The 221,025-nt window shown below is 45.1% G+C and overlaps 4 protein-coding genes across 6 annotated transcripts in view; 2 read left to right on the top strand and 2 right to left on the bottom strand.

Moving 5' to 3' along the window:
- The first annotated feature begins 3,586 nt into the window (after window positions 1-3,586).
- On the top strand, window positions 3,587-59,542 carry UBE2R2 (ubiquitin conjugating enzyme E2 R2). 2 transcript variants are annotated; one of them, XR_015742426.1, is made up of 6 exons: window positions 3,587-4,465; window positions 49,302-49,388; window positions 53,137-53,234; window positions 54,885-55,019; window positions 57,164-58,602; window positions 59,209-59,542. XR_015742426.1 is itself a non-coding variant. In XM_026713885.2 (5 exons), exons 1-5 carry the CDS (start codon window positions 4,289-4,291, stop codon window positions 57,390-57,392), a joined length of 726 nt encoding a protein of 241 aa, XP_026569670.1. In that variant the 5' UTR covers window positions 3,587-4,288; the 3' UTR covers window positions 57,393-59,542. The 2 variants fall into 2 exon arrangements, 1 of the variants encoding a protein (XP_026569670.1); XM_026713885.2 differs by having other exon boundaries at window positions 57,164-59,542.
- A 1,683-nt stretch (window positions 59,543-61,225) lies between these two features.
- Window positions 61,226-194,138, bottom strand: UBAP2 (ubiquitin associated protein 2). Of its 2 annotated transcripts, none has more exons than XM_087927587.1 (28): window positions 193,994-194,138; window positions 162,513-162,652; window positions 156,876-156,953; window positions 152,526-152,636; window positions 148,932-149,085; window positions 146,836-146,913; window positions 136,682-136,736; window positions 132,538-132,641; window positions 127,384-127,436; window positions 121,975-122,042; window positions 116,391-116,580; window positions 115,110-115,323; window positions 112,626-112,903; window positions 110,838-111,007; window positions 108,356-108,581; window positions 106,227-106,266; window positions 104,426-104,603; window positions 102,295-102,343; window positions 99,050-99,230; window positions 88,108-88,199; window positions 86,420-86,467; window positions 74,308-74,386; window positions 72,449-72,663; window positions 71,963-72,062; window positions 69,724-69,831; window positions 67,855-67,922; window positions 65,779-65,970; window positions 61,226-62,355 (listed from the first exon to the last, which is right to left on the bottom strand). In XM_087927587.1, exons 2-28 carry the CDS (start codon window positions 162,609-162,611, stop codon window positions 62,260-62,262), a joined length of 3,324 nt encoding a protein of 1,107 aa, XP_087783713.1. In that variant the 5' UTR covers window positions 162,612-162,652; window positions 193,994-194,138; the 3' UTR covers window positions 61,226-62,259. The 2 variants fall into 2 exon arrangements, with proteins under 2 accessions (XP_087783713.1, XP_087783712.1); XM_087927586.1 differs by having other exon boundaries at window positions 86,420-86,470.
- LOC148127459 (uncharacterized) lies at window positions 171,415-173,097 on the top strand. Its single transcript, XM_087927581.1, is given in 3 exon segments — window positions 171,415-171,840; window positions 171,842-172,384; window positions 172,386-173,097. Coding segments are annotated over 3 exon segments (1,266 nt in total). The 5' UTR covers window positions 171,415-171,543; the 3' UTR covers window positions 172,812-173,097.
- A 7,107-nt stretch (window positions 194,139-201,245) lies between the features above and the next one.
- Window positions 201,246-221,025, bottom strand: part of DCAF12 (DDB1 and CUL4 associated factor 12) — a 23,812-nt gene continuing 4,032 nt past the window's right edge. The window contains exons 2-9 of the mRNA XM_026713898.2: window positions 220,064-220,318; window positions 213,297-213,503; window positions 211,335-211,395; window positions 209,513-209,709; window positions 206,738-206,803; window positions 204,802-204,964; window positions 203,597-203,775; window positions 201,246-202,233 (exon numbers count right to left, since the gene is read on the bottom strand). Of these exons, the coding sequence (XP_026569683.2) occupies window positions 202,075-202,233; window positions 203,597-203,775; window positions 204,802-204,964; window positions 206,738-206,803; window positions 209,513-209,709; window positions 211,335-211,395; window positions 213,297-213,503; window positions 220,064-220,318 (1,287 nt within the window). The 3' untranslated portion in view covers window positions 201,246-202,074. The remainder of the gene's footprint in view (window positions 202,234-203,596; window positions 203,776-204,801; window positions 204,965-206,737; window positions 206,804-209,512; window positions 209,710-211,334; window positions 211,396-213,296; window positions 213,504-220,063; window positions 220,319-221,025) is intronic.

The following is a 221,025-nucleotide window of genomic DNA, read 5'->3' on the forward strand; positions in this document are numbered from 1 at the left end:
GATTCACTTCATCAGGAGTTCTACTCCCCCTCCCCACTTTAAAAGAAATCTCTTCCAAATACAAAACACAAACAGAGGAGTTTCAGTTTCAGTCTCAGAGCACCAAGCAGCTTTAGTACAGAACAGTTGAGCTAAGGCATACCCAGGCTCCTTGCTGTCTCCCTCATGCTCACACAGCAAATACTGTTTCACTTTCCAAACAGCCCTCAACTCTCTCACACACTGACAGGACGCTTGCCAGAGGAATACCGATGGATGCTGGTTAGGCAGAGGCAGAATTTTTCCTCCCTTATTTTCCTCCTGGGTATCCAGCTAGTACAAAATATAAACAAATAAATATTGTAGAGCTTGATTTTCATTCCAGAAAACCAGCATCACCCCTTTATTGGTCTTACTAGTAAATACCAGTTTCTCTGGTGTCCAGCAGATAGCGCCCTTGGCCTGCTCAGCTCAGTCTGGGTTTTGCTTTAAGCAGAATTGTTTTCAGGACTGTGCCCAGTATGTCAACGGAGGATCTCTTACTCAATCTGTCCAGTGGTGGGATTCAAATTTTTTTACTATCAGTTCTGTAGGTGTGGCTGGTGGGTGTGGCTTGGTGGGTGGGCATGGCTTGGTGGGTGGGCATGGCTGCAAAATCCTCATTCTCTGCCCACCCCACTAACCTGCTTTCCAGCTCTGTTCTCTGTGCAGGGCAACCAAAGGAGACCCAGCCGATCAGCTGGGACTCAATAGGAGGCAGAAAATAGACAGGGTTGGTGGGGCCAGTCAGGGTAGCTTTTGACTTACAACAGTTCATTTAGTGACAAAGTTACAATGGCACTGAAAAAAGTGACTTACAACCGTCTTTCACACTTATGACCATTGCAGCATCCCCGTGGTCACGTGATCAACATTCAGATGCTTAGCAACTGACTTACACTTATGACGGTTAAAGTGTCCCAGGATGATGGGATCTCCTTTTGCGACCTTCTGACAAGCTGTGATGACCAAGAGTGTAACACAGACATAACAAAATCCAAAATGTAAATAAATGTCCTTTAATGCCTCCAACTTGGCCCCACTGCTCAATAATTCTCAGTTGGAGATAAAACTTATTCAAAAATAGTATTCAAAAGAAAGCAATACAGTCCAAACTTAACAAGCAGATAGATAGACGTGAAATGAAAAACCAAACAAACTATAATGATGAAATTTCCACAACTGACCAGGATAAGTAATTACCAAACTCAAGGAGATAACAAGGTACAGTCTGTTGGAAGGACGCCAACCAAGATAACTTCAGCCCAAAATAAAACAAGCTTTGCTTCTGGCAATGCTGTGTTGGAATCGTCTCTCTTATATGCTAGTCTCCCCAGCTGCAACCAATGAGCGGGATCATGGCCACTTCTTCTCTCATAAGCCAAGTTGTTTCCTTCTCCTTTCCTCCGTTTGTCCTAGGATGCAGAGAAGATGGGCCTGCCTCATCCTCTGACTGCTCAGCCAGCCTCTGCCCTTCCCCAGCCTCCTCCACAACCTCCACAGCCACACCTCCACTCCCTGTCGGCTGTTCCTCCTCTCCCTCAGAGTCCAACTGTATCAAGGGCATGACACAAGCAAAGTCAACGGGGAAGCCAGATTCACTAAACAACCATGTTGCTAACAACTGCATTGATTCACTTAACAACTGTGGCAAGAAAGGGCAAAACTCACTTAATGAATGTCACACTTAACAACATGAATGATGGGCTCACTTGTGGTCATAACTCAAGGACTGCCTGTAGCTACCTGAAGTGATTTAACATCAGCGTCCCAAAGGAAATTTACACAGGAAAGGATTGTTTGCATCCTTAAATTATTCTCAGGAAATCCAACCTCATCCTCACATTTTATTGTATTATACTCATAAAGATTTATTATCATTTTATTGTCACTTTATTATGAAACATTACATAGAAAGAATAAATAACAGCAAGAAAAAGTGATAAAAATGGAAGAAACAGGGAATTTAAGCTTGACCTAAAAATTAAAGTTTTTCTAATTTCTAAATTGTTTATGCTACTGTCGAGACTTGCTGTGGGACTGTCGCTGCGTTTTTTCAATCTTGCCAACTTTATGTGGGCTTTTAAACTCCCAGAATTCTCTTAGCCAGCACAGAATTCTGGGAGTTGCAGTCCTTAAAGTTACCAAGGTTCTGTTGGAAGTTAAAACCCACCCCTCTCTCCTAGGAAAATGAAATATTTTAGGATATATTAAAAAGGCAGAATATTTCCCCCCCAAAGAGTAGAAACTCAAAAGCAGAAACTCACCTCAGAAGCAGAAACTCAACCCCGCCCCTTTGCTAATGGGCCATTACTCTGGCCTAGGCCAGCCTATTTTACATCACAAAGATCTACACCAAGTAGAGCTATAGGAATTGCTCAAAGCCCTTTCATTACATCATCAGCCAGCAAGGCTCATCAAAGCCTGGGACTCAGGACAGCCTACAGAGTTGCCCCTGCATGGCCCCTTGGGAGTCTGACAACCAATCAGAATACAAGCTCAAATTCAAATCCCAACAGAGGGCATAAAACCAAAGGATTCTCAGCAGCTCTGCCCTTCTTTCTTCACCCGAGGCATGTGATCCTGTCCACCATTAAACCATCTTTCCAAGCAGTCACCATTTTTCCAGTGTCTTTCTTCCCCACTTGGAACTGAACCCTGAAGGCTATTTCTCCCAACAGTTGAAAAACACTACTAGGTCATACTGTACTGGTCCGAAAAGCCCACTGAGCCATAACCAGGTTGCTTAACTTGGTTTACCATGGCTTGTATCTGTGGTTGCATCAAAGCTTAGCCTAATGGTGGTTTACACATGATTTGGCCCAGTGCATTAAGGCGATCCAAGTTATTTTTGAACCAGACCATAAACCCTGTTCGGTGGCAGAGGGAGTTGTTGGCTTTTATTTCTCTCTCTCTGTGTGTATACATTTATGTATGTGCACACACACATTATATACGTATGGGTGTATTTTTATCTATACATTATATATGCAAATGTATTATAAATATAAGCGTGTTGTGTTATATAAATATATAACGTAATACACTCATATATATAGAATGATCCATTGCCTACATTGGCATGTACAATTACATATTGTGACAATTATATAATTGATCCATCGCCTACATTTTATTTAATTTCCCACTTTCATTATTTGGAAATAACATCCAATAAATCAGCACTGAGGAAATGACTTCTTTTTCCCCGAAAAGGGCATTTCAATCAATCCACTCCCCCATTCCAAAGGCTTAATGGTTCCGTCCATGTAAGAGGAGCTAAAGGCCTCCCTGCCGCCAAAGACCTTGGACAACAACGGAACCAGCAACCAGCCAATCCCTGAAGAAGGCTGAGTACTTTTTAACAACCAGCGGCCAATGGCCGAACGCTCCCTTCCCTTTAGGGCAGGACCCATGAGAAGTAAGCTTAAGAGGCAACCAATGATGTAACGGTAGAGGGTGGGGCTAGGCTAAACATTGGACGAGAGAAAGAGAGAGGGATTCCCCTTAGGGAGTGACCCGTGAGATTTAAGCTTAGGAGTCAACCAATGACATCACGGTGGAGGGCGGAGCTAGGAGCGGGGAGAAAGAACGAGCGCGTGTTCCGCCCTGTCAATCAGAGCGCTGGTAAAAGCTTCCCAATAAAGCCGCCTCTGACGTCACCGGGGAGAGGCGTTGCCAAGTCCGCCTCTGACGTCACCGGAGGAGGGGGGAAAGGCGCCGCGAGAGAGCCGCCTCTGCCCTCTGCGCGTGCGCGGGGCGGGCGGCCGGCCTGCGCCTCCTGCCCGAGGCAGGAAGGCGGAAGCGGGGGAAACGGAAGCAGCAAGGCGGGGCCTGCCGGGCGGAGCGTGCGCGTTCCCGTCAAGCGGGCGCGAGCGACGGAACCGAGCGAGCGAGCGAGCGGCGGCGGCGGCGGCGCCGTCACAAAAGGAAGCGGCGGCGTCGAGGGGCCGAAAGCGGTGCGGCGGGGAGGAGGGTTGCGCGGCGGCCTCGCTCGGTGGCGGAGGAGGCCCGCGCTCGTCCCGCCTTTGCCCCTCCCCGCGGCGGCGCCGGCGGGCTCGCCCCCTCCTCCCCCCCCCCGTCCCGTCCCCCGCACGGAGCAGGAGGATCGCGGCGGCGGCGGCGGCTGCTGCGGCGGGCGGGCCGGGCGGCCTGGCCCGGCCTGGCCCGCCGCGGCCAGGCCCTGCCCGGCCTGAGCCGGCGGCTCCCGTCTAGCCTCCTTCCTCTTCCTCGGTCTCCGGCCTTTCGCCCTCCTCGCCGCCCCCCCGCCATGGCGCAGCAGCAGGTGAGCAGCTCCCAGAAGGCGCTGATGCTGGAGCTGAAGGGGCTGCAGGAGGAGCCGGTGGAGGGCTTCCGCATCACCTTGGTCGACGAGTCCGACCTGTACAACTGGGAGGTAGCCATCTTCGGGCCGCCCAACACGCTCTACGAGGGCGGCTACTTCAAGGTGAGGCTCCGCCCCCCGCCCCCGGGGGGGGGAGGGACACGCAGGCCTTGTAGGGAAAGTGGTGCTAAAGGTGAAGCCCCTCCCCACACTCCTCCTCCTCCCCACACTCCTCCTCCACATACCCCTCCCCCACATACGGGCGGGGGGACGAGACGACATGCGGGCCTTTGGAGGGAAAGAGTGGGGGGGCCTTAAAGTGAGGGGGCTCCTCTGTACTTCAGGGTGAGGCCCCTCCCCCTCACTCCTCCCCCACATATACCCCTCCCCCACACCCTTCCTCCATATATTGGGGAGGGCCTTGCAGAGAAAGAGTGGGGGCCCTAAAGGTGAGGGGCTTCTCTGAGGTGAGGCCCTCCCCATATACCCCCCATACCCTTCCTCCATATATTGGGGGCCTTGCAGAGAAAGAGTGGGGCCCTAAAGGTGAGGGGGCTTCTCTGTACTTCAGGTGAGGCCCTCCCCACATATACCCCTCCCCCACACCCTTCCTCCATATATTGGGGGGGGCCTTGCAGAGAAAGAGTGGGGGGCCCTAAAGGTGAGGGGGCTTCTCTGTACTTCAAGGCGAGGCCCCTCCCCACATATACCCCTCCCCCCACACCCTTCCTTCATATATTGGGGGGCCTTGCAGAGAAAGAGTGGGGGCCCTAAAGGTGAAGGGGGGCTTCTCTGCACTTCAAGGCGAGGCCCCTCCCCCACATATACCCCTCCCCCCATACCCTTCCTCCATACATGGGGGGGGAAGGCCTTGCAGGGAAAGAGGGGGGGCCCTAAAGGTGAGGGGGGGCTTCTCTGCACTTCAAGGCGAGGCCCCTCCTCCGCATAACCCTCCCCCTCAACACAACTCTCCTCCACATACCCCTTCCTCACACACTCCTGGGACACACACACACACAGGCCTTGCCTCTCTCCCTCCCTTTGCACACACCCTTTTTTTTCCTGGGGGTCTCCCCGCTTTTGAAGGAGGGTCTCTCTGGTTTTGTACCCCGCTTTTCATGGGGGTCTCCCTGATGTGGCACCCCACCTTTTGAGGAGGGGCTCCCTGATGTGGCCCCCTGCTTTCTCAGGATGCTCTCCCTGGGTTTGCACCCCACTTTTCATGGGGGGTCCCCCTGCCGTAACACCCTGTTTTTGAAAGGGGGCCTCCCTCCTTTTCGTGGGGCTCTCCGAGGGTTTGGCACGCCACTCCTTCATGAGGGTCTTTCCACCTCATCTGAGTCTCCCCATTTTTCCAGGTTTGTGCACACACACCCTTTGGGGGGGGCCTCCCCGGGTTTGCACCCCCTTTTTAACGAATGTCTCCCCACTTTCCATGGCAGTCTCTTGCTTTGCCCCCCGCTTTGTGTGAAGGTCTCCCCTTTTTCATAGGGGAGCCTTCCCAGGTTTGCACCCCACTTTCTAAAGAAGGTCTGCCCACTTTTTGTGAGGGAAGGTGCCTCTGGTTTGGCACCCCCACTGTTCATGGTGATTTGACACTTTGTTTTTTTTTCTGGGCGTTTTCATGAGGGGCCTCCCCCAGTTTGCACCCCATTTTTAATGAGGGTTTTTCACGAGGGCTTCTATACCCCACTTTTTCTGAGGGTCTCCCCACTTCTCTTGAAGGCCTCCCTGCTTTTGCACCCCACATTTTATGACTCTTTTCCCACTCCCCCCCCATTTTAATGAGGGTCTCCCCACATGTTCCTCTGAGACTCCCTTCTCTCTCCCCCCTTCCCCCCACATATCAATGAGAGGGAAGGGGCTGTGTCCCCCCCTTCTCCTGAGGTCACCTGGGGAAACCCCCAAAACTGGGGAGAGTGGGGGCCCAACCCTTCAGAGCCCACCCCCCCTTTTTCAGGGCCATCGCTTTGCTTGTCTCCCCTTCCATTTCTAGCTGGAAAAGGGGAAAAATAAGAAACACACATTCTTCTTAATTTTAATCTTCCGTATTATCTTATTTTTGTATCACGATGTCATCCTTCCAGAGCTGCTCTGACAGAGTCAGGTGGGCTGCGCGTATAAATTTAATAAATAATAAAACCAGCTGCACTCCTCCTCCCCCTGGGGAGACAAAAGGCTTGGGATCGACCCTCCGTGCCTTTGGGTGGAAGGTTAAAAGTTAGCCAGATCGGATCCAGAACCGAATGACTTCTAAGGCTGCCCAGAGTCACTTTATACATGAGAGAAAGAAGTTTATCTCGCCTATTATCTCGTGCATTTTTATGCGAGATGAGCCACATATAAATGTAATCATAAAAATAGATAGAAAGCAGGAATGCTGTTGGGAAGACTGGCATTGGAGAGGCAGAATGCACCTTTCCCTCATATAAAGAAGTTGATTCCTTTAGAAACCTAAGCAGACAGGTATTTCTCTTTGCGTTCACCTGGAAAGCGGGCAGGTAATTTTCTCTCTGTGTTTACCTGGAGCATTTTAGATCTTGAATAGGATCCTTCAAGGGGTGTGCTGGATCCTACAGACCGCTCGCCTAATTTGTGCGTCCTGTAAAAAATAATGGACATTTTTAACCTGAGTTTGCATTGGAGTATGGAGTGAATGCCTTGTGTTTTAAGAGCATAGGTGAATGGTTTATTTAATTCAAGGGTGGGTGAACTATGGCCCTTTGATGACTTGTGGACTTCAATTCCCAGAATTCCTGAGCCGGCATTCTGGGAGCTGAAGTCCACTAATATACCGGCGGATTGCCCACACAGGCTCAGGGATTCTGGGAGTTGGAGTCCACAAGTCATCAAGGGTCACAGTTCCCCACTTCTGCTTAATTGTTTCTTTTCAGGGGAAAGATTTTCCAAATTAGGAGCAACTGGTAGGAAGAGGCTGGGAAAAAAAAGTTTAAAAGGTAGCAGTGACCACTCGACTTTTTATGAGGGTCACCCCATCTTGTCTTTTTTTTTTTTAATTTTGATTTCCAGATCTGTATATTTCCTTGCTCCTAACATTTGTTGATCCAGGCAACCTACCTTCTGGTGCACTGCCTCTATTTAAGGCAACTTCTGATGTAAAATGTTAGGGATATATTTTTTAATCCTAGGGTTTTAAAAGTGTGGACACCAAGTAATTCCGCCATGCATTGAATTTGAACTTGAGAGGGAAGGTGTGGAATGCAGTGTTTGCTGGGAATTTATAAACAAATGAACTTTTAGAACGTGTTTTTCAAATTATTTTTAAGTATTTTATGCATGTGTTGTTATATACAAGTTAATAATCCTTTGTGGGGTAGTTCTGCCTACTTTGGGAATGTACTTTAAGGCAGGGGTATCCAACCTGGGGAGTTGTGGACTTCAACTCCCAGAATTCCCCAGCCAGCATGGGGAATCTTGGGAGTTGAAGTCCACAGGACTTAAAGTTCCCAAGGTTGGACACTCCATTTCAACCCCTTTCTTGGGCAGCCAGTGGCTATTCCGAATGCACAGGGACCCAAAACAGTTATTCAAATATATCTTCCAGTATAAATATATCAGTATCCAAATATATACCTGTACCTGCTATCCAGGTAGATATGTTTGAGGCTGAAGTTATAAGTGTGACGTGTTCTTGTTACTCTATACTTTCCTCATTTTAAGTGTAGCTAAGCACTTGGCAGATAGCTGTACTCTTAAAAACTCAGTTGGGTTTAATTTTAGAGCTGTAGCGTGAATTGCAAGAATTGATTGTAACTGATCATAGGATTTGCTGACTAATGTGGGTTATCAACTGACATCTGTTTCTCCTTATTCAAAGCACTTAAAATAGGTCAGAAGAAAACAAACCTAGTATTGCCCTAACCTCACTAGGTTAGGGGTTAGGTGAAGTGGCAAGACAGGGGAATTGAGAGCCAGGATTTGAAAAGGGCTGCAGTATATTTGCAGCCTGTGACCTTTGGCTCAGTGTCCCAGCAGCTCAACATCCCAAGAAATCTCTTCCGTGGAGATGCCAGCGGGAAGTTTTGAGCCGCAGTTATGCTAAAGCGGATTGTAAACATAAGACTTGATAAGGGATGCCAAGAGAACCCATAAAAATGAAAAAAATAAAAATAAAAGCCCAGCTTTTTAAAAAGCTGGCATGGGGAGCCTTGTGTCCTGAATATGAAATCCCATGTATTGGTAGACAGCAAAGAGAACTGAAGTGCCCCAGTCCAGATAATCACGGCCGTATTACGGAAGGCAGATTAGGACCCTAATGGTTCAGCTGGATCGAACCCAGGTTCAGCCAGGCAGCTATCTTTCATCAACCGGCAGCTGAATGCATGCAGGGCAGGAGATGACCTTGGTTGTTTTTTCCAGAGCGCCTGGTATCCAGAGAGGTGCGGCTTCTATCTGTGCAACAAAATTCCATTTAACTCTGTGCTTAGAGAACCACAGAGGGTGATTTTCTGTAGCCCTTCTAAAAAAAAAAAAAAAGAACATATATTCTGGAGACCCCCATTGCAATTATTGGACCTGATGCAAATAAAATACAGAGTGCAACTAAGGAATCAAACCTTGAGCCAGTCAAAATCGAACCGCTGGCTGTGGGCAAAAATTAGCCTGCAATACTGCATCCTGACCACTACACCACCATGGCCAAGATAGCAATAGCACTTATATACTGCTTCAAAGGGCTTTACAGCCCCCTCTAAACGGTCCTCATTTTACCCACCTTGGAAGGGCGGAAGGCTGAATCAACCTTGAGCCTGAGTGAGATTTGAATTGCCAAATAACAGGCAGCCGGCAGGCAGCAGAAGTAGCCCGCAGTACTAACCGCAGTGCCACTGTGGCTCTTATGAAGGATTACTTAGTTGGGTCATGAAACCGTTTGCTAGAAAATCACCAGAGCTCCAAGACCATCAAGGACCTCTCATTTCAACCCTGAGCTATACACATATTCTCCTTTATTGTTGGGTAAAGGCCAACGAAATGGAGCAGTGCAATTATGAATAGCATAAGGAATATATACCGTAAATATATTACTTTGAGAAAGAGCAAGCAATTAAAATCAAATGGAGCACAGGGTCTTTCCTAGAAAAATGTCGGTAGGAAATCTAGTCTTTATCTTTTGGGCTGTGATCTTTGAGGACCCCCTCCTGCATCCTTTGAAGATTTCCTTACCTGTTTCTGAACGTTCCTCCATTCTTCTTCCGTATGAATTAAGTTTTTAACAAGAAGAAAAACTTTATCTTCACGGGTTGGTCTTCTGTAGCCACTGTCTAGTTTTTCGACAAAGCGGGGCGAAAATGGCCATTCTGGAATCAATAGCTCAGAGGCATCAATTAGGTTCGGTAGCTTTTTGAACATGAGACACTAATGTTATGATTTTAAAGGTGTGTTGTTGTTTTTTTACGGTGTTCGAGGAAATTTTATCCATCAGACTGGTTTGTGTCCCAGATCTGTAGGGAAAAAAAATGTCCTACTGTGTATTATTGATCCTGGACAATAGGATACGAGCGTTCGATAAAACCAGATTTTTTTTTTTCCCTGCAGTTCCAGATTCAGAATGCAGGTAGATTTACAACCACAGGAGACCGTGAAATTTTTGTTTGCTTGGTCAGATAGTCGTTAAGTGAGTTTTGTCCCTTTCTTGGCACGGTTGTTAAGTGAATCACTGCAGTTAAGTTATTAACACGGTTGTTAAGTGAATCTGGCTCCCCCACTGACTTTGCTTGTCAGAAGGATGCAAAAAGGGGAATCACATGACCCCAGAGACACGGCAACCGTCACAAATATGAGCCAGTTGCCAAGCATCTGGATTTTGATCGCAATGGATCGTGGCGATGCAATGGTCGTAAGTGTGAAAAATGGTCATAAGAGACTTTTTCCAGTATTGCCATAAGTTCGAATGATCATTAAACAAATGGTTGTAAGCTGTTGTGGTTCGCCGGCAGCAGGTGCAGACGGCTGAGGTCTCGGAGAGCGAGGACTCAGATGAGGGGCCTGCGTGTGAGGCAGGGATGGGGCCAGGACCATCAGGGAGCAGAGTGCTGCCTTCGGAGATGGTGGAGGCTGGCAGCAGCAATGAGGAGGTTCCTGAGGAGCCTGGGCCCAGTGCACGTGCGCGGAGGGCTGCTCGCAGGAAAGAGCAGCTGTAGCAGCCTGGGCAACTCAGGAGTAAGGCTGCAAGGTAATGGCCCCTCCCTCAAGGGATAAAAGCCAGCTGAGAAAGCAAGTTACGCTTGGTCACAGATGGATCAGAATAAGAGCAGAGGGCATACAAAACGCAGAGACTTACGGCTATCCAATTTATGGTTGGAAGTAACATCCCAAAGGCAATTGCAGGTATAGTCCTTGACTTACGTTCTGACCCAAACCTGGTTCCAAGAGAGCAAACACAACCTTTTAATGTTTCACTTACGAATCCCGTTTCTTCACGAATAAAAGGCTGCTTCCAACCGATTAGCTCCGATAAGGAAAAGCCTTGCCAAGTTTTGGCAAGGCTGCCAAGAACAACAGATAAAAGTTACTAAACAATAAATCAAAAGAGTCCCCAAACACCAACTCAGATATTCGTATCGCTCACCAGGCTCGAGTATCAACCCTCTTTGCCTTCTGCAAGTTTCTCCTTAATTCCAGGTTGCTTCTTTCCTTGATTAGTTTCCAACAGTTGCTTCTCGTCCTGCCCTCAGGTGCTTTGGAGAATAGCATGATCCCCTCTTCTTTGGGGCAGCTCCTGAGATATCAGAATGCTGCTATCCTATATGCATAATTTTGTATTTATTTCTTTATTTTGTCATGTTTATGTAGTGCATATTGGAAGCGGAGACCCTTTGAGAGCTGTATGCAACAAAAATTCCTGTTAATATATGTTGATTAGCCACAGTAAATTTACTCTAAGTTAGGGGACTTCAAACTCGACAACTTTAAGACTTGTGGACTTCAACTCCCAGAATTCCTCCCACAGTCATGTTAGCTCAGGAATTCTGGGAGTTGGAAGTCCACAAGTCTTAAACTTGCCAAGTTTGAAGACCCTTGATCTAAGTCTTCTGAATCATGTCCACCCCACCCCACCCCAGACCTCCTTTTTATTAAACTAGACATATCCAATTCCAGCAACCCATTCTTTAAAATCTAGTTTAATGAAAAGAAGGATTAGGGGGGACATGATAGCAGTGCTCCAATATCTCAGGATCTGCCCCAAAGAAGCAGGGGCCAAGCTATTCTCCAAAGCATCTGAGGGCAGGACAGGAAGCCATGGATGGAAACTCATCAAGGAGAGACCCAAAATAGAATTAAGGAGAAATTTCCTGACAGAACAATTAACCAGTGGAACAACTTGCCTCCAGAAGTTGTGAATGCTCCAACACTGGAGGTTTTTAAAGAAGAGGTTAGATGATAGATAGATAGATAGATAGATAGATAGATAGATAGATAGATAGATAGATAGATAGATAGATAGATAGATGATAAATCAGGGGTCTTCAAACTTGACAGCTTTAAGACTTGTGGACTTCAACTCCCAGAATTCCTCCTTCAGTTATGTTAGCTCAGGAATTCTGGGAGTTGGAAGTCCACAAGTCTTAAAGCTGTCAAGTTTGAAGACCCTTGGTTGTAGGGTTTCCTGCCTAAGCAGAGGGGTTGGAGTAGAAGACCTCCAAGGTCCCTTCCAACTCTCGTGATTCTCTTATTCTGTTATTTCAAGTTCACTAACTTTTAGGAATGGGCTACCGGAAAGAAGCCGATGAGAGAATTTGGAGTTCCCCCTAGAGTTAATTGTGGCTGCTCTTTAAGAACACCAACCCTGTTCATCTTTGGCAGCCTTGAAGGAAAAAAAGAAGCTAAAGAGGCTAAGAAGGGGATTATGGGTCTTTCCTCAAGTAGATCTCTGGATGGCCAATACCAGCTGTATCATTTCCAAAGATTAACACGGCGCCACCCAGCTCTTCTTTGGCACCGGTGCTTGTACGCTGTCAAAGTAACTTCTTGTGGCTTTTAAAAGGGTTTTTGTTCTCTGTTAACCTGCTGGGAAAACAGATCTTTCGGCCCGGTTATAGTGGCACGACATAACGAACAATTGCGATGCGTTCCTGCGAGTAGAAACCCAGGATCGTTGCAGCCTTCTAACGTTGATCCAAGCAGTCCTGGCCTTACGACCACAAATAAGCCTCAAAATTCTGCTGCTAAGCGAGACAGCTGTTGTTTTGCCCCATTGAATGGCCTTTCTTGTGCCCCCTCCTCCCCCCAATTGCAAAGTGAATCACTGCAGTTGTTAAGCCAGGAAGACCGTTAAGTGAATCCGGCTTCCCCATTGACTCTGCTCTGTCAGGAGGTCAACCAGGGTCGGGATTCAGCCGGTTCGGTCCGGTTCAAGAGAACCGGATGTTAAATTTATATCTGGTCCGCTGGATCGGTAGTTGAACTAACCGGCTGGCCTCACCTGACCCTCGCCCCTCCCAGAAGTCTCCACACGGCCCGTTTTGGGGTTTTTTTTCCCCAAAAAAAGTTTTTTATTTGTATCTTTTACAAGCATCTCTTTTGATGAACAGTGTGGTTTTTCCAGGTTTTTACATTTCCATACAGACATGACCATATTTACAAATCTTATCTTTCATATTCAGTTTCTTATTGTATCATCATGTTTTCCATTTTCTATATATTTCCACAAACATTCTTATGTTTTTCACGCTTACTTTTTCCATTTTTAATTCATATCTTTATTCTGTTTTTCTTTATACTCTTATCTTCTTTATATAACACCTTAAAATTCTTATTTCTTAATCTATAGTCATTATATTTGTGTGCTTTTACCTGTCGTATTTGCAATTTCGTCACATACTCTTAGTTCATTATTCAATAAATTTCATCTTCGTTTTAATGATTCCAAACACGTCCCCCTTAATTGCCGGTTGAGTGCACCACCCTTTTGTCTTATACATCATTCAGTTTACTCCCCTTTCACTCGTATTACAATTACCATAATATCACTTTTAATTATCACCTAAGTCACATGGACTGTTTTGGATTCAGGAAAGCGCAGGGTCTGCGCAGAGGCTCCAGGAGGGCAAAAAACGGGCCAAACCGGAAGTCCCAGAAGTCCAGAAACGGGCCTGTTTCCGGCTTCCAGAGCCCAGGGGGAGGCCATTTTCGCCCTTCCAGAGGCCTGAGGGAAGCCTCCGGACTCTGAGGAAGGCGAAAAACGGCCAGTCCGGAAACAGGCCTGTTTCAGAGTTTTCTGGAGACCTCCCGGAAATTCCGGTAGGCAACGCCCACCCCACAGCCAGGTAGAGAACCGCTTGCTTGGATTTTTGAATCCCACCTCTGACTGCAACCATCATAAATATGAACATGAACCAGTTGCCAAGCGTCCGAATTTTGATCACGTGGCTGTGAGGATGCTGCAACAGTTAGTTGTAAGTGTGAAAAAACGGACGCAGTTCACTTTTCGTTGGCGTCACCACTTCAAACCGTCACTAAACCGACTTGTTTCAGAGTCAAGAACTCCGCCTGTGGTTAAAATTGAGCAGGTCTGTTTTAAATGGGATTGGCACCTGGATACCCAGGTATTTTCTTTACTCTGCAGTAACCCATGAACCATAGAGTGGGATTTGCAGTACCAGCAGAGAAGGGACTTTTGTTCCCGAGACCAGTTGCCAAGAAGCTGTCATGGAAGCTCATTTGCTCCGGCCTCTCAGCACGCGAGACGAAAGTCACTACGTGTGGCTGCGCTCCCAGGCCTTGCCCGGGTGCCAGAGGAAATCCTTGCCAGCTGGTTGGAAAAATCTTGTATCTCTGTACTGCTTTGCCAACCAGTATCTTTTCTATCAACCAGAACAGAGCTGGAAGGGACCTTGTAGGTCATCTAGTCCAACCCCCCTGCTCAAGCAAGAGATCCTATATAATTCCGGACAAGTGGCTGTCCAATCTCTTCTTAAAAACCTCCACAACTTCTGGTGGCAAGTTGTTCCACTGATTAATTGTTGTCCTTGTTAGGAAGTTTCTCCTAAATTCCAGGTTGCTTCTCTCCTTGATTAATTTCCATCCATTGTTTCTTCTCCTGCCTTCAAGTACTTTGGATAATAGCTTGACCCCATCCTCTTCTTTGGGGCAGCCCCTCAAATCCCGGAATACTTCTATCAACTTCCCCCTAGACGTTCTTTTCTCTAGACTACCCAAACCCAAACCCTGCAACCCTTCTTCGTATGTTTTGGTCTCCAGGCCTTCAATTATCCTATTTGTCCCTTTTTCCCAAAATCTCAGCATTCTTTTTGCTAATGTGGTGACCGAAACTGGATGCAGCATCCCAGGTGTGGCCTTACTAAGGCTTTCGTAAAGCGGCACTAATACGTCACCTGATTTGGATTCTATTCCTTTTTCCATTTAAGTTGGTGTCTGTTTCCTGCTTCTCTCTCCGTTTGTACAGCCTCTAAGATTCCACTAAGTTACCAAATCCTCCTTCCTTACCATGCCTCCCTGGATGTAGAACAAAAGGATCCAGGTGGGATTCCTAAAACTAAGATGCCTTTCTTGACGAACGTGGTCGAAGCAGTATCACGAGGCTGGAAGGGGCCTTGGAGGTCTTCTAGTCCAACCCTTTGCCCAAGGCAGGAGTCACACAAAATCGTTGTCCAATCTTTTCTTATAAACTTCCAGTGATGGAGTCGTCACGGTTCTGGGAGGCAAGCTTAATCGAAATTTCTTTTTAGTTCCAAGTTGCTTCTCTCCTTGATTAGTTTCCATCCGTTGTTTCTTGTCCTGCCCTCTGGTTTTTTGGAAAATAAGTTGGCCTCTCCCTTTCTTTGTGGTAACCCCTGGAAGATGTTATCGGGTCTCCTTTAAGCCTTCTCTTCCTTAGGTTAAACATACTTCCTGTAGTTCCATCAACTGCTCATCATACAGACACCTTTCTAAGGTCCCAGTATTTTATTTTATTTTGTATCATGGATGCAGTATTTTAAGAAGGACTTAAGGGGGGGGACACGATAGCAGCATTCCAGTATTTGAGGGGCTGCTACAAAGAGGAGGGGGTCGAATGGTTTTCCAAAAGCACCAGAGGGCAAGACGAGAAGCAATGGATGGAAGAGGATGTAGGAGTGACCGTGAGGAGGATGAACCAGTGGAACAGCTTGCCAGCACAAGCTGTGGGTGCTCCATCCCTGGAGGTTTTGAAGAAGAGGTTGGATCTGTCTGAAATTGCCTGGGGCAATTGTGATGGAGAACCTATCCGTGCCAGAGGTGGCACACAGGGCCTTCTCTGTGGACAGGCTGTGTAGTCTTCTGGCTTCTGGCATTCAGAACCCTCTCTGTGGGCAGGCGCGCTGGCCAGCTGCTCTTCATGGGTACTGGAGTGCCTGAAAACGGCCCCAAAAACCAGGACCAAAAAACATGCTGTATTTCAGGGCGTTTTTATGGCCCGAAAAATGGCTTGAAAGCGGCCTGAAAATGGCTTACAAACAGCCCAAGAAATGGCCCGAAAAGCAGCCCCAAAACAGGTCGTTTTTGGCCCCCAAAATGGCCCGAAAATGGCCCAAACGGCCCAAAAAGTGGCCTGAAAATGGCCAAAAAAAATTGCCCAGAAAACAGGCATGCATACACTGGCAAGCTGGTCTTTGGGTTTCCGGCGCTTCGGCACGCACACATGCAGGCGTGTTCCGGTTTGGGCACTCAGTGCCACAAAGGTTAGCCGCCACCGGTATAGGGGTCTGCTACTTCAGCAGGCGGGTTGGACTAGAAGACCTCCAAGGTCCCTTCCGGCTCTATTCTGACGGAAGCGCAGCCTCACCGGTGCTGTATAGAGCTGTCAAGCTTGCTTCCCTTGATCCTCCTTGTTTTGCCTGCAGTTAGCTTACCCTGGCACTTGATCTTGCGTAAGACAGCAGGTTTTTTTTTAATCTTCCCAGCCCTTTAACTCAATAGATTCTCTCTTCTTCTCCCTGGAGAGGTGTCCATTATCTAATTAGCTCCTTGGGAGTCTCTCTTAGCAGCCCAGCCTGTCTCCTCTCTGAGTGTTTTCACCGTCCTGGCAGAGCAGCTCCTGCCTCGCTCTCTTTCCAGGTGGTTACCAATTCAGATCGGCATTGATTGGATGATCGATCTTCCGTTATCCTTATATACACCTTGTCAGGCCATGAGTTCCGGTTGCTCCAAATGACAACCAGCAGCATTCAAACGCCCTGGGTAGAGAACTCCTGAGTTCTCCCACACACACACACCAAACCCCAGCCCTATTTTAATTGCAAACGCTGCTCATGGAATCTGGAATCTTCTCTGTGCTCCCTAAGCAGGTGGTCTTCTTTGGCGAGCCGCCTGGGCTCTCTTTCCACAAACTCCAGACCCCAATGGGGGGGGGGGTGTCGAAGGGCTTGGCAACGGACTGGGTTGACCCAGGGTGGGATACCAAGCAAACCCCACAGTCACAGAAAACAGGCGAAGCCCCTTTTATTCCTTCAGTTTGCTTCCAAGCTCCGAATATCTTTGACGGAAGACAAAAAAAAACTCCTACACAATCACACGAAGAAGGGAAAAAGCAACACAAACCAGGCAAGATAAGGGCTGGAGGATGTCCACAGATAACACACCCTGGGAAGGACAGCAAAGTCAGAGAGGAACTATAAACTGGAGATATTCACACGATTTTGTTTCCAGCGTTTGCCAGTACACGCAGGTCCAAACTCTTATTCAGTTGTCACACTTGCAGCCCATAAAGAGGATCAAGGCCCTCTCCTCCCCCTGTAGACCAGTCTCTCCCTTATCCTCTCCTCTCTGCATGCCCTAAGATGGAGAGGGGATGGGCCTGGGTGGTCCTCTGACTGCTCAGCTGGCCTCTGCCCTTCCCCAGCCTCCTCCGGAGCCCCACTTCCACTCCTTGTCGGCTGTTCCGCCACTCCCTCAGAGTCAGTCTCCGCCGGGGCCCTGACACGGACGCCGACAGCAACACAGGAAGGTGGGCTTCATTGCTTGCTTCGAGTACGGGATGGATGGATGCACTGACTGGACCATTCCTGGTCAGTAAAGGAAAAGGATTTTGAAAGCATCCTCCAGACAGGGTAAGAGCCCTCCAATATTTGAAGTTTGAAGAAGGGTTATGAAACGTGAAGAACGGTTGCAGGAATTGGGTATGTCTAGTCTGTTGAAAAGAAGGACTGGGGTGACGTGATAGCAATCTTCCAATATTTGAGGAGCTGCCACAAAGAAAAGGGAAGATCGATTTATTTTCCAAAGCATTAGAAGGCAAGACAAGAAACAATGAATGGAAACTAACCAAGGAGAGAAGCAACCTGGAATTAAGGAGAAACTTCATAACAGGGTGGACAATTGACCAGTGGAACAGCTGGCCACCAGAAGTTCTGGGTGCTCCAACACTGGAGGTTTTTAAGAAGAGACCGGACAGTCCCTTGTCTGGGATCGTATAGGATCTGCTGCTTGAGCTGGACTAGAAGACATCCAAGGTCCCTTCCTGCTATTCCATCATGTTTTTAAAAAATAAAATAAAAAAATACAGTGCTATTACAGGGAACGCGTAGGATCTGAGCCCCGGCTATGAGTCTAAAGTTATTGTAGACAAAGCAGAATCTCCATAGGGGTTGAATTGAGAACTCTCAAAGAAATAAACCGTTGAAAAAAGACGGCTGTTACCGGACCTCGTTTTATCTGAAAGCGAGAGCGCCAGAAACCTAAGCGAATAAGCTTCCCACATCTTCTGCGTACCCCCCAAAAAACCCCATAGATTTCCACAGCCCCTTCCATAACTTACAGTCTCCGAAGTTTTTATCCAAATGTAGTTTAGCTACTTTTGAAAATCTGGCCGCCTCCAAAAAAATGTTGAACAGCTCATACTATAAAACTCTTGAAATATGATTTTTTCTTCCCCCTGCCAAACATTTCACACTCTCTTTGCCATATTAGGAAAATCAGGACTGCTGGGAACCTGGACTTGGGTCCAGCTTGCATTTGTGTGTGTGTGTGTGTGTGAGAGAGAGAGAGAGAGAGAGAGAGAGTTGTGGTTTCAGGTTTTTTCAGTGCTCGTGAAGGTCAGCCTTTTTATTTATTTATTTATTTATATGTAAAATACAAAAAAAGTAGAAATAGGAAATTTAAGGGAAGGAAAAGAAAAGGAAATGTGAAGTACAAGGAGAAAAACTTCAGACTTTTTTTTAGCACAGTACAAGATTTAAAACATTCCAGCCTCAACTTTTTGCTTTTACACAACAAAACCAAAAGTTAAAGTTTCAGTTTTTTCCCCCTCCAACATAAGCACAAAATCCGGAAACGATAGCGAAGTGAAACACATACTTAAATATATTCTCTTCCATCACTGGAGGTTTTAAGAAGAGACCGGACAGTGACTTATCTGAAATGGTATAAGTTCTCCTGCTTGAGCAAGGGGCTGGACTAGAAGATCTCAAGGTCCCTTCCAGCCGTATTTTATCTCCATTCCTACTTTATCTTCCTTGCGGTGGAAATAGTATGTATTTCTATTTGCACTTAATAACTTTCAGGAACTATCACCATTTTTATTAACAAGGTCCACTCTATTTCAGATTGTTACTGGGAAAAATGGTCTTTTTTGCACCTTTTTAAAAACACTAAATTTTTCTAAAATCTTTCTAATATGCCCCCGTTGCTAAGTGAATCGCTGCAGTTCTTAAATCAGTAGCACGGTCCTTAAGGGAATCCGACAGATGACTGCGGGGACACCACAACTGTCACAAGTGTGAGTCAGTTGTCAAGCATCCCGCAAAAAATCCCTGACCATGGGGACGCTGCGAAGGTCGTAAGTGTGAAAAACTGTTGCGAGTGATTTTTTTTTCCAGTGCCAGTGTAACTTTGAACGGTCACTAAATGAACTGTCAAAGTCAAAGACTCTCCTCCCCCGTTATGGAGCTTGTTTTGTGCCCTTCAAGAGCTCAAGAGAGCATCTGTAGCTGAAGAGGGGTTGGACTAGATGACCTACAACTGTGATGGCGAACCTATGGCACGCGTGCCACAGGTGGCACCCAGAGCCATTTGTGCCAACACGTGAGCTGCGGGCAAACTTACCTCACTGCACATGCGCGTACCTCACAGCTGATTTTCAGCCAGTTTGAGGCCTTTTTAGGCCAAAAACTAGGCCCATTTCTACACTTCCTGTTTTTCCAAAAATACCGGAAGTGACCAAATGGGCCTAGTTTTCAGCCTGCAAAGCCTGCAGAAGTCTTCCTCACGCCTCTGGGAGGCTGAAAAAGGCCTCAAACCAGCTGAAAATCAGCTGTGAGGCGCAGTGCAGGTAAGGGGGTGGCGGGGTTGCAGGGGTGGAGATTGCGCGCGCATACGTGGGAGGGCGTTCATTGCCCCGTGAGTGTGCAAGCGCGCACACAATTTTTAGCACAGGGGCCCCAAAAGGTAAGCCACCACCGACCTACAAGGTCCCTTCCAACTCTGCTTTAAAACAAAACTGAGAGTGAACAATTGGGGTGAGAGTCACCCAGGGGGCTTCTGTGGTTACCGAGGTGGGGGGAGGTCCTTCCAGCTGGCTAATATCTTAATCCAGGGGTCCCCAAACTTGGCAACTTTTAAGACTTGTGGACTTCAACTCCCAGAATTCTATGCTGGCTAGAGGATTCTGGGAGTTGAAGTCCACAAGTCTTAAAAGTTGCCGGGTTTGGAGATCTTTGCCTTAAGTGCTACATCACACTTCTGGTGTGTCGGAAGCCTATTTCTGTGCTTCAGATCGTTGTGGTATTATTAGCCTGAGCGGTGTCGTCCTCTTTTTGCAGAGCCACGGGCCTTTTTGGCACATCAGCGTCCCGTCTCATTGTTGTGAAATCTAAACACTTGTCGCTTAAACCCTGTCGTTGTCTGTGGAGCGGCTCGCTTCTCGAACGGAGCAAGCGAGTTGGCAGAACCTCATTCCTGCGAACCGAGTTCTTTAAGAGCGCTAGGACTTCAAAAACTTACATACCGCTTCACGGGGCTTTGCAGCCTCTCTCGAAGCCGTTTTACAGAGCCGGCTTCTTGCCCGCCAACCTTGTTCATGTTTGTGTCCCGTTTTGGTCTACTTTGCTTTGCAAGGGGTGAGCAGCTGGGCCTGTCCCTTTGAGGATGGTGCTTCCCTCCACGCGGGCCTTCTGGAGAACTTCACGCACGACAGGGTTGCGCTAGGTCCTTCGTATTCGGCTTTGTTCAGCGCGGCTCAGCTTTGTACAGTATTTTAAAAATAAATAATGACAATCTGCCGTGTGTTAATATTGTAACTAAAGCCATTTGTGTCAAAGGAATGGAGTTGTGGTGGATTACGTAATAGTTCAGGGCAGTAATGCTGTGTACCAGCCCAGTACCATTGGTAAATTGGTTGGTACCACAGCTCTCATAATCCCCAGCCAGTATTTTAACCAGCTAGTGGATTAACCTTCCTGATTCCCTTCTTCTTCTTCTCTTCACCTCCTCCTCCTCCTCCTTCTCTTCTTCTTCCTCCTCCTCCTTTCTTTTTCTTCTTCCTTTTCCTTTTCCTCTTCTCCTTTCTCATCGCTCTTCTTTTTCTTCTTCCTTTTCTCTCCTCTTCTCTCTTCTCCTTCTCCTCGTTTCTTTTTCTTCTTCCTTTTCCTCTTCCTCTTCCTTTTCTTCCTCCTCTTCCTCCTTCCTCTTCTTTCTTCCTTCTTCCTTCCTTCCTCTTCTTTTACTTCTCCTTTTCTTCTTCCCCTTCTTCTCTCTTCCTCTTCTTCCTCTTTATCTTCTTCCTCTTCTTATTTTCTTCTTATTCCGCTCCTCTCTTCTTCCTCCTCCTCCCTCTCCCTGCCTCCTCTTCTGCTTCCTCCCCCTTTTGCATCCCTCTCTTATTCCTCTCCCTCTCCCTCCTTTTCCTCTCCTCCTCCTCCCACGAATCCTTTTTTCATTCCTTCTCCTTCCAGCCTGCCTGGCCCTTCCCCCAGCAGCTAATTCTCATTTCCAAAGAGGGTGGTGTATTCTCTCTCCGGTAAACATAGTTCGCTTTGTTGTTGTTCACCCCACCCGTATCTAGCCTCCATCTCCAATTTTACAGCCGACGTTGCCTCCCTGCCTGCCTGCCTGCCTGGGAGAAACCTCCACTTAGAAAGTGTGCTGTAAGAAAACAGTTATTTATAAGTTCTCCCTTGGAGTCCTCCCCTCCAGCTGCAACCCAGCCTCCTCCTCCTCCTCCTCCCCTCCGCCAGTGTGCAGGCAAGAGCAAACCGGCAGCTGCTCCGTCCTCCCCTGCAGCCCTGGGCCCTGGTGCCAACTCCGCAAAGGGCTCTTTTTATAGCCCGGGCAGCGAAAGGGAGGCCCGACGCCATCAGCTGCCGCTATGGAGATGCCTGGGGAAGAAGGGAAGCCTCGTAGCGCGGAAGGCCTTGCTAGCAGAACCAACCCGGGATCCCCCCCGGGGCAAAAGCGGGAGGCCGTTTCTTTGCTAGAAGCTTCCGGGAATGCTTGGCAGGAGGGAGCGCCGAGCCTAGCAAGCTTCGGGTTTGGGGTCGCTGCAGAAGGGGGAGAACAACAAGGACCTTTGGAAGAGGTCCTAGCTGCTGTAGGTAACAGAAGGGACCCTGGAGGTCGTCTAGTCCAACCCCCGGCTCAAGCAGGAGACCTTGTACCATTTCAGATGTGGTTGTCCAATCTCTTCTTGAATGGAATAGGAATTAGGAACAGAACAGAACAATAGAATAGAATAGAATAGAATAGAATAGAATAGAATAGAATAGAATAGAATAGAATAGAATATATGGAATGCAAGGTTGGGATAGGATAGGGTAGGATTGGATAGGATAGGATAGGATAGGATAGGATAGGATAGGATAAAACAACAGAACAGAACAGAACAGAATAGAATAGAATAGAATAGAATAGAATAGAATAGAATAGAATAGAATAGAATAGAATAGAATAGAATATTGGCCAAGTGTGATTGGACACACAAGGAATTTGTCCTTGGTGCATAGGCTCTCAATGTACAGAAAGAAAAAATAAAATACGTTCATCAAGAATCAACAGATATAACACTTAGTGATAATCCTAGGTTACTAATAAGCAATCAAATCATACTCAGGAACAAATAAAACAATATAAATTGTAAAAGTACAAGCAACAAGGTTATCGTCATAAGTGGGAAGAGATAGGTAATGGGAAGGATGAGAAGAATAATGGCAGTGCAGGCTTTGTAAATAGTTGGACAGTGTTGAGGGAATTAGTTGTTTAGCAGAGTGATGGCATTTGGGGAAAAACTCTCCTTGTGTCTAGTTGTTCTGGTGTGCAGTGCTCTATAGCGTCGTATTGAGGGAAGGAGTTGAAACAGTTTATGTCCGGGATGTGAGGGGTCTGTAGATATTTTCCCAGTCCTCTTTCTGACTCATGCAAGGATTCAGGTCCTCAACTGAAGGCAGGTGGGTAGTAATTGATTTTTCTGCGGTCCTAATTATCCTCTGAAGACTGTGTCTGCCCTGTTGGGTTGCAGAGCCAAACCAGAGGTGCAGATGACAGACAGAACTGAATCAGAGTTCTACAATCTTATAAAGGCTCTTGACTTACGACCAGTCATTTAGTGACGGTTCTTAAAGTTCCAGCAATAGCAGTCGTGTGAGCATTTTTTGGGTACTGGACACCCAGCCAATATTTGCAATGTCCCATAGTGACATGACTGTAATTTACGGTGGTTTTTTTGCCCTAAACTGGCATTTACTGATAGTTTCCAGCAAAAAAAACAACAACCCACTAATTGCAAACATCGGGTCTGCTTAACAACTACCAGAAAATTGTCATAAAATCGGCTGAGTCGCATGGGTGCTTCGACTTAAGACCATCATGACATGTAATGGAAATACCAGGCTCCATTACCGTTGTAAGTGGAGGACCATCAATACAAGATAACTAACATTTTTCTAGTCTGTATTTTTCAGAATGGAATTAAAAATCGGCTTTTTCGGGCAGTGCCAAACATTATTTAGCAGGCACACAGGAATGTGCGATGCTCACACACTGGGGGGGGTGTGTGCAAATGGTCGTGTGTTGGAGGCACCTAAACATTTTTGTGAAACCCGAGAGGTTTCAAGACAGCAACAAGGGGAATTGTGTTGCCAGCATTGTTGTGCAATCTCTGTATTGTCTCCACAGAAATTATTCTATTATTTGTTCCCACGTGGAGGAAGCAGAACTTAATACGGCTTAATCTCACACCCATCTCCTGATCTCTGTGAAGCAATTGTATCCGAAAGAGATTACAGGTAGTTCTTGGATTGCGACCAAAAACAAGGCCCCAAATTTGCAGTTATGGAGTGAATGTTGCACCGTGTTTGCCACCGCTGTTAAGTGAACGATTGTGTTTAAGTGAATTGTTGCTACATGAATCACATTTGTTAAATGAATCCGGCTTCCTCCCCCCATTGACTTTGGGAGCCAGCTGGAAAGGGTGAAAATAGCAATCGTATGACCCTGGGACATTGCAAACGTTGTAAATCCATGCCAATCGCCAGGCACCCAAATTTTAATCCCGTGACTATAATGACGCTATGACAATCATAATCAGGATAGAGCTGGAAGGGATTCTTGGAGGACTTCTCGTCCGTCCACCCACCCGCCCCTGCTCAAACAGGATACCCTATACCATTTCAGACAGGTGACTGTCCAGCCTCTTCTTAAAAACCTCCAGTGTTGGAGCATTCACAACTTCCGGTGGCAGGCTGTTCCACTGGTCAACTGTTCTCACCGTGAGGAAGTTTCTCCTTCATTCCAGGTTGATTTTCTCCTTGATTCGTTTCCACCCGTTGCTTCTCGTCCTGCCTTCAGGGGCTTTGAAAAAATAAGTTTATATTTATTTTGTCAAGCATGTTTTAGATAACCGATACAATTAGGAACATCCTAAGTCCATGAAATGGGTACAGATAAAAGGGGACATTAGGGCAGGGATGTTAGGCACGTTGGTGCTTTTGTGCACGCCCCTCTCAGACCTCTTAGGAATGGGGTGAGGTCAGCAGTAGACTAAGGTTAAAGTTTTGGGGGTTTAGGGAAGAGACCCCAGAGTCAGGGAGTGCATTCCAGGCATTGACCGCTCCGTTGCTGAAGCCGTATTTTCTGCAGTCGAGTTTGGAGCGGTTTACCTTGAGTTTGTATCTACCGTGTGCTCGTGAATTGTTGTGGTTGAAGCTGAAGTAGTCGTTGGCAGGTACGACATTGTAGCAGATCATTTTATGTACTACGCTTAGATTGAAGGCAGCGTAATTCTAAGTGGTCTAAGCCCAAGTTGTCTTAAGTTGACCCCTCTTACTTCGTGGCAGCCACTCAAATATTGGAAGACCGCTATCACATGCCCTCTACTCATTCTTTTCCCTGGAGTCTGGCCATACTCAAAAGCTGCAGCCCTTCTTCGTATGTTTTAGTCTCGAGGCCTTTAATCGTCGCGGTTGGCTCTTCTCTGCGCTTCTTCCAAAGTCTCAACGTCTTTTTAATTAGCGCGGGGTGTGGTTGTAAGTCACTTTGTTCAAGGCCCTGTAAATTCAGTCGCTCAAAGATTGGATTGTAAGTTACTTACAGTCAGGGGCAGAGTTGCCCTCCTTTGAAAAGAGAAAGGCCTCCCAGTAGCCAGTGCAGAAGCAAGAAGCTTTACTCAAAGTGTCCGTGAAGCAAGCAAACTGTCCACACCAAATTCTGCAACCGCCTATTGTGAAATAGGTCAGAGAGAGTTGCTGACCGGTGGCATTTTATTCAACCTATTGCCCAATCGACTGTGAGTTGACCTTTGTATCATCTCCTCCCTAAAATCCCTAATAATAGGAATAGCTGACCTTTATCAGCACTTCCGTAATCTCTCTCTCTCTCTCTCTCTCTCTCTCCCCTCCGTATGTATGTATATATGTGCGTGTGTGTGTATATATATATATATATATATGTGTGTGTGTATATGTAATTTTTATTGTACTTTTCCCCATTTAAAAACGCACATTCAAGCTTTGCAACACTGTGTGACATCAACATTTCCATTTAGGTCAACTTACAAAAATACATTAATTTTTATTTCTCCTGTCTAACCCGTTGTACCGCTTATCCCAGACGGTATAATATTCCGTATCTTCTCTATCTTGCAGTTCCAATGTGAGTTTAACCATCTCTGCACAATGCAACGCTTTCTTTTATTATCATACCTTCAGAGGGAGTATTATCTAGTTTCCAACTCCATGCGTAAGCAATCCTTGCTGCGGTCAGTATATGCACCATGATGTATTTAGTTCCTTTATTAAATTCACCTCTACTTATTCCTAATAAAAAACATTTCAGGTTTAAACTCAATTTGGAGACCAATAATTGGGTGTCTTCTAGAGCAGGGGTGGCCAACCTTTTGGACCTCAGGGATCACCAAACTCATCGTTTTAAATCCCACAGGCCAAAGTCCCTGGGAAAATCCCCCCCAAAAGTCTGCAGGAAAATTCCCCACCTTTTTTTTCCCTACCGATCGATCATTCTTTATTTGGGATCACAGGATACCATCTCCAGCTCCGTTCTCAGGGGCAGAGAGAGAGAGAGAGAGACTTTTGGTTTCATGCAAGGAAAGCAGCAGAAGCAGCAGAAGTCTTTCTTTCCCCCCTCCAAACACCGACAGAAATGAGTCTTTGCAGCCTCTTGGAGCAGGAGGCCTTGCAGGGTCCCAAAGACTCATTTCTGGCAGAGTTTGGGGGAGAGAAAGAAAGACTTCTGCTGCTTTCCTTGCGTGCAGCCAGAAGCAGAAAGAAGCCAGGCCAGACACATGGGGTGAGAGGGGCAAGTTCCCCCCACCACCCTTTCCCCCCTCCTCTCGTTACGTTTTGTTTGCAATGCAAGCGACGCAAGCCTTGTGTTCCCGCGGGCCATTTGGGCGGCGCAGCCTGAATTAATTTCTTTGGGGGCTGCCCCGGGGTGACATTTCTCTGCAGCCCACCAAAATTTTCTTGCGGACCACCAATGGTCCCCAGCCCACTGGTTGGCAACCACTGTTCTAGAACAGGTGTCGCCAACCTTGGTGTCGCCAACTCTTCCCAGAGTTGAAGTCCACAAGTCTTAAAGTTGCCAAGGTTGGCGCACCCCTGCTCTAGAGAGCTTAGGCGCCCAGGGCGGGAGGGAACTGCAGGCATTCCTTGACTTATGACCACAATTGAGCCCCAAATTTCTACTGTTCAGTGAGACATTGTTTGAATGAGTTTTGTCCCATTTTACAACGTTTGTGTGAACATCTTCTGGTGTGCCAGAAACCTTGTTTCTGATGCGCTGAGTTAGTTTTATCCTGCTGGTACCTGAAGCAACCGTAATGCTACTTTGAAGATAAAATGAGTGATGGGGGGCGTGCGCATTGCCTTCTGGGTGCTGGCACACAAGCATGCAAGCGCGCGCCCAATTTTTTAGCACAGGAGCCCCGAAAGGTTAGCCACCACTGACCCATGGGGTAACCTGCCGTTACTTTGAACTGTCACTGAGTGACTGCTCATAACTCAAGGACGGACTGTAAAGCATTTTAGCCATAAGACATTTCAGCTTCTGCTCAAAAACCTGTGTCCAAGAACTCCATCCCTTACACAGCTCATTCCTTTGGGCCTGATTCTGCACGTGCACACACACACACACACACACACGCACGCACACACAGCGGTGTGGTTCCATTCTCTTTTTAGTGTTGGACTACCCCCAAGAAATTTTAAGGGCAACTCCTGTCCTGGCCCACCAAAGACGCCTTCTTTCTAAGCCATGCCTTGGCTTCACCATAAAGCCTCTGTTTAATAGAGCATTGCAGGAACAGTTAGTTAAATCTGAATATATGTCATTTGCCTCATTTCCTATCGTTAGCGGAATTGTGGAATTGAGATAAATACTGTAATTTACAATAAAACCTGATTGGCTAGCCGGACATGCTGCCCCCATGTAACGGATACAAGTCTTTTTTAAATGGGGGTGTCCTCTGAATTGACATTTATTGGTTGTTTCGAAAGACTACTGGATATAGATCTAGAATAACAGATTTGGAAGGGACCTCAGAGGTCATCCAGTCCAGGGGCCTCCAAACTTTTGGACCACAGGGGCCACCAAACTCATAATTTAAAATCCCACGGACCGCTAATATGAATCCAGCATGCCGCTCGCTGAAGCGCCTGGACTCCCTCCGACGGGATGGGGGTCCTTCAGGCACTTAGCTTGGCTGCCTGTTTCTGCAACCTTACATACTCAGAGTCATTTGGTCCCGTTTCCCACAGAAAACAAAAGACCAGGACCTCTCATCTCTCTCTCTCTCTCTCTCTCTCTCTCTCTCTCTCTTCCCCCCACTCTCTCTCCGTGGTGGTGGTGGGGAAAGGAACCTCCGAACTGGTGTTGCATTCTGCCTCCATGCCTCAAGGAGGCCGAGCGGCTGCCAGCGATGCCCTCAGGTGAAGAGGTTGCAATGGGGAGGCTCGGCCCCTCGCTGCAGGAGCCGCAAAGTGCCCATCGCTCCCTGGCACCCACCAAGCCTCCTCCTTCCTGCTGGGCACGTGAGCGCTTCTGGCGAGGAGGAAAAGGAAAAACACGATGGGAGGAGGAGGCTTGGCGGCTGCCGGAGAGGCGGCAGGCCACCCTGAGGATGCTGCAATGGTTGTAAGCGTGAAAAAAAACGGTCGTTAAGTCCTTTTGGGGGGGGTGCCATCGTATCTTTGAACGGTCACTAACTGAACTGTCGTAAGTTGGGAACTATCTGTCTTCCACGCATAGGAGAACTCCTGCCAACAATTTAATTTGGTTTGAGTCAAGTTGTTGCTGACTCCTGGTTTTGTAAATGCCTTCTGTTGTGGCCTGTTGGATGCCGGCCCTTCCAGGGCAGCTGAACCAGAGGAGGCGGCGGAGGCAGCATGGGAGTCAGAGAGCTCCAAGGGTGAAGAGAGAAGGAAGCTGGCAGAGAGAGAGAAACGGAGGCAGCGCTTGGGCTGTCCGTCACCCATCAGACGGAGAGTCAACAGCCCCCGGGTCTGGTAGTGGCTGATGGTGGAACAGCTGAGCCCGTGCCTGACGCACAGACATGCAGAAGGCAGAGGAGAGGAGAGCAGTGGAAATCTATGAGACGGTCCTTGGAACAGAAGAGCCACCACTGCTAGCGAAGCCCCACCCTAGCTCTGGGGAGAAAAGGCAGGGGACGGAGACGGTGTGGCAGACGACGATTCATCGTCCAGCCGGCCAGACTTGTTAGCCTGTGAGAGAAACTTGTTGTCGGCGGCTGCTGGGGCTCCTAAGAAAGGCATCTTGAGAGGGTTTGTCGTGTTTGGGGAGTTGGGTTGGAACAGCCTGGCTTTGAAGGAATCTCTCCATGGACCGAATCGAAAAACCTGTTTTCCCTTGAACCGACTCTGGGATCCGTTCACAACAATTAAGCCTTAGCCAAGCAAAAAAAAAAAAAAAACCAAATTAAAAAAATAACAGTGAAATCAGCAGTTAGTAAAGAACACATCAGCACAATCAAAGGAGAAGATTATTTTTGGATGGCAGCCGGGAAGAGCTGGGAAATTGTGCGTTGACATGGTTTTGGAAGGGCCCCAAATATTTGCACCAGCCGTGGAGGAAATCCCACCAAACTGCCTGTGTTGATGGAGGTAGTTCTGGTGCAGACTAAAGATAGTCCTCGTCCTAACAACTGCGAGTTTGGATCTCCAAATTTCCCTTTGCTAAGTGAGTTTTGCCCCATTGGACCAGCTTTTTTTTTTTTGCCCCAATTGTCAAGGAAATCCCTGCCATTGTTAAGTGAATTGTGTGGTCATTAAATGAACTTGTTTGCCCCGATCGACTTGGCTTGTCAGTAGGTCGCAAAAGGGGATCCCGTGACCCCTGGGAAACTGCAACTGTCATAAATGTGAGTCGGTTGACAAATATGAACTCTTTTAAGACCCCTGGATTTCAACCTGGAATTTATGTTGCTAAGGGAGGCATTTGTTAAGTGAGTTTTGCTCAATTTTATGAGGAATACCCAGGGCCAGCCCCTGTTCATCCTAGGGCATGCAGGGAGGAACGGATAAGGGAGCAACATGGGTTATGGGGGAGAAAAAGGTCCTGATTCCCTTGGGGAAACAGGATAAAGAGGGTGTTTGCGCACAGCACCTTGCTGGAAGCAAAGTGTGCATTATTTTTGTTTGTCAAGTCTTGTCTGGGTTCTGGCATCCTCCCAACTGTGTGTCTTTCATTATCTTTTTGAAGCCTGCAATTCCTTATCCTGTCCTGTCTCATTAATTGCCGCAGCGTGATGTGTGTTGGTTTTTATTTATAATTTATATGTACTTTGGGTTCGGACTGAATTTCTTCCTTTTAAAAACTGTTCTTGGGAGAGTTTTTCCTCCATCCTATGATAACTGGACATTGGGGGCCAAGTTGGAGGAATTAAAGGGACTTTATCTATTTTTGTGACTTTGTTGCTTTTGTGCCACGCCCCTTTGGGTCATCACAGAATGTAGATTTTCAAATGGGACACACCCATAGCCAAGAGTCATCAGTCATGCTCTCCAGTAATAATCTTGCGTGCCAACAGCTTCGGCCACCTAGCTATTATCTGAAGCATTTAAGGAGTGCACTACTTCCCTCCCTCCCTCCCTCCCTTTCTGCTGGCAACTCTAAAAGACCAGAGAAATATTTTATGAGTTGACAGCCACGTTTGTTAAGTGAATCACTGCAGATGTTAAGTAGGTCACACGGTCCTTAAGTGAAACTGATCGAGCATCCCCATAGCAACCTCTTCACCTGAGGGCATCGCGGGTAGCCGCTCGGCCTCCTCTAGGCACAGAGGCAGGATACAACACCAGTTCCGAGATTCCTTTCCTCCCACCCCCTCGCAGGCCAGGGAACCCCTGGGAAGGGCTCCAAGGCCTCGATCTCCCACGCACATCCGTCCATCCGCTGCCCAGTATCACCCCGGTTGCCCCACCTCCCCGCCAGCCCTCTTCAGCACCTGGCTCGTTGGCCTCCAGGCCTCAGATTCCCAGCCCCAGTTCAGAGGTTCCTTTCCCCACTCCCGGGGAAAGAGAGAGGGAGAGAGAGAGACAGACAGACAGACACAGAGAGAGAGAGAGAGGGGGGGGGGGCAGGCAGATGGGCAGATGATAGATGATTGGTGGATGGATGGGCATGAGCAATCATAGATAGGTAGGTAGATAGATAGATGATAGACAGACAGACAGACAGGTAGATAGATAGATTGATTGATTGATTTGAGAGAGAGAGAGAGAGAGAGGCAGGCAGGCAGATGGGCAGATGATAGATGATTGGTGGATGGATGGACAGATGAGCAAAGATAGATAGATAGATAGATAGATAAATAGATAGATAGATAGATAGATAGATAGATAGATAGATAGATAGATAGATAGATAGATAGATAGATAGGAGACAGATACAGATAGATGATAGACAGACAGACAGATTTGAGAGAGAGAGAGAGGCAGGCAGGCAGGCAGATGGGCAGACGATAGATGATTGGTGAATGGATAGATAGATTGATGATAGACGAATGATAGATTATTGGTGGTTGGATGGACGGACCGATGGACAATCATAGATAGATAGATAGATAGATTTGAGAGAGAGAGAGAGAGAGAGAAACAGACAGACAGACATATACTTAAGGCTGTTATTCCTCCCAAAGCTTTTAATCCCTCTATATATTGAGTAGCAGGGAATCCAACTTCTGCCCTTGTCACATTGCAGGAGTTCTTCCTTTGTTTTTGGTTTTGAGTCTGTAAATAATTGCATATAAGTAGAAAGTGTTTATTCCAATTTGCAGAAGGAAGTTGGGTTTTAAGTGGCGTTGGCATATGCAGCTCCACCTGACATTTCCCCACACTGTTGTGTAATTGCAGAATAAATGCCTTGCTTGGTTATTTTTACTTTTTAAATGAGCCAAATTGGAAACAGTGGAAATTTATTTTCTTTCTTTCTTTCTTTCTTTCTTTCTTTCTTTCTTTCTTTCTTTCTTTCTTTCTTTCTTTCTTTCTTTCTTCCTTCCTTCCTTCCTTCCTTCCTTCCTTCCTTCCTTCCTTCCTTCCTTCCTTCCTTCCTTCCTTTTCTCTCATTTTTTTTCTCTTTCTTCCTTTATCTTTCCCTTTTCCCCTTCTCTTTTTTTTCTAACTTCTTTTTCTCTTTCCTTCCTTCCTTTCCCTTTCCCTCTTTTTCTTAACATTTCTCCTTTTCTTCTTTTTCTGTTTCTTCTTCTCTATCGTTCCTTCCCCATTTCATTTTCTTTTTCTTTCACTCTCCCTTTATCTTTCCCCCTCTTTTTCTTTTTTTTATCTTTCTCTTATTCTCTTTTCTTTTTTTCTTTATCTTTCATTCTCTTTCACTCTTCTTCCTCTTCTTTTTTCTTTCTCTCACTCTTCCTTTCCCTTTTTATTTTTCTTTCTCTTTTATCTTTCTTTCCCTTATTCTCTTGTTTTTTTCATCCCCCCTCTTATCTTTCCTTCTCTATTTCATTTCACTCCTCCCTCTCTCCCCCCCTTTTTCTCTCTTTTTCTCTCTTTTTCTCTCTCTTTATTGCCTCCCGTCCCTTTTATTATCCGAGAGAAGCTGGATCTTGGCTCTTTTGACAGCTGTAAATTCTGCCTGTCGTGCTTGCAGGCCTTAAATAAGTCTGTTTCTTCCTCCCTCTCTGTCCTTCCTTCTCTCTTTTGTGCCCGCAAAGGAGAAATTCTGGACTAAGCAATTCTTGAAATGCAGAGCAGAGCTGCTTAAGATGCCAGCGCCGGGAACCACGCCTGGGGTGCCAAGATAACAGTTACCGCTGAAGGACACGCTGCTCTGTTGGCTGCCAGACTGCCATTTTATCCATAGAAGCTTTGGGGGGGGGATTGGGTCTCCCTTCTCTATTGGTGGTGATGGGAGACTTCAGTTTCCTTGCCTCGTTCCATGCAGCCTCACTTTCTGCCTCGAAAGCTATTTTGGATCTGATAGGAACAGCAGAAAAAGAACGTTCTCGGCCAGCAAGCGACACTTAACTTAGGTAAACACCCTTGCTGGTCACTGATAAGCCAGCTGAAGAAATTCTTCTGGGTTTTTATGCAAGCAGTGCCCAAATTCCTCCCCCTTGCTTGCAAAACGGGGGGCCCACAACCTGGAGAATTTGCTAGAAACAATTGTTTTGCATCCTTAGAGAAGTTGTGAAGAACCACACAATAGCCAGCATCCATGCTTTTAGCCTGCGTGGTTAGTTTATAATTCACTCTGCTGTGCAAACCCAGAAGATTGGTTTCTTGGCTCGACCTGTGGTCTAGTTAATCATCAAGCAAACAGACACAATAAATTATTGGTCCTTGCCACTGGCTTTCAATTTAAGCTGCTGTGCTAGAAGCCAGCAAGTTAATCCTGATTCAGAAATAATCATGACTAATTACACCAACAGAAGAAATTATTTGTGGCTTAGGTTTGAATTCTGGCATCCTTGGTGCTCTCTGAGCTTGGCTGTTTTCTTGCAGACATTTCATGACCCAACTAGCTAACATCATCAGTGCTGAGAGGGGAGTGTGGTTAGCAGAGGGAAGGAGGAGGAAGTCCTTGATGGTCTCTGAGCCTGGTTGTTTTCTTGCAGACGTTTCATGACCCAACTAGGTAACGTCAGTTTGGAAGGGAGTGGGAATTGTTCTCTTTTTATAAACCAGTTTCTTGCCCTCGCAGTGTTCTTGTGGTTCCTTGATCAGGCTGCTGTTTAATGTTAGCTTGTTTGTCTGGGTTGGTAGTTCCTCGATTTGGTTACCAAGAACCAAACTCCCACCAACACTGATAGCATATAAATCGGGGGGGTCTTCAAACTCGACAGCTTTAAGACTTGTGGACTTCCAACTCCCAGAATTCCTCCTCCAGTCATGTTACTCCTTTTAGAACTGATAATGTTACCAAGCTGGGTTGTGAAACGTCTGAATATAGATCAACTGCTGTTCTTCATTCTGAAACTTGTATGTGGAACCATGACTTAAATCTCTTCTAAGATTTAGAAGTTGTGGGAGTTTTAAGAGAAACTGGATAGCCATTTGTCTGGAATGGTATAAACAGGGATCCCCCCCAAACACAGTCACTTTAAGATTTGTGGATTTCAACTCCCAGAATTCCCATGGGTGGCTGAAGAAATCGGGGAGTTTAAGGCCATAAGTCTTAAAGTTGCCAAGTTTCAAGATCCCTCTTATAGGGTTTCCTGCTCGAACACGGGGTTGGACTAGAAGACCTCCAAGGTTCCTTCCAACTCTGTAATTATATAAAGATGAACTTGTACCATAGATGGAAGGCAGAAATGTATAGCTTTGATTCAGGCGAAGATTCATCTATAAAATCAAGCCGCAGTCAATATAGAGCTTTGCATAGATTTCTTTTCACTGTGCCATCAAAAAATAAACCTGGATTTCTTTAAAACATAGATTGGAACTGGTGAACATGGGAAGCAGAAATAATAGCTAGCATAAACAGTGGAAATTGACTTCTTTGTTCATGCACCAAACAGACTGTCAATCCAAAACAACATGATTATACATGTATATTCCCGTATATTGCCATATATCCTGCAGATCTGGTTGATTTCACTCAACGTATTTAATTGGCTCCGTTAATCATCTGGATGTATATTCAGACAGCCTGCAAAGCTGGCTTAGTTTTAACATGGGTTAATGTTTTCTTTGTGTTTTGGCTTACCTGCAAATTTAGCCCATTTAGTCTGTAGGCAGTGGATGAATGGAAACTAATCAAGGAGAGAAGCAACTTGGAAATAAGGAGAAATTTCTTGACACTTAGAACAATCCATCAGTGAGTGGAACAACTTGTTGTGGATGCCCCAACATTGGAGGTTTTTGAGAACAACAATTTGTCTAAAATGGGCATATAGGGATTCCTGCTTGAGCAGAGGGTCAGGCTAGAAGACCTCCAAGGTCTCTTCCAATTCTGTTACGTATCTGTGACTTGGAAATTGCGAGCCCAGGTTACAGAATAAGTACAGTTAGTCCTCAACTTACAACAGTTCATTTATTGACTGTTTGAAATTGCACCAGCTCTGAAAGAAGTGACTTATGACTGTTTTTCACACTTAACGACCGTAACGGCATCCCCCTTGGTTGCACAATCAAAATTCAGATGCTTGACTTATATTTACGACGCTTGCCATGGGCCGGGATCACGTGGTCCTCCTTTTTGCGACTTTCTGACAGGTAAAGTCAAGTGTCATGTCCTTGTCGGAATCTGATTCGGAGGGGGAGGCTGAGCAGCTGATAGGGAGCGGGAGTCCGTTGGCTGTGGAAGAAACTGGGGAAGGGCAAAGTCCAGCTGGGCAGAGCAGAGCAGAGGAGAGGTAGAACAAGGGAGAGGGAAAGACCCAGGCCCACCCCCTCTTCATCCTGGGGCATGCAAGGAGGAACAGAGAAGGGAGCAACATGAGTTGCATGGCTTATGGTGGAGGAAAGGGCCCTGATTCCCTTCATTAGCTGCAGGCAGGAACACAGTGTTTAAAAAGGGTAGCTGCGCACAGCAAATTGTTGGAAGCATATCGTGAATTGTCTGGTATTGTGGAGGATTGTCTGTGTTCCTGGCATCTTCCCAACTGTGTGTGTTTTGCCGTGCTTTCAAGGCTGCAATTCCTTCTCCTGCCCTGTCAAGTTAATTACTGCAGCGTGGTTTGTTTGGATTTTTAGTTCAGTTTCTATGTACTTAGGCTTTGGACTGAATTTCCTCCACTTAAAGACTGTTCTTAGTAGAAGTGTTCTTTCTCCAGCCAAAGGTAACCTGGACATTGGGGGCAAAGTTGGAGATAATTAAAGGGACTCTTCTTGCTTATTTGGCTGTGTTGCCTTTGTGCCACGCCCCTTCGGGTCCTCACAGTCAGTGGGGAAGCCAGATTTCACTTAACAAGCATGTGAGTGACTTAACAACAGCAGGGATTCGCTTATTAACAGCACTGGCAAGAAAAGTCATAAAAGGAGGCGAAACTCACTTAACTGATGCCTCCCTTAGCAGCAGAAATGTTGGGCTCAAATTGGAGTCGTAAGTTTGATATCACGGGAAAGGAAACCTCGCAGAGCTGGAGACTGTTAAGAGAGAAGTTTGCAAAATGATGTGGGAATCCAGGTTTTGGGATGCTTGTCGTGCAGGTAAAATTGTCCCCCCCAAAGCAATTAATCCAGGCTGCGTGGGAACACAAGGCTGCGCCGCCCACATGGCCCATGGGAACACAAAGCTTGCATCGCTTGCATTGCAAACAACACGAGGTAGTGAGAGGAAGGGGGAAAGGGCAAAGGGGGGGAACTTGTCTCACTCGCCCCATGTGCCTGGCCTGGCCACTGGGCTACTACTTTCTACTTCTTTCTTCTTCTGCTTTTGGCTGCATACAAGGAAAGCAGCCAAAGTCTTTCTTTCTCTCCCCCAAACTCCCCCAGAAATGAGTCTTTGGGACCCTGCAAGGCCTCCTGCTCCAAGAGGCTCCACCGGCGTGACAAGTCTCAGAAAGACTCATTTCTGGCGGAGTTTGGGAGAGAGAAAGAAAGACTTCTGCGGCTTCTGCTGTTTTCCTTGCATGAAGCCAAAAGTCTCGTCTCTTTCTCTCTCTCCCCCTGAGAACGGAGCTGGAGAAGGTATCCTGCGATCCCAAATAAAGAATGATCGATGGGTAGGAAAACGGGGTGGGGAATTTTCCTGCAGACTTTTTTTGGGTATTTTCCCAGGGTCTCTGGTCTGCGGGATTTAAAATTATGAGTTTGGTGGTCCCTGAGGCCCAAAAGGTTGGTGAACCCTGGACTAGATGACCTTCAAGGTCCCTTCCAACTCTGTTAGTCTGTTAATTAATCAGTGGAACGATTTGGCTCCAGAGGTTGTAGCTGTTTTCCTTCACTGGAGGTTTTTCAAGAAGAGATTGGACAACCATTTGTCTGAAATGGCATAGGGTGCCCTCCTCCTTGAGCAAAGGGGGTGGACTAGAAGACCTCCAAGGTCCTTTCCAATTCTGTTATTCTCTTACTAAAAAGAGAAGCCACCTTCTGGTTGGGGACTCAATTCTAAGGGATGTAAATTTAGGAAAGGATGCGGAGGTTTTGAAAAGAGGGCAGGTGTCCACCAGGTGCTACTGCCATCAGAGACAAGAAGCATATTCTTAAGATAGTCAAGAATGCCAGCAAGGACTGTGATGTTGATGCTATTATACATCTTGGTACAAATGATCTGTCCCAGAAGGATGTACTTTCTGTTCAGAAAGACTTCCAGAGCTTGGGGTATGAACTTAGTAATATGGGCTGTAGGCTTATCTTTTCAGAGGTTCTGCCAGTACACAAGGAACAAAAAAGGAAAGGACAGCGTGTAGCAGAGTTTAATTTGTGGCTAAAGGAGTGGTGTAAAAGGGAAGGCTTTGGTTTTTATTAGTCATGATGTCTGCAGCTGCTCCAATGAAAATCTGTACAAAAGAGATGGTTTGCATCCATGAAAGAAAGGGACTGAGTTACTTGGCATTAAATTCACAGATTTCCTGGATAAACGTTTAAACTGAACAGCGGGGACAGAGAATTAATGGATTCAGAACATCTCTGTCCCCAGCAACCTAAAACTAATAAGTGCATGCCAGTGCATGCAAAATAGATGTTTGTGCAGGTAAGATTACCAACCTTGATGCCAACCAAAACCAAGCATTTAATAGTGAGTGCCATACCATGTGCACTAATCAAACAGGTGGCAAGAAAGTAGGGGCAGGCAGGCACAACACAGGTGATGTAGACAGGAAACACAGTGTCAGACATAAAGATCTCAAGTGCCTATATACAAATGCACAAAGTCTGGGGAGCAAACAGGGTGAACTCGAACTACGAATACATGAAGGTAAACATTATATAGTTAGAATAACAGAAACTTGGTGGGATGAAACCCACGACTGGAACATACTGGTAGAAGGATACAAACTATTAAAAAAAACCCAGACCCCATAAAAGAGGAGGTGGAGTTTCACTGTATGTAAAGAACCACTATATTGCTACAGAAATGCATGAAACCAAAGATGAAAACCACCTAGAATGCATATGGGTCAATATAAAAGAAAAAATAAATGACATGGCCATAGGTGTATATTTATAACCAATCAAGCAGAAAATATAGATTGTCCTTTTTTGCCAGCCAACTAACAAACATATGCAGGAAACACACAACAATAATAATGGGAGACTTCAATTATCCTGATATCAATTGGAAAACTACTTCTGCACCAAGTGAGAAATCAAATAAGTTCCTAACCAACCTAGCTGACAACTTTGTTGTCCAAAAGGTAGAAGGTGATACTAGAAGGACAGCCATACTGGACTTAATTCTTACAAACAGAGAAGAAGTGATAGAGGGAGTTGAAACTGCAGGAACCTTGGGTGAGAGTGACCATGTCATACTAGAATTCAACATAACACAAACACAAGCAACAGAACATAATGACACCAGAGTCTTGGACTTTAAAAGAGCTGATTTCAATAAACTCAGAGAAAACTTGGGAAAGATTCCATGGATGAAAATCCTAAAGGGGAAAACAACTCAAGAATCTTGGGAAACTCTAAGATCATAGAAGCCCAGACCAGCACCATACCACTGAGAAAGAAAAACAAGAAATCCAAGAAGAAACCAGCATGGCTACACAAAGATCTCTCTGGCAAATTGAAAGAAAAAAAGGACAAGTACAAAAAATGGAAAGAAGGACATACATCTAAGGCAGAATATCAGCAGATAGCCAGAATCTGCAAAGGCGAAGTCAGGATAGCAAAGGCTCAGAACGAACAAAGACTTGCAACAAAAGTCAAAGATGAGAAAAAAAAGTTTCTTCCAATATATAAATAACAAGAAAAAAATCAAGGAAACAGTCGGTCCACTAAAGAGAGAAGATGGCAAGGAAGTAACAGGCAATAGTGAGAAAGCAGAACTGCTTAACTCATTCTTTGCATCTGTCTTCACGCAAAAAGAAACTATAGCTCAACCCACCAAAAACATAACTGTAAAGGACGGACCAGAAATAAAAGTTAAAATAAGCAAAAAACTAGTAAGAGAACACCTGTCTGATCTTGATGAAAACAAATCACTGGGGCCTGATGGATTACATCCCAGAGTTTTAAAGGAGCTGGCAGAAGTAATGTCGGAACCACTGAACCATTATCTTTCAAAAATACTGGAGCACCGGGGAACTACCAGAGACTGGAAAAGAGCTGATGTGGTTCCCATCTTCAAAAAAGGAAGAAAAAAACAGACCCAGGAAACTATAGACCAATCAGCCTAACATCGATACCCAGGAAGATACTGGAAAAGATAATAAAAAACAGATCTGCCAACATCTAGAAACAAGTAAAGTAATAACTAGCAGTCAGCACGGGTTTGGTAAGAACAGATTATGCCAAACCAATCTTATTTCATTCTTCAACACAGTGACTAAATTAGCAGACCAGCAAAATACTGTGGACATAATATATTTAGATTTCAGCAAGGCATTCGACAAAGTAGACCACAACCTACTTCTTAGTAAGCTAGAAAAAAGTGGAATAGATAGCACCACCACTAGATGGACTCACAGCTGGCTAGCAAACGGTACTCAACAAGTAGTCCTTAATGGGTCTAAGTCTACATGGAGGGAAGTAAGCAGTGGGATACCACAAGGTTCCGTCTTAGGCCCAGGACTCTTCAATATCTTCATTAACAACTTAGATGAGGGAATAGAAGGGGAACTTACCAAATTTGCAGATGATACTAAGCTGGTGGGAATAGCTAACACCCAAGAAGATGGGCTCAGGATCCAGATGGATCTTGACAGACTAGAACACTGGGCCGTATCTAACAATGAAATTTAATGTAGAGAAAAGTAAAGTCCTACACTTAGGCAAGAAAAACCAAAAGGACACATCTAGACTAGGTGAAACCAGGCTCAATAACAGGAACTGTGCGAGTCTTAGTGGACAACCAGCTAAATAGGAGCCAGCAGCGAGTGTGCAGCAGCAGCCAAAAAAGCTAATGCAATCCTAAATTACATTAACAGAGGGATACAATCAAGAGCAAGGGAAGTACTAATATCACTCTATAAAGCCTTAGTAAGACCACACCTAGAGTACTGCATCCAGTTTTGGTCACCAGGCTATTAAAAAGATGTTGAGGCTCTAGAAAAAGTGCAGAGAAGAGCAACCAGGATGATTAGGGGTCTGGAGGCTAAAACATATGAAGAATAGTTAAAGGAACTGGGCCTGGCTAGTCTAGTAAAGAGAAGGACCAGGGGAGACATGATAGCGGTCTTCCAATATTTGAGGGGCTGCCCCAGAGAGGACGAAGGGGTCAAGCTATTCTCCAAAGCACCCTTGAAGGCCAGACAAGGAATAATGGATGGAAACCGAACAAGGAGAGATTCAACCTGGAAATAAGGAGAAACTTTCTGACAGTGAGAACAATCAATGGAACAGAAATTGCCCTCAGAATTTGTGGGAGCTTCATCACTTGAGACTTACAAAAAGAGATTGGACTGCCATCTGTCAGAAATGGTGTAGGGTCTCCCGCTTGGGCGGGGGTTTGGACTAGATGACCTACAAGGTCCCTTTCAACTCTGATTATCTGTTATCTGTTAATCTGGTCATAAGCTGAGGACCATCAGCTCTGATCTCAGATCATCTGTTAGTTTTGATGGATAACCCTCTGTTCTACCTTCATAAGAACTGGTTATTATGTTTTTATAGTCATTTTATAGACAGTTTGGTGTGGTGGTTAAGGCATCAGGCTACAAACTAGGAGATGATGAGTTCTAGTCCCGCCTTAGCCATGCGGGCTGGATAAATGACTTTGGGCCAGGCCACCAGGAGGCTAAGAGTTCTAGTCTTGCCTTAGGCATGAATACCATCTGGGTGACTTTGGGCCAGTCCCTCTCTTTCAGCCCAACCCATCTCGCAGGACTGTTGTGGTGGTGGAGAAAACTGCAGGTGGAAAGTACGTTGCATTATGTTCGCTGACTTGAGTCATTTGTAAAAAAAAGAAAAAAGAAAAAAAAGATGGGATGCAAATAAATAAATTGCACACGCTGCTACCCCATCTCCCCTAATGCACTCCCAATATAGTCGAGGAAAAGGAGTATGGGTTTCTTGGGGAGGGGTTCCTTCTCCCCTTGGACTTTGCAGCTTCTCTTTTACGGCGTGTAACTCCGACCCTCCTTTGTGTGAAAGGCCTCTAATTTAGAGGGAGAAGTGGCCATTTCTCCGGAGCGGGTGCGTTTATTTCAGCTCCACTAAAGCCAAATCCTTCGTTTTCTTCTGGTTGTTAAGTGGGATGCTCTGGGTATTTTGGAAAGGAGCCTGGCCTTTTGCAGCCGGGCGGATGATGGTGGGTGGGAAGGCAGTTGTGTAACATTGCAGCAGCACCTCGGTTTACACTTCCCAGGCTATAAATAATTCCCTTTGCTGCTCCCAGTGAGGAGGAGGAGAGGACAGCTGCCTTCGATGGAGGAGAGAGGGAGGGGGAGCGAGAGAGAGCTGGGAGGCAGGGGGCATCTGAGCTGTTGCAGACGGAGGATGAACGGAGAAGGAAGAGGACAGAAAGGGAGGAGGAGGAGGAGGAGGAGGAGTGGGGAGGAGGAGAATAAAAGGTAGAGGAAGAGGGGAAGGGGGAATAGGAAGAAGCAGAAAAGGGGGAGGAAGACAAAGGGGGGAGGAGAAGAAAGAAAGAGGAGAAAGGGAGAGAGAAAAGGAAGAGAAAGACAAAGGGGGAGGGGGAGAGGGAAAAGGAAGAAGAAGAAGTGAGGGAAGAGAGGGATGGGGAGGAAGAGAAGGAGAAAGAGGGGAGAAGGAGGGAGAAGAAAGAAAGGAGGGAGTGGGAGGAGAAGGATGAGGGACAGGGGAGAAGAAGACAGAAGGAAGGGGAGGAGTAAAGGAAGAAGAAAGAAAAGAGGAGAAAGACAAAGGGGAGGAAGAAGTTTAGGGAGGGGGAAGAGAAGGAATGGGGAGGAAGAGAAGGAGGAAGAGGGGAGAAGGAGGAGAAGAAAGAAAAGATGGAGGAGTGGGAGGAGAAGGATGAGGGACAGTAGGGAGGAAGACAGGAGGAAGGGGAGGAGTAAAAGGAAGGCAAAAAAAGAGGAGAAAGATAAAAGGGGAGGAAGAAGTTTAGGGAGGGGAAAGAGAAGGAGGAAGAGGGGAGAAGGAGAAGAAAGACAAAGAAGAGGGAGAAGGAAGAGTGGAGGAGGAGTGGGAGGAGAAGGATGAGGGAGAGGAGGGAGGAAGATGAAGAGGAGGAAGAGGGTAAGGAGGAGGAAGAGTGGGGAGAGGAGGGAGAGGAGGAGGAGAAAGGGGAGGAGGAGGTAGTGGAGGAAGAGGAAGAGTGGGAAGGAGAAAGGGAGGGGGAGGAGGGGGCTGATCTAGGTGGGTCAGGCAGCCCCTGAATCAACAATCCGTCATTGGTTGATGTTCAGACCGTAGCCTCAAAAAAAATGCTCAGGCACAAGGCGGGAGGGACGGGTCTGCTAAGCTCCTTTTGCTTCCCCGAAGGCTTATTGTGAGTTTAAACCCTTAAATAATGCAAGTGGGCGGACAAAACTCTGCAGCCGTGAAGTTGCGGGGGGGGGGGGGGGGGCAGGACTCCCACTGTGGCCAGCCCCAACCCGTAAAGGCTTTGTGGCGCTCCGTGTGGTCTCCTCTACGGGCAGCTTCTGGGAATCCCACCCCAGCCTCTTTCCATCCCTTCGCAATCCGCGAGGGCCTTTGATTCCCGCAAGACCTGTTGTCACCGTTTTAATACACCCTTAATCACGCATTATCGACGCTGACAATCAACCTTTATTGGCTTCCTACATCAGGACTCAAATGGCCTTTCCGATTAAAATAACCTCCGTGACGTTAAAAAAAAAAAAAAAAGAATAGATTGAGATAAATTTCCTTCCATTCATAAAGTGCTAACGATGAATAGCACAAAACCCCCGTTCACCTGGGCGGGGTGGGGGGGCAGGTGGAGAAGGGCGGGGCCCGCCAGGGGCAGGATTTGCCGGCTCTCCGAACGGTGCAGAATCATAACAGCCGGTTCTATAGAACCGTTCCGAACCGGTAGGATCCTTTTCCGCTTCTGGCTGCACCCAAGGAAAGCAGCCAAAGTCTGTCTTTCTCTCCCCCAAACTCCGCCAGAAATGAGTCTTTGGGACCCCCGCAAGGCTGGCGCCTTTAAGACTTGTGGGCTTTGGTTCCCAGAATTCCCCAGCCAAGATGGAGGGGGACACCCCCCACACCCTTCTGCCTTGAGTTACTCCAAGCCCTGAAAACCTGAGAGGCCTCCAGAACCAGCCTGGATCAAAGCCCATCTCCAGCCGGGTTTCTCTTCCGTGTGAAGACCGTGGGGCCTTGGCTCAGGTCCAGGCGGGTGGGTCGTCCATCAAAGCAGCTGCACGCCACCCCCCTCCCTTTCAACTTCAGCAATTTCAGATAGGCTGTGGGGGGGGGTGTCTTAACTCTTGCAAAGTGCCCCCTTTCCGAGCGCTGCAAGACAATTGGCAAGTGGTTTTTAAGGAAGCTGCTGAGCCGAGCCTGCAGGGGGAATGCTTCGGAACAGGCAGGCTCTCCGTTGCCAAGGGAGGAATGGGCTCAGCTTCCTCACGTCTCGCTCGTGGATAAAAGGAATCCCCTGCTAGGGGACTCCAGCAGCAGGCTGCTTTGGGGGGTGGTCTCGGCTAGATCCCCTGGAGGGGGCCCTGAGGGTCGGGGGCATTGGACTCCTCGGGGACGAACTGAATGAACATACGAATCAACGTATTTCCTCTTTCCACTATGTATTTAAAATGGGCAGTGAGATATAGGTAGGTTGATAGGCAGGCAGAAAATAGGTAGGTAGGTAGATAATGGATAACAGATAGTCATAGTTGGAAGGGACTTTGTAGGTCATCTAGTCCAGCTCCCTGCCCAAGCAGGAGACCTTACACCAGTGGCCCCCAACCTTTTTTGTGCCGCGGCCCGGTACCGGCATCACAAAATTATCCTTGGCCCGGTACCAGCATCAGCACGCATGGCAAGGCGAGCTGAGCGACCGGCCAGCCAGCCATCCCCCTCGCCTCCCCGCCACCTTCAACTCCTCCTTTGTACCTGTGTCGATGGGCTTCGCGACGGCTTCGGGACGGTCGCTCGGCTCGCCTTGCCATGCGTGCTGAAAGAATCCTCGCGCCTTAGTTTTGTTCGAAGCCGCCTCCCCCTCGATGAAACTAAGGCGCGAGGGTTCTTTCAGCACCCAAACGCCGCTTTCTACCCGGAAAAGCTAACCGAAAGCACTTTTTCATCAAAACAAGATGGCGGCACCCAGCAAACCGGCAGCCCGGCAGAAATTGTTCCACGGACTGATACCGGTCCGGGGACCAGTGGTTGGGTACCCCTGCCTTACACCATTGCTGACAAATGGCAGTCCAATCTCTTCTTGAAAGTCTCAAGTGATGGCTAGATAGATAGAAAGATAGAAAGAGATAGATAATAGGAAGGAAGATGATTGATAGATAGATAGATACATAGATACATAGGAAGGAAGGATGATAGATATGGTTGGATGGATAGATGGATGGATGGATAGATGGATGAATGGAGAGTAAAATAGGTAGATAGACAAGAGATTTCAAGGAGAGATTGGAGATGAAGTAGGATCTCCTGCTTGTGGAGGGTTGGACTACAATACTTACAGGGTCCCTTCCAACTCTGTTAATATGTATTCTGAGGTAGCTAGAAAGACAGACCTATATGGATGGATGGATGGAGAGAGATAAGAGACAGAAATAGACAGATAATTGATGGATGAGGAGAGAGTTAGACAGACACACCGATATGGATGGAGAGAGAGAGAGACAGACAGAAAGATCGGAAAGGGAGATGGAGATGTATGTATGTATATAGCACTAACCTTACAGTCGATACAAAAGCTATAAGTGATGCAAAGAGCCATCTCGGCATCACAAGCCAAGATAGATAGACCGGCACGTGGGCTAGAGAACAAACGAAAGTATACGATGCCATCAGGTGAGTGGAAAAACTTACGACCACGACGGAGCCCAGAATTTCTGCTGCTCAGTGAGACATTTTTGGATGAAGCGAGCTTTGTCCCATTTTATGACCTTTCTTGCCGCAGCTGTTAAATGAACCACTCCCATTGTTAAGTTAGTCACACAGTCGTTAAGTGAATCCGGCTTTCCCCTTGGCTTCGCTTGTCAGAAGTTCGCAAAAGGGGGATCAACGTGACCCCAGGAGACCGCAACCGTCATAAACGCGAGTCAGTTGCCGGGTCTCTGAATCTTGATCACATGACCCCGGGGAGGCTGTGATGGTTGTAAGGGTGAAAAAAAAAAAAACTCGGTCCTGAGTCACTCTTTTCAGTGCCTTTTAACTTTAAACAAAATGTTGTAAGTCGAGGACTCTCAGCTGGCTGGGTGACCTTCGTGCCTTCTCCTGGGTCACCACAGGAGTCTGTATGTCTGATCCTGATTCCAGCTTCTGGTCAGAATATTTATTGATTTACGATTGGAAAAGCATTTGCGTTTGTTCCCCGGTGAGCCAATTTAGGCCTTCGGTTTGTTTCAAGAAACGGCGATCACAACTTAATAATAACGATAATGATGAAAGTAGCAGAAGGTTACTTCAGGTAACCAGGAGACCTGAGCCTTGTCTCATCCACTCCAGTTCCATCCAGGTCTAATGCTGGTCCGTCAGTTCCTTCCCGTTGTCATGACTGCAAGCCACAGGTGCTTTGTGAGTTTGTCTCTCTCTGTTGTTGAAGCGGCACCGAGTTGCAGTGCGGTGCTCCGTGGCTTTGACAATCTTCTGCTGTGGTCAGACGGCACACCAGAGCAAGGAAAGGTCGAGCAAAGGCGTCTGCCAAACATTCTAACCAGGTTACTTTTGCAGAAAGTAGGTTTTGCGTGGCTTAGCGTGTCGTTCAGAGCGTTGGCTTCGCTCAATCCGCTGTTTAAGCATCGTGCGTTTTAACAGTTACCCTATGGAGCAGGGATGGGATTCAATTTTTTTTTTTTTACTACCGGTTCGGTGGGTGTGGCTTGATGGGTGTGGCATAATGTAAAATCTCCATTGCCTCCCCACCCCACTAACCTGCTTTCCAGCTCCGTTCTTCTGTGAGAGTGTTCTGACCTGAGACCGTAATTAAGCACATGCTTAGTTAAAACAACTCTTGTTTTAGTTTCAACGCTGGGAATTATTTACATTCCCAGCCTGTAATGAGTCCCAAACAATCCCTTGAGATAAGCACCCACCTTTCTCTCCTTTGAATTGATGCCAACAACAAAAGTACCAAACGAACTATAAATCACCAACCGAAGTACAAAATCCATGCAGAGCTTCAAGGTTGAATCCGAACCGATCAAACGACTTTGCTTCCTGCAAAGGTTTCCTCATCTTGGCCTGACTTTTATCCCTTATGGGAGGGGCAATCACCTCCCAGCCATACTCCCAAGTCGCCCCTTTTGTTACAGCTGCTCTCGCCTTCTAGCAGCTCTGCGCACACTCACACTGGGAACAGGCTCCCCTTATTTCTCTGCCTTGCTGCTGCCAGACTCCGAAGGCAGCACTATAACTCCCCGATGGTCCTGGCCCCATCTCTGCATCGGATGCAGGACCCTTGTCCGAGTCCTCTCCAGACTCCCGGACTGGTCCCCGTTCTTCCCCACTCTCTGATTCTACTGCCGCCTGCACCAGCTGCTGGCAAACCACAACGGTTACTGCAAAATCCCCTTCCCTCCCCACCCCGCCAACCTGCTTTCCAGCTCCATTCTCCTGTGCAAAGCAACAAAAGAAGACCCAGCCGATCAACTGGGACTCACTGGGAGGCCGAGAATAGATGGGAGCAGGGCCAGTCAGAGGCAGGATTTGCCAGTTGTCCAAACTACCCAAAATTTCTGCTACCTGCTGAATACCACATCTGGCATGGAGGGATATTTTTCTCACTTTATACAGGTAGTCCTTGACTTACAACAGTTCGTTCAGCGACTGTTCTAAGTTACCAAGGCTCCGAAAAAAAGTGACACGACCCTTTTTCACACACTTATGACCATGGCAACTTCCCCGTGGTCACGTGGTTTACATTCTTTGACAACTGACTCACATTTGTGATGGTTCCAGTGTCCTGGGGGGGGGTGTCATGTGATCCCCTTTAGCTACCTTCTGACAAGCAAACTCCATGGAGAAAGGTCGTAAAATGGGACAAAACTTGCTTAACAACTATCTTGTCTTAGCAACAGGGGCCTCCATTTTGGTTGTAAGTCAAGAACTGCCTGTAGTTCTTTCTATAAGTAATCCTCGACTTACAACAGCTCACTTAGTGACTGTTTTTACACACTTAACAACCGTTGTAAAATCCCAGTGATCACGTGATCAAAATTCAGAGGCTTAGCAACTGACTCGTATCTATGATGGTCTCAGTGTCCCAGGGTCACATGATCCCCTTTTGCGACCACCTGACAACCAAAGTCAACAGGGAAGCAGGATTTACTTAACAACCATGTGACTGGCTTAACTTCATGGATTCACTTTAAAAAACGCTCCAAGAAAAGTTATAAAACGGGGCAAAACCCGCTTAACAGATTTCTTACTTTATGACATAAACCTTGGGCTCCATTGTTGTAAGTTGAGGACTGTGTATTTTGGGGCGGGGGGTACTTCCGTGATGATACTCTCAGTAAATTTGGCACCACGCTCCGAAGAAGGGTTGATTGCTTGGAAAAAGATCTGTTAGCTGGGATTTAGTGGGACGGCTGGATTATGAGCCGCGAATCAACCCAGCTGTCAGGATTCCAGCAATCATCCTAATTAAACCATGATTCTGGAGCCAAACTTCAATAAACTTCAAAGGGTTGATTAGAGGCGACATACTGGCACTGCCCTGTATAAAGTTGTCATGCCCCTGTTGGAATCTGATTTGGAGGAGGAGGCCGAACAACTGACAGGGAGTGAGAATGTGGCTCCGTTGGCCGTGGAGGAAACTGGGGAAGGGCAAAGTCTGGCTTGGGCAGAGCAGGGTAGAGGTAGAGCAAGGGAGAGGGAGTTCGGAGGAAGACGCAGGCCCACCCCCTCTTCATCCGAGGGCACACAGGGAGGAATGGAGAAGGGAGCAACGTGGGTTGCCTGGCTTACGGGGGAGGAAAGGGCCCTGATTCTCCCTTCATTAGCTGCAGCTGGGAACCCGGTGTTCAAAAAAGGGAAGTTGCGTGCAGCAAGCTGTTGGGAGCAAATCGTGAATTATCTAGTATCGCCGAGGCTTATCTGTGTTCCTGGCGTCTTCCCAACTATCTGAGTTTTGCCGTGGTTTCAAGTCTGAAATTCCTTCTCCTGCTCTGCCAAGTTAATTACTGCAGCGTGGTTTGTTTGGATTTTTAGTTTCAGTGTGTTTTTGAATAGTTAAAGACTTGTACTTGTTTGGACTGAATAGTTAAAGACTATTCCTGGGAGTTTTTCTCCAGCCGAAGGTAACCTGGACATTGGGGACAAAGTTGGAGATAATGAAGAGACTCTTCTTGCTTATTTGACTGTGTTGCCATTGTGCCACGCCCCTTTGGGTCATCACAGCAGCCAACTCTGGCATACGTAATTTACAGTCACCTGTGACCCTGTTTCCCCCCCTCCCTCCCGGGTGTGTCATAAATCAGATTCCCCAATTGAGATTCCCCTTCACAGACAGGGTGTCGTCATTCATGTTCATGTTCTCCAATTAAATATATTCATGGGCAGAAGCTCTGGTGTTTTAGTTACAATCTTTTAAAGATAAGAGTTGGAATGTACTTCTGCTTTCAAACTGCTACATCTGCTCTTCCAGATTTCCTCCCTCCTCCTCCCCCCCCCTTTTTTTTAAATGGCAACTACTAAAACAGGCATAGGAATGGTTCATGAGTTGACATTCGGCTCCTCTCACTTTTTGAAGGTGACCTGTATTGAGCAAAAACAAATTGAGTGCAGATATAGAATTTAGGGTTGCAAACACCCCCACTAGGCTTGGTTGGATTTTCTGCATGGAATCTTGCTATAAGGCGATTGGCCTGGATGTTCCTACTCTTTACCCAAGATGCCTCTGATGATCAGTAGCCCTTCCACTTGATTTTCTGTCAAGATTTTCAGCAATCGCTCTAATTAAATCACGATTCTCGAGCCAAACTTCAAGAAGCTTCAAAGGATTTATTAGAGGTGACATACTGGCACTGCCCTGTATGCAGCCAACTCTGGCCTACATCATTTGCAGTCCCCTGTGACCCTGTTCCCCCCCCTCCCCCCCGGGTGTGTCATAAATCAGCTTTCCCAATTGAGCACTTTCCCCGGGCTGGGTGTCATCAATCACATTCTCCAATTAAATATATTCACAGGCCAAATCTCTGGTATTTTACTTACAATCTTTTAAAAATCAGAGTTGGAATGTACTTCCGCTTTCAAACAGGTGCACGGCTGTTCCAGATTTCCTTCCTCTCTCCACTCCCTTTTTTTTTTAAATGGCAGCTACGAAAACAGGCACAGGGTGTTTTATGAGTTGACACCAAATAGGGCAGTCAGGTTTGTTCTGGGAAGGATGAACTGGGCAGAGAAAACTGTGTCTCGAAGCCCGTTTTGTGCATTGGGTTTGTGTTCCTTGCCAACGCAACTAACACTCCCGGCAAACTTGGCAGGGCTCTTGCTTTCGCAACACATTCCTACCGTAATGCTCCTATCGCCTCCGGACTCCGGTGAGCATGAGAAAGCCAACTCTTTCCACCCATCCCTGGATCTTCAGGAGAAGGGAACGCTCCCTGGGTGTTGGTTTTTTTTTTTCAAACTTTAGCGCAGGGGTATCCAACCTTGGTCCCTTTAAGAGGTGTGGACTTCAACTCCCAGAATTCCCCAGCCAGCTGTGCAGTCTTTCCTCCTCCTCCCGCCCCCCTTTGGGTCATGAAACACCTGCAAGAAAACGGCCAAGTTCAGAGAGAACCCAGGGCCCCACAATCAAACCCCCAGCTACAAATGTTCCCCTGTGTTTGTACTTCACTAAATGCTTAACACGGCTCCCTCTTTCTCTCTTTCAGGCTCATATTAAATTTCCTATAGATTACCCGTATTCACCACCTACCTTCAGATTTCTGACCAAAATGTGGCACCCGAACATTTACGAGGTAGGTTTGACTTGAGCGCATGGAGTATGTGCCATTGAAAAAAAAAACCCGCCGGCAGCACCGGCCTTCGTTGCAAAGCTGGAATCCCTGTGCATGGTTAATATTTTGCAATTCCCAGCTCTTGACTCCTCTCCTTCCACCGTCCTAAAGATGGGACGCTTTGGAGACCCGGTGAGAGGGGGGCTTCGCTGGCAGTGCTCTCTCTGGTGCTGTTCTGACCTAAAAAGACAAAGCCTCTTGATGCGGACTCAAAATATTCCTGTATTAGGAATGCCGGCAGCCCCAGCAACCATTTTTTTACCTTGCTGGCTAACAAGTCTGCCTGGCAGGGGAGATGAGTAGCGGTCTGCCTCCCCTATTCATCTCCATCCCCTGCCTTTTATCCCCAGAGCTAAGGTGGGGCTTTGCTAGCAGTGGTGGCTCTTCCGTCCCGAGGACCAGCCCATGGATTTCCACTGCTCTCCTCTCCTCAGGCACTGGGCCCAGCTGTTCCTCCTCTTCCTCCTCAGCCACCTCCAGACCTGGGGGCTGTTGATTCTCCATCTGAGGGCTGACGGGCGGCCCAGGCTCCACCTCTCTCTCTCTCTCTCTTTCTCTCTCTCTCTTTTCCTCTCTCTCTCTCTCTCTCTCTCTCTCTCTCTCTCTCTCTCTCTCTCTCTCTCTCTCTCTCTTTCTCTCTCTCTCTCTCTCTCTCTCTCTCTCTCTCTCTCTCTCTCTCTTTCTCTTTCTCTCTCTCTCTCTCTCTCTCTCTCTCTCTCTCTCTCTCTCTCTCTCTCTCTCTCTCTCTTTCTCTCTCTCTCTCTCCTCCATTCCCTCTTCCCCCTCGGAGCTCCCAGGTTGCCTTAATGCTGACCCTGACTCCCACACCACCTCCTCTGATTCGGTTACTGGAGGGGCAGCCACAGATGCTCCAGAAATGTGGAAAGGAGAAATCCAGAAAGGGAGCCAAAGAGCAGGTTCTGGAATCTCCTCCTTAAAGGAAAACTCTCTAGAGCCGGGGGAGGGACCTGTGTCCTGGGAAGAATAGGCAATCCTCGACTTACAACCACGATGGAGCCCAAACCTCTCTGTTGCTTAAGCGCGAGACACTTGTTTGGTGAATTTTGCCCCATTTTACAACCTTTTCTGCCACCGTTAGTTCAGTGAATCGCTGCGGTTGTGATCTTAGTGACACGGTCGTTAATCGAGCCTGGCTTCTGCATTGGCTTCTACTCATTGGAAGGTCTCAAAAGGGGATCGTGCGACCCCAGGAACACTGCAAGCGTCATAAATACGAGTCCAAAATTTGGATCCCTTGACCAGGAACTTGTGACTGTTATTCACACTTACGACCGTTGCAGTATCCCTGTGGTCATAAGTGTGAGGAACAGTCGCAAGTTGTAAATCGAGGACTTTCTGAATGCATGAATTCAACCACCGAAGGGTTCCTTGTCCGAACGTTTTTGCCCCTGCTAGGTTTTTATGTTTTTACGTCTGGCTTGACTTCACACCCGTTTTAATGACACGGGACATGACTCACGTCGGTATTTGAACGGTCAGTACACAAGTGTTGCAAGTCGGGGAATACCTGCGTGGCCTCAGTGGCCTTTTGAAGCTCTCTCCGCAGCTTTAGTGGAAGGGAGGAAAGAAGGAAGGAAGGAAGGAAGGAGAGAGAGAGAGAGAAAGAAAGTAAAGAGAAAGAAAGAAAGGAAAGAGAGAAAGAAAGGAAAGAAGGAGAGAGAAAAGAAAGAAAGAGGAAAAAGAGAAAGGAAAGAAAAGAGAAAGAAAGTAAAGGAGAGAGAAAAATGGAAAGAAAAGAGAAAGAAAGGAAAGGAGAGAGAAAAAAGGAAAGAGAGAAAGGAAAGAAAGAGAATGAAAGAAAAGAGAAAGAGGAAAGAAAGGAGAGAGAGAATGAAAGAAAGAGGATGGAGAAGGAAGGAAGGAAGGAGAGAGAGAGAGAGAAAGAAAGTAAAGAAAGAAAGAAAGGAAAGAAAAGAGAGAAAAGAAAGAGAGAAAGAGGAAAAAGAGAAAGGAAAGAAAGAGAAAAGAGAAAGAAAGTAAAGGAGAGAGAAAAAAGGAAAGAGAGAAAAGAGAGAAAGAAAGGAAAGGGGAGAGAAAAAAGGAAAGAGAGAAAGGAAAGAAAGAGAACGAAAGAAAAGAGAAAGAGAGGAAAGAAAGGAGAGAGAGAATGAAAGAGGAAGGAAAGGAAGGAAGGAAGGAAGAAAGAAAGAAAGAAAGAAAGAAAGAACCTCCCAGGAATCACGTTTGGGGGATTAAAAACGTGGAATTGGTTCTGCAGAATCAGAGGCAAAATAGCCTTTAAATTCAAACTTCAAAGCAAAACTTAGGAAACCCAGACTGCCACCCAGCGGCTTCTCCAGCCCCTCCCTCAATGTAGGGGGGGGGCTCTCTTTCTAATCTTCCGCTGGCCAGAGGAGGTGGAAGATGTTTACCGTGGATCATTCTAGGGGAATCGGTGGCGGCGATCCAGTCCTAAGGCAGCTGGGGTTCTGGCTCCCCCTGGTGGAATTATTTGGAATAAATAAAGTCAATGAAATGGGGAGTTTTCGGGGTGTGGGAAGCGCTGGGACTCAAGAAAGAGGATCGAGTTTCTGTTAAGTGTCGAGAAGCCCCCCTACTGCTACAAAGGACACAACCTGGAATCACGGAGAAAACTACCTAACAGGGAGAACAATTAAACAATTCCCTCAACACTGTCCAACTATTTGCAAAGTCTGCGTTACTATTGATCTTCTCATCACTCCTTATCACCCATCCCCTCCCACGCGTGACTGTAGGACTGTATCCATACAATGTATATGGACTGTTTCCTAGCATGATTTGATGGCTTGTTGTACCCTGTGACTATCGTTAAGTGTTGTACCTGATGATTCTTGACTCTTGATGAGTGTATCTTTTCTTTTTATGTGCACTCAGAGCATTTGCACCGAGGCAAATTTCTTGCGTGTCCAATCACATTTGGCCCATAAGGAACTCTATATTCTCTCTCTTCTTTTATGTACCCTGAGAGCATTTGCACCAAGACAAATTCCTTATGTGTCCAATCAACCTTGGCCAATAAAAGAATTGAATTCTATTCTATTCTATTCTATTCTATTCTATTCTATTCTATTCTATTCTATTCTATTCTATTCTGTTCTGTTCTGTTCTGTTCTATTTCTTTCTATCTATCTATCTATCTATCTATCTATCTGATTTGATTGCTTATTGTACCCTAGAAAGAGAATAGAATGAATAGAATTAATTAAGAACGTTCAGCATACAGATCAAAAGGAATTAACGCAATATATTGTATAAATAAGACAAGAACAGTGAGAAAAAGCTTGGCTGACAGGTAAATACTGGCAATGAGTGTATGCTTTGTGATTGGTAGAGATATAGTAAATTTGAAAGGTTTTAAGTATTTAAAACAAGGAAAACCTGAGAGAGTGGAATAAGTTATAAAACAGAAATAAGTAGAGAAATTAGTAAAAAGAAAGAAAAGAAAAAGAGACTAACCTAAACTAATTCTTCAAATAAAATATAAAGTGGATGGGCAGAAGTGAATAGAAGCTTAAGAAATATGACAAGCGCCATAACATCAACCTTGAAAACGACAAAGACGGCAACATCTAACCCAGCACTTCTATTAAATAATAATTCTCTTAAATTATCTTAACAAACAATTCGTTAATGTTTCAATAGGTGAGATAGTAATAACACTCTTTATCAATATAACAATCTAATTAATCAAAATTTCTTTCCATAGAATGGGGATGTATGTATTTCAATTCTTCACCCACCTGTAGATGATCCTCAAAGTGGAGAACTGCCGTCGGAAAGGTGGAACCCCACCCAGAATGTCAGGTGAGGCCTTCCCCGAGACCAAGAATCCACTTTCCGCCCAACTGTAGTACAGAAAATCCTCGACATACGACCACAATTTAGCCCCAATCTCCAATCTACTAAGCGAGGCCGTTGTGAAGTGAATTTTCCCCAATGTACAGCGTTTCTGGCCGCGCTTGTCAAGTAAATCACTGTATTTGTTAAGTTAGTTGACACAGACGTTAAGTGAATTTAACTTTTCCCCCCCATTGACCTTGCTTGTCCGATGGTCGCAAAAAGGGATCACATGACACCCCCCCAGGACAGCGCAACTGTCGTAAATGTGAATCAGTTGCCAAGCACCCAAAGTTTGATCCCATGGCCATGGAGAGGGTACAATGGTTGTAAGTGTGAACAATGTAAGTGCAGAAAAGGGTCCCAAGTCACTTTCTTCAGGGCTGTTGTAACTTTGAACGGTCACCAAACGAACTTCTGTAAGTGGAGGACTACCTGTAGAGCCCAGGGAGGCCCGCCCCTTCCTACCTGCAGCCCCTAACCTGCCAGTCTGAAAAATAAGGCCTTGGTAAGGCCACACCTGGAGTACTGCATCCAGTTTTGGTCGCCATGAGGTTAGTTGAGACTCTGGACCTCAACAAAGAGGTTAGTTGAGACTCTGGAAAGAGGGCAGAGAAGAGCAACCAAGAGGATGAGGGGACTGGAGGATAAAGCATACAAAGAACCAGTTGTAGGAATTGGGTATGTCGAGTTTCATGAAGCGGGAATGCAGCGGCTCGGTGGCTTTCGGACATCCCGCAAAGTGCCTAACCTCCTGGGACGTCACAGGAAGGCATCGTGGGTGTGAGAGAGAGCATCAGTCCACAGGGCAGTTGGGGAACACATGGACCCAACGAGATTTATATACTGTTTCTAGGCCTTTAATGGGGGAACGCGGTGGCTCCGGGGCTAAGAGGCGGAGCTTGTCGATCAGAAAGGTTGGCGGTTCGGCAGTTCGAATCTCGAGCGTAACGGAGTGAGCTCCTGGTCCTTGTCCCAACCTAGCAGTTCAAAAGCACATAAATAAATGCAAGTAGAAAAACAGGGACCCCTTTTGGTGGGAAGGGAACAGCGCTCCGTGCGCCTTCGAAGGCGTTGAGTCCTGCCAGCCACATGACCACGGAGACGTCTTTGGACAGCGCTGGCTCTTCTTTGGCTTTGTAACGGAGATGAGCAGCGCCCCCTAGAGCCAGGAACAACTAAGACGGATGTTCCAGGGGAATCTTTACCTTTAGTTTAATGAAACGAAGGAGTAGGGGAGACAGGATAGCAGTCTTACAATCTCTCAGGGGCTGCCCCAAAGAAGAGGAAGGGGGTCAATCTATTCTCCAAAACCCTTGAAGGCAGGACAAGAAGCAACGAATGGGTGGAAATTCATCAAGGAGAAAAGCAACCCGAACTAAGGAGAAATTTCCTGACAGTTGGAACAATTTAATCAGTGGAACAACTTGCCTCCAGAAGTTGTAAATGCTCCAACACTGGGAGTTTTTAAAGAATAGATTGGATAATCGTTGGTATAGAAGAAGCGGGTTGGGCTAGAGGACCTCCAAGGTCCTTTCCCACTCTGTTTATTCTGTTTATGGGTGCTTAGCTCTGAGTTCAGTTTCTCCTCCTCCTCCTCCTCCTCTCTTTTCCCAGGACTATCCTACTGAGCGTAATCTCCTTGCTTAATGAGCCCAACACATTCTCTCCGGCAAACGTGGACGCCTCCGTTATGTTCAGGAAATGGAGAGACAGCAAAGGGAAAGACAAAGAATATGCGGAAATCATCCGGTAAGTCCACGATGGGAGCAACTGGTGGAGAAGGGGAGCCGGTTTGACGCAGTGACACTTGGGGGTTCTCTGAGCTGGGCCGTTTCCTTGCAGACATTTCATGACTTTTAACTAAATAACAACTTCAGCGCTAGAAGGGAGTGGTGGTGTGAACGGCAGGGCAGGGGGAAGAGAACTATGGAGTCCTTGGTGCTCTCTGAGCTCGGTTGGTTTTCTGCAGACGTTTCATGACTTAACTAGGGAGCGTCATCAATGCTAGAAGGGAAAGGAGGAGGAGGAGGAGGGAGGATTGAGGGGTCCTTGGTGCTCTCTGAGCTTTGGTGGTTTCCTTGCAGACATTTCATGACCCCAACTAGCTAACATCATCAGTGCTAAAAAGGTGGGCAACTTCTACCACTGATGATGTTCCCTAGTTGGGTCACGAAATGTCTGCAGGAAAAAAAACGAAGCTCAGAGAACACCAAGGGCCCCCAAGGCCTTCGTCCTCCTCTTCCACAAACCCTATTGCTTCTAGCACTGGTGATGTTACCCACTTGGGTCATGAAACGTCTGCCGGAAAACTACCAAGAACCCCACACTTGTCGTCCTCTTCCTGCGCTTCTCACTCCCCTCCTCTTCCTCTTTTCCCTAATTTCCACTCTAAGCACTGATGACGTCACCTACTTGGGCCATGAAGCGTCTGCAAGAAAACCACCAAGCTCAGAGAGCATCGAGGATCCCACAGTCCAACCCTGAGCTACAAATGGTGTAGAGTGGAGGGGCGGGGCACATCTGGCCCACGAAGTGCTTAACTCTGGCCCGTGGGGCCGGCCCGGAAATACCAAAGGACTGGCCTGCGGCGCCTCTGCCAGGCAAAATGGGCCGCAGGGTTGGGGGCCGTGCGGTCATTGCACAGCCCATTTTCTGCCTCCAGCAGCACTCTGCCAGTCAAAACTGGGCCTCGCGATGCCCCGGAGCGGTCCGTTTTTGTCCAGCAGAGTGATTCAGGAGGCCATGGAGGCTGAAAATGGGCTGCACAGGACTTCGCGGGGCCTTGGTGTACCCCATTTTGGCCGGAATGGTGCTGCAGGTGTCTGTCCTGTCTTCCTCCCCTCGTTGCCTGTTCTTCCCCGCCGGGCCACGGAGCAGAACTATAATGCTGATCCGGCCCTCGGCGAAACGCAGTTTGATACCCTCATTCTAGAGGAACATGTATATCTCAGGGGCAGAGAAGAAATCCTAAGCTGCTTCTTCTCTGAGTCGATCAGGGAGTTTGCGGGGATCCCTGAGATCAGCATAGTGAGCTCTCTTTGTTCATTGCCCCTTTGAGGCGATTTCGGTCCAAATGGACCATCCCGGCAGGTTGGATTCGGTGCTATCCTCCTCCAGAGCTCCCAAGGGACGCGTCGTGGCCACGACGCTAGCCATGCCCTCTTAAGAGTTCAGCTCTCCTGATCCAGGGGCACTAAAGGCTGCCAGGCAGAGCCAGGGAGGACCAGCTCTCTCGAGCCTGTATTATTACAGGTAGCCCTCAATTTACGACCACAAGGGAGCCCCAGGTTTATGTTGCCAAGTGAGATCAGCCCCATTTTACAACCTCTCTTGCCTCCGCTGTTAAGTGAATCACTGCAGGTTAAGTGAATCACTGCCTTCAGGTTCAGACAGCAGTGAGGCGGGGAAGCTTCTGGAACCAGTTCCTAGCCTGTGCATGTGCAGAGCTAGAGGACGACAAGAACAATTGAGAAAGCAGGGTCGACTCAGGAGTAAGGCCACACCTGGGAGATGATTGGCCCCTCCCATGGAACATAAAAGAGGAGCAAATGGGATGTGAGCTTTTGCAGGAAGCAATTTGTTCGTCTGGTCAGTTCAAGCTTTGAAACGTTCTGTTTGACTCTGCGTCAAGTTTGGCCTTGCCCTGCGTTTGGCCGTTCGTTCTCTGGCCGCATTCCAAGTGCGATAAGGCGGGTGTTTATAAACATCCCCCTGAAAGACTGTTGGCGAAGACTTGCAGGCTGGGAATGAACGTAATTCACAGCCAGGGAAATAAAAGAGGTTTTGCCGGGATTTAACATTGTTGTTTTATGCTTTCTAAGGAAGCCTCAGGTCAGAGCAGAGGCTGACCTCAACCCCGCTAACTTCCCCTGCCCTCCACCCCCCCTTTGCAGGAAACAAGTGCAGGCCACCAAGGCAGAGGCGGAGAAGGACGGTGTGAAGGTGCCCACCACGCTGGCCGAGTACTGCATCAAAACTAAAGTGCCTTCCAACGACAACAGCTCCGACTTGCTTTACGACGACCTGTACGACGACGACATCGATGACGAAGACGAGGAGGAGGAGGAAGAGGAAGACGCCGATTGTTACGACGACGATGATTCTGGCAACGAGGAGTCGTGACCTGTCCCCTTCTGGCCCTCCTTCCCTCCCTTCCACACCCGCCCAGCCTCCCAATCATACCGCCCCGCCAGTTTTGCCAGAGGGGGACGCAGCGGTAACGCCAAGGACCGTTCAGCAAAAAAGAAAAAAGAAAAAAAGAGAGATATACCTACAAAAGGGGCAGGCGGGTGGGGCGAAAAAGACCCCCAACCAAAACGTTGCATTTCTGCTTTTCTCCTCGGACGGATTCTCGATTCCGTCAGTCCTCCCCCCCCCCACCTGCGCCCCCCCCCACTCCATCACACTTTTCTGGTCCTTTTTTGGCCTCGTAGCGAGAAAGACCTGCGCAGATGATCTTGGATCGCACTTCCTTTTCCCGTCCCATCACTGTGTTTTTGATTTCCCTCCTTCCTCTCCCCCTCCTTTTTTTTTTTTTAAAAAAAGACAATACCTCTCCCCCCCCCCCGCCTCTCCCCCACCCCACCGCCCCCTCCCTTCCTGCCCCTCTTCTGGAGAGTTCACAGTACAACAAAACAGGCTCGCTCTGTGTTTAGGTTCTCGAATTAAACCCAGTCTTTCATCAAGAGGTTTCGATGTATTTTAACGGCCGGCCGGAGACCATGGAAGGGGGAGAGGAAAACGACACTCTTCCCCCACTGGCCTGCGTGGAGACCCCCCCCTCCTTTCTTTCTGGGGCCTTCTTCGCTGCTCTCCTCGTGTGCGCACTTGTTTAGCCTTGTGGTGGTTGGTGCCGGTGGTGGTTTTTCTCCTTTTTTTTTTGTTGTTATTTTTTTTCTTTCCCCCAAGGCGGAGGGTGAAAAGCTTCTGTGGTGTTTTGGTTTGTTTTTTTTTGAACTGGGCCGCCGCCGGACCTGGTGCCGAGAAAAGGCCCCGCTGTTCCAGTTTCAAGTTTGCTAAGCTCACGGTCGGGATAAGGGAGGCGGGTGGGGTGGGATTAGCAGCTTGGCGAGGAGGGCCGAAAACCTCCGAGGCAGATCGAAGGGGGAGGGGGGGGGAAGAAATCGTCCGCGTGGGAGAAGCGGTTTTCTTGTGATATGAATCTTCCAATAAACACGTCGAAACGCGCTCCGTTTTCTGTCCCGAGTTGCAGTGGTTGCATCTGGAGAACGGCTGCCCTTTCTCCCCGTTTGCAGAGAGCAGCGTCTCAAAACGGATGGGATCTGGAATGTGGCTTCTCTCCGGGAGACCCAGCGGCTTTCTGCATCCGGAGGTTTGCAAATGACGCCTTGCCGCGGACGGGTCTTTTCTTCGGAAGAAGCGTGCAGTCCTGGGGCTGGAGAGAGAAAAGAGCGGTTGCCCCGAAATATTGCTTTAAACCGAGGCTCTCTCCAAGCTTGGTAACTTTGAAGGCTTGTGGACTTCCAACTCCCAGAATTAGCTGGCTGAGGGATTCTGGGAGTTGAAGTCCACAAGTCTTCAAGATGCCAAGCTTGGACAGAGCCCTGTCTCAGACCACACCAATGGTGGAGGGCGGAAAAAATAAATAAAAGACTTGTCGAAAAGGAAACAAGGATCGCAGGTTGAAAATTCCCGGAGAGCCATTAGAAAACGGGGAGCCGGCGGGGGGAGTCTTTGGGGTGCATTGCTTGTATTCCTTTTTGGGCAGAAACCCGATGCCGTCGGAGCGATAGCTTCTTGGCAATTCCATCAGCACCAACTGTCCAGGTGAAGGGTTCCCCAAAAGAGGATCGAAGTGCTTTGAGGAGGCTCCGTGACGGTCTCAAGGGAAATCAACCAAGATCCGATGAGTGTTTCTAGGGTTCCCCACCCCTTGTATTAAAACCCCTCTTCCTTTCCCCCATGCATCAAATTGCAGGAAAAGCGAGACCGCTGGGATGATCCCAGGTGCCCATCGAGAAATTTCGCTTCTTCAAAACGGTGGCTTTGCCTTCCACGCACCCCGTTTCTGAGCCTGGCCCTTGGGGGCCTCGGGATCCCAGCTGGGAAGGGCCCACTGGGACCCACATTGACCCAGAGCTGCCGTTGGGTCTTCTTGGGTTGGACGGCATTTCCGAACAAAGGTGGTTCCTTGAATGCTGAGCCCTTCGATTTTGTCTTCTGGTCCCCTGGTGGAAAGAAGGGGTAACTGTGGATGGGTTGTCTCCCTATTGGACAAGGAGGTCTGTTCAGAAGAACCCCAGTTTGGGGGGGGGAAAAACCAAACGGATAAGAAGAAACGACGAGGGTGGACGGAACGAACAAATTTGGACAATCTTATTATCTTTCCTTCCCTCCTGCGAGAGGAACTCGTTAAAAACTCTGAAAAATCTGCCGGAGTGGAGAACAGGAGCGGTTGCAACAGGCACCCCAAATGTCAGCCCTTGAATGGGGTTCTTGAGGTGGCGGGGTATCTGTCCGTACTGGGTCCAGCATCGGCGTCCTTAGCTTGGCTCGAACTGAGGATGCCGCGTCTTTTCAGCTGTCTTTCCTTGTATTGTATTCTCTCCAGTGACTTGTATGCTGAAGCTTGGCGGTGTGCGAGATGCGTTACTCTGTCCTTCCCTTGGGCTACATTTTTAGAGGGTCTGGGGAACTTCCCGTCCCGTCCTATCCCGCAGCCAGTCGGCCAGGGCTGCGTCTCCTCCCCTCCGGCCAACGGACGTTCCTCTCTGGCCTAGCCACTTGTTGGTTTCCCCTTTTCAGGATCCTACTGGTTTTGCTGAAAATGCGGATTGAAGAGATTGGCGGACAACTGTTACCTTGAGCCATCATCCCCAACTCTGGTTCTCTCTCTCTTCTACCTTTTGGTCTGCGTTTACATCTTTCTGATTTGAAAAAAAAATCTCTAATCTCTGATTGGAGAATATACATCCAGGGGGCGTGGGGGGGGGAAGACCAGGGTCAAGGGTGAAATGCTGTATTTTAGTGTTGGATGCACCCAGCTAACGTCAACGTGGCCACTCCCAATAAATCAATTTTTTTTTTACTCTTGAGAGATGCGGCTAGAAATTTTTGATTTGAATGGGGGTGGATTTGTTGGGGAGACCTGACCTGTAGCTTACTTCCCTCTGTCCGTTGTTGTAGCAGCATGAGCAAAATGTGACTTTTGGATAACCAAAAGCTTCCCGCCCCATGCCGAGCCCCAGAACCGATCCTGTGGTTCTTAAGTCGAAGGGTGCGAAGGCTCACCAGGGTACAACACTGAGTTGACGATCAGTTGCTTCACGTTCGAGACCCGGTTGCTGCCAGGGGTGAGCTCCCGTCACTCGCTCCAGCTCCTGCTTAACCCAGCAGTTCGACACTGGACAACTGCGAGTAGATAAGTGGGTACCACTTCAGTGGGCAGCTTAATGGGGACGTGAAAGAAGCCCACCACCACCAATTGGGCGTCCTCCAGGCCATGGTGATGTCACAGTTGAAATCCTTTCAACGTTGAAGTGCTTCAGCACTGCCCAACATCGACAATAGTAGTAGTAAGTAGCAGTAGTAGTAGCAGATTCTTCAATTGCCAGCGATGACCTACCATTTCTGGAGACACTGAAAGTTCCCTTTATCGATGGTAGACTGATAATCTCAGTCTTCCCAAGCAATCAATTCCTGTGCATTGACCCCCTTTCCTAAGTGACCAAGATGCCCACGTGAACTGTTGGAGACCCACCAAACAGGCCCACGTCTTCCAAGACTCACTAAAACCCAACTCTCGACGAAGTAGATGGCTTCTGTTCTCCGTATACTCATTCCTCTACCCTATGAAAAGAACGTTGGCTTCTACCTTTTGGCAGTGGCACATGGGTCTCCTTAGAGCTGCTGCTGCTGCGTTGCAGAGTCTTAGTTCAGTTACCCAACCACCCACCGAATCCGGTTGGGAAAACGAGAGACGGCAAACGTTGCTGTTGATATGCTTAGAACTTTTTATTAGGCGAGGGTCTGGGCTAAAAAATAAATGAAATTTTTGAAACCTTCATTAAGGTGAGGAGGGGGAGTTTTCTGGCACCCGCACCCTTCAGTCTTGGAGCCCCTCTTGAGAGGGGAGGAAGAACGTGACCGTGGAAGGCAGGAGGGCGCCCTGGCGGAGTCAAAACCCTGGCCAAGGAAAGGGAGCTCAACAGATTGGCAGACACCATTTGGGGAGAAGCTGGACAGTCCAAGAACCGGCTACCGAAAACAAAAACTGGAAGATGGGAGAGAAGGGAGACTGAATAACAGTTTGCTTATTTCTTTCATCGTCCCCAAGAAAAGTGCAAGGCTGCAATTTATAACTAAGCTGCCCACAACCGTTCAACCTTCCGGCTGGCAGGAATGAGGCCGAATGAGCGCCAAAATTATATTTTAAAAAAAGAAACTGGGAACAAGATTTAAAAACTACTCTTTTTCTCATGTCTCTGACTGCTTGCCTGAGCGAAGTAGTATTTTAAAAGTCAGAAAAGGCTTTCCGGGGTCCAATATATATATATATATACACATACATATATATATATATATATACATGTATTTTAAAAAGTGGCACACTCTTGCCCTTCAGAGAAGCGCTAAAATCCTCCAAACTATACAAAAAAAAGAGAGAGAGAGAGAGAAGCTGCCAGAAGGCCCGAAGGGGGAGCCAGTTTGCTTACGCCCTCCTGATCGGGAAGAGAAATCAAAAACGAGTCTTCAGAAACATGCGGGAACCACGGTTAGGCCCTACTACCTTTACAAATACATACATAAATATTTTACACAAAACAGCCAATCGGGAAGAGTCGGACGAGGGGTGAGTGGCTGCCAATTCTTCCCACAGGGTGTCTGAGCCGTGCTCTCCCAGGAAGAGCGGGAGGGGGGAGGGAGGGGAATCTCTTCCCTCCGCAGTCGACGGTCTCCGGTGGAGGGTGGGAGCCTGAGAAGGACCTGGGCTATCTCCGGGTTGTCTTCCTATCCTCCACGCCAGAGCTTAGTTCGTCCAGTATGGAGATGTCCCGTAGGTGGTTTTTGTAGCCTGAGGTTTCTGCTGCAGGACACTTGGTTGGTTGCGCTGGACAGATCCACCCTATAGCGGAACGGAGGAAAAAGGTTTTATTTAGAATAGATTTAAGGCAGCAGACATCTCCTCTGGCCGGTGGATAAATCAAATATTAAAGGTAAAAGGTTCCCCGCCTTGGCACATCCATGCTAGTCGTTCCCGGCTCTAGAGGGCGCTGCTCATCTCCGTTACAAAGCCAAAGAAGAGGCAGTGCTGTCCGGAGACATCTCTGTGGTCATGTGGCCGGCATGACTAAACACCGAAGGCGCACGGAACGCTGTTCCCTTCCCGCCAAAAGGGTTCCCTATTTTTCTACTTGAAGTTTTTACGTGCTTTCGAACCGCTAGGGTGGCAGAAGCTGCTGGGACAAGGAACGGGAGCTCACTCCATCATGCGGCGCTGGGGATTCGAACCGCCAAACTGCCAACCTTTCTGATCGACAAGCTTAGCGTCTTAGCCCCTGAGCCACCGTGTCCCCAATTAAAGGTCTAGAAACAGTATATAAAACTTGTTGGATCCATGTGTTCCCCAACTGCCCTATGGACTGATGCTCGCTCTCTCTCTCTCTCTCTCTCACACACACACACACACACACACACACACACACACACACTTCCTATTTCCTATGATGCCCCAGGTTGATTCCAGGAGTTTAGGAGGTTGCAGGATGTCCCAAAAGTGCTTTTTCCAAAAGGCAACTCCTCTTTCGTGGGTTTTGCTTCCCATCCAAGATGACAAAAACTTGTTTCTGCTGCTTTGTAAGGCCACACTGGGAATACTGCGTCCAATTTTGGTTACAATATAAAAATAGATGCTGAAAATCTAGAAAAAGCGCAGAGAAGAGCAACTGAGATGATGAGGGGACTGGAGGCTGAAACAAACAACGAACGGTTGCAGGAACTGGGCCTGGCTAGTCTAGGGAAGAGAAGGACCAGGGGAGACAGGAGAGCAGTCTTCCAGTATTTGAGGGGCTGCCACAGAGAGGAGGAGGAAGGGGTCAAGCTATTCTCCAAGGCACCTGAAGGCCAGACAAGGAACAATGGATGGAAACTGAACAAGGAGAGATTCAACCTGGAAATAAGGAGAAACTTTCTGACAGGGAGAACAATCAACCCATGGAACAGAAGTTGCCTTCGGAAGTTGTGGGAGCGCCATCACTTGAGACTTTCAAGAAGAGATTGGACTCCCATCTGTCAGAAATGGTGTAGGGTCTCCCACTTGGGCAGGGGGTTGGACTAGATGACCTACAAGGTCCCTTCCAACTCTGTTATTCTGAAGAAGCTTCATCAGTTCTGAAACATTTTCACATCAAAGCCCAAGAAAATCCAGTTGCCTTTTGGAGAAAGAACCTCTGGGACAACCAACCGTAGCCTGGATGATGGAGACCCTCTCCACAGACCACGGGCATTTTCAATTCAGGCGGAGGGGTCCTCCTACTACGCCCTTAAAAGGGGCACCCTGAAACTTATCCCAATTTTTCCTCTGAGTTTGAACCACGGTGGGGAAGGTGGCTTGTTCTCACTGAAGGCCTCCCCTCAGCACCAGAATTCCTGGAGCAACGGTTGAGTAGCCTAGATAACTGAAGATCTCAGCAGGGCCGACAGATTTGGGGCGAGGGGCTTCACGGGACTTCCTCTCTGTTTTGGAGATGGGGAGCTGATGGGTGCAGAGAGCTAAGAACCGACAGGATGATTTTAACAGACGGCCTTGCAAGTATTTCCTGTCTCCTGAGCAAAAAGAAATTATAATAATCATAATTTCCTCCTAAATACAAAGAATTTTTTCTAAAATGACGGTTCTTTACTCCCTCCGTCAGGTCTGCCGCAACTAGGCAAGGGTATGCAGTACAGGCGAGTCCTCGACTTGCAACACTTCACCGAGTGACCGCTGGAAGTTACAATAAAGTGACTTAATGAGCGTTTTTCACACTTACAACCGCTGCAGCATCGTCATGGTCATGTGATTGACAGGTGCTGGACAACTGCTTCACATTTCACATAGCTGAAATCACCCATTTGGGGTCATCACCCAGGGTGGCACAGTGGTCAGAGAGCAGGATTGCAGGCTACTTCTGCTGCCTGCCGGCTGCCTGCAATTTAGCAGTTCGAATCTCCCCAGGCTCCAGGTGGACTCAGTCTTCCGTCCTTCTGAGGTGAGTAAAATGAGGACCCAGATTGTTGGGGGCAAGAGGCTGACCAGGTAAACCTCTTAGAGAGGGGCTGTAAAAGCACCGTGAAGCGGTATATAAGTCTAAGGGCTCTTGCTGTTCCTTCCTTATCTTCTTTCCTTATCTTCCATCCATATTTTTCCTTCCTTCCTTCCTTCCTTCCTTTCCTTTCCTTTCCTTTCCTTTCCCTCCCTCCCTCCCAGTGGTTAGAATGCAATATTGCAGGCTAATTTTGCCCACTGCCAACAGTTCAATCCTGACCGACTGGCTCAAGGTTGACTCAGCCTTCCCTCCTTCCGAGGTGGATAAAACAAGGACTTATACCATCCTATTTCTTCCCTTCCCTTCCTTCCCTTCCCTTCCCTTCCCTTCCCTTCCCTTCCCTTCCCTTCCCTTTCCTTCTTCTGCTGGCTGCTGGCTGCTGCCTGCCTGCAACGTGATTGACAGTCAGGTGCTGGACAACTGCTTCACATTTCACACAGTTGAAATCACCCATTTGGGGTCATCACCCAGGGTGGCACAGTGGTCAGAGAGCAAGATTGCAGGCTACTTCTGCTGCCTGCCGGCTGCCTGCAATTTAGCAGTTCGAATCTCACCAGGCTTAAGGTGGACTAAGCTTTCCATCCTTCCAGAGTGGGTAAAATGAGGACCCAGATTGTTGGGGGCCAGAGGCTGACTCTGTAAACCGCTTAGAGAGGGGCTGGAAAAGCACTTTGAAGCGGGATAGAAGTCTAAGGGCTCTTGCTGTTCCTTCCTTATCTTCTTTCCTTATCTTCCATCCATATTTTTCCTTCCTTCCTTTCTTCCTTCCTTTCCTTTTTTTCCTTCCTTCCTTTCCTTTCCTTTCCCTCCCTCCCTCCCTCCCAGTGGTTAGAATGCAATATTGCAGGCTAATTTTGCCCACTGCCAACAGTTCAAACCTGATCGACTGGCTCAAGGTTGACTCAGCCTTCCCTCCTTCCGAGGTGGATAAAACAAGGACTTATACCATCCTATTTCTTCCCTTCCCTTTCCTTCTTCTGCTGCCTGCCGGCTGCCTGCAATTTAGCAGTTTGAATTTCACCAGGCTTAAGGTGGACTAAGCTTTCCATCCTTCCAGGGTGGGTCAAATGAGCACCCAGATTGTTGGGGCCAGAGGCTGACTCTGTAAACCACTTAGAGAGGGGCTGGAAAAGCACTTTGAAGCGGGATAGAAGTCTAAGGGCTCTGGCTATTGCTATTTTGACCAGAAAGAAAACCAGGGTTAGAAAAGTCCCCGACTAAAGAGAGATCCAGCCACTCACCTGCCCATCCTGCTGAAGATGATGGTGCAGCACCTGGGAATGTGGCTGTTGGTGCGCAGGCAAGATATGAAGGAAGGGCGCCGGAGCGTAGCCAGCAGCAGCCCCGGGGTTCAGAGGCCCCGTGGAGCTGAGGGCCGAGGGCAGGTTGAACGGGGGAGGGGTCCCGGCATGGAATCCCTGCTTGTCGAAAGTCTGGAAAAAGGAGAGACGGGAATGAAAACGGAGACAGGCGCCCTTTAAAAGGAGGGTAGAGAAGCATCATCTGTCGCAGAGCCGTTGGAAGGCCAGAAAGTGGCTGAAGAGCAGGATGTCAGGGCTCCGGCAGTTACCCCCAAATTAAATCAATCAAACTTCCAAAACTTCAAAAGGATTTATTGGGAGTTAACATGCCGGCACTGCCTGGGTGCAGCCGGCTCTGAGAAACATCATTCATTGTCACCCTTGACCCTGGTTTTCCCTCCACCCCCCTGGGTGTATCGTAGTTCATATTCTCCAATGGGACGCATCCATAGTCCAGAGTCCTCAATCATGTTCTCCAGTTAGAATTTTGCCGGGCAGAAACTTCAGTCACCTAGTTACTATCTTTGAAAAACTATTTATGGAATGCACTTTCAATTTCCAAGCTGTCACATTGCTCTTTCAAACCCCTTTCCCGCCCCCTCCCTTTCTATTGGCAACTCTAAGAAGACCATAGAAATATATTTATGAGTTGGCACGTTTTACATTGGCTTTCTTGACAGCTGGACAGGACCACTAAGCCTTCACTTATTTATAATTTTTCTCCCAAATCCATGCTGCTGTCAGGGTTCCGGCAGTTGCTCCCATTTAAATCAAGAGTCTCAAGCCAAACTTCAAAAGGATTTATTGGGAGTTAACATGCCGGCACTGCCTGGGTGTACCCGACTCTGAGACACATCATGCATTGTCACCCTCGACCCTGGTTTTTTCTCACCCCCTTGGGTGTATCGTAGTTCATATTCTCCAATGGGACACGTCCATAGCCCAGAGTCATCAATCATGCTCTCCGGTTAGATTATTTGCGTGGCAAAAACTTCAGTCACCTGGTTACTATCTTTGAAAACATTTGTGGAATGCAGCTGCCTTCCCTGCTCGATCCGAGGGCACGGAGAGCAGAGCAGAAGCAAGCTCGAAGGGAGGTCTGCAAGGCTGCTGGCGAGGAGGCCGCCTCTCCTCGCAAGGGCCACCCGGCTTATGGAGAAGCCAGGGAGGAGTTTGTCTTTGTCGGGAACCGTTGTTTGCTTTGGCTGACACTGCCCCCGGCTTTGACTCACGCTATTTGCCTGTGGCCTTTGTCCCTGGACTCTGGGCCTTTCCCCCTTGAGCTTGCATTTGCTTTGGACTCGGCCTTTGCAAAATTGGTCCGTTGCTTATTAGCTTTGGTTTGTGGGGCTGTGGGAAGCTGCCTTCAGGGAAGGGCGGGGCGTTGTGGGGATGTTTATTATGAAACAACCAAGTTTGACTGAAGGCAGGACAAGAAGCAACGGATGGAAATTAATCAAGGAGAGAAGCAACCTGGAATTGGGGAGAAATTTCCTAACAGGGAGGACAATTAACCAGTGGAACAGCTTGCCACCAGAAGTTGTGGATGGTCCATCACTGAAGGTTTTTAAGGAGAGACTGGACAGCCACTTGTGTCAAATTGTTTAGGGTCTCCTGCTTGAGCAGGGGGTTGGACTAGAAGTCCTCCAAAGTCCCCTTCCAGCTCTGTTCTTCTAAATTTAACAGAGCAATAAAGGATTCTACTGAGGCCGGCCTCTACGTAAGTTACCTGGGTCGTAACATTTGCAGGGCAGGGCAGGACGCATCACTACCTGGTTCTTGGCTTACGAACTCTTTAAGAGAGTGAGATGGGATGTTAAAATGCCAACCAGGACAACGTGGGGTCCAAAATATGAAGATGGTGATGACAACAATACCAATAAAATGCAGGTGGGGCTTCAGTGATGCTGCTCTGTAGCTGCCATCTTGATGTTTTGGACCACGCTCTCCTTGGGAGCATCCCTGGTGAGGAAGCTGAACACTAAATCAGTCTGGACACAAAGGTGCTGAACTCACCTGAGCTTTGTTGTAGACAGAGCCACTGATGTCAGGCATACCTGTGTTACTTGAGCTCACAGAAACACCTTGGTGAGAAAGAAAGAGAGAGAGAGAGAGTTGTGTTAGCCATGCAAACAGCCAGGGGGTGAGAGCATTTCCTATGACTGGACCTCCACAACTTCAAAGGGTGATGGGCAACCATGTCCTTTGGACCTTAAGTGCTCAGACACCTTCCAAGTGCAGCTTCCTTTCGAGTGAAAGAGCCACATGGGTCACAGAGTGAAGCAGAGTTGATGCTCCCTTCATGCCTTAAGAAAACAAATTCCATTTTTCTTTCGGAGGAGAACAAACTGGAATTTTAAATGTATTACTCCTGCAATTGTTACCCTGCTTTTTCCTATCCACAGAGCACTAAAATCTATAGATAGATAGATAGATAGATAGATAGATAGATAGATAGATAGATAGATAGATAGATAGATAGATAGACAGATAAATAGATAGATAAATTTATTGTCATTGTACTCAGAAACCTGAGAACAACGAAATAAGGTGCTCTTCCACAACATACAACTGAACAACACCAAAAGACATATGCAAATAACAATGTAAAACAAATTAAAACAATAACAGTTAAAAACTGTACAACCAGGATATATATATATATATGTTAAGACCACCAGATTCATAACTCTGCATTTAACCTGATCACAGCACTTGGGTAAAAGCTATGTTTAAATAAAATCTATAGAGAATGAATGAATGAATGAATGAATGAATGAATGAATGAATGAAATTAATGAACCAACGACAATATAAACATTCAAAGTGGGGCAGTATGTCAGTTCTTAAAACAGTGGCCGTTCCTTCCACACTGGTGGAAGTCCATATTTGCACCACCTGCCATTTGTTTTATTATATATTATATTTTATTTGACTTAGGTGCCGCCCCAAAACAGCATCAAAGCAAAATAACTCTCAAAATATGACCTAAAACAAGAAGCGGCCAATGAAGTGAGTTGAAAGCCAGGCAGGACCGTCTCCAGCGCCCTCCAGAATGTCATCAGGACAGGGGCTGCCAAATCTCAGACCCAACTAGGGACCATCCTCAGTGTTGGAAGGGGAGAGGGGCTTCGCTCTCTGTTGATCTGCAGGTGGCTTGTCTTGCCTGGGTTGGTGGGAGGGGTCTTGCTGGTTTCCTTGACTGGGCTGTTCTTTGCTGATTGATTTGACTATCTGAGTTTGAAATTCCTTGATGGGGTACCTGGAACACTTCCCCCCAACACTGGCAGGGCAAGCCGCTAACGCAAAAACAAGGAACCCCTCTCTCTTCTAGCACTGGGTGAAGTTACTTAGTTGGGTCATGAAACGTCTTGAAGAAAACAGCCAAGCTCAGAGAGCCCCAAGGATGCCACAGTCCTCCTCTTCCTCCCCTCCCCACTCTCCACAAACCCCACTCCTTTGTAGCACTGATGATGTTCTCGAGTTGGGTTATGAAACGTCTGCAAGAAAACCACCAGGCTCAGAGAGCACCAAGGACTCCACAGTCCTCCTCTTCTTCCTCCTCCTCTTCCTCCTTCATAATCCCCATTCCCTTCTAGCACTGATGATGTTCTCTAGTAGGGTCATGAAACGTCTGCAAGAAAACCACCAGGCTCAGAGAGCACCAAGGACTCCACAGTCCTCCTCTTCTCCCTCCTCCTCTTCTCCCTCCTCCTCTTCTTCCTTCATAATCCCCATTCCCTTCTAGCACAGATGATGTTCTCTAGCTGGGTCATGAAATGTCTGCAAGAAAACCACCAGGCTCAGAGAGCAGCAAGGACCCCACAGTTCACCCCTGAGCCCCAAATCTTCTCCTTTGTTAGAAAGAGAGCACCCTCATATTACCTTTCCCGGCTCCACCGCCAGCTGACTTGTTCTGTGCTTGAGTGGCAGCAACGTACGGCCCTTTGCTGTAGTCTCCAGCCACTGTCCCCTGGGTGAGGTCATCATAACCTGAAGGAGGGGGGGAGGAAAGAGAAAGGCCATTTTCATGGTTACTGTCATGACTGCAATTGTCCACCAAGCATCGCAGCCCCAAAGTGCAGGCGCTTCCAAAATTGACATTCCTTGGGTATAAACGATAACAACTATGATTATCCTTCATACCCATCTTGAAAACTAAACATGGAACAGAAGTAAGAGAGTATCAGTTCGATGAAATACACAAAAAAGGGCAGAAGGAAACCTAGGTGGCTCAACTCTAAAGGACAAATAGGCTGAAAAACGGCTTCTATCCCAGAGGAGTAAAAATATTGAGTTCTACTGTGTAGTGCAATATTAATGCGATCAGGGGTTTTAAATGCAATTGTATAGAATGTGAAGGGTGGGTGTTTGCGTTTTATTTTTATAGTTATAACGTACGCAGAAGGTGGCATTTAACTTTGTTGTACGAGGTGCAATGACAATCTGCTTACAGGCAGGAGGTTGTACAACTTGCCTCGTGGTGTAACCGGAACAATCTGGAACTGAACACACTCAAAACCGTAAAAATGGCGGTAGACTTTAGAGGAAACCCTTCCATACTACCACCTCTTACAATACTAGACAACACAGTATCAACAGTAGAGACCTTCCAATTTCTAAGTTCTATCATATCACATGACCTAAAATGGACACCTAACATCAAAAATGTCATCAAAAAACACAAATGTTCTGTATATAATGTTTATATAATGTTCTTTCTGCGCCAACTCAGGAAGCTCAAACTGCCCAAGGAGCTGCTGATCCAGTTCTACAGAGGAAGGATGGAGTCTGTCATCTGCACCTCTAACTGTCTGGTTTGGCTCTGCGACCCAACAGGACAGACAGAGACTCCAGAGGAGAATTAGGACTGCAGAAAAAACAATGGCTACTAACCTGCCTTCAATTGAGGACCTATATACTGCAGGAGTCAAAAAGAGGGTTGTGAAAATATTTACACACCCCTCACGTCCCGGACATAAACTGTTTCAATTCCTTCCCTCAAAATGACACTATAGAGCCCTGCACACCAGAATAACTAGACACAGGGACAATTTTTTTCCCCGAACGCCATCACTCTGCTAAACAAATAATTCCCTCAACAATGTTCAACTATTACAAAGTTTGCACTACTATTACTGTTAATCTTCTCATCACTCCTAATCGTTCATACCCTCCCATTTGTGACTGTAGGACTGTAACTTTGTCGCTTGTATATTTACGATTTATATGGACTGTTCCCTACTATGATTTGATGGCTTATTGTACCCTACGACTTTATTAAGTGTTGTACCTGATGATTCTTGATGAATGTATCTTTTCTTTTATGTACACTGAGAGCATTTGCACCGAGACAGATTCCTTGTTTGTCCAATCACGCTTGGCCAATAAAGAATTCTATTTTTTTTCTCTTTCTTTCTTTCTTTTTCTTTCTTTCTTTCTTTCTTTCTTTCTTTCTTTCTTTCTTTCTTTCTTTCTTTCTTTCTTTCTTTCTTTCTTTCTTTCTTTCTTTCTTTCTTTCTTTCTTTCTTTCTTTTCTTTCTTTCCTTTCTTTCTTTTTCTTTTTCTTTCTCCCTTTCTTTCTTTTCTTTCTTTCTTTTTATCTATCTATCTATCTATCATCTATCTATCTATCTATCTATTTGATTTGATTGCTTATTGTACCCTATGACTATCATTAAGTGTTGTACCTGATGATTCTGGACTCTTGACGAATGTCTCTTTCCTTTTATGTACCGTGAGAGCATTGGCACCAAGACAAATTCCTTGTGTGTCCAATCCCACTTGGCCAATAAACAAAGAACTAAACTAAAAAAAGCAGGATATCAAACCAGTACAGCCAGTCCTCGCCATACAACCGCAAGGGAGCCCAATATTTACGTTGTTAAGCGAGAGATTCGTTAAGTGAGTTTGGCTCCCTTTTTATGACTTTTCTTCTCCCGTTTGTTCACTGAACCATTGCAGTTCTTACATTAGCCACATGGATGTTAAGTGAACCTTCCCCTCCTCCTGTGCCCTCCCCCCTGAGCCAGGTTTGCAATGGTCCTTCTGCCCTGCCCAAAGATGGAGAGGGAGCCCCACTCCACCCCGCCCCGCCCAGCTCCTCCTGCGCCAGAGCTGTCACCTGCTCCATAACTGTGCTGGCTGTAGCTGCCGGCCTGCTGGAAGGGCGTGGAAGCAGCGTTCAAGGTCACGCTGTGCTGCTTGGCCGAGGCTGGAGGGACCTGGAGGAAGGTAAAGGGAGAAAGGTCAGAGCTTGGGGGGGCCTCTGGGGACCCCCATTGCAAAAGGCCTCTGGACATTCTTGGGTTTCTCTTCTCCCTTCTAATCCTGACAATGTTCCCTAGTTGGGTCATGTAATGTCTGCAAGAAAACAACCAAGCACTGAGAGCATCTAGGACTCCCCAGTTCTCTTCCTCCCCCTCCCTCTGCTCCTCTTCCTCCTTTCCTCCTCCTCCCTTCCTCTCCCTTGCTCCCCCTCCTTTCCCCCTCCTCCTCCTCTCCCTCTTCCTTCCCCTCCTCCTCAGCTGGGTAATAAAACTGCCTGCTAGACTACAACCAAGCTCAGAGAGCACCAAGGGCCACTCTGCCCTTCAGGACAGAGACTTACAAACATGGTGGGGCCGTACTGGAAAGCGCTGGGAACTCCCGGCACGCCGGCGTAGTATGGTAAGCCAGTGTAGCTGTAGCCGGGCGGCAACGTGGGGTTGAGGAAGGCTTGTTGAGCCGTGTGGTGGGCCTGGGTCTGGTTCTGCTGAGCCTGGGCAAGGGTGGTGGCGGGCACGGGCGAAGCGGAGTCTCCGCGGCCAAATTTTGCAATATCACCTGGACAGGAAAGGAGGAAGTGACAAAACAGAGGTTCAGGGATGGACACGATGGCGGTTCCTCTTTGCGATGGCTGAACAGGTTGTCCCAAAGGCACTTCTTTGGTCCTCAAGAGGCAACCAGACTTTCTGGTTTTTCTTTGAAGAAGACGTTTCACTTCTCACCCCAGAAACTTCTTCAGCTCTGACTGGATGGTGAGGAAGAGAAGGACTGAAGCTGGTCATTTGCATCCATTTTAGAGGGTTGTTGAGGCCACTTGGAGGTTTATCTGTGTCCTCAGGGTCACCTGAGTGGTGCAAATGGGTGTAGAGTCCACCACACAGCTCCTTTCAGCAGTTCCAAGGAGACTCCACACCCATTTGCACCACTCAGGTGACCCTGAAGACACAGATAAACCTCCAAGTGGCCTCAACGACCCCCTAAAAAGGATGCAAATGACCAGCTGTCTGCAAGGAGTATCCATCCCTCCATTCCTCACCATCCAGTCAGAAGGCTCCATACCCATTTGCACCACTCAGGTGACCCCGAGGACACAGATAAACCTCCAAGTGGCCTCAACGACCCTCTACAAGGATGCAAATGACCAGCTGGTCTGTGGTTCTGAACTTACGACTGCAATCAGGAACAGAATTTTCACTGCTAAGTGAGTTGTCCCAAAGGTGCTTTTTTCAGGAGGCAACTGGAATTTCTTGTTTTTTTCTTGGAAGATGTTTCGCTTCCCATACAAGAAGCTTCTTTAGTTCTGACTGGATGGTGAAGAATAGGAGGATTTATACTTCTGGACAAACAGCTGGTCATTTGCATCCTTTGAGTGGGTTGTTGAAACTCCTGAAAAAGCCCCTTTGGGACAACCATGACCTGGATGATGGAGAATCTCTACAGACTTTTTAGCTATGCAATTTGGGATGGACATCCTTGGAATGGGGTGGTCGTAGGAATGGATTTCCAGAGAAAAACTGCAGGCTTCAGGAACCATTTGCACCATTCAAAGTACCCTGAGGGCACAAATAAACCTCCAGGTGGTCTCAATGACCCTCTAAAAGGATGCAAATAACCAGCTGTCTGCAGGGAATATAAATCCTTCCATTCCCCACCCTCCAGTCAGAGCTGAAGAAGCTTCCTGAGTGAGAAGCCCAGCCAGCAATACTATTTCAAGTCTTCCACCGGTACACCAAATGACTTTTTCACCATTTTGTGCTTGGGGTTATTCATCACATCTAAACGAGTGTTTAGAACGGGGGTCTCCAAACTTTGCAACTTTTAAGACCTGTGGACCTCAATTCCCAGAATCCCCCAATCAACCAACTGGGAGTGTGAAGTCCACAAGCCTTAAAGTTATCAAGGTTGGACACCCCTGCTCTGCACTCTGGGCGGGTTCAACAGAAAGTGTGTGTATAGAAGGAGACCATGAGGGGCCTTAGATAGTCCAGATGATGGACAACCTTGTGTCCAACCAGGTGAGCAAGAGTCCTGGAGATGGTGTCGATATGATCCTGAATGTTTGGTCTTCTTGGAAGTTGACAGAAAAGGCATAGGAAGTCATGGACTCCCCCACTGTGGTAGCCATCGCAATGCCACGATCAAGCAACAGACAGCCTGGCGTGGACACTGGAGATCCACAGCCATACCTGAGCATTGCCTCACCTGAGTAAGGGTTGTTAGCAAGGGCTCCATCTCTGCTGGTCAGGTTCGCAGGAGCAGGGAATGTGATTCCATAGTAATCCTACCAAAGAGAAAGCAACACAACAATGTAGAGGTAGTCCTCAACTTATGACTACAATGGAGTCCACGGTTTCTGTTGCTAAGCAAGGCAACAGCACTTAGACTACACCGCTTCACAGTGCTTTACAGCCTCTCTCTGAGTGGTTTATAGAGTCAGCCTCCTGCCCCTGCAAAATCTGGCTCCTCATTTTACCCACCTAGGAAGGATGGAAGGTGAGTGAACAACCTTCAGCCGGTCAGAATCGAACTGCTAGCAGATGGCAGAGTTTTCCTCCAATACTTCATTCTAACCATAGCTCCACCAAAGTTCTATATCTATCACCTGTCTGTCTGTCTGTATCCATCCATCCAATCCATAGGAAAGCATAGCATGGCAATAGTGCTAAGACTTATGTACTTCTCCATAGTCCTTTGCAGCCCTTAACGGTTTACACAGTCAGCCTCTTGCTCCCAACAATCTGGGTCCTCGTTTTACCGACATCGGAAGGACGGAAGGCTGAGTCAACCTTCAGCCGGTCAGAATCGAACTGCTGGCAGAGTTAGCTTGGAATGCTGCATTCTAACCACTGTGCCACCATGGCTCTCTCTCTCTCTATATATATCTGTCCTTCTGCCTGCCTGCCTGCCTATCTGTCCATCCATCTATCCATAGCAATAGCGCTTAGACTTACATACCGCTTCACAGTGCTTTACAGCCAGAGCGGTTTACAGAGTCAGCCTCTTTACCTCAACAATCTGGGTCTTCATTTTACCAACCTCGGAAGGATGGAAGGTTGAGTCAACCTTGAGCCTGGTGAGAATCGAACTGCTAGCAATCACCAGAGCTCTTAAGTGAGTTTCTTGCCGCAGGTAAGCAAATCAGTTGTTAAGTGAACTATATGGTTGTTAAGCCAATCTGGCTTCCCCCCATTAATTTTGTGTCAGGCAGTTATCCCAAAATATGAGTTGACACTTTGCTTGTTGGAAGCCAGAGCGAAGGTTACAAATGCTGATCACATGAAACCCGTGTCAAGAATATATTCGTGAACTGGAACAGAGCTTGGTAACAAGGTCAGCCAATGAATAGGCATAGCAACTACGTCAGCCAATGAAGACAGTTTGGAAACTGAAACTAGAAGTAGCCTAGTCATGGCTCGATATTAAGCTCTGCAGCTATGCTGAGCTCTGAGTCTGTCTATTGAAGATGAAACTAACTTGCTTGCTTGCCTGCTGAAGTTACTTGCAAAATGTTTCTGTCTGAGTTTGCTCCATGTTGGAGAAATCTACAATTAGTTTGTAAAATCTATGTATTATGTTTATAAAGATGTTAAATGAAGCACCAGCCATCTGTGTTTATTTTTTATGTTTCTGTCTGAGTTTGCTCCATGTTGGAGAAATCTACAACTGGTTTGTAAAATCTACTTAATATGTTTATAAAGATGTTAAATGAAGCATCAGCCATCTGTGTTTATTTTTCTGGCGCTGAATTAACACTGCAAAAACTCTGGATAACTCGGGACTGTGCAACTGTCATAAGTACATGCCAGTTGCCAAGTCTCCAAATCCTGTTTCTGTGACCACGGGGATGCTGCAGTGGTTGTAAGTCATTTTTTCCGGGGCTGTTGTGACCTCAGATGGTCACTAAGGAGAATGGTTGTAAGTCAAGCATTACCTCTATTTCTAAAACCAGATTGCAGCCTAGACTACAGGTAGTCCTTGACTAATGTCCGGTCACTTAGCAACGGTTCAAAGTTCTGACAGACTTAAATGCAAGCACCAAGGCAAAGTTAAGAAAGACTTAGTTGCTTTGAATCAAGTTATAGTAAATGGCAACATTTAAAAATTGCCATTTATGCAAGGGTGGGTTTCTACCAGTTCACACCTATTCGCTAGAACTGGTTGTTAACATTCTAAGCAGTTCGGAGAACTGGTTGTTAGAAGAAATTCCTGGGCTAATCCTGTAAGGAAGGCAAGAAGGAAACATTCTGGTGTTGCTTACAGAAACTGCCTCTCCGTTAACCCTTATTACGTTCTTGGCAAGACTAGACTTCCTGTCTCAGGAACTTCTCTGGAGTTTTTTTCCCCTCCTTTGCAGGTACTTTGCTTGTGTGGAGTGACCATTCAAAGTTACAATGGCACTGAAAAAAGTGACTTACGACCGTTTTTCACACTTACGACTGTTGCAGCATCCCCACAGTCATGAAAGGCCAGGCGACGAGATGCTGCCTCGATGTACCACGCCCAGCCAATAACATGACCACCAAGCCACGCCCACCCAGTCACATGACCACCAAGCCACACCCACCAACTAAGCCATGCCCACAGAACCGGTTGTTAAAAAATTTGAATCCCACCCCCGGCATTTATGTAGTTAAAAATATATCTTGATTTTATTTATTTTTTTAAAAAAAGAAACAATTCACGTTTTGTGGGTTCACTCAGGTGACCCCCGGAATCTGAACAAACCAAGCCCATTACTTTAAACTGGAGCCTCCTGCAGCTCTTAGCAGCTCTTGCGGCAGAGAAATAGGAAGAATAAGAGAGTAACAGAATTGATGTAACTATGGTCATGTTTGTATTGAAATTTAAAAACCTGGAATCACGCTGCTTGCCAGGAGATGTCCCCCCCAAAATATATATATGTATATAAAACAAAAGAAGAAATGGAATAATGAAATTATCTTGTCTGTTTAAATAATATTGTGATTGGCATTAGAAGAATGCATTGGACTACTGAATAATTAAACGATGAAGGATCATAATACGATATAAATATGTGTATTAACATTAGAATCATATAAGTTTGATAAATGTAACAGGTATGATGAATGCTGTTACTGTTTGTTGGCACCAAAATGTATGATGCTTAGGTGCAACACTGTCTATGTATTGATGTCTATAAGCAGAATAAATTAAAAAAACTTCGGGGGGGGGGAGAGAATAACAGAGTTGGAAGGGACCTTTGAGGTCTTCTAGTCCAACCCCCTTGCTCAAGCAGAAAACCCTTCAGACAAATCCAAGTCTCTTCTTTAAAAACCTCCAGTAATGGAGCACCCACAGCTTCTGGTGGCAAGCTGTTCCACCGGTTAATTGTTCTCAGAGTCAGGAAATTCCTCCTTAATTCGAGGTCGCTTCTCTCCTTGATGAGTTTCCATTCGCTATTTCTTCTCCTGACTTACTCTGAAGGCCCTTTTTAAAAGTAGGGGTTCAGTTATCGTTTTGGGGTGTAGAAAGGAGGCAGGAGAGGCAACGCAGCTGGCCAAGGCTAAGCTGGACTTCAGTAATATTTAAAGAACTGCGGGGCCCTCACTTGTGTTCCAGGGTATTTCAAAATAATTCTTGGCACGCGCTGTCTTTTTTCCGCCTGCTTTGTTTTCACATTCTTCACAAGAGCACGCAAGCAAGAAGAGCGCTTCACAGCAGTGACTGCATGAAAACATCTGAAGGAGACAGAGACATTACTTCCGCGTCCATATTTGGAACGGTCTTGTCTTCTATTTTCCTCTCCCCGTCTCGCTTTCAGTTTCGGGTCTGTTTTATTTTCAGTATCTCAGCTCCGACTCTTAATTCTGACGTTGGAATTTCCCAAAAAGGGGGGGAAAAAAAGGAAAAAAAGAAAAAGAATCCAGGGCTGATGCCCAGGAATTAAATGCTGCCAAGTACTTAACAAAGAACGCCTCGACTTGGCAGCATTCACAATTTATTTTAAACATCGAATAAAGGCAGAATAAAAGGAAGAGCGCTGGAAAGGAACCAAGGAATTCCGGTGTGAATAGCACAACGAGGTTAGAAGGGAACTTGGAGGTCTTCTAGTCCAACCCCCTTCTTGGGCAGGAAACCCTTTACTCATATCATATATGTGAATACTATGCGATGTGAGTTATTGGAAGAGGCCAATGTTTACTGAAAGCAAATGATGGATCGACATACTGTAAAAGCGAGCTATAGATGCTGGAATTGGGCAGTTTTGCTCCTGGTTTGCCTTGGGGGCGGGAGAGTTATTTATGATTTGGACCTCTTTTAAAATAGCTTCTCGAAATATAAAATACAAATGAAAATAAAATAAAGGAAAACTAGAATTACTGAATGGGGAAACTAGCATTGGTTAATCTGAGGGAACATCTCTTGCCGGTCACATCTATCCGACCCATTAGAGCGAGGAGGCAGGAAATGCCACGGGTCCCATCCCTGGGGGAGATACACCTGGTAGGACCCAGAAGAAGGGCCTCCTCCGTGGTGGCTCCCTCTCTCTGGATCATCCCCCCGAGATTAGAACGGCCCCGACTCTAACTCTCTTCCGGAAGGCTCTGAAGGAGGCCTGGTCCTGCCAGCGGGCCTGGGGAACCCGGAGCGGGATGGAGCCCATCCAATGGCTCGTGTGATCTGCTGTCGTTCGGGGTTGGGTGGGTGGGAGTCGGGGAGTGACTTTTTTATTTTTATTTTATTTTTTCCAGATGTTGTTCTATTGTACCTTAACTAATTTATTTGATTATTTTTGTTAGTTTTTATTGTTTTTTTATTTTTATCATTTTTTTGTTTTAAATATGGTTTTTACATTGTGTAAGCTGCCTCTAATCGCCATGGGCGAATAGGTGGCAATATTAAATAAATAAAATAAAATAAAATAAAATAATAAAATAAAATAATAATAAAATAATAAAATAAAATAAAATAAAATAAATAAAATAAAATATAAATAAAATAAAATAAAATAAAAAAAGATAGATAGATACAGATATAGATAGATAGATAGATAGATAGATAGATAGATAGATAGATAGATAGATATAGATATAGATAGATAGATAGATAGATAGATAGATAGATAGATAGATAGATAGATAGAGATAGATAGATAGATAGATAGATAGATAGATAGATAGATAGATAGATAGATAGATAGATAGATGGATGATAGATAGACAGGCTGGCTGGCTGGCTTCCGGCTCGTTTTAGAACAGTGGAAAGTAACACACTTACAGCCTCCACTTTTTCTTTTAACTTTTTTACACATTCCCTTTTTCCTCCCTCTGATTTCCCGGTGTTTTTATTTTCCTTTACAATTTGAAAAGACAAAATAAAATGATGACAATAAAATGAGGGCAAGTGGATAACAAGAGCTGGCAAGTGGTTAAAACAGCAAAAAACAGGGCCAGCCCATCACTGTCTCTGTTGCCGCGTCCTTGTACCAGTTGTCGCTTCCGAATACTCTTCAAGGGAAGCCCCTCAGAGAGCGCATTGCAGTAACCCAGCTGGGAGAGGACTAATGCAGAAGTGATGTTCTCTCACTTAGAGAGCATTACCGACGGCGTTCAACCGCGAAAGATGATGATGACAGCAACCGTCATAAATGCGAATCGGTTGTCAAGCATCCAAAAGATGTGACCATGGGAATAATGTGATATGAAACGGAATAAGTAAAATGATTAGGCAACTATGGTCATGTTTGTATTGAGATGTGAAAACCTGGAACCGCACTGCTTGCCAAATGAGAATTTTTGATTTAAAAACAAACAAAAAAAACAAAAAATAGGAGAGGAAACGGAATAATGAAATCACGAGGCATGTTTATTTAAATGATATGGTGGTTGGCCCCAGGAGAGCGTACTGAAATGTTGAAAATAAGCAATGAAGGATTATGATTAAATGCGAACATGGGTATTAAAGAGAGAGGATTGGTATTATTAATTCTGCTTAGACTAAAATGTAGGATATGTAGGATGCCGCCACTGTTTATGTATTGTTGTGTACTTGTAGATTGAAATTAAAAAAAACTTGATTACAAAAAAAAAAGGATCTGACCACGGGGACACTGGAACGGTTGTTAAGTGTGAAAAACGGTCACTAAGTCACTTTTTTCCAGTGCCGTTGTTTAACTTCGAACAGCCATTAAGTGAACTGTTGTTAAGTCAAAGTCTACATATATACTGCAAGGCTCAAGGGTTGACTTGCAGGCAATGAAACCTCAAGCATATTATCCTAGCAGTGCTGGCCACTGGGGGTCTTTTGGGGTAGGAGGAGGAGGTAGGAAATATTTTTTTGGAGTGGGGGGGGAGCTGGAAGAGGTCCCATCTCAGCCACCAGCACCTAAGACTCACCAGCCCCACCAAAAGGGGGGGAAAAACCTCCATGGAAGATGAAATTGAAAACTGAAAATGAAACTGGGGAATTTGGGAGAGAAAATGATGAAAGAGACCATGGGCTACCGAGGGCATAAAAGAGGATGCCAGAGAGCCCTTCACTTCAATGCCGCTGAGCCACAGAAGGGGACCCATCGCAGAACCCAGGTCCTTCCATGGCGGCCACATCGACTCCGGTGCCCATGGGGCTGCTCTGCTTGGTGTTCCTGCTGGCCGTCCCAGCCTCGGGACTTCACTGCAACCTTCTGAAAAGGCAACAGCAGAGATGGAACCAGCAAAGCATGGAGCTGTTGAAAGGCATGAAGGCGAAGATCCCCCCGGAGTGTTGGCAGAAGATGCCGGAGGTCAGTTTCCCCATAAAAATCCTCGGGATACGACAACCACGGGCTGCCACCAAAGCCATCCTGGAGATGCTGCGTGGATTCCTGCATCTCTTCAAGGAGGAACATCTGTGGGTCGCCTGGGATGCCACTTTGCGAAAAAGGTCAGTCTGGGATTTTCTTTTCTTCCTTCCTTCTGCGCGCGTGTGTGTATCTCTATAGAGGTAGTCCTCGACTTACAACGGTTCAACTTAAGTGACCGTTCGAAGTTGCAACGGCACTGGGAAAAAAAGGGGCTTAGGACCGTTTTTCACACGGCCGTTGGGAGCATCCCTATGGTCAGGTGATCAAAATTTGGATGCTCGTCTTTAGGACGGTGACAGAGTCCCTGGGGTCACGTAATCGCCAAGTCAACGGGGAAGCCCGATTCGCTTAACAACCGGGTTGCTAGCTTAACAGCTGCAAGTGGTTTACTTAACCACGGGGGTGGGGGCTGGAGGGCAAGAAAGGTTGTACAAAAAATGGGGGAAAACTACCACTTAAGCAATGTTTGCGCTTAGCTACAGAAATTTTGGGCTCGGTTGTGGTCGTAAGTCAAGGACTTAACTATAGTAGGATGGGATCCACATAGTGAGACAAAGTGGTTGAGGAAAAGTAACCTTTTTTCCTCTCAATTCCCACTGTTTTGACCCAAAAGTGATGGTTAAAAAGGCACCTGGATGATTTTAATAAATAATAATTATTATTATTATTACTACTACCACTAGTATTACTAGTACTATTACTATTACTATTGTTGTTACTACTACTATCATTATTGCTATTACTATTATTATTATTTAATCTTTAGTGAGATTCACAGTCTTTGGGGCTGGTTGGCAGCTCAACAGCTCGAGTCCTAACCAAGGACCCAGGAACTGTTCAGGTAGCATCGGAGGATATAAGCTGTTCCAAACAGGGTGTTTTATTTGTAGAATCAGGGTATTCAAGTCTGATAAGTTCAGGATTTCCAGATAGTGAGGCAGCCCTTTAGGTATTGCTCCAAGGGCTCCAATTACAATTGGGATAACACACGATTTCTTTTTCCAAAGCCGCTCAACTTCAATTATTACTATTATTATTGTTGTTATTGTTGTTGTTATTATTATTAAATAAAATAAATAGCTGGGGAAATTTGCAGCCATCCGAAAGCCATGGAAAGGATTCTGATTTAATTCATTTTAAAACTCCACCTTGCTTTACTCCTCCAGGAGCTCAAAGCAGTAGGCAGAAGACTTAAGTTTTCCCATTTTTCTCCCAACAACATCCCTGTGAGGTAGCTCCCAAAGGTGGATTTTCAAAAGTCAACCGGACTTTCTTTGCTTTATTTTTCTTTGAAAACGTTTTTCAGCTTCTCGTCTGAAAAGCTTCTTCAGTACTTGAGAACCGAGGAAGTTTCTTGGACAAGAAGCGAAATGTTTTCAAATAAATCCCAACTGTGCTTTTTTTCAAAAAAAAAAGGACTTCGTTTTGCCTCGAAGAGGTTTTGCTTCTTGTCCGAGAAGCTTCTTCAGTACTGGCGCTTCTTCCAGCTGAGGTAGAACTGAAGAAGCTCCTCGGATAAGAAGCAAAACGTCTTCGAGGAAAAACAAAGTCCAGTGGCTTTTTGCAAAAGCACTTTTGGGACAACCCTGTTGTCATCTGCCAGCGGCCTGTGGAGCTGGCAGCAGAGTTGGACAGTGGGGTGGAACAGGGACCAGTCTGGGGAGGACTCAGACGAGGGATCTCCGTCCGACACAGAGATGGGGCCAGGACCATCTGAGCGTTATGTGGCGATTCCGGAGCCTCCAGAATCTGACAGCAGCGAGGCAGAGAAACAGTGGGAGCTTGTTCCCAGTGAGGGCTTGCACAGAGCTGCCAGAAGGCAAGAGTAGTTAAGACAAAAGGGGCGAATTGGGAGTAAGTCTTGGAGGCGATTGGCCCTCCCATAAGACATAAAGGAGGAGCAAAGGGACAGGAGCCTTTGCAGGAAGCAACTTTGTTCGTTCTGGTCGGTTTAAACTCTGGACATTGTGCTCCGTTTGGCCTTGTACAGCTAATGGGCAATTTAGTCGTTGGCAGCATTTCAAGGGAGATGAAGGTGGGTGCTTATCAGACTTATCCCAAAGGATTGTGGCAGAACTTCTGTTGGACTATTCACAAACTCTTTGGGACTCATTACGGGCTGGGAATGCCTATAATTCCCAGCCATTGCAATAAAAACAAAGGTTGTTGGGAACAGCGTGTGATTGTTACTGTCTCAGGAAGCCTTGGTCAGAACAAACCCTGACCTGGATGACTGAGAATCTCTACCAACGTTCTCCTACTGTTTTGCCTTTCTAGGTTTCTCAACAAGCTGCACGAACAAACTCAGAGACTCCAGAGGTGCCTCGAAGGAGAAAAACTGAGTCTGGGAAAAAGTAAAAAGGAATGGATGCACAAACTGGAACTGAAGAAGTATTTCCGCAGCATCGAGAATTTCCTCAAAGAGAAAGGACTGGACAGCTGCACGCAGGAGTTCATAAGACATGAAATCCAAGCAGATTTCACGTATATAGACTGGCTGACCGAGAGAATGTAGATCTATTTATTTTAATCTATTTATTTTATTTGTCTATTTATTGGAGCTCTGCCTTTATATATTTATTTATTTATTTTTACAAATGGACTTTTCAATAGTGTCTACGCGTTCTGTTATTAGATTTGTAATGCTGCGATTTGAAATAAAAGTGGGCTTTTCTTAAAAAAAAAAAAAGAGACTATACGTAGTCTTTGACTTAGGACGACTTACAACCATTCGTTTAGGGACCGTTCCAAGTTACAACGGCACTGAAAAAAGTGACTTACGACCGTTTTTCACACTTATAACCGCTGCAGCATCCACATGGTCCCATGATCAAAATTCAGAGGCTCAGCCACTGATTCATAAGTCCACTGGGAAACCAGATTTACTTAATAACCAGGTTACGAACTTATCAACTTCAGTGATTCACTTAACAACGGTGACAAGAAAGGTCATAAAATGGGGCAAAGTTCACTTTGGTCGTAAGTTGAGGACTACCTGCCTGTAGGACTCCAGGCAGGTTTTATCCCAACAGTTCCTCTCTGAGCCTCTTCATTTTGGCTTTGGGGCAGAGAACTGGGTTCCAATGCTTACATTTGAGGTGGAAGTTTTATATTCCTTTATTTACTTGATGGTTCGTATCCTGCCTTTGTTATTTTTACAAATAACTTGAGGTAGTGAACACATCCAGAACATTTTCTTCCGCCTATTTTCCCCACAACAACAACCCTGCGAGGTGAGCTGGACTGAAAGAGAATGACTGGGCCAAAGTCCCCCAGCTGGCTTTCACGCCTATGGTGGGACTAGAACTCCTTGTCTCCAGTTGGTTGACCCAAAGTCACCCAGGTAGCTTTCACGGCTAAGGCGGGACTTAAACTCACCGTCTCCTAGTGATTGGCTCAAAATCACCCAGTCAACTCTCATGCCTAAGGCGGGATTAGAAGTCACCACCTCCCGATGATCGGCTCAAAGTTATCCAGTCTACTTTCATGCCTAAGGCAGGATTGGAACTCACCGACTCCCATTTTCTAGCCTAGTGACTTAACCACCAGACCAAACTGGCTCTCTTTAGTCCGTTAATAGAATTTATGTGTCGTACAACAGCACAGGTAACTCTCTGGTTTATGACCGGTTGCTTAAGGATTGTTTGAAGTTAAGACCAACCTGTAAAAGAGAAGTCGCAAGCCAGTCCTGGGACTCGGCCCCCTCCAGAAAATGGAAGGCCACAAACACAGCACAGTTTGTGCCTTTTACAGTCAGTCCTTGACTTACGACCATTCAAAGAAGAGACCACAAAGAACAGGGGGTCCACCTATTCTCCAAAGCACCTGAGGGCAGGACAAGAAGCAACGGGTGGAAACTAATCAAGGTGAGAAGCAACTTAGAACTAAGGAGGAATTTCCTGACAGTTAGAACAATTTAACCAGTGGAACAACTTGCCTCCAGAAGTTGTAAACGCTCCAACACTGGAAGGTTTTCAAAAGATGTTGGATAACCATTTGTCAGAAGTGGTGTAGGCAGTGACGTAGCAGCGGGTTGGACTAGCAGACCTCAAAGGTCTCTTCCAACTATTCTATTCTATTCTATTCTATTCTATTCTATTCTATTCTATTCTATTCTATTCTATTCTGTCCTGGTTCTATTCTTTCCTTATTCTTTCCTTATTCTATTCTATTCTATTCTATTCTATTCTGTTCTGTTCTGTTCTGTTCTGTTCTGTTCTGTTCTATTCTATTGTTATGACAGTGCTAAAAAAAAGGTGATTTATTGCCAATACTCACACATAATGAATATTAATACCATCCTGTCCCTCCAGTGAGGTCTCCTCAGATCTACCCTCCCAATTATGTTACTTTTTGCCTTCAACAAAAGAGCAGGCTTCTCTTTACTTTATCATTTACCCGATGAATTATACGGTAAACCAACACAACAGTGCCCGCAACAGACAGGAAACACCCTTCAGAGACACAAAGGAAGACCAGGAGCTTCCTTGACAGGTAAATGGAATGCCATGCTGGAGACAACTTTGTTACACTACTATTAATCTTATTGGTACGACACAGAAAGAAAACAATAAGTGGAGGCTAAAAAAACAGGAAGAACGGTGGCAGGAATTGGGATGTATCTCATTTAATGAGAAGAAGGATTAGGGGAGACATGATAGCAGCCTTCCAATATCTCAAAGGTTGTCACACAAGAAGAGGCAGTCAATCATATTCTCCGAAGCCCCTGAAGGCAGGACAAGAAGCAATGGGTGGAAACTCATCCAGGACAGAAGCAACTTAGAACTAAGGAGGAATTTCCTGACAGCGAGAACAATTTAACCAGAAGTTGCCTCCAGAAGTTGTGGGCGCTCCAAGTTTTTAAGAAGAGATTAGACAGCCATTTGTCTGAAATGGGAGAGGGTTTCCTGCCCGAGAAGGGGGTTGGACTAGAAGACCTCCAAGGTCCCTTCCAACTCTTGTTATCCTTTTACAAACAAAGGCAGGAAAACTGCTCATGAAATGCTTCCTTGGGCGAAGGCTGGTAGCCCAGTAAATGCACCCGGCTGAAACAACTGTGAGCATGCAACGTGTGTGACAGGCCAATTTCCCTTTATCCAGTCTTTTTTCCTTTTTTTTTTTTTTTTTTTGGTGAGAAGGAAACACTCGTACATGAAGGTCAAGATAAAGCTGCCATTGCAACATGGAAAGCAATCTTGTCTGGTCGCCTCCCTTGACAATTTGGAAGCTATTATTGAAAACCATCAGAACTGCAAACCTACCTTGGTTTTTACAATTAAAGATACAGGAATGCTGAAGCTTAGATTCCACTTTCCATATACAATTATATATATTTTTGAAAATGTATATGGAAAGTGGCATTTGAGTTTCAGCGTTCCCGTGTCTTTAATTGCAAAAAGCAGGATAGGCTTTCAACCCTCCCCATTCCGATGGTTTTCAATAAAAGATTAGAAATATATACATATTTAAAGACTCCGTAGTGAGAAAAGCATCAATAAAAACGTCACTTACCACAGGCAGCCTGGATTGGAGCATCTGAAGATCGTCATAACCATAAATCTGCTTAAAGACAGAAAAAACACACACACGCAAATCACAAGGTTGGTGTTTCACTCCATGAACCCCACTTCCTTCTAGCACTGATGATGTTACCTAGCTGGGTAATTAAATGTCTGCAAGGAAACCGCTAAGCTCAGAGATCGTCAAGGGCCCCATTGCAAATCGAGTAAGTTCTGAGTCCGAGAAGATTCAGGTCAGGGATTACTTGTGAATGGAAGGCTTCCTCTTCTTTGCTGGTTCTCTGAATTCTATAGGGGGGCCATAGTGTGCAACCCATAGACAAGATCGTAACCGCCCTACACATCTCCAGATTCAATCCGTGGCATCTCTTCCTTAGGAGAACACGTAATATACACGTCCTGGGGAAATACCAACCCAGCAGACCCTATACTGATTGCAGGGTCCAATCTGAGGGGAATCACCAGAACTGAAGGTTTGTTCTTCCAAGCTTTGGGGCTGGTGCTGGAGCCCATCCCTCTGGCTGTTCTACATGCTGTATTTATATGCTACATTTTTATATATGTGGAATAACTCAAGGCACATATTCTGGGCAGAGAGAGAGGGAAGGAGGGAGGGAGAGTGACAAGAGACACAGAGAGAGAAAGAGTGACAAGAGACACAGAGAGAGAAGAAGGGAGAGTGACAAGAGACACAGAGGATGACAAGACACACACACACACACACAGAGTGACAAGAGACAGAGACAGTGACACAAGACACACAAGAGACACAGAGAGAAAGAGAGAGAGAATGACAAGAGACACAGAGAGAGAAAAAGGGAGTGACAAGAGACACAGTGGATGACAAGACAACACACACACACACACAGTGACAAGAGACAGAGACAGTGACACAAGACACACAAGAGACACAGAGAGAAAGAGAGAATGACAAGAGACACAGAGAGAGAAAAAGGAAGAGTGACAAGAGACACAGTGGGTGACAAGACACACACACACACACACAGAATGACAAGAGACAGAGACAAGAGACACACAGAGAAAGAATGACAAGAGACAGAGAGAGTGATGAGACACACACACAGAGGAGACAGAGACACAGTGACAAGAGAGAGTAACGAGACACAGAGTGACAACACACACACACACACACAGTGACAAGAGACACAGAGACAGAGTGATGAGAGAGAGAGACACACACAAAGACAGAATGACAGGACACACACAGAGAGAGAGAATGACAAGAGACACACAGAGGGAGTGACAAGAGACACAGAGAGTGACAAGAGATACAAAGATATAGAGAAATAAGACTCCAGCACCAGCTCAAAAGCTTGAAAGAATAAACCTTCGCTGCCCACAACCGACTCGGACTGAATCCTGCCACATTCTCCAGGGACACGTATATTCACCTTGTACACTGCTTGCATCAAAAGCCAGGCCAAAGTATGTTCTCCTTGATTTAACAGGGCAGACCTCGGGGGTCTTGTGCCTGAAGTTTGTAAATGGGTCTCACGGGGCCTTTGCACGCCAGCCTCCTCCTCCTCCTCCTCCTTCCCCAGGAAAAATTTGTGCCGGGCTCTTTGCAACTGAATGGCTGGCCCACCTCCACCCCAGAGCCCTCCCCAGAGCCAACGGTAGCAGGGCGAGGCAAGGGAGGGAAGGAAGGAAATGGCTTACTGGGTAGGCAGGCAGCAGCCCTCCAGGTCCAACAAAATACTGGTTATGCAACAAGGGGGGGACACCTTGGGGCAGGTTGGGGGGCGCTTTGCCTGCAAATCAAAAGAAACACCTTTAAAACAAAACACATCCTGCATGATAGCACGGGTAAAAAATGTTGGACGTAGTATAGACTTAGCAGATTGGGAAACGATGTGGAATTAAAAATTATACGTTAATAAGACCAGCGCCCTATAAAGAAAATATGTATAACATGTTCTATAGGTGCATTTGCCCCCAATGAGACGAGCCAAAATGTACCCTAACATAAATCCAACATGCTGGAAAGGCAGAGAGAACCAAGGTACCTTCTACCAAATGTGGTGCTCATGCCCGGGAGCCCAGAAATATTGCACTAAAATATGGAGTTGGCTAACAAGAGATAGTGGAAGAACGAACAGAATTTAAACGGGCATTGTTTCTATTGGGAATAGTCAAAGGGAATTACAGAAAGATTAAATATATTTTATTACACGTCCTGACAGCTTCAAGGATAATATACGCACGATGTTGGAAACAAAATAATCTGCCTGCTGAGGAATTAATAATTCAAAAAAATATTAGACGGTGCCTAAATGGACAAATCGACATTAAAACTTAAAGAGAAAGAAGAGTCGGAGTATTATGAAATTTGGTATAATCGGTATAATTGGCTGAATAATAGAAATAAAGGTAAAGGTAATAAAAAAATTATAGATAAAAATGATTGTATATAAAGATGTATCAATATAGATATCTGTACGAGATTGATGTGTGGAATAATTTGTAAAATAACGATGACACAATACTGTTAAAATCAAGATTAATGTCTGTTAAAGCGGAAAAAGAACAATAAAAATCACTAAAAAAACCATCCTTAGCAAATGGGGAAAGCAGCAAAGGAGAGGGCAGGCGGTGTCTCGAGAAAGCTTGGTGTGACTTCCAATCCCAACAAAGAGGCAATGAAGACATTGCAAATCAAAATATATAGAGTGATCAATGTATAGAAAAGCATGTTCTAACCATGGATATACAATAGATAAAAGTATGTTGTATCATATATCAAGATTTTTTTTCTTATTTTTTTTTCTATGCACTACAACAGGGGTCAGCAACCCACAGCTCTGAAGCCGCGTATGGCTCTTTCATCCGTCTGCCGCGGGCTCCCTGTCGGCTCAAAATATGTGTCACAACCGCCAATGTGTGTGACACCTGGCGACACATGATTTATCGAGCTTTTCGACTCCTGGTAGGCCAACCATGGGTACATCCAAGGAAAGTTTCAGAAGAAGACAGAATGTTTAATTCAAGTACTTAGGCTAGTTTTGTGGCCACTCAGGAAATAGTCAGGCAACGAGAAGGGTTTTGTGACTCCCGGCGTTTTCTTTTCTATGGGAAACGGGTTTCAATGGCTCTTTTGACTGTTTTAAGGTTGCTGACCCCAGGACTATACTGTATCAAAATGGTCATAACTAGGATGTGTAACAGAGGTCTCCAAACTTGGCATCTTTAAGACCTGTGGACTTCAACTCCCAGAATTCTGGCTGGAGAATTCTGGGCGTTGAAATCCACAAGTCTTAAAGTTGCCAAGTTTGGGGACTCCTGATGTATAACATCAGGTCTATTTTTAAAAAACGTGCTGATACAACCAGCATATCATTGTTGCAAAATTGAAATAAATAAATAAATAATGTATGCATGTATGTATGAAGCTACCATTACAAAGATCTCTGCCTTTATATATCCTATAAATACCAGGCCGACCACAAGGTCACGAGCAAGGCAACAAATTGCAATAGCTGGCAGGTTAACATCACCTCATATAGATAAGCATATTATATATATATATATATTATAATTATATTTATAATTATATTTATATTTTTATATATTTACGTCATTGTGGGAAAATACCCGAACAAAGCTGAATGACATACATACATACATACATACATACATACATACATACATATACACGTGTATGTTATTCAGCTTTGTTCGGGTATTTTCCCACGTCATTATAGTTGTGCTTTTAAAGTTGTAGCAACGTTTCGGCAGAATCTCATCTGCCATCATCAGGTTTCTGTATTGGGTTCGTCTGTGAGTCAGACTTTTACAGTGGTTTCAGTTTTAAATTTGGGACTAGCACAGCAGTATCTGGCACAGCAGTAGGCTAGCCCCAAATTTAAAACTGAAACCACTGTAAAAGTCTGACTCACAGACGAACACAATACAGAAACCTGATGATGGCAGATGAGATTCTGCCGAAACGTTGCTACAACTTTAAAAGCACAACTATAATGACGTGGGAAAATACCCAAACAAAGCTGAATGCCATAGATGTAAGTACCCGCGAAAACTTAAGAAAACATATATATAAATATACATACATACATATATAAAGATAGACAGATATATCAACTATATCTCTATCTATCTATCTATCTATCTATCTATCTATCTATCTATCTATCTATCTATCTATCTATCTATGAGGTTGTGGCAAGCAAAAAGAGATCCAGTAGATCACTTTGGTTCTCAGACCCCGCTCCAATCCGATCCCCGCCCCAATGTCTTCTGTTTTGCTGTCTGTTTTCACTGGAAGTCTTCTCGGATCACCACAGACCATTGGAGAGCAACTGAGAAGTTCTTTACTTAACATAATCTTGAGGAGTGGGAGGGAATCTCATTGGTTACGTGTTGGGAGATCTTTCTTTTTTTTTCCCTCAGATGAACCAGGCTACAGGGAAGTCCTCGAACTTGGCAACCACAACCGAGCCAAAAAAAAAATCTTCTGACGCTAAGCAGGTGGTGGTGGAGTTTGGCCGCATATTGCCAACCTGTCTTGCCAGAATCTGGCCCTTAATCACTGTGGTTAGGAACATGGTTGTTAAATGAATCCGGCTTCCCTGTGGACTTTTTGTTTGTCGGAAAGTCGCAAAAGGGAAATCCACGTTGACCCCGGGACACTGCAACCGTCATAAATGTGAGTCGGTTGCCAAGTGGCCGAATTTTGATTAAGGGACCACGGGGATGTTGCGACAGTCATTAAGTGTGAAAATCATTCTTCAGTCACTTTTTTCAGCACCGTTGTTACTGCGAGCGGTCCCCGAATGACTGTTTGCAAGTTGAGGACTTCCTATGCTTTCAAACTCACAATAACTTCCAATAAGTGCCTTCCGCACTATCAAAAATCATCCGTTGTGGAGGCTTCTGTGGTTAAATTTATAGCCAACAAGAACGGGATTAGCCATGATGAAATTTATTTACAATATTCCATTTGTGTACAGTCCGATTCTCAACAACTCTGGGTTGTTCACAAGAGAACCTGAGACTTCAAATGATATCTCATGGGCTGCCCCAAAGAAGAGGCAGTCAAGCTCTTCTCCAAAGCACCTGACAAGAAGCAACGGGTGGAAACTGATCAAGGAGAGATTCAACCTGGTACTAAGGAGGAATTTCCTGACTGTGAGAACAATTAACCAGTGGAACAGCTTGCCACCAGAAGTTGTGGGTTCTTCATCACTGGAGGTTTTTAAGAAGAGACTGGATAACCATTTGTCTGAAGTGGTGTAAGGTTTCCTGCCTAAGTAGAGGGTTGGACTAGAAGACCTCCACGGTGCCTTCCAACTCTGTTATTCTAAATTCTATTCCATTCTTTCTTTTTTCTACTCTAAACGGGGCTAAACTTGCTGAACCACTGTCTCGCTTAGCAACGAAACCTTTGGGCTCACTGGTGATTGTCAGTTCGAGGACTATCTATCACATGAAGCACAGTTTAACACACCCACCTTTAGAAGGTTGAATTAACTCACTGATACAAGCAAACCTCAAACAATTGTGTGCTTCTGGTCACACAACAACGAATGAGGTTTAATCACAAGAATGATTTGCTTTTGGTTCCGTAAGCATAATACTCAGCTAAAACTTCGGTGCTACGGTTCCCATAACTCGGTGATTCCATGTATTCTCTGTGATAAAAACAGAATGGCAGTTACTAGCAGCATAACTATGGCAAAACAGGGGCACCATGGACGCATACGTGGTTCTAAAACAGGGCTACCAACATCCTAGTTAAAGGCCAGAGATGCCATTCCAGAGGGGCAGGCAGAAATGGCCTGACAGTGAGAACAATTCACCAGTGGAACAGCTTGCCACCAAAAGTGGTCGGTGTACCATCAACGGGAGGTTTTCCAGAAGAGACTGGACACCCGTTTGTCTGAAGCGGGATAGGGCCGGGATGGCGAACCTATGGCACGCATGCCGCAGGTAGCACGCCGAGCCATTCGTGCGGGTATGCGAGCCCCAGCCAAAGTTAACCTGCATTGTGCATGCATGCGCCTCCCGGCTGATTGTTGGCCTTTTTCGCCCACCTGGGGGGGCTCGAGGGAAGCCTCTGCAGCCTTCGGAGGCCAAAAAAATGGGCCTTCTGGAAATACCAGAAGTCCCGAAACGGGCCACTTTTTCTGCCTCCAAAGGTTGCAGAGGCTTCCCTCGAGCCCTCAGGAGGGCGAAAAATGCGCAGTGCGGGTAAGGGGTTGTGCACGCATGGGCAAGAGGAGGGCAGGGCGCATTGCATTGTGGGTGCTGGCACGCGCACGCTTTCAGCACAACCACAACAAAAAGGTTCCCCGTCACTGGTATAGGGTTTCCTGCCTGAGCCGGGGGGTTGGACTAGAAGACCTCCAAGATCCCTTCCAACTCTGATGTTCAGTTATTCTAAAGCAGCTGGGCAGACAGGCTGCTCCTTGTTCCTTCAAGGACGTCTCCTTGTAAGGATTTCTAGACACAAGAAGAGAATTTGCAAAACCTCCGCATCCTCTTTCTTTCTTGCGTCATTGCGCTCTGGACTGTTCAAAAGCTTCCGGGTGGTTTTCAAGGGCAGCCCCACGTAGGCTGTGTTGTAGCAGTCAAACCTCCCAACTGAGAGAGGGGCACAACTGGCAGACCAGAGAGAGACCCGAGTGCGGGTCTTCCTGGCCCACAGCTACCACCGGCTGATGGAGCAGCTTTGAGTCCAGGAAGGAGATTGGATTATGTGCCATTCACCAATGAAGAGGTGCGATGGGTAGTCCTCGATTTACGACGAGCATTGAGCCCAAGCATTCTATTGCTAAGCGAGACTGCTGTTGTGCGAATTCTGCCTCGTTTTACCCCCTTTCTGGCGGCAGCTCTTAAGTGAATCACTGCAGTTGTTAGGTTAGTCACACGGTCCTTAAGTGAGTCTGGCTTCTCCCCCGGGCTTTGCTTGTCAGACAGTCACAAAAGGGGATTGCGTGACCTCAGGACACTGCAACCGTCGTAAATACAAGCCAGTTGCCAGGCATCTGGATTTTGATCACGTGACACAGGGAGGCTGCAAGGCTCTAAGTACGAAAAAAACGGCCGCAAGTTACTTTTTCAATGATGGTCACTAAAGGAGTAGTTGTAAGTCAAGGACGACCTGTACTCCATCCAAGGTCAAGAGAGAGAAGGTGCTCAGTCCTGGTGCACCCTAGAATCCAAAATCATTCGGTCGCTTTGAGTCGGAGATGGTTCCTCCCATTACAAAAACAGCAGAGTCTTCAAGCGCTGGGAGAGAAAGGCTCAGGCTCACCTGGCTGGCTCACCTGGCTGGCCCAGGGCTCAAAATATATAATTAGAGATCATCAGCATACCGAGGAGAGTGAACCCCAAATCGATGGTTGACTTCACCACCCCATGATTTCATCTCTATGGAGAGTCTCCGTCCTCCAGGTCATAGTTGTCCCAACGGTGCTTTTTCAAAAGCCCGCCGGACTTTTTGATGTTTTGGCTTGAAGATGTTTTGTTTCTCATCCAAGAAGCTTCTTCGCTGTGGAACTTTTTTTGGGTGAGAAGCAAAATGTTAGGAGGGAGGGAGGTTTTTCAAAAGGCAACTGGACTTCATTTTTTTTTCTTGAAGACGTTTTGCTTCTCATTTGAGAAGCTTTCTTCAGTTCTTGGATAAGAAAAGGAAGGAAGGAAGGAAGGAAGGAAGGAAGGAAGGAAGGAAGGAAGGAAGGAAGGAAAGAAAGAAAGAAAGAAAGAAAGAAAGAAAGAAAGAAAGAAAGAAAGAAAGAAAGAAAGAAAGAAAGAAAGAAAGAAAGAAAGAAAGAAAGAAAGAAAGAAAGAAAGGAGTAAGATCAAGAAAGCAAGATCAAGAAAGACCAAGAAAGCAAGTAAGATCAAGAAAGCAAGATCAAGAAAGACCAAGAAAGCAAGACCAAGACCAAGGAAGGAAGGAAGGAAGGAAGGAAGGAAGGAAAGAAAGAAAGAAAGAGTAAGATCAAGAAAGCAAGATCAAGAAAGACCAAGAAAGCAAGACCAAGGAAGGAAGGAAGGAAGGAAGGAAGGAAGAAAGAAAGAAAGAAAGAAAGAAAGAAAGAAAGAAAGAAAGAAAGAAAGAAAGAAAGAAAGAAAGAAAGAAAGAAAGAAAGAAAGAAAGAAAGAAAGAAAGAAAGAAAGATCAAGAAAGCAAGCACGAGGGAGAAAGAGAAAGAGAAAGAAAGAAAGAAGGAAAAAAAGAGCAAGAAAGCAAGCAAGAGAGAGAAAGAAAGAGAAAGAAAGAAAAGAAAAGGTTGCCTTTTGTGAAGAAAAAACCACCTTTGGGCCAATGATTCCATGCACATGTTGAATAAGGGGTGGGCGGGAAGAGCAGGTCCCCACAGCACCGCCACAGAGGAGGGGGCCTAGGGAACAATCTCTCCATCATCCCCCACTCTTCGCCAGCTCTCACTGAGTGCAGAGCCATCTCCAATCCCGGAGCTCAGGATACCGTGATGAATGGCATCCAATTCTACTGAGCAGTGAAGGAAAACCACGAGAGCCCCCCCATGCCTACCCCAGGCTCTGCCAAGGTCAAGCATGACCAAGGCTGCCCGAGAGCAGCTGTCGCCGACCAGCGGGCCATGAGAAAATTTTGGAGGTCAAAAAACGGGCCTTCTGGAAATACCGGAAGTGTCGAAACGGCCCACGGCCCACTGGTGGGCCATGAGAAAATGTTGGGGGGCCACAGAGAAATCTCACCCCCAGAGCACCCCACCCCAAAGTAATTAATCCAGACTGTGCAGAAACACAAGGCTGCACCGCCCACATGGCCTGCAGGAACCCTCCCCGCCAACTCACTCCTTACCCGGCAAACTTGCCTGCTAAATTTCTATTTTCCCTTTTTCCAACCATCATCTGTTCTGCTGTGCTGGGAGATTTAGATTAGCTAGGAAGCAGGAAATGGTTGGATTTCTTGCTTTCTAGCTCAGCACAGTCGAACCTTCCTTAGGACTGAAGGTTTGCTTGCAAGCAAATTCAGTGCAGACTCACGGCAAGCAAATTTGAGAGACTGAGCTAGCCAATGGCAGATAGATAGATCACTGAATGAATCTGTGATTCTGTGAGCAACTCAATCTTCCTGCTTTGCCTGATTTTGAGTAAAAGTTGCTCTTTTTTATTAAAAAAAATATCAATATTTACATACATGGTGCGTTGTGAGTTAATTTTGTGAGTTTGCTTGCAAGCAAATTTTATGTGACAGACTCAGGTAGCAGATTGCAAAAAGGTAGATCTCTGAGTGAACCTGTGATTCTGTGAGCAACTCAATCTGCCTGCCTGCTTTGCCTGATTTTGGGTAAAAGTTGCTCTTTTTAAAAATAAAAAATTCAATATTTACATGCATGGTGTGTTGTGAGTTAATTTTGTGAGTTTGCTTGCAAGCAAATTTTATGTGACAGACTGAGCTAGCCAATGGCAGATACATTTCTGAATGAATCTGTGATTCTGTGAACAACTCAATCTGCCTGCCTGCTTTGGGGTAAAAGTTGCTCTTTTTTATATAAAAAATTCAATATTTATATAAATATTTATAATATTTACATATAAGCCATGCCCAGCCAGTCAGATGATTACCAAGCCACACCCACAAATTAGGCCACACCCACAGAACCAGTTAGTGGTCCCTGGGGTCTAAAATTATGAGTTTGGTGGTCCCTGAGGTCCAAAAGGCTGGCGACCCCTGGACTAGAGAACCTGAAACAGGATTGAAACAGGATTAAAATGGGTCTTAAGACAAAACCAAAAGTAGACAAATCTGCTTGAAATGTAGACAATTGAGAATACAGGTAGTCCTCGACTTACGACCACAAGTGAGCCCAAGCTTTCTGTTGCTGAGTGAGACACTTGGCCTCATTTTACAACCTTTTTACGGGCACAGTTGTTGAGTGAACCACTGCCATGGTAAATGAGTGACATGGGTGTTAAGTGAATCTTGGCTTCTCTGTTGACTCTGGTTGTCAGAAGGTCACAAAATGGGATCGTGCGACTCTGGGACGCTGCAACCGTCGTAAATACGAGTCAGTTGCTAAGCGTCCAAATTTTGACCAAACGGGGATGCTAAAAATGGTTGCAAGCATGAAATACTTTCCTAAGTCGTTTTTTTTCCCCCCAATGCTGTTTTAATTTTGAACTGTCGCTCAACGAACGGTTGTAACTTGAGGACTACCTGTGTTGCATGAAGTGAAAATGATCAAAATCAAGGGAGGCAAGGAGTTTGCTGAAAAGAAAACTGGGGGGGTGGGAGACAAAGCAATTATTTCTGCAAAAGGCTGCCAGAAAATTCCTGTTGGAAGGTTAAAAAAAAAAAAAGAGATTTTGCAAAACAACCTTCTCTGATTTTTGACGACAAAAATTTACCCATCTTTGGAGGAAACATCTCCAATCGTCGAGTTTTGAATTCAGTGCTTCCCACGCTGAAGGGGAGCCAGAAGATACGAGTAAACCCAATTTAAACTGACATCTCCTGGAAGAATTGCAACACAGCTAGTCCTGGACTTACAACCACAATTAAGCCCAAGATTTCTGTTGCTAAGCAGGACATGGGTTGAGTGAGCTTTTTATCATCTTATGGACCTTTCTTGGCCCCAGTTGTTTCCTGAATCCCTGCAGCTGATAATAACCCAGTTGTTACATGTTGTCGCATGTAACAATGCAGTGCAACTGTCCTAAGTACGTGCCAGTTGCCAAGCATTTGAATGTTGATCACGTGATCAGCGTGGGGATGCTGCGAAGACTGTAACTGTGAAAAACGCTCGCCAGTCACATTTTTCAATGGTGGTGTAACTTGGAACTGTCACTCAATGAACTGTTGTAAGTCAAGGATTACCTGTACAGGAAGTTCTATCCCCCAATAACTGCTGCATGAACGTGACCCTAACTTCCACAATTATTTTTTTTGAATAAATGGAAATTGACTAGCAAGAGAAAGAGGATAATACGGATTCCATTCTAAGGTAAGGGTAAAGGTAAAGGTTCCTCTCCTCGCACACCTTGCTGGTTGTTTCTGGCTCTAGGGGGCGCTGCTCATCTCCCTTACAAAGCCAAAGAAGAGCCAGCGCTGTCCAGAGACGTCTCCGTGGTCATGTGGCCGGCATGACTCAATGCCTTCGAAGGCGCATGGAGCGCTGTTCCCTTCCCACCAAAGGGGGTCCCCTATTTTTCTACTTGCATTTTTTCATGCCTTCGAACTGCTAGGTTGGCAGACGCTGCCGGGACAAGTAACAGGAGCTCATTCCGTTACGTGGCGCTAGGGATTCGAACCGTCGAACTGCCGACCTTTCTCATCTACAAGCACACCACGTCCCCCATTACAAGGCCCAGAAAGAGTATATAAAAGGTCCATATTTTCCCCAACTGCCCATGGACTGATGCATGCTGTCTCACACACAATGCCTTCCTAATCCAGAACAACTAGACACAGGGACAGTTTTTTTCCCCAAAGCCATCACTCTGCTAAACAACTAATTCCCTCAACACTGTCCAACTATTTACAAAGTCTGCACTACTATTACTGTTAAACTTCTCATCCCTCCCACTTGTGATTGTAGGACTGTAACTTTGTCACTTGTATCCTTACAATCAATATTGACTGTTTCTACTATGATTTGATTGTTTATTGTACCCTATGACTATCACTAAGTGTTGTACCTGATGATTCTTGATGAATGTATCTTTTATGTACACTGAGAGCATTTGCACCAAGACAAATTCCTTGTGTGTCCAAACACACTTAGCCAATAAAGAATTCTATTCTAATTTCTATTCTATTCTGTTCTGTTCTGTTCTATTCCATTCTATTCTATTCTATTCTAATTCTATTGTACCCAACGACTATCGTTAAGTGTTGTACCTGATGATTCTTGACTTTTGACGAATGTATCTTTTCTTTTATGTACACTGAGAGTATTTGCACCAAGACAAATTCCTTGTGTGTCCAAACACACTTGGCCAATAAAGAATTCAATTCAATTCAATTCTAATTCTAATTCTATTTTTCATTCCTCTATTCTATTCTATTCCATTCTATTCTAATTCTATTGTACCCTATGACTATCATTAAGTGTTGTACCTGATGATTCTTGACTCTTGACGAATGTATCTTTTCTTTTATGTACACTGAGATCATTTGCACCAAGACAAATTCCTTGTGTGTCCAAACACACTTGGCTAATAAAGAATTCTATTCTTTCTTTCTTTCTTTCTTTCTTTCTTTCTTTCTTTCTTTCTTTCTTTCTTTCTTTCTTTCTTTCCTTCCTTCCTTCCTTCCTTCCTTTCTATCTCTCTCTCTCTCTCTCTATTTATCTATCTATCTCTATCTGATTTGATTGCTTATTGTACCCTATGACAATCATTAAGTGTGTTACCTGATGATTCTTAAGTAGTTAAGGCTACTTAACCCTTTACGTGGAGGAATTTCACATATTTCCATGCATTAAAAAGCCAGGCATTTTTTTTTTTATTTCGTAGGCCGTGTGCAAAGCGTGCTTTTTTTTAAAAAGCCAGTCTTTTTTTTTTTTTTAAAGAAAAGCATCCTGTTTTCAATGCTCAAGGGCTCAAATCCTCTCTCGCTACAGCCATGCGATCGGTTAAGATTGCGAACCTGAAGACGCTAAGGGAGCAGCCCGGCTGGTGGGAATTGGCAGAGAGACGCTGGCGGCATTCAGGCCGAGGCTGTGGGTGGTGCTGGCCAGGCTGGTGGCTGGAGAGGTGGTAGCCAGGGTGGCGGCAACCGAAAGAGTGTTGGCGGGCGGGAGCGCGATGGCATTCTCGACACTGTTGTGCTGGAAAGGAAAAAGCGGAGGCGTGGGGTTAAAAAAAACAGAACCAAGGAGACTGCAGCGAGGAAACCGTAAGCTTCGTCAACTACAAAAGGGATGTCCCTCGGCGCTCTCTGAGCTTGGTGGTTTTCTTGCAGATGTTTCATGACCCAACTAGGTAACGTTATCAGTGGTAGAAGGGAGAAGAGAAGGAGGAGGAGGATGGAAGGAGGAGGAGGAGGAGAGGAAGAGGAGGAGGAGGGGGAAGAGGAGGAGGACTGTGGGTGTTCTGACCAAGGCTTCCGAGACCGTAATTATCCATGTGCTCATTTTAAAAACAAGTCTTATTTTATTGCAATGCTGGGAATTGTTTTCATTCCTAGCCGGTAATGAATCTCAAACAGTCCCTCGAGATAAGCACCCCCCTTTTCTTTCCTGTGAGGTGCTACCAATAACAGAAGTGTCAAATGAACTAGAAAAAACAACAACAACCAAAGTACAAAGAGCTTCAAGAATGAATCTGAACTGAACGAACAACTTTGCTTCCTGCAAAGGTTTCATCATCTTGGCCTGACTTTTATCCCTTATGGGAGAGGCAATCTCCTCCCAGCCTTACTCCCGAGTCGCCCCTTTTTGTTTCAGCTGCTCTCGCCTTCTAGCAGCTCTGCGCACACGCGCACTGGGAACAGGCTTCCCTTGTTCCTCTGCCTCGCTGCTGCCAGACTCTGGAGGCTCCGGAGTCAGCAATTACTCCCAGATGGCCCCATCTCTGCATTGGACGCAGGCCTCTCAAGACTGGTAGAACACATCCACAAACGCCAACAGGACAAAAATTCTTTAATTTCACAACATATAGACAGATTTATCCTTTCAATTGGGAAAATGTGACCAGGCCGGGGTCCAAAAATGCCAGGGGGTTTCTAGAAGCCTGGCACTCTGACAAATCAGCCACCCATAGACACATGGACGTTAACAACATCTATAGACTATGCAGAAGAGACAATCAACCAGCCCCCACACCCAAAAAAACAAAAAAACTCCAGCACCTCCAGATTAACTTCAGACCAACAATCCAGTAAATTAATCCCCCCCCCCAAAAAAACTGTCAAAGAGCCATCAGCAAACAGCCCAACCAAAGAACTTCTCTCAGCCATTCCTTGAGTAGTGAAGATTTGTCTTTAAATGAATCCAAACTCCAGCTCCTCTTTAGGACAATGATGGTTTATTCAACATATCAGCAAACAACAAATACTCTAAATCAGGCAAGAAGGGCTAAAAGCCAGGCAAAGTTAGTGTTGGGTTGGAGTTTGCTCTCTTTCCTTTTATTATCATGAGACACACACACCCTACCTCACTCAGGTCTATACCCGGTTCTAGTTCTGGCCACGCCTAACCTATTATCTCTAAATGCTATTAACCCTGTAACGTGTCTACATTCCTAACCTATTCTGACCCTCACTAACTCATACCCACCTGGTGCCACCTTCACCATGTCTTAATTCAATGCTTAATTGCCACCTATGTGTGCCCCAACCCACTCTAACAATATTCACCACATCAACACATGAAAAAAAGCCATTTCTAACCCCATTGTTTCAGAATCCATCCTGCAGCTCACAGCTCTAGCACACAAGAATCAATGCAGATCCGGCATCAGCAGAACTAATATTCTCCACTGATACTCTCCACTGCCAGCTGACTTGCTGCGAGGTGTGTCCAGAGCTGACGGGCTCCGTAGCGAACTCGGAGCCTGACAACTTCTAAGACCCGCACAGACAGGCAAGACACCGGAATGTCAACTGACAGCCAACTGCATTCCCTTCTGACACTGACGATGTTACCTAGTTAGGGTAATGAAATGTCTGCAAGAAAGCACTCAAGGACCCCTCAAAGTTACTGTCTGGAGAGCGATAGAAAATCACTTCAAGGTGTCTAAAGGGGTAAGTGGGAAATTGATCTCAGGGAAAATACACACCAATAAAGATGTCGTGGCAACGAGCGTATTTCATGATTTGGGAGAGAAGTTGCTCTTACCGCCCATTAATTTGTTTTTATCTGTCGAGGCTGAGATATGAAGAAGTTAAGAATAAACCCGGGAGAGTGTAAACAATGATCATCTTCATTTAATCCCTTGTGGGGTGGAGTCCCGGGCAACTGAACGGAGCTAGCAGAGTGTTTTAAGGAACGGATGCCCTCCCTGTTGCCAATGGGGAGTTTTGTTCAGCAGATGTATTCTGCGTCCCCAGAGAGAGAGAAATATCTGCCTCTACCTAGGATTGAACTCACAGCCTGCAGATTGTGAGGCGAGAGCTCCCTCTCTAGGCCACCACACTACTCCAGTAGGAGAGTGTAAACCAGTCCAACCTCGGCCACTTTAAGACTTGTGGACTTCAACTCCCAGAAATCCTCAGCCAGCTTTGCTGGCTGAGGAATTCTGGGAGTTGAAGTCCACAAGTCTTAAAGTGGCCAAGGTTGGACACCCCTGGTGTAAACAATGCTGAAAATATATTAACTCTTCAAATACTGAGTCTTCCTTGCGTATACACGATTCAAACAGGTGAAGCAATTTATTTGCATTGATCGCTGGAACGCTAAGCTGCTGTGCTAGCCTAACAATATTTTTGGTATTTTTTTATTTATTTATCTCGTCGTGTTTATGTAGTGTATATAGGAGGTGGTGACCTTTTGAGAGTTGCATGCAACGAAATTTCACTTTAATGTATGCCGATTAAGTGGACATTCAAAGTGTCGATAAAGTTATTCTAAGTTTAAAATCTAAGTACTATTTTTGCCCGTTTTAAAACAACACAACAGAAGTGTGTTTTAGTAACCAGAGAGTTCACCCTAAATCGACGGGTGTCTAACCTTGGTGACTTGAAGACTTGTGGACTTCCAACTCCCAGAATTCCCCAGCCAGCATAGCTGGCTGGGGAATTCTGGGTGTTGAAGTCCAGAGGACTTCAAGTCACCAAGGTTGGATTCCCCTGTCCTAAAATGTTAGGTTAAATGGAAGACACCACGAAGACATACGTTTTCTGTGAAATTAAACAGGATACTTTGAAATATTTCACTTGGAGACAGGACTCACCGTATGTGACGAGGCAGAAGAGAGGCTGCTTGGATGATCTGAGAGAGAACTGAGCAGAAACCAAAAACAAGAGTCATGTTACATTCAGTCCATTCTTATCTAAGCATCTCAAAAAACATTCCAGTCTCTGGCCTTCCTCAAAGTCAACAATCGTATGGAGACCGTCAGTTCAAGAAGTTCAGAAGAACCCTTAGAAGAAAACCACCACACGAAAGTCTACCTGCCTGGGGAAAGATTAAGCTACTGAAGATTTTGGGGTCCAATGTCGCTAGAACTAGGCCTCCACAGAAGGAATGAAATGTATTTGTTTTATATCCTACATTATCATCATCATCATCATCATCATCATTAATACCAACTCAAGATGTTGATCATATTGTCCTTCCACCACCTATTTCCTTACAACAACAATCCTGTGAAGTGGATTGAGCAGAGAGTGAGTAATTGGGTCAAAGTCATCCAGTTGGCTTTCATGAATAAGATGGGACTAGAATTCTCCATTGGTGATTGGCCTAAAGTCACTCAACTGGCTTTCTTGCCTAGGGTGGGACTAGAGCTCACATCTCCTCGTGATTGGCCCAGTCACCCAACCAGCTTTCATGGCTAAGGTGGGACTAGAGCTCACATCTCCTCGTGATTGGCCCAAAGTCACCCAGCCGGCTTTCATGGCTAAGGTGGGACTAGAACTCAGAGTCTGCTAGTGATTGGCCCAAAGTCACCCAACTGGCTTTCATGACTAAGGTGGGACTAGAGCTCACATCTCCTCATGATTGGCCCAAAGTCACCCAACAAGCTTTCATGGCTAAGGTGGGACTAGAACTCAGAGTCTGCTAGTGATTGGCCCAAAGTCACCCAACTGGCTTTCATGGCTAAGGTGGGACTAGAACTCAGAGTCTGCTAGTGATTGGCCCAAAGTCACCCAACTGGCTTTCATGCCTAAGGTGAGGTAAGAACTCAACATCTCCTCGGGGACTGGCCCAGTCACCCAGCCGGCTTTCATGGCTAAGGTGAGACTAGAATTCAGTCTCCTGGTGACTGAAGTCATCCAGATGGCTTTTATCGCTAAGGTGGGACTGGAATTCATCATTTCCTCATGGTTGGCCCAGTCACCCAGCCGGCTTTCATGGCTAAGATGGGACTAGAACTCAGAGTCTCCTGGAGGTTGGCCCAAACACACCACCATCTCGCTCCCAATCTGGGCACTTTCTGGATGTAGGTGCTTCCATTGCTAGAATTTCCCTAGCCAAGTGGCCCTTCCCATTGCAGGGGATTTTGGGTGCCCCTAAGCTGAAGAGGCTGCTAAGATCTCCTGCCTGCTCTTCTCATTAGTGCCAGGCCAACCCAGAAAAGGAAGGCAGTTCAGAGTCATCCCGAGTCTTAGCAGGATGGAACACTTTTATCAATGAAATAAGCTAACTTATCAGGATCTCCAATGAAGTTCTCGGCTCACACAGCGATTGATGGAATGGAATGGGGTCTGGATTCCCAGGGAGGGAGGGGCCGCATTCCAGAGGAGCAAGAAACAAGGCCACTTAAGAAAGCTTGTGGGAGAGAAAGAAGGTGAAGACTGCTCCTCCCTAATACTTCCCAGGGCATATGTCTTATGGGGATGTTAAGATGCTTTAGTTTGGCAAGATTCTGTCTTATCAGTCAGGAACAGTAAAGAAATCTGCTAGGAATAATCACAATGTGTCTTTCGGAGCTGGCTTCCCTTTCTTCCTCCCTTCCCCTTTCCTCCTTCCTGTCTTTCCTCCCTCCCTCCCTCCCAACACATTCCCTCCTCACTCTCCCTCTCTCTTTCCTTCCTCTCTCCTTCTTCCTTTCCCTTCCTATCTCTCTCCCTCCATCCCTCCCTCCCTTCTCTGGATTTCCAGAAGAGAGGCTGCATTCCAGAGGAGCAAGAGACAATGCAGCCTAGATAACTTGTGTGAGAGAAAAAGGGTGAAGACAGCTCCTCCCTAATAGTTCCCAGGGTATAGTATGCCTTATGGGGGGTTGTTAGCCTGCTTAACTTTGGAAAGATTCTGTCCACAGGTGAGGAACAATAAAGGGATCTCCTCAGGGAGAATCACATTGGTTTTTGGAGCCCGGCGACTGCCCACAAAGCTTTCCCCTCCCTCTTCCGCCGTACCTGCTCAACTGAGAGAGGGAGTTGCTGGCCAAGTCACTTGATGGAGGTGCTGCCGTGTGAGAAGGTGCTGAAGGCAGAAGCAAAGAGGTGGAAGCCGTGGTGCTCGGCAACGAAGGACCTTGGGCAGGTAGCGATGGAGGAGAGGTTTCCAGCTTGGGCGTGGGAACGGACGAAGCAGCTGCAAAGTTGGGGAAATGGTATTCAGAGAAAGATTATGGAAGTGAATTTTGTTTGGGCGATAGAGAAAAACGGAAATATATCCAACCATTAGTGCCAACAAGGACTTGGGTTTTTGTTTTTTGGGGTTTTTTTTTGTTTCGGAAGGTGTGTTTCTGCTATGGTAGGATTCCTTCTCGCAAGAGCTCAGGGGCCCTTTCAGCTACCTACTCCATCCCCTTCCAGGGGGGAATGCAAAAAAGAACGACTGAGTCATACCGCAATGAGATTACTCTGCAATTAAAAGTTGCCCAGCTAAAATATTGTTGAAGGAAAACCAAAGATGCAAGACAGTCTATCCCACCATCGCTGCTGTCCCAAAGGTGCTCAGAGAGAGTGCTAAGGACCAGGTGACTGTAAGGAATATAAATCCTTCCATTCCCCACCATTCAGTCAGAACTGAAGAAGCTTCTGGGATGAGAAGAGAAACTTCTTCCAGGAAAAACAAAGTCCAGTTGTCTTTTTTAAAAACAAAACAAAACAAAACACCTTTGGGACAACCATGTCTTGGATGACTGAGAATCTCCATAAACGCCATCGCTATTATTGATTTATGACCTCACTACTATTATTGATTTATGAATGAAGATGCAACAGCCTTCAAAACATATTTTAAGGTGAAACAGATAGTCCTCAGCTTATAACCACAATTGGGACTAGAATTTTAGTTGCTAAGCAAGAGGGTCATTAAGGAAATTGCACCTGATTTTATGACTTTGTTTTTGCCACGGTTACTAAGCAATTCATTGCAGTTAAGTGAACCACGTGCCCAGCACCCAACTTTCGATCGCGTGGATACAGCGATGGCCGTAAATGTGAGGGCCAGTCATAAGTCACTTGTTTCAGTGTGGTTGCAATGGTCACTAAACAAATGATTTGTAAAACGAGGACTGCCTGTAATGGATAGAAAACTGACTTGCTGCTGCTCACTTCTGGAGTATTAAAACTGCTTTCTGCTGCATGAAATCCAGCCGGAGAAATTGGCGAGGGGCAAATAACCCAATATTTAGGGTAAGGAAGAGTAATATGGACCTTATAATTTAAACTGTAAGCTACAGCTGGGAGGGGAGAGGGGTGGAAAAGGAGACATAGGAGCCTACCCTGTTTTGTTTTTATTCTACTATGAAAGTATTTCACACCAATGTTTCTCAACCTTGGATATGTGGACTTGCAACTCCCAGAATTCTCCAGCCAGCCATGCCGGCTGGAGAATTCTGGGAGTTGCAAGTCCATACATCTCTTAAAGTGGCCAAAGTTGAAAAACACTATTTTATATCAAACGAGAAAGAGGTAAAAATGCTACGTATAAAATTCAACCACACTGAAAAAGTCAGCTTCTACCCTGCAGCGGGGCAGTCTTCACAATAAGCTTTTAATATTTTTAAAGTAATGCAACTAGGGGTGTTGATGAATAAGTAAATACATGGAGACACTGAACTGTAACTTATTGTGGGATGGGGAGAGATTTGGGAAGCAAATCAGCCCATCTGTTTGCCAAAACAGGAAGCAGGGTAGAGAAACATAGGCATGGATGACATACAGAAGCCGCCACAAACTTTTCAGAAACGAGATTTCATCTACTTACTGTCAAGAGATGGCTGCATTCGAACACCGCTGTGTCCATTCTGAAAGCCAAAGAAAGGAATTAATTGATTCATTCAATTAAAAAATACAAAGTATATCAAATGATCCTCATGTGTTCCATGTCATTCCTCTCCCAAACGTTTAATTATCACATTAGCTAATGTTCTCGATAAAAATAAAAAGACTTAATGATGTCTTGATAACCGTCACAATTTATGACCATAATGGAAGGCCCTATTATGGTCGTAACTCAAGGACTGAACTGTAAGGAAAGGATTCAAAATTAATTGCCTGGGAATAAAATAATAGAATTTTTCTCCCATGCTCAGAGTTTTAAAACTTGATTGACGCTCAAGATGGGGAAATCCGATTTGATCTGTTAAAAACACCACAGAACACAATTGTGGGTGTGAAGGTGTCTGCCAATTTAGATGCAGGACAGGAGTATTTATAGCTCTTTCTCCCCAAACCTGTGAACTAATTTGCACAATTAAGGATCTGCAGAACCTAAAAAAAATACCAATTGCTAGGAATTACAGTGGGAAAAGCCCTGAATTCTTGCCTTGCTTGTCAGGTTTTCTGGTGAATCTTCCTCGTTCGTAAAATAAATCAAAATATTTAGATTGCCATTAAGGCAGAGTTGACTCCAAACTGGATGGGCAGATTCCAACTGGACAATTATTATTTGGGGCGGGGGGGTTTACAAATCCATCAGCATTTCAATTGGGGTCTTTACTGCAGCCCTACAATTTGCCTCTCAGGCTGGAGGATTTTTGGACTGCTTGGCTGCTGATAATCAATCCTAAAATACTTACAATACTGGACAACACAGTAACAACTGTAGAGACCTTCAAGTTATCTAGGTTCTATCATATCTCAGGACTTAAAATGGACACCTAATATCAAAAAGCCATCAAAAAAGCACAACAAAAAATGTTTTTCCTGCACCAACCCAGAAAGCTCAAACTGCCCAAGGAGCTGCTGGTCCAGTTCTACAGAGGAATAATTGAGTCTGTCATCTGCACCTCTATAACTGTCTGGTTTGGCTCTGCAACCCGACAAGACAGACACAGACTTCAGAGGATAATTAGGACTGTAGAAAAAACAGTTACTACCAAAGTGCCTTCCATTGAGGACCTGTATAAGAGGGCTGTGAAAATATCTACAGACCCCTCACATTCTGGACATAAATTGTTTCAATCCCTACCCTCAAAATGATGCTGTAGGGCACTGCACCCCAGAACAACTTAGACATAAAGATAGTATTTTTCCCTGAGCATAGCAAGAGCACTTAGATTTATATACCGCTTTCCAGTGCTTTCCAGCCCTCTCTAAGTGGTTTACAGAGTCAGCCTATTGCCCCCAACAATCTGGGTCCTCGTTTTATCCACTTTAGAAGGATGGAAAGCGGAGTCTGAATGAGAGTGGAACTGCCAAATTGCAGGCAGTCAGCAGAAGTAGTTCTGTCCTAAGCTTCCTCCCAAAGCACTAAGCAGACTCTTCGTCCCAGCAAAACCCCTTTTATTCAACGAAGGTGAATTTCTTGCGTCCACCTTCAGCCAAAGGCCTGGCAAACAGTCTTTCATGGGTGTAATGAGGAGCCCAGCCCTGATCTAGCCTGGAGAGCTGCCAAGTAACTATTTCCAAACGCAGTGCTGATAAGGAAGGACTCGGCACGAGTCTCTGAGATGCACAGACAGAGCTTCACAGATGCTGCAATGAATGAATGGTTTCCTGCAATAGCCCCCTTCCCTTTTGCTCCTCTTTTAATCCCATGGGGAGGGGCCATTCACCGTTCACCTGTGGCTTTACTCCCACATTAATCCTGAGTTCATAATTGCTCTTTTCTTTTGGCAGCTCTGCGCATGCACAAGCTGGGAACTGGCTCCAGCTGCTCCTCCTCCTCACTGCTGTCTGAGCCCGAAGGCAGCTGATGACTGCCAGCCTGCCCTGGCCCCATTTCTGCCTCTGATGCAGAGCCTTCCTCAGCCTCCAGGACTGGCCCTGGTTCCTCCCCAACCTCCTCACTGTCCGACTCTGCTGCCAGCTCAACTAGCTGCCGGCAGGCCACAACAGAAGTAGCTGTAGTACTGCAACTCCAACCCCTGCGCCACCGTGGCTCATACTTACCATGACAGCCACCGAGGCGGGTTCTGACGGAGGCCCCGAACTTTGGTATGTCACCCTGTTATGCACAGAGGCCTGGTCATAAGAGGAGGAGGAGGAGGAGGAGGAAGAGGCCGTTACAAGGCTAGTGCTCTGGACAGAGCAAGTCAGGCTGGATGTGACGGCAGGGGTGACGTAGGCGGACTCCTGTACTGTATTGGACATTGGCAAAGAGGTATTCAGAGGTTCACTGGAAAAGGTAAAAACCACGTATTGTCTTGGTCAAGGTTTATTCAGGATTCACTCGGCAGCTCAACGCTGGGAATACAGGCAGTCCCCGAGTTACAACAGCTTGTTTTGTGACTGTTCCAAGTGGCAACGGCATTGAAAAAAGGGACTTAGGAACATTTTTCACTCTTAGAAACATCGCAACGACCCCACAATTAAAACTCAGATGCTCGACAACCGACTCCTATTTATGACGGTTGCCCCCGGGATGTGGGGTGAGGTTGGGGTCACGCAATTCCCTTTTGCAACCTTCTTGCATGCAAAATCCATGGGGAAAGCGGCAATGTTTATTCACTGAAGAACCATGACAAGGAAGGCGGCAAAGGGGGCAACGCTGACTTCGCAAACGTTTCGCTTAGCAACCAAAATGTGGGGCCCAACTGCGGTCGTAAGTCGAGGACTGCCTGTAACATGAACAGGGAGGAACAAGGAATATTGGACAAACATTTCCACAACTTAAAAAGACCAGGTGGCCTTACAAGACATTCGAGTCCTGGCAGAAGTGAGGCAAAGTCAGGGAAAACTTCAAGGAAATCCAGCAGTTTATTTATTCAAGGCCAGGTGTGGCCTTTCTAAGGCTTTATAAAGCGGTACTAATACTTCGCGGGATTTGGAGTCTATGCCACTGTTTATACAACCCAGGATTCTATGAGCTTCAGCCTCTGAAAAATGCACTCCGAACGGTGGTGACCCAGGAAGTGAAAAAACACCACCAAAGCACGACGCGTAATAAGGCAAATGACAGGATGAAGATTCGTTCTCCTCCACACACCCCAAGATTAACCACAATTCTGTTCATGCTTTGGAAAGCGTGAAAGACCTGGCTGCTTTCCCAGGCATGGGAAGCGCCAGTGAGGTTCGGCCAGTGCTGTTGGTTTGCGGTGTTTTGGGCAGCCCCGGGTTGTGTGTTTTAAGTTGGTGGGGAAAGGTATGAATGAGGTGGGACGGTTATGTAAATCGATTGAAATGAAGAAGGAAAAAAAGAGGTGTGTAGAAGGTTAGGTATGCTTTGGAGTCTCCTGAAAATGCTACATCGGAAAAGAGGCTAGAGGGGAAAAAAACATGAAAATATGGGAAAGGGGGCCGGAGCGTTCAAGCCACGAGATCTGCAGTTTAATATTCCGTCTCAAAAGGCAGATCGAAAGCCACCCAGCCAGAGGAATTATTACTGTGGGGCCTGGATAGTCCAGCATTTCAGGAAATGGGTTGGGACAGATTTTGCGTAGTTCTCAGATGGTGAATCGGAACAGTGCCAACAGGAGAGAATATTTGTAGCTCAGGGTTGAAAAGGTCGAAGGGTGAGGGTGCTTGGTGGTCTCTGAGCTTGGCGGGTTCCTTGCAGACGTTTCATTACCCAGTTAGGGAATATCATCCATGATAGAAGGGCAGGAGGGAGAGAGGGAAGGAGGGAGGAGGACTACTGTGGTGTGTTAGATGCTCTCTGAGCTTGGTTTTCTTGTAGATGTTCCATGACCCAACTAGGTAACATAGTTAGTGCTAGAAGGAAATGGGGTTTGTGAGGAGGAGGACTACTGTGGTGTCTTTGATGCTCTCTGAGCTTGGTTTTCTTGTAGATGTTCCATGACCCAACTAGGTAACATAGTTAGTGCTAGAAGGAAATGGGGTTTGTGAGGAGGAGGACTACTGTGGTGTCTTTGATGCTCTCTGAGCTTGGTTATCAGTGCTAGACGGGAATGTGGTTTGCAGGGAGAAGGAGAAGAGAAGGGAAGAGGGAGGAGGAGAACTACTTTCGGGTCCCTAGTGCTCTCTAAACTCGACGGTTTTCTTGCAGACCTCAGATTACCCGACTAAGTAACATCATCAGTGTTAAGAAACTCTTTTCCTCTCCTGCTTCCTTCTTCCCAACCTGTCAGCTTGTATAAGTCATGCTCGAATCCAGCCTCATCCACAAAGAAATGGAGCTGGATGCCCCCAACCCCTTCCGAAATTCTTAGCCTTCTCTGGTACCCTCATTTTCTAGGTAGGTCTTTACAGGAACTCAGAGAGAAGTTTCAGGCTTACGTCCCTGCCTCTCAAATCGTCTCATTTCAAAGCAGCTCTTGTGTCCAGAGCCCAGGAGGGTCATCCTAACACCACCGCTGCTCAAACGACCTCCTTTGTGCCCGTCGCATCCTGTGCCATCGTTGATGATGACGTGGACAGCCTCTCCTTGTCGTCCCCCGTCCCCCCCGCCTCCCTAGACCTAAAATCCACTTACTTTACAGGCTTGGTGTAGAGGATATTACTGGGCGCTGGGCTGCTTTCGTAGCTTGAAGCGGGTCCAAACTCGGAGACCGCAGGTTCCAGCCCGAATTCAAGGGCTCCAAATTGTACGTTTAGGCCCGAAACGTCCGTCGATCCAGGCATTTCCACCGCAGATGAAGGGATCTGAAAAGGGACACAGCAAGTTTGTAACCAGGAATGCCAGCTGGGGAAAAGGAACATTTCCTGTTTAATGCATTTATCAACTGTGATTGGAAAGGATCTGTCAGACCTGCCTCAACTTGGGTCTTCTAAGTCAGGGGGTCAGCAGTGGTCTGTGGCGTGGCAGAAACCGGGCCAGGCAAACAAGCAAACATGTCTCCCCTGGTCCCCAGAAAAGCCTCTCTCCACAGAACTGGTCCCTGGTGCCTTCACTCCATTTGTTGACAAATGTATAGTTTATTAGAAGTCAAGTGAATTATGGTACAGGTAGTACCATAAATATGACCACCATTTCTCACTTGCTCAGTGAGAAATTTGTTAAGTGAGTTTTGCCCCACTTTAAAACTTTTCTTGCCGCATTTGTTAAGCCAGGGGACCCCAAACCTGGCAACTTTAAGACTTGTGACACTGCGATGCTGGCTGGAGAATTCTGGGAGTTGAAGTCTTAAAGTGGCCAAGTTTGGGGACCTCTGCGTTAAGAGAACCATTGCAGTAGTTGTTAGGAATATAAGTCACCTAACAGGTATTTGGGTTAGAAATATATAAACCAGGATGAACGTTTTAAAACTGTAACTTTAAGAAAATGCAAAACTGTAATTAGGTGTGGTTTCTCAAACGGCCATAAGATGGAGGCAGAAACCTGGTTTGTCTTAGTCTGAGTCTCAGAAGAGAGTCTGAGTAAGTCTCTGTTTCCTTCTGTTGGAAAATATTGCCGTTGCTCCATTTCTTCTAATTGACTGATATTACCGGATTTAATGTAAGTCTGATACTGAACTGTTTTTGACACTGGACTTTGATAACTGGATTAACCCTGGGTTGAAAAACTGACTGATTTACCTGTGAATGACTTTTGGACTGCTTATCTTGAACTTTGCTTAAACCTTTCTGGAAGTAAAAACCTACATTTACAGTACAGTGTATCTGTGTGCTCTGTGTGTATATTATTTAAACACTCCTCTCAAATACGTCTCCCTGTATGTGCTCATTCTCCTGACGGGGAATTACCTCAGCAGTAGTTAAACTGATAACCTGCTTGTTCAGTGAATATGGATTTCCCCACCGATTTTGCCTGTTAGAAGGACACAAAAGGGGGAATCACGTGACTCCTCAGATGATCCGGTAAAATGGGACAGGCTGTCAGGCTCGTCTCGACTTGAGCCACGAGGAAAGAAAGACCCTCGACTCCCTTTTTGAAAGGAAAGGTTTACTTTTCCTAAAGCCAAGCGGTTAACGCGTAAGCAAAGCTGGACAGGAATATTCTTGTGCCAAGCCCGTGTTTTCCCACAATCAGGAGGCTATGAGTTCGATCCTAGGCAGAGACAGGTATTTCTCTCTCTGGGCATGATGAAAATATCCGCTAAATGTAACTCTGCATCGGGGACAGGAAGGGCATCCGGCCAGTAATCACTCAGCTCCGTTCAATTGCCCAGACTCCACCCCGTCATTAAAAGAAGAAGATAGTCACAGAAGTGGTGAATGCGGGAGACGGCAGACCTGACACAGGCGGTCTTCATTCGCGTTCAGTTCAGCCATTTACCATAAATTCCTCTACTATCTTTTGACCCCGTGCAAAATTACTCACTTTTGAAACGGGGGGCGTTCTCCGCTTCGACAGCTTGATCTGCTTCTGCTGCGTTTGGTGGGCTGGCACCCCTTGATTTTCTGGAGATAGGCTGGAGAGTGGACTGGTTTTGTTGCCGGCCGCACAGCTGTCCACCAGCAAGGGCTCCCGGGCTTTCTGTGAGGCGAAATATTCCAGTCCGGGCGGTGGGACGGCAGCTGCCTGTGAGGGTGGTGGTTGTTGCTGCCGTTGGGAAAGTTGACTCAGGACTGGCGACGGTTCAGGCTGGGATTTGAAGTCTGGACAGGATTAGCAAGGGAAAAAAACCATGGAAAAACCATCATCAACCCTCACTTAAGCAACACCTGAGAGCAGAGGTAGGGAACAATGGCCTTTTTCTGACTTGTGGACTGCAACTCCCAGGATTCCTAAGCCAGCTGAGAAATTCTGGGAATTGAAGTCCAGAAGTTTTTAAAAGTTGTTGTGATGACCCGGGACATGGCACAAAAATAACAAAGTCACAAAAGTAGATAAATTCCCTTTAATATCTCCAGCTTGGCCCCCAAAGTCCAGTTATCCTCAGCTGGAGATCAAACTCTTCCAAAAACAGTCCACAAAGGGAAGAAAAGCAGTACGAACCCAAAGGACAGATAAATTAAAAATAAAAAAACCCCAACACAAACCACCCTGATAAAGATAAGATAACAAAGCACCCACAGTTGGGAGAACACCGAAATTCAGATAATCCTCGACAAAGATAATGCCCGCTTTGCTTCCAGCAAGGTGTTGTGTGCAAACGCCCCACTTATATCCTATTCTCCCAGCTGCAACTAATGAAGGGGATCAGGGCCCTTTTCTCTCCCATAAGCCATGTTGCTCCCTTCTCCATTTCTCCCTGCGTGCCCTAGGATGAAGAGGGGGTCTTCCTTTGAATGCATAGCTAGACTGTGCCCTTCCTCCCTTTCTTCCACAGCCATCAGAGTCACACTCCCACTCCCTGTCAGCTCCTCAATCTCCCCCTCAGAATCAGACTCCACCAAGGGCATGACAGTTGTCAAAGTTTGGAGACTGGTCCATAAGCTTAGGCCTGCCAGCCTCAACTCTCGCTCAAACTTCCTAACAGTGAGGACAATTAACCAGCGGAACAGCTTGATTCCAGAAATTGTGGGTGTCCAGGTTTTCAAGAAAAGAACTAAGAGCCAGTTGTCCAGGATATAAGATCTCATGGCTTGGACAGGGGGTTGGACTAGAAGACCTCCAAGCTCCCTTCCAACTGTTACTCTTACTTTTACTGAGAACAATTAACCAGTAGAAGTCTTCAGATGTTGTGGGTGCTTCCTCATTGGAGGTTTTTAAGAAGAGACTGGACCGTCACTTGTCTGAAATGGTATAGGATCTCCTCCTTGAGCAGGGGGCTGGACTAGAAGACCTCCCAAGTCCCTCCTAGCTCTATTCTGATGCTGATTCAGGAATTCTGGGAGTTGAAGTCCACAAGTCATAAAAGGGCCATCGTTCCCCACCCTCACCTTAATCAATGATCGATCTTTTGATTTTTAAAAAATGTGATAAGTCCCTCAGTTATCTATATGTGAATTGGACAGCCATATAAACCCAACAATCTGGGTCCTCGTTTTACCCACCTCGGAAGGATGGAAGGCTGAGTCAACCTTGAGCCTGGTGAGATTCAAACTGCCAAATTGCTGGCAGCTGGTAGTTAGAAGAAGTGGCCTGCAGTACTGCACTCTAACCACTCCGCTATCATGGCTCTATATCTATCTATCTATCTATCTATCTATCTATCTATCTATCTATCTATCTATCTATCTATCTATCTATCATCTATCTCTATCTCAATAACAGACTTATATGCCAATTCATAGTGCTTTACAGCCCTCCCTAAGTGGTTTACAGGGTCAGTGTCTTAACCTCAACAATCTGGCTGCTCATTTTATCAACCTCGGAAGGATGGAAGGCTGAGTCAACCTTGAGCCGCTCAGGATTGAACTCCTGGCTGTGGGCAGAATTAGCCTGTAATACTGCATTCTAACCACTATGCCACTAGGGCTCTGTTTGTCTATCGCACTCGCACTTAAGACTTATATACTGCTTCACGGGTGCTTTTACAGTCCTCTCTAAACGGTTTACAGAGTCAGCCTCTGGCCCCCAACAATCTGGGTCCTCATTTTACCAACCTGAGAAGGATGGAAGGCTGAATCAAACCCTGAGCCAGTCAAAATCAAACTGCTGGCTGTGGGCAAAATTAGCCTGCAATACTGCATTCTAACCACTGTGCCACCATAGCCCTTTTTAACAACAATACACTGTAGGAGCTGAAACCCACAAAGGAATGCTTCATCACACAATGTTACATTCCATTTCAACAAAATATGTGAGTGAGTGAGTGTGTGTGTGTGTGTGTGTGTGTGTGTGTGTGTGAAGAAGACGGGGCGGAGTGAGGAGAGGGGATGTTCTACTGACTTGCTTCTTGCAAGTCTGGATACTCACCGAAATGGCTGAGGATCGAAGGCTGTGAAGTCGAAGATTTGACATCCCAGGATGAGGTTGGGGTTGTGGACACCGGAGAGGCTGTGCTGAGAGGACCCTGTGAGGCGAACTGGCTCAAACCAGGAGATTTCAATGGCTCCAAAATCTGAGGACCAGCAGAGTTGGCTAACTTGGAGGAGTTATGTTCTCTGAATCCGGAACTCAGCACCGAAGACTAGGAAAAAGGAAAGTAGCAAATGTGAGACACTGAATAACGCCCACACTGCTTGTATTAAGATAGTATAAACTAGGGAATATAGAATAAGAGCGTTGGAAGGGACCTCAGAGGTCTTCTAGTCCAACCCAATGCAAGCAGGAGAACCTTATATACCATATCAGACAAATGTTGTCCAAATCTCGTCTTAAAAACCTCCAATAGTAAAGCACCCACATCTTCTGGAGGCCAGTCATTCCACTGATTAATTGTTCTCACTGTCAGAAAATCCCCCCTTAGTTCTAGTATGATACCTTATAAGGAGCAGACTTGAATTATATGTCACTAACAATGTAAACAGGGGTGGCTTTCAAAACATTTAGCAACCAGTTCTCTGCCCAACTGCTGGGTAGACCTGGCCATGGTGGGCGTGGCCTAGCCGGCCTCCTGCACCGTGGCGGGGAGGGAGAGCATGGAAGGATTGATACTCCTTGCAGACAGCTGGTCATTCGCCTTCTTTTTAGAGAGTCATTGAGGCCACTTGGAGGTTTGTCTGGGTCCTCACAGTCACCTGAGTGGTGCAAATGGGTGTGGAGCCGCCTTGGAACTGCTGAAAGGCCATTTGCACTACTCAAGATGACCCTGAGGAGACAGATGAACCTCCAAGTAGCCTCAATGACTCCCTAAAAGAATGCAAATGACTAGCTGTCCCAAGGAATATAAATCCTTCCATTCCCCACCATTCAGTCAAAAACCGAAGAAGCTTCTTAGATGAAAAGCGAAACCACTTCAAAGAAAAAAAAAAAAACAGAAAGTCCAGTTGCGTTTTGCAAAAGCACCCTTAGGTTTTGTTGCAGACATTTTATTGCCAACTACACAGCACCGATGATGTTGCCTCGTTTGGTAATGAAACATCTGCAAGAGAACCAGCCAGCTCAGAGGGCACCAAGGACCCCACAATTATCCCTTTGCAAAAGGCAAACAAGAGTTTCCATCGCAATCCACAGCCACCCCATTTTGTTCTTCGAGATTGGCAGCAAGATCTTTGACCACGGGGGTCCTGAGTCCCCCGGAAGGAGGGACATTACCAAGTTTTGCGCAGAGTAAGTGTTCACAGTGCTTGGGTTGCTTGTTCCCGAAGCCGTCGGAGGACTGTGCTGGGAATTGGTGAAGACGAGCGCCTGGCCGAAGCCTTGCTGCTGAGAAGCATCGAAGGGTGGGGCCTCCAGGTCTTGGTTTGGAGCGCTCGGGTTCTGAAGCAGCGTCACCAGATCAATGCTAAGGATCAAAGGAAAAGAGAAAGAAAATTAAGAAGACGGAAGGAAGGAAGCTAGGAGACAGGCCGGGAGGAATGCAAAGGAGCCAAAGATTCCTGAGTAGACACAGCGGGGAGACGAAGGGATGAATGGTGAAAGACCAGGACTGAAGAATCTGGGTTCAAGCCCACCTCCAGCCACAAGAGTTCCCGAGGGGATGCTGGATGGGCCAACCTCTCTCAGCTCAATCTTAGTCCCAAAGGTGCTTTTTTGAGGAGGCAACTTCGTTTTTCTTCTTTGAAGACATTTCGCTTCTCATCCAAGAAGCTTCTTCAGCTCTGACTGGATGGTGGGGAAGGGGAGGATTTACGCTCCTTGCAGGCACAGCTGGTCATTTGCATCCTTTTAGAGGGTCATTGAAGCTACTTGGAGGTTTATCTGTGTCCTCAGGGTCACCTGAGTGGTGCTCTTGATTCCTGTAGTCTGCAATTTATCCTCTGGAAATCCATTCCTGCTCCCACACCATTACAAGGGTATCCATCCCAAAGTGCATGGCTAAAAGTCCGTTGAGATCCCCAGTCATCCAGGTCCTTTAATAAAGGTGCTTTGTTCAGGAGGCAACTGGACTTTCTTCTTGCTCTTCTTTTTGAAGACGTTTCGCTTTTCATCCAAGAAGCTTCTTCAGCTCTGACCGGATGGTGGAGAACGGGAGGCTTTATACTCCTTGCAGGCACCTGGTCGTTAGCATCCTTTGAGAGGGTCGCTGAGGCCGCTTGGAGGTTTATCTGTGTCCTCAGGGTCACCTGAGTGGTGCAAATGGTTCCTGTAGCCTGCCATTTTTGAAAATCGATTCATACTCCCACACCATTCAAAGGAGGAGAAGTGAAACATCTTCAAAGAAGAAGAAAAAAACCAGAAAGTCCAATTGCCTCCTGAAAAAAAATGCACTTTTGGGACAACCATGACCCGAATGACTGAGAATCTCCATAGCTGTCTACCCCTTAGGTTTGCTGTCTTACATCCAAGGGAGGATATAAATCTAACAAGTACATAATAAAGCTTTAGTCCCTAATACAAATAGTTCTCGACTTACAATGTTCACTTAGGGACCTTTCAAAGTTAAAACAGCACCGGGAAAAGTGACTTATGACCGTGTTTCACAACTATGACGTTGCAGCACCCCCCACGGCATCCGTTGCAGCATCCCCAGGGTTACGTGATTTACATTCAGATACTTGGCAACTGACTCATATTTATGACGGTTATCATGGGGTCCCGTGATCCCCTATTGCGACCTTCTGACCAGCCATGTCCACGGGGAAGCCAGCTTCGCTGAATAACTGGGTGGCTAATTTAAAAACTGGGTTGCTAATTTTTTAAAAAAAGAAGTGATTCACTTAACAACTGTCTCGCTTAGCAATGTATGTTTTGGGTTCAAGTGTGGTCATAGGTTGAGGATTCCCTGTATACCACAATAGTAGGGTTCTTTTTTATATCGCGGCAACCGAAAATGGATGCCGTATTCCAAGCGTGGCCTTACCAAGGCATTATAAAGTGGTACTAGCACTTCCCGTGGCCTTGATTCTGTCCCTCTGTTGATGGAGTTTAGGATTGCATTGGCTTTTTGTGGCGGCGGCTGCACAGGGCTGGCTCCTATTTAAGGGATTGCCTAAGATTCTTTCCACAGTTACTGCTACTGAGCCAAGGGTCACCTAACCTGTAGTACATTTGGTTTTTCTTGCCTAAATATATATTGTATATCGGACATTAATACAACCGAGCGAGTCCAGAAGTATTTCATGAGAAGAGTATATTACACTCCTCTGCTCGCAAGAGAATATCCTACGTCACCAGGGCTTGGACAACCTTGAACTACGCCGTCTAGGGTTGGACCTAAGCGTAGTATACAAAATTATCTGCTACAATGTCCTACCAGGGAAAGACTACTTCAGCTTCTACCGCAACAATACAAGAGTACACAACAGGTACAAACTCTAAGTAAACAGCTCCAAACTTGATTGCAGGAAGTACGACTTCAGCCACAGAGTGGTCAATGCCTGGAATGCACTACCTGACTCTGTTGCTACATCCTCTAACCCCCCATTCCTTTAACCTCAAACTATCCACTACTGACCTCACCCCATTCTCAAGACATATGTAAGGGGCGTGCATAAGCGCACCATCGTGCCTACCGTCCCTGTCCTATTGTCCCCGTTTATCTGTACCTTATTTCCTGTATTCCTACTCATGTTTATACTTTAAATCAATTTAGCAATTGACAAATCAAAATAAAATAAATAAATAAGTGTAAAACCTTGCTTTTTTTCTATTTTGAAGCAACATCTCTACATTAGAAGGAGCTTCACCGTGGCAGTGGGGGGGGGGGCATTAAAATTAAGCATTGGTGTTGCATTTTCTTCAGTGAGGAGCTCGAAGTGCAACTCTGATGCAAGCAGACTCCAAAAGAACCAGAGCAATTTATCCCCATCTTTAAATTAGGGAAGCATTAAAAAAAAAAAAAACCCCATACAGGCTTGTCAATTTGAGGTCTATATAGAGCAAGACCCTTGAACACATTATTCAAAAGCTGTTGCTTGTCAGCACCAGCAGAGGAATGTCACAATTAGTCACAACTGGCTGACTTTATCTCCGTTTTTTTTTTTTTTTGACAGAATTACTAGCTTAATAGATTGGGAGAATGCCATGAACATAGTGTACCTTGACCTCTGGCAGAGCACTTGACTAAGTGTCTCACGATAGTCTCTTTAATTAACTGGCAAATTAATGGCTAGAGGGATTTATAATTGGCTGAAGAGCTGCACCTAGACAGCCATCATAAATCACTCCATTATCAGCTTGGAGAGCAGCATCAATCAAATTGGAGGGCCCGGGTTCTCTCTCCTGGCGCCTGTGAAGTCCAACGTTTTTATCGGCGAGTTGGGAGATCTAGGACAACTTGACACAGGAGGCTCATCTTGGGACAATTTAAAGGTAAAGGTTCTCCTTGTCCGGCTCTAGGGGGCGGTGCTCATTTCCGTTACAAAGCCGAAGAAGAGCCAGCGCTGTCCGAAGACGTCTCCGTGGTCATGTGGTTGGCAGGACTAAACTCTGCCGAAAGCGCATGGAACACTGTTCCCTTCCCACCAAAGGGATCCCTGTTTTTCTACTTGCATTTTTTACATGCTTTCGAACTGCTAGGTTGGCAGAAGCTGCTGGGACAAGTCATGGGAGCTCACTCCATTATGCGGCGCTAGGGATTCGAACCGCCAAACTGCCGACCTTTCTGAACGACAAGCTAAGCATCTTTGACACTGACCACCGCATCCCTTATTGCAGGGGTCCCCAACCACCGGTCCCCGGACCGGTCCCGGTCCGTGGATCATTTTTTACCAGGCCACAAAGCTTGGGCGCCGCCATCTTGTTTCGACGGCGTTTCCGGGTTTTCGGTTGCTTCCGGATTTTCAGTTGGAAAGCGGCGTTTGGGTGCTCGCGCCTTAGTTTCGTCGAAGAAGGGGGGGGCAGCTTCGAATGAAGAGCCATCCCGATGGTGGTGGGGTCTCGATGGTGGTGGTTACTCTGGTACCGGTTCGTGGAAGAATAAATAATCATGAAACCGGTCCCTGGTTCAAAAAAGGTTGGGGGCCACTGCCTTATTGGGACAACTTACTACAGGGCAAAGGTTATATAGAAATGGTGGAATAGAACCATCAAAGGAAAGGAGGAACAACGAGAGACAAAACAAAATTTAAATGACAAAAATTGAAGTAATTTTTAAACTTATTTTAAGTAATTAAATAAAATTGTTGAATTGTCCCGGCAGTGAATTCTCCCGCAGCATGTTGGCTGTGGCAAAGTAGTCACAGTGAGTAGACCATTACAAGTTGGCCGTGGCGAGTCACCCTACTCCGTGAGTTGGATGAAGGGGTTGTGAGAAAAACTATCAAATCTGCAGGTGACCCAGAATTAAGGTGAACGGCCAACATTTCTGAACAGAGAGAGAACACCTGTGGTTATGTATGAATGGTTGGGCCAAAATAAACAATGTGAAATTTGACAGGAAACATGATAAATGAAAAGTCACAAAATACAGGTACTCCTCAACCACAATTGAGACCAAAATTTTTGCGGTTAAAGTGAGTTTCCCCTCCATTTTATGACCTTTCTGGCTACAGCTGTTAAGTGAATCCCTTAGGTTGTTAGATTAGTAACATGGTTTTTTTAAAAGTGAATCTGGCTTCCCCATTGACGTTGCTTGTCGGAAGGTTGCAAAATATGAGCACGCGACTCCGGGACACTGCAACAGTCATAAGTACAAGCCAGTTGCCGAGCTTTTGAATTCTGATCGTGTGACAATGGGGGAGCGGCCGTGGGTGAAAAAAAGTCGTGTCACTCTTTTCCAGTGCTGCTTTACTGCTTCAGACAGACATTAAGCAAATTGTTGTATGTCGAGGACAACCTGTACAGTACCGTATTTTTTGGAGTATAAAGTACGCTCCAAAGCATAAGATGCACCTAGCTTTTGGGGAGAAAAACAAGGGGAAAAAAAATTCCCACTGTGCCTCCCGGCCATTTGCCTCCTTGTAGCAAACAGCCTGTTTCAGCTTTAGCACAGCCTGATTAGCACAAGCAGCTGATCGTCAGTTGGATTGGCTTCCCGGTCGATGATCAGCTGATTCAGGCTGCTGTCAGATTCCAGCAGTTAGTCCAATTAAATAATTTGTATATACATTTTATCGTTGACAGCTGCAGGGATTACCACAGCCTATTGCCGTCTCCACGCGCCCCATTTACAGCCTCCGCACAGCCCGTTTTTGGCCTCCGCGTGCCCCATTTTCACCCCATTCCGGGCAGCAGGGATCAGAATGGGTGGAAAATGGGGCACGCGGAGGCTGTAAACAAAGGGTGCGGAGGCCAAAAATGGGGTATGCGGAGTCAGCAATAGGCCGTGACAATCCCTGCAGCCTGAAACAGCTGATCATCGGGAGGCCGATCCAACCACAATCAGCCGCTTGTGCTAATCAGGCTGTGCTGAAGCGGAAACAGGATGTTTCCTATTTGCTGCAAGGAGGCAAATGGCGAAGGGTGGGGGGAGGCGGGTGGGCGGGGCTTCAGCAACATTTGCTGTGTAAGACACCCAGACATTTCCAGCCACTTTTGGGGGGTGGAAAAAGTGTGTCTTATACTCCGAAAAATATGGTATGTTCCCCTCCACGGAGAATCATCAGAGAGAAGCTGGATGGACAGTCACCTGTCCTAAATGGACAATGTACTTGGCAGGAGGCTGCAGGTGACACCTCTCGGGTTCTAGGTTTCAGTGCTTCTTGTCTATGGGTACATTTTCGGACCAACAATTCCACCTGAGAAAAAGGGCATCCCGTAATAGCCATTAAAAGACGCAACATAGGAAAATATGTACCTTTGGCCAGAAGCGACATGGTTCTCAGCTGGAATTGATGAAGCTGTGAAGACCTTTGTTTCCGAAAGCTAAAATATCAGAGAAAAGAACAGAATGATATATTTCACATTAATTCCCACCACCACCACCACCTGTAGGAAATAGCAAGAAAAAACATTAGGTATCGAAAAGATTTTAAAGCACAGACAAAATGATATAACATTTGCAGGCAATAATTTACATGGATATGGGCAAAGTGTCAACTCATAAAACATTTCTACGCTCTTTTTAGAGTTGCCAACAGAAAGTGGGGGGAAAGGGTTTGTGCGGCAGCTTGGAAATCGAAAGTACATTCCATACATAGTTTTTCAGAGATTGTAACTAGGTGACTGAAGTTTCTGCCACGCTAAAATCTAACTGGAGAACATGATTGATGACTCTGGGCTATGGATGTGCCCCACTAGAGAATATGAATTATGATGCACCCAGGGGGTGGGGGAGAAACCAGGGTCAAGGGTGACAATGAATGATGTGTCTCAGAGTCGGCTACACCCAGGTAGTGCCGACATGTTAACTCCCAATAAATCCTGCTTAGTTTTGGAAGTTTGGCTCGAGACTCGTGATTTAATTGGGGTAACAGTCGGAATCCTGACACAAAGAGGAAATGACTAAAAAAAGCACCGCATACATGTTTAGGGGAAGGGAAGGGTCTGAAAATATATCAAATGGATTCATTAATGTTCCTGGGAAATTAAAGGTTTTCCCCGCACCGCATGTATGTTTAGACAGGCGTCTGGCACTTTAAGACTGGGACTTCCCAGAATTCTCAGCCAGCGTGATTCTGGGATTCCATCTTAAGGTGGCCTGGTTTAGACTGAAGGCAGCCTTCCCCAACATATCAACGCTTCAGCCCACCCCCTCCTCCATGAATGTATATTCCAAACCAGAATAAAGTTTTTCAGGTCAGATCTGACCCTTTTCTGTACAGGTAATCCTCAACTTATGACCACAATTGAGTTCAGTATTTCTGCTGCTAAACAAGACAGAATTTTGCCCATTTTGTGAGCTTTCTTGCCATAGGGCTTAAATGCATCACAACTGTTGTTAGTAATATGGTTGTTATAGAGATTCACGTGATCCTGGGACACTGCAACCATCATAAACGTGAGTCAGTTGCCAAGCATCTGAATTTTGATCATGTGACCATGGGGATGCTGCAACCGTCATAAGCCACCCCTTTTTTTTGCTGATAGAATGTTGAACAGTCACTAAACAAACGGTTGTAAGTAGACGAGAGATTGCCAGGTATAGATATGTCACTCTCATCCCACGCGAACTGTCTATAATGCCAATTTCATTCACGTGAAATCCTCATTCTGCGTAAACCCTAGCTGAATGCTGAAATATTTTCAGCGGGGAGAGGCTTCCAAGCACCGAGTCTGGAATCTTTTCCATGCAAAGAGAGAAGTTTGAGAGCCACTTGGATGTAAGGGTTAAGATGTAAAGATCTAGGACCCTAGAACTGGTGTTCTACAACAGGAGTTCTAGTCTCACTTTAGACATGAAAGCCAGCTGGGTGACTTTAGGCCAATCACCAGGAGATTGGGAGTTCTAGTCCCAGTTTATGTCAGAAAGTCTGCTGGGTGACTTTGGGCCAATCACAAGGAGACAGTGAGTTCTAGTCCAGCCTTAGGCATGAAAGTGGGTTTTGTAACTTTGGGGCAATCACCGGGGGATTGGGAGTTCTAGTCTCACTTTAGACATGAAAGCCAGCTGGGTGACTTTAGGCCAATCACCAAGAGATTGGGAGTTCTAGTCCCAGTTTATGTCAGAAAGTCTGCTGGGTGACTTTGGGCCAATCACATGGAGACAGTGAGTTCTAGTCCAGCCTTAGGCATGAAAGTGGGTTTTGTAACTTTGGGGCAATCACCGGGGGATTGGGAGTTCTAGTCCCACTTTAGGCATGAAAGCTAGCTGGGTGCCTTTTTGAAGAGGTGGGCGAAGCACCTTTGAGTCACCAACTTTCAGGAGAAGGAACGACATATCACAATTTTCTACCAGAGCCTCTTTCAAAGAGATGTTTTGTGCTTCCTTCCCAGGACTACTGGAGACCAGATTTAACAGTGACTGGGTAAATCCAGCAAGCACCTGTTAAGGAATGTTCCAAAGGTGCTTTTTCAGGAGGCAACTGGACTTTCTGATTTTACTTCTGAAGATGTTTCACTTCTCATCCAAGGAGCTTCTTCAGCTCTAACTTGGATGGTGGGGATTGGAAGGATTTATATTCCTTGCAGACAGCTGGTCATTTGCATCCTTTTAGCAAGTGATTACTGGGGGTTTATCTGTGGCATCAGGGTTACCTGAGGGGGCCAAATGGATGTGGAGCCTTCCTGGAACTATTGAAAGGACTGTGTTGTAGATTTGAGATAGATGATGCTGTATCCCCCCCTCTCTGTTGAGAGGGCGCTATTCACTTTGGACGCAGATGGCCTCTTTGACCCCTTTTCAAACCAGTGGTCATCTCTGTCCAAAATGTGGACTGTGCTGTCTTCAAAAGAGTAGCCTGTGTCTTTTAAATGCAGATGGACTGCTGAATCTAAATCCTGATGGGTTTGTTCTCCTATGTTGTGCCGTGTGTTTATGAAATGGCTGTTTTGTTTCCCCAGCGTACAGATCTGCACATGGTTCACTGCATTGTGCTGCATAGATCACGTTGCTCAGTTTGTGTCTGGGTGTTTTATTTGTGGGATGGACAAACTTCTGTCTTAAGTGTATTCTTGTGTGACCTGGATGACTGAGAATCTCCAGAGACTGTTAAGGAATGTTTATTTCGAGAGGCCACAAATGCCCCAATAAATTGGGTCGGTTAAACCCACGACACAACCCTTTCAAGCAGCTTCCAAATCAAGAGAGGACTTGAAAAGAGTCTCTATATCCTAAAATAAGCAAGCCTATAACTGTCCTCTGCTTGTGGGTGGAGCTGCTTGTCCTGGCCTGTCCAGAAAGGTAAACAGGACGCTGCCCATAACGTGGCAATTATGGGGTCACTTGAGCCACACAACAGCTGAAAGGTTTTAGGTTACACAGAAGCCTGCAAGATTTCTGAGAAGCAACTTAAATCTGCTTGTGAAATGCTGGCCAGAAACTAAGTGAGGCACAACGTCAACAACAACATCAAAAAACACCAGGAATTCCTTTCTGGAAACGGACAATTCCTGAAAACCAGCAGCTGGTTTAAGTTGGGAGTTTTGCTGGAATCAAATGACCAGTCAGATTCTCTACACCGAAATTTCCACTCTTGAAAAGCAAACTCAGTTCCGAGGACAAACCACGGATAATCATCTCTTGAATGTATGTATGTTTTGTTGGTTTTGGTTATCTGAAGAAGTGATTTGAAGCTTCTCAATCAGACCAATGCTGTCATGGCGAACCTATGGCACATGTGCCACAGGTGGCACACAGAGCCATTTGTGCGAGCATCAGCCAAACTTACCTGCACTGCACATGTGTGCGCCTCCCAGCTGATTTCCGGCCTGTTTGAGGCCTTTTTTGGCCTCCCTGAGGCTCAAGGGAAGCCTCTGCAGCCTCGGGAGGCCGAAAAACGGGCCTTCCGGAAATACCAGAAGTGCCTGTTTTCAGCCTCCGGAGGCCATTTTCACCCTCCTGGGGGCTTGAGAGAAAACCTCTGCAGCCTTTGGAGGCTGAAAAACGGGCCTGTTTTGGCACTTCCGGTATTTCAGCCTACAAAGGCTGCAGAGGCTTCCCTTGAGCCTCTGGGAGGATGAAAATGGCCTCAAACGGGCCAAAAATCAGCTGGGAGGCATGCGCATGCGCAGTGCAGGCAAAGAGACGCGGGGGGTGTTGAGCCGTGCATGCGCAGGGAGGACAAGGCTCATTGCCTTCTGGGTACTGGCACGCGAAAGCGTGTGCACCAGTGCGCGTGCAATTTTCGGTATGGGAGCCGAAAAAGGTTAGCCACCACTGGACCAATGCAACACCTGTGGGCACTTTCAGCCATCATCTGCACAAGGAACAACAATACAGTCAGGTAACCCTTGACTCACAAGCACAACTGAGTCCCAAATATACGTTGTTAAGTGAGTTGGGCCCCGTTTAATGACTTTTCTTGCCCCGTTTGTCAAACGAATTCCAGCAGTTGTTACATTAGTGACACGGTTCTTAAGTGAATCTGACTTTACTTGTCAGAAGGTTGCAAAAGGGGATCGCGTGACGTTGGGACACAGCGACGGTCATAAATATGAGTGGTTTTGCCAAGCTGCTGAATATAAATCACGTGATTATCGGGATTGCTGCAACGGCCATAAGTGTGAAAAATGGTCATGTCACTTTTTTTTCAGTGCCACTGTAACTACGAATGGTCACTAAATGAATTATTGTAAGTCAAGGACTACCTGTACAGATAATCCTTGACTCACAAGCACAAAGGAGCTTCAAATTTCTGCTAAGCTAGACTGTCGTTAAGTGGGTTTTGCCCCATTTTACGACCTTCCTTGCCATAGTTGTTAAGCGAATCACTGCAGTTGTTCGGTGCAGTTTTTAAGGGAATTTGGCCTCCCCCTTGATTTTTGTTTGTCAGTAGGTCGCAAAAGGGGATCACGAGACCCCAGGATATTGCAACCGTCATAACTATGCGTCAACTGCCTCCAAATTTTGACCCCGTGACTATGGGGATGCTGCAACGGTCGTGAAAAATGGACATAAATCGCATTTTAGTGCCATTGTAAACTTAGAGTGGTCACTAAACGAATGGTTGTAAGTTGAGGAATACCTGTAGCTGTATTTTCCATACAAGTACGTTTGTTTTTTTTAAGTGCAGATTTTCAGAAAGTTGTGATAGCACAGATTTTAGGAGATCTATCTAGTCTCCACTTAAATTCTCTGAAAAATTATATCTGTCAACTCATAAAATATTTCTCTGGTCTTTTAGAGTTGTCAGCAGAAAAGGAGTGGCGGGAGCAGTGCATTCCTTAAATGCTTCAGATAATTGCTAGGCAGCCGAAGCTGTTGGTGTGCAAGATTATTACTGGAGAGCATGATTGATGACTCTTGGCTATGGAGGTGTCCCATTGGAGAATCTACATCCAGGGGGTGGGGGCGGAAGACCAGGGTCAAGGGGGAAATGAATGATGTATCTCAGAGTCGACTGCACCCAGGTAGCACCTGCATGTTCACGCCTAATAAATCTTCTTTAAACTCTGAGAGATGCGGCTAGAGACTCGTGATTTAAATGGGGGTGGATGCTGGAGCCCTGACAATATCTGAACAATTACCCCAGGATTAAACTTAGCCAAATAACAGTCAAGAGAGGTTAAAAGTGTTTAAAAGTCAGGCAACGTATTCTGCAACAGTCTTTTCAAAGAGAACTGGCACGGCACAATAACAAAAAACAAAAACAAAATCTAGACTTACATCTTCGTTCCAGTCTTCGGCCGTCCATTCTTCTATTGAATTCTTCCATGCTCCTGTAGAACAAAGGGCTGGTCAGAAAAACTGCTCATTCCTTAAGGAAAAGTGGTACCTTGTTAAAATTACAATTCCCAAGCAGCCAAACCCAAAATGGACAACGGTTAGGGATGTTAGGGGTCATAGAAATGGCGGTAAACTTTAGAGGAAACCCTTCCATACTACCACCTCTTACAATGTTAGACAACACAGTATCAACAGTGGAGACCTTCAAATTTCTAGGTTCTATTATATCACATGACCTACAATGGACACCTAACATCAAAAATATCATCAAAAAGGCACAACAAAGAATGTTCTTTCTGCGCCAACTCAGGAAGCTCAAACTGCCCAAGGAGCTGCTGATCCGGTTCTACAGAGGAAGGATGGAGTCTGTCATCTGCACCTCTATCACTGTCTGGTTTGGTTCTGCAACCCAACAGGACAGACACAGACTTCAGAGGATAATTAGGACTGCAGAAAAAACAATTACTACCCACCTGCCTTCAATCAAGGACCTGTATACTGCACAGGTCAAAAAGAGGGCTGTGAAAATATATACAGACCCCTCCCATTCTGGACACAAACTGTTTCAACTCCTTCCCTCAAAACGATGCTATAGAGCCCTGCACATCAGAACAACTAGACACAAGGACACATTTTTCCAGAACGCCATCACTCTGCTAAAAAAATAATTCCCTCAACACTGTCCAACTATTTACAAATCTGCATTACTATCGCTATTAATCTCATCATACCTTATCACCCATCCCTTTCCACTTGTGACTATAGGACTGTGACTTTGTTGCTTGCATCCTTATGATTTATATTGACTGTTTCCTAGTATGATTTGATGGCTTATTGTACCTTATGACTATTACTAAGTATTGTACCTGATGATTCTTGACTCTTGACGAATTTATCTTTTCTTTTTATGTACATTGAGAGCATTTGCACCAAGACAAATTCCTTGTGTGTTCAATCCCACTTGGCCAATAAAGAATTCTATTCTATTCTATTCTATTCTATTCTATTCTATTCTATTCTATTCTATTCTATTCTATTCTATTCTATTCTTTATTTATTTATTTCCTTTCTTTCCTTTTCTTTCTTTCTTTCTATCTGATTTGATTGCTCATTGTACCCTATGTCTATCATTAAGTGTTGTACCTGATGATTCTTGACTCTTGACGATTGTATCTTTTCTTTTCTGTACACTGAGAGCATTTGCATCAAAACAAATTCCGTGTGTGTCCAATCACACTTGGTCAATAAAAGAATTATAATTCTAATTTTAGTCGAGGGCCATAAATTTTCCATGTCTTGGATTACAGATGTGATTACATCTGACAGGTTAAAACATGTAGGATTAAAACTATGGTCAGCCAAGCAATATTACAACATTACATTAGACAAAGAAGGTCATAATGATTCTGCCCTCACAGAAGCCAAAAATCCAAACTTTTTTTTGTTTTTTTGGACAAAATCTTATCCACAGAAAACAGCCTGAGCTGCATGTAAAACCTGTAAAACCAACTCTCAGCTGCTCCGTGTCCTACCCACCACAGAGATGTAAGTGGGAGAACCGAGGTTAGGAAGGAACATCTTCCTTCTCCGATTGTTTGAAAAAAATTTCTGCTGTGATCCAGGAGGTGCTTATTATAGCAAATTATCACGCTAATAAAAATGATAAAAATGTATGAAAGAAGAGGGAAAGGGTGCACTGAACCACACACAGTTCAAAAGAGCCAGTCTGGCCTAATGGTTAAAGCATCAGGCTAGAAACTGGGAGGACGTGAGTTCTAACCCAGTGGTCACCAACCAGTGGGCCGGGGACCACTGGTGATCCATGAGAAAAATTTGGTGGTCCGCAGAGAAATGTCACCCCCAAAGCAACAATCCAGGCTGCACGAGAACACAAGGCTGTGCCGCCCACATGGCCCACGGGAACACAAGGCTTGCGTTGCTTGCACTGCAAACAACACAAGGTAGTGAGGGGAAGGGGGAAACTCGCCCCACGCGCCTGGCCTGGCCACCGGGCTCCTTCTTTCCATTTCTTCTGCCTTTTGGCTGGACGCAAGGAAAGCAGCCAAAGTCTTTCTTTCTCTCCCCCAGACTCCCCCAGAAATGAGTCTTGGGGACCCTGCAAGGCCTCCTGTTCCAAGAGGCTGCACCAGCAAAGACTCGTTTCTGGCAGAGTTTGGGGGAGAGGAAGAAAGACTTCGGCTGCTTCTGCTGCTTTCCTTGCACGAAGCCAAAAGTCTCTCTTTCCTCTCCCCGCTCCCGCCGAGAACAGAGCTAAAGATGGTATCCTGCGATCCCAAATAAAGAATGATTTAAATAAATAAATTCAAATAAATAAATTCAAATCAAGAAGGTAGGAAAATGGGGTGGGGGCGGTTTCCTGCAGACTTTTTGGGGAATTTTCCCAGGGTCTCTGGTCCGCCGGATTTAAAATGATGAGCTTGGTGGTTCCTGAGGTCCAAAAGGTTGGTGACCCCGGAGTCTAGCCCACACGGCCAACTTCTTAAAACAGCCTTCCCAGCCTGCTACTGTGATAAATCATTTTTAAACTGCAAATTAACAGCTCATGGCAGAGACAGAAGAGCCAAGTAAAGTTCAGAGCGAGGACACCTTCGTTTTGTGTCACTGGACAAAGTCTCCAGCAGTCAAAAAGATTTTTTTCCGCCAAAATTAAACGTTTCATGTTTAGAAATCATTTCATAGGTGGCCGTTGATTGTGTGTGTGTGTGTGTGTGTGTGTGTGTGTTCAGGGTTTTTATAAAATTTATTTTCTTACTTGGAAGTCGTGATACATATCGGGTAGTGAGGCTTATCGTGACGCAAAGACATTGAAAGAGATTTCAAGGAAAGGTGTTTTAAAATTACTTAGGTAGATTTTATAGAGTATGGGAAACTGGGCCATTGAAGATATTAAAATGTTTTCCTAAAAGAGGAATATTCCCACCCAGGGAAAATATGAACTATGGGTTCCCAAAAACAAAAGGGTTTTTTTTTCCCTTCGGTGCTTCCAAACCACTGGCAACTTTTCCAGCACTCATGAGAATTCAAAAAGAATGACAACAAATTTACCTGGACTTTACATGTAGAGGACCCAGATCGTTGGGGGCAATATGCTGACTCTGCAAACCGCTTAGAAAGGGCTATAAAGCACTGTGAAGTGGTATATAAGTCTAAGTGCTCTTGCTATTGCTAGATGACATTTATGTACAAGTGAGTTTCTTGGGGGCTATTCCGACCCCAAGCCACCTTAAACTAAAAAGAGCAGAGCCTGGCATGCTTCCATTGGTTTGCAAACCAGGAAATCTTAACTATGGAGCTATTGTAAAAAACTTATCTTGACATCCGTCCTGCAAGTATGTTCAGACTGTGTTTATTTTGCATTTCGGAGCGTCTCTTCTGTTCTAAGTTTAGACTAAATAAGTTAACAGAGGAAAGAAATTTTTTAAAAAATGGGTGCTGCGGTAGCAGGTGGAAAGGTTCAAACGAGCCAGCCTTCCAAGGTTGCCACAAAGAAGAGGGGGTCCATTTATTTTCCAAAACACCAGAGCGCAGGACAAGAAGCAACGGATGGAAACTAAGGAAAGAAGAAATCTGGGATTAAGGAGAAACTTTCTAATTGTCCTCACTTCCTAAGAGTGAGAACAATTAACCAGTGGAACAGTTTGCCTCCAAAAGTTGTGGGTGTTCTTAACACTGGAGGTTCCTAAGAAGAGACTGGGCAACTATTTGTCTGAAATGGTATAGGGTTTCCTGCCTGAGTAGGGGGTTGGACTAGAAGACCTCCAAGGTCCCTTCTAACTGTGTTTTTCTGTCTCTTCTTTGTGACACAGATCAGAGTATGATATGATATGAGACAGCAGTGTGTGGTGGCAGCCAAAAAAGCTAACGTGATCCTAAGTTGCATTAACAAAGAGATATAATCAAGATCAAGTGAGGTACTAATACCACTCTATAAAGCCTTAGTAGCCACATCTATAGTAGTGCATCTACTTTGGTCACCACACTATTAAAAAGATGTTGAGACTCTGGAAAGGGTGCAGAGAAGAGCAACCAGGATGATGAGGGGACTGGAGGCTAAAACATACGATGAACGGTTGCAGGAACTGGGCCTGGCTAGTCTAGGGAAGAGAAGGACCAGGAGGGACAGGAGAGCAGTCTTCCAATATTTGAGGGGCTGCCACGGAGAGGAAGGCGGTCAACCTGTTTTCCAAAGCATCAAAAGGCCAGAGAAGGAATAATGGTTGAAAACTGAACAAGGAGAGATTCAGCCTGGAAATAAGGAGAAATTTTCGGACAGGGAGAACCATCAACTCATGGAACAGAAGTTGCCCTCGGAAGTTGTGGGAGCGCCATCACTTGAGACTTTCAAAGAAGAGACTGGACTGCCATTTGTCAGAAATGGTGTGGGGTCCCCTGCTTGGGGAGGGTTGGACTAGATGACCTGCAAGGTCCCTCCCAACTCTGTTAATCTATCTATCTGCCTAAGAGTAAGAAAGAAAAATTCACAAGCAGCTTCGATAGAAAAGATCACAGTAGTGCCGAGTTTGGCATAAAGTGGTTGCAACCGAGTTCCCCTTTTGTGGGGAGAAGTCAGGATAAGTGGTGGGTAGAAAACCATGTTCTTAGTTCCACATCATTCTCATTCTCTCTCTCCCTCTTCCTCTCTTTCACTTTTTCTCTCTCTCTCTCTCTCACCCACACATACCCACATACACACACACCAATGGAAAACTCTTATGAGGTTCTCTGAGCTTGCTTGTTTTTTTTGCGGACGTTTCGTGACCCAAGCTGACTAACATCTTCAGCACGGATGACGTTAGCCTAGTTTGGGTCACGAAACGTCTGCGAGAAAAACAAGCAAGCTCAGAGGGCACCAAGGAAAACCCTCCTGTCGACCCCGAGCTACAAATATTCCCCTTTACTGAAAACTGCTTTGCGGGTAAGATTACAGACGGCTCGTACGCCGCCTTTCCTTCAGCTAGTCTTAGCAAAAGATGCACGTTCTGCTCTTATCGGGGGAAACGCGCAGCCATTATCGCCTGCAATGACTGGCAATTTGGGGGAGGCTTGTGATCTGCAACCTTGCGGTTCCCTCACCTGTTCCTTCCGCTGCATCGTTTTCTCCCAGTTCCCAAGACTCCTGTTTTGCTCCAAAGCCGTCAGTGGCAGAGGAATCGGTGTAATCTGCAGGGTTAAATGTCCTACAGGTCAAGAGAGGTGGAGAAAGTCAGAACTCTTAGAAAAAGCGAGGCTTCGGTAATTGTCTGGTCAGTCTAGCCCACCATTTCCCCTTCCAACCTAGAGAGGCCTCAAAGGTTCTTGGTGCTCTCGTGAACTTGCTTGTTTTCTTGCAGATGTTTTATGACCCAACTAGATAACATCGTCAGTGTTAGAAGGTAAAGGAGGAGGACTGTGGGGTCCTTGATTCTCTGAGCTTGTTGGTTTCCTTGCAGACGTTGTATTACCTATCTAGGTAACATGATCAGTGCTAAAAGGGAATGGAGTTTGGGAGGAGGAGGGGGGGGGAAGAGGACTGTGGGGTCCTTGGTGCTCTCTAAAGTTGGTTGTTGGTTGCAGACATTTTATTACCCAACTAGGTAACATCATCAGTGCTAAAAAGGAGTGGGTTTTGCTCTCAATTTATATTGCCCTGTCAGTGCTGGTGAGGCAGGTCTTGGGAGAGTTTTGTTTGGGCTGTTTAAGAGGGACGCGGTGGATCAGTGCTAAGACGCTCAGCTTGTCGATCAGAAAGGTCGGCAGGTCGGCGGTTCGAATCCCTAGAGCCACATAACGGAGTGAGCTCCCGCTACTTGTCCCAGCAGCTTCTGCCAACCTAGCAGTTCGAAAACACTGAAAACTGCAAGTAGAAAAATAGGGACCCCTTTGGTGGGAAGGGAACAGAGTTCTGTGCACCTTTGGTGTTTGGTCATGCCAGCGACCTGACCACGGAAACGTCTTTGGACAGCGCCGGCTCTTCGGCTTTGTAAGAGAGATGAGCACCACCCCCTAGAGCTGGAAACAACTAGCACATATATGCGAGGGGAACCTTTATCTTTACTGTTAGCTTGCTTGGCAGTTCCTTGACTGGAACAGGGTTTATTTCTCGATTGTTGGACTAATGTTCATCTTGGAATGTTAATCTATGCTCAGCCGAGTATTGACCGCTAGTAGGAAGGTGTTTTGGTCTTTCAGATCCCTTTTTGATTTCTGGATTGTCTCTTTTCCACAGTATGTAGATGTTGGTTTATGTCCATGTGTCTATTGATGGACGATTTGTTGGACTGCCTGGCTTCCAAGAATTGTCTAGCATTTTGGGACTTGGCTTGGTCTAGGATGGTCCTAGTTTCCCAGTTGAAACTATGGTTGAGTCTACTGTGAAATTACGAGTTTTCATCCTGTCTTCTGACTGCTAGTTGTGCTAATGGATGCACTCTGCTAATCTTCTGTCTGTTTGTTCTACATTACCAGAGTAACAAGAGTTGGAAGATCTTCTAGTCCAACCTGCCCACTCAAGCAGGAGACCATTTCAGACCAGTGGCTTTCCACTAGGGTTGGTCCCAGTCTTTCCACCGTATGTTGTAGGTGGCTCCTGTTTTCAGTCTATCAGTTCAATCTTTCAAACCCTCCACTACCTCTGGGGATTGAAGCCAAGATCTCACGGGCTTTCTGGAGGAACCCAGACGGGTGGAAGGGCCACCAAAATTGGCCACATCCAGGAACCCTTCATGTTTAGCATCCACAGGATGAATAGGGAAAAAAGAAAAACTGTTTTGATTTAACCCAAAGGTGTGTTTTGTTTTGTTTTTCAAGAGGCAACCGGATTTTATGGTTTTTCTTGGAAGGAGTTTCGCTTCTCTTCCAAGAAGCTTCTTCTGCTCTGACTGGACGGTGGGAAAGGGAAGGATTTATACTTCTTGCAGACCGCTGGTCATTTGCACCCTTTTGGTGGGTTGTTGAGATCACCTGGAGGTTTGTCTGTGTCCTCAGGGTCCCCTGAGTGGTGCAAATGAATGTGGAGCCTTCTGGGAACTGCTGAAAGGACTGTATTGTAGATTGGAATAGATGACGTCCTATCCCTCCCACTCTCTCAAGAGAACACTGATCAGTTTTGACATAGATGGCCTCTTTGACCCCTCTTTCAAACCAGCAGTCATTTCTGTCCAAAATATCGACTTTGCTGTCTTCAAAAGAGTGGCCTTTGTCTTTTAAATGCAGATGGACTGCTGAATCTGGTCCTGATGGGTTTGTTTTCCTATGTTGTGCCAGGCGCTTATGAAGTGATTCTTTTAATTTAATTGCCGGTATGGATCTGAAAAGCATTTCCTTTTGAACTGGTCTGGTCCTTTCCAAAATGCTTGAAATGGGATATTTCACAACATGGAATGTTTTGTGGGTCTTCATACTCACAACTGTCTAAAACAACACACCCATAAAGTGGATCAAGACATAGATCAGTGGGGCAATATTGATACTTCATATGAAATTTCCAGGTTGAAAGGGGGGAATTGGAAAACTTTGCGTGGGTGTGGAGACAGAGGGAGAAAAACAACCTGTAGAGTAACTCAGCACAAAATAAGTCCCCTTAGATTTATTAGTCAGCACTGAAAAAAATCCCTTGAAATGTCAAGGTTGCTGTGATCTTTTTGTCCATTCAAACAGATCTGCGAACAAAACGTTGTCCTGTATGACGATTTATTCACAGCCACTTTACTTATTTTAGTAAGTTATATAGCTGCCCACTTCTCAATTGTGACTCTGGGCAGTAAACACAAGGTCAAAATCATGCAAGATCACTAAAGCAAAAATAAGAAAAGGACACGGAGCAAACCTCCATCCCTTCTAAAGCTGATCATGTTACCTTGTTGGGTAATGAGATGTCTGCAAGAAACCCACCAAGCTCGGAGAACACCAAGGACCCCAGAGTAAAACGACAGGCTAATCAATGAATTACCAGGAACAATCTTATTAATGCTGACAGGGCAAGCCATCTGTATATAAACAGAGACTAAGCCCCTTCCCTTCTAGCACTGATATTACCTAGTTGGGTAATGAAACGTCTGCAAGACAACTACAAACCTCAGACAGCACCAGGGACTCTACAAGAGAACCACCATTTCCAAACTGTATTAACCTAGATCTTAAAACCAAGCTATCAATGCAAGATATCACATAGCTTTTATGTACACTGACAGCTTATGCACCGGACAAGTTCCTTGCTTGTCCAATCACACTTGGCCAATAAAAAATTCTATTCTATTCTATTCTTTCCTTATTCTATTCTATTCTATTCTATTCTATTCTATTCTATTCTATTCTATTCTATTCTATTCTTACTCTATCCTATCCTATTCTTTCCTTATTCTATCCTATTCTTTTCTATTCTTTCCTTATTCTATCCTATTCTATTCTTATTCTATCCTATCCTTTCCTTATTCTATCCTATTCTTTCCCTATTCTATTCTATCCTATCCTATCCTATTCTATCCTTATTCTATCCCATTCTTTCCTATTCTTTCCTTATTCTATCCTAGTCTATCCTATTCTTATTCTATCCTATCCTATCCTTTCTTTATTCTATCCTATTCTTTCCCTATCCTATCCTATTCCATTCTTATTCTATCCTATCCTATTCTACTCTTATTCTATCCTACCCTATTCTTTCCCAATTCTATCCTATTCTTTCCCTATTCTATTCTATTCTTTCCTTATTCTATCCTATTCTATTTAACAGCTGTGGTAGTGCAATGGTTAGAATGAAATATTGGAAGTTAACACTGCCCACAGCCAGAAGTTCAATCATGACCAAACTAAGGTTGACTCAGCCCCCTACCATTCTGAGATCAGTAAAATGATGACCCAGATTATTGGGGGCGAGAGGCTGACTCTGTAAACCACTTAGAGAGGGCTGGAAAACACTGTGAATTGGTATATAAGTCTACGTGCTCTTGCTATGATACAATGAGATTTTATTGATTGGCCAGCCCCTCAAAGAGTCTGAGGGGGAATAAATAGCCTACGGTCATCCAGCTGGCTTCCATGCCTAAGAAAAATTTATAATCTGGATTTCTGATTTGACTGCTTTTTGTCCTTTTCCAAGCTTCTTTGCTAAGGGAAATATAGGCAGAAAGTCCTGCTCAACAAAATCTGAAGAATTTCCAGCCATGCATAGTTAAGCAGTCTTGTTTGGTCCACATGTAATCAAAGTACAAATCTTACGTCCAACTTGCTATTAAAAACCTACCCCATGCCTTGGGCTGAAAATCTCCCAGTTCCTCTTCCTCTGGCCCGTCCAAATCCTATAGAAAAAGGAAGAACTTAATTTCAAAGGGCAAGGTGGATAAACAGAATTTCAAGAGGAAAACGAGGAAAGAAAAAAAAATGTGCATTTTTTTTTCTCCTTCTAAGGGTAAAATACATCTTGAACAAGGAAGCAGAACCAGGTTTAAGATAAAGATAACTTGGTAGAATATTTATAAGGATGCTAGAGAAGAATGGTTATCCTGAGAAAATCTGGCTCTACTTCTTTGTCCAAAAAGGAGGAAAGCCAAGATCAAATTGATGAAGGCTCCGTTTAAAAAAAAGCCACAGGTCCAATAGAAGAAGAGGATATTTGGAGCGGAGGGTTGAACTGTGGATTCCTTGTTGCTGGGTTGTTTTCTCGCAAACGTTACATGACCCAACAAGATAACATCATCAGTGCTAAAAGGAAATGGGGTTCTCTCTTCGCTTTTCTTTCTATCTATCTATCTATCTATCTATCTATCTATCTATCTATCTATCTATCTATCTATCTACCGACCTACCTACCTACCTACCTACATCTACCTACATCTATCTACCTACCTACCTATGTACCTACTTTTATCAACCTAAATCTATCTACCTACCTACCTCTACCTATCTTTAATCTACCTTTATCTACCTACATCTGCCTACCTACCTCTACCTACCTACCTCTACCTATCACCTAAATCTATCTACCTACCTTTATTTACCTTCACCTACCTACCCACCTCTATCTATCTATCTACCTTTATCTATCAATCCATCCATCCATCCTTCCATCCATCCATCCATCCATCCATCCGTGTCTAGGGCAAGCAACCTGCACAGGTAGTTCTCAACTTATGACCAGAGTCGAGCCCAACTCTTCTGTTGCTAAGCAAGATAGTGAGGTGAGTTTTGCCCCACTTAACGACCTTTCTTGCCACAGCTGTTAAGTGAATCACTGCAGCTGATCAATGGCTTCCCCACTGACTTTGCTTGTCGGAAGGACGCAAGAGGGGATTGCATGATCCCAGGACACTACAACCGTCCTAAGTACATGCCAGTTGCCAAGCACCTGAATTTTGATCATGTGACCACAGGGAGGCTGTAAAGGACCTAACTGTGAAAAACGCTCATAAATCATATTTTTCAATGCTGCTGTTAACGGTCACTAAATGAACTGTTGCTAGTCGAGGACTACCTGTCTATAGGCAAGAGAGCAAACCCTTCTAGCACTGATGATGTTACCCATTTGGTTAAACCCGGGGACTTCAAACTTGACAGCTTTAAGACTTGTGGACTTCCAACTCCCAGAATTCCTACTCCAGTCATGTTAGCTCGGGAATTCTGGGAGTTGAAGTCCACCAGTCTTGAACTTGCCATGTTTGCCAAGACAACCAAATCTGCAAGGAAACAACCAAGCCCAGGGAGCACCAAGGATCCACAAGAATTTAGCCACCGCAGTCTAGGCCTGCCAAGGCATCCAGTCCCATAGAAACGACCTCATTATTCAGATTGACTTGACTTCCAGAACATCTTTACTGCTCAGATTCCTGGCTGGCCTGGGGCTAGAATCTGCCATCTTCTTTTTCAGCTGGGTCCTTTTCCATTCCCCTCTGTGTCTGGCTATAAATCGGTTTCTTAAGCGATCAGTCAGTGCTCAGGGGCTAGTAGGGTTTTAAAAACACGGCAGGGATTCTGGATTTACACGTCAACATCAACTGAGGAATTGGAAGCAGGCAGGCCCTTCGCCTCTAGAGCAGAAGACGACAAAGGGGCGGAACAAGAAATGCAATGTGTTATTCTTATTGTATGTAAGAATGTAAGCAAGCAGCCCCAGGTTTGCAGGACACGCACACAGAGACACACACAGGGAAAATAAAAAGTGAAATTTGCAACAGGTGAGCTGCCTACTTTGAGATATAGAATTTATCAGTCAACCCATCTGGAAAGGTGAAAGATGATTTTATTTGGTTTTTTTTTTTTTCCTCACGTCTTTATTTTCTTGTCCCAAGGCAGCAATGACCGAACGTGCTCTAAACCAGGGGTCGCCAACCTTTTGGACCTCAGGAACCACCAAACTCAGAATTTTAAATCCCGCGGACCAGAGACCCTGGGAAAATCCCCCCAAAAGGCTGCAGGAAAATTCCCTACCCCATTTTTCTACCAATCAATCGTTCTTTATTTGGGATCGCAGAATACCGTCTCCAGCTCCGTTCTCGGGGGGTGGGGGGGGAGAGAGAGAGAGAGAGAGAGAGAGAGAGAGAGAGACTTTTGGCTTCATGCAAGGAAAACAGCAGAAGCTGCAGAAGTCTTTCTTTCTCTCTCCCAAACCGCCAGAAACTAGTCTTTTCCAGTGCAGCCTCTTGGAGCAGGAGGCCTTGCAGGGTCCCAAAGACTCATTTCTGGCGGAGTCTGGGGAAGAGAAAGAAAGACTTTTGCTGCTTTCCTTGCGTGCAGCCAAAAGGCAGGAGAAATGGAAAGAAGGAGCCCGGGGCCCAGGCCAGGCACACGTGGGGCGAATTTCCCCCCTCTGGCCTTTCCCCCCTCCCCTTACTACCTCGTGTTGTTTGCAATGCAAGCAACGCAAGCCACGCAAGCCTTGTGTTCCCATGGGCCATGTAGGCAGAGCAGCCTTATGTTCCCGTGCAGCCTAGATTAATTGCTTTGGGGATGACATTTCTCTGCGGACCATCAAAATTTTCTCGTGGACCACCAGTGGTCCCCAGCCCGATGGTTGGCGACCACTGCCCTGAACAACACTTTCTAATCCTTAAGAATTTTTTAGACATGGAAAGCAAGGTGAGAAAATGTTGGTATCAAAGATGCAGCCTATATTCTCACTACCATGTCTACATAAATACAGGTAGTTCTTGACTTATGACCACAATCGAGCCCAAACTTTATGTTGCTAACTGAGACAGTCGTGAACTGAGTTTTGCCCCGTTTCACGACCTTTCTTGCCATGGTTGTTAAGTGAATCCCTACAATTGTTCAGTTCATAAACATGGTTGTTAAATGAATCTGCTTCCCCCATGGATGTTGCTTGTCAGAAAGTTGCAAAAGGTGATACGGCAATAGTCATAAATAGGAGTCAGTGACCAAGTGGTCTGAATTTTGATCACGTGACCCCTGGGATGCTGCAACGGTCATTAAGTGTGAAAAATGACCGTAAGTCACTTTTTTCAGTGCCGTTGCGGCTTTGAGCAGTCAGTGGATTACTTGTATTGTAGATTCATTGCATAATAATGTTTTGTCCCACTGCTGTAGTTGGTATAAAAGCAATTAATACACAGACTGGACAGACGAAGAGAAGAAAGCACTAGGGACTATGTTTCCTGTCCTGATAATCTGACACATCATGCACTCTGCTTGTTTAGGTTTTATTAGTTATTCGGATAAGCAGCAGCCCCCTAGAAAAAGAAAGGCATTTTGACACCAGATCCCTAACCCTCTTAGGAAAAGAGACGCTTGACTTTACCAAGTCTCATCCTGTTGTGGTTTGCCGGCAGCAGGTGCGGACGGCTGAGGTCTCGGAGAGCGAGGACTCAGATGAGGGGCCTGCGTGTGATGCAGGGATGGGACCAGGACCATCAGGGAGTGGAGTGCTGCCTTTGGAGATTGGGGAGGCTGGCAGCAGTGAGGAAGAGGCCCCTGAGGAGCCTGTGCTCAGCACACGTAGGAAAGAGCAGCTGCAGCAACACGGGGGACTCGGGAGTAAGGCTGCAAGGTGATGGCCCCTCCCATAAGGGATAAAAGCCAGCCCTCGGAGGTGGGATTCTTTGCAGGAAGCAAAGAAGTTCTTGCCCTTCAAGTCCTCATGGAAGTTCGGTCTATCCTGGCTTGTTTTTGGAGACTTTTGGCTTTGAATATTTCCTGGCACTTAATCTCGTGCTCTTGGCAGCCTTGCAAAACCTCGACAGGGCTTGCTCTTATCTGGGACAATTAGTTTTAACAGCGCTTTGCTGTGAATGAGCAGAATTCACAGAGATGCATTAAAAAGCTTTTGCTTTTATCTCTGTTTTGCATTTGTTTGATTTGAACGAGGCTTGGGTCAGAACACATCCGAAGATAAACCTTGATCCCTGATAATGATAGGTCCTTTTGCGAGAAAACATCCCCTTCCTCCAGGTTTTATTTGGGACTTGGCTATCAGATATGCCGACATCTTTCATGACAATGGCATCTTCAAATGAGTATTCAGCCCTAAAAATGTTCATAAACATGACGACAACGACAATGGTGATGATGATATCCATTCAGTCGTGTCTGACTCTTGGGAGATTCTCTGGGCCACGTCTCTCCACATCTTCAGAAATCAGAATTCAGAAACAGAATAGCAGAGTTGGAAGGAACCTTGGAGGTCATCTAGTCTAATCCAACCCCCTGTACAAGCAAGGGACCTTATGCCATTTCTGACAGTCTCTTCTTGAAAGCGATGAAGCTCCCACAACTTCCAAAGACAACTTCTGTTCCATTGGTTGATTGTTCTCACTGTCAGAAAATTTCTCCTTATTTCTAGGTGGAATCTCTCCTTAATCAGTTTCCATCCATTATTCCTTGTCTGGCCTTCAGGTGCCTTGGAAAATAGCTTAACCCCCTTTCTCCTCTTTGTGGCAGCCCCTCAAATACTGCTTCTGATCTTGCACAATTTCCTTGAGTTGTTTTATGCTCTGGCTGGTGTTAGCTTTGATCGTGTCCATCCATCAAGTTCTTTGATGGCCTGGTTTGCTTTTACCAGTAACTTTTCCGAACATAATTGCTTTCTCCAGTAAATTTCCCCGCATGACATGGGAAGTGAGGCGCAGTTTTGTGATTCATAAACACACTTTGCACAGTCCACTTTGCAGGTTATGCCAAATCCAAACCACAGGACCAAGAATAATGTTGACAAACGGATTTACGTTTAGAACATTCTTATATTCTAAAATCCTTCCATTCGCCACCATTCAGCCAGAGCTGAAGAAGCTTCTTGGATGAGAAGCGAAACATCTTCAAAGAAAAAAAACCAGAAAGTAGACCAAAACTTCCGGCTTGTGGTGCTTCGGTGCAGGCAGGAATCCGTGACTGTGCACGGTTTCTGCCTGTGTTCACTGCCTGAGTGCCTCGAGCCATTTGGCTTCGGGGCTAAGCCACCTTTGTAGAAGGTGGTGAAGACTGGGGGGTTCTGGCAGGGACGAGAGACATCGCATCTCTCTTCCCTAGCCGGCTAAATCTCCCTCTCCGATGGCAACTGAACGGCGGTCTCTAATGGCCGCCACTTAGAAGAGCTCAGCCGGGAAAAGGAAGTGCTGGAGGGGGTTGTGAAGAAATGAAACTGATTTTGCTGACCGGGACAAAGGAACAGTGAAAGTATCCTGGTATTTAACACCTACTAAAGACACATTGTTCCCAGACTGAGTAAGCAGCGAATGGATATCAAAGAGAAAACTTTTTTTCTTTTCACTCTCCTTCCAAACAGAACAGCTTTGAGAGAAATCAGAAACCCGCATTGAAGGTATGCTAAATGCTAAAGACTATGCTAATGCCAAAGGGATATGGATTTCTAAATATTTAAAGAAAATTTTTTCTTCTGCTGTGAGTGGGAAGGGAGAGGAAAAAAATTGAAGTAGAAGTTGAAAATAAGGAGCAGACTGCCTAGAATTTTAAAGAGCCATTTGAACATTAATAAGACTTCAAAAGACATATTATAATTGGAATTTTGTGATTTAATAGCAACCCCAGAAAAAGAAATGGAAGAAGGGAAAAAGTGCTAAATGAAATAGTCTATCTGGATTGTTTGGTGACTTTGCATCTTTTGGGAAACTTTTTTTTCTTTGTTTAAAAACACTCGGGTGGTTGTTTTTGGAAAATTTTTTCCTCTTTATAATGGCACCACTTTTGGATGAATTTAAAACTGAATATCTAAAATATAAAAAGGAAGAACAAGACTGGAAAGATATCTTGGACATTCTTTTTCAATCTCTAGAAATGGCGGTGCATTCCTATGGAGAATTGATTGCGCAGCAGGATAATTGGGACAAAGAAGGAACCATTTTTGATGAACATGTGACTCTATTGGGGGAGAAGAAGGAGGAAGAGGAAAAGGAAAAAGGGATTTTGAAACTTAAAAAAACAACCAAAAAAGATAAAAATGAGTTGAAGGGTGGATATAAGGTTAGAAAACAACAGGAAGGGGGAAAGCACAAGAAGAAAAGGGAGGTGGAAAGACAAAGGGGTAAACAGGGTAAGGAAAAGAATAAGCAAGGAAGAAAGGAAGGGGTGAGAAGTCTCAACGATGGGAAGCAAGATTTGAAGAAACAAAATTTATTTAGAGACAATGGGTAAATTTAATTGAAAAAGGGATTCTGTAAGGTACATAAGATTGTGTTATTATAGGCATTTATAGAATAAAATGTTTAAGATATAAATATATAAATAAGTATCAATAGGTACAATTAAAATGGTTTTGACAAGGGTACTACCTATATTATATATCTATAAATTTGTTTGTTATTGTCGTTCTTTCTTTTTTCTTTTTCTCTTTATATAATATATTGTGTGACTTTAGGATGTGCTAAACAGAATCCCAATACAAGTTATGTGTGATATTAAGTATTATTAGGTTAGGGGAAAGAGTTAAAGGCGTCATACTCTAATTAGTGTACAGGAGAGGTTTTGTTTAAAGAGAAAAAATGAATGGATAGTTGAGAACAGACAAAGAATGTTAAGTATTATGACTTGAACTGAGATGAGTAGAATAAAATTAAGAGAGTTAAAAAAAGGAAGAAGCTATATAGAAAATGGAAAACGGTAATAAGATATGGAATGATATATAAAAGGAACATGATTTTTGAAGAGGTGTCTGTACGATGAGTTTTAACCCGGGATCAAGCAACTTTCAGAAAAGATGTTTTCTGTTTTTATGTTTTATGTCTTGTTTGTTTTTTTATTGGAAGAGAATAATGAAAATGTATAAGACAGATGGATATAAAAAATGTATACAATCTAAAGTTAAAGAGATATAATTTGAATAAATAGAAGGAAAGGAAGTAATAAAGAGAAGTTTGGGATAAGATATGAAGATGAACAGATAAGGTAAATATATATATCAAATTGTGCTTGTTTGGAAATGTGATAACTTGGAATAATTCTGTCTTTAAATAAGATGTTGTATTGGCTTTTTAAGAAAAAAAACTCCTATGTCATTATATTTTATGTTTTGTTTGTCTGTGTATTGTTTTGGAAAATCAATAAAATTTGTTCAAAAAAAAAAAAAGAAAAAAACCAGAAAGTCCAGTTGCCTCTTGAAAAAAAAGCACCTTTGGGACAACCAGGACCTGGATGATTGAGAATCTTCATAGATGAGAAATGTTTTCAAAGAAAAAAAACAAAGTTCAAATTGCCTTTGGAAAAGCACTTTTGAGACAACCATGAGCTGGATGATTGAGAAGCTCCACAGACCATGTTGACAAACATGCTTATTAGGGCGGCCAAGTTCTCTGCCGGGTTGCCAAGTCCGGCAGCCCAGGCTTCTGCCAAAATTTGCATTCTCAGCTGTGCTTCTGGACTCCAGAGTTGACGGGCAGCTGGCAGGCCTGGAAGGGGACAACGGGCCCAGTTGCTCTGCTGAGAAACGTTCGTAGATTTTCACGGGTACAGGTATGCAAGTCTTGGCGTGTTCGGGTCTTTTCCCGTGTGAGATTGAGAGCATCTTGGCGACGTTTCGACGAGGTCCCACTCGCCATCTTCAGGCTGGTGCTTTCGGCTTTGTGCTTGTTCGTGCTTTTTGCTCACACAAGCCCGAAGCCGAAAGCACCAGCCTGAAGATGGCGAGTGGGACCTCGTCGAAACGTTGCCAAGATGCGGTGGACTTGTGCGGATGCCAAAAAATACTGGACTAAAATCCACATGTGGTTGGAGAAAATGACGAAAAAACATATAGACTTGAAACCAGAGATATTTTTATTGGTAATTTTACCTGTAATATATAGCAAAGACTTGAAATACCTGATTGTAAATGTATTAACAGCGGCTAGGATTGTATTTGCTAAAAACTGGAAAAATGAGACGATACCATCACAGGAGGAAATAATGAAGAAAATATTGGAATGTGCTGAAATGAGTAGATTGACATTTGAAATTAGAGAACAAGAGGATAAACAATTTTATAAAATTTGGGATCTTTTCTATCAATGGTTAGATAACAAAGTACAGTAATGAAATATGTAGATTTCTAGAAAATAATAAATATATAAAGATGTACCTTTTTTTAATTATAACTACAAAATGTTTTTAGGATAGATTTGGGATGATAATATGAACTGTTATACAATAAATTAAGTAAATTATGGTTATCTTGTAAAACATGAATGAATAAAAGTATAGTCAAATGATTGATTAATAATGATACTAAGGTATTTAGTTTTTGATTGACAATATGAGATTATATGTAATTGAACTGTAATTGAAGACTACGAAACGGAAGCACAAAACAATTTGTAAACCAACCGGCACACTGTGTGTACACCTATGGAAGACAGCTTGATGTTTTTATGTTTTGTTTGTTTATGTTTGTTTTAAAAAACCAATAAAATTTTTAAAAAAAAAAGAAAAGAAAAGGGTGAATCGGGCGGCTGAGAAGGCTCCACAATCTTCTGCACAGCCCAGCCGATTTGAGACTTAACTACAGGTGGTCCTTGATTTACAGCAATTTATTGAGTGATGGTTGGAAATCACAAGGGCGCTTAAAAAGTAACTTAGGACTGTTTTTCACACTTACGACCATTGCAGTGTCCCCATGTTCATGTGGTCAAAATTCGGATGTAACGGACACGTGTTTATGAGGGTCGCCGTGTCCCAGGGTTGTGTGGTCCCCTTTTGCAACCATCTGACAAGCGAAGTGTTCTGATCCAGCTCCCCAGACACGACAAACCCTCTGAAGTGAACTCAAAGATTCCTTTATTAGGAGCACCAGCAGCCCCGGGAAAAAGTTTCTCTCTCAACGCAGGCTAATAAATATGTCTGGCAGGGAGATGAATAGTTATCTGCCACATCTCTTCATCTCCGCCCACTCCCAGAGCTATGGGGGGGCATCGCTACGTCCCAAAGACCGGCCCATAGATTTCCACTGCTCTCCTCTCCTCTGGCTGTTCCTCCACTTCCTCATAAGCCACCTCCAGACCTGGAGGCTGTTGACTCTCCATCTGAGGGCTGACAGATGGCCCAGTCTCTCTCTCTCTCTCCCCTCCTTCCCTCTCTTCCTCCCTCTCTCCCTTCCTCTCTCTTTCTCCCTCCCCCCTCTCTCTTTCTCTCTCTCCTTCTCTTCCTTTCTCTCTCTCTCTCTCCTTCCCTCTCTCTTCCCTCTCTCTCCTCCCTCTCTCTCTTTCTCTCCTCTCCCTCTCTCTTTTCTCTCTCCTTCTCTTCCTTTCTCTCTCTCTCTCTCTCTTCCTCTCTCTCTCCTCTCTCTCTCTCTCTCCCCGCTCTTTCTTTCTCTTTCTCTCTCCCTCTCTTACACTCTTCCCTCTTTCCCCTCAGAGCTCCCAGGTTGCCTGGATGCTGACCCTGACTCCCACTCCTCCTCCTCCTCCTCCTCCTCTGATTTGGCTACTGGAGAGGCCACAACACAAAGTCAATGGGAAAGCCAGGTTCACTTAACAACCACGTGACAAATTTAACTGCAGTGATTCACTTAACCATGCTGGCAAGAAAGGTTGTAAAAGAGGGCAAAACTCACTTTAACAAACGTTTCACTTTAGCAACATAAAGTTTGGCCTCAACTGCGCTTGTACACGGAGGACTAACTGCACGGTTTTAGTCTGCGCTCCTTTGTGGTTATCTGATAAAAGGGCAAATTCTGTCAATTCCAGTCACTTTTAAAAGCATTTCAGGCGATGCTTTTATTATTTGTATAAGATGTTCTTTTTGGGGCCACGACGTACCTTAAACACATTCCCCAACCCAAAAGCAAACAACCCCCCCCTGCAGACCTCCCACCCAAGAAGTTGCCAAAAGTGCACCGCGAAAGCTTTTCATCCAAACTGTTCCTTTTGAGGTGGGTTTCTTTTAAAAAAAAAAAAAATTTACGAGAGGTGGCTTAACTACTTGGGCCCCGAATAGTTGAGGAATATAAAAATACTGGCACTTTACCTCTCCCCTTGCCACGTTTGCCACGATCGGAAGGCCTGTCCCCAGGTGGTGTTTCTACTCCGTTTTCTTCTACTCTAACTAGAGAGGAGAGAAAAACAGAGATATAATCTCAGAGCATACGCATCGTTTTTACGCATCGGAGAGTTCAGTCGGATATTTTCAACTGTGCACAAACGTTGAAGACAGCAAGAGGGGAAGGAGGGAAGGTGCAGCGATTGGTGGCAAATGTGACTGTTGCCGCCAACTGTCTTTGTCCTAAGGTCAATGTGGTTAAACCCCGTGTGGTAATCAACCCTTGTTTAACAACACCCCTTCATTTTTCCACCGACTTGCAACTTGTAGCCTCTTCCCATTCATCTGCTTACACATTTTCGTGCTGCCTTTCACTTACCTAAATGATTTAGGGCTGGGAGTTTTTTTTTGTTTCTGATGGAAGAGAATATTTGTAGCCCAGGATGGAACTTTGGGGTACTCGGTGCTTTCCCTTGGTGGTTTTCTTGTAGATGTTTCATGACCTAACTAGTTAACACCATCAGTGCTTGGAAGGAGTGGGGTTTGAGGAGGAGGAGGAGGAGGAGGAGGAGGAGGAGGAGGAGGAGGAGGAGGAGGAGGAGGACGACGACTGTGGTTTCCTTGGTGCTCTCTGATCTTGCTGGGTTTCATCCAAATGTTTCATAACCCAGCTAGATCACATCATCAGTTTGTATTGAGTGTAGGGGTCTGCTTGCCCTGCCAGTGCTGGTGGGAGTAGTTCCTCAGTTAGGGGCAGTGGCCTTCTCCAACCTTTCTGGCTCAGAGGACTGGCAAAGGCAGCAGTGGAACAGCAGGGGGAAGGAGGGATGGTTTTGCACGAGCATGCTGCTTTCACAAATGCGTTGCACACACACACACACAACACTTCCATGGCCCAGTTCTGAACTGGCTATGGCCCAGCACTGGTCTGCGAACCGTAGGGTTGAGGACCCCGAGTTAGGGCACGATTTTCTGCTTATTTGTCTGATATTAATCCCTGCTTATCTTGGTGTAGGTTGCTGGAGAGGATGAGTTCTGGGACCAAAACAAAGCCTGCCGCAAAGGCCACCCTCGCTAGCTCTGATGATGGTACCTAGTTGGGTAGTGAGACATCCACAAGAAAAAAACCAAGCTTAGAAGCACCATGGTTTTCTGTTGTCTTGTTTGTCTGTTTATATGGCCGAGTTGTTTTACTGAGTGTTACAGTGCCCTCGCAGTTTTGAAATCTCTGTGAGGCTCCCCAAGCCTTCTTCAAAGGACTGCAATGAAGGCTGTTCAGGCCCCGCAACTGAGAGTTGGTGAGCTGCGCTTCGCACATTCTCCATCACGGACCCAAATCACCCCAGTGTTCTCACCCTGGGAGGGAGAGGAATCAAGGACAAAGCAAAAGCCGATCGGGATTAAGCTATTTCCCAGGGCATCTGTCTGTGTGTGTGTGTGTGTGTGTGTGTGCGCGCGCACGTGCGCACACATGCACATTTCTCCATCAGCCTCTATTGCAAACATACAACGAAGCAGCTCAAGTCCACTGTGCTGTGCTCCTTGTCGAGCTGCAAGCAACTCCACGGACCCCTCACATCCTGGACATTAAACTGTTTCAACTTCTACCTTCAAAATGACATTCTAGAACATTGCACACCAGAACAACTAGGCACAAGGACGGTTTTCCTGCCCAAGCCATCCCTCTGCTAAGCAGCTAACTCCCACAACACTGTCAAACTATTCTTCCCATTCTTCCTATCACCTATCGCCTATTCTACTTATGACTATAACCTTGTTGCTTGTAATCTTTATCGTTATATTGTTTTATCCGGTTTCCTAGTATGACTTTGATAGCTTATTTAGCATCCTATGACTATCGTTAAGTGTAAAGTCATAAGATACATGATTCTTGATGAATATCCTTTATGCACGCTGAGAGCTTATGCACCGAAGACAAATTCCTTGTGTGTCCAAGCGCACTTGGCCAATAAAGAATTCTATTCTGTTCTGCTCTATCCACTATCCACTATACGCTATATGCTATATGCTATACTCTAACTACGCCCACCCTGCACCTTGCAGTCCGAAGTCTGGGGACTTACACTCTCGACCACGGCTGCCTCCTCTTCCTCGCCTGTTGGAAGTTCCCCGTCCACGGCTTCCTTCTCTGTCCCCTCGCTTTTCTCTGTTCTCTTTGTTTTCGGAGCTCTCTTTTCCAAGGCTTTTCTTCTTGACTCCTACCGTCTCCCACGAAGTCTAGTCGGGCGGAGGAGGAAAACAAGACAGAACAATTCAGAATGAAAGACAAGTCTTGCAGAGCCTTGCCCAAACACCGCCCCCCAAAACCTCTCAGAAAACATTTTTGGACCCTTCCAGATACACCCGACAACACGGGAGCAGGATTCTTCGAAAGGAATGTACAGGTAGTCCTCAACATATGACCACGTTTGAGCTCCTTCCGAATTTTCTGTGGCTGAGAGAGACAGCTGTGAAGTTGGGCTTGTCTGGAGGCCTTGTGAAACCTTCTGATAAGCAAAGTCAGTGGGAACAGCCAGATTCACTTAACAACCGTTTTACTAACTTAACAACTGCAATGATTCACTTAGCAATTGTAGCAAAAAAGTCATAAAAGGGGCCAAAAACTCATTTAACAAATGCCTCACTTAGCAACAGAAATGTTGGGCTGAATTGTGGTTACAAGTTGAGGGCTAGCTGTATTTTTTAGTCCCAGGAAGGGTTGAACAAAAATAGGACGCTGGGGGAAGGGTTTGTTTGTTTATTCATTCATTTCTTCATTTATTTGTTCGTTTGTTCGTTCATTCACTCATTCATTTAATTTCTAATTAATTTATTAATTTAATTTTTAATTTAATTTCTACAGTTGCCCATCTCTATCAATGACTCTGGGAGGCTTACAATTAAAAAAAAAAAGGTCTTTACAATTTAAAATGCTAGTATTCCCCCTTTCACACTTCAGTCCTAATGGACCTTTTTTTTCTCCAGCCTGTCATTCAGAAGGAGATTTCTTCCCTCTCTAGCCTTGTGTCATGACTCCAAGGGAGAGGAGGAACAGCCGACAGGGAGTGGGAGTGTGGCTCCGGAGGTTGTGGAGGAGGCTGGGGAAGGGCAGAGGCTGGCTGGACAGTCGGAGGAAGACCCAGGCCCATCCCCTCTCCATCCCAGGGCACGCAGGGAGGAGAGGATAAGGGAGAAACGTGAATGGCATGGTCTACGGGGGAGGAAAGGGCCTTGATCCCCTTCATGGGCTGCAGCTGTGAGAACTGGTTAAAAGGACGGACATGCGTATGGCCCAATGCTGGAAACAAAGCATGGAAATATCACTAGTCTGTCGTTCCTCTCTCAATTTGGTGTCCTTCCCAGTGGGTGTTCCGATATCTGTGGACGTCTTCAAGCCCTTATCTTGCCTGGTTCCCTTAATTGCTTCAGTGTGGTTTGTGTTGTACAATTTATAGACATTTTTAATTTAATTTTAATTTAAATTAAATTAAAAAAATTTGTAACTGCTTGTGGGGGAGTTTTTTGTTTCCAGTCAAGCATATTTGGAGCTTTGAAGAAAAGTGAAGGAATAAAAGGGGCTTCATCTGTTTTGGGGACTTGGGACAAATATTTTGTATCCCACCCTGGGTCATCACACCTTGCTAGGATCTCCAAGACGCCGTACTTAGTAAAAAATAAACAATAAAAAAAAATACTAAAGATATTTATGTGTTTTTTCACTACACATGCCCTCGTTTCTTTGAGACACTGCACTTATTCCTCCTTTTGCAAGACCAGAGATGAGGGGGTGGCTGTACAGGTTTTCACGTTTGGGTCTTCTGTGCAAAAAATGTGAGTTGCTGGCTCTGGTCACATCTTCAAGGGAAGAGAGATTCCAAACAGCTCATCGGTCAGTGTTTAAAGTGCCAACTGGCTAGATAAGGGCTAGATAAGAGGGGAACACAAAAAAAGGGGTTCCTTGTCTGTGGAATGCTAAATCGCCTTTTAGCCAACTGCTCGCTCACAATGCAGTGCACACACCATGTGGACCACCAGAATTTTCTCGCGGCCCGCTGGGGGTCACTGAACTAGTGGGACTAAGAAGAAGGGCCTTCTCATTGGTGGCTCCCTCCGGGTGGAACATCATCCCGGTGGATATAGGATTGGTCCTCCACCTCGACATTCTTTTAAATGGCCCTCAAGACACGTCATCCAAGCCATGGTTATCCCAAGGGTGCTTTTTTTTTTTCAAGGCAGATGGACTCTCTGTTTTTTTTCTTTGAAGACCTTTCGCTTCTCATCCAAGAAGCTTCTTCAGCTCTGCACTGCTTCTCATCTGAAGCAGCTTCTTGCCTAAGAAGCGAAACATCTTCAGAGAAAACCAAGATAGTCCAGTTGCCTCCGGAAAAAAAGGACTTTTGGGACAACCAGGACCTGGATGATGGAGAATCTCTACAGACTTTTAGCTATACGATTTCAGTTGAACACCCTTTGAATGGGAGTAGCAATGAAGTAGGAATGGTGTGGGAGTAGGAATGGATTTCCAGAGATAAAAATTGCAAACTACAGGAACCAGGAGCACCACTCAGGTGATCCTGAGGACACAAATAAACCTCCAGGTGGCCTCAATGACCCTCTAAAAGGATGCAAACGGCCAGCTGTCTGCAAGGAGTATAAATCCTTCCCTTCCCCACTATCCTGTCAGAGCTGAAGAAGCTTCTTGGATGAGAAGCGAAAAGTCTTCAAAGAAAAACCAGAAAGTCCAGTTGCCTCTTGAAAAAAGCACCTTTGGATCCCTCAAGACATAGTTTGCCTGTGAGACTGAGGAACCAGGTGTGACATGAAGCCCATCAAGTGGTGTGTTTGATTGCAGTCACCAGAGAGGTGGGAATTTATTGGATTTTTAAATTTGGGGTTATATTTCTGTAGGCAACCTAGACTCATCGTGGGTGAGTTGGGCAGCCACTGAAATTTTCTAAACAAACCAACAAGGGGGGAAAATCTGCCATCCTGTTGCCAATGTTGTCTTGGCTGCCTTATAAGCAAGAAAGCCAACTGAACATTAAGGAAACTGTCCTTAACTTCACAAAAGAGCAAAGGTTTCATTTTTCATTATCTGGGTGAAAAAGAAAACTGTCCTGGCTTATTTCATGCACACTAGACCATAAACACGAGGTTACATAGACGGCACAATTCTTTAGAAGGGAAGAAAAGGATAAATTGGATGGCAGAGAGCAGATAATTAAGTAACGTAAAAATATCTGCTTTTTTTAAAAAAGCATGCTCCTTTTCCTTAATGTGGGTCAGGTATGCTTGAATAATATTTTCTGAAATTTCAGATCCCAGAAAGATGAGAAAGGCAAGGTGGAGTTGGGCATTTCAATTTCCTGCATGGCTCATCGTGATGTTTTAAAATTCTGCTTTCTTGGAGAATAAGCAAAAGTTTAGAAAGCACACAGGAGCCTCGCCAGGAGAACATGGTTAATCTTCATATTGGCAGAAAAGTGATGGGAAGATATTAAATATTGGAGGCTGTTTATTCCACGTTTCTGAGCTCTTAGCTCTGCAAGATTTGTCCTAAAAGGATGAACATTTTTCAGCCTTCACATTTCCCACTAAAAGCAGGAGGTCTTCCTCACAAATTCTTTTAGAAAGGCAACTTTTTAAAGAACTCTAAAGGCTCTAAATTGAGCACTTACTGTATCTGAGCTTCCTTCCAGCAAGAGGTTGATTGCTCTGTTCACATCACCATTACAATCGTGCAGAGCTACGATGCAGTCGTCCTGATTCTTCCCTGTCACTTCCATCAGCTAAAAAATAAAATAAAAATAAAAACCCACATACAAACACATGTTTAAAAAAAGCAGCTCAGAATAACCAGGGTGACTTTATAGAAGGAACAGAAATAAAACATGGCAGTGAGTGTGTCTGTATGTGGGAGTCTAATTAATATAAAATTACAACTGCTCAGATGGTTACATGTCTACGGCAAGTTATAGATTAGCTCAGAATCACTGCTACTAACTTTAGAATTTATGAATTTAATTTGGACACAAATAATGTTTAAAAATGCAAATCGAAACAATCTGGGATAGAAAACAAAAATAATGAACACATCTGAGGGCCCCACCTACCTCACTCCAAGGTGTGGGAGAATAGTCTAGTCCCCAAATATGCTTTTATTTCTTCAAGAACAATATAGCCAAAAGCCTGGGATGAACTTGGAATGTAAAAGACTGTGGGATCCCTGGTGCTTCCTTACAGGCGTTTCATTACCAAAGTAGTTAGTGCTACCTGAGAGTGGTGTTTGCAGAGAGGAGTAGAGAGACTCTGGGGTCCTTGGTACTCTGTAGATTCGTGGTTTTCTTGCAGATGTTTCATTATCAAACTAGGTACCATCATCAGTGCTAGATGGGAGTGGGGTTTGCAGAGAGGAGGAGGAGGAGGAGGAGAACAACTGTGGGGTCCTTGGGACTCTGTAGATTCATGGTTTTCTTGCAGATGTTTCATTATCAAACTAGGTACCATCATCAGTGCTAGATGGGAGTGGGGTTTGCAGAGAGGAGGAGGAGGAGGAGGAGGAGGACTATGGGGTCCTTGGTACTCTCTGAGATTCATGGTTTTCTTGCAGATGTTTCATTATCAAAGTAGGTACCATCATCAGTGCTAGATGGGAGTGGGGTTTGCAGAGGAGGAGGAGAGGAGGAGGAGGAGGAGGAGGAGGAGGAGGAGGAGGAGGAGGAGGAGGAGGAGGAGGAGGAGGAGGAGGAGGAGGAGGAGAACTGTGGGGTCCTTGGTACTCTGTAGATTCATGGCTTTCTTGTAGATGTTTCATTATCAAAGTAGGTACCATCATCAGTGCTAGATGGGAGTGCGGTTTGCAGAGAGGAGGAGGAGGAGGAGGAGGAGGAGAACAACTGTGGGGTCCTTGGTACTCTGTAGATTCATGGTTTTCTTGCAGATGTTTCATTATCAAAGTAGGTAACATCATCAGTGCTACATGGGAGGGGTTTGCAGAGAGGAGGAGGAGGAGGAAGAGGAGGAGGAGGAGGAGGAGGAGAGGAGGAGGAGGAGGAGGAAGAGAACTGTGGGGTCCTTGGTACTCTGTAGATTCATGGCTTTCTTGCAGATGTTTCATTATCAAAGAGGTACCATCATCAGTGCTAGATGGGAGTGGGTTTGCAGAGAGAGGAGGAGGAGGAGGAGGAGGAGGAGGAGGAGGAGGAGAACTGTGGGGTCCTTGGTACTCTGTAGTTTTTGTGGTTTTCTTGCAGATGTTTCATTATCAAACTAGGTACCATCATCAGTGCTACATGGGAGGGGGGTTTGCAGAGAGGAGGAGGAGGAGGAGGAGGAGGAGGAGGAGAACTGTGGGGTCCTTGGTACTCTCTGAGATTCATGGTTTTCTTGCAGATGTTTCATTATCAAAGTAGGTAATATCATCATGATGTTACTTAGTCCGGCCATGAAACATCTACAAGAAAACAGCCAAGCTCAGAGAGCACCAAGGACCCCACAGTTTAACCCCAAGCTACATAAATGTTATTTATCTGGGGACTCAAACTGATTCAGTTTCTTCATTCCACCCCTCCCCCACACACAAAAACTTCCTACCAAGGAGGGATTGGTTTTACCTGCAGGCCATATTTCAGTTTCTCTGCTTACTTCACGGAGCCAAGACAGGTTTTTAGGGAAGGGATTAATATTTCCTGCATGCTCAGAGTGCAGACAGGAGCTACACGCATTTTCATGCTTTCACTGGCGGTGAAGAGGGGAAAAAGGGATAAAAACATCTGGGCAGGTCGAAGGAAGCCTCTGTGGCTCCCTGGGAGTCAGAGCCAGGACGAGGAATCTCAAGGATGGAAATCCACCTCCACAAAAAAGATCTCAACGTAATTTTAGTAGGATTCGTCGCTTAATGTGGGTAGTCCTTGACCATAGTCCTTACAAGCGTTTCTTTGGTAACCGTCTAAAGCAGGGGTGTCCAACCTTGGCAACTTTAAGACTTGTGGACTTCAACTCCCAGAATTCCTCAGCCAGCTCTGGGAGTTGAAGTCCACAAGTCTTAAAGTTGCCAAGGTTGGACACCCCTGGTCTAAAGTTACAATGGAACTGAAAAAAAAGTGGCTTACGACCATTTGTCACACTTACAACTGTTGCGGCATCTCCGTGGTCATTCAGAGGCTTGGCAACTGACTCGCATTTATGACGGTTGCAATGTCCCAGGGGTCACCTGATCCCCTTTTGCGACCTTCTGACAAGCAATGGGGAAGCCAGATTCGTTTAACAACCATGTTACTAATTTAACAACGGCAGGGATTCACTTTACAACTGTGGCAAGAAAGTCCGTAAAATGGGGCAAAACTCACTTAATAACCATCTTGCTCAGCCATGGAAACGCTGGACTTAATTCTGTTCATAAGCTGAGGACTCCCTGTATCTTGTTTTGGCTTTTCCACAAATCCCAACCACTGACTTTTTCTTGAAAAGTGTGATGACCCGGGGTGTGACACAAAAATAACAAAGTCACAAAAACAGAATTAATTCCCTTTTAATGCCTCCAACTTGGCCCCAATGTCCAATTATCCTTGGCTGGATATCAAACTCTTTTTTTAAAAAAACCCAGTCTTTGGAGGGAATAAATGCAGTCCGAACCCAAAGTAAAATTAATTAGAAATTTAAAAAAAACAACACAAACTACACTGAAGGAATTAATACGGCAGGCCAGGATGACAAATTGCAGACTTCTGCCAGATAATGCAGCAACCACAGCTGGGAGGAAGTCAAAACCCAGAAAAGCTTTGACAAGAATAATGCAAGCTTTGCTTCCAGCAACTTTGCCATGCGCAGTTTGTTCTTTTAAACAGTCCTCTCAGCTGCAGCCCATGAAGGGAATCAGGGCCATTTCCTCCCCCATAGACCACACCACTTACTTTTCTCCCTTATCCGCTCCTCCCTGCATGCCCTAGGATGAAGAGTTGATGGCCCTGGGTGTTTCTCTGAATGTCCATCCAGCCTGTGCCCTTCCCCAGTTTCCTCCACAACCACCGGAGCCACACTCCCACTCCCTGTCAGCTATTCCACCCCTCAGAGTCAGACTCCAACAGGAGCATGACAAAAAGATACAAGTAGTCCTTGGCTTAGGACCACAACTGGGACTAGAATTTCTGTTGCTAAGCAGGGCAGCTGTTAAGTGAGACACATCCAATTTTATGGCCGTTGTGGCCACAAAGAAATCATTGCAGTTGTTAAGTGACTCATGAGACCATTAAGCAAATCTACTTTCCCTCCATTGACTCTGATTGTTGAAAGCTGGCTGGGAAGGTTGCAAATGGCCATCACACAACTCCAAATGCTGCAACCGTTGTGAATACACAACAGCTGATGAGTAGCTTGATCAAGTGGCAATGCCGCAATGTTATTCAGTGCTATGTTGCCCTCAAATTGCCACTTAATGAATGGCCGTAAGTCAGGGACTGCCTATGCTAATCATCACAGCAACACATCAGAAGGCAGAATTAATTCAGTTTCAGGAAGCAACAGGATTTGGATACAGCTTTAGAACAGATAGGCAAGTCCTCCGCGTATGACCACAATCGAGCCCAACGGTTCTGTTGCTAAGCGAGACATTCGTTAAGTGAATTTCACCCTGTTTTATGACCTTTCTTGCCACAGTGGTTAAGTGAATCGCTGCAGCTGTTAAATGAGTAACACGGCTGTTAAAAGGAATCTGGCTTTCCCGTTTACTTTGTCCAAAGGTCGCAAAAGGGGATCGCGTGACCCCAAGGGGACACTGCGACTGTCATAAATAGGAATCAGTTGCCAAGCATCTGAACTTTGATCATGTGACCATGGGAATGCTACAATGGTCATTATGTGTGAAAAACGGTCACTGGTTACTGTTTTCAGTGCAATTGTAACTTTGAACGGTCTCTAAACGAACTGTTGTAAATCGAGGACTACCTATATAAGACTGGACTCCACTCAACTACATGCAACAGCAATCCCCTCTCCTCATTCCCCAAAGCAAAGCTGGAGTGGATACTGACTTGTTTCACTTTATCTTCGAAGTCTGCATCGTTCTTGTCGTATATCATTTGAGCCAGGCGGATTTGCTCTGCTGTGGCCTGAAAAAAAACACACACAAAAAAACCATGAAATATAAGACACAAATTTGCATTCAAAATCAAGTGTATTGTACCACAGGTCAGATTAAACAGCGTGGGAAGGGACCTTGTAGGTCATCTAGTCTACCCCACACACAAGCAGGGGACCCTACACCGTTTCTGACCGATGGCCGTCCAGTCTCTTCTTGAAAGCCTCCGGGGATGAAGCTCCCACAACTTCCGAAGGCAACTTCTGTTCCACAAGTTGATGGTTCTCCCTGTCAGAAAATTTCTTCTTACAACTGTAATTGAGCCCCAAATGTATGTTGCAATGTGAGGAGCTTTGTTAAGTGAGTTTTGACATATTTTAGCGCTTTTCTTGCCACGTTTGCTAAGTGAATCAGTCCAGTTGTTAAGTGAGTGACGCAGTTGTTAAGGGAATCCGGCTTCCTCACTGACTTTGCTCATCAGGAGGTCACAAAAGCGAATCACGTGACGTACTTATGACACTGCAACAGTCGTAAATTTGAATCGGTTGCCCAGCATCTGAATTTTGATGGCGTGACCAGGGGGATGCTGCAGTGGTCGTAAGTGTGAAAATTGTTCATACGTCACTTTTTTCAATGCCGCCATAACTTTGGTCACTAAATGAACTGTTGTAAGTCAATGACTTTTTCAACTTCCCCCTCCCCCCACTATTTACTTTCCTGCAACTTACTCTTCTATTTTTAATTGGGGTGTGTGTGAAATAAGACGTTTTCTGTGGGTCTTTTCCCTGTCCAGCAACCCCATTTTAGATTATAAGCGACTGTTTAAAAAATAAACGATTCCTAACAACAGCCTAACAAAAAACATTTGACTGAATATGAATATGAATATGAATAGAATAAGAATGAGAGAATAGAATAGAATAGAATAGAGAATAGAATAGAATATGAAATAGAGGAGGGGGAGAGAGGGAGAGAGAGAGGGAAAGAAAGAAAGAAGAAGAGAAGAGAGAGAAGAGAAGAGAATAGAATAGAATAGAATAGAATAGAATAGAGGAGAGAGAAGGAGAGAGGAGAGAATGGACTGGACTGGAGAGGACTGGACTAGGACTGGACTAGACTAGAGAAGAGACTAGAACTAGAATAGAAACTAGACTAGACTAGAATAGAATAGCAGAGTTGGAAGGGACCTTTGAGGTCTTCTAGTCCAACCCCCCGCTTAGGCAGGAAACCTTACACCACTTCAGACAAGCGGTTGTCCAATCTCTTCTTAAAAACTTCCAGTGTTGGAGGCAAGTTTACCATATTTTTCAGACTATCAGATGCACCGGACCATAAGACAAACCTAGGTTTAGAGAAGGAAAACAAGGAAAAAATAGTTTTTGGCCTCTGTGCGTCCCGTTTTCTTCCTCCCCGGCATCCAGAAGCACTTTGCAGGCCAAATACGGGCCCATTTTTGGCCTGCAGAGTGTTTCTGGACACCGGGGAGAGCAAAAATGGGACGCACGGATGATTTGGAAGGCCAAAACGGACCTGTATTTGCTCTATAAGATGCACAGACATTTCCATCCTTTTTTCTTTTTCCTTGGGGGGGGGGGCGGTGCATCTTATAATCCGAAAAATACAGTTATTTTTCTAACTGTCAGGAAATTTTTCCTTTGTTCTAGGTTGCTTAGTTCTACCTCTTTCTTAAGACGTACATGATTTCACCCACAGCACAGTAAAATGGACTACTATTTTATCAAATGAAATATAATTTCAAGGAGATTAGGAGCCGTAATCAGCACTCCAAAGCATAGTTAAAAAGCCTTAAGAAACTGTAAGTCTTTATAATGGCTTTAAGCACATCACATTAGGATGGTTTACTTGAATAACGCTTGGCTGAACAACAATAGTGACCTGGCCAGGGCTTAACACTAAATCTCTCCTTTAAGCAGAGCCAAATATAATTATGTTGGAAAGCAAAATAGTAAGTTATTGGAGCTGTAGAATTAGCACGGATGGCCCTTAGATAACTTCCTCCGTTGGCTTTTAGGCTTCATGATCCAATTGATTCAAACATTTAAATAAATCATCATAAAAAAAGAATGGGAAGCTGATATTCTGTAAAACAAACATGCCTTCGGAATCATTATCCAGCTGTTTCTGGGGCCTATGAGCATTATTTAGAAAATAAATAGTGGTGGGTGGCTGCAAATTCTTGCTTTTGGGGGAGGAATAGAAAAAAAAAATAAGGTTCTTCATCTTCGTCGTTCTTAAGTTTGTCTCCTGGCAAAAAAATACATGCTGACATTAATCACTTTAATATTTTATCTTGTTCTTTTACAAGTAGACCTAGCCTTACCGCAACTGAGCCTAGAATTTCTGCCGCTAAGCAAGACGATTGCCAAGTGAGCTTTGCTCCATTTTATGACTATTCCTGCCACAGCTGTGAAATGAATCTAGGCAGCGGCTAAGTGAGGAATATGGTTGTTCTGTGAATCTGGCTCTCGCTTTGACTTTGATAACTTTTGTTGTCTTTTTTCTACGACGAGCCCACTGGCACACAGTAAAAATGAAATGGGCTTGTCAGAAGGTCGCCAAAGGGGACCCTGGGACGCTGCATACGCCATGAATACATGCCTGTTGCCAAGCACCCGGGTTATGATCATGTGACCATGGGAACGCTGCAACGGTCCCAAGTGTTTAAAAAAAAAAAAACAACCAGTCATAAGCAGGGGTGGGATTCAGCCGGTTCAGATCGGTTGGAGAGAACCGGATGTTACTTTTACGTCTGGTTCGGCAAACCGGTAGTTCCAACAACTGGTTGGCCCCACCCCGCCCTGCCCAAGAGTCTCCATGCAGCCCGTTTTGGATCCCAGGTAAGTGCAGGGGGTGCATGGAGCCCGGGGAGGTAGAAAACGGGCCACCTAGAGGCTCGTGGAGGGTGAAAACAAGCCCGTTTCTGCCCTCCAGGGTACAGGGAGGGTCCTGGAAGTTCTGGAAGTCCGGAAATAGGCCTGTTCCTGGTCTCCGGAGGGCCTCTGGAGGCTTTTTTCACCCTTCCAGAGGCTCGAGGAAAACTTCCAGAGCCCGGGCAGAGCGAAAACGCCCCCCTTCCCACCGTGGTGCAGGAGGCTAACTAGGCCACGCCCACCATGACCACCACCCCCCAGCAACCGGGCAGAGAACCAGTTGCTGAAATTTTTGAATACCACCCCTGGTCATAGGTCATTTTTTTCAGTGCCATTGTAACTTCAAATGGAACTGGGCCTGGTTAATCTAGGGAAGAGAAGGACCAAGGGAGACATGATAGTAGTTTCCAATATTTGAGGGGCTGCTACAGAGAGGAGGAAGGGGCCAAGCTATTGTCCAAGGCACCTGAAGGCCAGACAAGGAACAATGGATGGAAACTGAACAAGGTGAGATTCAACCTGGAAATAAGGAGAAACTTTCTGACAGTGAGAACAATCAACCCATGGAACAGAAGTTGCCCTCAGAAGTTGTGGGAGCTTCATCAATGGAGGCTTTCAAGAAGAGATTGGACTGCCATTTGTCAGAAATGGTGTAGGGTCTCCCGCTTGGGGAGGGTTGGACTAGATGACCTACAAGATCCCTTCCAACTCTGATTATCTGTTATCTGTAATCTGTTAAGTAAACAAATAGTTATAAGTCAAGGACTACCTATGCTTGGTTGTAAGTTGCCTCAAGTCTCCTCTAGGGGAGTTTGGCAGCCTAAAAATTTAATAAATTAATGGGTTTTTCTAGCTGGTTATACCTCCCAATGGAGCTACTCTAGCCAATGAATGCGAACCACAGGTGATGATTTGCACTTACCATCTAAGCAAAACTGCAAATGTATTTAAAATTATGGTCTGAACTCTGGCCTGGATGTAAACAAGTTTGATTAAACCAAGAAACACCTGGCATCCCTTAAGAGTCCACCCATGTAGTTTCTGGCCAAAGTTAAACCACACCGTTAAATATATTTGCATTTTTCATTTCAATGCACCAGCTTTAATTTATGAAATTCAGCAAAAGGAAATCTCAAGCAAGACGACGCATGATTCCACTCGGGGATAATATCTGACAACTCCCTGGCATGGGCAAGAGGCTTGCAAACATAATGGTGATGAACAAAACTAAATTTTCTTTATCCTGGCTTGTTATTTTTTTTGAGTAGCCCAAAACTCCCATAATAAAAAAGAGCATGAACTGAGGAAGCATCTAGGGGGAAAAAAACCACAACATTTTTAAGCATGTAATTTGAAGAAGGACAATCCATCAGCGGCATCTGACAAAGTGTTTTAGTTACTCCTCCAATTGGAAGCCACGATTTTGCTGTGCTAAGCAGCTCTTGCGGGTCATCCAGTCGCCAGAAAAAAAATGAAAATAGCAGGAGGATGACAGGACGATCGGTTTCATTATAGCTTTTCCTCACTGCCACTAAGTTGAGAGAGAGTACAGACAGTCCTCGGCTTACAATCACAACAGAGTTCCAAATTCCTGTCGCTGAGGGAGTTTTGCCGCATTTTATGACCTTTCTGGCCAGATTGGTTAAGTGAATCACTGCAGTTCTTAAGTTAGTCGCACGGTCGTTAAGCGAATCTGGCTTCCCGCATTGACCTTGCTTGTCTTGAAGGTCGCAAAAGGGGACCTGTCATGCCCCAGTTGGAATCTGATTCTGAGGGAGAGGTGGAACAGTTGACAGGGAGTGGGAGCGTGGCTCTGGTGGCTGTAGAGGAAACTGGGGAGGGCACAGTCTGGCTGGGCACGCAGGGAGGAACGGATAAGGGAGAAACGTGGTTTACAGGGGAGGAAAGGGCCCTGATCCCCTTCATGGGCTGCAGCTGGGAAGACCGTTTAAAAGGGCAAACTGCGCATGGCAAAATTGCTGGAAGCAAAGCATGCATTATCTTTGTCAAGGCTTATCTGGGTTTTCGCGTTCTCCCAACTGCGTGTGCCTTGTTATCTGTTGAAGTCTGCAAGTTATTATCCTGGTCTGTCGTGTTACTTCATCATGGTTTGTGTTGGTTTTTTTTATTTCTACTTTATCTGTATTTTGGGTTTGGACTGCATTTCTTCCCTTTGTACACTGCTTTTGAAAGAGTTTGATCTCCCGCCAGGATAATTGGACATTATGGGCCAAGTTGGAGGCGTTAAAGGGAATTTATCTACTTTGGTGACTTTGTTATATTTGTGCCACACTCCGGGTCATCACAGGATCAGGTGACTCCGGGACATTGCAACCGTCATAAAAATGAGTCAACTGCCAAGAACCTGAATTTTGATCATGTGACCCTGAGGATTCTGCAGTGGTAATAAGTGTGACAACACGGTCATGAGTCATTTTTTCCAATGCCTCTGTGACTATGAATGGTCGCTAAATGAACTGTTGTAACTCGAGGACTGTCAATAGGTACACTGAAAAACAGAAGAAGAAGGTTTTTCAGCTTAGTCATAGTCTTCAAACTTTGGTGCTGGTTTTGGGGCACCCACACCCCAAATCTACAGAATACCTCCTGGCTAATTTACAGACTTCACACGAGTGACATTCTTCTTACTTGGCCATCAACATGTTCAGGATGTTGAGACAACGCTGCCAAATTCCTACCTGGACTACTGGTTTCTGTGGTTGTGTCGGCTGCGCGGCTGGAATCTGTGTTTTTTCTCGAGTGCCCCGAGTACGTTCACTGCCCACCGAAGTCATCATATACAGTATATACAAAACAATGTATGTACAAAATAGAAAATCTGAAACGAGAAAGAAACAGGCACTGAGATTGAAGAACAAAGTGCAGACAATAGTCTAGGACCATGATGGTGAACCTACGGCACCTAGAGCCATTTGTGTGGGTATGCGAGCTCCAGGCAAACTTACCTCACTGAGCATGCGCGCGCCTCCCAGCTGATTTTCGGGCCGTTTGAGGACTTTTTCGGCCTCCCAGAGACTCAAGGGAAGCCTCTGCAGCCTTTGTAGGCTGAAAACCAGGCCCGTTTTGTCAGTTCTGGTATTTCTGGAAATACCAAAAGTGATGAAACAGGCCCATTTTTCGGCCTACAAAGGTTGCAGAGGCTTCCCTCGAGCCTCTGGGAGGCTGAAAAAGGCCTCAAACGGGCTGAAAATCAGCTGGGAGGCACAGTGCAGGTAAGGGGGCAGCGGGGGAAGGAGCGGGGAATCACACATGCATGTGCAGGGGGCATGAGGGGGCCACAAACATTGCAATTTTGGGTACAGGAGCCCCAAAAGATTAGCCACCAGTGATCTAGGATAGGGATCCCCAATCCGTAGGCCGCAGCCCACCACCTGTCAGCGGCCTATTTGCAACCAGGCCATGTGATTGGCCGGCTGGTGTGCCGGCATCTGCGAACGCGCACACAGGTTCACTCATGCAAGCGTCACGGGGACTCGCAGGCCCACTCGTTCGAGAGTTGTGGGTGTTTGCAGCCCCACTCAAGTGAGTGTTTGTGGCCCCACTCCAGCAAGCCACAGACGCTCATGTGCACGCACATGCCTGCCTCTCCCACAAAACCATCCCCTCTTGTCCCCCACCCATTCCCGGCTGCCAACCTGGAAAGATTGGGGAATTCTGGTCTAACAAGAACAGAAAAGGGACTGAGCTGTATTTCCATGTTAGATAAAACCATGAGCCTTTTAAAAAAAAAATCCAAAGATGGTATTAGAAATTCACCTGGCTGGGGTCTAAGCAAGGAGGGAGGGAGGAAGGAAGGGGGAAAAGGAGGGAGGAAAGAGATAGGAAAGGAGGGAGAGGTGGGGAAGGAGAGGGAAGGAGGGAAGAGAATGAAGAGAGAGGAGGGAGGAAAGGGGAAGGGAGGGAGTGGGAGGAAGAGGGAGGAAAGAGACAGGAAGGAAAGGAGGGAGGGAGAGGGGATGGAAGGAGGGGAGGACGAGAGGGAAGGGGAAGGAAGAGAAAGGAGGGAGGAAAGAGGGGAAGGAAGGGAGGGGGGGGGGAAGAAAGAGGGAGGAGAGAGAAACAGGAAGGAAGAGAGGGAGGGAAGAAAGGAGGGGAGGGAGGGAAGAAAGGAGGGGAGGGAGGGAGGGAGGACCTTGGGTGATTAAAATGACTTCTAAAATAACTAAAACGATCTGGGGAGTGTGGAATATGGGAGGGAGAATTTTGCACAGGATGTGGTTTCCTAAAGAGCAGGGAAGGCTGGCACTGAGAAGCTACCCAGTTCTGCACAAGCAACGTTTGTCCTCCTGCACAATTAAAATAATAACCTAAAAGATCAAAAGAGAATGACAATAACGGCATAAAAGATACAAAGCGGTGAATTCTTTAGACGGATGGACTTTTTTTTAACTGTCACCTGTGTGTGCTTAATTTACACCTTAAAGGGGAAAAAAGACGTGAAAAGAATCCACCTTGCTTACTCGGCAGAAAGGAGAGAGATGACAGATCTGTCATTTCTGAATATTGCTAAATATGAAATATGAAAGTGCCAGCTATCACCTATAAACCTACCCCATAGCACACACACACACACAAATACACACCCCTACGCAGTGTAGCACATATCAGAGACTGCCTTCCCAAGCTCATCCCATCCAAACATCAAGAGATGCCTTGCTAAAGAGGCACCTCCTCTGTGTGAAGTACAGATATTTCTCATTTAACAGCCGTTCAGTCAATGACACCTTAAGAGATGACAGCAAAGATAGGCCATATGTCTGAAGACAGGAGAAGCAAAGACAAGAGGAAAGGTAGATTCACTTAACGACTGGTGTGGTTTACTTAATGACCCAAAGGGGTGTGGCACAAAAGCAACAAAGTCACAAAAGTAGGCAAAGTCCCTTTTAATACCTCCAACTTGGCCCCCAATATCCAGTTATCATCGGCTGGAGAAAAAAACTCTCTCAAGAACAGTTTTTAAAGGGAAGAAATTCAGTCTGACCCCAAAGTACATCGAAATTAGAAATAAAAACCAACACAAAACACACTGCAGCAGTTAACGAGACAGGGCAGGATAAGGAATTGCAGGTTTCCAAAAGATAACAAAACACACACAGTTGGGAGGACTCCGGAATCCAGATAGGACTTGACAAAGATAAATCACGCTTTGCTTCCAGCAAGGTGCTGTGCACAAACACCCTTTTTAAATCCTGTTTTCCCAGCTGCAGCTAATGAAGGGAATCAGGTCCCTTTTCTCCCCCATAACCCATGTTGCTCCCTTCTCTGTTCCTCTCTGCATGCCCTAGAATGGGTCTTCCAATGAAGGCCCAGCCAGCCTGTGCCCTTCCCCAGTTTCCTCCACAGCCACCAGAGCCACACTCCCACTCCCTGTCAGCTGCTTGACCTCCCCCTCAGAATCAGGTTCCAACAGGGGCATGACACCGTGGCAAGAAAGCTCATAAAATGGGTCAAAAACTCACCTAACAACTGTCTCACTTAGCAATGGAAATTTTGGGCCCAGTTATGTTTGTAAGTCAAAGACTACTTGCAAAACCAAAACTCCGTTGGTTGTCCAAGTCACAAAAGAACAAGAATCACCCTATCTGAGCCTATTTATCAGTTCTTAAACAATACTCTCTGCTCTGGTCCTGGCTAAACTGTTGAATAATTGTATTAATACTGTAAAGGCTTCTTCAATTAACTTACACTTGGAAAGGAGACATCTATCTATTGCAATAAGAAACAATCCAGATTCTCTAATTTGCCAGAATTATCCAACCTATTAGCATTAAACTTAAAGTAACAATAGATCTGATAAGAATAGTCAGCTACCTACCAGTAATAGCTCTTATTATACATGTAAGCAGTTGTGATTGATTATCCTTAAATTCTGTAAATTCACTACTACTAGACCATTCTTAAAAGAATCTCTTTTATAGTTTATCATTACCACAATATCTGAATAAAAGTATTAACGCATTAAGCACTTACAAGAAAATATTCTCATACACGAGTTAGGAATCTACCTTTTTCCTCTAATTACAGGCAGTCCTAGGACTTAGATCAGTACATTTAGTGACAGCACTGACAAAAGTGACATGAGCATTTTTCTCACTTACAAACAGAATAACAGAGTTGGAAGGGACCTTGGAGGTCATCCAGACCAACCCAACACTGAAGCAGGAGATCCCATAACATTCTGGACAAAAGGTTATACAATCTCTTTTTGAAAACCTCCAGTGTTGGAGCACCCACAACTTCTGAAGGCAACTTCTGTTCCACTGGTTAATTGTTCTCCCTAAGTCACACATGGTTGTTAAGTGAATCAGGCTGCCCCGTTGACTTTGCTTGTCATTAGGTCGCAAAAGGGGAATCACAGGGTCCAGGACACGGAAACCGTCATAAATGTGAGTCAGTTGCCAAGGATCTGAATTTTGATCACGTGAGCATAGGGACACTGCAATGGTGGTTAAGTGTGAAAAACGGTTGTAAGTCACTTTTTTCAGTACTGTTGTAACTTTGAATGGTCACTAAATGAACTGTTATAAATTGAGGGCTACCATTACAGGGAAAACTGGATCCATCTGTAAAATTCATTTTCAGTGACTTAGTAAATGGGCTCAAACAATTCCTCCTGGACTAACCACAATCTTTGGCTCATTCTATCCATATTATCATTCAGAAAAATGAAACTTACTATCAGGAACACATCAAACATTCTCCTGCTGAGCATTTACAGGTGACGTTTGATGGCAATGAGTAAGCCATCCTTCCAGAAATTCTATCTGCAATTCTTAGTCAATTTTACTGGGATGAGCCTGAAATAAACGATTCTTTTCATTTTCTGCAAGTAATAGGAAATTTAGAGTAATTGGGGCAATATATAAGCATATTTTAGACGAACTGAGGATTGTGACGGAACCTGGTCCCAATTGCCAGGAGGGAGGAGACGTATTCCAGAGGAACAAGAGGCAATGCAGTGAGTTTTGTCCCATTTCATTACATTCCTTGCCATATTTGTGAAGTGATTTATTGCAGTTGTTAAGATATTAAGATTGTTGTTAAGTGAATCTGGCTTCCCCTTGGACACGGCTTATCAGAAGGTCATGGGGTGCTGCAACGGTCGTAAGGGTGAATAACGGTCCTAAGTCACTTTTTTCAGTGCTGTTGTAACTTCGAATGGTCACTAAACAAACTTGTTATAAGTTGGTTACAACAAGCAGTTGTATATGCCTTGCCGGGTGAGGCGGGGGGTGTTAGTATGCTTTAGTTGGGCAAGATTCTGTCTATAGGGAAGAACAATGAAGAAATGTGCTTGGAAGAAACCCAATATGCCTTCCTTGGTTTTTGAAATCTGACAAGAATAGAAATGAGAACTTTCTTTTTTTTTTGATCCTGAGCTTTGCAGGCAGTAATGGGTTAAGGGTCACACTCTGAGATCTTCACACACTTGTTCTCCGGTATCATAATACGGCGATTCCTTTGAAGGCAGGCTCTCACAAGGGACAGCCAGCATAAATCCAGATTTTTTTATTTTTCCTGAAGAAAGGCAGAGTTGTCTTTATGCCTGCCCCACCCCCTCCCAGGAGTCTCCATTTTGGATGCAGGTAAGTGCTCTGGGAGGGCGGAAAATGAGCCTTTTGGAAGTCCGGAAATGGGCCGGTTCCTTTGAAGCTATGAAGGTGCTGAAAAAAGAAGCTTATAAACCCATCCTCAAAATTTCTGTGGTCACGTCATCACAACATGAGCACTTGGCAACTTATTCACATTTACGACGGCCGCAGCATCTCAACGTCGGTGTTCGCCATTCGAAACTTCGTCACCGGCTTCCAAAGGAGCAAATCCAGTAAGGAAGAGGGTAGGAAGTTGCATGTCGCAACCACGCAACATCGTGCTTAGCGGTGATTTGCTTAACAACCGCAGCTGCCGTCGTAAGTCGGTGAGGTTGTGTGTTTACTTAACCACCATGCTGCTTAGCGATGGAGTCCCGACTGTGGTTCTCACCTGGAGCTTCTGAGAGCCTAAAGAGAAGCTCAAGGTACAGAATAGAAGACAGAATAACAGAGTTGGAAGGGACTTTGGAGGTCTTCTAGTCCAACCCGCTTGACCAAGATGTCCCTTGATCTTGTGTTAAGGAGCTTCCTTCAATCAGACTAAACACACACCTGAAACACTGTTTCCCTGGTTACCATTCAACAACCAGCTTATTTTGCCAAACAAGGTTTTAATTTCTGGACTTATTTCTTTATGTAACTCAAATTCTATTATCTAGGTTTAGAGATGCTGGAAAACAACTAAGTCAAATATTTGACTTCAGGGAAGAAAAGAAGTATCACATAGCAATCCATGCAGAACAAATTAAAGCATATTATACAATCCTTGTGATTTCCAAACCCCAAATGATTCAGTTAATTCACTGTCAAAATAAAGCAAAATAAATCCCAGAGATCATTTCTCAAGCTAATTAAGAGGCAAAAAGTTCATATATACAGGTAGTCCTTGACTTATGACCATAATTGAGCCCAAACGTTTGGTGGTTATGTGAGACATTTTGAGGGAGTTTTGCCCCATTTTACAACCTGCCTTAACACAGTTGTTAAGTGAATCTGGCTTCCCCGTTGACTTTGTTTGCCAGAAGGTCACAAAAGGAGAATCGCGTGACCTTGGGACAGAGCAACCGTCGTGAATATGAGTCAGTTGCCAAGCGTCCGAAGTTTGATCACCCGATCATGGGGATGCTGCAAAGGTCATAAGTGTGAAAACAGTCATAAGTCACTTTTTTCAGTGCCGTAAATTTGAATGGTCACTAAACAAACTGTTGTACATCAAGGACTATCTATAGTGCTTGAAGTTCTCGTCTTGACTCATCCATCCGATATATGAGATTATCCTGAATTAATTGCTGAATTGAATTGAATTGAATTGAATAAGACAGAGCACCAAACCCTAAACTTGAATTAATGGAACCCAATTGCTGAATTCACACAATAGAGCTGGGGTCACCAACCTTTCGGATCTCAGAGACCACTAAATTCATAATTTTAAATCCCGCGGACCACCAATATGAATTTTTTTTAAAGATAAATAGTATTTAGTGCAATATAGAAAATGCAAATAATTTTTTTGAGGACCACCAAAAATTTCTTGCACACCACCAGTGGTCCACAGATCACCAGTCGGTGACCGCTGCAATAGAGGCAGTCCTTGATTTACAACAGTTCATTTAGTGACTGTTCCATATTATAACTACTGAAAAAAGAGACTTATGACCATTTTTCACACTAACAACCGTTGCAGCCTCCCCATGGTCAAAATTCAGATGCTTGGCAACTGACTCACATTTATGACGGTTGCAGAGTCCCGGGGGGGTCCCCTTTTGCGACCTACTGATAAGCAAAATCAGTGGGGAAGTCCAGATTCACTTAACGACTATGTTACTAATTTAACAACTGCAGTGATTCACTTAATAAAAGCGGCAAGAAAAGTGGTAATCTGGGGCAAAACTCACTTAACAAATTTTTCATTAACAACATAAAACTGTGGGCTCAGTTGTGGTCGTACGTTGAGGGCTAGCTGTGTATGCTCTTATCAGACAATCTAGCATGCTGTGTGAACCCAGTTTAAATTTGGTACAAGGAAACAACCCTTGAGAAGGAGAAGAAGGTATTACTAACAAGGGCAGAAACAAAATCCTGGACTTACAACCACAATTGGGGGAATTTCCACTCCTGAGCAAGGAGGTTGTTAAGTGAACTGTGCTTCATTTTGCAACCTTTTTGCCATTGTTGTTAAGCAAATCACTGCAGTTGTTAAGTGAATCATACTGACTTTGCCTGCCAGAAGTCAGCTGGGAAGGTTGGCGAATGGCCATCACACGACCTCAGGATGCTGTAATCATTGTACATACCATCCTGGTTTGCAAAGTGCCCAAATTTTTATCGTGTGACCACAGGGTTGCTGCAACAATTGTGAAGTGCAAAGACCAGTCACAACTCACCATTTTCAGTGCAGTTGAAATTTCAAATGGTCATTAAACGAATGGTTGTAAATTGAGGCTTGCCTGTATGCAACCTCATTGCAACAACAGAATCCACTTTGTGACAGAGGAATTTGTGACTTGACAAGCCAACGAAACCCCAGGTTTAGAGAAGACTATCTAGCATCCTTTAGATAGAATTCTTTATTGCCAAGTGTGATTAGACACACAAGGAATTTGCCTCCAGTGCATACAACAATAGTGACAGATCATTATCATAAGCGTTGTAAAAATACATTCATCATAAAACATTAGATACAAGCATTTAATAAGTCATGGGTACTAAATAAACAATCAACATAAATCATACTAGGATGCTAATTAAGCAATTTAAATTGTAAGAGATAAGCAACAAAGGTATAGTCATAAGAAGAAAAAGGTGATAGGTAACAGGGAAGATGAGAATAATGGTTGTAATACCGCCTTTCTAGATAAGTTTGACACTGTTGTGGGAATTAGTTGTTTAGCAGAGTGATAGCATTGGGGAGGTGGGGAGGGAACTGTCCTTGTGTCTAGTTGTTCTGGTGTGCAATGCTTTATAACGTCGTTTTTGAGGGTAGAAGTTGAAACAGTTTATGTCCAGGATGCGAAGGGTCTGTAGATGTTCTCCTCCACGCTGTGCTACGAGAGCCCAGGATAGGGAGAAGTTCCTCCTCCTCCGTCATCAAACTGAGTCTGCCAAAGCTATGAAAGTCAGCTCATGCTGCTGGCCCCCAGTTTGTGTCCTTGTTGTGTGTGAGCCGCGTGTCTCTGGAGGTAGGAGCAGCGGCAGAGGGGAAACAGCGAAAGCGAAACTAGCAGCTCCCGGGGATCCGGTGGAGCCCAGTGGTCGCAGAGAGCGGGGAGCTGCTCTCCTTTAACACCGAGGCTTCGGAGCTGGGGCTTTGGACCAGCCAAAAGTGACTTCGGGCCTGGGATCGCTTATTGAGGCAGCCTACCCCCACTGCAATTTACAGCACGCAGCCTGGGGAAGTCTTTTTGTCGAGAGCGAGTCGGGAGAGTCGGGACTTGGTTTTGGAGCGAGGCTCATAGAGGGATGCCATTCACCTGGCCTCTAGTTAAGGCGGTACTTTAGTGAAGGAGCTCTCAGCGCCTCCAGTGTTTAGGCCACACAAAAAATGGGAGAGCACACAGGCCCGATCTGACTGACCTACAGGGCCTTGAAGAGGTCCGTTGTTCGGAGGTTGCCCAGAAGCCAGCAAAAAGGAGACGGCCACGGGGTCATTCAGCCAAGAGGGAGGCAGCTGCAAAGATTATGGCCAAGGCCCTTCGCAACTACGAAGGCTTCGAAATCCAATTTCAGGGCCGAGAAGTCATGCAGCCTTGGAGAAACGATTTGCAAAGATCCTGGAGCAGAGAAGTGGAAGGAGCCAACCTCAGTCTCCTCAGGCTGGAGATCTGCAAGCTGGCCTTCAGGCTGTATTCAGGGCTGGAGAGGCAGAACTAGGCTCCACCAGTTTGTCTTCAGGCATGGTCCCCAGAGAAAGCAGAGATGTTTTCCCCTCAAGATTTGGGTACATCTGGGCCTAGTTTTAGGCAGGCTGCCTGGACTCCAAGAAGCATCCAATCCTCAGAGTAATTTACTCCAAGGTGGCCGCAGACAGAGGGCGAAGGCCACCTTTACACCTACTACAGCTGCTGGCCTTCGCCCAGTGGATCCACCTTTAAGCAGCAGTCCTGAGGGTCTTAAGGAGATGGTTTCTGTAGCCATCAGGCAGGGGATTGCTGAAGGATTTCAGCAATTCCTTCACCCCACTGGGGTGGGCCCAGGATTTTTCCCTACCTTCCCTCAGGTGGTCCCTCCTGAACAGTGGGGATTTCCCCGGCCCCCTGAGCCAAGGTTTCCTTCCACTCATTCTGATTGGGGGCAATATGAGGAGAGGGGCTCTATGGATCCTTCAGACCAAAGTCACTCCTCCATGTCTGAGGAGGAGGAAGGGGAGGTTAGAGATTTCAATCTATCAGAAGATGAGGGATTAAACCCTGAACAACCCATTTTTTCCAGGTCTTTTTAAGCCATCCTTGTTCAAATATCCAGTGCACAAGGCCCAGCTGGGACCTGATGAGGTGGCATCAGAACCTTTGAGGGAGGGTTCAGCCCAGGGCGATTCTTTATTTTCAATTGTTCAAACTGAGGTGCTTCCATCACCCAAGTTATTTGTAGACCTGGTGCGTGAACAGTGCACCTCTCCAGGGTCTGGGCCACGCCCCTCATCCCATGACAGGCATTTTTATAACGTAGGCCCTTCCTTGGCCAAGGCCCTTCTAGTGGCGCCAGTTGATGCTCCTGTGGTTGCCTCTCTCTCCACATCTGGGCCTCCGACAGAACCGGAAGATGTCCTTAAGACTGACGACAAGAGGTCAGAACAGACTCTTACATGTACTCATCAAGCCGCAGCATGGGCGGTCCGAGCCTCCACCACAACATCCTTCTTTACAAGGTGTTCTCTGCGTTGGCTGCGTCAGCTACAGGATCGTTTGCCTCCCGGTGATACCAGGTCTCACCAGGACATAAATAAGATCATTAAGATCATCAAATAAGATCACAGCTGATGCCACCTTAAACTCTGCAAAATTTGCATCAAAAGCGATGGCATCTTCGGTGGTAGCGAGATGCCTTCTGTGGCTGCGCAATTGGCAGACAGACTTGCGTCAAAAATGGAAGCTTGCTTCTGCCCCGTACTCGGGCGAGAGTCTGTTTGGGGGCGCCCTGGAACCGTACCTGGTGGAAACCAGGGACAAAAGGAAGATTCTATCATGGTCGGTAAAGAGGTCGGATTTTCGTCAGGCTCCGTACTTCCTACCATCTTCCTTTCAACTGGAGTCCAACACCCGTTTTCCTCGGGGCCAAAGGGCGTCCCCTCCTCACCAGGAGCAACAACCTGATCGATTGGGTAGACCAGCAGTTTTCCAGCAAACGGCCCTTTCGGGGTGGAAGAGGTTGTTCGTTCGCTATAAGTGACTGCCCTCTTTCCCCTCCCATCGGAGGTCGTCTGGCCTTCTTCACTTCATGGTGGGAGGAGTCAACTTCGGACACCTGGGTTCCCAGGACTGCGAGGTCGGGTCTTCAACTCAAGTTCCTCTCCCCTCCTCCAAGGTTTTTTGTCCGCTGTGCAATTTCTCGGGACAGTTCCAGAGGGGCCCTCGTGGAATCAGCCATTCAAAATTTGGGAGACATAAAAGCCATCCAGGTGGTTCCGGTGAATCAATGGGGGCTAGGGTTCTGCTCCCAGCTCTTTGTGATCCCAAAGGCCACGGAGGGGGGGGGGAGGAGAAGGTGGGGGCAATCCTCAACCTCAACTCCTTGAACAAGTTCATTCCCTACAGGTGCTTCAAGATGCAGCCTCTACAGTCTATTCTGGAGAACGTTTGGGAGGGCGACCTCCTCTCATCCACAGACCTCACCGAGGCATATCTTCATATCCTGATCTGGCTCCTTCATTGCCAGTTCTTCGTTTTTGCTACAATAACAAGCACTACCAATACCGGGCCCTTGCATTTGGCCCCTAATCAGCCCCCAGGGTATTTACCAAGGTTTTAGCGGCATTTACAGCGTCCCTACGCACCCTCCCTGTGAGGGTCCAGTTCTACTTGGATATACTGATTCAGTCATCTTCAACCCACTCCGCCAACAGTGACCTTTGGATCATGATACAGATCCTTGAAGAACATGGTTTTTTCATAAACTTCAGCAAGAGTCATCTTCTACCAACCACCCGTCTCCTATACCTATGGGAGATCATCGTCATGACCTTCTGGGAGGTTTTCCTTTCCCCGGATCGTCAAGAAAGTCTGAAGGACTTGATAAACCGGATTCAACAGCAACAAACAGTTCCCTTGTCTCTACTGTCCCAGCTCCTAGGAGAGATGATTTCTTGTATAGGCATTGGGCCATGGACCCGCCTCCATGCCCAGAATCTACAATGGCTCTTGTTGCCATTTCAATGGGCAGGAACCAGCCACTCATCCATCAAAGTCCGTGTTCCTCACCTGGAAACAAAAATTTATGGACACTGACTATTGAAAATAAACATCAAAGACGCTGATTGAAATAAATTACTGGACAATTGGATTGGACTTAAATATCAAAGAAAGGGAAAAATAAAAATTAAAAGTATATAAAAATGGCAGAACTTTGTGTGGAAATAAAATTTGAACTAAGAAACATGAAGGAAATGATGCATGAAAGAGTGGAAATGTGCAGTATTATACCACAAAAATTAGAAATGGCGACGCTGATTAAAGAAGAACAAAGAGAACCAGAAGGGGAGGAGTTGAATAAAGAGGAAACCAGCCTTAAAGAACAAGTGGAACAACAAATATTGAAACAAAGGGAAAAAAAGAATAAAAACTAAAATTTGGAGGTTCGATGGGATCATTAAAGAGAGAATTGTTTGGAAAGTTAAAGAAAAAGGAAACAGCAGAAAGGGGAATTACAAAAGAAAGCTCAAGAGAGGGAGCGGAATAAAAATTGGAGTAAGAAATGGAGGGAAATAATAAAGGAAAAAAGGGGGATTAAGAGAAAGGACCAAAAAATGAGGAGATGCAGAAAGCAAACAAAAATGAAAATAAATTACAATGGGTAGATGAAGAACAGGAAAGGGGATTCTGCAAGGTAAAGTGTTGTGATATATAAGAATACAGATTTTAAAATGGAAAAGACTGGAACTGATATTTCTTTTTAAATATTTTTGTAAGGGTTAGTTAAATTATATATAAATATAACTGGAATAAATGTGGAAATGGAAATTTATAATAATACTATTTACACTTAACAAAATGATGACTAAAGTTAACATGAATTATGAGATATATAGAATAGAAATGTCGATATCAGTTTCTATAATTAGTTGAATAAGTTAACATTTTTGAAATAATTTAGAATGTAATTGAGGAAAAAATATGCGGAATCTGACTCACTCTCTCTCTCTATATATATACATACATACATACATGGTATGTAGTAGTTAGAATATTGTTATTCTAGAATGTGATAATCAAAGTGATTATAGTAAATTTCTATTATGAGTTAAGGGGGGTAAATTGAGGGATGTATAAGGGGTGGCACATTCAAATTGATAATTTTTTAATTATAAGGTGAAATTTATTGAATAACGAAATGAAATAATAGTATGTGATAAAATTTGCAAATGTAACAGATAAAAGTATATAAGTATAATGAATATAAAAATGAAATAAGAATTTTAGATAACACTGTAAAATAGACATGAGAATACCGTATTTCCCCATGTATAAGCACCCCCTTTGTATAAGCCACCCCCCCAATTTTTGGACTGTGAAGTTTTGAAAAAAATATTTTATTAGAGAAACAAGTTATGAAGAAAGAAAATTTACAAAGAAACAAAATTCGACGTCTAGACCTACAACTTCGGTCATGACGCCGAAAGCGGTGCGGGCGACGCTAGCAATCTACGCATCGGAACGAGAGTAGGAACGAAGCATTCAGGCCGATGCCTAGCGTATGCATTTCTATCGCATACTCGCACTCGTAATCGTATCATCACGTACAATTTTTACAAAAAAGTATAGCATACTGCTGGAAAACCAGTTTATTCCTACTTTATTATTTTATGCATTTTTCACGTATAAAAAGTGTACCTGCTTTGTATATGCCACCCCCCTACTTTTTGGGCTTGAAAATTTTGGAAAAAAGGGGTGGCTTATACATGGGGAAATACGGTATTTAAAGAAAAATGAAACAAGTTATGATACAAATTGGAAACGGATAAAATAAGGGTGATGAATATAAGAATATCTGAGAACATTTAAAGGAAAATGGGAAAAATAATGATATGATATGAAATTGAATATGAAAGATGAATACGTAACTAAGGTCATGCTTGTATGGAAATGTAAAAACCTGGAACCATATTGTTCACCAAAAGGGATGTTTTTAAAATATAAAAATAAAATTATTTTTTAAAAGTCTGTGTTCCTCTACCGTCTGTCTTATATTCATTCAGGTGATTCCAGTGGTGGCGGTCCCAGGCCATCAGGAAAGGTTATTTTTTTCAAGGAACCAGACAGACTCACGATCATGACAGATGCCAGTCTTTATGGCTAGGTGGGGGGCACATCTGCAAAGCGAGATAGCTCAAGGTCGTTGGTTCCAGACAGACAGGTCTTGGCCCATCAATTGGCTCAAACTCAGGGCTATCTTCCTGGCTTTGAGACATTTCCGGGACAGGGTGACAGAGTCCCACTTGCTAATCATGATGGAGGTGGCCGCCAAGGCCCATGTCAACAGATGGGGGGGGGGACCCAGTCCAAATCCTTGATGCAGGAGGCCGAACATCTGGGGTGGTAGGCAGAGAGGCACCTTCTGTCCCTCAGAGCAGATCACATCTTGGGGGTCGACAACATCCAGGCCGATTGGCTGAGTCAAGCCAAGGTCAACCACTTGGAATGGTGCCTTCACCCATCCCTGTTCCAGGAACTGTCCAACAGATTCGGTCCCCAGTAGTCAACCTATTCGCCACTCCCCAGAATGAGCAGGTAGAAAGATTCTTTACCGGGTTCCCTACCCAGGGAGCAAAAGGGACCAATCCACTTCAGAGCAGGTGGCCTCCAGGTCTCCTCTACACCTTCCTATCATTCTGGCCATTCTTCAGAAGACGTTGGAGAAGGCAGAACTGATATTCCTGGCGCCTCACTGATCTAGACAGCCCCGGTACGATGACCTGGTGAACCTGTTGACCATGGAGAATCCCACCCAGCAGGATTTCCCTCAGCCAAGGGGCCTTACTCCACCTGGAACCTCAGTGGTTCCAGTTGGCGGCATGGCGCTTGAGTGGAAATCTCTGAAAGATACTTACACGATAAGGTGATAAAAACTATCCAGGCATCATGTAAATCATCCACCAGTGTTGTTGTGGAATAATGATAACTCTGTCCAACCACCCATCAATACGTAGGTTTTTGAGGGGAGGCTCAAACCTGCATCCCCCAGTAGTTCATAGATATCCCACTTGGGATCTCCCAAAAGTACTCGAGTCCCTGATGGGACCCCGATTCAAACCTCTAAGGTCAGTGGGTCTCCATTACTTAACACTTAAAGTGTCCTTTCTGGTGGCTATCACGTCAGCCAGGAGTGTGTCGGAGTTGGCAGCTCTCTCGTTGAGACAGGACTTGTGCATTTTTCATGGGAACAGAGTGGTGCTACGCTTAGACCGCACTTTTATTCCAAAGATCAATTCTTGGTTCCACAGGGCACAAAAAATAGTCCTACCGGACTTCTGCCCTAAGCCTCAACGTAAAGTTGGAACACAAGTAGCAAACACTGGATGTGCGGAGAGCTCTCCGTACGTATGTCAAACGAACTGCAACTTTTTGCAAGAGAGAAGCAATGTTTGTATCTTCCCAACCAGCCTCCTTAGGGACCAAGGCTTCCGCATCCATGATAGGCAGATGGATCAGGGCTTATATTTCCACAGCATATGAGACTTTATCTCTCCGAGTCCCCAAGAAGGTTACAGCCCACTGTACTACATCAGCAGCCTGGGCTACTCAGGCATCCATTGAGATCTGCAGGATGGCGACCTGGGCGTCGCCTTCTCCATTTATCCGGCACTATTAACTGGACTCCTTCCCCTCTGCAGAAGCAGCATTTGGCAGGAGAGTGCTTCAGAAGGTTCTTCTAGTGTCGGACAGCGGGGATCAGATGTGGAGCCTCCCTTGGACATGCAGGCTTTGGTATGTCCCTATCCTGGACTCTCATAGCAGCATGGAGGAGAATGGGCGTTGGTAAAAGCTTACCTGTGGCGCCCTTTCTATACACGCTGCAAGAGAGTCCAGCCCCACCCTGTGTTTGTCTGGTCACGGCTGGGGAGGGGGTCTTCTTACTGTTTTATTTTTCAGAGACAAGCCATGTCTGTCAAGTTTCTCCGTCGAATAGCTGGGATTCAGCAGCAGGGACTGGCTTTTACAGCTTTGGCAGACTCAGATCGATGATGGAGGAGGAGGAGGAGTCTTCCCCTATCCTGGACTCTCTCGCAGCATGTATAGAAAGGGCATCTCAGGTAAGCTTTTACCAACGCCCATTTTCACAGCCTTCTTTTTGACTCGTGCAGAATACAGATCCTCAAATGGAAGGCAGATTGGGAGCAATTGTTGTTGTTTTTTTTCTGCAGTTCTACTTTAAGATTTACCGGAGATCAATACATATTATTCAACTAAGAATAGGTAATTTAAATAAATTCATCTGTTAAGCGTTAGTCCTTCCCTCTAATATGGCAACCTGTGAAAAATGTCCCTCAAGCTGTGAAACGGAAAGGTAAGCACTCACAAGGCCTTTACTTGAGCCACGTGTTTATTTCTATCTGTGTATATATTTCTTTTTGACCACAGATTATTCAGAGTCTCGGGTTATGAGATAAAACAGGGAAACATAAACAGTGAATTAGTTAAAAACACAGACCTTAGAAACACGCCATTATAAACAAGTTACACTAATTGCATTGAATAAGTGACGAAGAAGAAAAAAAAGAACGTCAGGCCATGATATTAATAGCTCCCTAGTGGCTCAAGCCAACTTTTTCCCGGTATTGAACAGAAGACGATGGCTATGAACCTTCCAAAAAGCAAGAGCCTTCCAAAGCCACAACTAAGAAGGCCCTGCTCAAATAAGGTGCCACTCATCTTTTTGGAAGCTATATAATGGGAAGGTTATGCCTTCAAATTTCATGCACCAAATGAAACCAGGAACTATTACAGGCAGTCCTCGAATTACAAACGTTCATTTAGTGACCATTCAAAGTTACAACGGCACTGAAAAAAGTGACTGAGGACCGTTTTTCACACTGTGCAGCTTTCCCAAGGTCACGTGATCAAAATTCAGATGCTTGGCAACTGACTCATGTTTATGACGGTCACAGTTTCCTGGGGTCATAGAATCCCTTTCTGTGGCTTCTGACAAGTAACGTCCATGGGGAAGCCAGATTCACTTAACAACCGTGTTACTAATTTGACAACTACCATGATTCACTTAACAGCTGTAGCAAGAAAAGTCATTAAATGGGGCAAAATTCACTAAATATATGTCTCGCTTAGCCACAGGATTGTGGGATTCATTGATGGTTATAAATGGGGAACTACCTATGCTACCAGAATCTGCTAAGCAGAAAACAGAAAGGATCTTGACATTTTTCATAATTTAACACAGTAAATTTTCATTTCTAGCAGATGAGAAATTCCTGGCATCGATTATTAACAGCCTTGGGCAGTTTCCTGGCACAATGGCAGCAGCTTTAATTTACAATGCTTGCTCTAAATATATTCTTGTAAACCAATTAACAAAATCAAGTTAATGTTAAGTTTTAAACACACATTGCTTCATTTATCATTAAGCAGAATTGGGAGCATGTACACTTAAAACAATGGTTAATTATAAATCAAGAAAAAAGGATTTTAAGTTAAAGACCCCATTGTAAAATGAGTTTTCCCACTACATTTGATCTTGTATCTCAACAGTATCAGAAATATAATACTGGCTACTTCAGAAATGTTTCCTAAAATGTATAATTTACTGTCAAAAAGAGGATAATTATCTTTTAAGCCACTGAAAGTGAGGCTACACTATGGTCTGGGCTGGGTAATACAGTACATATTCTCTCACATCAGAATCACTGTCTGTGATTGCACAAATAATCGGTTATTCCTTTTCAAACTGCCACTAGTGTTAAAATGTCTTGTCTGAGAAGCTTTTGCCCACCACAGATGTAATTAATTGGTGTAATATCCTTATGATTATGGTGTGTGGTACCCAAATTTGCAGAGGTAACTATCAACCATCAATCAATAACCCTAACTCCATAAGTGGTAGGGGTAGAAGAAAGGAAGAGACAATTGAAATTTTAAATATCTAGTTGGCTACTTTCTGGTTATCATGTGAACACAGTCATTGTCATACCATAAGAAGGGGTAAATCCAAATCTATCCAGCTTCAAGAATTACTCAACACCACTTAGTTGTTACTTTTTAAAACCCACCTGCAACAGGGCTGAAACTTAATCTGAAATATCCCAGATTACAATTTTAATAATTTATCACATTCAGGATCCCAACAGCCACTACAACAGATAAAAATTGTACAGTAAAGCATCCTTTAAAAACCTCAAAACTCTAGACGTAACTGCTTAACAGGCTCCCACATCCAATGACTTTACCTTGGCCACCCCGTGCCACATTTTTTTCAGTGGCAAGACTGAAAACGAGCAATATTTTTATCTTCTCCTTCTATTCGTCTTTCAAGCCTACTGTGGTAAGACTTTAACTCACCCCTAGCTCTGAATTTGTGACATCATTCTGTTGTCACAGAAAGAGATCTCAAGTCAAGATGGGCTCACAATGTACACAAGAGTGAACAACCTCAAGAGTCTTGCATGTTTCCGCCCTTTTGCAGTTCCGAGAGACCCCAACTATTAAAATGTACCAGATGATTCCCTTTATCTAAAGGTAGGAAATAAAGTACAGTGAAGGCCTAACACAGGGCTTAAGATAGCCACTTAGAAAAAAAACCCTACTTTTTTAATGTTAATTTTAGTTGCTTGGTTTATTGTTTATTCTGTGGCTTACCATTTTATGGATTTTAGAAGGCTGCCTTGAGATTTTAGAGATAAATTGAGGATAGAAATAGTTTAATAAACGAACAAGTTAAAAACCTAGTAAGTTGCTGCTTGCTATTGGAGAAAACACCAATGTACAAGGGGCTGGAAAAAAATTAATACTTCAGTAACCAATACAAAGAAGGATTAGGGGTGACCTGATAGCGGTCTTCCAGTATTTGAGGGGCTGCCACAAAGAAGAGGGGGTCAAATTATTTTCCAAAGCAGCTGAAGGCAGGAGAAGAAACAATGGATGGAAACTAATTAAGGAGAGAAACAACCTGGAATTAAGGAGAAACTTCCTAACAGGGAGGACAATTAACCAGTGGAACAGCTTGCCACCAGAAGTTGTAGGTGCTCCATCACCAGAGGCTTTTAAGAAGAGACTGGATCGGTGGATAGACACTTGTCTGAAATGGCATAGGGTCCCCTACTTGAGAAGGGTTGGACTAGAAGACCTCCAAGGTTCCTTCCTGCTCTATTCTGATTGAAAGAGCAGTACAAAAGGATTCTCAAATCCAATCATCGTGTATTTCAGAGAATTTACCAGGTTTGATTTTAAAAAGGGTAGGGGAAACAGCACATGCTGTTGGACAAATGACTTTGTCTACAACCTTATGCCTAATAAATGAATGCACTAAACTGATTTCAATGCCTTGGGAATTGGGCCTGCCACCAACTGGTTTGGATTAACAATGGAATTCAGATCCTCATAAACCTTATCCCAAAAGATCACTGGCCACTGCAAGTAAAAGGGCATTCAACTATATCTTTCTTCTGATTTGACTATAAATAGTGACGGGATGTTTGGGAAAAACTCTGAAAGGTGTTCCTTTAAAGATAAAACTTGTGCAGGAAAGAAACTTTCAACAAGCTTTTAACCTACCTAGGAGCAGATTTGGCACTCGGCCTCCTTCGTCTGTGTTCAAGCCGTCTCTTCAACTCCTTCAGATTTTTGCTTACTATGTTGGTTTATTATAGACAAGACAGCTGCTAATAACATGAGTGAAGTGGAGGAGGGGAACTTTGTTCCCTAGAAGGCAACCCCCCTGGATGCCATCGGTGCCACCCAATCCTCAGTTTGGGCTGGAAGAAATCTGCGCCACAATGCTGGCTAAACACTCTAGCATCTTCTCCAAAACGCGCTGATTTCGTAACGGAAACCACCGCGGTTCCAAAGAGAAAGTCTTGAGCTAAAGCATTTTTCTTTCATGTTTCTATGTCCTGGCTATTAGCTCTAGGAATAAAACTACTGACTCTTTCGACTATAATCTTAAATTTATTGCCCTGCTGGATTGATCGAAAACACAAATCAAGCTGAATCATTACAGGTAGTCCTCAACTTACAACAGATGGTTTAGTGATTGAAGCTACAACAGAACTGAAAAAGGTGACTGATGGCCGTTGCAGCATCTCCATGGTCACATGATCAAAATTTGGACCCTTAGCAACTGGCTTATATTTATGATGGTTGTCGTGTCTGGGGGGGGGGGGGGGGTGTCACGTGATTTCCCTTTTGCAACCTTCTGACAGGCAAAATCAATGGGGAAGCCGGATTCACTTAACAACCGTGTGACTAACTTAACAGCTGCAGTGATTCACTTAACAATTGTGACTGTAAGGAAAGCCCGTAATATGGGGGCAGAACTCAATGAATTCCTCACTTAGCAACAAAGTTTTGGTCTCAATTGTGGCTGTAAGTTGAGGACTACCTGTAGAGTACAGACTCCAGGCCCCCACATGAACCACTGAGAGAGGAAAAACGCAGATGGAAAGCACAGGCAAGGATAAGATCCCGGGGCAGTTAATGGGCTGAGGCACTGGGAGGAACCAGGATAGGTTATCCTCGACTTACAAGCATTCCTAATATGATTTAACTGCTTATTAGTAACCTATGACTATCACTAAGTGTTTGCATTATGATTCTTGATGAATGTATTTTATTTTTTCTTTTATGTACACTGAGAGCAGATGTGTACCAAAGACAAATTCCTTGTGTGTCCCATCAGACTTGGTCAATAAAGAATTCTAGTCTAGTCTACTCTATTCGTTTTGCGACCAAAGTCACTAAAAGTCACAATGGCACTGAAAAAAGTGACTTAAGACCGGTTTTCACACTTACAAACGTTGCACCATCTCCAGGGTCATGTGATCAAAATTCAGACACTTAGCAGCTGGGTTGCCGCCTCTCAGGAACACATTTTCAACCATTCCAGCCAGTGTCCAACAAGCAAAGTCGATGGGGGAAGCCAAATTCATTTAACAACTGCACGATTCACTTCACAACTGTGGCAAAAAAGGTCATAAAATGAGGCAAAGCTCACTGAACCACTGCCATGCTTAGCAATTGGGTTCCATTGTGGCCATTAAGTCGAGGACTTAGTGTACTATACAAAATCTATAAGGATACAGAGATCTGTACCTCCCCATAGCAAAAAAAAAAGCCCATTTGTTATACGCTAAGCGAGACAGTTAAGTGAATTTGGCCGCATTTTATGACCTTTCTCGTCAGTTAAGTGAATCACTGCGTTTTTTAAATTAGTAACATGGTTGTTAAGCGAATCTGGCTGCCCCATTGACTTTGCTTGTGAGACGGTCCCAAAAGGGGATCAATCACGTGACCCTGGGATGGGGCAACCGCCATAAATATGAGCCAGTTACTAAGCATCCAAATTTGGATCCCATGCCTCTGGAGAGGCTGCAACAGTCGTAAGTGTGAAAAAACAATCGTCAGCCATGTTTTCCAGTGCTGTTGTAACTTTGAACGGTCACTCAACGAATGGTTGTAAATCAAGGACTCCCTATATTGAGCTGGGGAGGAATCGCCGACTGTCCTCACAGCTGACTCTCAAAATATTCAGTGCAGAATAACCTTACCAAGCCCCTGTCCAAGTTCAAGGGAAGTCTGCACTGCTAGAATCAAGCCAGGTTCTCCAGAAATATCAAGGTGCCTAACAATCGGGCCTTTTTTTTCCCCTCCAACTCCGAAAGAAGGATGTGACCCAAGATTTGGGCCCGGTTCAAAGCATCCTGTTTCTCTCTCTCTTCCGCATCCACAGGCTTGGAATTTAAAAGGGAAGCATGAGGCGGTTCCTAACCAGCCGCAGCCTCAAAAACCCAGTGCACGCATCTACCCCTCTACCCTCCCAGCATAATAAAAAGCTCCAATAAACCGGGGAGGAATTCTATTAGCAGGAATAGGCACAAAATTACAAGGAAGCAAACTTACGATCTTGAAAACTACAAATTTGGGCTTGCCCCCCGCCATGAGTGAAGAAAAAGGGGAGGAAAAAAAGGTCAATTCCTTGAATGAATGAAAATTTATTAGGAAGAGTGCAGAAAAAGAAGAAATCCCTCTGCCCACCTCCCCGCATAAGAAATGGCCAGAACTACCTCTGTAGTGGAATCTGTTCTCGACTATGCAATTTAGGCATCAGATTAAACCAGGAATGTCCAACCTTGGCAACTTTTAAGAGTTGTGCACTTCAACTCCCAAAATTCCCCATCTGGTGGGAGAATTCTGGGAGCTGAAGTCCACAGATCTTAAAAATGGCCAAGATTAGACATCCCTGGCTTAGAGGCTGGATTGCTTATATTTGGAGTTATCTAGCCCGCTCCCTTCTAACACTGATGACATCACCTAGTTGGTTCATGAAACGCCTGCAAGAAAACAACTAAGCTCAGAGAGGACCAAGGACTGCCCACTTCAATCATGAGCTACAAATATTCTGCAATATCAGTAAGACTGTACAAGTAGCCCTCGACTTACAGCAGTTCATTTAATGACCATTCAGCTACTGAAAAAAGTGATTCACAACTGTTTTCCACACTTGCGACCGTTGCAATATTTCCATGGTCACATGATCGAAGTTCAGTAACCAATACAAAGGAGGACTAGAGGTGACATGGTAAGATATATTCCAGTATTTGAGGGGTAGCCACAAAGAAAGGGGGGAGCGGGGTTTCCAACCTATTTTTCAAAGCACCAGAAAGGCAGGACAAGAAGAGATAGATGGAAACTAATCAAGGAGAGAAGCAACCTGGAATTAAGGAGAAACATCAGTGAGGACAATTAACCAGTGGAACAGCTTGCCACCAGAAGTTGTGGATGCTTTATCACTGGAGGTCTTTAAGAAGAGACTGGACTGAAATGGGGTTGCCTGCTTGAGCAGGGGGTTGGACTAGAAGACCTCCAAGGTCCCTTCCACCTCTAGTTTTGAGTCACTGATGTGGTTTCCAACTCCGTGATTTTATGACAAATGGCTGCTTTAAAGGCAAGGGTGCTGATCTGCCAACTATGAAACATATTGGGTGAGACCGCCCATGATGTGTGTTCCCTAGAAGATTTGCTTGAAGCAATGCCAGAGGGGATTCCTGGGACAGCTGAATTGGGACCAACTGAGTTATGGGACCACACTGTACCCCTGCAAACCTTTATAATTGACTGTGTTTACTTCTCTTCTGCCATGTTCTCGTCGTATATACTAAATAAATAAAAAGTGCGAGGGAGGCTACGATTCAGTCGACAGTGGCATAGAAGCAGAGAGCATCTGTATCCCTTTCCTGCCAGCCCCCAGTCATCCAGATTTGCTGCAACCCAAGAAGCTTGTTCCTCACGGCCAAAACATCCTAAGCTATTTTGGATTTTGATCTCACCAAAGAATGGAAACACAAATTGTTCAGGGCTTGTTTCTTCTGGGCCACAAAATGCTTTCCATTTTTCATGTACCCTTCTTTCTAAACAGTGCCCTTTGCTAGCCACGCGGTGTTCAAGGCTGGCCTTGGGCCTTTCGCAAGCTTTGCTTTTGGTCTGGAGGAAAAAAAAACCCTGAAAGCACAATTTTTGACGGGCTTTCAGATAATAGCAATTTTGATCCAGACTTCCAGTGTCAACAGCTGGAGCTTCAGTGTTTGCATTTACCCTCCCACTAACTACCATAGCAGAAATTTATGATAATTGAGTCTCTCAGTTATGAAAAGACATGACTGAGTTATATAGCAACATGCCGTTCACCATCTATCTTTATAATTCCAATTTTACCTTTATAGATGGGTTAATATTTTGGAATCTGTCTGGAAGAAACTGGTTTTGGACAAATGTTTTATGCTCCATGGGATAAACTCCTGCCACAATCAGATTTTAGAGACATAGCTTTCCTTCAGAAAGCAGGAGGAAGATGAGAAATGTCTCAAAATATAAATTTGCTCCAAAATGAAAATCACAGACTCTAAAATCAATAAACCACAGAAAGATTTAGTAGAAAACGACCTAGTTGCCCTTAGATGACCTTGTAATAGTGTAAAGATTAAAATATTTTTAGTGGAAAACAATATTGTGGAACTATAGTTATAAGGATTTGACAAATTTGAGAGAGAACAATATTATGCAATATGGTAATCTTACTCCTAATTATTTAAATAGCTAGGAGTATTTCCCTTCATTCCATCACACGTATATTTATAAAAATCCATAGTTACAGCCATCTCCTATTTGTATTTCCAAGCAGAATAAAATTGCATACAAAGCATAAGGTAAAAAGCAAGTCAGCATAAATATTTAAACAGACCAGTGGAACACTTTTTTTAATTCTTAAAAAGGATTTTTTTTCCCCCAAGGATAAGGAATGATATCAAAGCTTATTCAATACTACAAAAACTTCACCAATACTAACATTAACTGTTTTATCAGATTATCTGGCTGTTCTGTTAGAATATGAAATAGTAATAAATAGGACTTGAATTTCTTTTAAAAAAAACATTTCATTTAATACTAGTTTGAGTAGTGACACAAACGAACCCCCCCCAAATACACTCTACGCAGAATTCCTATTCCACACAAACGTTACTAGGGAAGATACAACCAAGACATACACAAAACAGCTACGCACAAACTAGCTTACGTTCATGCCTAGGGAGTACAAGAAAATAATTACTGAAAAACCAAGGTTACGCAGAATTATGTTCACGGCTCAAAAAAATTGGACGCTCAAGAAGAGAAGAATCATTTCTAAAGTTGTTTTAACTTTACTTTTTTGAAGAAGTTTTTAAACCTTGGCCCACAGGGTGGTTGGCAAGTCAAGCAGGAGGAACGCTGGGTGATAGAGAATTCCTTTCCAATTCATGTCAATAAGTTATCAAGCTGACCCTAACCTTAAAATACATTTTTAATTGGGTCACTGCTACTTGATTGTGTGGGAAATTGCCCTGGCTGAAACTTTCACACAACAAAGAGCTTTTTAAAAAGGCACAATACAGTACAGGTAGTCCTCAACTTACAATTTGTTTAACGACCATTTGAAGTAACAGTGGCAGTGAAAAAAAGTGACTTACAACCATTTTTCACACTTATGACCAATGCAGCATCCCCAAGGTCATATAATTTACATTTGAATGCTTGAGAACTGATTCATATTTAGGCCGGTTGTAATGTCCCAGGATCACGTGATCCCCTTTTGCGACCTCTGACAAGCAAAATCAATGGGGAAGCCGGATTCACTTAACAACCATGTTACTAACTTAGCAACTGTAATGATTCACTCAACAAACGCGGCAAGAAAAAAATTGTAAAATGGGGAAAAAAAACCTCACTTAACCAATGTGACACTTAGCAACATAAATTTTGGGCTCAATTGGGGTTGTAAGTCGAGGACTACCTTTATTGGAAGTGAACAAAACCGAGGTTTGAGTTTTCTGACCTCAAAATGTCCCTTAGTGGATATATTCCAATCCCACTAAAACAAACTGAAATTCAGGTAGTTCTCGACTCACAACCATTTGCTTAGGGACCGTTTTTCACACTTATGACCATTGCAGCCTCCCCCATGGTCAAGCGATCAAATAAAAGGCACTTGGCAACTGTGATGTATTTATGACAGTTGCAGTGTGCCTGGGTCATGTGATCTCCTTCTGGGACCTTCTGATGAGCAAAGTCTGAAATGATATAGGGTTTCCTGCCTAGGCAGGGGGTTGGACTAGAAGACCTCCAAGGTCCCTTCCAACTCTGTTATTCTAAAGTCAATGGGGAAGCTGGATTCACTTACCAGGTTACTAATTTAACAATTGCAGTGATTTACTTAATACATGGGGCAAGAAAGGTCATAAAATGGAGCAAAAACTCCGTTAACTATTGTCTGGCTTAGCAACCAAAATTTTGGGTTGAACTGTGATCTTAAATAGAGAACTATGGTTACCTGTATTAAAGAAGGAATGTTTCCGCGTAGAAATAGTTTAGCCTCAGTGAAAAAAAAAATAGTAGAGTAATGCATAGGTGCTCACATACCATCTTGTTTTGGGAAGATGGAAAGTGAAGTTATTTTGGCCAGGGCTGGATTACTGAATAAGCTAAAAAATATCTTAGTAGCCCAGAGCTTCTACTGGCATAACACAATCCTAGGGCAGACTACATCTTTTCCATAAAAACCTACCAGCTCCATGGACATCCCTCAACAGAATGGTCTAGTAATCCTAACCATTTTTGCTGTGTGAGAGTACCTTTGACAGTTATTGGTGCTGGTGGGGTGAATTACTAAAACATTAAGGACCTCGGTTTCAGAAGATATAACTCCATATAAATACAGATTGAGGAACACTAACTTAGTTCAGGGTTATATGCTGAAAGGTTATCAAAAGAGATAAATTGTTTTTAGAAACGGCTGGAAAGTTTCGTGTTTAATTATGCCGTGATTATTTCTTAATTTGCAGCTTACAAACTTTTAAAGCTTAGAATATTTAAGAAATCTTCAATCTCTGTGCGTTTCTTTTTAAAAAGAATGGGGTACTTGAGATTAACTGTATTCTTCACCCTACCAAATGATTTTAAAATAATAGCTTGAAGGAATGCAAATCTAATGCATTCAACAAAAGTTTTCAAGAAAGCAGAATTCAATCTGAAGGCATTTTGTCAACACCAGAAAAAGCTGCACGGTAATGCTTTCGCAATCTCCATTTCTTTTGTTGTTGATTTTTCTCACAAACAACTCCACATCTTGTCATTACAGAAAGGAGAGGAAATACTGAAGATGTCACAAATCCAGCAATAGAATTGTTCACAATCGAACAAAAAATTAAATGAAATTTACTAAGCAAACAAATACACTGGCAGAAGAATTGTGTCCAACAATCTAAGCTGTACCTACAGTGAGGCAAATGTGGCATTGTTTTAGTGATACAGACACACAGGGAACAAAAAATAAGTAAGCCTGTGCATTAAAGTCATGCTTAAATTATTATTATTTATTAAATTAATAATTTGAGGCTGTACATACATATTTAGGCATACAATTTTTTTCTTTACCATCAAGTAAGAGGGATCTAGAAGTCCTAATGTGGACAACCACTTAAATATGAGCCAGCAGTGTGCAGCCGCCGCCAAAAAAGCCAATGCAATCCTAGATGTCATCAACAGAGAGACAGAATCAAGACCACGTGAAGTGCTAGTACCACTTTAAAATGCCTTGGTAAGGCCACACTTGGAATACGGCATCCAGTTTTGGACGCCATGTTATAAAAGATATTGAGACTCCAGAAAAAGTACAGAGAAGAGCAACAAAGATGTTTAGGGGACCAGAAGCTAAAACATATGAAGAACAGTTGCAGTAACTGGGTATTGTCTGGTTTAATGAAAAGAAGGACTAGGGGAGACATGATAGCAGTGCTCCGATATCTCAGGGGCTGCCACAAAGAAGGGAGAGTCAAGCTATTCTCCAAAGCATCTGAGGGCAGGACAAGAAGCAACGGGTGGAAACTGATCAAGGAGAGACCCAAAATAGAATTAAGAAGAAATTTCCTGACAGTTAAAACAATTAATGTGTGGAACAACTTGGCCCCAGAAGTTGTGTTTGCTCCATCACTGGAAGCTTTTAAGAGGGTGAAACAGCCATTTGTCTGGAATGGTATAGAATCTCCTGCTTGAGCAAGGGGTTGGACTAGAAGACCTCCAAGGTCCCTTCCAACTCTGTTATTCTGTATTTTAATATCCAATTTAAAAGTTCACCAATGAGTACTACCATAAAAGCCCCAATGTGTTAAATTACTACAACAAAGAAGATCAACAGTCCTAATAAAGTTCCATCTGTTGAATTTCAGAACTATGTTGTGACCTAAACAAAACCCAAATAACAGATTTTAAAGAAGGCTTGCACATTTTTCTTGATCCCTTCATCCTTACACCGCCTGTTTCTTGGGTGAAAGGGGACAATTGTTTCAAAAGTCAAGTCCACTTCCCCAGCCAAAATTACCCCCTAAATCCATTTGCTCATTTTAATTTCTTTTTTCAATGTTCACTCAAATTAAGAGAAAAGCTTGAATTCTACCAAGCAACTACCGTACTTAATTGTTTCCAAGGCTTACTTAGAAGTGGAGACCAGTTAACGATCAGGAAATTCACTCCACAAGAAATACTAGTTTCAATTTTGCAGAATCATCTACTTCAGATATAAGCAACATGTGAACTATTTTTTGACTTTTAATTCACCTGTCCAGGACAGCAGTTCAACACCTGGAACACACTTTCCCTTTGTTGCCCTCTAGATCAGTGTTTCCCAGCCTTGGAAACTTTAAGACCTGTGGACTTCAACCTTCAGACCCTTCCTTCCTTCCTTCCTTCCTTCCTTCCTTTCTCTCCCTTTCCTTCACACCTCTCTTCCATCTATCTCTCCTCTTGTATGCATGGCTGGCTAAGGGGTTCAAAGAATCGAAATCCACAAATCTTAAAAGTAGCTCAAGTGGAAAAACACTAATCCTTGCTTTCAACACAACTTAATAGATAAGGCTAGGGCTATAATATCTGCAGGATTGGACATACAGGCAATCCTCCATTTATGACCACCACCGAGCCCAAAATTTCCACTGCTAAGCAGGACAGTTGTTAAGTTAGCTTTGCCTCATTGAATTATCTTTTTGCCAGAGTTGCTAAGTGAATCAATGCAACTGTTAGCAACATAGTTGTTAAGTGAATCTTTGCTTGTCAGGTTACAAAAGGGGATCCCGTGACTCTAGGACACTGCAACCCTCATAAATACTTGCCTGATGCCAAGCCATGCAATTTTGATCATGTAACCATGGGGATGCTGCAATGGTCATAGGTGTGAAAAATAGTCATAAGCCCCTTTTTTCAGTGTTTTGGTCACTAAACAAGCAAGTTGAGGATTACCTGTATACAGTTACTAATGTTACTCTGCCAAATAGATTCACCCTGCGCTCCCTGCCGTTACACCTGAAAACTGTTTTTTTAACTTTCACCGCCCCAAAAAGAAATGAGTCACTATTGTTACTAAGGTTTCATTAGTCAACAGCAACAACAGACTTCACAAAGTAAGTTTATTTAAATTCTGTCAGTCTCCAGGAGTCACCTAACTGTGAGTTGGGTGGCTTTATATTTAGGTAATCCTTGACATAGGACCACAATTGAGGCCAAAATCTCTGTTGCTAACTGAGACATTTGTTAAGTGAATTTTGTCTCATTTTATGGCCCCTCACGCCACAGTTAAGTGAATCACTGCAATTCTTAGGAGAGTAACATGGTTGAGTGAATTTGGCTTCCCCATTGACTTTGTCAGGACATAAAAGGGGTTCATATGATCCCAGGACACTGAAACCATCATAAATACGAGTCAGTTGCCAAGTATCTGCATTTAGATCACCTGACTATGGGGGGGAGGGCTGTAATGGTCTTGAGTGTGAAAAATGATCACCAAATGAACTGTTAGAAGTCTTACAACAGTTTATTTAACTACCATTTAATGTTACAACAGCACTAAAAAAATGACTTACGACGGTTTTTCACTTTTACAACCTTTCCAGCATCCCCACGTTCATGCGATCAAAAGTCAGGTGCTTGGCCACTGGTTCATATTTATGACCGCAGCTGTGTCTTGGAAGGTCACGTGGTCCCCTTTTGCAACCTTTTGACAAGCAAATTCAATGGGGAAGCCAGATTCACTTAGCAACCAAGTTACTAACTTATCAACTGCAGTGATTCCCTTAACAACTCTGGCAAGAAAAGCAAAACTCCCTGAGCGAATGTCTCGCTTAACTACAGAAATTTTGGACTCAACTGTGGTCGTAACTCGAGGACTATCTTTCCCTGTATATCGTAAACAAGTCCAAACTCAGGGACTTCTCTGGAAAAGAGCCAGATTGAAACCTTTCTCCCACCAGCCTAACCCAGGAAGGGCCACACGAAGCAAGCAAGCAAAGAAGGGGACAGGAGGCCCTTCTGTCGCATGCAGACCCCAGGCTGTGCCAGAAAGGGATGGGGGCATGGGAGATCCTTTCTCCCAGCCGGAGGGGGGAGATGGTCGGTCCCGGGAAGGGAGCCAAGGGCGGCCAAGTCACCCACCCTGGGAAGGGATAGCTATCCTCCCAAAATAAAACTGGGCTCAGAGAAGGGGAAGCTGGGAGGGGGCACATTTTCGGATTTTCCATGACAAATGCCAGGGCAGCCAGGCAAGGGTGGGGCACCCCGTATAAACTTCTCGTCCCCTCAAATAGACTGCAAGATATGGAATCATAAATAAGCATTAAATATAAGTGGAAAGTGACCTCGAAGCGGGGAGGGAGGGGAGAGAATAGAGCTGCATAGGCACGGAATAATAAATAATAAATAAAAGTGATCTCAAAAGGAGTGGGGAGAGAATAGGGTGGCACAGAAATGGAATAATAAATAATGATACATGTAGAAAGCGATGAGGGGCAGAGAACTGGGTTGTATATAGAAACGGAATAATAAATTAATAAATAAAAGTAAAAAAAGTGATCTCAAAAGGGAAGGGGAGAATAGGGGGTGAAATGAAGTAATAAATTAATAATTAATAAAAGTAAAAAGTGATCTCAAGAAAGGGTGGGAGAGAATGAGGCTGCGTACAGAAATGGAATAATAAATTAATAATAAATAAAAGTAGAAAGTGATCTCAAGAAGGGAGGGGCAGAGAATAGTGCTGCAAATAGAAATAGGATAAATAAATAAATAAATAACAGTAAAAAGTGATTTCAAAAAGAGGGGGGGACAGAATAGGGCTGCATAGGATAATAAATAAATAAGTGACCCTGAAAAGGGGGCGGGGGAGAGAATAGGGCTGCATATAGAAATGGGATAATAAATAAATGTTAAAAAAAGTGATCCTGAAAGGGGGGGCAGAGAATATAAATGGGGTAATAAATTAATAAATAAAAGTAAAAAGTGACCCCGAAAAGGGGAGCAGAGAATAGGGCTGCATATAGAAATGGGATAATAAATAAATTAATAAATAAAAGTAAAAAGTGACCCAGAAAAGGGGGAGGGCAGAGAATAGAAATGGAGTAATAAATTAATAAATAAAAGTAAAAAGTGACCCCGAAAAGGGGAGCAGAGAATAGGGCTGCACATAGAAATGGGATAATAAATAAATTAATAAATAAAAGTAAAAAGTGACCCAGAAAAGGGGAGGGCAGAGAATAGAAATGGAGTAATAAATTAATAAATAAAAGTAAAAGTGCAAAAGGGAGCAGAGAATAGGGCTGCACATAGAAATGGGATAATAAATAAATTAATAAATAAAAGTAAAAAGTGACCCCGAAAAGGGGAGCAGAGAATAGGGCTGCATATAGAAATGGGATAATAAATAAATTAATAAATAAAAGTAAAAAGTGACCCCGAAAAGGGGAGCAGAGAATAGGGCTGCACATAGAAATGGGATAATAAATAAATTAATAAATAAAAGTAAAAAGTGACCCCGAAAAGGGGAGCAGAGAATAGGGATGCACATAGAAATGGGATAATAAATAAATTAATAAATAAAAGTAAAAAGTGACCCAGAAAAGGGGGAGGGCAGAGAATAGAAATGGGGTAATATATTAATAAATAAAAGTAAAAAGTGGCCCCGAAAAGGGGAGCAGAGAATAAGGGCTGCATATAGAAATGGGATAATAAATAAAGGTAAAAAGTGACCCTGAAAAGGGGGGGCAGAGAATAGAAATGGGGTAATAAATAAATAAAAGTAAAAAGTGACCCCGGGAAAACGGGGGGAAATACAGTGGAAAATTGCTCTCCCCACCGAAAATTTCACTTATTCTGCCTCTTCTTTTATAAAGAGGGGGGTTTTAACCGGGCAGCCCCCGGCAAAGCCCCCTTTCTAGGCCCCATACCGGCTCAGCGCTGGGGAGCATGGGGCGTGTAGTCCGCGCGTGAGGGAAAGTTCGGGAGCCCACCCACCCCCACACCCCCTTCCTTCCCCTTCCCCTCACGAAGAGGGGCGGGTGTCCCTAAAAGTCTCCCTCAGGGGGTCGCGGGCCCGCCTCCTCCTCCTCCTCCTCCTCCCCGCGAGAGGACGCCATTCTGAGGGGAGGAAAGAAAGGGGGGCCGCTGAGGCGCTTCTGAAGCCCCCCACCCCATCCACCCACCCCGCTCGCCCACCGCCCTGAGAGAAAACGGGCGACCCCCACACACACACACACACTCCGCCGCCCACGCGCGGGCCCGCGAACAACCGCCCCCCCGCGACAGCTCCCCCTCCCCGCTCACGCCGAGGACGCGCGCGCTCGTTACCTGCCCAACGTGCTCACAAAGCGGCGGCGGCAGCACTGGCGGCGGCAGCGGCGGCGCCCCCACAGTCACGTGACTTCCCTCCTCCACCTCCTCCTCCTCCCGCTCGTCTCCTCCCCTCCGCAACGCGCGCGCGGCACGTGACCAAGCCGGAGGGGAGGCGCGTTGACCGTCTTGGCCCGTCCCTCACCCCGAGTCGGCGCTTGCGCAGCGGGCCCCTCCGGCTCGCGCGCTCTCTCCTCCTCCTCCTCAGTAGCCTTCTCGGGAGGTTCCCGGCTCCGCGTCTTCGGTCACGTGATCCTGACAGGGGCGGAGGAATAGGAATATGAAGGGGAAAAAAAGGGAGGGGCAGGCGGGAGGTGGGAGGGATTCCGAAGGAAGTCTCTCGCTCCGGGGCTGCCCTGCCTAACATGATCGATTTACTAGCGAATCGGGAGGGGGAGAGGGGGAGGGAGGAGCCGAGTGACGTCACCAACACGTGACCTCTCCGGCCAAAATAAAAAGGCGGGATCGGCGGTTCCCTGAGGAGAAAGTAACGGTGTGAAATTGTTCTTTGGTTTTGTTTTAAGAGGCGTGTTATCCTGTTGCATAATTTGTTTCATTTGGTAAATTTATACAGCTTCCAGTCTCTTGGGTGACTTTGAACCGGGGTGCAAAGTTAAAAAGCAAAAAAAAATTTTTTTTTTAACAAAATAACCGAAAACCCAACAAAAACCATTAAAAGACCCCCAAATATATAAGTACACACGCAAACACAGAAATTATATATAAAATGTAAATGTGTATGTGAATCCACCCAATAGCAATCAACCAGCCCAACCGGCCTCACAGGGTTGTTGTGGAGAAAATAAAGGACTTACTAGAAATGTTCACTGCCTTGAGTTATGATAATTTGCTTAATGGCAGTGATTAGCTTAACAAAAAAAAAAGACACAATTGGGCGCAACTCACTTAATGACCACTTTTGCTTAGTAATGGAAATTCTGGTCCCAATTGCTGTGATAAGTGGAGAACTACCTGAACATGCGTGGAAATTAAAACAGTTGAATGCAGGGTTGCATTGGGAGCCTTGCACAACAAATAGACAAAATAGCCTAGAATTCCACAATTTGAGGACATCTTAGGAAAAGGATAAGAAACCCCCCCCAAAAATGGAGACAAATTCTTTGTGTGTCTAATCACACTTGGCCAATAAAGTATTCAATCAATCAATCAATCAAAAATTCAATACAGTGTCTCAAAAAGTGCTTTTTTTTTTTTAAGAGGCAGCTGGACTTTGTTTTTTCTTTGAAGACGTTTCGCTTCTCATCCAAGGAGCTTCTTCAGCTCTGAATGAAGAAGAGCAAAGCTGAAGAAGCTTCTTGGATGAGAAGCGAAACGTCTTCAATAAAAAACCCCAGAAAGTCCAGCTGCCTCTTGGAAAAATAAAAAAGCACCTTTGAGACAACCATGACTTGGATGATTGAGAATCTCCATAGACATTCAATCCAGTGACTGAAGGGTAGAGATCTTTCCTGGGACTGTTGAACCCAGAACATTCTCCATAGAAAGTATTTTCTCTGCCATGAAGACAATGTCTCCAATCCATGAAACCTCCAGATCCAGAAATTTGGCGCTCCAAAGAGTGGTGCATTGGGCCCTGCACAACAAAATGCAATTCAGTGGTGAGAAAAGCCACGTTTTAACACTTAGGCAAGAAAAGCCAAATGCAAAGGGATAAAATAGGTGGTGCCGATAAAGGAGAATATTTATAGATCGGGGTTGAAATGAGGGGTCCTCGGTGCTCTCTGAGCTTGGTGGTTTTCTTGCAGACGTTTCATGACCCAACTAGGTAACCTCATCAGTGCTAGAAGGGGGGGTGAAGTTTATGGAGAAGAAGAAGAGGAAGGGGAAGAATGGACTCTGGGGTCCTTGGTGCTCTCTGAGCTTGTTTTCTTGCAGACATTTCATGACTCTTAACTAGGTAACAGCATCAGTGCCTAGTAGGGTAATAAAACATCTACAAGAAAACTACCAAGCTCAGAGAGCATGAAAGACCTCAACAGCCTTCTAGTACTGATGGTGTTACCTAATTAGGGTAATGAAACGTCTGCAAGAAAACCAGCAACCTCAGAGAGCACTGAGGACCCCTTAGACTAAGACAGGGGTGTCAAACTCGATTTCACTTGTGTTGTCAGTTGTGTTGGGGGCGCCTGTGGTGGCCCGAGCCCTGTCAGCGAAAACAGGCCCCAAGCTCCATTTTTGGCTGCGACAGCCTCCTGCAACCTTCTGCCAGCGAAACCGGAGCTCGGGAGGGCCCTCGCGAGCTCTGATTTTGCTGGCAGAGGCGCCACGGGCCAGTCCTTTGTTATTTTCAGGGCGGTCCCACGGGCCAGACGTAATCCCCTCACGGGCCAGATCCGGCTCCCAGGCCTTGAGTTTGATACCCCTGGATTAGGAGATGCCTGGCTCAACAGAAATAATTTCAAGACGGAACTTGGAATCTTAGTGGGCCACCACTGAAGTGCAGAGGAGAGCCACAGAATTGAATAAGGGAGCTGGAGGCTAAAACATGAAAAACAGTTGCAGGAATTGGGTATGTCTTATTTAATGAAAAGAACTGGGGATGACATGATAGCAGTTTTCCAATATTTGAGGGGCTGCCCCAAAGAAGAGGGGATCCACCTCTTCTCCAAAGCCCCTGAAGGCAGGACAAGAAGCAATGGATGGAAACTAATGAAGGAGAGAAGCAACGTAGAACTAAGGAGAAATTTCCTGACAGTGAGAACAAGTAACCAGTGGAATTGCTTGCCAGCAGAAGTTGTGAATGCTCCATCACCGGAAGTTTTTAAGAAGAGATGGGACAACTATTTGTCCGGGATGGTATGGATCTGTTGCTTGAGCAGGGGGTTGGACTAGAAGACCTCCAAAGTACCTTCCAGCCTTAGAATCCTGATTCTAATCCACTGATGGGGATTTGGTAGCCCCGGCTTTGTTTCCAGGCAGGGATAATTACAGATCTCAACATTTTTGCAAAGCTTAATCTGTTCGGCACTAACTATGGTTATTAGAGAGCTCTAATCCTCATGCAGCGTTACTCTTCTAATGAAGATTGCCTTTTGGCATCAAATAACTAGCCAGAGGGGGAAACCCCACAAGGAGACACTTAATTCTGATAAATACAGCTGGAATCACTTTTCATTCCAAAACTTATTTGTGTTCTTATTTATTTAAAGCATTTCTGTAGCTGCCTATCTTTGAACCAACTTCCACTTAGGAAACACAGTGGAACTTTTACAAGGAGAAGTTTAGGGTGTGTATGGAATGTAATCCAGTTCTCAAAGAGTTTATGAACTAAATTTCTTTTTTTTTTTTACAGGCAGATCTCTACATTCCCTCACACTGATGTTACCTAGTTGGCTAAAGGAGCTGTCAAGCTCAGAGAGCACCAAGAAATCCCTTGGTGCTCTCTAAGTTTGGTGTTTTCTCACAGATATTTTATTACTTGACTCGGTAACATCACCACTTCCTAGTTGGGTAATACAGATTTGTACCAGATTAACAGAGTTGGAAGGGACCTTGTAAGTCATCTAGTCCAACCCCCCACCCAAGCAGACTCTACACCATTTGTGACAAATGGCAGTCCAGTCTCTTCTTGAAAACCTCCAATGGTGAAGCTGCCACAACTTCTGAAGGCAACTTCTGTTCCATTGGTTGATTGTTCTCCTTGTCAGAAAGTTTCTCCTTATTTCCAGGTTGAATCTCTCCTTGTTCAGTTTCCATCCATTATTCCTTGTCTGGCCATCAGCTGTCTTGGAAAACAGCTTGACCCCTTCCTCCTCCTCTCTGGGGCAGTCCCTCAAATATTGCAAGACTGCTATCATGTCTCCCCTGGTCCTTCTCTTCACTAGACTAGCCATGCCCAGTTCCTGCAACTGTTCTTGGTATGTTTTAGCCTCCAGACCACTAATCATCTTGGTTACTCTTCTCTGCACTCTTTGTAGAGTCTCAATATAATTTTTATAGTGTGGTGGGCAAAATTGGATATAGTAAAAAATATAAAAAATAATATCTATAAGAAAACTACCAAGTTGAGACAGCACCAAAGACCTCAGAGTCCTTCTCTTCTCCACAAACCCTTCTCTTCTTGCACTGATGATGTCGCATAGTTGGGTCATCAAATGTGTGCAAGAAAGTAACCAAACTCAGAGAGCACCAAGGACCCCATAGCCCCCCACCCTTCCTCCTCCTCTTCTCCCTTCTAGCACTGAAGATGTTACCTAGTTGGATTATGAAACATTGCATGAAAACCACCACGCTCAGGGAACACCAAGGACCCAACAGTTCACCCCTGAACTACAAATATTTCCTACCGAAACATCTTATACTTTATTTCATATCTGGCAACCTGTAACAAAACACTCCTGACTTTTGCAACTGGCCATTTGCCTTACCCACCCCCAGGCAAATTCACCCACCTGAGTGTAGGATAAAATCCAGCTCAGCAAGAAGACACTTAAACGGTCTCTCCTTCATCAAGCGACACTCTAGAAATCCAGTTGAAAACAGAATCCTCTTTTTAACTATATTTTTTAAAGGATTAAAAACATACGCAAAATACTATTGTTTTTAAATGCAGTCGCATCCTGAGCATCCATAATTCAGCGCCTGAATTGTGTAAAGATTCTTCTTCCTTTCCTCCAAACTCTGTAGACTTTGAATGTCAGAGTAGCCTTTTCTGGTTATTTTTCCAAAGTTGTTAAGCGAATCATGTGGTCATTAAACAAATCTGGCTTCCCTCATTGCCTTTGCTTGTCACAAGCTGTCTGGGGCGGTCACAAATGGTGAACGCTGCAACCGTCATAAATATGAGTCAGTGGCCCAGCACCTGAATTTTGATCATGTAAACACAGGGATGCTTCAACAGACCCTGAGTGTGGAAAACGACCATAACTTTTTTCAGTGCCGTTGTAACTTCACTAAACAAATAGTTGAAAGTCGGGAACTACCTGTATTCTTTTTGATTTTCTTTCAGATCTCAGAGTAAAGATGTGTTTTTGTCTACTAGTGGACTTTGTACGAAGGCAAACACCCAAGCTACATCAGCTGCTGAAGTACAGGTAGTCCTTGATTTATAATGGATCACAAAATTTCTGTTGCTAAGTGAAACATTTGAGTGAATTTGTTCCCCATTTTACAACCGACCTCGTCACAGCGGTTAATTGAATTGCTGCAGTTAAATTAGTAACACGGTTGTTAAGTGAACCTGGCTTTCCGTGGACTTTTGTCAGCAGGTCGCAAAAGGGGGATCACACTGCAACTGTCATAAACATGTGCCAGTAGCCAATGGTCTGAATTTTCATCGTGTGATCACAGGGACGGTGCCAAGGTTGTAACGGCGAAAAACGGTCCTAAGATCAATGCTGTTAACTTTGAACGGTCTCTAAATGAACCGCTGAAATTCAAGGACTGCCTATAGGAGCATAGCTCCACCCTCCATAAGAATTGGGTCCGTGTGTGTTTTGTTCCTATTTTAGAAGCCTGGACTACAGAGGGCATGAGCTATGCCCTGACCTGAGCTATGGGAACCGGAGCACCCAAGTTTTAGTTGAGTATTATGCTTACGGAATCAAAGGCAAATCATTCTTGTGATTAAACCTCAATTCGTTGTTGTGTAACCAGAAGCACACAATTGTCTGAGGTTTGCTTGTATCAGTGAGTTAATTCAACCTTCTAAAGGTGGGTGTGTTAAACTGTGCTTCATGTGACAGATGGTCCTCCAACTGACAATCACCAGTGAGCCCAAAGCTTTCATTGCTAAGCGAGACAGGATTCAGCAAGTTTTGCCCCATTTAGAGTAAAGTAGAAAACAGAAAGAATGGAATAGAATTTAGAATAACAGAGTTGGAAGGCACCTTGGAGGTCTTCTAGTCCAACCCCCGGCTTAGGCAGGAAACCCTACACCACTTCAGACAAATGGCTGTTCAATCTCTTCTTAAAAACTTCCAGTGTTGGAGCATTCACAGCTTCTGGTGGCAAGCAGTTCCACTGGTTAATTGTTCTCAGTCAGGAAATTCCTCCTTAGTTCCAGGCTGCTTCTCTCCTTGATGAGTTTCCACCCGTTGCTTCTTGTCCTGCCTTCAGGTGCTTTGGAGAAGAGCCTGATCCCCTCTTCTTTGGGGCAGCCCCTGAGATATTGGAAGACTGCTCTCATGCCATTTGTTTGTGGATTCCTGTATGTCATGGCAAATCTGTATGCCCCAAAGGAAAAAAAAAATCTTGCTCCTCTTTCCAATTAGCTGAAGAGGAAAACCCCATTTCTGAAGATCCCCGTCTGCAACCTCCCCTCTGCAATTTCTCTCCTTTGGGGCATTCATAGTTGTTGTTTACTTAAAAAAAAACCTAGAAACACAATCTATATGAAGCCGTTTTTTAAAAAAACACCAATCTAAAAGCTGGAAAGGAACTAGTTTCAACTGAAGATTTGAGATTCTGGATGCAAAATTCTGTTAGCAGAAGGTAGCTAATCGCCAGTTTTTAAAAATAAAAACGAAAAATGTGTGCCTATGCACTGGTTTAGCAGTTGCGAACTAGGTATGTGTACAAGTACTTTTACATGTGTGTGTGTGTGTGTGTGTGTAGATAGTTGGATGGAGATGGATGGAGAGAATGATGTGGATGGATAGATGGAGGGATACCATGTTTCCCCCAAAATAAGACTGTCTTATTATTATTATTTTGCCCTCAAAAAAGGCACTAGGTCTTATTTTCAGGGAATGTCATCCACTGAATAACCTCACGTGCATGCATTGCCCCCAGCCTCCTTTTCGCTGTCAAAGGCCTTCAGGAACTACTTCTTCTGAGGCCGGCAAGGCTTTCCTGAAGGCCTCTGCAGCCAATGAGAGAGCTCAGGATCGATCCAGAGCTTTGTTCTCAGCTCCAGAGGTCTTCAGGAAAACCTTGCCAGCCTTGCCAGCTGCAGAAGAAATGAGCCAGCAAGGCAGGTGTCGGGGGTGCGAGGCCTGGCTACACCTGTCCAAAGGTAATAGGGCAGCTCCACCCCATCCCTAGCTTAATTTTTACCCGTCACTCTGGAGTGGGCAGGATCTTAATTAGGGCTTGGTGGGGGGAGCTTAAATTGGATGCACATATAAAAAATCAAGCTAGGACTTACTTTCAGGGTAGGTCGTATTTTGGGGGAAAAAGGGTATAGATATACAGTAGATATATAGATACGCATACACACCTGTAAACTTAACAGAATGTTGAAGTTGTGTTCCTGGTTCTCAGTGGTTGTCTTTAATTCTCTCTCTCTTGAATTAACATGGTAGACTTTTATAAATTAAAAAACGACAACGGAGGTGCCACATTGGCTCAGCGATGAAAACGGCATCCTTATAAAACCTGCACTTCTAAAAGATTGACCCAGAGTTTAGGGGCAGGGCAGACCTAACTCCGTGGATTAGGTAGAAGGGTCTGCGGTATAAATACATGTTGAATTTTAATTGGATCATTTTTATTCCAGGAAAGGTGACCGGCAAAAATACCTGCACGTACATGTACACACACAAGTGTGCGCATGCGCGCGCACACACAGCCCCTGGGCTTTCATAGAAAGCTCGGCAGCAGCCGATCGCATCGAGGAATCCTACCTCCCAGCGAAGTAAGAGAAGGAAAATGAGACTTATGGTCGGTCAGTCGGTTGGCCTGAGCTTGGGGCCAAAGACGCCGCTGTTTTTAGGAAATGCAATAAAAAGGGTGCCAACCCTCACTCTATCGTAGAAAGATCAAAGCAGGTCAACAACCACAACAACCACAACAACCCAAAAGAAATTAAAAAAAAAACAAAAACACCACCCCATTTTTAAAAATGTACAAAAACTTCTGGGAGTCTCGACGGTTTTTCCTCCTTTAAAAAAAAATGTGTGTGTGTGTATTTTTAAACCCCGAGTGGCATCAAAACCAGAAGACGGGAAGGTCCACAAATCCTTTTGTTTTTAAAAAAGGAGAGGAAATGAAGGCGAGGGAGGGGGAGGAGAAGGAGGAGAAGAAAGCCACTTTCTTTCCAGGGGCTTTCCTTTTTCAGGTTGGGGGAAAAAGCATCATTAGCTCCAGAGGCCGGCGTAATTCCCGTGGAGTCCAGAAGGGAGAGGGCCTCCTGCCACGAAAAGCTTCGTGCCCGACGAGTCGTAGCAGTGCGTGTAAACCGCGTTGGGGAAGAAACTGATGTCCGAAAAGTAATTCCTCCAGGTTTCGTCATGATTCTGTCAAAAAAGGAAGCGGACGTCAGTTAGCGAGTGCAACCCACTGCCTTCCCAAGAGCCGGTCTGTACGGGCAGTCCTCAGCTTATGGCCCACAATTATTGAGCCCTCCAGCGTCACAGCCGCTCGCCGAGTTTGGCCCTGTTTTATGAGATTTCCTGCCACCGTCGTTAAGCGAACCACTGCAGGTTGTCAAGCTAGTCACACGGTCGTTAAGTGAATCTGGCTTCCCCCGTGGATGTGGCTTGATAGAAGGTCGCCAGAGGGGATGACGTGAGTCCTGGGACACCACAACCGTCATAAGTACGAGTCAATGGCTAAGCACCTACATTTTAATCATGTGTCAATGGGTTTGCTGCAATAGTTGTGTGAGAAATGTTCACTTTTTTTTGTTAGTGCCGTTACTTTGGTCATGAAACAAAAGTTGAGGACTACCTGCATCTCCCTGGGACCGAGGAAGAAAGACAGGAGGAGCTAAACCAATTCCTGGATTAGCCCCCACTTGCATCAATTGTGTCTGGCAGCAGGAATCGACTGACCAGCTTGTTACCCAATGATGTCATGGGCTCAGAATGAGGGACTGGCCCCAAATGACACCCTGTTGGATTGCTTGCCTAAGGCGGGACTAGAACTCACCATCTCCTGGTGATTAGTCCAGATTCACCCAGTTAGCTTTCGTGCCTACGGTGGAACTAGAACTCACCATCTCCTAGTGACTGGCCCAAAGTCACCCAGCCAGCTTTCATGTCTAAGGCAATACTAGAACTCACCATCTCCTGGTGATTGGCCTAAGGTCACCCTGTCGGTTTTCGTGGTTAAGGCAAGACTAGAAGACTAGAACTCACCGTCTCCTGGTGATTGGCCCAAGGTCACCCTGCCAATTTCCATGTCTAAGGCAAGACTAGAACTCACCATCTCCTAGTGACTGGCCCAAAGTTACCCAGCCGGCTTTTACATCTAAGGCAGGACTAGAACTCACCATCTCCTAGTGACTGGCCCAAAGTCACCCAGCCGGCTTTTACGTCTAAGGCAGGACTAGAACTCACTGTCTCCTGGTGATTGGCAGAAAACCACCCAGCCAGCTTTTATGAGTAAGCCAGGACTTGAACTCACCATCTCCTGGTTTCTAGCTGGACCAAACTGGCTGTCACTGATTGAGTGATTGCTGGTGAAGTTTTGGGATCCATCCTGCCTCTTTTTCAACTGACCAGCTATCACTTCCACCCCGATAATGCAGACTGCCGAAGGACAAACCTACGCGCAGCACCTGGTTTCTAAGGCTCTCCGTAGCCTGACGACCCCTCCCGTGGACTTCTCGGGGAGCCCACCTGAGCCCCCCAGTCTCCTCTTTCTGCAGCTACTCACCAGCCAACCTTTTCCGGTTGAGAGCTTGAGAATTTCACTTCCTGCCAATTTTGATCCGTAGAAATTCTGGGGCGGTTTCTCATCCAGGAACCTCTGGGCTCGGATGTCATAAAACAGCAAGGAGCCCTGCCCGGTCCCCACCGTGATGATGTGCTCGTAGAAGCTCACGGAGCGAATGCCTGTCGCGGAAGAGGGACGGAGGCATTAGGGAACACCGGCAACCAATCCCGGCCCTGCAGGTAGGTCCTTGACCTACGACCACAACGGAGCCCAAAACTCCCCTGGCTGGCTGAGCAGACGGTTGTTAAGTGAGTCTCGCCAGGTTTTACCGTACTTAAGCAAATTGCTGAAGTCACGTGAATGACGCGGTCATTAAGTGAATCTGGCTTCCCCGCCATTGTCTCTGCTTGTCAGAAACTCCCCAAGGCTGCAAATGAGAATCCCCAGGATGCTACAACCATTATAAGTACAGGGAAAGAAAAGGGAGGGAAGGGGAGAAGAGAGAAGGGGAGATGGGAGGAGAGGAAAGGAAGTTAGGAAAAGAAAAGAGAGAGAGAGAGAGAGATAGAAAGAAAGAAGGAAGGAGGGAAGGGAAGGGAAGGGGAGAAGAGAGAAGGGGAGATGGGGGAGGGAAGGAAGTTAGGAAAAGAAAAGAAAGAGAGAGAGAGAGAGAAAGGAAGGAAGGGAAGGGAAGGGAAGGGAAGGGAAGGGAAGGGAAGGAAAGGAGAAGGAAAGGAAAGGAGAGGAAGGAAGGAAAGGAAAGAAAGGAAAGAGAGAGAGGAAGAAAGGAAAGGAAAGGAAAGGAAAGGAAAGGAAAGGAAAGGAAAGGAAAGGAAGACAGGACAGAATAGAATATGTGGAATGGAACCCAATGGAAGGGAACAGAACAGAACAGAATAGAAAATATGGAATGGCATGAATAGAAATAGGAATAGAACAGAAGGAAGAGACCGTGGAGGTCTTCTAGTCCATCCCCCTGCTTAAGCAGGACAACCTATACTGTTTCAGATAAGTGACTGTCTAGTAGTCTCTTTAAAGAGACAAGGAAGGAAGGAAGGAGGAAAGGAGGAAGGAAGGAAGGAGGAAGGAAGGAAGGAAGGAAGGAAGGAGGAAGGAGGCAGCTCTGAGTTGTGCGGGGGTAAGAGCTGGATCCCCACACATTTTTCATACCGCACCCCCGAACGTTCCCCGGAAGGCATCCTTACCGCTTCCTCGCTCTCTGGAGCAGACGGACTTAACCTTGTGGGAAGGCTGTCGGGGGTCCAGGAGAGAGACATGGGCCTGAGACCCCACGGCGTACACCGACCACTCCTGACCATAGGCCAAACACACGTTCTCCCGGCAGTAGGGTAGCTTGGTGGAGAGGAGCTGCAAAAGCCAGAAAGGGGCGGGGGGGAAAAACCTGGGTGAACATTGGAAGACCCACACAAACCACGGAAAGTCCGAAGGACATTGAAATAAGCCGAATCAGAGCCACTTCTGGATATATTTTACAGCTGGACGCCACGGACACCCTCCCTAGCAGGGATTTCACACAAGGTACGCAATCCGCCACACAACTGAGATTGCAACCAGACCACGCAGGCTACTTTCCACAGACAAAGAGTTGAGACTGGCAGGCCTAAGCTTCGGCTTTCCAAACGTGGCCACCTTTTAGAACTTCCTGGACTTCAATCCCCAGAATTCCCCAGACAGCAGCTGGCTGGGGAATTCTGGGAGCTGGAGTTCACAAATCTTAAAAGTTGTGAAGTTTGGAGAACCCCCAGTTATAGACCAAGGATTGGCAATTAATTTTCCCGAGGGGCCACATGAAAAACTGGAACTCTTGTGGAGGGCCAAACCAATAGAGGAAAAATTGGGGGAAAAAGTCACCTTCAAAATGAAAGCCATGCCGTTGTGTTGTGTGCATGGTGTGTACACTTATGTACATTTGATTTTTAATTTCCAATGGATCTCACGCGGGCTAGACAGGGACAGCCAAAGGGCCAGAGGTGACCCAGGGAACGTAAAATACCCAGGTCTCTTATTAGACCTCCTGCATGAACAGGGGGCTGGACTAGAAGACCTCCAAGGTCCCTTCCAGCTCGATTCTGATTTTTTTTCTGATTAATACTATACCTAAATATTGGCACAGGTCGCTATAACTTTCTACAGTCATTAAGTGACCGGTCATAACTCAAGGAGTACCTGTAACGCAGGCCTTAGCATCACAGATCACAAACAATCCTTTGTTTAAAAAAGCACTGGGTTTTAAACTTTGATGTTATGCGTGTAACTTATGCCAACAAAAGCTTCCTTATTTTCTCCCTCGGGAACGTGTACAGAAATTTCGGTGGATGATGAAGCTTTACAACACAACAGAAATGTTGTTTTTGAATGCACAACTCTTTGACCCCAAAATAATTTGGCCTGATTCCACTGTGCTGGTTGTCAGCACAACCCAGCGCAAAGCCAAGTTCGCCCTTACACCCAAACCAGGAAATTCTAGTTTAGTTTTTAACCTGCTGTGTTCATCGATCTAACAGAAGGTCCTTCTTGTCCACCACCGAAAGGCAAGACAAGAAGCGATGGAGGGAAACTAATCCACGAGAGAAACCACGGGGAATAAGGAGGAATTTCTGGACAGCAAGGAGAATTAACCAGTGGAACAGCTGGCCACCAGATGGTGTGGGTGCCCCATCACTGGAGACTTTTAAGACGACACTGGACAACCATTTGTCTGAAATGGTATAGGGTCTCCTGCTTGAGCAGGGGGCTAGACTAGAAGACCCCCAGAGGTCCCTTCCAACTCCTGTTCTGTTCTACTTATTATTCTATTCTATTCTACTTATTCTATTCTATTCCTTATTCTATTCTATTTTCTGGTCTATATTATTTATGTTCTGCATTCTATTCTGTTCTATTCTCCTATTCTATTCTATATCATATTATATTCTGCATTCTATTCTATTTTCTCTTCTCGTGTTTCTATTTTTATTATATTCTCATCTCTTCTATTTTCTATTCTATTCTACTTATTCTTCTCATTCTCATTCTTATTCTATTCTCTATTCTATCCTATTCCCTATTCTGTTCTTATTCTCTATTCCATTATTCTCTTGTATTCTATGAACTTCTGTGGGCAGGTGTGAAGGGAGTTACCTTGGACAGCATGTGTTCTGCTTTCCAGAGGTGAAAATATCCATCCAGAGAAACAGCTCCCAGTTCCTGGAAGAGAAAAAATATTAACCGTTTAGGCAACTGGGACGTGAAATTTTCCGCTTGCACCCCTTAATAATTAGCCATTTTGTTTTTTTTTTCTGAAAACAGAGGCTGACTTTACAGGCAGGTGGTCCTCCACTCACGATCACAATTGAGCCATTGCTTCACGAGACAGTTGTTAAGTGAGCTTTGCTCCCATTTTATGACTCTCGTCACAGTTAAGTCGAATCACTGCGACTGTTAAATTTAGTCACACGGTTGTTAAGTAAATCTGGCTTCCCCAGACTTTGTCAGAAGGTTGCTAAAGGAGATCCCATGACCCAGGATCCTGCGACCGTCATAAATGTGAACCCATTGCCAAGCGTCTGAATTTTGATCACATGACGAAAAAGTGGGAAAAGCAGCTTTCTTCCAGTGCTATTGTTACTTCAAACAGTCACTAAAGAAATGGTTGTAAGTCAAGAACTACCAGTATTGCAGAAATCTTCAGACTGCTTGGTTTTGGCTTAGCACCATCCGAATGTAGCCATTATCATCATAACTAAATGATGGTTTACCGCTTAGCAGGGCACTAGACCAGGGTAGCTGTCATGCCCCTGTTGGAATCTGCTGACAGGGAGTGGGAGTGTGGCTCTGGTGGCTGTGGAGGAAACTGGGGAAGGGCACAGAGGAAGACCCACGGCCACCCCCTCTTCATCCTAAGGCATGCAGGGAGGAGCGGAGAAGGGAGCAATGTGGGTTACGGGGGAGAAAAAGGCCCTGATTCCCTTCATTAGCTGCAGCTGGAAAAACAGGATTTAAAAAGGGTATTTGTGCACAGCACCTTGCTGGAAGCATAATGTGAATTATCTTTGTTTGTCAAGTCTTATCTGGGTTCTGGCATCCTCCCAACTGTGTGTGTTTCGTTATCTTTTGAAGTCTGCAATTCCTTATCCTGCCCTGTCTCATTAATTGCTGCAATGTGGTTTGTGTTGGTTTTTATTTATAATCTATATGTAGTCTGGGTGCGGATGAAATTTCTTCCCGTTAAAAACTGTTCTTGGGAGAGTTTTTTCTCCAGCCGATGATAACTGGACATTGGAGGCCAAGTTGGAGGAATTAATTTACCTACTTTTGTGACTTTGTTGCTTTTGTGCCACGCCCCTTTGGGTCATCACAGTAGCTGTCTGCGGTCTAAACAAACTATTGTTAAGTCGAGGATTACCTCTAGAAATACAGGGAGCCTTTGACCAGTCATTTAGTGACCGTTCAAAGTTACAACAGCACTGAAAAAAGTGACTTATGACCATTTTCCAGAGTTACAATCTTCGCAGCATCCCTGTGGTCGTGTGATCAAAATTAAGACGCTATGAGAATATCCTAAGAAAAATGAAACAAGTTATAACATGAATTGGAATTGGATAAGTTTAGTATTTAATGCTAATAAGGAAAACGTGATATGAAATTGAATAAATAAAATGAATAGCTAACTATGGTCATGTTGTCATACTGAGATGTGAAACCTGGAACCGCACTGCTTGCCAAGTGAGAATTTTTTATTTTAAAACAAAAACAAAATTGGGGAGGAAATTGAGTAATGAAATTACTAGGTATGTTGGTACTAGGTGGTTGGCATTAGGAGAGAGTATTGAAATGTTGAAAATAAGCAATGAAAGATTATGATTTAATGTGAACATGTGTATTAAGAGATAGAATTGGTATTATTAATTTTGTCTATACTAAAATGTATGATATATTGATGCCACATTGTTAATGTATTGCTGTGTATGTGCAGATTGAAATTAAAAAAAAACTTGATTACAAAATAAAATAAGATGCTTGGCAACAGACACGTACCTATGACTGTTGTAGAGTTCCAGGGTTACGTGGTCTCCTTTTGTGACCTTCTGACAAAGGTCAAGGGGGAAGCCAGATTCAATAAACAACTATGTGGCTTATTTAAACAACCTCAGGGACTGACTTAACAACTGAGGCAGAAAAGGTTGTAAAAAACAGGGAGTCGACTCATATTTCTCTGGTCTTTTTAGAGTTGCCAACAGAAAGGGAGAGGAGAGCAGTGTAGCAGCTTGGAAATTGAAAGTGCATTCCATACATGTTTTCAAAGGTAGTAACTAGGTGACTGAAGTTTCTGCCCTGAAAAATTCTAACTGGAGAGCATGATTGAGGACTCTGGGCTATGGATGTATCTCATTGGAGAATATGAACTACGATACACCCAGGGGGTGGAGGGGAAAACCAGGGTCAAGGTTGACAATGAATTATGTGCCTTGGAGTCGGCTACACCCAGACAGTTCCAGTCATGTTAACTCCCAATAAATCCTTTGGAAGTTTTGGAAGTTCAGCTTGAGATTCATGATTTAATTGGGGGTAATTGCCGGAACCCTGACACAGGGCAAAACTCACTTAAGAAATGTCTCACTTAACAACGGAAATCATCTTCTTTAAATGACCCCATAATCCCTTGGCAGGGTGGAGTCTGGGCCACCTGAATGGAGCTGAGCATTGCCTGGCCAGATGCCCTTCCTGTCCCCAATGTGGAGTTTTATTCAGCAGATATACTGAATGCCTGCCTCTACCTAAGATCGAACTCACAGCCTCCTGATTGTGAGGCGAGAGCTCCATCTCTAGGCCACCGCACCACACGTTTAACAATGGAAACGTTGGGCTCAATTATGGTCGTACGCCGAGGACTACCTGTCTCTCCATTGTCCCAACCTTGTTCCTGTTGTTGAAAGCAAGCGCCCGGACTTTGCAGTTGGCTGGGTTGGTGTTCTCCTTGGGTATGTCCTTCAGGGCCCTGTGGGTGATGTGGGCATAGACGGGGACGGGTTGCGACAGGTTGCGCCGGGCGTCACTCTTGGCCAAGACTTCATCCGTCACTTCCCAGAGGCCCATTGAACCATCTCGGGAACCTGCCGGAAAAAAGCACGTTCAAGCCCATTTCAAAAGCAGGTCCAAGAAAGGAGAATATTTATTCATTCGTTCAATTTAAAGAACGGTTGCTGGAATTGGGAGTGTCTAGAACCAGGGGTGACATGACAGCAGTCTTCCAATATTTGAAGGACTGCCCCAAAGAAGAAGGGGGTCAAGCTAGTCTCCAAAGCACCAGAGGGCAGGACAAGAACCAAAAAGGATGGAAACTGATCAAGGAGAGATTCAACCTGGAATTGAGGAGGAATTTCCTAACAGTGAGGACAATTAACCAGTGGAACAGCTGGCCACCAGAAGTTGTGGCTGCTCCATCCCTGTAGGTTTTTAAGAAGAGATTGGACAGCCATTTGTCCAGAATGGCATAAGATCTCCTGCTTGAGCAGGTGGATGGTCTAGAAGACCTCCAAGGTCCCTTCCAACTCTGTTAATCCACAAAGGGAAAGCCAACTTAGAACTAAGGAGAAACTTTCTAACAGTGAAGGCAATCAACCAGGGGAACAGCTTGCCACCAGAAATTGTGGGTGCCCCATCTCTGGAAGTCTTTAAGAAGAGATTGGAGAACCATTTTTCTAAAATGCTATCGGGTCTCCTGTTTGAGCAGGGATTGGACTAGAAGACCTCCAAGGTCCCTTCCAACTCTGTTATCCTATTCTATCCTATCCTGATTTGTAGGCTGTCCAGTAAGTCTGGATGGCTTAGAATGTTAAAAAAGGATAAAACTATACGAAACATGCATATAGTGTGAATAAAATACTATAAAAATATGAATTCGATATGTTTGGCATAACAGATTTTACTCTTATCACTGGAGAAGGCAGAAATATTATTATAAGCTAGATGATAGATAATTGATTGATAGATGATAGATGAGATAGATAGACGAAGGATATACTATAGATAGATGATAGATGAATGAGATAGATGATAAAGATAGATAGATGAATGATATAGATAGATAGATAGATAGATAGATAGATAGATAGATGAATGATACAGAGATGAACGAGATAGAGATGATATAGATAATAGATGAATGAGATAGATAATATAGATGATAGATGAATTAGATAGATAGATAGATAGATAGATAGATAGATAGATAGATAGATAGATAGATAGATAAAGATAGATGAATGATACAGAGAGATGAATGAGATAGAGATGATATAGATAGATGAATGAGATAGATAGATAGATAGACAGACAGACAGACAGACAGATAGATAGATAGATAGATAGATAGATAGATAGATAGATATAGGTAGGTAGAGGTATACGTATAGGTAGAGAGAGAGAGTAGAACACAGTGGCCTCGAACCTTGGCAACTTTACCACTTGTGGACTTTAACTCCCAGAATTCCCCAGCCAGCATGCATTGGCTGGGGAATTCTGGGAGTTGAAGCCCACAAACCATAAAAGAGCCAGGGTTGGAGACCCCTTGAAAGTTGTAATATTTTTAGTCAACATTTTGTTTATATCTGGGCTCATGGCTGTAATGAAATTTGAACACATCTCCTCTAAAAAGTACGATTTATTTGATAATAATAATAATAATAATAATAATAATAATAAAAATAATAATAATAATAATAGTTTTGAGGGTTACCAGAAACAGCCATCGTATCACTAATCCATGCAATAGAAAATATCCAATCTTTGTGTCCATCCTAAAAAGAAAGAAAGAAAGAAGAAATAGCGTGAAGGCGAAGAAATCAGGTGATTGTAGCACAGTCAATGCTCACCGACCGTTGAAGAAATTTGAACGTATTTTTACAGTACTTGAGTACAGGTACAGTACAGTCCTTGACATACGACAACTGGGACCAGAATTTCCATTGCTAAGCGAGGCATTTGTGAAGCGAATCATATCCGATTTTACTACCTTTCAGGGGGTACCGTTGTTAACTGAAACTGCCGTTCTTAAGTGAGTCACCTATTAAGTGAATCCAGCTTTCCCCATTGACTTTGCTTGTCAGAAGCTGGTCGGGAAAGGTCACAAACGGGGATCACGTAACCCGCAGAATAGTGCAAGCGGCGCAAGTACATGACAGTTGCCAAGCTTTTGATCACGTGATCATGGGGGCGCTGCCACGGTTGTTAAGCATGACAAGTGGTCATAAGTTACTTTTTTTCAGTGCCAGCGTAAATTTAGTGAATGGTCGCTAAATGAACTGTCATAAGTCAAGGACTAACGGCGTAATGAAAAAGAGAACAAGTTGGCTCAATCGATTGCCTTTCAATGCCTCTGTCAACTCCTACAATATTTCTCTGGTCTTTTTAGAGTTGCCAACAGAAAGGGAGGCGGGAGCAGTGCAGCAGCTTGCAAAACCGAAAGCGCATTCCATAAATGTTTTCAAAGATAGTAACTAGGTAACTGAAGTTTCTGCCATGCAAAATTCTAACTGGAGAGCATGATTGATGACTCTGGGCTATGGAGGTGTCCCATTTGAGAATATGGATTACGATACACCCAGGGGGTGGGGGAAAACCAGGGTCAAGGGTGACAATGTATGATGTGCCTCAGAGTCGTCTACACCCAGGGCAGTGCCGGTCATGTTAACTCCCAATAAATCCTTTTGAAGTTTTGGAAGTTTGGCTCGAGGCTCGTGATTTAAATGGGGGTCAGTGCCAGAATCCTGATAGCCTCAACAATTCCATAGGGATTTTAAACGACTCTTCACTGAAGTTACCAAGACAATACAGGTAGTCCTCGACTTACAACCCAAACAGAGCCCCAAGTTTCGGGGAGTCATTTGCAAAGGGAGTTTTGCCCCGTGTTATGACCTTTCTTGCCTCCGTTGTTAAGTGAATCACTGCAGTGGATAAGTTAGTAACCCAGCGGTTAAGTAAAAGGCTTCCCCCGTTAACCTTGTGTCAGGGTTCCGGCGATTGCCCTAATTAAATCACGAGCCTCGGGCCAAAAGAATTCAAAAGATTTATGAGAAGCAACGTGCCGGCATTAACCTAAATGAAGCCAACTCTGGCATATGTAATTTACAGTTCCCCGTAACCCTGTTTCCCCCCATCCCCCGGGGTGTGTCATCAATCAGATTCTCCAATAAAGCACATCCACGGGCTGGATGTCATCAATCAGATTCTCCAATGAAGGATTTTCAGGGCAGAAGATCCGGTAGCCTAGCTACAATCTTTTTAAGATGCGGGTGGAATGTACTCCTGGTTTTAAACTGATGTACTGCTCCTTCAGATTCCCCGCCCCCTAGTTTATGGCAACTTGAAAACATGCACTGGAATGCTTTACGAGTTGACACTTGGTCTGTCGGAAGGTCGCAAAAGGGGATCACGTGACTCGGGGACTCTGCAATGACAGTCATTAAGTACACGCCAGTTGCCAAGCCTCTGGATTCTGATCAGGTGACCCACAGGGATGCCACAAAGATCGTACGAGTGAACAACAGCCCTAAGTCACTTTTGGCCAGCACTGTTGCAACTTTGAACGGCCACCGAACGGACTGTTGTTAAGTCGAGGACTTCCTGTACCCAATCCGACCTTCTTGAGAGCTCGTCTCAAAGCTTTCCCCGCCATCTTTGCCCCTGGAAAGGAACTTACGTCTCCCACGCAGATGGGATCGAGGGTGGGCAGGCGATAAATAGCCAGGCTGTTGGGGTTATCGCCCCCGGTGGCCAAGAGGGTCCGGGAAGGGTTGAGCTCGATGGCGTGGATCCCACAGCCCTGCTGGTTGACGATGTGGGGCTCTCGATCCTTCAGGATGGGGATCTTGGTGATCTGCCCAGTTTGGACGTCGACTACAAACAACTGCAAGAGACGGGTGGGGTGGGTTGAGACATTTCAAGAAGGTATTATGGATTAGGAAGCTACACGGAAAGGTGGAGGACGGGCTCATTGATAGCAGAGAATATTTGTAGCTCGGGGTTAAACGGTGAGGTCCTCGGTGCTCACCTCTGTTTTCTTGCAGACATTTCACAACCCAACTAAGTAACATCATCAGTGCTGGAAGGGAGGGGTTGCAGAGGAGGAGGAGGAGGAGGAGGAGGAGGAAGAGGAGGAGGAGGACTGTAGGATCCAGGGTGCTCTCTGAGCTTAGTGGTTTTCTTGCAGACATTTCACTACCCAGCTAGGTAACTTCATCAGTGCTAGAAGGGAATGTGGTTTGTGGAAAGGAGGAGAGGAACGACTGTGGGGTCCTTTGTGCTCTCTGAGTTTTGTGGCTTTCTTTCAGACGTTTCATGACCCAGCTAGGTAACATTATCAGTGCTAGAAGGTGTGGAGTTGAGAAGGAAGAGGAAGAGGACTGTAGGGTCCATGGTGCTCTCTGAGCTTGGTGGTTTTCTGGGAGATATTTTATGATACAAGTAGGGGACATCATTAGTGCTAGAAGGCAATGGCGTTTATAGAGAGGAGGAGGAGGAGGAGGAGGAGGAGGAGGAGGAGGAGGAGGAGAATTGTGAGGTCATTGGTGCTCTCCGAGCTTACTGGTTTCCTTGTAGACATTTCATGACCCAACTATATAATGTCATCAATATTAGAATAGAGTGGGGTTTGCAGAATTAGGAGAGGAGGGAGAAGAGACTGTGGGATCCCTGGTACTCTTTGAGCTTGGTTCTTTTTGCAGACATTTCATGACCCAACTAGGTAACATCATCAGTGCTAGAAAGGAGTGGAGTTTGCAGAGAGGAAGAGGAGGAGAACTGTGGGGTCCTTGGTACTCTCTGACCTTGGTGGTTTTCTTGCAGACGTTTCATAATTCAATTAAGTAATGTTATCAGTGCTAGAAGGGAGTGAACTTTATGTGGTGGTGGTGGTGGTGGACAAGGAGGAGGAGGAGGAGAATTGTGGGGTCCTTGCTACTCTGTGAGCTTGGTGATTTTCTTGCCGACGTTTCATGACCCAACTAGGTAACGCTATCAGTGCTAGAAGGGAGTAGGGTTTGCTCTTCGCCAAGAACAGTCCCTGACAACAACGAGAGGGCAAGTCCCTAGTCTGTCACGGGGGAAATCAATAGCCCACCGATGATTTAAGGTACGTACAACTTTCTCATCCGTGCATTACAAGGATGACGGCTCCCATTTTTGCATGGAGGGCATCACCTTCCAGGAAACCACGGTTATTAGTACTCCAGATATGATATCCAATGAAATTCAGGAGCGCCCAAACCATGTTTAAGCACCCCGAGGCAGAAGCCCAGAGGGACCTTTCTGATGGTCCCAAAATCAAGTCAGAAAAGCAAGTCAGTCTCATAGAGGAGGAGGAGGTGATTAAGGAAAGAATGGAATGTGCAGAAATGAGTAGATTAACATTAGCAATAAGAGAGCAAGAAGAAAAAGAATATTTTAAGATGTGGGATTTATTCTATCAATGGTTAGAAAAGCAGGAAATTGAAGTATAACACAATAGTAATGATAGGTTACAATCGATTATGACAGAATGATAATATGAATTAAAAAGTAAAATCATTACTCCAAAGAATAATATGGGTTTGAAATTAAAGTCTAATGATGATGTAATAATAATATAATATGGAAAGTTGACTAATGTAATATGAATGTAAACTTTAACTTGAGGAAAAAAACTACAGTTTTTGTGCACAAGAAATATGTGCCAACTGACACACTGTATAATTGAAAGAAGATTTTATTTGTTGTTTTATGTTTATGTTTGTCTATGTTTGTTTTTAAAAATAAAAAAAACTTTTTTTCCAAAAGAAAAAAGAAAGAAAGAAAAGCAGGCCAGGTGCAATTAGTCAACAAGACACCATTTAAAAAAAAAATTAAAGCCTCATCCAGGCCGATCCAGTTTGGCCGCATTTTCTCCAAGCTCTGCCAGTCAACAAAAAGGGACACACCTGTTGTGTGTACGGGGCACACCAGGTCTCCTGACCTCCTCTGTGCAGATGTTGGAAGCGAGATGTGGCCAAAAATAAAGACGAATTGCAAAAAAAAAAACACCTGGCAAAAGGAGAATAATTCCTCAAGGTCTCCAGGGTCTTTTGGACAAGGTGCTTGGATGCAGCAATGAAACGTAGTCCTTAACTTACAACCATTAATATTGGGCTGTATTTGGAACATAGGTAGTCCTCGAAATATGACCACAATTGAGCACGAAATTTCTGTTATTAAGGGAGACTATTTCTTAAGCGTGTTTTTCCCTCCATTTCATGTTTTTTGTCACCGCGGGTAAGGGAATCACTGCCGTCGTTAAGTGAGAAACACGTCTGTTGAGTGAATCTGGCTTCCCCATTGACTTGGCTTGCCAGCAGGTCGCAAAAGGGGAATCGCGTGAACCTGCGATTGTCGTAAATATGAGTCAGTGGCCAAGCGTGTGAATTTTGTTCACACGATCAGGCTGCACACGTCATGTGAAAAATGGGCGCGGGTCGATATTGTAACTTTGAACGGTCACTACCGTTAGATGGGGAACTCATCAGATATGCAGATGACACCAAGCTGGCAGGAATAGCCAGGAGCGCTCCAGGAGATGGGCTTAAGGAGATGGATCTTGACAGACTTGAACATTGGGCGCTATCTAACAAAATGAAATTCAAGGGTGAAAAAAGTCAGGTTCTGCACTTAGGCAAGAAAAACCCAAATGCCCAGGTACAGTATATGTGGTACCTGCCTCAACGGTGAGAGAGGGATCTTGGAGTCCCAGTGGACTATCATCCCTTGCTCCTGTGTACAGGTATAATATAGGTGTTACCTGGTTCAATAGCAGTAACTGTGAGAAGCATCTCCGAGTCCTAGTGGACAGTCACTTAAATAGGAGCCAGCCGTGTGCTGCAGCTGCCAGAAAGGCCAACGCAGTTCTAGGCTGCATCAATAGAGGGACAGAATCAAGATCATGTGCAGTGTTAACATCACTTGGGAAGGCCACACTTGGAAGACGGCATTCAGTTTGGGTTGCCACGATGTGAAAAGGAGGTTGAGACTCTGGAAAGAGTGCAGAGAACAGCAACGAAGATTAAGGGAGGCTAAAACATACAAAGAACAGTTGCTGGAATTGGGTACGTCTCGTTTAATGAAAAGAAGGACTAGGGGTGACGTTATAGCAAGGTTCCAAAATCTCAGGGGCTGCCTCAAAAGAAGTGGGAGTCAAGCTATTCTCCAAAGCCCCAGAAGGCAGGACAAGAAGCAACGGGTGGAAACGGGTCAAGGAGAGATTCAACCTGGAACTAAGGAGGAATTTCCTGACAGTGAGGACAATTAACCAGTGGAACGGCTTGCCACCGGAAGTTGTAGGTGCTCCAACTGGACGTTTTTAAAGAAGAGATTGGATAACCATTTGTCTGAAGTGATGTAGAGTTTCCTGCCTGAGCAGGGGGTTGGACTAGAAGACCTCCAAGGTCCCTTCCAACTCTGCTATTCTATTCCTATTCTATTCTATTCTACTCTACTCTACTCTACTCTACTCTATTACTCTCCTCTCCTATTCTTTTGCATTCTGTCTTCTCTACTCTAGTCTAGCTCCTGCTTTATTCTATTCTATTCTATTCTATTCTATTCTATTCTATTCTATTCTATTCTATTCTATTCTATTCCTCTACTCTACTATTCTTTTGCATTCTGTCTACTCTACTCTACTGTACTCCTGCTCCCGCTCTATTCTATATTCTATTCTTATAACCATTCGTTTAGGGACCAGAATTACATTGGCACTGAAAAAAAGTGACATGATCATTTTCCCTCATTCTCACAGGATCAAAAATTCAGATCTTTGGCATCTTAATGACCGGGGTCACGGGATCACCTTTTGCGGCCTGACAAGCTGAGTCAGTAGGGAAGCCAAATTCGCTTAACAACTGGGTTAGTAACTTAACCACTGGAGGGGATTCACTTAAGAAAACTAATGTGTGGCAAGAAAGGCCGTAAAATGGAGCACAACTCATTTAACAACAGCCTCACTTAGAATGGTTGGGCTCAGTTGGGGTTGTAAGTCAAGGACTACCTGTCCAGCACTTATATTACTGAAACCAGTCAAGAGCTTTGCAGAACAGTAACACGTTCTCTCTCATGCATACACACTCACACACAGACCACGCAACACAGAAGGCAAAATGTCTGCAGTCCAGGTGAGAGGCAGGCAATACATGAACTGAGTTTACTTGCTGCAGATCGTTAATCACGGTTTCCAGCTGCAACAGCTGGCCTCAGAACAAAAGCTAAACCAAAAATAAATCCAAGCCATGTCCTGGCTGGGAAAATCAGAACTCTTCCTTCTTATTTTTAATAAAAAGTAAGGGGGGGGTTGGGTTGGGGTGGAGCCCATTTCTGGGCAGAAACATTTCATTTCTCTAACATGAGGGATGGAAAATGAGCTACTGAAGAATTTACAGAGTATTATGGGGTAAACCATAGTTGGTGAAGAGAAAAGAGAAGAGTTGGAAGGGACCTTAGAGGTCCTCTAGTCCAACCCCCTGCTAGGACAGGAAACCCTATACCATTTCTTGTTGTGGCTCCGGGCTTGGATTCAGCTCCTGTGTCTGATATGAGTTCAAGTGAGGAGGACATGGCAGAAAAATATGAGCCGGCATGGCTCAGTGATTGGACTGGTAACCAGGATGAGGAGATGGACGTGACAAAGGACGACAGACCTGATATATTAGAATTGTCAGGACCTTTGACCTCCTCTGGTTCCTTATCTGATCAACAGCCGGGAATGGCTGACAGGGAAGTTTTGAGAGAGTCTTCTAGTGGAGATGAGAACTTGGAAAATTTGTGGTTAAATGTAAGGAACAGAAGATGGTTGAGAAGGCAAAATCAGCTGGAGCAAAGGAGGAGGGCGAGTCAGTAAATTAGCACGTTGCCTCAATGAGTATAAAAGGACACAGCTGGGTTGGTACATTTTGCCAGGAACAAAGTGACTTATTGAGTGAGGACGTTACAGCAAGAAGCTCTGAGACTGGAGATTTATTGCCAGGACTGGTTTGCCGGACAGAGTAAAGATTTATGCTGTGGATTGAGATTTCTGCCAGCCGTTATCTTGTAAGACTTCTTTCTGTTTGATTTAATTTGAAACGGCTGCTTTCTGTTTTGTTCGTTTGAATTTTGAAGGGGAGTCATAACAATTTCTTATATTTCTTCTATAACCCTATAAATTAACCTAAATCACTAAGCCAACTTCAATGAAGCCAGAATCCATTCAATTTGGGCAGGCAATAAAATTGAAATCTTAAGTTGAAAAAGGGGCATTGAAAGAATATCCGAAGGACAGAGAAGAAGATGCACTGAAGCTCGTAGGCCTGGAAGGCCCACCAGCTACAGGTGAGACCAAACCGGCCTACAAGAAAGACCCAAGGAAGAACAGAATGGCAGCATGGGAAGAGGAAGTATTACATGGCCAAGACATCAAATGCTGTAATGACGCTGAAGAAACAGCGGGGACCACCTAGTAAGCTGCTGCCAGAAGATCGCCCAGGCTGACTACAAGCAGCGGCAGGACAAAGTAGCAACAATGGTGCATTGGAAGACCTGCAAAAAATACCATTTGCCTGCGAGCAAGAATTTGGTGGAACCATAAAATAGAGAAAGTCATAGAAAATGAAGAATTGCACTGGGACTTTAGAATTCAGAGAGACAGGCACCTGCCACACCACACCCTGGACCCAACAACTGTCGATTAGGCGGTTGTCTGGAGGCAGCAGAAGAGAAAGAATTAGAGAGGATCATAAAATGCAAAGACCTACAAATAGAAGTCAAATGACGATAGCATAAGAAAGCAAAGGAAGTACACCAACAGTGATAGGTGCCTTGGGTGCAATCCCAAAACAACTGGAACCCCACTTAATGGTTAATTGGCATTAACAAAAAAACCATTAGTCAATTGCAAAGGTAGCTTTGACTTCGAACAGCTTCCATCCTGCGACGATAAAACCTTTAACATCACAAAACATCAACATCTGCCTATCTCCGTTCCTTGGGAAGAACTCGATACGTGAGTAAAAATGCCAAATCCAGTTTGAACATCTGGATAACTGTGATGAGCCATAATTTGCAATTAAAAGATGGGGAGGAAGGGAGCAAGATGCACACTGGGAGAGGCAGCTTCTCTTAATCCAGAAGTCTCCAAACTTGGCGACTTTAAGACTTGGCGACTTTAAGACTCCCATATTGGCTGGGAAATTCTGGGAGTCGAAGTCACAAATCTTAAAAATTGCCATTGGAGATCCCTGTCACCTCCTGTCGCCTGTATGGTCCAAAGTGATTTTATAAATTCACACATTTTTTTAAAAATGCCATTTCTTCCTCTCACCCTTCTGCCTGGTGTACCCTGGAGGACTAACGGCAAGAGTTACGTTTTTGTGCCATCCATCCGCTGGTGGGAGGAACACCAAGGCAATAACCACGGGAACGCACACTTACCGTGTTGCATTTTGTCCCACACACCACTTGCCGGTGGTTCAACCACTGCGACGCAAAGACTTTGTTAAGAGTGCCCAGGTGAAATTCTCTTTCCTTCAGCAACCCAGGCAGCTGCTGAGCCGCGTACGCGTGCAACAAGCGGTGGTAGCTGGACTCGTTGGAAAGCCGCACCTCTCGTCCTTTCAGGTAGCACACCAGGGACCGCTTCACTGGAGGAAGCCTCTTCCTTTTGTGAACCGAGTGATCCCAGCCGTACTGCGGGGAAAGTAATGACAGGAAATCGCTCATGAGCCGCAGTGGCACAGGGGTCAGAGTGCGGTACTGCAGGGCTACTCCTGCTGCCTACCAGCTGCCTGCAATTTGGCAGTTCGAATCCCACCAGGTTCAAGGTTGACTCAGCCTTCCGTCCTTCCAAGGTGGGTAAAATGAGGACTCAGATTGATGGGGGCAAGAGGCTGACTCTGTAAACTGTTTAGAAAGAGCTGCACAAGCACTGTAAAGAGGTATAGAAGTCTAAGTGCTATTGCCTTTCCTTCCTTCCTTCCTTCCTTCCTTCCGTCCTTCCTTCCTTCCTTCCTTTCCTTCTTTGAGCAATCACAGTGGTTAAAATGCATTATTGCAGGCTAATTCTGCCAACTGTCAGCAGTTCGACTCTCACCAGGCTCAAGGTGGATTCAACCTTCTATCCTTCCAAGGTTGCTAAAGTGAGGACCCAGATGGTTGGGGGCAAGGGGCTGACTCTGTAAACCACTTAGAGAGGGCTGGAAAACACTATAAAGCGGTATATAAGTGTAAGTGCTATTGCTATTCCTTCCTTCCTCCCTCCCTTTTTTCATGTTTCCTTCCATCCATATTTTTTTTCCTTCCTTCCTTCCTTCCTTCCTTCCTTCCTTCCTTCCTTCCTTCCTTCCTTCCTTCCTTCCACCAGGGTGGCACAGTGGTTAGAATGTAATACTGCAGGC

This window comes from Pseudonaja textilis, chromosome 2 (assembly GCF_049901715.1).
Source record: "Pseudonaja textilis isolate UNSWEBS1 chromosome 2, rPseTex1.2, whole genome shotgun sequence".
Taxonomy (NCBI): domain Eukaryota; kingdom Metazoa; phylum Chordata; class Lepidosauria; order Squamata; family Elapidae; genus Pseudonaja; species Pseudonaja textilis.

Coding starts and splice junctions, on each gene's coding strand:
- UBE2R2 (XM_026713885.2), top strand. CDS start 4,289: ATGGCGCAGCAGCAGGTGAGCAGCTCCCAGAAGGCGCTGATGCTGGAG. Junction 4,466..49,301: donor ACGAGGGCGGCTACTTCAAG/GTGAGGCTCCGC, acceptor TCTCTCTTTCAG/GCTCATATTAAATTTCCTAT. Junction 55,020..57,163: donor GAATATGCGGAAATCATCCG/GTAAGTCCACGA, acceptor CCCCCTTTGCAG/GAAACAAGTGCAGGCCACCA.
- UBAP2 (XM_087927586.1), bottom strand. CDS start 162,611: ATGATGACTTCGGTGGGCAGTGAACGTACTCGGGGCACTCGAGAAAAA. Junction 106,267..108,355: donor CCGCCTCGGTGGCTGTCATG/GTAAGTATGAGC, acceptor TTTGGCTTTCAG/AATGGACACAGCGGTGTTCG. Junction 62,356..65,778: donor ATCTTCAGCAGGATGGGCAG/GTGAGTGGCTGG, acceptor GTTCCGCTATAG/GGTGGATCTGTCCAGCGCAA.